This window comes from Dryobates pubescens, chromosome 17, assembly GCF_014839835.1.
Source record: "Dryobates pubescens isolate bDryPub1 chromosome 17, bDryPub1.pri, whole genome shotgun sequence".
Lineage (NCBI taxonomy): Eukaryota > Metazoa > Chordata > Aves > Piciformes > Picidae > Dryobates > Dryobates pubescens.
Genome location: NC_071628.1, coordinates 11740837 through 11977288, shown reverse-complemented (window position 1 = coordinate 11977288; position 236452 = coordinate 11740837). Strand labels below are relative to the sequence as shown.

At 41.7% G+C, this 236452-nt stretch overlaps 5 protein-coding genes and 1 non-coding gene across 10 annotated transcripts; 5 read left to right on the top strand and 1 right to left on the bottom strand.

The window, feature by feature from the left end:
* Window positions 1–7629: 7629 nt before the first annotated feature.
* On the top strand, window positions 7630–21932 carry GATM (glycine amidinotransferase). The gene is made up of 9 exons (XM_054169182.1): window positions 7630–7740; window positions 8068–8283; window positions 13499–13694; window positions 14871–15061; window positions 16412–16549; window positions 16911–17075; window positions 19020–19083; window positions 19185–19301; window positions 21291–21932. Exons 1-9 carry the CDS (start codon window positions 7672–7674, stop codon window positions 21401–21403), a joined length of 1269 nt encoding a protein of 422 aa, XP_054025157.1. The 5' UTR covers window positions 7630–7671; the 3' UTR covers window positions 21404–21932.
* A 9331-nt stretch (window positions 21933–31263) lies between these two features.
* PDE8A (phosphodiesterase 8A) lies at window positions 31264–184527 on the top strand. Of its 5 annotated transcripts, none has more exons than XM_054169197.1 (23): window positions 61853–62121; window positions 62245–62860; window positions 148017–148073; window positions 150650–150840; window positions 152040–152096; window positions 155031–155088; window positions 156485–156573; window positions 156801–156879; window positions 158389–158526; window positions 162725–162813; window positions 164063–164114; window positions 164207–164249; window positions 165084–165161; window positions 166348–166418; window positions 167067–167231; window positions 169724–169772; window positions 170036–170171; window positions 172688–172886; window positions 175577–175794; window positions 176608–176740; window positions 181201–181365; window positions 182272–182401; window positions 183150–184527. In XM_054169197.1, exons 2-23 carry the CDS (start codon window positions 62600–62602, stop codon window positions 183254–183256), a joined length of 2565 nt encoding a protein of 854 aa, XP_054025172.1. In that variant the 5' UTR covers window positions 61853–62121; window positions 62245–62599; the 3' UTR covers window positions 183257–184527. The 5 variants fall into 5 exon arrangements, with proteins under 5 accessions (XP_009895578.1, XP_054025172.1, XP_054025171.1 ...); XM_054169196.1 differs by having other exon boundaries at window positions 62241–62860; XM_054169195.1 differs by lacking the exon at window positions 61853–62121 and having other exon boundaries at window positions 62150–62860; window positions 183150–183269; window positions 183352–184527.
* Window positions 184528–186889: 2362 nt separating this feature from the next.
* Window positions 186890–192444, top strand: LOC128898040 (uncharacterized). The gene is made up of 4 exons (XM_054169198.1): window positions 186890–186979; window positions 189090–189133; window positions 189327–189491; window positions 192089–192444. The coding sequence occupies exons 1-4, from the start codon at window positions 186927–186929 to the stop codon at window positions 192442–192444; spliced, it is 618 nt and encodes a 205-aa protein (XP_054025173.1). The 5' UTR covers window positions 186890–186926.
* Window positions 192445–193974: 1530 nt separating this feature from the next.
* Window positions 193975–194106, top strand: LOC128898049 (small Cajal body-specific RNA 15). Its single transcript, XR_008462678.1, has one exon. It is a non-coding gene; the product is annotated as a small Cajal body-specific RNA 15 (non-coding RNA).
* A 2836-nt stretch (window positions 194107–196942) lies between these two features.
* Window positions 196943–218081, bottom strand: FSD2 (fibronectin type III and SPRY domain containing 2). Its single transcript, XM_009897277.2, has 13 exons — window positions 217623–218081; window positions 215251–216026; window positions 215073–215168; window positions 213823–214056; window positions 212503–212525; window positions 211266–211387; window positions 210298–210453; window positions 208266–208400; window positions 207364–207517; window positions 206546–206679; window positions 204498–204630; window positions 200866–201042; window positions 196943–197957 (listed from the first exon to the last, which is right to left on the bottom strand). Exons 2-13 carry the CDS (start codon window positions 215983–215985, stop codon window positions 197705–197707), a joined length of 2352 nt encoding a protein of 783 aa, XP_009895579.2. The 5' UTR covers window positions 215986–216026; window positions 217623–218081; the 3' UTR covers window positions 196943–197704.
* Window positions 218082–220578: 2497 nt separating this feature from the next.
* Window positions 220579–233762, top strand: WHAMM (WASP homolog associated with actin, golgi membranes and microtubules). The gene is made up of 10 exons (XM_009897278.2): window positions 220579–221146; window positions 223813–223986; window positions 225271–225421; window positions 225944–226113; window positions 226426–226591; window positions 227534–227721; window positions 229145–229231; window positions 229316–229411; window positions 229793–230357; window positions 233284–233762. The coding sequence occupies exons 1-10, from the start codon at window positions 220613–220615 to the stop codon at window positions 233568–233570; spliced, it is 2418 nt and encodes an 805-aa protein (XP_009895580.2). The 5' UTR covers window positions 220579–220612; the 3' UTR covers window positions 233571–233762.
* The last annotated feature ends 2690 nt before the right edge of the window (window positions 233763–236452 follow it).

The window sequence follows — 236452 nt, the reverse complement described above, 5'->3', positions numbered from 1 at the left end:
ATGACAGATTGATTTCTACCAGCACCATATTTCAGCTGTACTGCTAGCTGAAAATGGCATGCAGGGCAGGGGGATATTTAGGGGGATCTGAAATGTAGAAACACAAATGTTGAAGTGATTAAGGAGGTGAATTAGCTCAGCCAAAGGAGCTGAGCTGCTCACTTGACACAGTGGCAGAACAGCCCATCCAGCCTACTGACTATTGCATGTTACAGGCAGCAAAGTACTTGGGGGCAAGGAGTGCAGGGCTAGGCTCCTGTACATAGTGAGAGCAGAACCTCTAAGGCTTTATTGCCAACTGCTGAGGGCTTGCTTCTAAAATATCACCCTGCTTTGTGTCTAAGGACTTTACATGCTGGAGGGCCGGGTGCTAAGTAACAATGTGCTGTATCTCTTCTGGAAGTGACAAGCCCTGCATAGGAAGCCCTATGTGTATGCAGGACTAGGACAGCAGATGATTGCTTGCAGAGGTGAGGGATGGTGCATCTCACACAACCAAGCCCAAGAATCGCTGGTGTGTCTCTCATTTGCAGATGAACCTGCTGGAGCTGATCTGCCCGGATACGCTGTTTCATGACGGACATCACTGCCCCTGTGGCACAAAGCCTGCTGTTGGCATAGGGGTTGCTTTATTCTTATTTTGAATCTCTCGCCAACGTCTCTTGACTTGCTGCTGTCACTCTAGCAACTTTGATGCCACATGCAGATGGATACAGCAATCCCTAGTGCTTACCGCAGTGGAAAAATACCAGTTCCAGCGGTTTGCAACTGTTTTACCTCCTCAATAGTGAGAGGCGGGGCAGGAGGGGAAGAGTCATCAGCTTTTTAAAGCAGGCAAAGGACCGAAATGCTCGAGACCGAGGAGCAACGACTGTCATTGCGGGGCTGTGTGTAGGTGAAGCGCAGAGCCACGGCAGCCCCGCAGCCTCAGCCGAAAGTTCCCGCCGCTGGATGGGATGAACGGGCAGGGCTCATCCGCCGCAGGCGGCAAGGTGATGCTGCCTCCTGGCGGTAGGGGTGAGATAGTGCAGCAAGAGGTGTGCGCATGCGTAGTGCGCCATCGTGCCGCGCGCGCTGCTGCCGCTGGGCGCTTGGCTGCAGGCTCTGCAGCCCGGAGGGAGCTTCTCTGCGCAGCTCGCTGCTGTCAGTGGTTGCTCAGTACATAGGTTTATGACTTCCCAAGATCACCGCGTTTCCGTAGTGTTCTCATTTCCAGCTTTCAGTCTCCTAAAGCTGTACGGAGGCACTTGAAGACCAGATACTTCTCCGCTATAGCTCCATGTTATATAGCTGATGGAGCTGATATAGCTCCATACAGCTGATGTTCATGGAAGTCTTTCATTTCTCTGCACCAGGGTCCTCCATGGGGGGTGCAGTGTAGTAGTGATGTTCCCTCCCCCCCCCCCCCCACCATTACAATTTAAACTTAGATAATTACGTAAGCAACTTTTAACTTACAATTTATGCCAAATGAATGAATGAAATGGAGGCTCCAAAATTAACCCTCTAAAATAAATTCCTATTTTTAGCAAAGTGTTACTTTTCCATTTTTTACGGACACAACTTGAACCGAGCTGAGTCTTTCATTCCAGCTCCTGTGACTGATGCATGGGTATACTGGGTTAGTTTCTTTATGTTTACAGGGTACAATCTATGATTATCTGGTGCTGATTATTTGCTTGCTTCTGTCACTGTATAGAGGTTCTCTTGCACATCAGCTATGAAATCCTAATTACTTATACTCACCTTTAGACATCAGAATCTGTCTTGTTAATAGAAAACATAGTTCATGCAGTTTATTCACTGTTCCCTTTTCTCCGTTTCTGTGCTCTACACTCTCATTTGCTTTCTTTTTTTTCTGCTTACCTCTATTTTCAGTTCTTTGTAGGGAGCTTTTTGCTACAGTGCTCATTTGTAACATCCCCAGAGCGGGAAAGGAAGAAAAAGAGTATAAAAAACTAAATCTTCTTGGATGCTGTAGAACTCCATAGACTTAGGAAAGAGATTTCCACTCCGCATGCCAGCAGGCAGGGCTATCTTGCTTTGATCCACGAGGTGTCACTAGAGGGTTACAAGTAACTGGCAATGTGTATGGCTTGGGATTCAAGCTCACGGAACTGTTATCTAAAGGGAAGGTATGTGGAGAGGGAGCATGGGAAAGCCAGGCACTTCTTACAGTGGCTAACCATATGACGCTCCAGACTGCAGCATTTTCTGGGCAGACAGCCTCCCCTCCCCCTCTCAGAAACCTGTGTGTGCTTTCTTATAAAAAGAAGTGGGGGACAAGAGGCTGTGTTCTCACAGTCTTATTTACTGAGCAGTAGCAAGTGAACAGACAAGATCTGTCATCTCGCTTTAGTCTAAGGGTACTTCAGCCTCTTTCACATGAATAAGCTGTGTGCATATGCTAGAAGACAGTAACTGAGTCATTACTTGTGTGTCAAGGAGAGCATTCAAAAGCTCAAGAAGTGACAGAGGTTCTGTGCCTTATTCATCTTGTCAGGGAGTCTCTTCAGGACATTTTGTGGTTCATTGTAGCAAAGATAAACAGGAAAGTTGGGGTTTGTAGCATTCTCCCTAAAGTAAATGGAGGTGTGGCAACTTTGGTGCATTAGGCTGTGTTCTCCTGTAAGATTGGGATAGATTAGAGGCTACTGAAGAACCAAGACTTCCCATCTCTTCCAAGAAATGAAAACAGTGGAACAAATTCTAAGTATTGCCACCACAGTCATGCAAAGCCCCCTTCACATTAGGAGGCTAGTAGCTTACTTGCAGGTGCTGCTCACACAATGGTTAAAGGAACCAGAATTTTGGAAACTGGTATCCAGATGTACAAGGTGATACGGCTGCAATTCTAACTGCAGTAGGAGTGAGGAAAAAAATGGCTGCAGTTGTTATTTTGGGGATACAGCAAAATTATACTAATATTTTCTATAAATATTATTCAAGAAAGATGTGAAGCAATTTTCAAATGCTAACATACATGAGGTATGTCACAAGACTGTATGTTTGAGATTCAAGAGATTTCAAATGTCTTAGAGCCATGAAGTTCACTTGGCAGCCCTGAGAGAAAGCATTGTCACAGTACTGACCCTAGTAAATGTTGGCAGATCCTGTTACTGTATACATGGAAATGCTGGTCTGAATGAAATCTATCCCACAAGTGATGTGCCTCTTGCTGCATGAACCTCCTGCATTTTTCAGTACTCAGCACTGTGCTGCCTCTGCAAATGATAGTGTAAAATGCCATGGATTACGATCATGAAATCCCTTGCCCTCAAAGAACTTTCTTCAGCTCTGTCATCCCTCAATAATAGAAACATGACATCTAAAATTAAAACAGGTATTTATATGTATGTTGGTACTCACATTTACATGCACATATAGCTGGTCAGAATGTGGATTTCTGAAAGCTCTGTTAGAAAAAGAAATTAATTATTAAATCAGCCATTTCTATGATGTAATGTGGTTTGTGAGTAGCTAGAAGGACAGTAGAAAGTCAGCCCTATCTTCCTGAAATCAGGTGGATTCAGTCAACAAGGACTGAATCAACTAAATTATTTGCTCAAAGTTCCAAAGCTTTTCTTCACTACTTTTAAGCCAAAAGTTTTGTCTAATGATTATCTCACCAGAGCTCTGCCATCGTGTTTGGTGTTTCAATTGCAACTTCTGTCTCCTCGCTGGCCACTTGTACCGTTCTCCTTTGCTCCATTACTGAGCATTGTTTTGGGTGGAGATACATAACTGTTCCTTTACATCCTTTGGTATTCCAGCTACCTGGTTCCCCAAAAAGGAGGCAAATTATTTATTAAATGATCAGACATGTTTGAGATTTGGTGCAATACATATTAATATTGCTTTGTTCTTTTGAATTTAAAATGTTGAAATGCATTGTGATTGTATATGTGACCTGACCATCTTACCATGAGGGTGGTGGGACACTGGAACAGGTTGCCCAGGAAGGCAACCTCATTCCTGGAGATATCCAAGGTGAGGCTCCACAGGGCTCTGAGCAACCTGATCCAGCTGAGGATGTCCATGCTTACCACAGAGGGGGTTGGACTAGATGACCTTTAGAGGTCCTTCCAACCCAAACCATTCTATGATTCTGCGACTGCAGTTTGCAATGCAAATTTGAAGTTATTTGAACAGAAATATGTGAAGAGCAATGTTTGCAGAAATAAAAACAATACAGTAAGAATCAAACCAGACCTACAATCTTGCAAAAGTTTCATATGGAAAACTTCTACACAAGTCACCTACATTCCAACAGGAGACTGGTTTTTTTTTCATCTTCTGATTTCTGAAAGACAAGGAGGGGCTTAGTCTTGCTTCCTAAGAACAAAGTTACATGACCAGGGGTTGTATGTGTGCATATGTGTCTGTGCCAGTTCTCTCCTTCCCCTCCCTGTAACTTGAACCTGTTGGCTGCTTTCTGAGAAGTTTGAGAAAGGGTCATAGGTCTGAATGGTATCGAGTTCCTCCAAGCTTTGTCATAATAGGTAGCTGGATAGGAAGAAAAAGATCCCTTAAGTGCTCCAACTAGCAGAAAGGGTGCAGAGCTATTAGATACCAGCGTACCCACTTACTGAGGATTACTTATGAATTCTGATCTCTGATTACAGTACATATCATCCAGTTTATGATTTATCATTTACCATGTGGATTTCACAGAAAGAGAAGAAAATAATATTACTTAGTTCTTGTATCCATAGAAGCTGTGTTTCATTCTGTAGCCCCAACCCCATTGTAGCAGATTGTAGTCAGAGAATGTAGCACTTTGGCCTGTCACACAGTGAAGATGTCTTGACAAGGGAGAACAGAAAATCTGACAAGAAGTACCCAGAACTGGCATTTGGGGAACACTATAGAATTTTTTTCTTTCAATAAGTATAAAAGATAAAATAGGCAGGAGCCATTTGGAGTTTGTCAGCGAGTCTAAGAACTCAGATTTGGTGAAGCTGAGATTAGGAGGAAAAATTCATGCCATTTTACGTATGTATCTTGTGATTAAATCTAATGACATTTTTCCTTTGAGTGTGAGAATGATAAAGGAAGATTTAGTTAATTACAGTTGATGTATCTTTCAAAGGACTTCGACAACAGTATGTTGGTTTTCAGCTCTTGTTACAGGTTACAAGTTAAAGTGAGTATTTTAAATAAATTGCTTTCATTATGTGTACCAAAACATTTTGACTGTTTTCAGAATTCAGAGCTGACTGTGAAATGCAGAAGCTTCAAGGACAAAAACAAAAGTCATTTTAATATTTGGAGATGCCTTTATTGTTCCTGGTGGGAACAGTCTAGACTTGTGAACTTCAGGAAGTTGGAAACTTGCTTTCTAAGAAGCATACTGGATTGTCCTACGTCATTCCTGATAGCTAACAGATAAGATTTGCTGTGGGTAGAATATTTGAGCCCCCTTTAAAAAAACAACAAATGAACAACAAAACATCTCTCTAGTTAATCTGTCTAGGCCAAATCTCAACCATAATGATGTGAAGCTCCCATTTCTGTTTCAGGTTAAAATTCCATTCCAAGGTGAGGATTGCAGTGGAAGAAATCTTTGCTACATCTTTACTACATCAGGACATAATTTTGAAAGTAATTGGCAAGCTTTTGGGTAATGAGTTGATTTTTCAAGGGGTTGTAATAATTCTAGCAATTTTGTGTAATGACACTAATGATGTGGTCGTCATGATAAGATTTTTTTTTACCCAAAGAGCTCAGCACCTGCTTAGCTAACCATATGTTTAAGTAATTTTCTTGCATTTGATGAGTGAACTTGGCTTTATTTACTTTTGAATAATAGTTACTGGTGGTGTGCTCCATGATTTATGGCGCTGTTAAAACATAAGTTAGTACATTCCTTCTTGTGGAAGAGGAAGAAGAAGATATAAAGAGCAAGGGGACTCTCATTTTGATGCCAGAGAGGGAACTGTGAGGAGTGATACTTCCAAAGACCATGAACATGAACTGTAGGAAATCTGTGTAGTGTGTGAAGGAGTAAAAAGATATAGAGAAATATAAGTGACTACTTTAAAGGAGACAAAAGAGATTTTCCTTGAAGTGACCCAGAGGATGGTCAGGTGATGAAATAAGCATAGGGATACCACTAAAGTGCTTTTTAGATGGGGAGTACATTGATAACATTGTAGGTATCAAGGCCCTCATGAAGGCAGTCTGGGGGTCAAATGACTGTTACTCAGAGAAGGCTGGAAGGAAAATCCTATTTACCATGAGTAAAGATTTCAAGGTCAGACCATTAATGTGCCAGTTAGGAAAAGGAAAGAATTTCTGAACTGAAGGTACATAAATAAAATTGGCTTATATTTAGGAGGAACTACACCTGAGAGAGGAATAAAGAGGCCTTTGAGATATGAGAAAGAGTATTTTCCAGCAGAAAAATGACCAAAAAAATAATAGTAGAGCATTCAGCACAAAACTCATTGCAATGATGACAATGACAATTTTAGGGACCCTCTAAAGCATCAGCTGTAAGTAGCAAGTAGGAAAAGAAGTATTGTGCAGCGTCAGAGAAACTATGTAAACTGAGTTGATAAAGAATAATCCAAAGGTCCAAAACTAGCTGATAAGTTGAAAAGGACAGAGAAAGAAGCAAGACCTTTGGATTTATCCACAAGCCAATCATTAATTTTTTTAGAAGGTCAGTGAGAGTAGAGTGACCTTAGTAAAACCAGCTGAAACAAAGAAGCATCTGAGCAGAACCAATATAAACTTAGGCTTTGGGGTGTTTAATTGAATAGCTGACAAACATTTGTAACTAGGAATTAGGTAGCACCAAGAAAACTAAATGTTTTGAATTTTAAAAAGGAGAAGTATTGGAGACAGCTCAAGACAAAGGAGTCCTAACAAGCTGAGTTGCAAAATTCTACAGTCATATGAACCAGGGTGAAGCATACTTGACATCATATCAACTAAAATAATTAACTTCTTTCTGAGAAGTATGTAAACCTATGAAGAGAAAACTCATACTGCTGTTTGTCCTGGGAAGGTGTGGCACTTAACCTGTGCCAAAAGGGAAAACTGCTGAATGGTTCATACCCAGCAGGGTGAAACTGGCTTACTCAAATAGCTAAGGTGTGTTGAAACTGGAGCTGATTTAGTCATATCACAATGTGCGTTTGGAGAAGCCAGAATCTGAATTGAAGTGTTTGGGATATTCTTGAAACATCCCTTCAGTAATGAGGAAAGTATTTTTAGGTGAATCACAAAATATTTAGGTTGTAGTCTAAAAGACTGACTGCTTAATGGATGAATTATTGGGATTTTTGCTAAAATTTAATTTCCTTTGCCTGTTATGGGTTGGATGAAAACCATGTCTATTTGACGTCTAAAAGTAGCTGACTGATGCACTTCAGGACCCTTTTCAGAGAAGCATTTTCAACCTGACTGCGAGTCTTCAACGTCAGATTGCTGCTGAGGAGCAGTTGGGGCAATGAGATAGGGGGCTGCTGGACTGCATCTCCCAGGGAAGGATCGCTCCGAGCTGCCCCTAAACTGAGAGCAAGGGGGCGCGGGGGGGCCAGGCCGCGGCTGCCCGGTGTGGGCTCCGCTCCGCCCCTGGGCCCGTGGGCGGTGCGGGCCTGCTATAAATGTCGGCGGGCCGGGCGCGGAGCGGTGCGGAGCGGAGCTGTCCTGCTGGCAGTGATGCTGCGAGTGCGGTGCTTGCGCGGGGGCAGCCGCGGAGCCGAAGCGGCGCATTACCTCGGCTCGCGGGTCGGTGCGGGGTCGGGATGCGGGTGATTGGGCGGGGGAGGCGGTGGGCTGGGCCGGGCGTGCGGACTGCGCTGTCCCAGGCTGGCCCTGCCGCAGCGCGGAGTTCAGTGACTCCGGTCGCCGCTGTCACCGCCCTTCTAACCCGGGCGGACTTCAAAAGGCAAACTGAGCATCTGGTGGGGTGCGGGTGAACGGGAGTGGCTGTGACAGGCAGCGTGCTCCAAGTAACGCACGCTGCTTTGGGATTGCAGCTAAGACACCTGTGCACTGAAACCTTGCTTTTTAAGCCTTTTGTAAAGGAAACGTAACTTTCGTTTTTATTTTAAGCTCGGAAGAGCCTTTACAGGATGGGTGCAGCGAACTTTTCAGAGCACCCAGGCAGCCACGGCCTCCCAGAACACCTGTGCTGCTGTTGACAAGGCCACCAGCCCGGTGCCTAAGGACTGTCCCGTTTGCTCATACAATGAATGGGACCCACTGGAAGAGGTCATTGTAGGAAGAGCTGAAAATGCTTGTGTCCCACCTTTTTCTGTGGAGGTTAAGGTAAAGAACAAGGAAACCTAAATAGAAAATAATGTGGGGTTTATACATACAATTTGCTTTAAGGTGCACAAGGTGTGGTTTTTACTCCCAAGGATTCTTCTTTCAAAGTAGTTGTTTTCTGTCCCTGAAACCACAACAGGAACCTAAATAAATCCATATATCTTTCTTCTCTGACATGTGGTATAGAGCATGAACACACAATCAATGGACTTGCTCCGGGTTTTTATTGTGTACTTCACCTTAATTGTAAAGTATCTATTGCTACCTGCATTTGTGGGGATGATCTTGTGATCTTTGATTGTCACAAACCAGCGCTACCATGTAGTTGATGGCTATCATGTCAAAATGAGCTGCCACATTACTTCTGCTAAGGAGACCATAGTAAAAATGTAAAGGCTATCTTAACAAAGTTGACCAGAAAACCTCAGTTAAAAAATAAATATGTTTAAAGTACTGGAGGTGGTAGTTTAGAAGAAGTGTGGGATGTACTTGTGGAGAAGACTTCTCTTCTAGCCCTTTTTATGTTTGTGTATTTTGCTTTATAATCTGTGCAAAAGTGGTTGGAGGAGTGTGAACAAGCTACTGCAGCTTGACAGTTCTGATCCCCAGACAGAAGAGTAATCATTTGACTTTCATTGGGACATTTGAGATGGTACCTTGCCCCCAGTGATTGCAATAAAAATTTTGCCACTGGCTTCACTATAACTTGTATTTACTCCTCGAAAGCTGAAGCTCAGTTACCAGTCTCTGGAGTCCTGTTTCAGACACTCCAAAAAAAGCTGCTGAGCATTGGCATTTAATATAGAAGTGTATGTTACATGTATTTATGTACTTAAAATTGCTATAATGAATGTACAGAAGAAGTGGTGAAAAAACCAATGTCCAACTTGTTTTTTACATTGCAAGATTAAATGAGGCAAAATTCTGCTCTCAAATAGTGGCCAAGGGCTTGCTTTAATGCCAGAAAATTTTCTCTTTCAAATGGCTACTTTGCTGAAGTGTGACATGCTATAGAGCTAGCGTGGTTTTGCTGCCTACTAAGCCATAACTAACCAAATGAGGTCAGAACTTCACTTTCTGTTTCATGCAATATTAAAACCTCAGTGAGGAGTGTCAGAGTGTAGGCTTACCTTTGCAATTCAAATTCCTGCAACTTGGGGTTAAAGCAAGCTTTAGCTTTGCTTTATGTGAAGTGCCAAGTCTAGAGCATACATTGACCACACAGGTAACAGTAATAGAATGTGCCAGCTGAGATATGGTTTCCTCTATTTTTTCCCTTCTGCTTTTGTCTAAAATTTTGCTGTAGAAACTGTAAGAGTAACTTTGCCTGGGGGGGCTGTGGAATAACCCAAAGAGCAATCTAAATCCTACCTTGCCAATATGGAAAAGATAATGATAGGTTCACGTATCATTCAAATCTGTGGCTGAAAGGTAAGGTGTGCATGTCCATGTTGCCCCAGTGTAATACGACAGCCAGAAATCCCTGTTACTGTCCCTGTAAGCAGCAATACTAAGGTTGATGTGTATCACATGCCTCCTGCCAAGTATGAATGAGGGTCAGTGCAGTTCTTATAAACCAGCTCAAAATAAGTGAATTTGAGTTGTATATGGGGAAATTGAGTCTTTGGGCCTGAGAAGCTTTAAAAAAACACATCTCAAATTACAGTAGTTTGGTAAATATGTACTTTTAGGTACTCCTAAGTTGTGTTTTAAGATTATGTGTGTATATTTACAAAATACTGAAGTGCAGGAAGCACAGCTGCATTCAGCACTCATGTACTTTGAGGTGTGGCTTATGGTATGCACAGGTCTTTTTGCCGTGATGTGGGAATGATGTGCTTGGCATAAGAAGGAGCAAAGAAGCAATCGAATAGGGAGCCCTACAGATCTAATGAATATTAATGAGCTGACCCATTATTGCATATCCTTTTGGGAGCTTGAAATGTGTTATGTGGGTCATGTAGAAGTAAATGCACTATTGGGAAACACAGGAAATCTTAATCAGGAGGTTATCAACTGCATTAATTAGGAAGATACCCTTATTTGAATTAGCCCTTTGGTCAAAAATCTCAAGGTTCAAGTTCAATTTTCTGAAGCAGTTGATACCTAACCAGAAAGCTGAGCTTTACAGCTTTGTGCACTTCAATGTTTTTCAGTACATTTTGTCAATAATAATTTTTTGGGGTTTTTTTTTTGTGTAAAGGGCTATTGTTATGACAGATCATTATATCTTGAGTAAGAAGCTGGGGTGGGAGAGTGTTTAGCATTGAATTAGGCAAAAAGCATTTTGCTCTGAATTTCTGTTTCACTGAATATACTAAATTTAATAACCATCATTGCTTGCTTTGAGGTACATCTTGAGAGCATGAATATTGATAATTATTTTCCACAACAAATGTTTAGCATATATATAGCAGCCATAGGGAGTAATTCTGCTGTTTCTTAAAGACAACCTTCTTCTTACAGCATACTCTTAAGTTTCTTTCTGAAAGAAATAATTTCTATTAAGTGCTGCTACAGTTTATCATTTGCTCTCAGACAGGAGGTAAGTTACATTGAGGAGATTATATGAAGCTCTCTGCTGTGTCCTGCCATGGTATTTGTTGAACAATCTGCAATGAGTTGTATGTATATGATCAAATGGTCACTGGTATAAATAGATGTCTTAGTCATACACCCTTTCCCCAGTTATTCAGAAGGTAGGGAATATGAGTGGTGCTACAGTGTTAACCCTTACTTTGCTGTAACCTGGTTCTACACAGAGGGAGTGATTGCCTATTGGAGTGGGCTCCCTGGGGAGGTGGTGGAGTCACCATCGTTGGAGGTGTTTGGGAGGAGACTTGGTGGGGTGCTTGGTTGCATGGTTTAGTTGATTAGGTGGGTTGGATGATAGGTTAGACGCAATGATCTCGAAGGTCTCTTCCAACCTGCTCTATTCTATTTTATTCTATTCTATTCCTTTACACTATGCTATCATATTAGTGCAGCACAACTGTCATTTCTCAGGTTTGAAAAAGAATGGTACTAGAGAACACCTGGTGAGTGGAGGAGCTGCACCTCTTAGGAACTGGTGATATTCAATTACATCATGGATGTTTTATTCCTTAGGACAAATTTGTCCCATTAATAGGTTTGCATAGGAATGCTAGGCATGTCATGTGATCTGCATGTGACTTCTGAACAGCTGGCAAGTCTGAGATGATCAAATTAACCAAGACCTCAGTTAGAGGAAATTAATAAATTCCTCCAGGAAGGATGGGAAGAAGCTTCAGTACTGGAGGAGCAAGAATGGCCACACTGAGACATTTGCCATAGCTTTTTATATAAATGTTAAGGGTGTCTGCAAGGTTTTCTCTTGCTTTTGTCTTCTCTAGCATGAAGGCAAATAACCAGAAATAATAGAGAACAGCAAAGACTCAAAGAGTCCTAAAGGAGATCAGGCATGCCTTTAGATGGATGTCCTTGCCTGCTCAGGGCTCAATAGCACAGAAGGAATATCATTGCATTGTTTTTGTCCAGAACTTTGCTTTCTGGGAGGTAATCAGGATTGCAGTGTCAGGAAGCAGCCTCATGTTTGGAAGGGCAGGTTCTGCATTCCATTGCTTTAATTTGTACTGCCTGAATGAACAGTACTCCAGTAGAAGGAAGGCTTGGCCACTTGCTTGCCTGTTTCTGACCCCTTCTGCTCTTGTTCCAGAAGGGCTCCATGCATACCTGTTCCTCTGCCATGTTAGTGCTAGCAGGGACCCATGAAAACTGCCAGCTTCACAGCTTATAAATCTAAATGAAGTACTTTCAAAGATACACTGGAATGAAGCATCATCATTTGTTTTAATGATACATCTGGATTTACTTAACCGTGAGAACTAGGACATTATTTTGTATTACTTTTTAATTTGAGTATTAGTGATTGAGTAATATCACAGGATTTCAGGAGCAGAGGATTTAGGCCTATAAATGTTGTATGTGCTGTAATCCAGCCCCCCCGACAGGTGAATTTAATATCTCTTGCATTTTCTAGACTGTTGCTGTGCCTGAAGCATGGCCCATTCTAGACAAGGCATGTTACTAGTACTTGGTATGGCTTTAGAATTCCTGATGTCACTACTGTGACAGTACCAAAATGAGGTTTTAGCAAGGTGACTACAGATGCATGTATTTTGGAGATGAGCTTGAGGTTGTTTTCATTTGAAACCATGTCAGCTACCCGTATTAAATAGCAGAGTCTATCGCATTTGGCATGTCTGTACACATCTAGTGTAATGAAGATGAAATCTTGCATGGCTACATGGCAATACCAGCCACTAAATATGAACTGAAATGTAATGTAGTCTCTTGGGTTTCATCTCTGATTTGATAAATAATGAGACTTTCTGTAGGGCCATGGTTAAAGAGTGGAAGAGACTTCTAGAAGTACTTATTGTGTTATTTGTAATAGTATTTCCATCAGCAGAAACAAACAATAAAAGCTAATGATCCATCTGTATTCAAAAATATGAGGAAGTTAAATATTCTGAAAATCCCATCTAAAAGTCAAACTAAATTTGCAAGTAGGAATGAAATGTGGACTGACTTTTCCACATTCCAAAATAGCTTTCCCTTTTTTTTCTGGCTGTTCCTCAGAGAACCCTTTTTTCTTGGGCATCATGCCACACTTACAGTCTGTTAGCAGTACTGAAGCGATCTGCTAGCTCAATGAGGCTGGTTAGCACCTACAACTGAAACTTAACTTTGTTGCTGTATGTGTTTGTGAAGACATCAGCCATCCCCAACTAGTAACCTGCACTTACATCACTTTAATGACTGAACATCATAAATCATCTGAGTGAAACCTTGACAATGGTGTGCATAAATAGAAGTAGTAAAGACAAAAAGTAAAGAACCAGGATAGGGATTATCCAAAACCAACCAACCAAACCAACAAAAAACAATTCTGCACATTTATCTGAAACATTGATGCTTCTCTCTTCCTTTTATTGTTCTCTTACTCCCTCTTTCCCTCTTCTCTATTTTAGAAAAATCAGCGGGACATTTCTTACCAACTCTTCAAAATATTGCAGGCACACTGATATGTTATGGTCATAACACATACAAAACAGTGGAAAGTCAGTGAAAAGAAGAACAAGAAACTTTGAATGTTTATAAGTGTCTTATGCATCTATTCCATGCCATCAAAGTGCTTATTCTTTGTCACTTATCTGTCCTTTTGTTTTAGGCCAACACATATGAAAAATATTGGGGATTTTATGAGAAATTTGGAGGCCAGAGCTTCCCCAAAGATCATTTAAAAAAAGCTATTGCTGAAATTGAAGAGATGTGCAATATTTTGAAGGGAGAAGGTGTAATTGTCAAGAGACCTGATCCAATTGACTGGTCTGTGAAGTACAAAACACCTGATTTTGAGTCTACAGGTAAATGTTCTTCCATTGTTGAAGGCCTTGTCTATTTAGCTCTTGACTGAGACATTTTGGATGTCATCTAGTCTACCTTCTTGCTTGGTGCAGGATTATTGCTAGTGCTAGATGTGATTAGTGATAGCTTTGTTTAGTTATGACTTGGAAAATCTCCAGGAATGGAGATTCTGCCACCTGATTAGTGACTTGTTTCAGTGCTAAATGGATTTTCTCGTGAAAGATGTTATCCTAGTACCTAACCTGAACTTCCCACACCAGCGTCTGTTGCCATTTCCTTGCTACGTTGTCACTGTCACTACCAAGAAGTGTTCATCTGTCATGTTTAATGGCTTTGGGGGTTGCTATAAGCTGTTACTGCTTTGTTCCCTGCTTGTTGCATGAAATAAGCTGAGGACTTTTCCCAGGTCATGTGCTGCAAGGTCTCCTCTGACTGTCTTCATAGTCCTTTCTTGGATCCATCTTGGCATATGTATGCCAAAAATGGAAATTGTTTTCTAGGAGGACCTCACTGGTGTCAATGAAATGTGAATGTGTCTTTACCCACTGGCCACATTTGTCCTTGCATAGCACCATATGACTTCAGTTATTTGCAGTGAGAGCATACTGGCTTGTGCTCAGCTTTGCATTAAGCATAGTCTCCAGGCTCCCTTCATGTCAAATGTGTTCTTATGTTGTTCTAGTGGAATTCAACTTCATTAGGAAACAGACAATGTTAACAAAAAGTCTATTTGGACTACTTCCTGCACTCATTCTCTGTTCCATCAAATTCCTCTTCTATGCTATTACTTTTTAAAAGAATGGCACATAAAGAAATAAGGTCCCCTTGGAAAACTTGCTGCCCACAGCACCTTTTAAAGGCCTGGTTAATTTCTGTTAACAAATTTGTGAAGTGGTGGCCTGTCGATTGTGGATGACTTTCATCTAGTCATGAACTTAGGAGTGAAGCTTTGTATGTATGTAAGCTTTGGATGTATTGAACAAAACCAATTTCACTTTGAAAACTTACTCAAGAGTGTAAGGACCTCCAAGTATGCAGTGATTTCTTGACCTTGAGAAGTGCTTTTTGCCATTTGCTTTGAAAGAAGTAATGGTAAAAATGAGCATGCAAAGTGAATAAGCTGAAAGAGCTGAGAAGGGCAAAGTCTTAGAGGTTAATGGCCTCTTTCTTTTCAGGTATGTATGCTGCCATGCCAAGGGACATCCTGCTGGTGGTGGGAAATGAAATCATTGAAGCACCTATGGCTTGGCGTGCTCGGTTCTTTGAGTACAGAGCATACAGACGAATAATCAAAGACTATTTCAACTGTGGTGCCAAGTGGACAACTGCTCCCAAACCCACAATGGCAGATGAACTCTATGATCAGGTAGTGTTCTCTTTTTTGCTTCAGAACTTCAGTTTTAGTTATACAGAATTCTGTTCATTGTTTCAACCTGTTATCTAGGTTTCAAAGAACTGGGGAAGGATGGATGGATGGACAGACAACACAAAACAACTCTGGAATATTTGTGCAAATATTCTGCAGCCTTCCCAGCTGAAACTGACTGTGTACAATTAGGGAATATGAAACAGGAAGTTGTGTCTATTGAATTTAAGTCTGCTTTGAATTGTTTTGATTACTGGCTGTAATTTAGCATTACTAAAGAGAAAGGAATGCTAGAAAGATGTCAAAAAGATTGCTCTAAAGAATTGAGATCCTCTGAGAATGTCCATATGTCCTCAGTGCATCAAGAAAGTGGCAAAGAATAGATATCTTGTCACAGATAAAAACCCTCATGATCCTTGTTTTGCATGATGGGTTAGCATTTTGAAAGCTACATAAAAGAAATAGGGCTGTGAGTGTTTACCCTCCAAATATTTAAGTGAATATTTTCTTAATTGTTTTTTCTCCTGTAATAATTTTGACTCAGATAATTTTGGTAGTCTCCTACAGGCCCCAAATACATTAGGACCTTGGTAAGTGCATCTGCAAGAAGTACAGTAAAACTGGTTGTGGAATGATTAGAAATTTCTGGGAACACTGACATCAATTATGCAAAGAAGACTTTCCTAAACAAAACTACCTCAGAGTAATCTATCAGTACTAGAAAGGTTCCAGAGCCTGTTCTAAAGCATGGGAACTACTTATCTGATAGTTTTTGTTTGTATGTTTGTTTGTTAAAAAAACACCCTCATCTGTTCTTAATTGCATTGTTTCATTCATTAAGGCCAGGCTGGATGTGGCTCTGGGCAACCTGATCTATTTAAATTCCTGAAAATCTACCTTCTGGTTTGAAGTAGTGCACCATTCTAAAATGTGGAAAAAGAAGGCAGTACACCTTTGTTAGGAAATAGCTTGTGGACTAGTATTTCTGTCTCTGTGCAGTGATTTCTTGGACTGATAGTTAAACTCCGCTGGTAATGAAGACTTTGGATTCAGGAGTTAGACTATTAGAGTTAGAATATTACAAAGACAGCAGCTTTGAAGAGAGATTAACTTCTTGGTGTAACTATTGTCTCTTATCTATTCTTGAAGGTACCTAAAACCATTCACTGAAACATCCACATTTATTAGAATAAAACCAGAAAGCATAAGAAGTGAACCACATCTAAGGAGCATACTAGCTAATGATGTAAACATTTTTGTGATTTCAAAATTCCCCTCATTAGCAAATAGTTAGAAAACTCTCCCTTACCATCTCCAACCTACAGTAGTAATTCCTTTTTCTGTAACTAGGATTATCCAATCCGCTCTGTTGAAGACCGGCATAAACTGGCTGCTCAGGGAAAATTTGTCACTACCGAATTTGAGCCATGCTTTGATGCTGCTGACTTCATTAGAGCTGGAAGAGATATCTTTGTACAAAGGAGCCAGGTGAACAAACTTTTCTTCCAGCAGTTTTGGTATCTGTCTTAATGATTGACACTTGTATTTATGTTTGGTTGGCTTTTGTTTGGTTGGTTTGTTTGGTGGTGGTGGTTGTGGTGGTGGAGTTTTTTCAGTCCTTTACAGCATTATTGTGTTGGCACAAAATGTTGCTATTCATAGAATGTCACAGGAGGACATTCTGTGTCATTCTATGACAGCGTGAGACTGCCTTACAGCTAAGGGGTTATCTAAAGACACAAGCATATTATTTTGGCTTTAAATATTTATCTGAATAAAACCTCGGACAAACCAATCTTTGATGGAGCTATATTCTAGCCTAGTGGAACTTACTTTGTCTTGTTTTCAGGTTACAAATTACATGGGCATTGAATGGATGAGGCGACATCTTGCACCAGACTATAGAGTACATATAATATCTTTTAAGGATCCTAACCCTATGCACATTGATGCCACTTTTAATATCATTGGACCTGGTCTTGTGCTCTCTAACCCAGACCGTCCCTGCCATCAGGTAAAAGTGTAGCAGAAAGGAAAGTGTTTTATGCTTAAAAATGATTGGACTGGGTTAGGTTCCTATTGGATAATTGCTAATCCACAAGTTTATTTTGTATACACTTGAATAATATTAAATTACTCAAACAGTGCTCAGGCAGTTGTTCAGGAACTTATAAATGTATTTGCATCTTGACTGTGGAACTTTCCCAGCAGTGCAATGATCACTGTTCTCTCCCAGTTTTCAGCTGCTGCTCTTTGTGCTTTTTTTTATTGTGAGGCTATGCAGATGTGTTGTGTGTTTCTTCCCAATGTGCACAGTTAAAATACGAGGGAAGCAATCTATTTTGTAGTAATGTAGTATCAAAATGAGTACATAGAATGTTGTACTTCTCTGAACACTTTCACTACTTCAATATATTAATTGTATCCAAGGAGAAATTGAGGGTTTTCTGCTGCTCAGGTGAGTAATCTCCCTTTTTAATCCTGTTTTGGAAGCCTCTCCTTCCGTATCATTAACTATACCAAGGGCAGGAGGCTGGTAAGCTCAGGCATTAGGCTTTGAATAATTGAGTGAAAAATACTTTCTGAAGGGTAGGAAAGATGAGAGATGTGGTGGTTCAGTGTGTAAAACCTCCTACTTCCCTCTGAGGAAAATCTAATACTGCTAAAGACTGCAATCAGATCAGAAAGTCTGCCTGAGAGTAAGAGTTCACCTCTGTTAGGGACATGCTGCCTCTACTGTCAGTGCCTGAGGATTTTTGTGCAGATCCCCATGACTGCAGAGGCTGTACAACCACGTGGGAATAGCTGAACCCAAACTTCATCAATGTAGCAGCAAGAGGTTATGGAAGCACGTGCACAGCATAGCTCTTAGAAGCAATGTTGGTCTTTTCTCAGCAAATGGCTTCAGTGCACGTGGTTCCATCAAATTATTGCCTCTTGTAATATCCATTAGGAGATGACAATTTTTAAAACAGTTATAGCATTTTCCTCCCATTTTCCCTTCCCTTGTTTTTCATAGTCTTACTTGCAAGAGGAGGCTCTTGGTCTTGTGTTAAATCCACTGCTGTCTGTGTAGATAGACAAGACAGATGCAGCTTTCTTTTCATAAAAACTGATTTAGCAGATCTGGATGACTTGGAAATGTGGGGGTGAGGGGAGGAAATGCATGTGAAAATGAGCTTTTCGTTAAAGCCCTAGCAGGCCAGGCTGGTTATTGCGATTTCAGAAGGAAGCTCCACCTCGTGGTGACACCAGAATGAAGTGTTCTTCCAAGTACTCACAGAATAGAATAGAATAGAATAGAATAGAATAGAATAGAATAGAATAGAATAGACCAGGTTGGAAGAGACCTTCAAGATCATCGTGTAAAAAAGTCAATCCCCCTTAGTCAAATTATCTTCCTCGTGTTTGTGTATTTCTTGGGACACAAATGTTATTCCCTAGGATGTCTTTACTTTGTGCCCTTTGTTAAATAAACTGCATATCGAGTTTCTTATGAAGCAAGACACAGATGTAGTTTTAAGTCATGTATTTTGGGGGGGTTGTTTCTGTAAATGGCAGTGTAATTTGTACAGATGGCTTTTACAGTCACATTGGAAGAACTAACACCCCCCCAAAAAAATAAAAATCATACTTTTGTGCTTTTACTAATACCTTTACCTCACAGGCTTCAAACTGCATGTGTTACCTTTTGTCTTTAATGTGTCTTAGTATACCTAGCACGGATAAAAATAGTAGAAACAAATGCTAGTGGTATACAAAGTTTGAAGAGCCTTTAAAAAATGATTCTATGAAAACCAGGTTTGTAGCTGGAATTTGAATGAGGGTGAGAGTAGCGAACAGAAGGACGTGGATGTCATGTATACCGAAATAGTCTGAGGAAATGTAGCATATGTTGGAACACATAATGAGATACTTTAAGAACCCTGTTTAGAGGATAATTAAATTTCTCTTTCAGATTGAGCTCTTCAAGAAAGCAGGCTGGACTGTGATTCGTCCCCCAGTGCCACTCATCCCAGATGGTATATTCACTCTTTCTTCTCTAAGAATGCCAAGAGTATTCTTAACAGTATTAATATGAGGCAGCATGGGTACAGCAGAAGGTTCATTCTCGTGTGTTTAGATCACCCACTGTGGATGTCTTCTAAATGGCTGTCCATGAATGTGCTAATGCTGGATGAGAAACGTGTGATGGTGGATGCCAATGAGACATCAATTCAGAAGATGTTTGAAAATCTGGGTATGTCCTAACATATTTTAACATATACTTAAAACAAAACGATACTGACAGCAGCTATGCACATCAGGATGATTGAAGGTAAAGTAATCAAAGCAGCCAGGACTGGAAAACTTACTCAAACAGCTGCATTAGTAAGTAAGAATCATTCACTAATTTCTCTCCCAAATACTTCAGTCATATATTCATACAACTGAGTGGGCTTCATATGTCTTGTGGGCTTATATCCTATGGGCTTCTTGTATCTTGTGCCACTTACAGCTTGCAGCAAACAAAGGTATGAATAGCAAGTAACGTTACTGCTAGCATGCTTTTCAATGAGCTTTTTAAATATGAAACTGTCTATTCAGTTTGGAGGTCAAAATCTGTCTTAGAGCAGTTGAGTGTGCATCTTGCTGAGTCTTTTAGAGCTGCCTATCCCTCATTGCCAAAATGCTTTTGTATCTTTCTAGTTTCAAACTCCTTATACTTTGTCAAATTAAGGTCACTTAACTCAGGCATTTCTGCTAATTTACTAACAATCTCAGTCCTGTGAGAGGTAACTTCATAAAAGAGTGGAATTCCTTTAGATGTGCACTGGTGGGAGAACTGTAATTGAACATAAAACCTGGAAGTCTTGTTATGCACAGCTCACTGCAAAGACAAACAATACAGACTTTAAAATCTAAGGTCATGCAGTTAATTCATCTGTTTCCATCATAGTGGGAAGGAAAGATGTAGGTAAATCTACTCATGGCTAGTAGTAAGAGGGTGGTCTCATGGCTAGTAAGAGGGTGGCAAGATTGCTTGGTGCTACAGCTTGCTGGCTGTTGCTGAAGGAGATAAGCACATGTTAATGCAAAAGTTGACATGGTAGGAAGAAGACTAGTGGGTAGATGAGAAGTCAAGGGAAGTGAGGGGTCATTGTGTTGCAGAATACATGATAATACTCCCCCGGAGCAGAAGATTCTTTTAAAGGGAGAAAAATGATAGGGAGGAGAGAATGATCCAAAAGTAGAAGATAGCAACTGTGAACCTGGAAGGATTTGTGTCATGGATGTGAGTGCACTTACTGAATCTTCCCTCAAATGTGAGATGATTGCTTGTGAGAACCATACAATGTTTTAATCTGCTTTTAAAGCCTGGCTATAGAGCCATTAGTGAGCCCCTTAGCTATTCAGCCCTAGGTTGATTTAATTCTCTGCATGACCAAGAAGATAAGGATTTATAAATGCTTTGAAGTAGTTAGAAAATTAAGCTAATAATGGTAATCATGACATATCTTTCACACTTGAACATCACAGTGTGTGTGAGCTCTAAATGAACTCCTGTAGTCAATAAGTTCCTAGGATGGAGATGGGTCTGCTGGGAACAAATCTATTGTTGAGCTAGATGATGGATTCTACAGAGCTCCTCCTGAGCTCATGGAAGTACCAAGAAGCATAAAGGGAGACTTCATGAGAGAAAAGTCTTGTCCATCTATCAGGATTTTATGTAAGCTGAGCCACAGATGATACACGAGAGCGGAGAAGAAGTGAGAGAAAGCTTAACCTAGGTAGTAAGTATAACAGCATCTCTCCTCTTTCAAAGAAAGAGCAACTCAGACCTCTGTATTTTGCTCTTTTCTGGAAAGGCACTTGAAGGAGCATATTCAGTGTGTTTGAACCATAAATGCTCACAGAAATGTGTTGCAGAATTTCAGCTAATTCTTCACATACTGTAAAACCTTTTTCGCTTGTTCATTTTGTTTTGTCACTGGCACATTATAATGCATCAAACCCCGGTTGTGCTCCAGGCACCATCTATTTCTGAGGATATCACTGGAGTAAACAAGCCAGCTATGTTCTAAGCTTGTTCTCTGCCTAGAATTTGAGAAAATAAATTCTTAACAAAAGAGTAGGAAATGCTTTCTGTACTTGCATCTAGCCATGTGATCTGATAAAACATTATCTAAAGCTTACTAGAGGAATTTGAGATTTTAATTTTAATGCCTGCAATGTATCTTTCTTGCAGGCATTTCTACCATTAAAGTGAATATTCGCCATGCCAATTCACTGGGAGGTGGTTTCCATTGCTGGACATGTGATATTCGCCGCCGTGGTACCTTGCAGTCTTATTTTGACTAGTTATAAACCAGATAGCAATGGTTCAGCTTCTAAAATAAGCACAGGGAATGATGAAATTAATTCCACTTTTGTTAAAACAACTGCATGAGCTCTAGTGCTTCATCAGTGATGTCCTTACAGTGGTCTGGTAAATAAGTTGTTCTTATAGCAGTATGAACGAAACTGCTTCCACTTACAATACAGATTTTCCAGCTGGCTTTCTGAAAGACATCCCTCATCTATGACACTTTTTAAATTGGCTTCAAGTGTAAAAACTTGACAAGACAGCTAAAAGGTCTTGCTAGAATAGCTTGGCCACTAATATTGGACATCTACCTCTGTCTAGTTATGCTATCAAATAGGCAGCTTGAAACTTTAAACTTGAGCAAACTTTTCTTATTCCTTTCCATCACTCTATGGTTCTAATGTATTTGCATTTAATGAAGTCAAAATAGATACAGCTGTACAGATCTCATGTGGAACTAAGTAATTTTATAATGTTTTTCATCCTGAGCCATACGGATATTTACAGAGAATTTCCAGTGTGATCTAACTTTCAAGACGTGTTCACTTACTTGTCGTGTCCCGTCTACCTTTCCTTCTGACGCATACCATGCACCTGAATACTTTTTTATTGCTTTTTGTATTGCTGAAACTGTTTTGGGGTTTGTTTTTTATTTAACTTTGAAGTGTACAAATGACAGCTAATATTCAGCTTGTACAGGTTTCACTCTGAATTGTTTACATAACCTTTTTGAAGAAAGCACAAAACCACCAACACCAACAACCTCCCTCTAACCCTCTGATGTCTTGCAACTGCTTCTTCCTCCAGCTGTAGCAGATACAGAAAGATGTATCAAACATGCCAGATGCTCTGAAGGAATTGGAGTATTGATTACTGAGTATGTACTTTTTATGCTAATAAAGTGGTTTTGCATTCTCAATTTGTCTTTCTGAAAATAAGTAAACATGCAATGGTTGGATGGGTATGTGTTTGTGGAATACAGATGGAAATACAAAATACACATAGATTTTATTATTTTTCTTTTTAAAGGTAAAGTGTGCAGCATCTTAGGCACTTCTACAATGCAGAAGCCTCCTAGAGAAGAGGAGGCTCAGGGGAGACCTTATTGCTGTCTACAACTACCTGAAAGGTAGTTGTAGCCAGGAGGGGGTTGGTCTCTTCTCCCAGGCAACCAGCACCAGAACAAGAGGACACAGTCTCAAGCTGGACCAGGGGAAGTTTAGGTTCAAGGTGAGGAGAAAGTTCTTCACTGAGAGAGTCATTAGCCATTGGAATGTGCTGCCCAGGGAGGTGGTGGAGTCACCATCCCTGGAGGTGTTCAAGAGGGGATTGGACATGGCACTTGGTGCCATGGTTTAGTCATGAGGTCTGTGGTGACAGGTTGGACTTGATGATCTTTGAGGTCTCTTCCAACCTTGGTGATTCTGTGATTCTGTGAAACCCCTTGTACTATATTGCTCATATAGTATGTTTCTGCTTCTGTTTTGCACAGAGCTATGACTGGTGAGGGAAAGGAACACTAATGGGTGTTTCTTACCAGAGTGTGGAGGAATCTCCTAAGTCAAATGATACAGTGCACCTTGACAGAAAAGATGTCAGGCGTAACATACTTGTGTATAAGACATGTAGCCATATGTGTTGGGTAGGACTTAAACAAGTTGTATGCTAGCAAGCTAGAACACTTTAAGATATGCCAAAGGGGAAGAGTTAATGAGGAGGCTGCCAGCACTTAACAATGTAGAGATGTTCACTCTTTTCCCTTTAAAATCAAGCTCTTCAGAAAATGAAATTTTCTTCCTGTAACCTAGCTTTGCTTTTCAGTATTGGCAATGGAGCTGGACAGTTACGTATAGGGACGTGGAAAGCAAGTCATCTTTCCTATTGTTCTGCATGCTGTAGCGCTAGAATTACGTCTAAATGCTTGTGCTTGGCATGAGGTATCACAAGGTACAGCTGAAACCATTAAAAACTCAATGTTATTAATATGCTTTCCTATTTGAAATCCACTTTTTCTCACAATTTAAAGTTTCTAATGTCTTATTTGTAATACTCATTTGAAGAGCAGTTTCAAGAATCAGTATCACTTTCCTAACTAGGAATTTTGTTGGTTTTACTCAGGTGAAGTTAATACACAGATTAGCTGGAATTCATCCCTCTCTATACCAGTGTAGGCAAACTGAATTCTGTTAAAAAAATTCTGGGTATAGGCTCAAAGGATCGTAAATGTTATTTTTCCATCCATACAAGAGATTGTGTTTAGAAAAGGATATTATTCAGCCCCAGATTTAGCTGCCAAAAGTCTGGCTTTATAAACATTTCAGCCTTTTCTCAGCCTTTTTTTTTCATTACAGAATGGATGCAAAATCCCTTCTTTTTTTCTTTTCTTTAACTTGAATTGTGCATACAGTGCTAAATCTTTCAGCCTGAAAGCCACTGGTATGCTTCTGAGTTGTTTGATGGGTTTGTCAGGGTTTTTACGGTTTTAGGGGGGTTGTTTGTTCGTTTGTTTTGGTTTGTTTTCAAGTAATACAAGTTCTTTTACCTAATCCATGGAGGTTTCAACTGGTTTGAGAATAGTCTTGTCTCTTAAGTCATCATTCCTTCAGGCAGGGGAGTTGTCCTACAGGAGCAGATGCTTTCTGTTCAATTTCAGTAGTAGTGTCAGCATACATATTGGAGGGACACGCTAGCAGAAATGCACTGCCATGAGGAAGTGTTATTACTGCCATCTTGGGACAGAGGATCTGGTTAATACTTTTGAGACCTTCTCACACCTGTTTCCTTCACTTAAATTGAGTTAGGTAGTCTGTTGCCATGTAAGTTAAAAGGGAACCACACTTAGGTACTCCATGAGGTGTTGTTAGGGTGGCGCCCACAAAACAGACAGCAACAGCAATGTGGATTTATTGTAATTACTCTGCTCTCCTGACATGTTGAAATTACAGGTTCGGATGTTCAGTCAGGAGTACACCACTGCACAACCAGTTAAGCTAGCTATAAAGAGGTGAACCAAAATGTGCACCCAATCACTCAGAAAGGGAAAGTCTCCCCATGGGTACCCAAAGTACAGACACTCACCAAAAGGGGCTTGAGGACTCCTTAGGTGAGGTCCCAGTCTAAGGGGATAGGATTTGACTTCCAGTCTGCTTGCTGTGTGGAGACCAGTTCTCTCAAATGTCTCCATAGTGGGACTCCATTTATACCCTGTCAAAGGTGCACTGTAGTGCATTTGTTAATTAGTTGGAGATCTGAGTCCTCCAAGCAACACAAAAGCTTCTGGGCTCAGACACACCAATTAATATCTGTGACGCCTAGCAAGCCTTGGCCTTTTGCAGACTTACTGTGTTTGTCAGGGCCAGAGGTATAGTGATGGTTAAACAGTAAGTGCCTGGAAACTGCTCCAGTCTGCAAAAGTGCTGAAGACTATTTAGAAACCATGTGGGATCAAGCAGCACGAGACCATGAGGGGCACATAGATAATTTTTAGCACTGCCTGTGTGAGACTGTTGAAGGCCAGGCAAGCATTCACAGAACAAACCTTAATCCCATGAAGTAAGGGAGGTGTTGGAAAGGGAATGACTTATGGAAACCTCTTCCCAAAACCAGAGTCCTGCAGTGAGCTTGAAAGCCTGCTTGGTAATTTGCACAGAGTAATCACAGAATCACTAAGGCTGGGAAAGATCTTTAAGATCATCAAATCCAACCATAACTCAGCTACCATGACCACTAAACTATGTCCTGTCAAGAAGCACCACATCTACGTGCTTCTTGAACTCCTCCAGGGATGTCAACTCCACCACCTCCTTGGGCAGCCTGTTCCAATGCCTCACCACTTTCTCAGTAAAGAAATATTTTATAATTTCCAATCTAAGCCTCCCATGGCACAACTTAAACCCATTTCCTCTTATTCTATCACTAGTTACTTGGGAGAAGAGACCAACACCCGCCTCACTGCAACCTCCTTTCAGGTAGTTGTGTAGAGTAATAAGATCTCCCTTCAGCCGTCTCCAGACTAAACCCCAACTCCCTCAGCTGCTCCTTATATTACATGCCCTGCAAACCTCTCACTGTCTTTGTTGCTCTTCTAATGGGGACTAATGCCCACTTGTTAGTCCACACTGATTTCCACTCATGCCAGGGCCTGGTCCCTTTCAGCCCATGGGGTTAAGGTCCCATATGCTAGATTTTGGGCAGTGTTGAGACCTCAAGAACGGTCCCATCTAGGACAAGACAAGTTGCATCCTGAGAACAATGTCACACTCTATCTAGGAAGTGCTGGCAAATCCCAACGACAGCAGCACTAGAGGGTGCTGCTGTGATGCCAGTAGCTTTCCTCCAGTTTATCCTAAGGGGTGTTTTGGAACAATTTTTATTTATTCATCTTGTTCTTGTTGACATTTTGATCAAAGTCAATGGAAACACCTCAAAATGTTTTTCAGCTGTAGGTGTTGCTTGTTTGATTGCACATTTCTCAGCATCAAAATGTTATGTATAGATGTGAAAACAATTCTTGTGTGGTGCAAGGGCACGGTCAGACAGTTCCTTAAGCACTGGCTGTATTGTTTAGGCTTGCAGAGGGTGTCAGAAACTACATTTAGGCCAAATGAGGATTGATCTCTGCCTTTTGAAACTTCCTTCACATGGACTGAGCTCCACAAAAAGTGTATTGATGAATGCAATTCTAAAACTATGGCCCAAAAGCCCTGGGGTCTTTTGCTTTAGCTCTGTCCTCGGGGGTTCAGTTATTTCTCACTCTCTACAGAAAACTAAGAGCAAATGTTGGTATTTCATTGAGCTGCAGTGCAGGTGAGATTTCTGTGAGTGATGTGGTTTATAACAGCCATTCCTGTTCACTCAGAGTACTTTTCACAATATTTCCCTCTGCTAATGAATATATACTGCTTGCTCCTAGAAATACAAAATGTATTTGGAAGAACTAAGAGTTAAGATGAACTAGAAGCTATTCACATTACCCTTAAGAAATTCCAAGTCATTAGGATAAAATGCAATTTAGCTTTCTACAGAAATGGCAATGGCTTGTGAATTGCACATTATTTCTTCTGCAAACTGCAATCTCATCTTGCTAGTACATCAGGGATGCACTTCTGAACATGAATTTCAATTCAAACACAATCTGTCCTCTTTACTCTTTTCTTTATGTTACTTCTGAGTCGGTAAGGCACTGAAATAACTAAGTGACCTGCTTGATGTTTATGGGGATGCTGGGTAGAGTTTGGCCCTAGCCAGCTGTGATACTGAGCTGTGTCCAAGAGAACTACAGTTCAGTGAGCCAGGCTCTGTTACACACCTCATGTAAAAATGTTACCAGAACTGATGTTGTTTTATTCCCCTTCCCCCCACCCTGCAGCTGACTAGTGAAAAGTATAAGCACCACTGAGTGTGTGATATCCAGGTAGTAAAATCACTCTTCCAAGAAATAAAATAATAATTTAACACTGTGTGATGTCAGCACGATGATCCTGAAGGTCTCTTCCAACCTGGTTTATTCTATTCTATTTATCTAATACTTGATAGTATTTGCTTTAGCACAGGCTTTCCTCTCGGGCGGAAAAGTGGTCAATATGATGCTGAAAACAGTGGGTTCTTTTTTCTGAGTTTGTGGGCTTCCTGTTCTCAAGAGTTATGAATTCTGAAGAACCAAGGAATTTTATACATCTGCCCTTCCTTTCTGGGCAAGAAAGTCTGAACCAAATGTCTCTGTGACTGTGGTGGGCTGGACTTTTCTTGGGAAAAGGAGCTGGTGTCTAATGTTGCAAGGTGCCAGAGGGAGTCCCTGAAAAGAAGTATGAAATGGGGATGGCCATCTGGATTTGAAAAAGAAGGTAAGAAGAAAACTCATTCTTATATAAAGCAAAGGCCAGCTAAAAGACTCTCCTGGCAGCACCTGACTCAAATTTGGTTTGAAGGGAGGGGTCTCTCCAGCTGCTTCTCCCCAGCCCTATTTACAAAGCCCCTTTCCCCATGAGAGCTCAAGTGCCATCAGAAAGATAGTAAATTTAGTCACAAAAAGGAGGCAAACAAAAAGAAGTTGTACAAACTGAGTTAACTTGACCATGGTGGAAAAGGAAATCAGATGAGACACGGAGGTAAGTGATCTTTTGTGTGTGTGTCTTGTACTTCAACCACATTGCCATTATCTTTTTCTATGTGCTCAGTAATGTGTGGTAAATAGGACACTGGTCAAGAAGAGGCAGGGAAGAGGATTGCATCGGTTGTCTTTACCAATTGTTGGGCAATGATTTCACAATTGTACCTCATTTTCTTCATTGTGAAGCTAAGAGACAGGCTGTACTGCACAACTGCTGTCTGCAAACACCAGCCATTTAGATCCTGCCCCTGCTTGTGCTAAAAGATAAGCACTGTATGAAGCAAAATGAGATTTCTCTCCTAAACAACAACAGTTTTATAATTGCCAAACACTCGAGGTACACCTAGCAAACAACAAAAATGAAACCCTTTGCAGTGTTCTTCAAGATGCTGTCATTTCTGTCCTAACTTAGCCCCAGAGTTCAGCTGACAAATCTTTTCTAACTGGAACAAACAGGTTTATTTCACATGTTTTCTCACAGCAGCCCTCACCCCTGCTTTGCAGATGATCTTGAGAAGGATAAAATTAAACCTTTGTTTAATCTTGACTAGTCATGTTAAAATTACCACGGGCTGTGTGGTGTGTCAACCTATTGTGATGTTTTTGCAGCAGCAGCTTACTACTGGCAGGCTAGGGCAGCTTCTATGGTGGGCAGCCTTATTAGGGCCTAAGTCAAAGGACTGTGGGGTCTGAGGTCTGAATTTATGCTTGCACCCACCATGGTTTTGGCTGAACATATTGCTTATGCACAGCACTGAGGTGTGCTAATGCCCCAACACTGACAGGTTTGGGACAGCTTGGAATAAACCTGCCCATAGACTGAAAGCAAATGTGCCATCTCTATAGCACTGGAAGCTTCCCTCTGATGTGCTATCTTGCATGGGTCTTCTCAATGGCGTAAGCTTGGCTGAGAGCCTTTTGCTCTGTAATCTTTGTAGGACCTTTTCCATCTGCTTGCAGGGAATGCAAGCAGACCCTGCAAGTAATATGGTGCAATTTCCTTAGGAAACAAAATGGGGAAAAGTTTTCAGCTTTCCCTGCTCTCCAGAAGAACTAACAGCAGTTTCAGACATGTTCCTGATGCCCTCTACTTGCTTCTGCATGAGAAATGCAGGGAGCTGTTTTGTGTCTGTGGCCCCTCTCATTTAGCAGCCCCTTCTGTAACCGTGAAGAGGTGATTGTTGCTCCTACCTGCTTCTGAAGGAGAGACAGAAATGGCATCATTATGTGGGATCTCTGAAGCAAAAAAGGAAACTGTTACCTAGCTGCAAAGACAGCTCTCACTTCCTGATCTCCCTCCTGGGCTATACTTCAAAGCCATCTTTAGACCCATCTGCACTTTCCCTTTTCTTTTTCCTCTTCTTTCCTTTCCTGATGGACATTGACATCAGGACTGCAGATGTGCAATGAACTGAAAGGTTTACTCTCTGGCTTGGTATTGTGGATAGATCTTCCAGCTGTAAGGCACCTTCTGACACGAGGAGGAGCTGTCACTCTTGTTTTACAGAGAAAAACTGTTGAGCTGCAGAGACAAACGTCTGGCCTGTCACTGCCCTACAAGTTGGTGACTAATCCATGGGGAGAGTCCTGATTTCCTAAATTAGTCTGGAGTAAACCAAGCTGTGGGCTGTCCTTCCTGTGATCTAACTCAACTCAGAACAGATGTCTAGCTTTCACTAAAGGTTGAAGCTGAAAAACTTGTGAATTTGCTTCTCCACGGCAACCATAGGAAAGTTTCTCTTATATTATGCTGTGTCTGGCAAAACTATTTCCTTTGATTGCTATGTTTTAAATTAGGAAATGACCAATTCAAGATGAAAAAAACCTGTGAAAATTACTACCACAGAATGTCACCAAAGCAGAAAATGTAGCATGGACACCTACGTGGATAATGAGATACAGACTTTTGCTTGCTATTTAATGGAAGCAAACTTCAGGAAGGTAGTTTTGCCTGCTCTTGAACATAGCTAGTATGCTACCAAAAGGGTTATCTACTATGTGTCAGTAGAGAGAGAGATACAAGTTTGATAAGACATTTTAGCATCTTTGGTGCACAGTTCATGTGAAATAGCAGTGCTGGGTATTGCTAGTCTCAGAGCACAGGTGGGTAAACTGAAGCAGAGAGCTTTTGATTTACCTTTCAAAAATCCAAGAATCGATGGCAAAGACAATCTAGGTTGCTGGCTTCCAAATCTGCACTCTACTCCATTGCTTTGCTGTCTCTCCATAAAGAGACTTCTTATCTATTTCTCACATTTTACTTTATTTCGTACAAATAAGTAATCAACAATGTGTATACCTGGTTTACAGTTAGACATACACTACTCAGTACTTGAGGCCCTGCGCCTCTACCTTTCATAATGTAAACAGACACTTGTAGTTACTGAAAATTTTGTAAAGTGTCATCTCAAACTTCTTAATGAGAAATATCTCATGAAATCCAATTTGATGAATGAAAAGAGGGATATATAATCAAGCAGGCGATCTTGAGCAAATGCCTTACACGATTTGTGCCTCACTGACAGAAAGAGGTCAAAAAATCAGATCTCCATACCACTATTCTTGTAATGATGCTGCCAGTCTGAACATTTGATTAAAATATTTTGTATTTTGACAGCAGTAACTTTAATCTTTCTATGCAGTTGCCATAACAACAAAAAGCCCAAACCAAACAAAAAACCCACCACAAACAAAACAAAGAAACAAAAAAAGAGAAATTGTCTCTTGCCATATAGATCTTTATGAATAATTGTTCAGCAAGACAGGTTGCATATTAGAGAGAAAAACTCCCTTTTCCAGGGTAGCCAGGGACTTGGAATTCCTGTTTTAGGGATTCTTAATGAGAGACCTTTCCCAAGTGGGCCAGGTGGCTGCACTAAAAATGAAGCTATGTGTGTCTTTAAATAGATGAGAGAGAGAGAGAGAAGAGAGATCACAGTCAGTTTTGAAATTGTAGGGCACCAGCTATCTGCAGTGGCACTGCCTGATACACACTGTAAACAGAACACAGAGGATCGCTCTTTTGTTCCCTACTTTTATTTATATTTATTGCAGCCCCTCTCTATAATGTGCATGGTGTGTTTGGGTAGAAATGTCACTTTCTTGATTGAACATGCTCCATTATGTACACGGGAGCTCCACACCATGAGGAAAACTCTTTTGCTTGAGGAAACTTCCTTAGGCAGCCTCATGGTATAGCCTGATTTGTATGGACTCTGGCAGGGGACCAAGGGCTGTTTTATAAATTCATTCCTATTTTATACAGACTTTTAAAAGTGGAAATTTTTTAAGCTGACCATGTGGCACATGGAAGTCCTGCCAGCACCTGGCTGGGGGCTCATGGCCGCTGTGGGAAGGGACCCTGCAGGGGTTACCCACCCAGCCTGCTGGGGCACACGAGTCTGCTCATCCTTAGGCAGACCTGCTCAGGCATTTGGTTCCAACAGCATTTGCAAACAGAGCTTTGTGGGTTAATATGTGGCCCATACCTGTCTGCTGAGAGCTTTACATTAATCAAAATGAATGTATCTCAGCTCAGAACAATCAGCCTCCTGACATCTTCTCGGGCTTTTTTTCATCTAGTAAAAATGTTTATCTAGCCAAGCAATAAGCTGAATGTAAGTTGGCTTTATTACTGTAGTGACGTGGAATGGCTGGTTGCTGGGTGACCTTGCTTCTGATTTTATGGTCTAGGCCAGCTCTGGCAGCAGAGAGGTGTGGCCACGTATTGCACTCTGTTGTCAGGCTTCTGAGATGATCAGAGGTTCAGTGTCAGTTCTCCTATAGTCCGTGGGAAGCAGTAAATGTTTTTCATTTGTTGTGTGAAAACCTGAATCCACAAGGAAGGTCTGAGACAGGTAAATGCTTGACAAGAGCTAAGCTCTGTGAAATCCGGCGAGGAACCGGAATCTGCAACCTGGGATTAGACCAGTGACCATAAAACGGACTTGTGGCTTACTGCAGGGTTTTTGCAAACTGGGATACTAGAGCCTCCATGGTTTGGTTTTGCCCAGAGGGTGATTTAATGTTCCGCATTTGAAACCAAAGTTTTGCAACTAATCAGACATGGAAGAAAACGAAGCAGCAGATATTTTGGAAGCCAGCCCTGTCTCTAATGGTCCTTGGTGCAAGGTGAGGACTTTTTATTTTCCCCCCAGTTACAGAAAGTATTATCTCTCTCTGCTGTTTACAAGAGACTTCAGTAAACCATTGCCCTTGGATCAGACTGAACACAACCTCTGCATAAGCTTTTGTAAACAACTTCAGAAATTCCTTAGAGCAAGGTTGTACTAACACATTAGAAATAGAAATTAAATGGTAATGTGCGTGGTTAAGCGACTGTCATCCACCTCCCTGCAAGTATCAAATATCTGACTAACTACAGGTTCTGTGCCGTGGAAACTACCAAAATAGTTTTCTTAGGTGCTTGGAAAATCCAGAAACTTCTTATAATTTTAGCAAAGCCACTGCTTTAAGATTTGCAGGTCAAGCATGTTTAGTAAAACCGTGGCAAGCATAGGGTAAGATAAGCATTAACCTTGGGCAAACAAATTGACAATTTAGCTACATGGAACTTGATGTTCAGCAGCAAGCTTCTCATGTTCTCCCAGAACTCACTCAGGAGCATGTAACCATCCTAATGGGTCAGATGTGCTTCTTGTCAAATCCCAAACAGCTATGTTCAGAGATTGTTTTCTGTTTGCTTGTGTTTGTAATTTGATCTCATGTAATAACATTGTCCTCAGCTCACATATAACCACAGTGGTAACTCTGACATCCTGTCTGAAAAAACCCTGTGTTGTTTCCTGTGCTTGAAGTTTGAAAGATTTCCAGTCTGGAGAGGTTAGCATGTTTATATTAATCTCCTTCTGCTACATGAAATTAAATTATTAACATTCTTGGACCTAGGGATTCTACCTCCATTTTGGTTTCCTCACAAATACTGGGGATTTTTGCCTTCACAAATTCTGGAGGGGGCTGGTAGAAGTTTTGCTATTGCCTGTGTTGAGGCCAGGCTTTCAGTCCAGACATTTGTGCTTTGGAGAAAAAGTCTCTGGGAGATCACATCAGGAATGTGCCAGTTAAGATTTTAGCTCAGAGCTGCCTTTTCTTGGTAGGAGTTACTGGAAGTTAAGACAGGGAACTTAGGCAACTGTCATTCTGCAAAATAGCTAAGTGTTTGCTACCTGTTAAAAAATATTCTTAGTGACTACAGAAATGTATGTATCTAATGAAAATATGTTTGGTTTCAAAAACTGGCCAAAGGAAGGGAAACACAATCACAGCCACAATGTCCTGTTGGAACTTCTGCATGGCATTGATTGCTTTGTACATCTCCTACAGTACTGCCCAGACAGTTGTTCATATTAGAACTTAGGATCCTTCACTTGAGTGTCTCCAACAACAACAAAAAACCAAACCAAACAAACCCTAACCAAAAACCAAACAAAAAACCACCACCCCTCCCCAACAAACAAAAAAAGCAAGCGTCACTGCTGCATCCTCTGTTCACTCTTTATCTTCTTGTTTATCCAGTTAAAAGGCAGCAACAAGCAACACTCAAAAAAAAAACCCCAAACAAAAAATCAAACCAAAACCCCCCAAACCCCACCAAAACCTGGGAGGAAACAATGACAGCAGTTTGTAAACACTGAGGCTGAAAATTATTCACCCCAAATATTTGGCAAGTGAGCAACAATAACAAAATATGTTCACAGAACTCGAGCCGAGTTTGCAATCAAACAGTCTGTGTTTTCATAGTGTGTGTTATTTATCTCAGAGCCTGATTTCTGGGGAGGTGGAGTTAGAAACTGATTTCTGGAAGTAGCATGGTTATAGCAGGAGAGAGTATATCGAATAATAATGCGTACTCCCTCACGGCCTGAATGTTCACAGAATAAGTGAGGTTTTACATACTGTTGCTTCATGGTTCATGGGATATGGTTTTCCTTTTGTAAATCTGGGATTTTCTTGGTTTCACTTTAATAAAAAGGAAAAAAGTTGTTGGTTTTGTTTTTGTTTTGGTTTTTTCCCTGAGAAAAATCTAGAGGAAGTTTACAGTCTTAAAATGTATAGTTCTGTGTGCTAGCACATTTTTCTCAATAAGTACTGAGGAATAATATTTAGAATAGCTCATTAACCAGCAGTTCAGCTACTGCCTTCCCATTTTTTTTCAAGTGCAAATTTGTGTTTGCAAATAACTTTGTCTGCATCGTATTGTGGGTACAACTGTTACTCATTAGAGCCCCTTTGTCGGCATCGCAAAATGTTGCAACTGAAGATCCAACTACAAATATTTGCGTTTGTGTTCCCTATCTTAGTGTTTAAGTGAGCACAAGCTTGTTTCAAGATGCAAGTGCGAGTGTGTTGATGTTCTTTTATTTCTGTTTATTATAAAATCATAAAACATTGTCATTTTCTGCAGTGAGGCTGGGGAGTGCCTCCGCTGTTACTCGGCACCGCGACGTGCATGCGGTCTGGCTCGCGCCAGTGCCAGCAGGGCCTTGCTTTCATAGAATTTTAAATGCACTTGTAGGCTTTTAAATACAAAGAAGCTGGTTAGCTATTAACTTGCAGAAATATCTGATTTTAAAGAACAGACGATTACAAAACAAACTGGATTTTCACCAGCTCCTGAAGGGCAAACAGTACACTGCATCTAGGGGGAGAGGGAATTTGGTCCTTGCGTTTCCCTGCAGTGTGTTTGTGTTGAAGCTTTTTCACTCTCGTAGTACTTGATGTAAATGTTAATGAGCACTCCGGGGGAAATGTGTTAACAAGTGTACCTTTGACACAGGTCCACAGCTAAGCTTTGCTCTGTAGCTACAGGCTGGAAAGATTAGCTGGAGAAGTAGCTTGTGCTGCTTTTGAGGAAACTCCTCTAACACGAGTTCAGCAGAGCTTGCTGAATGCTTTGACTTTGCTGCTCTGTTGCAGCTCAGGCTTGTGCTTGCTGCTCTACAGAAGAGTTGCCAAGAAAAATGTGAGTGCTTGTAAGAAAAAGAGCAAACTCCTAAGAAAGGGATACTTCTAGTCATGAATGGGCTGCAAATAAGTCTGCCTGGGCTATGGCTTTCATGTGGTGAGGCAAAACCATCTTGACTTCGTACAAGCTTTGCAGCAGAAATGATCCCTCCTCCTCCTCCCTCAGCACTGATCTTGATTAGCAATAAATATGGGTGATAAAGTCATTACTGTAAGCTGTTAGAGTAGAAAGGTAACAGTAATGCATTCATAAACACATTTACCTCATCACTGCACTTCTTCCCCTTTCCACAAAGAGCAGGTTGGAGATTCAAAAATGGAAATCATTTGGAGCATGGGATTTTTCAGCAGTGTTCAAACCTGCTTTAACTCATATTAACGTGCAGATGTTGTGTTAGTGTCTGGCCAGATTAATTCCTGGGCCTGCCATGACTTCTGTGAAAACCTATGCAAAACTATTTTTCAAGATTTGGCTTGTTCAGCTCTTCACTGCTGTGCAGTATCGAATCTTCATTTCTCCCTGATGAGAAATAGCTCGTATTTTAGACTCTTATAGTGAGAGGAGTCCAAGGTTACTAACAGTTCTCTGGAAATGAGGTTAGTAATTTCAGCTCAGCCCTTGTGAGCCTTGTCTGGGGTTTGCACTAGCGATGGCAAACCCTGCTGGAGGAGAGTGCCTGTGTCTCATGTAGCAAAGGGCATCACTGATGTTTGGAGTCCTCCCATTCCCTGGAGCAGAGTGTCCTGTGAAGGCTGCTGGTGTTATGGCATGGCTCTCCATTGCTGGTCTTGCACTGACATCCTCAGTGCAAGAAGCTTACCTCATACTTTTTTGCTTCATGTGAAATTATTTCTTTCTGGCTTTTATTGTCCTGTGGACTGACTTGCTGGGGAGGGACCTCTGTCAGCCTCTGTTTTGGAGCTGACTTTTTGATTTTCAATGACTTCAGTAAGGAGGAGGAGGGTGGGATAAATGTGGACTAGCACGTTTGAGGGGTGGGTGGCCCACAGAGCACAGTGTGAGACCCCTGGGCAAGCTTGACCCCTAAGTCAGCTATGGAAAGGCACCGCTGCTTTCTGCTCACCACATCTCCATGTTACAGGTTTGAAGCAGGCTGCTCAGAATGTACTTGGGCTGTGTGTCTCAGCTATACCTTGGCTTTGTGGTGTGGAAGAGCCCAGGGATGGTTTTCTGGAAGAGGGCGTTCATATGAGCACTTTTAATTTGAAGTGCAGGTGAAAGAAACACCAGTCTCCACAGTGGGAGATCTCCTCGCTGTGAATTGCTGCTAGATAAATGTGGCCTTGACTGGGTAAAACATGTCCATGGGATGGAAGCCCTCTGGCACAGTACTGCAGGAGGACACTGCAGTGAGGAAGAGAGGTTTATTGTGTGTCGTTCTGCTCCTTTCCTCGCCTCTGCAGGGAGCCCCACCTAACCAAACAGCCCCCAGCTCTGTCTGCACAGCCCTGCTCGAATCTACTCAGCAGGGATGAGGAGCCTGCAAAGGCACCCACTTCCCCACAACACAAGTGTGCTGTTGCTTCACTGTCTACATGAGTCCCTCTCTGCGCATGGCTGGATTTTTGGCTCACCCTATCAGAAAGTGGTGGTAGAGCTCAGACCTGAGATACACTGCTTGGTACTGTGGATGGGTTAAAAAAAATAATCTTATAAAGTGATGGGTTGAGTTAGAGCCTGGCCCTGCTCTTGCTGAAAAATTTGATGTGGGGGATCCTGGGCACTGGATTGCAGGCAGGTTGGCTCCCTGCAAACACTGATACCTGGCTTGCTTCCTCTGATGCAAGTTTTTTCTAAGGCCCATTTCTGCCCAAAGTGAAGTGTCTTCACCCAGGGCATGTGTGAAGCAGGGCTGTGTGGGGAATACTGAAGCCCCCGTGGAAAGACACCTCCTTCCCTTGTGGGCTGTGTCACAGAATCACAGAATATACCTGGTTGGAAGAGACCTCAAAGATCATACAGTCCAACTCTTGACCCAGCACTGAAGGGTCAACACTAAACCACTTCCCTAAATGCCAGGGCACTTGAAAACCCCCAGGGATGGTAACTCCACCACTGCCCTGGGCAGAACATTCCAATGTTTGATAACCCTTTCAGTGAAGAAGTATTTCCTAATATCCAGTCTAAACTACCTGTGGTGAAGCTTGTAACCATTTCCTCTAGCTCTGTTGCTTGTCATCAAGGAGAAGAGGCTGGCCCCTTCGCCTCCCCAACCTCCCTTCAGGAAGTTGTAGAGTGTGATAAAGTCTCTGCCTCTCCTCAACCCTCCTCTGGTCCTGGGAGGAGATAGCATGTGGCACCTCCAAATTCAGGAGAGGTCATAACCAAACAGACTGCTTGCTTCTGTGACCCCTGGCAGTGACAAAAGACAGAAGTAATTTTTATTACTCTATTCTTCCTTAAATATCCACCCCCACAAATGCAATTACTCTTCTCAGCTGTTATATTTCTGCTGTCGGTTTCTGTACTCTTAAATTCCAACAGGTCTAGGGAGGTTCTCCTCCCCTTCTACTCTGCCCTGGTGAGACCACACCTGGAATACTGTGTCCAGTTTTGGGCTCCCCAGTTCAAGAGAGACAGGGATCTGCTGGAGAGAGTCCAATGGGGAACTATGAAAACAATCATGGGACCTGAATATCTCTCTTATGAAGAAAGACTGAGAAAGCTGGGGCTATTTAGTCTTGAGAAGAGAAGGCTGAGACTCTTCTCAAAGTATAAATATCTGAGGGGTGGGTGTCAAGATGAAGGTGTCCAGTGACAGGACAAGGAACAATGGGTATAAGCTGGAACACAGGAGGTTCTACCTCAACATGAGGACACACTTCCTTACAGTGTGGGTGACGGAGCACTGGAACAGGCTGTCCAAGGAGGTTGTGGAGTCTCCTCTGGAGACTTTCAAAACCTGCCTGGATGTGTTCCTGTGCAGCCTGCCATAGGATGCTGCTGTGGAAGGGGGATTGGTCCCTTCCAAATCCTAACATTCTGTGATTCCTGTCTGCCAAAATTTAGCACAAATAGATATACCAGTCAGCAAATGTCCAAGGCCGTGTAAAAATTGAAGCATTAAAGACAAAAATTCCATCTACAATGTTCCTATCTATCTGTCTGGCTTTCAATTTTGCTCTTTCTGTAAGTAATCCAATTCCTCATCCAGCCTGGGGTTAAAATTCAGGTCAAGAAAAGTGCCAAATTCTGTCAGATTTTGATAACTTATTTGTTGTCTAACTCACCAATGATCTGGTTCTCACATTCTAATAAACTGATTACCCATCAGGAACTGGACTTGTGCCTTGTTGAATGATGAATCTTGCTTTAGTTGCTTAAAAGGAAAACATATAAGAAATGCAGAATTCTTGTTGACCCAATGACTGAAAGAAACATCACAGCATTCCTTAAATCAACAGATGGCAATTTTCAGAACAAAATCTGAACAGCAGCCAGAATCTTACAAGGCAGGATGTGATACTACGGCCAAACTAAGACCTTGAATCTTCCCAGCCTAAACTGTAGGGATGAGTGGGGAGCTCTGCCTGGTGACATTAGCTTGTGTCTCAGAAAAGCTGCTTGTGCATGAACCTACCAGCTTTGCAGCCAGGAAATTTAATTATTGCTTCCACAGTAGCCCTCACAGAGTACCCTCTGCATGAAATATGCATTCATACGTGATATGTCCCTTTTTTCCCCTTCTTGTTTCCGCATATGGAGTTAAGGTTAATGTTCCATACACTGTGGACAAATAGTAGTTGCCATGGGTACCAGAGCCTTGAATTTGCTGTCTCCTGAGTGATTAAATTCCCCACCTTAATTTTACTTTATTGGTTTATTTATGTAGCTCCTTATTTCCTTGGTTTGCTCTGTTTGAGAGAGGAAAGCAGGATGTTTCACAGGCCACTTGTATCTTCTCAGGGTTTCACATTTTGCACAGCCATTTCAGGGAAAATTGAGGGTATTTTCTTTCACAAGGTGCATCAAGCAGCAGGAAATACCCCAGAGTGACAGCCAGCATTCCAGACACTATGTGAGCCCTAGGCTCCACCGTGCATTCCCTGGCTTTTTAAAGCCTCTGATACTGGGGAACCCACAGCCTCACTGGGGAGCCCACTCCAACACTGTTATAGCTTTAGCATTTGAGTGTTCCTTCCTACCATGCTATCTCCATGTTGTGTGAGCCCTCCTCCTCTTGTCCTGTCTGCGGGAGATATGGAGGAGAACTTTATCTGTTCTTCTTCACATGAGGCTAATGCTGATAACAGCCAGAACGAGCAGTCAGCCTGCCTGCTGGGTTTCACACAGAGAATCTCTGTTGGAATCTGATGGGGTTTGAGAGTTTTTTATCTTAGGTCCTACAATAACAAAAGGGTTACATCAGTCCGATGAGATTTGGAGGCCTTTGCGACACTACTAGCTGCTGTCCCAGTGACTAGCAAACTGTCCAAGTGTTTAGGTTTATTCCATAACCCTAGCCCTCCAGAAAATGGCATAAAATAATATTGAAATTGGAACCACAAGCTATAAAAACATAGCTCTAGTTGGTAAGTAAAATGAATAAGTAGCTGTTAAATGCAAAATGAAAAGGCATAAAAGGACAGTTGGAGCTTTTGCTGTTTAATCTGAAGTGTTCTATAAATAAAGCTAGGTCGCTACATATTGACAAAATTGGTCACCCCTAATTTAAGTCATGTCATAGGCAGTGGAAAAAGTGTCCCATAGACCTGACTAATGTGGATAGAAATAGAGAGCAATTTGGAAAAGTAACGATATAATGCCAGCCTTGTGACTGCAGATCCTGCAAGGTGGACGTCAGTGCTGTCAGCTGAATAGTGCTTTCCTCCAACAACCGTTTATGGTGATTGAGGTCAATTAACTGGCACTGTTTACTTTGAAGCCACGATAATTAAAGCTAAGAGTGTCATCTGCGTTGTAATTAACATGCTCTTCTGCACCTAATTCATTCTGACAGTATAGATTAATGATGATAAATGACACACGAGGATTTATCGTGAGGCAATTCTACAGGCTGCCTCAGACAATCACAGGAAGTGATTGTTAAGTTTAGGTTATTGTCCTGCTTTAATCGTGCGTGCTTGTTTTTAGCTTTGTTTGGTAGTGAACCCATCCAAGGGCTTCATAAAGACTTACTTGTGGTCCCTCAGAGGCTGAGGCACAGGGTGGTGATACTGCTCTGATTTTTTTTCAGCGCTTCTAGTCCCTGCTGATATCGGTAGAAGCTGGGACTGATCAGTATTTCACTAAATCAGATTGCTTTGGCAAATGAAATTCTGTGTGAGTCTGGGCGACAGGGTCAGCCATGCGGTGAGATGCCTATCTCTGAGTAGGCAGCCTTGTTTGGTACCAGTGCTCTTCCTCCATAGCAATGAAGTCTCTTCCTTTGATGCCTTGGGGAGGAAGGATCTTTTTCTCTGAAGCGTGGTACAGGGCTACAGTAACCCAGCAGTCCTGTTTGCCAAGAACTGCTGTGCATCTAAACAATGGTCTCAAGGGTCGTCAGTATTTTGAATGGCAAACACACACTATACAAAGGAGATGATCCCTCAAAATTAGTTCCCCCGCAAGCTTAGAGCCTCAGGCATTTTCACTACTTGCAAATCTTGACTTTCAAGCCAAACTGGTAATGGCTGGGAGGACAACATCTTGTGAAGCTGAGCAGAAAGTAATAAAAAATTATATAAATATAGCTAAAATTTCCCAAGCATATGGGGCACCCAATCTCTGGTTACTTCTTGCACAAAGTAGTTACATCATTGCCTTTTTCTTGTAATAGCTTCCTTGTGTACACAAGGACTTAACCTGTCTTATTTAGACTGCATCACATATTGCTGCAAGAGTACCTGATTAACAAGCTGATCAAAGTGTGCTGTTGCATATGTCAATAAAGAGGAATTAATACATAGGAGACTAGTAAGAAAATGTCAGATTATAATGGAGATTTGGTTTTCTTTGCGTTGAAGCGTGGCTGCATGAGCAAACAAGTGCTAATATGATGAGCTGAGTTCCACTGCCTCCCCTCCCTAAGGCTGGAATTTTTCCCCACTTCTTGCCTGTTCCACTATTTGTACCAATCCTGACCTACCTCACTGTGAACATGAAGAAGCTTCACCACAGCTAGGGAGGCCTGAGATTTTTTTTTACTACAAGAGAAGATAGGGTGCTACTGCACAAATGCATGGCAGTGGTATTTTACCAGCAGCAAGTGTGTGATGGGGGTTTGACATTTTCCCCTGACTCATGCAGGAGCCCTGCCCTGAGAATCAGGATTTGAATCAGCTCCCATAGTTTGTGTCAGGTACTGATCACAGGCCTCATCTTTTATTCCTTAAAATAAATAGGGCAAATGGAGGATTTGAGCTGACCATGTAGCCAAGTGAAAGCAGTTCTCCAGATACCTCTTCTCAGGGCACACAGCAAGACACTGGCTTGCTTTTCTTTGTGGACTAAATGAGCCAGAAAGAAACTAGTGATCATAACCTCAGACTTGAATGGACTAATTCCTGCACGTAGGAATTGTACTTTTGATTGTAGAATAAGGCTCTCTGGCAGAATGTACAGAAAACCAGCTTCTCTCTAGTGGCACAGTAATGTGCTGCAGTGCCAGAACAGCTTATTTTAGGTACAAGTGACTTTGTTAGCTCTGCTTCCTTCTCCATACACTTGCTTTTTGGGTTTCTTTTTGTTCTTGGCAGTAGCAAAGGGAAGGAGATGAAAGTGGGATGGTGGAGTTAAGAGAAGGAAAAAAACCCCACTGCAATCAACCAAAACCAAGAATTTTATTTCAAATTTTACTTTTCTTTTCCCTTTTCACTGACAGGATGGAAATTTTCTTATTAAGAGCAATAAGCCCCTTAATTTTTCTTCAGAAAAAGTTTGCTGGATGGAAACACTTTGACCAGATCTATCAGAGACTGGAATACTAAGAGGAGACAGATGTTTAGCTGATGACTCCAAGACCCTTAGTATTAAAACAGGTAAATGGTCACCTGGGCCCTGCCTACCTTGGCAAAAGCTGTTTTATAGTGGAGCAAGTCTGCTGTGCATTGTAGGGTCACTGTGCCAGGATCCCAGCAAAATTAGGGTGCTGTGTACTAGCAAATGTGCCTGAGACACAGATGGGCACATGGCATGGAGAAGATACCCAGGTGCCTGCATGTGTCCAGAACCCACTTCCCTCTTCCCCTTGTTCCTGAGGATACCCCTCCAGTCTCCTGTCAGTTCCAACAACCTCTGCAGCGCCTTTTGCAGTGCTGACCCTGACCACCTGGTCAGCTGAAGCTGTTGTCTACCCCAAATGGACTTGATGTGGTCTCTGTTGTAGGTGATCTGCGAACGCCACATACTCTCACACTGTCCCAACACAAGGCTTAGCTGCAAGTGGTTTTAGTGTTTATAGAAAAATATTGCTCTGCTTTGCCTGTACAGCCCTGGGGACACTAGCTTGATCGTGGTGGCTGTTGATTGTGCAATGGTGCTCCCTGTGCCACTTCCCTCTGCTCTCTAATACAATAATTTCTCTTCTACTAGTAACTACATGGATAGGTATGTAGACACAGAGGAAAAAAAAGAAAGGTTGGGAAAGAATGAAAGAGGAGAAACTTTTGTTTGTTTGTTTGGTTTGTTTTGTTTCCCTCTTAGGAACAAAATCTGTTGGGAAATAAGTGTGTCTGAACTGTCCCTTCTTCCCCAGTCTTAGAGACAGTGACAAGGCAGCTTTGGAAGGGAGGAGCATGTGGATGAAAGAGGAAGTCTCTGGGGCACCATGGCTGGTATTAGTGTTTATTTTGCTGCAGAAATGCTTGCCTTGAAGAAACTGGGGTGCATCTGAAAGGATTTATTGTGCTGGGCACTGCACTTTGGTCACAACAACCCCATGAAATGCAACAGGCTTGAGGAAGAGTGGTTACAAGGCTGCCCTGTAGAGAAAGACCCAGGAGTGTTGATGCAACAGCTGGCTGAATGTGAGGTGCAGTGTGCTCAGGTGGCCAAAAAGGCCAAAAGCTTCCTGGCCTGTATCAGGAACCGTGTGACAAACAGCACCAGAGGAGTGATTGTCCCCCTGCACTCAGCACTGATGAGTGCACCTTGAGTATTGTGTTCAGTTTTCGGGCCCTCGCTGCAAGAAAGAGGTGCTGGACAATGTGCAGCGAAGGGCAACAAAGCTGTTGAAAGGTCAGATGAACAAGTCTCATGAGGAGTGGCTGAGGGAACTGAGGCTGTTTAACCTGGAGAAAAGAAAGCTGAAGGGAGACCTCCTGGCTCTCTACAACTCCCTGAAAGGAGTTTGTAGGTTTGGTCTGTTCTCCCTAGTAATACAATGAGAGGAATAGTTCTATCAGGGGAGGTTTAGACTGGGTATTAGAAGAACCTTCCTTACTGAAAAGGTTATGAAACACTGGAACAGGCTCCCCAGGGAGGTGGTTGAATCACCATCCCTGGAGATGTTTCAAAGTCATGTAGACGTGGTGCTGAGTGACATGGTTTAGCACCAGACTTGGTAGCATTAGATAATGATTTGACTCAATGATGTTAAAGGTCTTTTCCAATCTAAGTGACTCGACAATTCTATCATCTCTGTAGTTTTTCCTCTGTGAATAAGAAGGCAGGGGTTGGGAGCAGGGCTGGATGAATGGTGAGTTTTTTGGTTTGCTCTATGACTCCTCCCCACAAAATATGTAAAGTAAACACAGGTCTAATGAAACTAAAATCAGAGGTTCCTTTGGAGAAAATTGAGGTGAGTTAGGAGAAAAAGCCTTACATTCTGCAAACTGTTCTTATTTAAATCCAAACTGAATGCCTGGTGTTGCTTTATAAGCTGTTTATTTTTGTCCCCTTTCATTTTGGAAAAGAAAAAATGAAACCCAAAACATTTCATTTAGAAAACACCAAAGCAGAACATTTCACAGAATCATAGAATAGTTGAGGTTGGAAGAGACCTAACCCCTCTGCTCAAAACATATTTGAATATGCTATACATTTCTGGTTTTAATTTTTGTCTGTGTTCACACTCATTTCCCAAATTTGTCTGGAATTTCCAAACAGCTCCAGTCCACCTCCCAAACTGTATTTTGGGGGTCAACTTAATACTTACCTTTTTTTCTAGTTTCTTAGGCTTCAGTTTGGGATATCTATGTCCTCTTTGCCAGACTGACAATATATAGAATTTTCAGAGTACAAAGTTTTCACCAGATGTCAAGGATTTCAGAGTTACATTTCATATAGCTTTATACAGCCACACATTTCTGACTTTATAATTTGCTTATGACAGCACACTTCTTACTTGTGACTTTGTGTCCACAAAAGATGCGGACACTTATGGAACTAAAACATCAGTACTTGTTATGAAAACTAGTACTATACTGTCTGGTTGACTTCCTACCTGTGTCCACACATCTCAGAATGCTGATCCATGTCTGCCAGTGATTTACTAAGGGGACAAAGTAATATGTGCCACTTATTCACTATTTTTCCCCCTAAGTTAAAAAACCAAACCAAAAAACAAACAACCAAAAGCTAATAGCACATAAAGGTCAGCTGGTGACCCAGAAACTTGAATGACTAGGATGCCTCAGACTTGGTTGTGACCAAAAGTTTACACAAAGCCTATTAAAAGGTGCATTGGGAAAGTAATTTGTTGGTTCCCACAACAGTGTTACCTGTGTGCTCTGTGGAGTTTGACACCTGAATTCTTAATAGTTGGGGGGTGACTGCACTATCTAAGCTGCCATTTTGGCAGGAATTTTTAATGGTAGTTGGTGGGATCTGGACACTGACTAGAGCAGTAAAATTGATTTTTGTCACATTTGTAGTCATGAGGAGCTATGGGGAGAACTGAGATCTTCTGTGTCTGTATTCGAAGTGCGATAATGTAAAGACCATGTAAAGGAAACCCCTATGCTTGCTTCCAGTACCGCATAAAACTTGTTCACCATGAAACAGCTCTGTCAGAAATTGCAACTCAGCCCTTCTATTTTTGTTTCCTTCTGTCAAGGATTTTAGTTTCCTTTTGTACCTTTTCTTAATACAAATCATAAAACCAGGCTAAAACTCAGGCGTTCCTTTGCAAAACTATTCCCTCATGCTTTCAGCTGGAGCAATTTTCCAACATTGACAATGAGCTCACAAAATGTTAGTCTGACTCTAAATGAGATTTTTCCACAGTTGGCTGAAGGTTTTGGCTTAGTTCTAGAATAAACTGTTTCGGAAACATTTCTGGAATGGATTCTGGATAACCTGGCACCATTTAAGGGATTAAAAAGTCATGTATAATTTGCCCTTTCAAAATACTCAAGGCTTTTAAATTTCTCACCCCAGAAAATATCTTTCTTTTCATCAAACATCAGCTGTTTCCAATTGCTTCATTCTATTTTGGTCACCTATTTTCTTTTTTTCCTTCCCATGCATGACTAAATATCTCCTTTAAATCAACTTGAAGCAATTCATTTTTCCATTCATCCATTTGGTTGTGCTGGTTTCTTTCACTGTTGGAATGCTACATGAATATCGTACATTGAAGGAGCAATATCATCTGTGCAGTCCTGAGTTGCAGGAGTACTTGGCACCAGTTCTGCAGCTTAATACATAAAACCACAAAGACAGCTGCCAGTTTCTGCATGTTTTAACTGGTTTATTTCCTGCAGCTCTGAGCAGAAACCTGAGGCCACAGCAGCCCCACAAAATAGTGTGATGCCCAGGTCCATGGTCTCATGGTGAGCATACCAGCTCCCAAACCAGTGGGACTAATTCTGTCTAAGCTCAGCATCAAGCTCCCACAAACTGGTTCTTTTGAGAGTGAGGCAAACTGAGCCTAGGAACCAGAATGCTGCTCTGGCTCTGCTGCTTATGAGTTATTTTTGAGCCATCTCTTTTCAGTGCTTGGCTGCTGGCTTGGATGTGCTGGCTTGCTCAAAGCAATGGCACAGGTTCTGTGCTGTGTTCTCTTACCTGGTGTGAATGTGGCATACTAAATAGGTTGCATTACTTCATATGCAGGCAGCTGGATCCCCTGTTAAAAGCACAGTGAGATGAAGGTGCCAGATCTTCTTTTAAGATGTGTCAATGCAAGCCCTGCCTTGAGTTTCATTGACCAAAGAAGTGTTACTGCTGCTCAGTTCTGTAGCACCTAAATGCAATCTTGCATTTGCCTTGATTTGCATACTGAGGAGCGCACACATGCTGCTCTTCAGTAATCTTGTTTCTGTTGCCCTCATATTAGAATGAAATGTCTCCAACCTTTGATCTCTTGTATAATATACAAACACCCACCAGACTGCTGATCGATGTGTATGTGGTACATGCATTTTTCTTCCAGCTGTCAAACACAGAAGCTGAAATTACCCAGAAAAAAACAAATATGAAGGCCAAGAGTTTGTTTAGGTTTCTTTCTTTTTGGTGAAGAAAAGAATATGCTGAGACTGATTTGACAAAGTGAATGATCCAGCTTTTCGTGGCAATTGCATCTCAGCTCTAGCTGCCCTAGTCATGGCTGAACCAGGCTACGCAGCACGCTGCAGGCGAAGGAGTCAGGGTCAGGCCTGCCAGTAGGCCCCAAGTACTAAGCCTTTCTGTCCAGAGTGGGATACGTAAAGCTACATTTCCCCAGGATTGCTGCCAAATGACTAATCTTGGACACTTTCAGGCATTCCAGTATGTCTGGTTAGTGGTTACTCTAGCCATCCTATCATGTTTTTGGGAACCAAATGTTTTGAGTGCTAAAGCAAGGTGCATATTATACAAAGGGTGCCTATAATGGATTCAGGTAAAGTTAGTTGCCAGCACATCGTGGCTTTACATCAAAGATAACTGTATGAAGAGGGAGCACTGTGTAGATACCCAAAGTCAGAAATGCAGAGGAATCAGTCTGCTTTCTGCATAAGTTTATTTAGGAGTCATGGGCAGGGAGGCATAGGAAGGAGGGATTTCTAAACACTGAGTGAATTAATTAGTGCATTAACTTCTGTTTTCATTTCTGTGCAAGTGACACCTACCTGTTATGCCCAGAGGTAAGCTAACAAGATGGTGCTTTGCAGTAAGGCACTGCTCAGACAAGCATTGCATCATTTACAGTAAAAAAGAGCTCATGTTTTCTACAAAGAGAGCCCAAGCTTGTCAACTATTCTGTTCCATAAGCTTGCTTGTTGCAGTTTACTAAGGGACCCCCTAAAACTGGACTAACTGTGATGATTCCTTCATTGTATGGTTCACAGAGCTGTCTCAGAGCATATTCCAATGGGCACTCAAGCATCATCTCAATAGGATTTTCCTGCCTTTTTAAGGTACAACATACATTTAAAAAACCCCAATAATGATTACCTCTTGTGCATAGCTGAAATGCTTTCCTGTAGCCAGTCCATCTGCCAAAAGCTACTGCTGTTCCATGTGATTGTTCTTGGGGTCTCACTGTGCTCTTTACTTCAGTGATAGATTATTATGGATTCCAAAGTTCAGTCAGAAGAAGAGATGTCCTGTCCGGATTTTAACTGGCTTGTTGGATCTTACTTTGTTCTTATGCTATTGGATAATGGGCCAAAGGTGGCACTGTGTAGACTGTGTTGCTGAGAGTTGCATGACACTACAAAATTTTCCTTTTGATCCTTCTTTTTCTTTTAAATTTGCCTGCCTCTTTTTTTCCCCCTTATATGGAAGCTTTTTGCTTTGTGTCTCCTGTTTGGCATCAGTGCTTGATGGGTTGGATCAGGTCACAGTACTCGCTTGTCTAACTGAGACAGTGTGGATACCCAAGAAGATGAGCTGACTGGCACCACAGCCAGTCATGTGAGGAGGAAGCCATGCACCAGTTCCTACCTCAGCTAATGCATGGCATTGTCTTGTCTTTGTGGGTAACACTGAATCTTCTTGTAAATGTGTTGGATTCCGTGGTTACACTAACCTATTGTCTTTGTTGAGAATTACAGTCATTAACCTGTTGTACTAGTGCAAGGAGGTACTGTCATGTTCTAACATGTTCCCCTAAAATACCAGGTATTAACGCAGAGGAGGCTTAAAAGCTCTTTGTCAGGGTCCATCCACCCTAGCTAGCCAAGCCCAATTTTAAACTCAAACAACTTAATACTCAGGAAACACACATTAGAAGAAAACTAAATAGCTGATTTAAGTGGGAAGAATTAAGGGAGGTTAATGGATGTGGATGCTACCCTCCCGTTCTCTGACTGCCTGGAGTGGCCTGGGGATTGTCCCCTTGAACAATTTATCCAGAGCCATTCCAGGACTGGAGAGCCACGCTTGGCCCTCCTGGCTCCACTCTGTACCAGGAAAGGGTGGGAAGACTCCAGCTGCAACCATCCCATCTGTCTGGCCATAGGAGGCCCTTGAAGTACAGAACCAAATTAATTCCCTCAACCCCGGTAATTTTCTTGAAGGCAGATCAGCAGGTGGCATGCCTATGTTCTGTGGCTTGCACAGGGCATTTGTAAATGTCTCAGGATGCCTGTGTTTTGATCACTATATCCCAAAGACGTGCCTCTAGCATTTTTCTGTGCCCACAAACAACATTTGAAAGATACCACACAGAGGACCAAAGCCATATGCAAGTGCTTGTGATTCTACAGCTCCTTGCCTGGGTACCAGCACCCAAGCACTCCAGGTGATTTGGCTGCTGACAGCCATAAGGAGGCTGTGAGAGAGCATGCCAGTTTGCTTCTCATCTCATCAGAAGTGTGGCTCTCGAACAGGAATCCAGTTGTTATGCAGAAAATTCCAACAGTTCCGTGTTCCAACAAGAATTAAGAAGTCTTTTAAATCAGAAGAGTTAGGAAAATGATGGTGACGAGCGCTGTATCCTTGTACAGCCATGGAGAGGTCCTCTGTGGGTATCTGAGCCTCCTCAAAAGTGCCATGTCACTTCCAATATATGTCAGAAACCGAGTCATTCCAGGGTATGTGTACCCCAGAGTACCAACTCCTTTTTCTGCAGTATTTCCCATTCATAAAAAGCCTCAGAGAGATTCCTTTCCAGGGGCAAACCAGCTATACTAAATCCCATCTCACTTCATTGACTCTTACTAGCATTGTCATGATATATTGACCTTTGGAGAAGTGTAGTCTTAAGTAAGTTTGAAAAACTTGTTGTATTAGAAGCCTTTTAGAAGATCATCAGACAGCTCAAGCCTGTGGTTCACACCAAGCAGTTTTTTGCTCATGCTGACCAAGATGTGCTAACTCTAGGAGGGGCAGAGCTTTACCGCAGAATCATAGGTTATGTTAGTCTGTTACCCTTAAAAAATATGGAATTTTTCTTGGCTATATTAACTATCCTAAATGTACAATTTCCCAGAAACCACTGAAGCTTCAAAAGGTGGGTGCTGTGGGAGACAGATTACAGCCTCATTTTCAGGCAATGGCAAATAATTCCTAAGTGACATAGGACAAGTCACTCAATTTATGTTTTCTTGTCTGTAAGGGATTAGAATCATACATCAACCAATATTGATGATATGCCTCAGTATGTCTGTGGTAGGGCCGCATAACCTTAGATAGTGAAAGACTACTTCCATTTGCTGCCCAAGAGAAAAAAGAAAGCAGTATAGCAAATGTTTTAGAAGAAATCCAAAGTTTCTGTAATCTCTTCTGAGATACTTTTTCCACCGAAGAAGTTAAGAAAGCTTGGATGTTGCGTATTCTAATGTGCATAATTTAGCTGAATGCTTTAAATTCTTTTAGTTATATGGCTCCCTTCTGTCTGTTTTGGTTTACTTTTTTTTCTTCTTCTTCTTTTTTTTTTTTTTTCTTTCTTTTTCCACTGTTGAGCTTCACAATTGTTCCATTTAGCCACAGTCACCTAAGGTCAGGCTGTACCTTGCTATGGAGCCGAACTGCAAACAAGGCTAGCTAAATCACGTGTCTCCATCCCGTTCCTGTTACTAATCCTCCCAAGTTCTAAGCCTAGCACTTGGCAGAGCAACAGAAGTAAACTTTTTATCAGAAGTTCACATTTTCCTCAAGTGGAAGATGAGCTGGCCAATTCCTGCCTTATTTAAAAGATGTAAATTGGGAGCTGTCTCAGATTTATTTCAATGATGCATGAGACACAGACAACTGTATTTCAAGAACAGTGTTTGCGCAATATAAATTTAGTCTGGTTAAACTCTGTTTCTGTTCCCAAAGTGTCTTTCAGAGTGCTTTCATTAGTAAATATGCTGTCATTGTTACAAATACGATGCTGGCTTTAAACCGGTGAGAAAATGGCCAAAGTACACACAGTTTACACTCTGACAGGAAGCTGGCCTGGGTATTTAGGTTTTGTTTGAAATCAAATATTTTTTATTCCTGCTTCAGTCTTTGTCTAGAAAGGTCCCTGCTTAATTTATGTTCTCTTCATCTTAAAATTTTCACAGTCTTATCTCTGCTTCAGTTCTTTATTATGTCCACTGCAGGGGAGCAGGCACAGCAAATTCAGAAAATCCAGTTGAAAGGTTGTTATACTTTGTCCTCAGAGCCTCTGGGGAGCACAGGTGCTGCCAGCACAACCCTGTGCAAATGCTAGGATCTAGCATAAAAGACTATACTAGAATAGAAGTGGGATCAATCTGCCCTAATTAGGGCAGCTCAAATAGCAGCATCAGATAAACGCCTCAGACAGGAAAGTAGAATTTGTAATTCTTAATGTGTTGATGTTCTCAGTAGGTTGCTACTTTAAGATAACAAAACACGTTGTATTGTGACAAAGTAGTGAAAACGCTAAAATCCAAACCGAAACAAGATAAAAGGAGAAAACTATCAGCCCTCATAGTTGGGTGTTTATATATTCCTCATATAGGTCAATACTTAGGTACATGTGGGAAAGTGCTTACAAAATATTTTTGATAAATAGCCTACTACTACTGAGATAGAAGGGGAGGAGTTACTTGGCATGCTTTGGGATGGCTTGGTGTGTTCAGGCACCCCCAGGCTGCCGTGAGAGCATCAAATCTCTACTACTTGGTACTGGAATGGTACAGCCGCAGCCCGTCTGGGTCCTGCTGTAATCAACTGTTGAATACGAATTAAGTAGAATCCACATAAAGTCTAATATAAAGCAGAAATTACTACTATTTGAGAGAGGAAAAAGAAGAATTCAAAGAATGCTTCTGGTGTGGGCTGGAGATTGTAATGGTGTCCACACACCTAAAGGCAGCCTGGTTGCTTAGAAATAGATAAATCACATTATCATCTGCTATGACATTGAAGTATAATTTCCAAGACTGTACCTCTAGCAGATTGTTCTGAACAGTTCTGAGACATTTAGCACATCCATCTCTTCCTCCAATGGGCAGTATTTTTAGGACTAACAGGAAGCTTTTCAAAATGTGGGTAATGTTGTATTAAGATGACTGTTGCAGCATTGTGCTAATGTACAAGAAAACGGAATTAAAGGCTGGGAGGAAAAGTGAAGGTGGATTTTTCTAATGGACTTCCCCATATTAATGAAAATGAAACGTTACAATAAACAGACAAATAAAAGCAAATCTGATTTAAAATTACTTTAGTTTGCTGAAGTGCTGTGTTGTGACCATGAAGGAGACCTTTAAGAGGGATTCTGGGTACTAACCTCACTACTTTGGAGATACAAAATCAGCAGGTATGAAAAGGTCTGGGTTTTCTAGGAAAACAGTCTTGTGGTGAAAAAAAAGTCTCCTTCTATTTGACCAGCACTAAAAGCCAGGGACTGAGGCTTGAATCAATAAGCTATTAAGCTCTGCAGCGAAGAGAAGCTATGGTGCTATCGCAGCTCCTGCTAGTTGGCCTAGTTGCCCGCCCTGCCCAGAGTGCCCCAGCAGCCCTGGCCCTGCTTTAGGGCACAGATTGTCATTTCACAGGGTCCTTTCTATCCTAGAGGGTCACCTCCTGGTGATACTTCATTTCTTTTTTCCCCCCACTTTAAGAAGCAACCAGCACAGCTAGCCAGCAAGGGAATAAACAGCTTGTTTCACAAAGAACATGTAATCAAAGGATCTGCTCCCTCTAACCTAAACCTGTATGTCAGTGATTTCTGAGTGTCTAACACTGCAGGTAATTCTTGCAGTGATGGATATCTTTATTATTATAGGTTAGTCCCTTTTTGCCATTCTTAAGTGTGCAGCAACTTGTGCTGCCAGCTGGGAGAAGTTTGCATTTCTCGGGTTTGTTTTGTAAAAACACCTGCATGAGAGACATAGGTGTATTATACTTACTAGGTACACCTATGGTCTCTTGCACAGCACTTTCCAAACAAGCCCTTGTATACTAACTTCTTCCTGTTATTTGGCTTAAAATGTTAAGAAAAACTTGAATGAAAATGCTGTAAGGAATGGAATTAGCTATATTGCTTTTTCTTCTCGTTTGATTTGTTTTTCTTTTTGACTGCCTTTTACATAATCAGTGAAATACCTTGCAGCTGGATGCACAGTGTCAGCAGTGAGATGCCTCTAGATCTTTCTGGTAAATGAGCAAGCAGTTTAAAGATCAAAAGAGAAATGGGAATGTGGCCTGCTTCTGCATCCTCTCACTGCTGCTGATCAAAGGTAGGAGGAAAATTTGGACCTGCCTAGACGCTAAATTAATTGTGGGTGTAAGAGATCTGTTACGTGTCTCCATCTCTATGGGGCACTTAGTACAGAGCTGAATGGTGTCTTAGACAGTGGCAGGTGAAAGTTCAGGCTAATCTGCTGCAAGAACCTGCAAGAAAACACAATCTTTCCCAACATCCCTCTCCTAGAGCTTCCCATAAATCCCACCTCAATGGAGGAGAGTGAGCTGTGGCAGAGGCCCATGATGTCTGGGGTATTCAGGGCACTGAGTGAAAAGTGCACAAGTAAGATGGCAACTCTAGGTGCAGCAAGCGGAGAATGATGCCCCTGCTAACCATACATGAGTCACCGAGTACCACACAGCTGCAGCTGCTGCCTGCCTCTGTGCAGCACAAATCTGTGTGTACTCTCAACCTGCTGAGAGTAAGCTGAATTTAGACTGTTATCTCTTGTAGTATTCTTCTTGAACACCTGTGTTTCTCCTTGGTTAATTTTGCTGAGATTTGCTGTTCCTGCTGAAATAAACAATGGCTGTGTTTGGAGAAAGCTTTTGTAGTGAAGTTGTTGCAAGCGTTTTAGTATGGAGTAGAGACACTTCTGCCTTCTCACATTGCCCCTTTCTCTCAAAAGTCCACATGGCTTTTCTCACATGAAGAGTTACTACCTTAGTTTCCTTTCAAAAGGGATGTCATATGCATGAAATGATCCTGACCTTCTCAAAAAACTTGCCTGATGAACTCTTGAGAGTGCAAGGTGATGAACAAACCTTTGTTTTGTCCAGTTTGGTATACTTGTCGTGGCAGTGAATTGAAGACTGATTGACTTAGTTATTTTAATTCTTTGTAAAGCTGATGTATGCACTGGTTTCCTCTGGAAGGGCCCAAAACCAGAAATGTAAACCAGATCAGGATAGTGGGAAAAGGCATGTTTAGCACTTAGGATATGTGAGAGATAAGGGAAGGAGTGGCATTGCTTTTGGGGTTTTTGAGGTCTCATTTCTGCAAAGAGGTAGCAAGTAGAGAGTTGTGCCCTGGAAGTGTTTCAGGGAGACAAAGAAATGGCACCACAGCTCCTCTCGAGCGAGAGGAGATTAAAAAGCCTCTGGACTAAGCATGAAGAACCTACCAACATAGGCACAATAAGTGCAGACTTAGGAGGTGCTGCCAAGACAGACATGAACCATGAGATCAGCCTCCCTCAGTTTGTCAGATCACCCCCCAACCCATCTGCAGCACCCAGCTGTGCTGGCTGTAACCATAATTCAAAGAAACTGCCAAGTGCTGTTCTGCTTAATATGACAGATCTGTCTGTGATAGCTGTGCTACAGCCAGCCCTGGTGAGTGTGTTGGGAAGGACGGTGCCCATGTGGGTAAGATTTATGTTTGTTAGGGCTGTGGTGAGTAAGCCTGCAAGGGCTGCCTTCCCCTTTTCAAAAACTCAAGATTTATCTCCCCAACACAACCTGAGTCTGTCTCTCCCCCCCACCTCTCTCTTTTAATAGCTATCCTCAGAAAACTTACATGATCTGGTTTCTTCACCTGCTCTCAGTGTGGTTTCTCCTTCTCTCTCCCCAAAGTTCTCATCTCCTCTTGCAATTCTTGTGGTGTTGCTTTTCCTGCTGCTCAGTTGCATGTGCAGGCAACTGTAAAATGGAGTTTACAAGACTCATGATCTATGAGAGCTGTGCCATGGCACCACAGAGGTCAGATTCTTGTACATTCCTCCTTACAGCTGTCTGCACGCAGAGCTGCATGCAGGCAAGTGGCAGGGAACATTGCTTCCCTGATGGGAGCTTACAGAAACAAGAATATAGTTGGAAAAATAGTGTGAATCGTGAATCCTCACAGAGGCTGACTGCAATGTTATGAACTGGATGTGAAGCGTTCCTGGAAAAAGGGGTACATTTTGGAGAGAATAATAAATTGTGCAAGCATCTCTGGGTTATCTGTCTGATGGTAGGGTATGCTTCTCTTGGTTACTTAAGGTTTTAGCACCTCACAAATGTGACGATATTGCCTTGCTCCATAGAAAGAACTAACGTCAGGGAAAGATTGCACATAGTCATATGTGACCACATGTACTTAAAAGTATTGATTTCGCCCAAGGAAAGGAAAGGTACTTGAGAATATAATTAACAGTTAAGTGTTTAGATGAAGGCCAGTTCCCTGTCTTATATACAGATGTGTCTGTAGGATTAATTTTTCAGATGTTTGAGTGATCTAGGAACATAAATCTCTCATCTTGTACATGGGACTTTTTTTTTTTGCTACAGTGAATATGCAATAAATTACTGCACTGTATGACTACAGACAACAGATTGTGAAAGCTGTCTTTTGCAGCTGTACAGCCTGTCTTTAAAAGTAATTTCAGAGGTTTTTAGCTCCTGCTGCTGCCATACTGCCGGGACATGTTTCTCATTCTCTATTTTGTTGTTCTCTTTGCCACTCTTACTCCATCCATCTCTGGGAAGGGTTAAGAGTGCCTGTGCAAAAAGGAAGGTTGCTGGACCTAGCACTGCTGGTTAAGCAGGAGCAAGTAAGAAAGCTGGGCAGCAGGCAGTGGGGACCTGAGGGAGGGAAAATGGGCAATGTGTGTGGAATCAAGGAGAGAAAGTCTGTAGTTTTTAAAGCTTCTCTCATTAGTCTGGATGGACCCTGCTGCTGGGGTAGGCTGACAAAGACTAAGACCTCCTAGTTTTGGTGACTGAAGAAAACTGACCTGTTCATGGAGGAGCCAGATTGCTTTGTTTCTTTTACTTTCTCTTACTGGATCCTGACAGGCCACAGTATGATATCGGGGTTACGGCATCAGACACCAATTTATGAGTATAAAGGGCCTTGAGGCTAGTGTCACTCATGAGCTGGGCCAGAGGCTGGCTTGCTAAAAGGAAGAATCTGATACCCTGGAGAAGCAGAGGGACAACAGGCAGCAAGACCCATAGGGTACAAGAAATGGGTACACTGTTCCACCTAAGAAGGATCAGTTTTCTAGCAGAAGCACCAGTTTTCAACCTCAGTTTATATCATCACATACTAAATTAATGCAAGTTAGCTCAAAAATGCTTGAAAAGGTAAAATTCTCCAACAGATAATTCTCTATGGTCACAGCTGGCTGCATGGCACTGTATTCACATAGATAATCCTGCTTGTGAAGTGTAGGATAATTATAGGGGAGTGGGTGGAGACGACAGTGCTTTGTTCCTCCCTTCCCCACAAAGTTTTGGCTGACTTGAGATGAGGCCAGGCAGTGGGAGCTGGTGGAGGCTGCTTTGGCAGCAGCAGCTTCCAAAGCACTCCTCCTTCCCACTAAGCTCTGGGGTTGGCACTGCCAGAGCAGCTGAGTGTAACAGTGCAGCCTCCTGCCTCCTGGGTGTACTGCCTTCCCTGGACTGTGTAGGGCTCCCAGGCTCAGGGACTGGAAAGATAAAGATCAGATGGTGGTTTTCTCTAGATGATGACTTCAACACTTGGGAAGAAAGGACTGGGCTGGAGAGGTAAACCTGTGAGACTTGAAGATAGTGGTAAGGGCTCTGGCCCCAGATCAGTTCAGGAATCTATATCCACAGTGCCTAGAGAGATCAGCAATGCTATGTGTCAGTCTCAGCTTCCCCTAGAGTCAAAGTCAGCTTCCTTTGGGGCAGAGAAGGTTGTGGTCTCACCCTTTCCCCCTTCATGTGCCTTCCTCCTGAAGCCAGCAGTATTAGAAGCCCCAGACTCAGTCATTAAAATTGGGTGGCAGAGAGGTCACCATCTGCATCAGCTATGCAAGCAGGTGCTGCTTTTGGGTGATTTGGGGAAAACATACCAAAAAAAACCACCAAACCCCAACAAAGTAGAAAGTATACAGAAAAACAGAGTAGAGAAGCTATAATTGTAATGCTAGGGAATGATTGAGAAGTGTTAGACATGGACAATTGTGAAACTAGAAGAAATGGGAGGATTTTGTGGGATATTTAAGGCGCCTGACTGAGCTTTTGGAGGTCACAGAGGCAAGAATTGCTTTGAGGCTAGGCAAATTACTTGGATCTGATAGGAGGAAATGGCAAGACAAAGCAGATGACAAATGGGGTACTCAGAGGATGAAACAAAAGAATGTGAGGAAAAGGAAGGAAGAATCAGGAGAGACTAAAAATATGAGAAGGGGAAAGAAATCTTTACAGTAGGATGGGGCTGGAACAGTGACTTCCCCACTGTGGGACAGTTGAGTATTCAAAGTGGTAAAGTTGAGAAGTGGGGATACATTTTTCTCCCAGAAACTCTGTGTCTGTCCCGCTGATCACTGAGCAGCAGTGAGTGTGATGTGTAAACTATAGCTGAAAAAGTAATTTTGTCACCAGTTATGACAATAAATCTTGTATGCACACAAAGCATCTGAGCTTTAGACTTGCATGTCTTTGGTGCTAAGATTGGAAAAAGTTGCTGACTTAGAATGTCTTGAAGGCCCTGATTTCCAAGCAGGACAGACAATTGTCTATGTTCTGCAACTGCAATTATGCAACAACGGCAAGGCAGACAGCCTTCAAAGTGCTGCATCTGTTGATTGCTTTGGGTTTTTTCAGGACATCAGAAAGCAATGCAGAAAACAACCCTCTTGTACTTCTGTACATTCCAGGAGCTGAGGATGAACTGTCTCAGGACAAATTTTATGCTTGCCTTGTGTTGCCTGAAATTGTGCAGTTCCAGGTTACCTGCCACTTACACACAAACAAGGAGATCTATGCTGCCCTGCTTGTGGGGTGTAATGCTGATACTGACTTGTGGCTAAGGTGGAACATGGACCCTGTTTTCTTTTCTAGAACATCTTGGGGCTGGAGAGACAAGCTCTCTCACAGCTTGCATGTGTCGGTAGTTAGCAGTGCAGAGTCCATTGAGCTGTTTGTGCACTGGAACATTTTCCACAGTTCTACAATCTCCTCCTCCTCTCCCCCACTGCCTCTGCTGGCCTAGAGACCAGCAGAATTGCCTAACTTTTCAGAAGGCCAGAAGACCCAGTTGGAACACACAGCATGCTTGGGGGAAGAAGCAATTAAAACCACACAGAGTAATCTCCTAACAAGACCACTGCCTTGTGCTCACTGGACTGCAGGAACATTTGCTCTACCATAGCTGAAAAAAACCTTTTTTTTGAAGCACACTGATGTGTTCATGCAGGTGTCAACCAATCATTCCTTCAGCAAAATTCTGCCTGTCAGTGTCTTGGGCACTGAAATATTATTATTATCAGGTTCTGACATTCTTTTCTTTTTTTTTCTCTGGGCCTTCATATGCATTTTTTTGTACCTGGACAGGAGTCAATTGTCCAGTGTCATGAACAATATAATGAGCAATGGGAAATGGTCATGGGCCGTGTGAAATTGATGCACACAGCTGATACAAAGAGGAAGTGCTTTTATCTGTGGAAATTTGCAGGGAGATAGAAGACACAGGGAGCAGTGGGGAAGATCTGGGAGGCAGTGTGTTGTTCAGTCTTTTGTCAAAAAATACAGGATCCAATGTGATTTTTCTAGGAGATGGAGAGGGAAGTGGCTGAATACTGTGTTTTTCAATCCTTTAAGAATTTTAATCTAATGTGTTTAGTCTTTAAATACTTTGATCTTTCATGGCACCCACTTGTCTACAGACCAAGCTGATAACAGTAACTCCAAGCTCTTTTCTAGCCTTCTTTCTTATTCTGCGGTCTTGAATCAAATTCAACCTTATTCTCCATAAATAACCTTTCTCATTCCCCAGCTGTCTCATAGGGCTAGTTCTTTCCTGACCTCTCACTTACTGACTCTGTACTGACCTTGCACTTTCCCCACAGTCCCAATCTGCCAGTGTCTACACCCCTATTCTTCCTCTGCTCTTTTGCACTACTTAATTTTTTTAATTTTTGAGTAATAGGCCCCACCATTTCCTGAGCTGCACTTATTCAAATAAGCTTGAACAAGCCTCTTTATCCACAGAGTTCATACACAGTAGTAATAAATGACTACTGCTGGGAATGATTTTGATGTTTTCATCCTTTCTTTTTTATTTCAATTGTATTTTTTCCTATTAGAAATAATAATGAAAAAACAGTACCAGTGTTTTAAAACTGAAGAGAAACGAGCCAATGTCTGTGCCAGTGTCTTGTCCAAACAGAAGTTTTCATCTTTAATTGGATTTTCATCAGTGTAGCAACTACAGCAATTTCTCAATGGCTTTTATTAAACTACTAAGGGATTATTCAGGCATTTTATGCTCACCTCATCCTCCCATTCAAGGCAGTGTGGGTTCTCATCTGAAGAACTTGCACATGGAAGCTTTTTTTCTGTGTTTGAAGTTAGGCTGTAGATTGAAATAATATGCTACGGGTTAGTATGGGAAAAACTTTTGAAAAAGGACAAAGGATTCATGCACATCATATCTGCATGTACACTTTGTGATTTTTGTCATGTTATTATTATATAAAGTCGAACCAAGTGTTTCTCCCTGCCCAGTATTTATTTTTCTGTCACTTAGATAAATTATCAGTTAAACAAGGATTTGTTTGCCTCCAAAATGGAAAGCAGAGGTGGTTTTAATATTGATACATTTTTTTAAATAGTACCATGAAATGTACATTTCACCTTTGTGTAGCTGCACATCAAATCCATTTATTTCAAAAAGTAGAAATCTTAACTCTAGGTGTCAGTACTGCAAACTGAATGTGGAGCTCTGGAAATGAAGTTTTGCTGTCTCTGACTCCTCCAGTGCCACCAGAAATAAGGTGATGTCAGCAGTTTTGCTGACATTAAGGCTGAAGAAGAAAGCCCACACTTGTGGTTCATGGCACAAGTAGGAATTGCAGCATTTTCTTACACAGCCTCATTCTAGCCATGCTTAAATGTGTTCTTGCTGATAGGATTTAGTAAACAACTTTTAACATAAAGGGAAGAATGAGGACAAGATTCCTCTCTAAACAGTGCTCAGTGTTCAAAGCAGGTGTGTAAAGCCTTTCTGTTCCCTAGCTATCCATACCTTTCCCTTCATTTATTGTTAGGTGTTTAAGTGGGCATCCAAAGTGATGAGGGAGCACAAAGAACCATGTCTTATTCTATTTCTAGCAGGCTGAATAGATCAGCTAAATTAATGGGGTAGATCAAATTTATGTGACTACTGCTTACACTTAAAAATTCAGGGAAGGAAAGACTTCATTTTTTTTTCCCCAGCCTTTAACATTCATAATTACGAGGAGCAAATAAAAGCATTTTGACAGTGCAGGTACTGTGGCTATACTGAAAACCCACATTTCTCAAACACACTGACTTTTGGCTTTGCATCTTCTAACCTTATAAGGAAAATCTTTTTGCCATTCTTATTGTCACAGTCATCGCTTATCTGCATGTTTTACTTTTAATTGATAGCATTTGTCAAGTACTTAAGGTGCTGTTTGAAGGATGATTCTTAAATGCACAGAAATGCTCATGCTGAATGAGATGCTTCTAAAACAGTGTGATTCAGACAGGGGAGCACAAAAGCCTTTGCAATACAAATCTGGAGTAATTCAAATAGATTCCTCCTGTGATACATCATTTTCCCACCTCAGAGGCTGGAGCTTAGCTTATTGAGAAAAGTCATGTCTCTGATATTTGATTTTTTTTGTGCTTGCAAATCTAAAGTTTGAGCTGGCCTTCCCTACACTGCTGTTGCCTCTGAGCTGCAGGAGGCTATACCTTGGAGAAGCACTGCTGCAAATCATTGAGATTAGAGGTTGGCAGAGCTACAAATGACACAGTGAGGAAAGTGAAAGGCACATGTGGAACACAAATGGGGCTCTTGTGAGCCCATTGGGTTGTGTGTGGTCTGTGGTCAAACAAGGTGTCATATGTCTTTTTTTGAACCTGAGCTGCACTTGAGCTGGTACTTCTAAAACACGTAATTTCTACATCAGTGACTTGCCTTGCACCGGGCATGATGTTTTAAAGGGCTCTAAATATTCTTTCTTTCTTGAAGTATGTGCAGATCTCTAGCCTCATAACACATCTACATGCTGTGGAAGTATAGTTACTTCCATATGTTTATGGAAAAAATTTATTTTATATACATAAGCAGAAAAAGTCTGTCTGACGTGCATTTTCCAAGCCCTAGGATTTGGCTGTACCCACATAGCACCATACTCCTTTTTTCAGTCTTAGCTTTCAAAGATATTCTCAAAGAAATTGGCATGGCCAGAGTTGAAAAGGAAGACAATGAGAGGCAACAGCAGTGTCTGGGTTCTGGCTGCTATTTCCTGAAGAACAGAACCGTCTGTCCTTACAGCGAAGCAAGTTGCTAGCTTTCCTAGGCAGGCTTGCTGGGGTTACCTTTTGTGCTGAACATCTGCAGAGCAGACAAGTTTCTGTACCCCACAAATAATGCAGGGTTAAGAACGATCATAGAACTTGTCAAGTTGGAGAGGATCCATAAGGATCTCCAAGTCCAACTCCATGATCCTCATGAAATTACCTAGCACTCAACCCTGTATGACTACGGTCGGACTCAGTGATCTGAGAAATCCTTTCCACCTGAAATGCTTCTAATATTCTATGACTAGGAGGTGTTGTCTAGATGCTCATTGAATGCTGTAAGACTTGGTGCTGTGGCCACTTCGCTAGGGAGCCTGATCCAGCGACCAACCACACTGTCACTGCAAAACCCTGCCCTGATAAATTCTGTGGGTGAATTGTGTTGGTTGGTTGGCTTTTTTTTTCAAATGAGGAGAAAGCAGTGAGTTGCTCCACCACGGGGGTGCTACTACCCAGTCGTTGTAGCCAACGCAGAGGCGCCTTCGGTTGCCAGTGCCATCGCTGACTCGCTCGCCCTCGGCCCTGCCGCCGCTGACCCTGGCAAGCTGTCCGGCGGCGAGAGCGGCGGCGACAGAGCCCCACTCAGAGCTGTCGACCCACCTCAGGGGCGGCGCACGCGGCGCGGTGATTTAAAGTTGTGCCGGGCGAGGCGGGGCAGCGCCGCGCCATTGGCCCGCGGCGTCCGATTTGCATTGACGCCAGCGCACGCCGGAGGTCAGCGCCAGCGGTGGCTTTTATTGGCTCCACCGCTGTCAAGCGCCGGGGCAGTGCTGGCGGGGGCTGGGCGGGCCAAGAGGGCGGGGCGGGCCGGGAGGGCGGGGCGGCTGCGGGGGCCGCCGCAGCCGCCGCTGCTGAGGAACATCAATAATAACAAGGTGAGCGCGGAGCGAGTGAAGGCGGCTCTGAGGAGAGAGGCACTTCTCTTGCTGCAAGGAACGCGGACACCACGGCCCTAGGAACTGGAGCACTCGCCGCTGCAACCCTTTCCGCCGGGATGGGACGCTAGGATCGTTCTCCTTCTACTTCTTGCTATCTTTTTTTTCTTTTGCCTTTTTTTTAATATATTTCCCAGACAACATTTTTTTTTTCCTCCCCCTCGCCGTTTCGCATCATTTCTCAGACCAAAATATCCACGCCAACATGGAGGCTCTTTGATGCCTTCGCCAGCGGAGCCGCCTCCTCCCGCGGCTCTGGGAAGCCCTCCGGGCCGTGCCCTGATTTTCCGGGGGCCGTCCCCGGCTCTCGGCCCGGTGGCTGAGGGGGGCTCCCCGCCGCCCGGCCCGTGGCGCTGAGCCGGGAGCCCGCGTCCCGCCGGGCGGGATGCCCCTGCGGCGGCCGGACAGCCCCGCTGCCGCCTGACCGCGGACTCTTTCCCACCGCGGGAATCTGAATGCCACCCCCGTGGCGGCCGCCCGCGACCGAGGTGGCGCGGGACATGCCTAGCGCGGCGTAAGGGCGCAGCTGGTTCCCTGGGGCGGCGGGACAGTTCTCCGTTATTTTTTTTTTTTTTAATTTTTTTTAAAAATTTATTTGTTTGGGCCCCTCAGCTCAACCCTAAAGCAAAGCCCCCGGCACAGCGTAGAGCCGAGCGGGACCGCGAGGAGCAAGCGCTGCTCGGCGGGGAGCACGGAAGACGAGGTGGAGAGCGGCCTCCCTCCCCCCCGGCCCGTTCCCGGGTTAATCGGTAACGCTGTGCAAACCCAGGTGGAAAATGCGCCGTGCTCCGGACTAGGAGGGAGGAGATGGTGCAGTGCCCCCGGCCGCTCTGAACGCCGAGCCGAGAAGACGGCGGTGTGTGTGTGCGTGTGGTTTGGGGCTTGGGTTTTTTTGGTTTTGGTTGGTTTTTTATTATTATTTTTGCTCTTTTGCTTCTTCCCCACACCCTTTTTAAAATTTTTCTTTTTTCTTTTTAACCCAGAAAGAAAGAAAACCCTACCAAGATTGTCAGATGGCCTAGAAAAATTAATAATAATCTGTGAAAATATGAAGTCGACCGATTCTTGATTCCCCCCTTCCCTCCAGCTCCCCAGTACACTGCTGAGATTGAGATAAAAGGACCCATTTCCGGGAGGACAAGGAGAACAGACACGTTTTTGGTGGTGTAGAGGGGACCGATGGCAATGCTTCACAGTGTAGCGGAGACGCAGGGAAGAGATTCAACCTGTTAACAAAGAATTAATCAGGGGGAAAATACCAACGGGAAGGAAAGAGTGAGATACACACACACACACATTATATATATACAATATAGAAGTATTCCCCAGGTGGCCACAAAGCATGGGCTGTGCTCCAAGCATCCACATCTCTGACAGCAGAGTGGTTTATCACAGTAGCAAAGAGTCTGAGGAGTGCAATTCCCCTCACCAGACCAACACAACCATGTCTCAACAGCAGCAAGGCAACCCCGTCCCAGGATTATTCATTAAATCCTCCAACACATCCACTTATAAGGTGAGGACTAATTCCTCTAAGAAAGACAAGAGGGAGAACAGCCAGAGCATGGAGGCAGAGACCCAGACCAGCAGATCCAGTGTTAAGGTAAAAAGGGTGCTAAATATAAAGCACTGTTTCTCTCAGAACAGGAGTTGGCTGTAGCGGTTTAACCAAAGGAGTCTCTGCCGAAGCGATTCGTTGTGGGGGAGGTTTTTCTGGCTTCAGCTACTGCTTTCATTTATGAACTAATTAGCCTTATGAAACGACTTTATAGATGTACCTAAGCCTCTTCATTCCACAAAGCGAGTTTTCCTAATGCTGGGGAGGACAGCTTTGTAATTGTCCTTGCCAGCCTCTGAACACGGAGGGCCTGTTGGTCCGTGCTCATGGTGCGACTGTGCCCTGCATGGGAGCCGCACTGCCACAAACTCCTGTATTTTACATGTTTGTTTGTGCGTGCTGGGTTGTCCAGCATGGCTGTTTGTGCTTGTCTTGTTTGGAAGCAGCGGCAAATCGCTGTCTGAAGTGATCTCCTAGCTAGGCTGATCAGTTTGCACACCTCTTCCATTCAGAAAGTTGAAAGGAGACAGCGGGTTTTGCTCTGGGTGCTGATTCGCATTAACAACTTGTTGATCTTGTCGCTGCAAATTGGGTATTTGTGGAGTGTTTTTGCATGTATGTTAGCGTGCATACTTTTGCGTAGAGATACAACACAATGCTGTGTGGCGTTGTGAGACATATTGAAAAAAAGATTGTGATTTACTCATTTTTAAGTGAGAGAGTGGTGCGGAGTGCTTGCTTGTCTGTTTACTTTCTATTGATGGCTTGTTTGTTTATGGGTTGTACTTTAGCGCCTAATCCTGTAGGTTTTGATTATTCCATGGTTGTTTTTTTTTTGGGGGGAAGCTATCTCTATTTGTAAAAGTAAGTAAATGCAAATGTAAAACAAACCAAAAAAGTGAAAAAAACAATAGTTGTAGGAGCCCAGGGACTATTATATAACATGTCTGGTCGGCTCTTGCTTATGGTGAGAAGATCTGAGGTACACATGCCGTGAATATAAGGTACAGGCTTGGCATGCAGGCAGGAACTAGCTAAATGTCAAGTGTTTTGTAGACTTGCAGAAACTCTAATGATTTGTAGTTTTCTTAGGATTTTTACATGCTCATTAAAGCAGTTTCTAGACCTGGAACAATTTTCTATGGTACTGTGAATGATTTTCTTCAACTCTTTTCCTTCTGATTTAGTAATCTTGGTTCACAGGAGCTTGGGGAAAAAAAAGTTATGTAGAAATGAGAAGACACTTTAAGTAGTGAGTTGGAATTAATACCTAGGGCAGAATACGAAGCTGAATGGTGTTGTACTGAACTCAATTTTTGTGCAGTAGCACTGTACAGGAAACTGAACTTTACCGTCCTGCTCACACACAATAGACATGCCTATGGCACATTTAACCACCGTAACCACAGTAAGGAAACTTAAGTTGTCAGAATCCTGACAATTGTTTTGCTACCTGATTTTTTCAATTGTGATTATAATTGCACATTAAGAATATTTTTGGGGTTAGATTTTGTGAAGTTTGTATTCTGTGAATTGGGTTTTACTATGCTGCGTTTGGGGATAAAAAGCAATTCCAAAACCTGTTTTCAAAACCTTGCATTGGAAGCAGTCTTAGTTTTGCTAAATTGTGTTGTTCTGTTTCAAGAACTGTGTAGAATTTCTTCTTACTAGGTTTGGATAATTCAGCCAGATGCTATATGGTTGATGTTTGTTCACATGCATACTGTAATCTCATTGGCAGTCATTCTGATTTTTATCACACGCTCATAGTTTCTGCCCCTGTCATTGCTCTAAACACATTGCCATGAAAAGATGGTTTTTGAGAAATGGGAATGGAATTCTGGCTGTGATCGGCTGAATACAAAATCTGTTGGACACATCACATCTGTATGATTTTCATGTGCAAAATCCTGTAATAATCTTCAGAGCTATAAAGCAGCATGGTATTTAATTCTCTGCTTCTACCATAATATGTGTAGTATCATCAGATAGCCAGTTGTTCATGTGCTAGATACCTGTATTGTCTCAGAGATTGTGCTGGAGAGTGGTCTGTGCTACCAGTGGAGAGCAGTTTTCACAGTACAGTGAAGTTGTTTGGAAGTGTAAGAACACTGAAGATAAGAGACAGAAGCCTGAAATTCCTGAAGCTGAAAGGAGCATTGGGCAGGATTTTGTGCTGTTTTGGAGTTAAAAGGATCTTTGATTTGAGGAAGAACTGTATGAATTAGAGTGCTACCAGGAAATACTGCTATTCTTCCAAGTCTGCTATAAACCTTCTCTTGCTTTGGCCAATGGTGGTGTCAATAGCCAGGAGCCTGCCTGAATGGCATTTTCACTTGGTTTCAGGGCACTTTAGTTGAAATCCATTCACATTCTTTTTATTGTATATGCACAGATTGAAGCCAAGAAAGTTCTATGTGAGAGCTAAGGAAAAAAACAAATGAACAAACCCCCCCCTTGGCCAGTGTATAAATCTGATATTTTCACTTCTTCTGGCCTTAGCATGAAGTTTATTAAAATTCATAGAATATGTGGTGCAATAACCTTTATTGAATCAGTTTGTTAGCTATAGTGCAAATTTTTCAAGTTAGAAAGTGTCATTAAAAGAAATTATCTATCCTAATTGTAAAATGATGCTATATATATATATTGATAATTAGCTCCCACACTTATTCTGGCTTTACGTTTCTGTTTTACTATATCTTTCTCTGGTTAAATAGAAGATAATTTTCTGGATGTGTGGTATGAACATACTGTATTCTGTGATTTGCATCAGTTTGCAAACTGTAGCTGAAAAAACAACTTGTTCTTTACTAATATGGAAACTCCCAAGTTTTACTTTAGCAGATTTGTAGAGCAGTCCTGCAAGTGTGTGTATGCGCAGAGATAAATATCATAATACCTATCTCTGGTATACAGTTCTATGAGAGATGAAGAAATCCTTTTAATAAACTATTTTTGGTCATGGCATCTGTATCTCCCTCCTTAGATTGTAATATCATATATGGCTTTAATTGGATTTTTTTAGCAACTTGGAATGAGTGCAGTATCTGAAAAGCGAACTAGCCATGAAAACCTTTCCATTAATTTTCTGTGTATCCAAATTAAAATCTGGACTTTTCCCAGGGAAAGACATGTATGAATTAGATACCATAACAGTGACTGAGGTTTGAATATCTGGTGCTACATCAAGGATATCAAATGACACTTATCCAGTACTGTTGCCAAGGAAAGTTTTCCTGATGATTTGAAAAAAAACCCAAACAACTAATTTTTTTTATCTCTAAAAGTCTCAAGAAAAGTGCTTTCAAAGTTGTGATACTCTGCCTTTTTCATGTATATTACTTACAGACGTTTCTGCTGTTGGACTTACGTTAAAGGTAGAAATCTGCTTAAATATCTTTAATGTAATACCTCTGTTTAATCAGTAGCATAAGTGGAGGAAATGCTGGGATGGTGTAAGGACTTCATGAGCATTTATTTATAAGTTACTTGGATATTCGTACACATACACTGTCTCACGTGTGTGTGCACTAATATGCACTGTAGCACATACACTGCACATTCAGTTTGCCCTTGTCATTCTTTTATGAGATTTCCTTTCTTTCCTCTTGTGTAACTCTCCCTGTGTATATATTTAACATAGAAATGTGTGTTTGTGTTCAAGGGGATCAGAGAGTAAATCCAAGCTTCCTTTATTTTACATTAAAAGTAGTCCTAAGCCAGCAGGACTGAGTATGAAATAGCCTTTTGATTTATCAGCTGATGTGGAAGGGGCTGTTTAAATCCATGGCACTACAGCCACTGAGTTTTCTTCATTCAAACCCTGTGAAACGGCCTGAGAATTTTACAGTCACTGCAAAGCCGTGGTTGCATAATTCTGCATATAGAAGGCTGTATGAAGTGGAACTCATTTCAGCATTTAACAGCACATTATTTAGTCCGTTAAGCTGGCTGCTCTTTTCCCGTCTGGTAATTCCTCCTCTTTGGAACACATAAGCACTCCCTCCCTTTGAAACTCCCACACGTACTGTTCATGCTTCCACTGAGGCCACCAGCCCTCCCTTGATTCTTCCCTGTTCCCATTGAAACTGTCCTCAATCATTTTCCCGACAAACCTCCCATCACCATTTCCCTCCCATTTGCACTGACGTCAGGCCCCCTGTACAGAGATCCTTGCTCCCACTGAGAGGATCCTTCCCACGCTGAGATACACGAACTTTTCTCAATCTTGATAGCTCCAGACTTTCAGTCTGATGTTTTTTATGCTGTTGTTGCAAGGCATGAACCTTTTTCTCCTGGGTATGGGAGTCAAATTTTCAAGTGGTGTGAAGCAAAATGGTATACTAACATGTGAACTGGGTTTATATTTAAATCTGTTTTTTATCTGTACCTTTTAATTTTCTGTTGCTTGTAGTGTAAACTGGATAAAACCCAACTGTAAATCGCTCACAGCAGGTATACTGTTACACTACTAAGATGGCATAAGCTGTTTTCCCAATTTTAAAAGCGTTATTGGTACCTTTTCTGGTTATACAAACCCACTCATGTAAGATGTGTCACTGCATCTGAGGGCAATTTCTTGTGTGACTGAGATGAGCGAGGTTAGACCCTGAGTTTTTGGAGTGCTTACTGCTGGTAAGAATTTCACCAAAACTCCTTTCAGCTGTAAATTCATCTGCTGGACATAAAACATTGACTTCTTCCTGCCCTTTGCATTGTTCTTCCTTTGCTCTGCATCTCTTGCCTGACCATTCTAGGCAGTTAACGTCTAAGCTTTTCATTTTCTGCCACCTGAATGTGTCAATAGAGGAAATATTAAAACCAGGCCTTTATTGCTACAGTTCAAGATATTTATCTTACTGTTGTACCCTTTGTATTTTTAATTGTATATCTCAGACTGAAATATAGGTACCTCATCAATGAGAAATTTCCTAGTTGTAGAACGTATTTATAAGCCACGCAAAAGAGCTGGAAGCGACAGACTTTAAGTCTCCCTCTGTTTCTACCATTTCCAGTGCGTGTGTAAAATTCCAGTGCAAGGTATCAGGATTGCTTTGATATTTAAGGTGCCAGCAGTTAAGATTTTGCATCCAAGATGCTTAGTCTAAATATAAAGTAAATATATGAAATGGTTAAACCCACTTGTATTGGGGGTATCAACATTTTAGATTAGAAGATGCTTACAATCTATGTGAATAAGAAGAATGTCTCATTAAGAAGGTTGTTAATAGGTCATTTGGAACTCAGAAAAAAATACTGTTTGGTGATTGTTTTGCTTCCCTTAATGCATGCTTTAATATCTGTTCTTCACATTCAAGTAAATGTCCACGTCAAGGAAACGAGAGGTATTTGAATGAAGATTATTTTTAACATCCATTGAAATTGTTATGTCCAACAGTTGCCACTACCAACAGTGACAAATTGCTGTTCTACTTCAGTTATTACATGAACTTTTGTTCACCTCTCTTGGCCATCGCTTTGAGAAGAGACTCCAGAACTGGCTCTCTTAAGCAGTAGTGACAATACACTGAAAATATTCCACTTTTTGAGCAGTTGGAATGCCAACTGACTTTAAAATGAGTCCTCAAAGAGGAAATAAGTATTTAGAGATATGGACAGCTAAAGCTCTTAGTAGCTCTCAGCAAAAAGTGAGAAAACCTAAAGCAAATACAGTAATGCACAGATTGGCCCCAAGGTGAAATTGTTTCAGTACAAGCTTTATGCAAGATGTCATTTTTGTCAAGAGACCTCAGAAGCACCTGCAGATACAGGAGAACAATTTAGCATTGTGTTCTATTTTGGTGGTGTGTATGGCTATGATATGCCTACATTGTAAACTGCTGTACCAGCCATGGCTGGAGTTAAAGCATTGTTAACAGTGCTTCTGAGATTGCACACCGAGTGTGATTTCATGGCAGAGTGCAGTTTTCTGTGTGAATTGCAGTGTTTTGTATGTCAGACCCATATGTCTAGTAGAGGTTCACTAAGGATTTGCTTGGCCCTTGACACTGTACACATTGAGATCCATCTGTTGGGTAAAACAATTGGGTATCTTCCAACCCAGTGCAATCTGTGAATCTAACAATAATTTAAATTAGCACAGGATGACAAGATACAAATTCAGTTGCTTTAACAGGCATGACATACTAAACAAATTTGTTCCCCAGAGTCAAATTTTTGAGTTTTCAAAGGCACCAAGGAAGTGATGTTAAAACCCTCTGCTTTTCAAAAAGATTTTGGCATCCAGCCTCTTTTAGGTTCTTTCTTAAAATCCCTGGCCAAAATGTGATAAATGATGTTTAATACTGTGAAATTAAATAGTGGAGTCTATCATCTGTGCATTGTTCCAGACCATCCCCTTTTACTATGGGTTAAACTGTTGGCCACAAATTAAGTTCCCAGACCCCTTCCTTCTCTTCTTGTAAAATCTCTTTAGTCTGTACATAGAGCTAAAAGCTTAGTGTTCTGTGAAACAGCTCCTACATGTATGGCTTTGTTGTGGGAGGACAAAGACCAGAACCTATTTTTTGACATGGACATGTGTTGATGTGAATTAATGCATAGTCAACAAGGTAATTCAAGATGGTTTTTGATAGTGTTTTAAATGTTTAAAGGTAGTCTGCATGTGTATGTAGACAGGTAATGGCTGTGCTAGCAAGAGAACTTGGAATAAAAATGGAATATTCAAGATTTAAAATAGTTTGGGGAATAAAAAATACTTTCTAATGGAAATGATTGATTCCTGTATGAGGGATGGAAGTTAGGATTCCCATCATTCCTTGGAAAAGGAGGAAATGCTGCTTTTGGGTTTGCTATTTTATTACAGTATAGGGAGTGTTTGAGCACTAGATCTCTAGAAATCAGGATGACATATTTTTCTGGATGTAAAGACAATCTCCTTGTTGGCCAAATATTTCTTTATTTCCTGAGTGAACTAAATAGATGCTATTTCAAGGAAAACATTATGCCTTTTTTTTTAGTAGATAAGGGAATAAATTAATCTGTTAAATATTTATTTTCTTAATAAATAACTATGTCTGGTTCTTTCTTGGAAATGAGAATTCAGTCTTCTGCAAAAGCAGGCTCATTTTGCATGCTAATTTGAAAATTGCACAGGAGACTTCCAATATTTTATATACCTCAAGCAAGAGGTATTTTCCCTTATAAATCAAACATTTTACTAGTGACATGAACAGATTTCTGATATTGTTAAGGGAAAAATGTTAACCTTGAAATACTGTTTTTTAGATTTCCCGGCTTCCTAAGTAAATCCATACAAAGAAAACACAGAATGACTGGGCAAATATGAAAGAATGACATCCTCTACTTCCCATTGTTTTTAACTTTGAGTTAGCAATGACCTTTAGCTCCCTTCTGGGATGCAGTGGAAACTTTGAGGCCCCATCTTGTCACTGCAAGACAATGTATTTTTAAAGTTACACATTTACCATTGCTTTCTGTCTCAGTTCGAGGTTCTGCTATCTCTAATAAAATTTAATCGGACAAATAACCTCAGTAACTGGTAGGCAAAGTAAACTTTCTTTATAAGGATCTTGTTTGAAAAAGCTATGCTGGTGTTTTAATTAAAGCACTATAAAAACCTCTCAATCCACACAGAATCCAATCTTCCTGTATTTAGGAGTATCTGCCCTTTTGCTTGGTCAGATAGATTATATTCTGTGTTCATACTGTCCATACTTTTCTGAAGCTGAACTGTAGAAATGTAATGGTTTTAATTCCAATTTTTTAAATGCACAAATATATGTGTGTAATAGGTAGGTCAAAATCAGCATTTTGTCATGATGACTGAGTTTGCAGATGTGTATTTCTTGGGTTTGGAATACTGTCTGCTATTTCTTTCAGCTTTTAAGTTTTTTTGGTTGGTTTGTTGTTCTCCCCCTCTCTCTCTCCCCCCGCACCCCCCCAAAAAAAAAAATTGGTGAGAAATTCCACAAATAGTTAAGGACAACCACACCTACTCCTACTTGAAACAGAAGTGACTTGCTCTGTACACTGCTGCAGTTTAACTGCCTGGTGAAATTGCACTTTTCCATGAGCTGAAATTCAGTGATGAGTATCTCAGTGTGAGACAAATAATAGGATGTAAGTCTACAAGTACTGGAATCTAGAGCTGCCACACACTGAAGTGTGGATGGCACTGGGATTGCTGGCAAGATATCTGCATTTTATTTTTCAAAACAAATGAAAGAATTACTTCCAAATACTGAAGACATTTATCTGTGGCCCAGGTTCTTACTAAAATGATAGTTCTGCAACCCCATTAAAATTTGTGGTCTCAAGAGATGTACCTGAAGCAGAACTTGGACTACTGGGCTTACAGTAGCTGCCTGTTTGATACACAACGTGAAAGTAAAAATAGTGGCAATAATATTTTTTTAATGGCTAAGTTATTTTATATAATTCTAGAAACACATCAGTATAGCTCTAGTGGGCAAGTTTCTGGCTGTACTGAAACTAGGGGCATAGTTCTTACACTTTTCAGAACAACCAGAATGTTATCCTTGGTCTGTAAGCAAAACTGAACAGGCTTCTCTAAAGTGCAACTAGGGTATCAACCCTTAGGGCTGGATCCTAGGTTTTATGATTGCTTATCCCATAACTAATGTAAAAAGCTACAAATAACTCATTATTAACTGCCTAATGATGGGAGTAATGGGATATTTTTTTCCCCCTATGTATTTTTTTCCTCAGCTTCATATAGTAGTGGGGGCTGTTCTCTATCAGTAGACACAAAGAGTATAACTTGCTGTGTCTTCAGGTCATTAATGGAATCTGCAAGTCTGTTGCTGTTCTTGAGAGTGGTGACTCTCAAAGTTAAAAGTGAGTTTCTAGGCATGCAGAAGAACTTTTCTATGTACTTGTACCTATGTAGTTCTCCACTTGCACCTGAAACATGGTAGAATGTTGCCTGGTTGCAGGTGATGATTCTGTAAGTAATGATGCCAATGATGTGGCCAAGGCTAGAGATAACTGAACTGAAATCAGAAGAACCAGAATGCCACTGGTGAGTGTGTGGCTCTTTGGCCAACTTGCTGTATGCTTCCACTTGCACGCTTGAGCTTCATTATGTGTCATGCAGGATCAGGGCTGTCATACACCAAAGAACAGGAGCTGCTCTCAGATCAGTCTGTGTCCATGTTACACAGTGCAGTTGTCTCTAACAGCAGTCAGCCGAGTGGGCATTAGAGAAAGATACAAGGAATCTCTTTAAAGGTACAGAAATGAAGAGAGTTTTATGTGTTCCTCTTCTGGCTTTAGTCTGAACATACTGATTTACTTCTCATTTTTCACAATTCTGGCATTTCATATGATAATGATATTTTAGTTTTAGCTCCTTAAATCTTGTTTGCTGAAATGACCAATCTATACTCTTTGATGGAATTTTTGAATGGAGGATTAGTTTTCAAACCAGTGTTAGTGGCATGTACTTAACACTGAAACACCTTCAGTGTGGATATTTGTTTCTGCAAATACTGTGGCATGGACCAGGAACAACTGGTGGAAGTGTTTGAAAGAGAGCAAAGGGAATGAATTGTAATCAAATATAGATTTGTGTTTTTGAATAGGACTTCAAGACCAGAGAAATTAGTGCTTTTTCCCCCCATACATAAAGCAGAATATCCTGCAGATTAAAAAAAAGCCGAGGGTAATGTTGGTATTTTACAGCAGTGAAATATTTCAAAGCCAAGCAAAGAGGTTTTGCAAACCCAAACAGCTTTTGTTTTGTTAACATCTGCACTGAGAGGAAGAGTTAAGTCCTGTGAACCCAGACACTGCTTCATTTTCCCACTGATTCTGCTGTAACTTTTCATGTACGTAGTATTTATTTTATTTTTGTCTTTTGCCATGGAAGTGATCTGCTTTCTACAGAATTTCACCTGAAAATGTTGCTCTGCTTATACAGTCAGTTAGTTATGTTATTGTATGTCCTCAGTTCTGGAAAAGATGAGTCTTGTTCTTTGCTAGTTAATGCCATGAGATCTGTCGAGAGAGTAGTCAGGCTGAATTCATTGGCAGTGCTGTCAGTCACAGCCCCTAACCCTAGCAATGATACCTTTTTCCTTAGTGGATAATCTAATTCTTCTGTTTCTTCTGTAAGCCTTTGAGCTGTGCAAGGAAGTGTGGGCTGTGGGTGCTAAGAGGTAGCTGAGATATTAAACCTTTATTCTGTGCACAGGAGTTATGTGGATTAGTAGGTTTCTCCCTGGTATATTACACAACTAAATTTAATCATGAGGTCAAGACCAGAGGCCAGCATAGAGTTTACATGGTGGAGTCTAGTGATTGACTCTGAGGTCACTGTGAGGAATGGTTTTGCTTGTAGGTTGCAAGAATTTCAGTTGTCTCCATGGGGATCTTTACCTAGTTTTGGAAGAGTGATTTGTCTTAAAAGGTTGATAAACCACCTAATTTTTTCCAGCATCCAGAACAAGGACACTGTGTCCCTCAGTGGGTTTTTCCTAAGGTGAGTGTTTAGCAGCGAGGCCGTGTGGTCTCTTGCTCTTTCTCCACGGCTGACCTGCAAAGAAGAGCTATCTTCCCCCCTCAGGAAACCTGATACTTTTTGTCAATGGCCCCTTACATTTTTTCCCCAGCTGACTGGCATTCCAGCTTGCTGATCAGAGAAGTACTTGGTTGCATCCACTTGTACAGATTTGCTGTGCCAGTGCTATTCCATTTCAGGATAAAGGTACCAGGTTCTGTTGAGTCTATCTGAAAGCAGAGGTATGCTTCCCTATTTTAGGGTCTAGTTTCCCCTGTAACAATACACTCAGTAATGGTAAATATACTGTGAGATATTACCTGGGAATCTTTCAGTGCTTGACTACTGTTAGCTTCATGGTGCTTTGTAAGAGTTACAAGGACCTGTAAAGTACCTTGTTGGGTTTTTAACTCCATTTTGCAGAGGTGGGTGTGAGTGAAGGGCTTGGCACTTGGCTTGGCACTTTTTCATCATCTTTCCCAACATCAGGAGGTCCCAAGCCAGCAAGTAGAATTTCTAGGAGATTCTCCTAAAGGAGGGGTCTCCACAGCATGTTTCAAAACAGTTTAATGATTTTTAAGGTAAATCAATAAAACAGTTTATGTAGAGGGAAATGCATGACAGGATGGGCAGCATCAAGGGATTATGGCTAACAGCATTCTGCCTCTGCTATTGCTGGGTACTGCAAGGGATCTTTATGTATCCTTAAGAGTCTGAGCTAGGTTTGGAAAACCTTGACATCTGTACTGAGGAGTGAGCTGAGGCTAGTAGTAATATTTTGCTTAAACGTAAGCTCTTAATACCATATTAACTGATTGCTATAACTCATTTTGGCTACAGTTAGTTTTGTCCTAGAACAGGCATGAGCAAAAGTGTCCAGAGAAATACATATGTACAGGATGTTTGCCAATTGGCTTGCAGTTAATTTAAATAGATTATAAACCCCATACTTCATATACCCTAATGTGTTTTTGTTTGTTTGTTTGTTTTTAAATCTAGCTTGGACACTGTCTTTAACATGTGCTAACCTGCTTAAGGTATAACAAAGACAGTAGTACATGTTGAAGTGCTTCATTCAAAGCCATGAACGTGGAAATACATTTAGGGATTCTACATAGAGTGGCTTGGTTTTCCTAATGTTCTGTGAAGTCGCCTGCCCTCATCTGAGCAGAACACATTTCTCATCATAGATGCCATGTCAGTAGAACTCAGTACTACATACTCAGAGCTTGAACTTTCACAAGGTTTTCTCATAAGGGTCTTAATAGAGGTCAAACTACCTTAAACTATCACTGACTGCTCTCAGTTGCTCATGTTTCTTAGCTCTCTAAAACCAGAAAAATTATGAGGTTCCCCAACATGCTGGGACATCTAAGGGGCTTTCTTAAGCCACTTAGTAAAATAACAATATCTCTTATCACATGAGTTCTTAATTTCTTGGTTCAGAAAAGTACACAACACTTTCTTTCCTACAGTGCATAGCTGGGCACTTCCAGAGCCTGTTTTTTCACACAAAAAATTTCAAAGATGAATGTTAATTAAACTTGGCTTAATTAAGTTGACAATTTCACAGCTACTTTGAACAGCTCATTAACTGCAGGCTACAGCTGCTTTGCAGCCAAGGCTTCACAATACATCATACAGTGAACCTGCTGACAGCAGGGTTCAACTTCCAAATCGTGCTTCAAGAAATCAGATTTATTACTGCAGTCCTGCTTCTTTTAAAACCAGTTAAAGCCTCCTTTAACAGATACTGAAAATACTTTGATCTGTAGTACAGTCCTACATAGTTCTCTGCCTAGTGCAGATGCCTCTTTGCATGTTAAAGCCAATGCTGTTTTATGTATGCTGCCAACCTGACAGTGATGCAGGGGTGAGGGAAATTGCCTGTGGCTGAGTTGCATGAATTTCAGCTCCTTTATGATACTGATTGAAGATCTGCAGTAATTCTTTAATTTTAGAAAAGAAAAAGGTCATACGTATGTAATTCTTTGTTACTCAGCTTACTTAAAAATAGACACTAGTTCATTGTTATCTGTTTCTTTATAGGTTAATTGGTCTGGTTTGGGTTTGTGCTTTGTCTTTTCCCTCTTTCTCCCCTGATAGTGTAGAAAATTTAGTTTCTTTGAGAGCTGTTAAAAAACCTGCTGGATTTCTTCAACTTAGCCTTGGAAAAAGAGTAAACACTGTTTCAGAGAAGTCTGCAAACCTCCCCTGCCCATAATCCTGAAGGATCTCATCACACTACAGAAACAAGTGTCTAGGGTCTTAGGTGATGAGGCATCCTCCTCTCACCTCAAACATTAGAACTGCTAGAGTCTTGTTTCTGTTCTTTACATTGGTGATTTCTTACTAATGTGGCTAGGCTAAAGCCCTGCTCTAATCACAGTGGTACTGATAAAACCCTGCTTATGACAGCAGAGATTATGTCATCTGAGAGTACAACTGCAGTGGCATAACTTCATAGAATCTTCATAGAATGGGTGGAAAAGATCTCCAAGATCATTAAGTCCAACTGCCACCCTAACACCACCATGGCCACTTCTTCCACAATATAAAGTTTTCTTGTATTTCTTGACTTGTGGAGCTATACTTAGGACACATTTCTGATTTAGGCAAAGTCAAGGGCACAACTCTATGCGGAATGTTACTGCACCTGGAAATGTCAGTGAAGGATTTGGATTCTTTAATAATATTTTACACTACAAAAATCTCTGTTACAATGATAGGATGAGGAAGCAGAATTTATTTTTTAATTTACTTACCAGTTCCTCAAATGAGACAAGGTATGAAGTACACTAGCAAAACCAGTTTTGCTCATGTTAGCTTCGTTTACAATGAGAGAGCTTCCTAGGAAGCTTGCATTATACCTATGGGCCATTCTAAGAATTGTGGAAGTGAAATGGAACCTGGTCCAGGGTGAGCACATGGAGCCCTTTTCTTTCTTATTGAGCCTTGGATTGTGACAGTTTCTGGCAGCTGATGATGCCATTGCAGCAAGAATTTGTAGCACAGAGAGCTCCAGGGAACTCTGCCAGCACTCTGAATGCTGCCATGACGGCTGGTGCTCTTTTGGAATATTTCCGCTTTTGACAGGTAGATTTAACAGGAAATAGTTTGGCTGAGGTATGAAATCATAACATGCATAGTTTTGCTAAGAAAAGGCATTTTTTGTCAGCAAGGCTTTGTAGGCTAGACCAGGCAGTAGAAAAAAAACAGAGGGGCACAGTCCTTGAATTAGGACAAATAAGCGATTGTCAGCGGCCTTTGTCCTCTGTTGCTGTTTGTGTGCCTTTTACTGTAGGACACTGCTCTTCAAAACCAGCTGTAAGTGTGTGGCTCTGCATTCTGCAACGTAAGGTTATTAAGGAAAAGCTCCGTTAATTAATTGCATTGTTTAGAACTGATTTAATGTTAATAATAATCTCATGAAACTATTCTAGTTTTTTTATTATTATTTTGGTATGGAACAAATGATTATTTTATCTGAATTATCAGGTGTGATCTGGTGACAATTTGATGATAATGCAAAAAGGTGGCATGTGATACTTCTTCTGCAGCAGAAGCAGCATTTTATTGCTTCTTTCTGCTTGACCTTGTTGCTTTGGCATCCAGGGCAGTTTGTAGTTTTTCTTTAACTGGTTCAGTTATACATAGCAGATGTTTCTTCCTGCAGCCCCATTTTTTCTTTTTGCCATTATGTTCTCCCTTTGACTGCATTTTCATGTTTCTAATGCTCATATGTGCATTTAGCTGTAATTTTTTTTTTTTTTTTGGAGCACAAACTGTATACATCCTCTCACTGATGAAATTCACATCAGCTCCTCTCACTGTGTACTTTGTTTTATTTTTAAAGATGAAATGCTTTGGTTGGGTGAAGGTCTCTGAGGAAGGTCTAGCTTCTTCCCACTCACTCACATGTAACACTGTTCTAGAAATGACAGAATCTTTCTTTTTTTTTAAAGAAGCATAGCTAGTAACTGATCTTTATCTGAAAACCTTTATTTAGTATACACAGTGTACTCTTAATCATTTGCACCAAGGTCAATAGCCTTTAAAATGCCATTATTATCTATCAGTCTGATATTAGAGGAATATTTTTATAGATGTGTACACAAACTCAAATAAACAAAAAAAAATGTTTTTCTCTGATTTCAGCTAAAATGAAGTAACCCATTTCTAATCTGTCATATTAGAGTTATTTTTTTTCCCATTAGCTCTCAAATTTGCAATGCTGTTCTGTGCTCGAAAGTGTTTTCTTCACTGACATTTTAAATGGTAGGTATGTTCTGTTGTTGCTTAACCAAAAGGAATAACATTGTGGGGAAAAAATTATTTTTCTTTTCATAGCACAAAACATGAATAACTGGTTAACAGGGAGATTAATTATAGTTTGTGGTTTAAATTTTAGTTATTTAAATGTAAATGGAGACTATCATAAATGACATTATGCATGGAGTCCTAGTTTTGTATGATTCAGCAGGTGCTGGCACAGTTTCATAATAAACATTAGACATTTTCCATTTAGTTCTGTAATTATGTCAGTTCAGATACTTGCTGTAAAAGGGGAATATGTGAACAAATAGTTGTGATTGAACTGAACTTTGATGTGAAATAGAAATAGCTTTTCCCTCTTACTAAGGATTTTGAAATGCCTTCCCAAAATGTTGAAGCTCAAGCTAGAGTTGTGACAGCTTTCTTTTTGACAAGGACTGAGTGGAAGAAACTCGCTCTTTCCTCCAGACACATTACCAGCAACTGCCCTAATCTTTTTTTTTTTTAAATTTTATTTTTAAGAGTTGTGTTAATTTTGTCTGTAATTTTGTGACTGTATCATTCAATAACCTTCAGAGCTTCCCATTCTCTTTTGTACTTGCAGAGTCAGTTACCATTACAGAGGTGACTGGAAAGTTGTCCTTGCTGCATCCAGTAACTTCCTACTCTGCAGTCTGGTTTTGGGCCCCCAACTATTCCTTTTTGATTTCTTCAGAGCAGTGTACATAGACTGAGGGCCTGATTCTCATCTTGGTTGTGTTGAGGCTGAGATGGAATTTCATTTGACCAGAACAATGTGCTGGTCTCTGAGATGGTGCCCTTTGCTTCTGTCTTTGTACCTGTGTTCTGAAGCTGAACTGATATTTCAAACCTGTTAATAGAACATGTGTTTTTCTTAGATGTGTTATTAGCTGCTTTGGGCTCCTTTTTTTTTTTTCCAGCCTGATATATCACTTCCAAAAACTGGAGGTGGTTTGTACCTGCTTTTGCTGAGGTTTTTTGGTGCCACACTAGAGCTCCAGCAGGTGTGTATGGTAGAGCACAGCTGTGTGACTCAGTGCTGAACAGAATTTCCTAGCCTATTTGAAGTGAAGTGTGTGTTGGTGGCTGGAATGGTAGTGGTCATTGTCAGTATGCTAAACAGCCAAGTGCAGAAATGACCCAAAATACATAATAAAGTATTTATGTAAGTCGGTAACCTTGCCATGAAAAAGTCTGTCAGGATAGGTTTAGCACAAAAATATGTTAGTGTTTATTGGTACAGTGTTTTTATCTGTGCTGGAGATAGGTTTGCATCTTATAAGGAACCTCTTTATTGAATCTCAGCTCTTGATGGAATCTCAACAGTTATTTCTTTCTTTCTTTTATACTTCATGATCTTACAGTCCAGTCTGTGGAACAGAAACCTAAATTCTAATCACTGCGCATATTTTATTTTTTTGTTCTTTCATTTTTATTTACCTTTTTTACAACATCTTTCCAAAATTCCTTGCCCTCTATAAACATTAGGCTGTTCAGTGTTTGAAACTCATGACAGTGTTGTTCCATAGATTGCGCATTTGCTGGCTTTTGCAAGGTAAACACCCTCAGACCAGAAACTAAGCAAGCTCAGTCTCTGTGGTACGCTCAGTCCTCATGTGCTCTGGGATCAGGAGTCCCCAGCCTGTTTTCATGTCACTCACATGATGTTGTTTCACACTTGGAGGACGTTTTTGGGTCAGCACTTCCTTGCTTTTAGAAAATACTACTCTCTTTAGAGAAAGTAATTGCTTGATTCTAACTGCTTTTAGTAAAATAGCTGCTTTTTAGGATTAATAAGCAGCTATTTCAAAACTTTACAGTTCCTTTCCAAGCAAAGGCTGGCATCATAGAATTACAAATTACCCTGAAGAAACTTAGACAGCAATAGCATTTATAGCATAGATAAACTAAGAGAGTTGTCTGGGAAAGGCCCTCAGTATTTTCAGCAATCTTTTTGCAATCGCTGGATTCCTCTTTTAAAAATCCTTGAGACTGATCACATTGTACCTTGGCAAAGACTTTTCGGATATAGAATTATATTTTACTTAGTGACTGGTGGGTTTCATTGCTCAGGCAGGAAGATAAGATGGTCAAATAGAAAAATGTTAACTTTGAATGATGTATAATGTTTAGTCAAGGCCATTGTGTAGCTTGTCTGCATTGTGATAGATAAGCAACTATGGTGCAAGGACTGCGCATAGTTGTTAGTTTAAAAATTGTCATTTAGCTTTGTCTGAATCGTAAGAGTTTTGGTTATTATTTTTTTTCCCCCCTCTGTGACTGGAGCTGTGGTTATTTATTTTTCTGTGTGTTTGGTTGTTCCTTTCTGGATACAAATGATACCTGATTTTTCTGAAGCTGTGTGTTAAACAAAGGCTTAAACAATGTGATATTTGGGAACAACAACAACAAAGCCAAACCAAAAGCCAAAACAAATAAAAAACAACAGAAAAATATTTTATTTCTATCTATCTATCTATCTATCTATCTATCTATATCTTTGAAAACTGTTTCCCATTCTAATAGCGTGAGGATTTCAGATGTCATTGCTCATGCTCGGGAGCGACTGGCTGTACTTGCGTGTTTAGTATGTTTGACTCGGGTAACATATTCTTGTGCATGTGTTGCTGGGGAGGGCAGGGAGAAGAGGGACATGCAGCACTGAGGAAAGCAGATTTAGGAAGAAAACCAAGCAATGATACTGCCTAAGTGCCATCTTAGTTGTGTTAGCAGGCAGTAGCACACATAGTTTGTACAAGTCTTTGTAATTGTTTGTGGTAATCAGTCTGAAAAAGTGGAAAGAATGAGTGTTTACAAGAAATCCCACTGCAGAATATAAACTCTCTGGGACAGCAATGTTTTTTCAGTTGTGCACTTTAAGTGCTTAAATTGTACAAATGTAAAAATAAAATCAGATCAGTGATTATAGGAAGTGAGCTCTGATAATTCTTTCTGTAATGACATACGCTCTTTTAAAAGACACAAATTTATTTGTTTATGCCTAAGGAAAGTGTGAGAGTTACATGTGCAATTAGAAGTAATTTAGTTCAGTAATAGATGACTTGCTAGTCTGCTGGTATAATTAATGCTGACACTGGTATCTAGTGTCCCAGTTATTTACAGTAGAAAAAGAAAATTAAAGCTATTAGATTGAAGTTACCAACAGAAGGGAAATAAAAAATCAAAATAATGCATTGCACATTTCCATGTATTTGCATGCCTATGGTTTTCTAATTAAATTTAAATTTATTCAGAATGAATTTTAATCTCTGATGTCTTACAGTGAACAAAAAAAAGAAAAAAGAGATGAAAGCATCAAGACAAACCAAACTTGCTATTTCGAGTTGTGTTCTGCATTTGATTTTGCAACTGCAGTCTTTGGTGAACGCCGTTATTCTGCCTGTGGTTGCCCTGGTTGACGTCAGAGGTGCTGCTGCAGATGGGGAGGACAGAGGTGGAGTCCTCCCCTGGCAGGACATGAGGTTCCATGGGTAGCTGAAAGCTTACCCAAGCAGATTAATTTATCTCTTCATAGAAAGTGATTTTCTTAAACTGTTCCAGTAAGCCTGAGGGAAATTGAACAGATCTATCAGAATAAAATGTGTTCTGGCATTTTAATCAAAGCATTTTTTTGGTGTTTGCTGAACTGTATGTCTCTTGGGAATATACTAAATCAGAATTAGATGAAAAAAAACATTGGCTATTATTCCTACAGGAACTTTGCCTTTGTCCTTCTCTTTGGGGCTCTGCTGGCTAGTGTCTGTGGGATGGGAGCTTGGGTGCAGCTGCTTCCCAAGGTGGCCTTGATACTTGAGATGGTAGGTCTAATAATAAACAAGGTACTTGGTGGTTTCTTTGAGATCTTGGACCCTAAGTGATATTCTAGAATCACCTGGAATAAGTCTTGAAGATAATGAAAAGTATGATCTTAAGCAGTACAATCTAAGCTGGGGCTTCAGCTTCTTGTAACAATACTTTTTCTTTCCTGCCTGAATGGGCAACATCAACGCATGTTTTGAGAAAGCAGTCCCAAAATTGTGGGTATAATGGCTGGCATCTCCTTCTGGAAGGGAGTCTTGACTTTACAATGGCCTAATGGCCTAGGAAAAATAGAAGTCATTTATTTAGGCTTGAAATTGTTAAGTTTGGATTAAATTGGATATGTGAAAGACTGTCATCGAATTCATGTTCATGGTCTTGCATAGATCAGGAAAAACTATCTCTCAGCAGGGCTGTGGCAAACCCAGAATATAGCAAGGAAGAGCTTCAGCCATCTAAGAAGCTGCATACCTTTTCTTCCAGTCTTTTACCTCTTTGATCATTCCCATATGCTTTTGACATACCTCAGCGATAGATACTTGGAACTTTGTAGCACTCTTTAGCTTGCATGTGTGGGCGACACAGGCAGACTGGCAGAGGGCTGTAAACCCTACAACAGAATTGTTTCCAGAAGTGACTTGGCAGCAGGAGATTCTGCACTTGTTCTTGCTCAGTCACTTTCAGATAAAATTCTGTTTCGTTTACAAGTCAAAAGGTGATTTTTCTAACATCCAGTATTTCAAACTCTCACATTTGGGTTTGACAATCAAGCTGCTTTCTGTTTGAATCTTACTTCTTTGCCAGTAATAAAAATTCCAACTTGCTCAGCCATGGTTATGTTGGTTTTCCAGGGCTAACAGTAGTGAAAGCTTGTTTTTGTCCATAAAGTTAACAGATTATGTCTCAAAGAAACATCACCTAGACAACAGATGTATAGGGAAATGCGGCCCCCCCCCCCCCCCCCCCCCCCTTTTTTCTTTCCCTCTTTTTCAGTTGGCTGCTTAGAATGGACCAAACACTCCTGAAACACTGAAGTGCTTGTTTTACCATCAGCAGCCTTGGTGGATTCCCTTGCCTAATGAAAAGGAGAAGAGATCTTACTTTGGAAGTATCCATAAGGCTTAGCTAACTTGCTATGTATTCCTGACTATTCCAACACAAATATTCCGTGTTAGAGGATATATTTCCTTTTCCTTTCTTGGTTTTAGTACCAGTGTTTGAATCTCTGAAATTAAAGCATGTATTATCAACTAGCACTTTTTTGTCATGGGATTTTAAAAGCTCTATTTAAATGCTGATGGGCTTCATTCCTCTTGTATGTCCCTGTCTTTACTAGCATTTCCTTATTTTGGTGATGTCATAATTTCTGACCTTCCTAGAGGTGACACTTCCAAAAAGAGAAGATGAATCTTTGATGTTAAGGGAGATGTGAAATAGATCTGCTTAATTTTTGTATACTTTGGAGTCTGTCATTAGAATTATCTGTCTTACCAGCCTCCTGCTATTTGTTGGTTTTGTTTTGGTTTGATTTTGGTTTTTTGTTTTGCTGTTACAGAGCAACATGTGACCAGCATGCAAATGCCCCTTTGAAATTAAAATGTAATTCCAAAGTCTCGGGTGCATCAGTTCTATGAATACAATTCTGTTCTCATCTTTCCTTTCACTCTTCAACTTCTAGATATGAACAAGGTTAAGTATTTTATAGTAAAATAAAATTCACTTTTTGAGATATTACATTATTGGACATTAGGAAGAAGCTCTTTACTGTGAGGGTGGTGGAAAACTGGAGCAGATTGCCCAGGGAGGTGGTAGAGGCCCCATCCCTGGAGACATTCAAAGTCAGACTTGGTGGGGCTCTGAGCAACCTGATCTAGTTGGGGATGTCCCTGCTTACTGCAGGGATGACGTCTAGAGGTCCCTTCTAACCCAAACCATTCTATGATTCTATAATTAGCTGTGGAAAAGGTTCCTGCTGTGATAAATTGATTGCATTCCTCTTTGATAGTTACCTTGATCTTTTCTTTGAGAGCAGTTGGGTATGGTAGGTTTTTCCAGCTGCTGACAGAAATGCCTCATGGCCGTTTAACCACAGCACTTGTTCTTGGTGATGCTGAAAGCATGGGAATTGATTATGCCAACCCAAGCAAGAGCAAGCTATCTTGCAAATTATGTTGACAGCACTGAAATCTGCAGTGTCCTTGTTTAAAAAGGAAAGGAATTCCAAAACATACTGCATCTTTTGATGAATATATTGCCTGGTCATGAATGTGGGGTAGTCCCACAAGTATCTTACAGAAAATCAGCAAACATCACCTTTTGGTTTGCCTTTCCTAAGGGATTCTTTCCCATTTAACCAAATATAAAGGGGCTTTTCTAACAGCTGGATGTGTTGTGCCTTATGTATTGTAGTTTATGAGAGCAGTTTAGAGTCTAAGATGTGTGGAAAAAAAAGAGTTGTTAATTTGTGGTGAAAGCAGGACTATGTCATACTATGCATATGTCATGCATTTTGTCTGCTGAGAAGCTTGTGAAGGCTTCTCCAGTGAGCCATGTTTTGGTGACTGTCAAGTATTTATGATGTGGAGTGTCCAAACTAATCAGTCTCTGTCCTTATTAGCGGACAGACATCCATGTCTTATTTTGGAGTTGATTAGAGATTCTGGGAATAGTCACTTGACTGTTTTAAAGTGTCCCCAAATTATTATTTTCAACATTGTTTTTCTTCTGCTCTTTCTCTTCCCCATTACATGCCTTCTATTGAGAATGTGTTTCAGCTTGTTATGGGGTTTATGTCCTACCTCCATGGAAACTGCTCGTTCTGCTTTATTACAAAAGGTACCATATCCAACAGAAAGCTCAGCTTGAAGCACCAAGGTAAAGTGAAACAAACAGTAATCTGTGTGAGGAGCCTTTTACCAAGTGGACTTCAGAGTCATTTCTCAACAGCTGGCTTCTGAATCTGGTTGTCTCTTCTGATTTGGAGCAGGAAGCTTCATTGTGAGATGATTTTATCTCTTCATTTGGTACTGGGGAGGTTGCTGGTCTTTGCTGTTGATTCTAAGCCTTATGCAGATCAATAGGGAGCACAGGAATATAAACAAAACCAAATTAGACACTGCCAGTTTGAGGTTTCCCCCTCTGCAGGGCCCTTGTGGTTCCTGGGCTCAAGCTGTGAAAGGAGGCGACTGTGCTGCCACAGCAATCTCTCATGCCACAGCAAAGGCTGAGTTCCTGAGACTCAGCCTGGCCATTGCTTAGATTCTAGAAAAGGAACAGCATTTGCTGTGATCTTTTTAGCATTGCTCTGTTTTCCTGCTATCAACTCAAAATGCCCTAGTTTCCAAGCTCTGGGGAAGGTTTAGGGGTTTTGTTTTTTCTCCTCCTTGGATCAAATGTGTTCATGTGTCAGGTGTGAAGGTTTTGAATGGCTAGTGTGATATTTTTCTTAAGAAACCTACAAAAAATAGATTTAGCGCTAAACAGTCTTCCTTTTATAGTCAGTTTGTTATACTCAGAGGTCCTTTTAGTTTACATTTATCCCATTCCTCACAGTGAGGATTATTAACTTTCTTCTGCCTTCTTTTCTTCGTCTGTTTGTTTATTCCCATATATTTCTGGCATAGTTTAATTAAAGCTGAGAGTTCAGTGAAACTTTCTGGCTCAGACTGGTGCTTGCTTCTGTGTGAACTGTCCTGTCATGACACTCACTTTACTGATATCCCTCCTTTGGAAAACGAGTGCTGTTTGAAAGATTTTTTTCCATAGCTTTAAGTGTGGATACCTCTTAACCACATTCTAAATCATTATAAAATACTTTTGGAGAAACATAATATTTTGAAAAATTACTCTGATTTTCCATGTGCATGATGATATGTATCCCTTCTGTTCAAGATCACCTCATTTCTTTCTGCTTACTAGATTATAACATGAATACCCAGTGGTGATACAGGAGATAAAGTTCTGGATAAAACAGCAGCAGAGTGCCACTGTTGATGATTTGTGTCAATGTACAAATGGTCTGAATGAATACCTTGGCTTTTCCATTTGATGCAGTGTTAAACTTTCAGCTGCTACATCGATGCTTTCCCTGTTCTTCAAATACAGAGACGTTAGTAAAATCAACAATAGATAAATTTTGACACTTTTGCTGTATAGTCTTGGGCAACTTTTAGGCATAAACGCACTGCTAATGAGACATGACAGACTTTCTGGTTTTCTGTTGGAACTGGGGTCATCTGTAGCAAAGTGGAAGAAGGTAGAAGGTGTCTTAGCTGCCCTTGAGAGTGAACCCTCCTTGATCAAATGATGGTAGAGTCTAGATAGTAGAAGAAGATGGTTTTGTTAAACAAAAGCTGCCTTGGTGTATCTAGTCAGAGGCGTAAACATAGCTCTTGAGCCATTTGGTCAAAAGAAAGAAGGAATAGTTAGTAGTTCTTAAAATCAACATTCCGGACATAAAAAGCTATTTTTTAGCCCATGCAAACTGGATAAGTTTGTGTGGGTTGAGTGCTCTTGTTTGTGTATGTGGCTGATTAGCATGAGCCCTCTACCCAAGATTGTTGGTCTGTGTCAGTCACATGTGTATCTACCAAAAAATGGCATTCTGCAGCCAAGTCGTTTCTGATGACTCAGTGGGTAGGGTGTACAGCCAAGCTATGTGCCCTTCAGTGACATGAAAACCACGGCCATTTGTGGAAAATAGGGCTCTTTTCCTTTCCATAAAGCAAGTGGAGCAAAATAGTTTGCAGATATGGCATATTTTCTAGATAATAAGCTTGCTTTTTAAGAGCATGCCATGGAAAAATATCACTTTAAAGAAATGTCACTGAGAAAAATAAAGCAATTTGTAAGTGTATCTAGTTTGGTCCAGTTCTTATGTACACAAAGAAGAGATGCAAAATGTCAGTTGGTTGTTTAACAAGAAACTGGTTTATGAAGAAAGCTAGCTCATGGGAAAAAATATGATACAAGGCTGTAAAACACGTCCCTTTTCTCACCTTAAAAGTCATTCAAACCTTGCTCTTAACATAACCCAAATTTTGTGCTGAAATTATTGTACCCAAAAGAAAAAAAGGTAAGCTCATATTTTTTCTAACCAAGCACAGTAGAAATTGGAAGCCTGGGATTTAAAGCAAAACAATTTAAAAGGAAAAAAAAAATGATGAAGATGGAAATACTTTATGCCTAAACCCCATTTTCCCCCCACAATTATGCAGTGTTGTGTTTAAATGACACTATTTTGGGGATAAAAATACCAGTTTTATGCAAAACATATGAAAGATCATAATTTCCTTATATGAATATACTTTTGTTTGCTAATGCATCTTACTGAAAAGGGGATTTTAAACAGTACCTCAACCTTCTTGCATATGAACTGCACTGCAGAAAATCTGCAGCTTAAAAACACAGATTATTTGGCAAAAAAAAAGGTCTCTAGATGATCCTCATGTTCAGATAACCTGCAGAAAACCAGCAGCAGGAGTAGGTCAGGGGAGGGAGGAACAGGCAATGGGGTGAGGGAGGTGGCCTGGAGGGAGCCCATGGGGAGATGGAGCTGAGTATGCTGTGAGTCAGCTCCTCTGCCACCTGTATGGCTGCCCGAGTCCCACGGATGCAACAGATAGTTGCCAGTTAGAGTGTGAAATCATGGTAATTGCCTTGTGCATGCTGACTGATTCTCAGAGCCTTCCTCCTGTAAGCAGACTCCACAAGTACCTTGGCATAGGCAGAGGTTGAGTCCACCATGGGTTGGAGGTGCTCTGGGCCACTCAGGCCGTCGGCAACTGGGAAAGTCAGGCTAGAGTTGTGACAAAGCCTTTTCTTATGTTTTTAAGTAAAAGAGAAGCTACTCCTGAGAAGCAGTAGCTGTCTCAGCAGGTAAATAATAGAGGGCTAAAGGTAATTTTAATCTGTGCAGCAACAATTACATTTTAGGATAAAGAAAGAGTAAATCCTCGCGAGAGTACAAATTACTGAACGTTTTGCAATTTGGCAGAGCCCTGGATGACTGGGTTTTTTCATTGCTCTGTGTTTGAGGTATATCTTTAAACCCAGTCTTGTTTTTCCTTTGGAATGTTTCTTTTAAGGACTATGAAATCAGAAAGAGAAGCTAATGTTACCTGGCTGAGAAGAGTATTTCTGAATTAATTTTCTGGCATTAATTTTGTTGCCTGTGGTATAATCGTAAATATTTCTACTCAAGCTCAGGCAGTGTTTTAGCAGAAATTGGACCAGCTGAATGTCTTGTCAGCAGCAAAGATTTAAGAACTTTCAGTGGAAGTTTAAATGAATGGCTTTCTATAAACATTGCAGCTATCCAGTTGTGTATGGAATGCTAGATATGATGGTGCTTTGTAACAAAATCCTAGCCTATTTATTTCCCTGTTTTTAATATTAACAGAGCAGTTTTGAGAATAGCAATGTAACATCTTAATATACAAAGCTGTGAGATTTATAGTAGTTTGTGATATTCTTGTAACTACCTTAGAAGTCTTCTGCAGGCAGCCAGACTGTAATTTTTAATAGTTGTGCTACTTACGGCGTCTACTTTTTAAATGATTGAATTTTTCCTTCTGATCTTTTTAACCGTTCTGTTTATTGTGGAGATTTGAGAGCTGTTCGGTAATACGCCATTAAAACAATAATCTTGATGGCTTGGATATCTGGATGAATTGGCTGACTTTAAAAAAATAAGAATGAAAAAAAATATCCAAATTTTAGAACAAGGGGTGTGGCATAAACTTACCCATATGAATATTGTGAAAGTGAAAAAAAAAAAATTAGTTTAAAAGAAGTTGTCATTCTTCAAATGCAGACAATAACAAAGCAGTGAATTTGTAAACAAGCTGAAATGGAATTACTATTCTTGGAACGGTTTGCCATTAAATGAGCTAATAGTGCCTGCATTGCTGTCCAGAACCTTGCTTTCCGAGTTTTAAATAAAGCCAGTAATAAAGTAGTCGCAAAATGTGGTGGTAGTGAAAAAGAGAAGAGGGAGATGCTCCGAAAATGCTGCCTTTTGGAGATGAGTTAATGAGTGAGCTTTCTTTCTTAAACTGTTATTTCTGAGATATTTCTGTAGTACCAGAAGCTTCTGCTCTGTTTGAGAGCAGCGATGTGGCTAATGAATTCTTTAATGCTTTTTATTCCTTTTGTTCTTTTAAAATTAAAACAATGGAAGGTGACATCCTTGCTTTTCTTCATATAATTTTCCTATGTAGTACATAATACTTGGCTTGGGGTTTTCTGTGAACTAAGATAATTCTGCTCACGCAGTATGCATATGGGAAGCACACTGAGACGATAGAGGTGGTGGTGTGTTGTCAGCCAGTGTTTTACCAGTATTGCTCCTGTGCAGCTCATCCAAGTCAACCTACTTTTCTGCCCTGTGTTAAAGCCTGATAGAGTTTTCAAAACTGAAACCAGTAAGCTTTGACAGAACTAGTATTAAAATAACTGAGGGAAAAGCAGATGCAATTTTGTAGGAATTTATGTTGTGGTAGAGTTTGTAGAGTCACTTGCTGTAAGTGTTTCCTGACACAGTATGCTAGCAAGCTCTGTTCTTTTGTTTTATTGTTATTTCATCAGATTTCAAGCACTGATTTTAATTTGTCACTCTGGGGTCTGCCTCAGGGGTAATGTGTGTTTATGCTTGGTTGTGTGCAAAATCTTCAGCAGAAGTAGTGTCATTGTTTCTGAGTGTGGTACCATTAAAAATATCTATTTGGGCCATGCTAAAACCCTGGAAATGTTTTCTCTTAAAATCTGTAACATCTTGGGACCAGGGACATGATAATTATCTGGAGTTTGGTGGATCTGTGCAGTTCTTGAGAATCAAAACTGATTTGAGGCTTTGTGGAAGAAATAAATACTTTGAGGAAGAACAGCTTCTTGATGGGTAGCTCTCTTGATTAGTTTTGTTTGTTTTTAATTACCTGACTGTAAATATTTTTCTATCATATAAATTATGTTGGTGTTATATGGGAATAAGCAGTGTTTACAGTGCGAGGAGAAAATTAACATCAGATCATTTATTCAAGCCAGAAATTAGTGCATATTGTACATTTCAGGAAAAAAGGAACTGTTCATAGAAGAGATGTAAAATGCAAAAGAATTTAAATAAGTTACATTTGTGTCACTATCCACTAATGCCTAAGAATCACATACACAGCATAAACGTGTGATGTCAATAGGAAGCACATAACTTAATCTTTATTGCTTTTCATGACAATTAGTAAACAAATGACCATGGCATACCTTGTGACTCAAAGCCTGCAATAAGCATATTTTAAAAGTAAACTGAATTGTTGGTAGACAGAAAGTTATTGTTAAACTTCACTAAGTTCTCTTTTCCCATTGTTTAGAAATACTTGCAGGAAGTAGCCATATAGAACGAACCGAAGGTTATACATTTTCCTGTCCGTGACTAATACATAAATATGTTTGCTCTTTGTAATGACTGACCTAGCTTTTCCAAGTATTTCTAACCTTTCCAACCTGTGGGTTTTGTTGTTTGGTGTTTTGGTTGGTTTGTTCGGGTTTTTTTGGTGGTGGTGGGGATTTTGGACACATTAGAGTATGTATTCATATGCCAAATGGAGAACAGTTAAATTTACCTTAATATGTTAACCGAAGCCTTAATATGTTTACTGGGCTATTCCTCGCTCTGCTAACTATCAGGTTATCAAACATTCAGTGTTTTGAAAATCTTCTGCCTTTCAACCCTACTTATTTTTATTCCATCCCTTTCCCCCATCCCAATCACTCATCAATCAAAAAACCCCAAACCCAACCAAACAAAACAAAGAAACAAACACAAAAATCCCAAACCAAAACATAGGAAAACCTGTACGTTGGCTGTATTGTTCACTGCCAGGAATGCATGGTATTAGAGTACTGTTTGGTTCTTTAAACAAATTCAGCAGGTTTTCCTAGATCAAGTGTAGAGAGAGAAGAGCTTTATTAACACTATCAGACTTAACTTGGCCTAAATAATTTGTGTGTGTTCCTACTGACTTCTTTTGAAGCTGCCCTGGGCTGTGAGTGTGAAGAGGCTGATCTCGCCTCCCTTTATAGCTCATGCTTTGCTTTCCACTTTGGTGCAACAGTCCGTACTGAGCTGCAGAGGGAAATCCAAGCTCAGCCCTGTAGTCTGTGGGAATGGGTGATGCTGTAGCATTGAGGCCATGTTAAATTTGTATAATGCAATAATTGTGAAGCAAATAGGACTCGTTCTCTTTTCATTCCTTGTTTTGAATGCCTCTCTTCAGAGTATTTAGCATTTTATGGAAGACCTTTTGGTTGGCTGGAAAAGGCAGGACAACATCTCTTTCTATAAATGGAATAATAATTGCACTGTGCATTGGCCAGCAGAGACCAACATCTGGATCCTGGTTATCGGTTATCTTTTAATCATAAATATGTAAAATGTCTTTCTTCTCAGCTGCTCTTTGCCAGAGCCCAAGGCATAGTCAGAAGGATAGAGTTATTGGCTGTGTATTCCTTGCCTTGAAAGTCAGGAGAAAGACAGTGGAACAAAGAGTGTTAGCTGATTAGGATGGCATTTTAGCTGTGCAAAAATGGTCTGAAAAAATGAAAAATGGCTTCTTACTGCTCTTGGGCAAAGAGTGGGCAAAGTACAAGTTCTGTTCCACCTCCTGAAGCTGAGAATGGCTTTGTCTCTGTGTCACTCCAAAGTGCTCTCTCAGCTGAGATGAAAAAGAGTGTTGGTGAGGAGTTTTTGTGTCACTTTAAGAGAGTATAACTGTGTCTTTGAAGTGTGTTGTAGCAACTGGAGTACAAAAGTCTTCATACTGATTCGAGCAGAAAATGAATCTTTGTCTGAAGATTAAGAGTGGTAAAACTAATAGTTCTGTAACCTAGCCCTAGCACACAGAGGGTTTGAACCTTGTAAAAAGCAGTCTCTAATTAGAGTAAGAATTTTGATTGGCATATGATCTGAATGCCTTTCCATGGTGGAATTTGCAGTTTTGTATTTTGGGACTCCCTTTCTCAGTAGCAGAGGTGTGTTTTGTTTTGGTTTTACCCTTTGTCTAGTAAAATAACTAAATGGTTCTTAAAGCATTGTTGGTAACCTACTAGCTCTTTAAGGAAGATTTAGTGCAGCCTAATTTTATGGAAAAGGACAAGATATTTTCACACAGAGAATTTAGTTGCTAACACTTTAAAACCATTAGTTTCAAATGCCTCTCTTTTCAAAATGTGACCTTTACCTTCCTAATCTTGAGGGGAAAAAAGAGGTTGGAAAAGCAGAGCTGACTTACGCAGTTATGATAAACAGACGTTTATCAAGTGCAGTATGCCTACATGCTGTGTTGTGGAAGTCCATGGCATCACATTTCAGGTGAATAGAGCGCTTAGTTATGGCTCTATCCCACAGAAAATACTTGAGGTTTTTCAGTCTTTACAACCTTGAAAGATGCAGATTTCAGCTTTGCTGGAGGCTGACCAATTGCAAGGGGAAACTGGGCTGCTGTGGAAATGGGAAGCTAGCATTTCAATCATAATCAGCTCATGTCTGGAGGGTGACACTCGAGCTCATTTGGTCAGCAAATCAGCCACCAAAACAATGTTGTTTCTTCCCTTTGGAAGATGCTTGGATCTCCTAGGGTTTCTGTGCCAGGATGATGAGGTGACAATGTGTGTTTAAGTAAAGAAAGAGTTTGACAGTGTGGCCAGGGACAATGAAGACCGACTCATGATTCTAAAAGGGAAAGAAACACAGAGACAAAGTATTCTGGAAGCTAGGAAGGAATCTATGGGAAAGGAATATGGGAAAATTAGGCTGGAGAAAATGGACTCCAGAAAGCAGAAATGCCAAGGAGAGCAGATCAAGAAGAGGGAGAAAGCTGGACTGTGTCATGTGTGCAATACACTCCACATGAAAAATAACAAACCAGGGATTAGACAGTTGCTGAAAGTAAAAATCGGAACATTTCTGTCAACATTTGGTTGAGGGGAGGCCTCCAGCTGTGCCTCCTTTGAACACTGGAGACCACACACCACACTTTTTTTGAATATTTGCCATAGGTAACTTTTCAAAAATCTTTGTGGATTGGCAGATTTGGAGACATAAGATTCTATGAAAACTTTAGAAATGGTGGCTGCTATTTTTTTTTGGTTGGTTGGGTTTGTGTTTTTTTGTTGTTGTTTGTTTGTTTTTTAGTTCTAAATCTGCTTGTGTGGAAAAACTGGAATAAACTCTTCAATGTAGGGATAAAAGGGGTTCTGTTTTATGAGGGGATGCAAACAACTTTTTTCAGCTGAAATGAGTTATCTGGTGAGAAAAGCTTTTTACAAACCAGTTGAAATAAATGTTCTTAGATGGTGGTGGGTAGGTCTTAGGGTGGGTTTAAATGAATTTAGTGTACTTATGAGTCTCTGTAACTAGAAAGGCAGTAACATTTGCAAAAATGTGATCACTGAGTGATTTAATGTGAACAGACTCTTAAGAAGAATTATAGCAATCTGATATATCATTCTTTGAGACTATCACCAAGAATTAGAGGCCTGAGTAAAGCCTACTTCATGTTGCCTGCTCTTTATCATGCTGATTGATGCTAATTTATTTGCATTTCAAAGAAGTGAGTAGCCCAAGGACAGCCAGAGAGCAGAATTTTGCAAGGTCTAGTCTATGAAAGTGCTTATTGAGGTGGTTCTTTTGTGCTTACAGCTATACATTTGTGTTTGCAGGAGACTTGGCAAGGCTTTAATTTGTTCTTGATTTTGGTTTTCCGAGTTGCAATCCAGAAATCCCTTGTTTTAGTTGCTACATGGGTAGCACTGTTAGAGTGAGATAAAAGGTGAGTTTATGGTCAAGGAAGATTATACAGTGGTGTCTCTGGCTGAGTGATGTTGCTAACAAACTATCAGACTGCAAACTCCTTGGGATAAAGACTCTTTCTTATGTGTTTGTACAGAATCTAGCAGAATGATCTGTGGCGTATGATTGGAGTCCTTGGGCTCTGTTACAGTACAAGTAATGAATAATAAGCAAGCAAGCAGCAGTTGTATTGGTTGGCCACCCCAGGAGATCTTAACTCCTCTTTTATGGACATATATGCTGGAATTTATCAGGCATCAGGCATCAGCCTCAAAATGAAGTACTTCTGTTTGCCTGAAGGAGTTCTTCAGTTCCTTGCAGCATAGAAGGCTAAGAGCCTATGTAGGCTACATGCAAGTGAGTGTTTGTAGGAGCTAGCTTTGGAAGTTAACAATGCTGCGATTACCACTAAACTGGCTGGAAAGCTAAGCTTAGATTTATAAACCAGTGCAAAATGTTTCATGAAACTTACTGTGCTGGCTTTGGGGTTTTCTGTGGGATCTTTTAGGATTGCCTACTTTTAATTTCATGTAATTATAAAAAATATATGCTGGAATAAGCCTCAAAGCTATTTGCTTTTGCTTTTTAGCATAACTTGTAAGATGAAACCTGAGACTATTTGGTTCAGCCTTAAAAATAAAATAAGAAAGGTTATACAACAGGTTGGGAATTTGAAATCCTGTTTCCACTGATTAAGACCCACTCACCTGCAGGTCAAATTATATCTTACATAATGAGAATCTCTCTGGCTGCTGTTTTCCCTGGTTTTCCATCTCACACCATTAAACAAATTGAAGGAGATTTAGGAGGTTAGTACTAATGCAGCTTTGAGAGGCTGCTGAAAGTGTCTTGACCTACATGGGCATGGCCGTACTGTATATCATACATGTGGACTGCTGTCCCTGTCTTTCCCAGAAGCCTGATTATATGTGGGCAGAGGAAGGGAGAGAACTGCGCTATGGGCTGGTGTAGGCTAACTGCTCCTTCTGTTAGAGCTCATAGTACCACTGGTGAACAGAATAAAGAAACACCAGGACAAAATTATGTGCAACACACTTTTGTTTTGATGATGAAAATTGTGCATTTTACCCTTCTTTGTGTTTGTTGGGATTTTTTTGGGTGTTGTTCCCTCTCTTCCTCTCCCCATTGTGATCTATGATGGTGCCTTCACTTACCCATGGTTACGTTTTAGTGCATCTTTTTTGTTTGAGATCTTCTCGGTCTGGAAGTCTAAACTGTAGTTTCCAGGGTTGGGGTGGGTTTTTTTGTTTGTTTGTTTTAGTACACTAATATACTGACCTCTTCAAAGAACTTGAGTAGAGTAAGGAGATGGGTCCTTTGCAGAACATTTTCTTATTTTTAAGTCATTGTTTTTCAGGCCTGGTGCTATTTTGTTTTCACCATTTCAACCTCTGTGTTGGGCAGGGCTCACTGGTTTAAATTTCCTGGATTGCCCATAGATTAGGAGGGGAAAAAAAAGTTTGCCATAATTATTATACTCTAGTGCCCTGAAACTGTGGTGATTTTTTTTACTGAGAAACCTCTTATTTTTGTTAGCAGATCTGTCATCTTCTAGCAGCATGGTCACTATATAGAATTTTTAGACATAACTTACTTCTATGCAAGTAGTTTATATATTATTTATACTTGCCCTTTCTAACACATCATCTGCTGGTAATATTATCTTCTCTGCAAGGAAGGAAGATGTCAAGATATGTTTCTTACCAGAACTTGTGTAAATGAACAAGATGAAGCATCTCAGAAATAACCCCAGGTCTACAGTGTGTGCTTTATGCTTGTGTGGCCCAGTAGAGCCCTCAGTTCCTGTGTCCAGCTTTCTGTTTAATGGAATCTTGCTTGCCTTTCTTCTGGTACACTCATTCTGTCTTTGGAAACTCCTCTAGCAGTTCCCTCTTAAGTATCACTTGATCCACAACTCATTCAGATGAATGAACCCATTCAGTCACTGGAGGAAGAATATTGTCAACTGAGGCTGTTTGAGCTGTGTGTTTGCTATAGAAGCTATATACAAAAGTTAGACAAGTTTATTTTTCTTGAAAAGCAAAATCTACTCCCACCTTTTCCCAAATGGAATGCCTGGGTAAAACCTAAGAAAACCGTAAGGAAATGGCCTCAAATTGCACCAGGGAAGGTTAAGATTGGATATTAGGAAGAATTTCCTTACTGAAAGGGTGGTCAGGCATTGGAATAGGTTGCCCGGGGAGATGGAGTCATCATCCCTGGAGATGTTCAAAAAACGTGTAGCCATGGCACTCTGGGACATGGTTTAATGGCCATGGTGGTTCTAGGTCAACAGTTGGACTCAATGACCATAGAGATCTTTTCCAACCAAAACAATTCTGTGAGAAATAATCCCTCAACAAATGATGGGAGCTTTCAGTGAGTTTTAAAGAATCTTTGTTTTTTTGTTGGCTACTAGTTTTATTTCAGTATTTGGGAAAGGCAAAAGTAGACAGCTGGATCATGGCCTGAAAATTAACATGGATTGAGAAATTGAAAAAAAAAAAAAAAAGGAAAGAAAAAAAGAAAAGGTGATGACTTTTCCTGTGATAATTTTATAGAATCGACAAGGTTGGAAAAGACCTCAGAGATCATCAAGTCCAACCTATCACCCAACACCTCATGACTAAATAAACCATGGCTACAAGTGCCATGTCCAGTCCCCTTTTGAGGGACAGTGACTCCACCACCTCCCTGGGCAGCCCATTCCAGTGGCTAACAACTCTCTCTGTGAAGAACTTTCTCCTCACCTTGAGCCTAAACTTCTCCTCATGCAGCTTGAGACTGTGTCCTATTATTCTGGTGCTGGTTGCCTGGGAGAAGAGACCAACCCCCACCTGTCTACAGCCTCCCTTCAGGTAGTTGTAGAGAGCAATAAGGTCTCCCCTGAGCCTTCTCTTCTCCAGGCCAAACAACCCCAGCTCCCTCAGCCTCTCCTCATAGGGCTTGTGCTCGAGACCTCTCCCCAGCCTCATTGCCCTTCTCTGGACATGTTCCAGTGTCCTTAAATTGTGATTTGATGCTGTTGAAGCATGACAGAAAGTATTACCTGGGAGAAGGAGCTGGTAGAGAAAGCTGAGGGCCAACACTTTATACTGGAAAAATCCCAATAAATTCTCCTCAATAGCACAGGTGTTTCACTGTGTATCTTCACAGTACTCTCTTGTGGCGCTGGTACAAGCCCTTGGTAGCACATAATTGTGTTGCAGCTTTCCTACTTTCTAAGGAAGTCTCTGACTCAAGTAGTCACTCCCAGCATTGGTGTTTCTGCTCAGTAGCTCTGCAGTGGAGCAGAGCATGACAGACATGGGCACTCGCTTGCTGCAGAGCAAGCACTCCATGTTCCTGGGCAGCTGGTCCCAGGCTATGTGCCAGCAGGCAGAGCAGAGTCTCTACCATGAGGCACTGCCCAGGTGTTTGCCGGAGTGAGTCTGCTTCACAGAATCACAGAATTATCCAGGTTGGAAAAGACCTTTGAGATCATCAAGTTCAACCTATAATTCTACCCATTTGTGTGGTTTAATGGGGCTCCAGTCTTTTGACGGGAGTTTTTGGGGTTTATTTCTAAACTGCATTTTAGGGTGAGGGAGGCAACGCATTTGCTCCACATACATAGTAAGCCTTGCACCAGTATAGAGTTCAAAAGGCATTCACAAGGCAGAAGAATTTATATATGATGACTTCATTTGTTCTGGATGTTTGGAAGAGAATCCTAAGGTCAAATCTATTTTGAGTGTGAGAAATCTCTTCTTGTCAAGTGACTTGTTTTGCACATGGCTGGATGCTTTCCAGTGGGTGCTGTGTAACTGCACCTCCAGCTGCTCTCAGACAAATGCCCAGCATCCCATTACTGTAAGTTGCTTTCCACATTCCTTCTGCAGTTCGTAATTTTTGATTGCTTTTGTCCAGTTTGCTGTCCTTCCAGGCAGCAGCACCTATAGTGGCAGCTACACTGATCCAAGCTCAAGAGAAATGGCACTTCCTGGACGTTGCTTTTCTCTTTATACTTCTCTTCCCCTTCTGCTCTTTTGGATGAGCAGTGAAAACACACAGGTGCCATCCAGCGTGTGAATGTTTGCTGCTGCTGAGAAGGGGCAAACAAGACAAGCCTCAGACCATCTTCCTGAGAGGCTAGTTAGTTGGTATAAACAAGAAAGTATCCACTTTTGTGCCACAGGAGTGGAAAGCAGGATGTCCTGCCAAGCTGGGGTGCACTCGTTTATTTATTTATTTTAAAAAATACCAATATAAATTACAATTTCAACGCTGTCCAAAACATTTTCACTACTCATGGATTAAAAAAAGATTAGAATGGAAGCAGAGAATGAACAGAAAAAGCTGACAATGTGTGTTCTTAGGGGGGGTCCCCTTTCAGCTACAGGTGTAGCTTTGGTTCCTTGCCATGGGGAGGTGTAAAGGCAGGGCTCCGATTTTGTCATGCCGTAAGGCTTCCAGTGATTGTTGCCATTTGCCTTATAAAACTATTCTGGCAAAACTTAGAAGAAATCCATTTTGAACATGATTATTGATCTAAAATATTAATGAGTAGTTTCTTCTTTAAAAAGAAGCCCCAAAAACATTTGAGTGCAAGACTTCACGTTTCAGTTGCAGGTCACTTACTTGGCTTGTGTGTTGTGAGAGGGTTTGAGATGGTGATGGGAGCTATACTTTTGTTCTAAGCTTGTAAACATTCTCAGGGCTGCTGTCTTTGTGTGTGATAGATACTGTGCTTGTCATAAATGCATACACTGTGTGCTGAGTCAGAGCCAAAGTAAAATGTTTGCTCTGGGGCCTATAAGAAAATAAAGAGCCAATAAAAATATACTATAACATCTTTTGTCTTCCCCTTTGACAAAAGAGGCCACCATTTACATAACAGTAAATTAGGGATCATCTGTGTTCTGAGGCCACTTTATCAGCACCTACCCTCATTTTAAACTTGAGCAAGTTGCAGTTGGTTGAGTGCTTTCTCCCTTAGCTACATCTGTAGTACAGAGAATATTCTGTGAATAGGCCCTGCAAGATGGCACACAGGGGAATAAGCAATTAAAGGAATAACTTTCTCCTGTTAATTCTGTCTCCGTTCTAACCAAGCAAGGGAGGTAAATATCTTCCCCATGGTTTTATGCCAACCAGGAACAATTTCACTTTTGCTGGCTGAAACTGCTTCGTGTGTCTTTGTGCTTTGAAAACCCGAAAGCTTTGACATGGTGCATGCTATGAACCGATGCCAAGCTGTGACTAAACAATCTCATTAAAAACGCAAGGTAACTGAAGCAAATACTTCCTTTGAAGAAGCACTATCAGTTAAGTACTCATTTCCTCTTTTAAGTCTGACATTAAAGGGGCAAAGACAGGTGGGCTGATAAAGCAAGATAAAGCTTGTTGGATTGATTTACAAGCTAATTTGGAAAAAAAAAAAGAGCAGTCTTGCTTCATGCAGTTTGAAGACCTTGTATCACTTGTTTTTGTTGTGTGAGGGATCAGCTATCTAAATATCTAGTGTAATTGTGAAATGCTTTTGTACGCATATGTAACTTGATATATTTACATATTTTCCACAAGATGTAATATCACTAAGATAAGATCTCACCTACACATAGTACCCATAATCTCTGATGCTAATTCTGAGCCTCTAACTTGGCTTCTTTAACCACAGCAAACTCAAAACAAATGTAATGTTTGCCTTGGTATTGTTAGAACTGCACTGGAACCTTGTCGGCATTTAACTCTTCTAAAGCCCCCTTTATATGAGTCTGCTGTGGAATATCTAAAACAACTAATGAATGCATTTTCTGAAAATTAATGCACAAAATAAAGTAATATTTCTTTAGTGTTAAGTTCTGGCTTGTACTATGGTCTGTCGATTGTCCCAGGAGGAAGGCATTCTCTGAATACAGAAGTACAACAATAGCTCGTGTTCTCTGGTGTCTTTGCCTGTTTTCTGTAAGGTTCTATCTGGTCTTTGAACTGGTTCATGATATCTGCTAGCCAGCTCACAAGCATGTAGGCAGGAGACACCTTCTCTGCAGGATGATTCATAACTTGGGACTTAAATTCCAGAGCAATTCACTAGTTCTAGGATACCAGTGCATCTGATGGGACTAATGAGCTGTTTTAAGGTAAAGTGAGCAAAATCATTTGCATCCAGGTACAGAACATGGTTGGCATGATCAAATTTAGTGATTAACTGTGATTCTATTGCTGATTGTTGCTTACTTTCTCTAATAATTGTAATAGTAACAAAAGAAGAATTTGCTTTGCTTTGTTAACCAAGTCATTGGTCACAACCATGTAGAAGTCAGGAAAACAAACATGGCAGAGTCCTATGGTAGAATTACTGTACTGTGGGTATGTTTTCTACATCAGTGTCTTACAGCCATTTTGCCCACATGTTGCAAGAACAATTGGAGTTAGTGATAAAAATGTATACACTAGCGTAAAGGCTAAAGCATAGGCTTGGAGGGATTCCCATTTGTTTCCACAGCCTCTGGATAAGGCCCTAAGAAAACACACAAGACATTTTACAGAACAGGCTAAAGTTGTGCTTAATTATTTTGGCACACAACTAGTCTTCCAATCTCAACCCTTTCCCTTTCCATCCCCTAAAACGTTGATGTATTTTGATTCCAAAATGTGAAGGTGCTGTGAGGGTCAATATTCTGAACTGGACAGCTGTACCAAACTGTCAGGCAAGTAAGGGTCTGTTGACACAAAATCATTTGTATCATGTTGTAAAATACAGAATCAGCACATTCTTGCTCTAGGAAAGTTTATTGAGTGAATGTATAGATTCCTTATTATCCTTAGAGGACTTTCAGCACTCAGTTGTGAGTCATCACAATGAAGACTAGAAGGAAACATCTTGGAAATTGTTTCAGAATTTTCTTTTACCTCTTATTTTGATGGGCTCCCAATATTTTTTTTTTTCTGGGTCAGGATGCATTCAATTTTAGAAGATGGTAACATTGGGGATTACAAGACATCTGTGACTTTTTCCATGAGAAAGTAATAATAAACTTTTGGTAATTTAAGGATAAGTTCAAGCTTTCCTCTGGAGACTTGTGCATGTATTTGCAAATGAGATAGTTCTGATGTCTGCTAAGGAAAAAACCAAAAAAACCCCAAAAACCAAAACAATCTCACAACAGGAAGGGATTTGTCTGGAGTAGTCTCTCCTCCATAGCTGAGACTTCTAATCATTGTCTGCACTAAATTAACTTAATACAGTGTTCCCAGCCTTGCAAACACTATCGCTTCTCTGCAGGATTTAGTAGCAAGGGGAGCACTAACATGCATGCCTTTCCCCTTGCTGTGTTCAGGACTGTGACCCTTCAGACACCAGGCTATAAGCGCCCAGTTCTGTCCCCATTAAAGCCTAATAGGAGCTTTGCCATTGTCTTCAGTAAGATCAGGAATCCTTGTAAAGTAGTGAAGTAGAAACATCAGGACTGTAAAACCACATACCAGATTTCATGGCTTCTATTCACAAGGGGTGTATTAGTGCCTCTCAGGGTGAACAGAAGAAGGAGCTTGGTGAGGTAGGTGTAAGAGGTGCCTTTACTGACTTTTTTTGGGTAGTTAATTCATGTAAGAAAGTTGATTAGGCTAAGGTGATGACTGTATCCTTTTAGCAACATAATTCATAAGCTTTATGGATAATAAAATGCTTTAAGCTCTGCTTCCTCACATGGCCTCATTATCTTTCAATTTGATGAGCGCAGTGGCACACAAAGGAACGATGTCCAGGTCCTGCTGCATGCTTCTCCACTTTGCTGCAATGTCTGTTCTGTTTCTCAACTTCCAGTACACCTGTATGCTTAGCTCTGGTTAGGTGCCTCACCTGCTGCAAAGAGTCTTTTCAGGTATTACTGGGGACCACAGTGATGATCGTTCTGGCAGCCTTTGCAATGACATGTGCTCAGCTCAAACCAGCAGAGGTAGTAAGGCTTCTTGTTTGCAGGCTTAGAAACTAATACTGCATCTGGTTACCATTTGTGACTGAAGACTGTGTTAGTTATACAACCCAGAAGGAGATAGCCTAGATCTGAGGGAGACAGAAATACTTCAATTTGTGCAAAAGTTGAGAGCACTTCTGAAGAAAGCTCTGTCCTGTCCCTGGTGGACAAGCAAGGGAGCATTTAAGGCCCTGACATTAAGTTTGTCCCTTTATTTTTTTTTCCCATCACTTTATGAATGTTCTTTCTGGGCCTATGTGGCCCTTTAATGGAACTGTTTTTTCCTGTATCTCATCATGAGATTGCTGCACATCTATCCTCGTGTTTGGAAAAATGTCTAAATATTCACATAAGCTTCAGCATAATTTATTTTCTTTTGTAGCTTAATAAAATCTTGGGTCTCATTCTGTCTAGCTGTCTTTGGGGATTTATAGAAGGCCAGTGGGGCTGAAACACAGGAATGAACTAAGAGAGGAAAACAAACAACTCTACAAATACCTAGAATTTCTCGTAATGCGATGATACAGCTCCAGTGGTGCTGTTTAAAAAAGATGGTGAATTATTAATACTTCTAGGAGGAAATGAATATGGTGGTGGTTCTGCAATGTCAGACCTGCTCCAAAATGTAACGAATTTATGAAGGCTTCTTCCCTAGTCCTGTTGAGACAAGGTTATCATACCAGATCATTGTTCCTGAATGCATGTCCTTCCCTGGAACTCACCAGCCTGCTGACAGGCGGATTGGCAGTTTCCTTGTTTTGCTAGAAAAAACAGTGCTGATGTGTGAGACTAATGTTGCAGGACAAAAAATTTTGTAGGCATCCATCCTTCCTTGCCAGTGCAGGGTCTGTATCACATACGGTACAGTGTCTTGAACCTGGTAAATACTTGCAACAAAACAAAATTCTATGTAAAACAAAACTGTTTGCTTCTGTCCCAGCCTGGGCAAGGCTAAGCATGGCTGAAGTGTGGTCTGTGGCACTGGCACCTCAAAAGGCTGTGATTTCATGGTGGCTGTGACGGGCTTTGGTCTGGCAGAAAAGCCTCATCTCCTCTATGAGATCACCAGCTCCTCTTCATGAGGAGCAAAGATGTTTAATTGGGTAGTGACAAAATGATGCTGAAGCAAGAGTTTCTTAAAAGTTACTGTCTGATACCATTATTTTGCTTCTTATATCACAGACCGAAAAAAGAACTTAAACTTTAGTTTGATTTTCAGCATTCACAGGAATAACAGATGTCTGAAAATATTCTGCAAAGTTGTCTTTCCATGCCAGTAGTCCCACAGAGTTCACAGTTCCATAGCAATGATGATGTCAGACTACCGCTTTGAAGAATAAAGTAGGAAAAGGAAATTTGCTATTTTGCTGTTTCTGGCCTGAAAATTGACAAATTTAAGTTCCTTAAGATTCCTGAAGAATGAAATACTTTTTTTAAGACAGAATTAGAAAACAGTACAGGGGAGATATGTGATCTTCTAAATTTTTTTAAGGCTCTCTTGTTTTAGAGAAATGGAGACACCATGAGTAGAAATTTTCTAATATTCTATTTGCAGGTATCTTAGTATAGTTTTACACTGGAAACTTTGTTAGTAAGTCAGATATTTGGTAAATACAACGTAAATATGAATAAGAGATTGTGTACTACAGAATGTTTGCTACTAACGTTAACCTGTGCCATGAGGTACAGGTTGCATTAGCACAGTGAGGGCGAGTTTGTGTGCACCCTGCTTTCTTCGTGCTACAGGATGCTTGTTAACCCTTAGAACTGTTTCAGATACTTGGGACAAATGCATCTTGTTTAAAATATTCTTTATACCAGGCAAAGATAATGAAACCAAAGTTTATTCAGTTTTAGAAATTGCCAATCCTGGAGTGATACTGTGTTCCTCAAACTGGAGACACACCTGGATTTCTCTTAAAGCAGATCAAATCAGACAACACAGGAACATAGAAACAGTAAAAATATTGGGGTATTTAATAATGGTTTGCATTTTAAAACAGTTTTTACGGAGACATTTACTATAAATCTGGCAAATGACATGTATTGACTTTAAAGGTCCTTCTATTGTGTTTATCAAATAGTGGTTACAGCATTTACAATGCTGCATTCAGTTGGGAAAAATCTGAAGCTGTTTTGTGTCTTTTCCCTCAAGGTTAAAGCTTTGAATCACGGGATAATGTGTGATATCTCTAGGGTTGCTTGAAACAGTTCAAGAACACGCACAAAGGACTGTGGTTTGTGCTATATTTGCACAGAATTTAGCATTATGTTCCTCTGGCTTAAGAGCAGAGATGAGGATGGGAAGGAAAATATCCTTTCTTTTAGCACTACGGTATAGAGTTTAACAGAAAGATCTTCAACTGTTTTGCAGAGTGCAAGTTAGGGATGCACTCTTTTTCACTGTTGTGATTTTTCTTTTAAAACTGCCCTGTCAGCCTAGTAAGAGGAGTGCAAGGATATGCACTTGAAAGTAAAAACATCCCCCTTTTCAGTTAGAGTTTACATTTTAAACCAAGTTATTTATGGTTTGTTTGAGCTATGGCAAGTTACAGTATTTAAACTCAAAAATCTCACATTTAAAAAATAATTGTCCAATAAATGTTTTATTCATTTAAAATAAAAGCTGTGGAAATTTAACCCCCCTGGGTACGTACCTGTAAATTATGTTTCTTGCTTTTTTGACTGAAATGTCCGAAGAAAACCTAGTGACTTCTTGGATGAGAGTTGTGTCCTCTCCAGTTACTGATGATTTCTTGTTAACTGCTGGGCAGAGGTTACACAAGCCAGCTCTTATTTCCATTAAGAAGCCAGTTAAACTCTCACTGTAGTTTTACAGTCTGTATAAAGCTGGCTGCATCTGCAGAAGCGACCATGATTTACACTGCAGCTCTGCAGCTGCTTCCAGTTGTTACAGGTCAGACAGGACACAGCACAGGCGTGTTTCTGCTCATCTGTTTTATGGGCAGCTGTAATCCCTTACAAAAAAACCAAAGTTACATTTATAAGAAAATACTTTCTCTTGAGTTCTAGGACCATGTAATTAGCTGCAGGAACTCATCAGAGTTCTTGTGGCCCCTAGTACTTTTCTCTGTTTATGCTTACTTTAACATTTGCTGTCAAGATTAATGCATTCATTATTTTGTAACTTACCACTTTCTGAGTTATTGTCTCTGAGTGGTTTCTGTATGTGTAAATATGCCAGTCCTAGAGCTCTTGGGTATTCCTCTATCCAAATACCTCCCAGTATTTAATGTATTTCTCCTCTGTGCCACCCATGGAGCTATTGCTCAGGCGTGCAGGGAATAAACAACTCAATTCGGGTCATACAAACTCTGTGGTAGACCAAGCACTTGAACCCTGGGTTCTTCAGCTCCTCCTTGACTGATTCTTTTTCTTACTTTCTTAAGCTTGATTTTCTTATTGCAAAAATCAAATGCACTGCACTTCATGCTTGCTTAGCAGTCAGAGTGGTGGGTATGTGCATTTTAGACAAAGGTATGAGGGTATATTCTGTAGCACTAATGTCTGTGAGGCATGTTGGTATGACAGTAGGTGGTTTGGAAACTGAAGGTGCAGTGAGGCTCAAGACAGAGCAGTCAGGTGCTACTTCGGGTGTGGGCTGTACTAGCCTACTTCTGATGTATTTAGAGTCTCTGAACAGCCTGCCCAGGGAAGTGGTGGAGTCACCAACTCTGGAGGGATTTAGAAGCCAGGTAGGTGTGGCACTTAGGGATGTAATTTAGTGGTGGACTTAGCAGTGCCACATTTATGGTTGGACTCGATCTTAAAGGTCTTTCTTTTCCAAATAAACAATTCTATGACTCTTGGAGAACTTCCACATTATGGTCTGCATGGAAGACAGGCTGTGTTTCAGCGTGAGGTAGCAGTGTCTATGTTTGCCGTCATTCTGGAGATTGTCAGGAAGCTAGGGACAGTCTGTTGAGTGAACTGGGGAGGGATGGAGAATACTCTTTCATCTTCCTGGCCTCAACATCCAGTGTTTGGCCTCCAGACGTGTCATGTTGTTTCTATGTACTCTCTCCTGTGCAGAAGCAGCATGGTATTTTATGACTAGGAAAAACCCAGGCAAATTCAGACATCTGTGTTCCCAACATGTACAAGTTGGTATCTATTTGTCCTTTGCTTGAATAGAACACAAAGTGCTTGCTTTGATCTTTGTTATCTCTTTAGCAAGTTGTGAGCATGTTTTCAGAGTCTTTATTGTGTGTGTGTGACAGCTTGGTACTACTTAGTGATTCTACACTTTGCAGCCTTACTCAGATACTGCTTGAGTTGCTTTCCAGATATTTTCAAAGCGTTTATGAAAGCTGCATATTGCTGTAGTCCTGTATGTGAATGATTGCATGGAACTGATTATGATTCATTCGTACAGCAGTTAACACATTACATTCTATTCATGTGTTGCAGCTAGTTCTTCAGCATGCTGTGTCATGCTTATTATCTTGCAGATTTTTATAGTGTTGCTGTGCATAATCTTTGCTGGTTCTGTTTGGCAAGGGATCGGTCATACGGTTTTTAGTCTCTGCTTTGATTGTTTTCCTGTTGGCTCTGTCCCTTCAGCAGTTTATGTTAGTTTTAAAAGGGGACAACTGTGCTTTGTGTTATTTGCCTAAATCAACACTTCTGGAATGAAATAAAGTGCAGGAAAAAAAGCCCATGTACATCTTGGAAGGCAAAGTCTCCGCTTTGGTGAACTGTCATCACTCCATCTACCAACTGTGGTAGAACAAGTGAAGATTTAGACCAGCTGCGGCTGTCCTAGTGAAGCACAGAGCTTTTATTAACCTCTGCGTCTTCAGTTTTCATCTCTGCCTTCAGAAGTAAGAAAGACTTACAAGTGAAATCATAGTCTGGTTAACAACTAGACTGGAGAGAGGCAATAGAGTGAATTTCCAGATTATGTATCTTCATAGCAGTGATCATTTTTGCTCAGGCCATTTTCCTTTGCCATATACGAGATGTGCATCTTTGATTTGCTTACAATTGAATAAAATCTTCTGCATACACAATTTCTTCTTTTAGCTGTGTAATGACATTAATGATGGAGTTTACAGAGTAGCTTTTTTTCATTTCTTTTGAGCTGCCTGTATGTTCTAATGTAAAACTTGAACTCCCTGTTAGATTCAATACCTTTATCGTCCAGAAACTTCTACACCATTTGGGTTATTTGTTCCAATGCTTTCATTCCTGTGAAGAAATGCTGAAATTATGCTCAAAAAGCAAACAGCAAGATGGGATTCTTTTGTTGAAGAGGAAAGAAGTTAATGTAGAGAGAGGCAAAGATTAAGCTATGAAGAAATACTTTAGGGGAGAATTAGTGTATTGGTGGTTAATGAGTAAAGAGGAAAAAAGAAGTCTTGCATAAATGGACCTGCAGTTGCTCTGGGTGTGAGGGAAAGACAAAAAGCTGAGAAAATAGTAGTGAGGACAGATGTAGATGATGTATATAGATGGTGTCAAAAACATGTAGAGGTACTATGGGAAAGAAGCTTTTTGAGTTTTCAGTAATAACAGGAAAATACTGGAGAAATTTAGGGAAGGACAAAGTGGAGGAGAAGAGGAGTCCGGAGGTAAGGACTCTGAGCAAAGATCTGGGCCAGTCAAGATGGTGAAGCAGAAATAAAGAGCTTCAGCAGTAAGGAAAGTACAGAGTTTGGAGTTGTTGAAGAGAAAAGAGAGATAGAACATATGTAGAGCACTGATTTTATTGTTTAACTTTGCAAAGTTTTTGTGAAACTGTTCAGGTAAACACCTCAGAGTATTTTGGTTGGTTGATTGGTTGGTTGGTTTGTGTCCCTTTCAAGGTAAATGGTTTTTAAGCAGGGTCCTCCTGCCTTAAATGGTCAAAACAAGTTTTTGTTTGCTTGTTTTAATGAACTATGCCATTTTCAGATAAGTCCAGCAAGTGTTCATAAGGTAAAGTAATACATGTATCAAAGCAGAACTGTATCTAATGTTTGCTTCTTTATGGTACAGGTTGCTGTATAGGTCAGAAATATGTAGTGCACAGTACTAGATTTGAGATTCAAACGGTCAGCCTAGAAACTTGGCAGTGGTGTTGGTTGTTTCAGTAAAACCAAGCACAGAAACCAGCTCAGGTTTCTTATCCTGTTGGCCAGAGTTGCTGGGACGTTTCCTGAAGGTGAAGCACTTGAGTTGGGAGGGAGGAAGGAAAAAGAGTGCCAACTGCTACAGTGAATGTCATGAGCTGGAGGCATAAATAAGACACTGGGGAGAAAAAATTGTGTGTTTCAATAACAACGAATTGCAGCTCTTCAGAAAATGCTTAAATAAGATGGCTTTAGAATCCTAGTAGGCTGGAGAGATGTCATGGCTCAAATGATAGTACATTTTCTATGTATTCCCAGAAAAAGGAGAGGGGTTTATATTAAACAAATATATCATATAAATACATACTGAAAGGTATCCTGAGTTCAATAACTTTATGTAGCCCAGGCAGACAGTTTCTGCTGAATTCTGCATTGCTGAGAAGACTGTCTCCTTGGAGTCTTTAAGAAGGTTGACAGGACCTACTGCAACATTTCCATGGTTTGATGAAATGCAAAGACACAACTTCCCAAGGCTATTTTTGGGAACTAAACGCAGTCTGGGGATGTGGCATGCTCTTCTGAAGTACTGAGCACCTCTGAGCCCTCACTGGCTTCAGTTGCTTAGTCAGCAATTATGAAGCACAAAGAGTAGCCAGACTTTTCAAGTACAATACACAGTGAAAATGTTTGACTTGCATTTTTTAACTCCAACTATCAGACTGTTTCCCAGAACTCAAGAGAGTATTATTAGTTAAACAGGTTAAATACTATTTAAACAAACCTATTGGTTCTTATCATAACAGTGCTTTTTTGTTTGTGACTGGATGTAATCTAGTAGAGGAGAGGAGAGGAAGAAAAGAGTTGGTTGGCTTTTTGGTGTGTGTCTACCCCCCTCTTTCCCTCCCTCCTCCCTCCCATTTTATTTCTCTATGTAATCATGTAAATGGATATGTTTCCATTGTTGTACCTCTGGTAAAAAGTTAATGGAAGTCTAAAGCTTTTGTGAATGTGCATGGATGAACTAGGGTAGTATCTAAATTTGTAGATTTTGAGATTGAGGCTTGGTGTTTAAACCCAAAGGTCTCTGTCTCCATCTGTTGGAATGAGAAGGGCATAGTCCCAATGGCTGCTTGTTTGGGCTCATCACAAGTTGTAATTTCATTTTTACTGTATCTTCCACCACTACTTCAGAGCTAGTTCCGATCCCTTTGAAATCAGATGGTTCATTATATGACCTCAGTAAGAAACAGACCTGGGCCTTAGAAATAGGAGAAGTTTCTATCCTACTTTAACCAAACTACATGCTGTACATCTCTACCTGGGGCCTGAGTGAGGGAGAGGTGAGTGCAGAAGCTAGTTGTTCAGAATTTTCCTCCTCAAATGCATTTCCCTCTGAAGCCCTAGAGCTAATTCAACAGAGAGTTCTCTACTTCTGCCTTTCCTGGTGTGCAAGGAATCATGCCAGAGATAACATAGGAGTTACCAGGACTTGGGCAACCCTCTGCAATGCCTGCACATCCTCTGTGCGTGCTTGTGGAGTCCACCTCTGACCTTCCACTGTTGCTTCAATAGAGCAGGGATGGTGTTGAATGCTGCACTGGTATAGAAGGGAGTTTTCTTTGTCAGTCTTTCTCCTGGAGTCTTATTCTGTGATTTGGATAAAATGTGTTTGGAAACATTAACAGAATACATCATAATATTGCTGCTTGTATGACAAAGGGAGTACTATTAATAGGTGTTGGGACAGTGTCTTCTCTTCCACTCATGCTGGAAAAGGCAAAGGAAGTGGGAGATGTAAACTCATTCTGTTTTCAGATATCCTTGCATAAGGATATTCAAAGCATTCCAGTGATAAAAAGGATTTCAGTAATTGCCTGAAAAGAACCATGTTTTGAAGAATTAAAGGACAGGTTTATGATAGGTTGTCAAAATGTACGTGGGCACCAAGCAGGATTTTCAGCAATTCTCATCTTATGCAGAAGCCAATTGCTTGAATGCTTTGGGAAATTATGAGCAATCTCTCTGTCTTTATGTGCTTAGACACCTGTAAAGATTGCCTCTGTCTTGGTTCAGTAAGAAAATTTCAGCCTAGTAATTATTTGATTGTGAAATTGTCTCTTAATCAACTGTGTTGGTCATGTATCTTGACATCACTACAGATTCAGGATTTCAGCGTAACAGGCTAAACCTACTTTCTTCTGTGTGTTACCTTTTGCTGAGTGCTTTTCTTCTGTAAGAGAGCTTGCTCTTGCTGCTTTGTGACAACAGATGTGCTGTGGCTGTTGGTATGGCCCTTCCAGATGGCAGCTTGCTCACTACCATGGATTCTGGTTCCTCTTGACTTGCCCTGTAGGGCAACAGTCAGTTGCAAAGTTGTTAAAAAAAATAAAAGCTTTGGGGTGGCAGGTTTAAAACAAAGATGACTCCTTTTCATGCAGTGTAGGCAACTCGTTGACACTGCCCCAGCTCTTCTGCAGAGGAGGGAATATTTTTCTGGGCTCTCTGTATGGTTGGTGGTATTTTTATTCCTCATATAGATTTCACAACAAAACAAAGCAGTTGTTGCTTAGCTACCCTTCTGGAGTGATGGTCTCTCAACATTTTGCAACTCTCTAATCTCAGTGTTGCGTTTTTTTGCCTGTTAGGATCTATTTTTACTGGCTGGTGTTTTACACAGACACTTCTGGAACTTTTTCATCTGCTGTGCACTGCTGGCTTAAAACTAGAGAAAAGAGCAGGCTGGGGTGGGTCTGGGGAAGATCCCATACCAGGAACCATACAGCAATGCAAAAAGGAGTTTTGACTGTAGTTTCAGGGGTAACACTTAATTCTGATGAAATCCCTTGCTTGGGGTGAAAGGGTCTGTATTTCTTTGCCATTGCCACATAGCATTTTGGCTGACAGTAAATTTGCGAAAGCAGAATGTCCTGACTCCTATCTTCTTCAAGACTTTGTGACTGAGAAACTTCAGCTTGTCATTTTGGAGTGAATTACTGCAAAGCACTGCAAAATGGAGCTGGCTCAACCATTCATACAGTCAGAAATTAATCTGAAAAAAAATCTCTGAGTTATTTCTGTTGAAGGAAGCAATGCATGCCTAATGCCCACAGCTTGTACCTTTACCCTTCTAATGCAGCACTGGGGTATAAAGGAAGGAAAAAGATTTCCTTAATGAATAGTACTATTGCAGAGAAAAATCTCCATGTGTTTAAAGAGTGTGGATTCTGTTTGCACCAAAATGAGGAAAATACCTGGCCAAGCAGTGTTAACGTTTTGGTTACTCCAACCTGGAGGAAGAGCTCTCTTGGGCTCCTGCAAGCTGAGTCAGTCTGGGACTCTACATGTGTGCTTTCACCACCATGCTTTATCTCTTTGCTTCCTGCTCGCTTTCCTCCATGGCATCCCAAGTAGTGGTTAGCCATACTTGCAGAACTAGCCCAGTGTTCTTGAATATAGGCCATTTCCTTGGCTAGGTACAGCTGACAAATCTTGGCATGTCTACCAACTTTGGCAGTGCTTAATTTACAGCCTTCAGACACAATGCCACTTTCTGGTATTTGCAGAGAAATCAGAGTCTGTTCTCATACTGCTTGTTATTTGACAGCATTTATGTTGCATGACTAATGTGGCAATGGCAGTGATTTGCCGTTAACTGTGTGTCTCTCCTTGCCTCCCTGCCACGTGCCCCGGAGGGTATGTGTCTGTCTGAGCCTGACCTGCTTCCCCTTACAATTTTCTGTCTTTCTTTCTTTCTTTATAATGTATTTTTCTGAGCTCACAGAGGGAGTTGTGTGAGTTGGATAATGAAATGGTTGACTAAAAGCTTCAGGCTTAAGATGATCAGTTTAGATCCAACTGTGCTGCAAAGTCACTGTCATCTCCTGGCTCGTTAAAGTAATGTGCAGTAAGCCAATGAACTCAGGGGAGTTCCGAGCAGGCAGGTTACGCACAGCCCTGGTATTGTGCTGGCAGCCTCAGTGGAGAGGGCTGTGGCTGAATTCATGAATGTGTGTGACAAAGAAAAGACCCACTCATCCTCTGAGCTGGTCCCTCTTCGGGAGGGTTGGGGCATTTTGCCAGGGCTGTGCTGGGGACCTGCTGCTGCTAAGCACTCTTTTATACTCGACAGAAAAAGCAAACCTCTAGTCTGGAAATGTGTGGGACTACCCTGCTGCCTGCCAGCACATGGAAGGTGTCTGTCTCATAGCTGCAGGGCATCCTCACCAGCACCCAAGGGGTGTGACATAATTGGAACCCATTTGAAGCTCATGTAATAATCTATATATCATTTGGGTCAATCCCTTCAACTCCACTTTCACACATCAAAAAAGACTTGTTGAGGCTAGATGATCCAGTAACTCTGTCTAGAAAGGACAGTCGAGTGGGTTCCAGGAACACAGAACCCCATGCCACGAAGGGAGGGAGAAGGCCAGAGATTGGTGAGCTGGTGTGCTCCCGATTCCTGCCTGCCCCTTATAGGAGCAGCGCTGACATGGCTCCCTTCCCCCAGCTGAGGCTGAGATTTCAGTGAATCAAAGCCATAGAGTAGAGTTGAGTCAGAGCCAGAGAAAGGCTCTGGCTCAAGTCCACCAGCTAAAATCGAGCATAGCTTTTGAGCCTGACTGGAATCTCTCAGAAAACAAACAAACAAACAGAACTCTTTCCCCAGATCCTTGCTGTCTTTTTGCCCTTCGTTTAGTAAAATTGTTCATCTGCGTTTTAATCTGTTTTCCAGATTTTGCTTGTATTTCCCCCCCCCCCCCCCTTCTAGATTATATATATAAAAAGATATCCCTGCACATATGTATATTTGAGATGTTTTCAGCCAGTTGTGGAAAGTCTTCCTTTTCATGGTGTTTTCATTGAGACAATCAGGGGCAAAGTTCTTGTGGCAGTGCCAGGTCTAATACCACAGGAAGAGCTGTGTCCGCTGGAAATACCACAGAGAGTACAGAACCCACAGTATTTTCTAAAAACACAAAATGGGTTGGAAAGCAAGTCAAATACTGCAAAGTCAGGTCAGATTATTACTTTGTCTCAAATTGTTTATTTGGCTTTGTTGTGGTGTTTTTGTTAAAGGGGTACTGAGGAACATGGCTGATGTTAAATCTGGTTGTGCCACTGTGTCCCACTAGGTATAGGTGCTGCTGTAAAGTAATGGAGGTGTCAGGATTGCATCATTTATAGTCTTTCAGAGACACACAGTTCAGTCAACAGCCAGGGAGCTGCTCTACCTTAAGGATTTGTCAACACTGTGTCTTTCAGGGTTTGCAGTCTTTATACTCCAGTGGCACTCAGAAATGCAGCTATGGCCTTGATTTATGCAGACTTGTATCTCTGACAGTTTGGTGCACAAGTGCTTGTAGGATCAAGGGCCCCAATCTGTAAACAACGTATCATGAGTAAATAACCTTATGGGGAAAGGGGTGGGGAATGAATCTCTTCTATTAAAATGAAAGCAGTTCTACCCAGTCATGGGAATGTTTAGGAGACACTAATTTGATCCTTTTATTAATCAGGGCTATTTAAGACCACAAGCAAACTATTTGATGGACCGTTTCTTCATAAAAGTCTGTATCACAAGAGGAGATTTTAACAACGAAGAATCTGGAATGGGCAGGGAAGCATGTGTCGAATGCTGAAGTTTGGAAATACACCCTTAGGTTTATGGAACAGCTTTCTTCTGCTGGAAGAAGAGCCAGCTCAATGTATTATTAAGTAAATTATTTTGCAGTGACAATAAGTTAATAGTGGTTGTTGTGCAGAGAATAACAGATGGCCCCTGGAGTGAGCATACTCCTGGGTCTTGGCTGACGTGGTAGAGCATAAGAGTGCTGCGCAAGTGGGTTGTGAATGGTAGAAAGCTAGGAGTTTGTCTTCTCTTGGGACAATGCTTGTTATTGCAATATGAGCCCTGTGACTGTGCACTTTGACTCTAGCTTAGGGAAGTGACTTCAGCTACTTAGTGTTAGATGTCAGTTTAAAAGTTTTTTGCTGTTTTCTCCAGTGCTAAATTTTACTGTTGGTTAATTATATTGGATGTTGTCGCTGTGTTTTTCACCTCTGCTTCAGGTTTTGTTATGTGCAGGAACATGCTCTTAGAGCAGCTCTGCAAACTAAGAAGCCTCCTTTTGTAGTAGTAGACTTTGTTTCAAAGGTCTAATACTGTGCTTTACGAGTCACCATTCCTGGAGGCGTTCAAAAACCTGTAGGCACGGCACTTTGGGACATGGTTTAATGGCCGTGGTGGTGTTAAATCAACAGCTGACTTAATAATCTTAGAGGTCTTTTCCAAACAAAACAATTCTATGATTAAAAAATGTAAAAGGACAACTTTACATAATTTATTGTGCACCACCTCAAAGAGACTGCCTGCCAGAGGGGAGAACTTTGTAGCTGTGTGGAAAAAGCTGAAGCCAGTGTGTAAACATCATGGATGTCAGAAGACTTGCAAGGAAGTCTGGGTGGAGCTCCCTGGCTGGGAAATTTGTGCAGATATAACCCTTTTCCTCTTTGTATTTCATGTGTCAGCATGGTCCACTCAGGAATTCATGGCAAGGGTGGCTCTCTGGAGCTTGTGATGGATCCCTAGCTCTCCCCACGAGTTATCCCTTATGAATGTGAAGTCACATCTGCTCAATAGAATGCTGTCTTTTCATGGAAAATGCATCTGAAATCATGCAGATTTCTGAGGGCTTTTGTCACCATATCTGGCATTTTTATTCTTGCTTGTTTTTGAGGGAGGAGTCTTTCTGTCTTTTTAGTATTGCTTATCTGACATATATTTTTGCAGTCCTTTCTTTCCCATAACCATTGATGAGCAAGATGTGTATTTACATGCAGACTCTTCCTTTCTAATTGGCTTATTCCTAATGCCCCATTGATTCACTGCCTTAATCCAGTTTTTTGTGACCTCACAAAATCTTTTCCTGCCTCCTTCATCCAGGCAACACGATGCAGTCAGCTCCAGACAAAAGCATGCAGACAATTCTGTTTCTAAAAACACACTTATTACAGGTTTAAAGTTGACACATGTCAGCACTAAGCAGAGCCCTCATCTTTTCCAGCCAACAGCAAATGTGACACTCTTCATTCAAGCCAGCCCAATTCACTCCTCTGAGAGTCTGGGAAAAGAGGCCTTGCAAGGGAGACCCAGAGGTCAGCAAATCAGACACTGTCGGACAAATTCAATAGGAGAGCACAAGTTTTCAGGCTTTCTATGGTTTAACAACAAATCTTTCATAGTAGACAGCTGGGCTCTGACTATGTGGTGTAAATGAGGCATTCTGTGTGCAGCTTTCTTCAGGTCTCTTAGGTGTTTGGTTATTTATTGCTGTATAGAATTTAATAAATAAAGCCATAAAAATGAGGCAAAGGTAACAAAATCAAAATCAAGAGAGCATGCAGCTGCCATGCATGGGAGTCATGGATAGCACACATAACCACAGCAGGCAAACTCCCATTTTAGACTGCATGTTGTTTATACCATTTTCTGCCAAAGTAAAGATTCCTGTTGTCCTGGTGGCTTTCTGTGCTGTCCAGTGAGGCAGATGCTTTGTATATAGGAAAGAAATTGGAAGCCTATGTTCTGCCATATTCAAAGGTTGTGTTTCCCAGAGAGTTCTTCATACTTTTCAGGATTTTACTGTTGTGAAAACTAGCATTCACCAAGGAAGAGCTTAGTTTTGAGCTTAAAGGGGTTAAATACTGTGGTCTTTTATAGGCTAAGGGAATCACGGTCCACTATGGCTACTGGTGGAGGAATGGAAGGTTTACATTAGTCTGTGCATGCAGATAAAGTGGTTCAGGGGCTGCTGCCCAAGATGGAGCCTTGATGTGCTGTCAGGGGCGGGGATTTTGAGTGGCAGGGAAGCAGCGCTGGGGGTGATGATAAGTATCTGATGTCTCTGCCGGGTCTCTGTCTCTGCCAGCATCACTGGCTGTAGGTCAGGAAGGGGGAGCAGTTTCCAGCTACAGGGGAGGGAAGTCTCCACTTGGCTGTGATAGATGCTCCTGGATGGGCTCTGCCTGGTGCACCAAAAAATGTCTGGGAAAGAGGGGGGAAGTGACCAAGTGTGATCCCTGGCTGTAGTGGTGGAGCTGCAAAACAGAGGCATGAAAAATGTTAAAACAGTGTAACACAACAGGTTAAAGGGAGAGCAGCTGCCTCTCTGTGGCACTGCATGGCAGAAATGGGCAGGCGCTTGACTCTTTCCCTCTCTGGGGGAACTTGGATGGCACCGAGCAGTGGGTGGCTGTACCCCACTCACAACCTCTGCCACTGGTTATTGAGGGTGTCACTAGTCTGCCTGCGGCCTCCATGCATCTGTGCTTAGTGAAAACAAGTGGACATTTCAGAAGTGAAATGAATAAATAAGGCTGTAAGTTCAGGGAGAGATAAGGCTGTGAGAATGGGGAAGGAAAAAAAATGAAAAATAGAAAAATGTTAAAATATGAGGCAGTGAGGAGAGAAAAGTCAGATGGTGAGGAGAAGGTGGGGGGGAAGTATGACAAACAAGGAACAGAAAGAGTGCTTTCTTCCTCCACTGTCCTGACCCTGCTGTCTGAGCTCTCATGAACCATCTCCTTGTCATCTCTCCATGAACTGTCCTACCTCAGGCACAATGACTTTTCCCTGGTCTTCTATAGTGGAGCCTAATCTTCACCTGCTCTGCGGAGGGCAAGGTCTGCAGGACCAGGGACAGGAGCCCTCTAGATCTGTCTGCTCCTACCTGCTTTCTGAATGGACTGATTCTTTGCAGCATCTGTTTCCTCTGTTTCATAGTCTTGGGTCTCCTTAGAAAGAGAAAAAGTCATCTACTTTAAGGGAAAGTTTGGATTTGTGGATTTATTGCTTCACAACATGAGCAATTCAAAACCAACTTGGAAAAATATGGGGGGGGGAAGGGAAAGGAGACATCTGAGCTAGCAGATGTACCATTTCACACTGTGGGCATGGAGACACACTTGGGGTGGCAAGTCAGTCCTGGCACTGATTGCAGTAAGGCTAGACAAAGGTGTGAATGAGTTCAAAGACCATGTTTCTCAGTATGATAAATAGGGTTCACAGCACTTAAGGATTTTGCAAGTAGTTCCAAGGTCTGTGGATTTCTGAGCTCCTGACTTGCCTTGCGGTAGTGTCAGACTCCTCCCGTTGCTTCCCTGGTCTAGAAACATGGACTTTGCCTCACTTACGACCGTGTTAGAAAGGAACTGATCCAGTGCGTTCCCCCCACCTCTGCACCAATTTGTGATCCATTACCTATTATTTTCCCCTTCTTAGCAGACCTCACTATGCTATGGATCTTAAGATGTAGGGCCCAGCTCTGAGACTAAGCATCGTGGTTGTCTTGGCAGTGCTCACTGCAGTTGTTCAAAACTTCAGGCAACCAGAAATAACAGCACTTACCTATACCTTCCTGCCAAATGGGAAGTTGTGACCCAATCAAAGGATTTTGTAGGCAGTCAGTTTTCAGAGAACAACAAAAGAATGAGTCAGTGCAAATAGCTGAGGAATGTTGAGGTGGATTATAGAGTTAAGGGAAGAATTTCCTATCTATGTAGTTGGTGTCAGAGTGGGCCCATCACCAGAACTTTCATCTGTCTAGAAGGAGCCAGGAGAAGGTGCTGAGGCTCTAGTGGAGTGGAGACCAGGGTTGCTGAATCATAGGGCTGAAAGTGGCCAAAAGAGACACTGTAGCAGATGCCATGCCCCATAGAGATGGGGTCTCCAGAAGATGCTGCTTCTGGACCTCCAGAGATTTCACTCTCAAAGTTCTTGCAGCCAGAAACTAAAGACAAAGAACAGAAATGTTTCCCTTTTAATTGGCCATGATCTAAGTGACTCAATGCCATGGTAATCTCCCTTTAATCTTGCTTGACAAGTGAAGGTGAATGTTTATAGCACTTAGTAATACTGACATCTTTGTTCCATAGTAAAGTGAGATATGGGCAGTTTTGTTCTGTGGGCCGATGTATGCCTTTGACTGGGTAACACTGATAAGGTTAATACGATCATATCAACATGCTTACAAAAAAGGAGTTGCACTAATGAGTATTCTTGCCAAAAAGATTGTATCTTCCCTGCTTTATGGTTCAGATACTGAACCATCCAAATAGCTATCAGAAAAGAACAAAAGAACCCTAAAAGTGAACAGAGGGGTTTTGTAACTACATCTTTTGAAGACCTCAAATGACCACATCCCTGATTAGACTTTTGCTGACAAAAAGTTGAAATTGTTTTCACGCTGGGAGTCCTTGAAAGTCAGTTTGTCCCCTGCTTCGCTGCCAAAACCCAGCCTACGTTCTCTTTCAAAAGCTGGTAAAATTGCACATGCCTGAAATGGGAAGGAAAGCTACAATGCCTCATGCAGCTGATATGTTCACAGTGGGACACTGTAACAAAGAGGTAACAAGCAGATTACTATATATAATCCCGGTTGAAAGTAATTACTACAATTTTCAGAACTGTGTGTTGATGGAAGAGCTTCTAAACCTGCATTTAGGCAAGTTTAGAATGAAATATTAAGAGGGAATAAGGTAAGACTTTCATGTGACCTTAACTCCAGGGTGGATGAGGTGATTTTGAAGAGGGACTTAGACACTGATTTTTATTTATTTGTATTTTTTTTAACCTAGAAATACTTTAAGCTTCATCTAGGTGTTGGGTGATCCCATTCTCACCCAGTATGGTGACTGCACTGTGTACCTGTTTTTAGCTCTGAAATACCTTTATATGAATTCAGAAGCTGATTTTCAACTGGGCTCGACAGAGCTTGTAAACAGAAGAAAAAAAGGATGCTTCTTAATACCAAATTCTTCAGCTCCTGTGGAAATCTTCATTCAGATAATTTTTTTTCGTTAGCCATTGCAGTGTTGAGAGCTAGCTGAGTTGAGCAGATGTAAAGCAAGGCAGACTTTTTCTATGTTGGCATGTAGAAAGGGAACTCAAGGTCGGCGTTTTGCTTTGCTGTGCCAAAAGAGATCTAATAGGCTCTCGTTGTACAGTGCCACATGCGAGGAGCAGCCAAATGGAGAATCGTGCTGCTTGCCAGGTAAGAAAATAAACAGTGAATTTGCAGCTGCTTTGAATATCAGCTGTAGAACTGTCACCCAAGGCTCTTAAAATGGGAGGTGCCCAGAACTGGAGGTCATTTCTGAAGTCTTGTCTCAATGCTTGCTTGATTCAGTCCCATTCCCCCTTCATGACATTTGGGAACTCGGTGTGAAGCAGGAATGATTTGGAACAACAAGTACAGCTGTAATGGCACTTCTTTTTTTCACACTTTCCCTCCCAAATGGCTGAAAACCAATCACACCTTCTTCTCTTAATCCCTAGAATTTAAGCAACTCTCTTGTAATTTCCAGGATTGATTAACTATGAAGGTAATGGTAGTAATGAAGGATTTTAAGCCTGGCCAGAGGACTACACAAGCTTGTGCCACATGATGCACTGGCAGTCACACAGCTGTGCAGCCTGCCCTCTCCCCTTCTCTGGGATGAGCTCTGTATGTTGCTGAGCAGTTTCTTTTCTTTAAAACCCTAGATTCACTTGATGACTTCTGAGACAACATTCCAGTCAGGGCATGGTTGTAATTATTTTTAATGTATTAAAGGCATAAAGAGCCAAAGTCAATAATTTTCATGACCTGTTTAGTTCCAAACATAAACCCAGAAGATTTGATTCCCCTATCGCTTTTGAATTTTTCTGCCTTGGAATTGGGGGTGTAAGATTAAAAAAGCTGAATTTCAAGTATAACACATTTGGAATTTTGATTTTCTGACTTACCCTCTTTTGAGAGGAATAGAATAGAATTAACCAGGTTAGAAAAGACCTCCTCGAGATCATCAAGTCCAACCCATCACCCAACACCATCTAATTAACTAAACCTTGGCACCAAGTGCCTCATCCAGTCTCTTCTTAAACACCTCCAGTGATGGTGACTCCACCACCTCCCTGGGCAGCCCATTCCAATGGCCAATCACTCTTTCTGTGACAAACTTCTTGCTAATGCATTTTCTTGAAATAACATCTTTTTCTTCTGTACTGCTGGCTGCTGTAGCAATGGATTAAGCACAGACCAAGCACATAAACAGAGGGGCTTTAAACAAACAGGGTTTTGGCCTTTTCTGTGTTATGGAGACATACAAAGTTACTGGAGTAGGAGGGACAACCTGGGTGATGAAGGTCAGTCCTCTGCTATTATGGGTACCTACAGCATTAAATGTCTTTCATGAATGCATCCTGTGCTGTATCAAAGTGGATTACTTTTCAGCCTTTCCCTCTTCCTATTAGACGGTTGTTCCAGATATCTCCTCATCCAAGGGTTTCTAATCTTCCTTATTTCAAGCTTAAACTTATTTAGGGTTAGTTGATACTTCTTGTGCCAAGGTTTTCCTTTAGCTTCAGTAGTTCTTTTCTCTGCTTGCTCTTTTCCTGGTCAAGCATTTTCACAGAGAACAGTCATGCATCCTTCCAGCCTACATTTTGCAAATTTGTTCATACCAAGGCTTACAATGGGAAAGTAGGAAAAGGACACATTTTGCCTTGGAGATCCAGTTTCCTCTGTTGCTGGATATTTTTTTTGGCTTATTTACTGTTTTGAAAAGCTTGCTAGCATTGCTGATGGATGCAGTGTCAGAAGCGGCCATGCTAGATCCAGTTAACTATAGCCATGTCTCTTGAAGGCACAGCCTCCCACCCTGCCAGTGCATTTTCTTGTGTTACACCCTATCCATCCATCTATCTCCATTGTTAGCTTCATGTTGCCCATTGTTCTGTTTTGGTGATACAACAGCACACAAGTCAGCAGTACAACTGAACATGAATAGTGGAGTTGATGAGAGCAGAGCTGAAAAGGCACTTGAGGTTTTCCTATTGCAATGACAGCAGTAAAGATTGTTAGAAGGAGCCATATTCAGCAAAGTGAGACTTCATTTAGGTCTCCTCATCCTTAAACCACTTGGTTAGATGCTATATAACTGTGGAGGCACTTGGGGACTTACTCCGTGGCATAAGCATTGGTGCCTGATGCATGTCAACTATGATGCACTGCAGTATCTCATGTGATCCCCCTGGGCTGCCACACATGACCTACAAACAACCTTGTGGACCAGCAGGGAGGGCCATGTCGGAGGTACCAGGGCATCTCAAATGGCACAGAAGATCTGTGTTTAGATTAAAATGTCTGTGGATCTTAAAAGTTCTCTTTCTGGACATCTTTGTTAGTGGATCAGCATTCTGAAGTACTTCATTAAAGGTCAACGGCCAACAGTAAATATGTATTGAAGTTTATAATAAAACTTGCTCATTTGGGATGAGGGAAAACCAGGGAGAGCAGGTTAAAAAACTCTAAACCAAGCTGAACAAAACTTGCCTGAATGGCTTCTATACAACAATTTCCCCCTCCATGCTCTCCCTAAAGCATTTTGCAGATCACCATTAATAGAACCTTTTTCTAAATATGCATTGTCTATCATGTGAAGTTTTGATTGTGCAAGTCTTGAATCTCCAGCTATTCATATCAAAAAAGGAAGACTTGAGGGCTGTATCTCATCAACTGCAGAGTCATTGGGGTAGAGGCCAAATTTCTGATGGTTGCATGTAATATCAACACCTAATTAATATGTTATAACAGTGATGAATAATCACAGCCATCTCAGTCTAGTGAGATGTTAGGTTTGGTACTAGCCAGTTTTCTTTAGACACTGTTTGCCAATTACTATCAGGCAAGCAATGAGAACCCATCCAGTATTAATGTGCTGCAGGTTTCGTCCCTCACCTTCTTGCCTTGATATGAACTGCTGTTTAATTGAGCAGCTTTCAGGGCTCCAGACTCCATTGATTTATTTCATGCAAGCTCTTTTTAGCTGTGTTGTTACTATGGCAATAGGTAAACATAAACAGTATAAATGAGTAATGGCAATAAGGAATTGTTAGCTGGCAACAGAGATGATACATTTTGACTCTTTGTGAGATTTTTTTGTTGTCTGAGGACAAACAACAAAAAAGGGATGGAGGAAGGGATAGATTACATCTGTCACAGGAACAATATCCAGGTGGAGAATATGCCAAATTGGGAAGGGCTGCATTAACCATAGGGCAGCCTTACACTTTGGTACCTGTTGAAAAGCCCAGAGGTCCAAAATGAGATCCAGAAAAGGTTGGACTAAAGACCCAGACTTAGTTATTGTTCTGTCCTGAAGTGTGAGCTGTTCTGGCCCACAGCTCTATTTCTGTAGGAATTCATTGTAATCTGTAAAACACTGGTTGGATTTAACTCCTCACATTGTTTTACCTCCCCGAGAGAATCCAGTTCTCAGCAGCTCCTCCCAGCTCTCTTCCTGAGCTGCTGCATTCATCCCAGCTGGAAGGGCAGTATCCCCACATGACTTGTTGCAATGACATCTGGAGGTTTCAAATGCTCCTGGGGGGCTCCCAGATATCCCAAGTACCCAGGGACCCCATTGAGTGAGTGCTTTGCAGCATGGGCTTTGACACAGGTCTGCGCAGAGTCCTAACCCAAATAAACTGCAGCCTGGTGCTCTAGGGGCACTTCAGGAAATGTAATTGCCAAGTCATGTGTAAAGTTTAAAAAGAAAGGAAAAAACCCAACAGTTCATTTGCACAGGTGCTGGAAATTATGTTCAAAGCATGGCCTCTTGCTGGTGTTAATCTGTGCAGTGACAATTGCTTACAGTTTCCTAAAGACCTAGCCACCAAGTAGGTTATTTGCTAACTGTGCATTCATCTCTCTTAGAGGTGCTGGGGGTAGTGTAGTGTTACATGTGAAGGATTTTTACGACAGCTGCATTCAGAATTAATCTTCCCAGGTTTGTTTTAAGTCAGATTTCCAACATTATTATTTTGTCCAGACTTTTCAAGGATCAAGGTGCTACAGAGCAGGAGCAGGAGCTAAACTATCGAAATACCAAGTCACTCATTTTAAAATGAATTTGTATTCTTGGGATTAATGCTTGCAAAATCAGTGGGATAATGACCAGTGACTTGATAGATGTCCAGTGTAAACAGATGATGTGATTGATGCTAAGCCTGTGCACTGCCATTGCTGCCTTTCTTGTTTTGAAGGATTGTGATTTTAATATAATCTGTTAGCGTGTCTTGAGCTTTTAGTTCTGTGACACATCTAGAAAGCTGTTGGCGGTGAAACTTACTTCAATCAGTTGCAGCTGTGAAAAAGTGCAGCTTCTTAAATAAGAGGCAAAAGGGAGAGATCTTAATCTGGAGCATTTTTATTCATTAATGCTAGTGCCCCTTAACAATATCTATTTGGGTGATGGTAGCAGCAATAAACTGTAGGTGCAGTAAAGGTACTTTGGCCTCAGAAAATGTGGAGTTGAAGCTAAATGAACAAAAAATGTGAGATTCGAGACTGAAAGTACTGAAGGTGTTTTTCTTGGCATGGAGTGGTAAAAATCTTGATATATGCTAGCCTGAATTTTTTGCCTGGCATATGCAATATGTCATAGTATCATAATGGAAAAATGAACATACTGTTTCTAAAAACTCAAAGCCTATTGCTGTGGTACAGAGCACAGTTTCCTGCTGGGACTGCTCAGAGACAGGACTGCAAGAGCTGTGCCTGGTCAGGCCAGGACTGCATTTACTTTTTTGTTCCTGTTTCATCTGTTGGAACACATCCACTGCAACACTGGGGGAAGCTGTGCTAAGGAACAGTACCTGTCTTGCGTCTCCTAAGTGAAGCCAAGACCAAAGGCAATGCTCAGAACAGAAACCTGCTCAAATGCATTTGGGATGAGTCGCTGAAGTGATTGTAAAGAGAGTGGTGTGTTCTCTGCTTAGATTCCACTTGGTGAAACACAGACCTTGTTCATTGCCTGCATGACATGATCCAATGCTCTTATCTTTCAGAGGCTGATATGTATGAAAATGGGAAGCTTTACAACTGTATATTAACAATACTTCCCTGGTAACTTGCAATAGTTGGTTAATTGAGACTTAGAGAACAAAGAGATAGGATATGGATTTATAAGTATCAAATTGATGTAGCATCGTGTATTTCCTAGTCTCATTACAGTGCTTGCCCCATTGTCCTTGGCTTAGTTGCAAGAAAGTCAATTTATTGCTTTTGTGCAATGAAGTTAAACCCACAACTTCCTAGGAAATAGAAACGATGCTATTTTCAATGTGGTCCAAAGCTAACCTGGTACCGCACAGTATGTGAACACAGAAGAAACATTTTTCCATTCACAGCAGTCATTAGGCATTATACAACTATTTTGTTTATACCAGAGCCTCATTCAAATTAAGTGAGTGTAGCCAGTCTGCTATTTTCCAGTAAGCTTTTCTCTTTCCTTTTTTAAGTGTAAGAAAAATTCTTTTATGAGTTTGTTCTCTGGAGATGTCAGTAAGCACTGACTGGGATTTGGATTTCATGCTGAAATATCTGAGAGAAACGTAATTATATAGTTACCTCCTGCTAGGATTTCTAGTGTCTTTATTATAGTACATAGTTAATCCCAGCTGTTGTAATAAACAGTGAAATTCTGACTTTGGGAACTGACAAAATCACTCCAAGTGCAATCCTAAGAGCAAAATGTAATTCCTATCACGTCTAGGTTGTGTTAGAAACTTCCTCATATGCAACACCAAGCCATGATGCAGCCAGCATGTGAGCACAAGCTTAACCTAAAATTCTCTTGACTTAAGAAGGATACATTTGTGTGTAACCCTGGGCATGGTTCTTGCTTAGTGGACATGCAGGGCCTTTCTTTTCAACAGAATAGTTTCCATGGAAGTCAGTGCCTATGCTCTCTCTTAGGCATTCACTAGAAGTTGGGATTTGGCTGGTAAGGATCATGATACTTGGATACATTGTCTGTGTCTAGCTGTTATCTGTGCACTTACATCCCTCTGCAAACTCACCTATCGGCTGTGTGCAAACTGTTACGATCTGTTGCTCACAAGTTGCAGCATATACAGCTACCATAAGAGTGTTACAACCTTTTTTGTTTGGTTGTTTCTTTAAAATAGTTTTAAATGCTTTAGTTGAAAGGAAAATAGCAAGTCCTTTACTTCTACAAACTAATCAGCTTTCAAATCTGGAAAAAGCTGCTACAGAGTGAGAGAATAATAATATTTTTTCCCCATGGCAAATAGGGGGAGGAATATTATACTTGGCCTTAATTATAGAGAATATTGAAGCTTGGGAAGTTGGAAAAACCTCCAAATAGAGAGGATAGTGAAGCAATTCAGTAGATTGCTGAGAATTATGGAGCTTAAGGGAAGCTTAGGCAAATATGTGTTAAGGGTGATATAACTATATTAATCTAGTCTTGGGACAGGGGATGATCTAGATAACCTCTGCAGAAGCCTTCTAGCTCTGTGATTTGGTGTCCTACCCTGTGAAAGTATAAGCTTTTCTTGCAGTGTAAATTATTGACTGACTTCTTTGCCCTGTGCAAGATGATCTCTCCATCTCTGGCTACATTTTGTTCTGTCTTACGTGTTTCTGTGTTTGCTGCTCTACTAGGGCATGCAGTGGAACCAGATCTTTCCACCTTTGGACTTTATTTGTAATACGTGGTAGCTGAGGTTACTTTTTGTCTGTCCTGGACTATTACATGTGTGGTAACCCAAATGCTGTCTTTCCTATTGCATGTCTCCTTTGAAAAGGGGTAATCTGTATTTGGGAACTGGGTGCTCTATGAATACTGATTGAGGGTCTGACTTTGGGCACAAGATTTAATCAGGCTGATCTCTGCCCTTTGACCCTGTTTTGTTTCACACTTAATGCTTTTCTTGCTCAGATCAAAGTTCTATAGAGGTTGTGACCTGTTTCTGCTGCACTTATGCAGTACTGCCAACTCCAGGGAATTAAAAATCACTACTCTGGACCCCAAAAATGCACTAAACTTGAGGTGGGGTTTTTGTTTGTTGGTTTGGTTTGTTGTTGTTGTTTTTTAAATCACAACTCCTTTGGTTCTCTCTGATGACATTTTGGTATTCAAACATTTAGTATTTGTGGTTTTTTCCTCTGCAACTGGAAGAGACAGAAGTAACTGGTTTGCCAGGAGAACCCATGATCTCATGCAGTTGCATGATCCCAGGAGCTGGAACTCTGAGGGAAAAATCAACTTTTCTTAGATCCCATCAAGAAATTCTAGACCTGGTAATGTTGGTACTTAACAAGTGAATAAAAAAAGAAAATGTGGGGTTTCTTTATCCCCTCCTTCCAATGATGTAAACATCATCTTTGTGCATGTTTGTCCATCTGGCAAGAAAAAGAGGGTTGGTTTTTTTTTCTTTGTTCAGTCTTCTGCCATGTTGAAGAATTTTAAAGTATACATTCCTAATATATGACCTCTTCGGCTATATGGTGATTATTAATATTACAGAAGCAACTAAGAGGAAATTACATCAGTAGATAAGAGGAACTGTGCAATAGCAGGAGCTTTATTCACACTGAATACACTATTCATTTGCACAGAAAGATCATTTCTCAATTCAAAGAGGAATATTCTAATTTAAGGTCTAACTTCAGCCATATGTCAAAATCTCTGCAGAAACAAAGCTTACCACTGTGCAGCGATCCCATAAGAAACACATTCCCCTTTGTGGATGGGTGAATGGTAGGTGCATCTAACCCTTGGAGCTCTCATTTTTCCTAACAAGCACTCTTTTATATCAGAAAACATTTCAGTTTAGTCCATTTGCTAATTTAATGTGAAGTGACTCAAAATAGGTGTAAACTATAGGAAGTACTGTAGTTAGTAGCCTTCAGGTTAACTCGCCTGTAAAGCTAGGCTAAATTTTTATTACTCATTTAATCTGTTTAGAAGAAGCTTCTACATTGCACTGCAGAAATAAAAATATTCTTCCATGAAACAAAATCATACATAAAAATTAAACTGAACGTAGGTGATAACAACAGATGTTCCAGACACAGAAAGTTAAAACGAGCTCTCCGTTTAGCTGCATGGGAAAAAGCAGGATGTGGTGGCCTGGCTTGCAAAATCAATCTCAGTGGTATGGCATTGTAGAGATAACTGTAAAACATTCTGCAATTTGTGTCATACCTGCTAGTCTGGGGCCTCAGGCCATTGAAAAAGGGTAGGGAAATCCTGTAGAAGTTACTCTCCTTTTTGCCAGACTCTATCAAGAAGAGATAGTAACCTCTATCAGCAGATTGCTCAGCACAGCCACCCACCCTTCCGACCCTTCCGATGCTGTTCCCGCTTCTGTGCTTTCACACAATAGGATTCCCTAGCTTCATTTTTATTTAGAACCATGTGCTGTCTGCCTTTGGCCACCACGTTCACCTCTATTGATATAAATCAGAACTTAACAATGGAAGGCCCTAAATAAGTGCTCCATGCAGATAACAGACTTGTATAGTCATGGATCTTCACTCGAGTCGTGTCACATCACTGTCGTCGCTGTTCCTGCAGGTCAGAGCAAGGCCTTTTTCCTTAGAAATGTATTAGCTGTAAGTCTTAGTGGAATGACAGTTTGGATAGGGACTTGTAGTAAAGTAATGTTTTCATCCTGAAGCCATAAGGGTTTTGCAGAAAATCGGTCTTCTGGTAAGATTAATTTATTGACATTGTTGGCTCATCCAGGTGAATACCAAAAGTAAATGCTTTGGAGTTCCCCTAGACTGATTTACATATTCTTGGAGGGTTTTGTAATGATATATATATTTTTTTAATTTTATCATGTAACTGATTGTAGAGGAGGACTGAGAATGATCAGCTTCAGGCAGGATTTTGTTTTCTGACATATTGCTAATTATGTTAATACTGAGGAGTCCAGGGAAGAATGGCAAAACTGATGCAAATTCATACTATGAAATGACAAATTAATTGAAAGCAGGAAAATTCTCATGGAGATAAGAGTGAGGAATGAGAAGCAGGTTTGGGGCTTTTTGCAGACTTGATGGGTTTTGTAGACATTTGTGCTCTTTGGGAGTGTGTTTTTATTTATTTATTTTTATCCAGCCTTTTGTTAGCCTGTGGCTATTTGCCAGTATTTAGGAAGAACGAAGTCTGCTCAAGTCACAAGAGTTCCATTGCAGATAGATTTGGCCCAGTATGTCTGCCTTGTCATTTGACTACAGAGTTGTCACGGGTGTGTCTTTCTCTCCAGGATTACATACTACGTTTTATGTCTCCAAGGAGAGAATTTGGTGAGGAGAGCTGAGAAGCATCTGGCTATTTCCTGTTGTTTCCTCACTCTGTTACTGAGAGTAGGGCAGTCTCATGGACAGTTCTAAATTTACCTGCTAGTTTTCATCTTAGGAATTTGTTCTGCATAGATTGTGGCTAAGAGGGATACTTGGGTGAGAGCAGAGTCCTGGAACTGTACCTGTTGGATTGCACTCCCCTAGGGAACATTCCTGTGTGTTTTCTGTAAGGTCTCCAGATTTTCCCTGATCATAAAGCCCCAGCGAGGTCGTAGTTCTTAAGAGAAGCTCTTAACAGTCAGACTATCTTGTTTAGAATACAACTTAATTTTCTACATCCCTTTGAAAGGAATAGGTCAAAAAGCAATCTACAGGACCTGAAAAATTATGTACCTCAGTGGTCTCTGCCACTGAGTAGGGGATGCCATTTTTCTTGATACAGTCGATTGGGATGCAACAGTGAAGCTCCACAGTTGTGGGCAATGGTAAAATATTTCTTCTTGTAGTTAAGAGATCTTTAAATCGGACAGAGGTGAGCAGCAGCACATTCAAGTAAAGCAAAAACATCTCTCATGTTTCCTTTCTGTCCACTATAACCTAGCTTTAAATCATTGTATGCCTAGCTGGGAGGTTGTTTTTTGGATCGTATTTGACATTTACCCATTGTTGGAAAATGTGAGAGCAGATTCCAGAAAGAAAACACTGAAATCCAAAAGGGAAATGTCATGCCTCCTGTTTAGTTGCACTGGCAGAATGCTGAACTTGCTTCAGATGAAAGTATTTTGATAACAGTATTGTATGTGTTTCTATACATTATAGATATTTGTGTGACTTATAGTAGTATAATTGTAATGAAGTGGCACCTGTGTTTCTGACATTGCCTTCCATGCATTCATTGAAGTTTTTTTTAATTCAAATTGCCTTGTTTTTTGGGGTGTGTCTTAAGATGCTGAGAACACTTGCAAAATTAGACTGTCAACAATGTGAATTCTCAGAAGTTGTGTTTTCAAGAGCACAAAGGTAAAGACTCGGAGTCAGATTTTAAATAGACCAGACTGGTGGTGTTCCTAGATTTCCAGGGATCTGCTCCAATTTCCATCAGCCGAAGCTGTCTCGCTGTTTCATTGAGACAGTCATTTTCATGCAAAACACACCAGACATCACAGGATTCCAGTAGTTCCGGCCCATTTGTCTGCCGCTGCTAGGAAGTTGTTTACTCTTTTGTATCACTCTCTGCTGACGTCTGATCACTGAACAATGTCATCAAATTTCCTGTTTTTTGGCTTGTGGAAAGTAGCTCCCCCACCTTATGCTGAAGCTTTGCTGCATGGAGATCTGTAGAGCCGGATGCACCCAGCAGACAGGATGTAAGGTTAAATGTAGCATAGCTAAATAAATAAAGTAGGTGTTCAGTAGTGAACTGGAGGTGCCTGCCGAGGATAAAGCTGACAGTTTAAGTATTGAGCAGTGCCAAATCCCCGTGTTTGTTTCAGGTTGTTTGTTTGATGGCTTTGGTTTTCTTCATGTGTGTGTGATTTTGGGTTGTTTTTTTTAATACCTTTGGGGCTTTTTTTTTCTTTTCTTTTTTTTCCCCCCTTGAATGTGTCTTCTTGCAGGATTATGTTAGCTAGCTTTCTGAGGCAGCCTGAAATATTTTTTAGTGTGGTGCTGTATTATGTATATGTGAAGTTGCTTTCATCCAGGTGTTGCAAAACATTCTGCAAGCTGTTTACTGAAGCTGCTAGTGCTCTTATTCTGTAGACAGAACGACTGTCAAGAACACATTCATTGTTAGTTCCTCTACTAGCTAGTGCAGCAGAGTCCGGTTGCTGAGATCAGGATTACTGAAACTCTGCCAGGGGTCTGATCCCCTTACATTTTTTGTTTGCTTGTTTTTTGGCCAGTGCCACAGGGTTATTAATTTCCACTTGAACAAGAACCAGCAATGAGCACAGCAGACATTAGTTCAACAGTTCTTCCAGACAAAGCTTGGGGCAGCTTTAGTTGATAATCCTGATAACATCATCGTATTAGCCTCCTGTCATCCACAGTGAGAGCAAACACCTATTGGAAATAGTAATAATAATAATAATTAAAAAACCCAACAAACCCCAGAGCAACAACAACGAAACAACCAACAAACCTCAACCTCTGCAAAAACAGGGCACACTGTGTGCGTTATGATGCTTGAGTCTTGTGCTTCCCTAAATCTTCTCTAGGTCTGTTGTTCACTGAAAGGTGCCACCTGCCCAGCTTAGCATTACTGTCTGTAAGTCCTATTTTCCTTCCCCAAAGAGCTTGTGTATTTGGCAAAGAGCAGTTGATCACTTCATGAAGGCAGTTGGAAAGGAGTCTTCTACAGTCCTTTTAAAAAAGTCAATGAAACAAATGAACAAAGAAAAAAACCAAACCCAAACAACCACTAACAAAAACCACACACACAAAAAAACCACCACACCCCACAACTCCAAACGTGTAGTTGCTCTGTAGAGCAGTGAAAGTGTCTGGAAACACTGGATGACAGAACAAAAAGTGCTAGAGTGGTATGTAGGAACTGGCCCACCACTGAGGGTGTTGTCTGTCTTTACTTTTTTTAGGTATTCACTAAGGTAACAAAGAGATAACATAGTGCCTTTCTCTGCTAAACTCAGTTTTCCTGCACTAAGTGATGTTTTCAGTAACTGGAAATAGTTTGAGTTGTGAGTGTGGAGTATGTGGGCTGTCACCTCGTTGAAATGCTGAGTTCTCTGTGTCTTTTCTAACTTCTTTATATTTGGATCTGTGCAGAAACAAACATGTATACTTTGTAATCAGAAAGGAATATAATGGATTCCCTCTTAATCCAGAGTTCCTATTCTTCCAAGCATCTTGTATCCCTAGTGGGATCCATAGTATATAGAGAAATTAAGTAGATGCAGTACCCAGCCATGGCTACTTGTGTGAATTTGCCTTGCATCTCAAGCTGTTTTGTTGCATTTGAAATGGGTTTATCTCATGATCATATCGATCCCTCAATATGAACATTCTCTGAGATGGGTTTATCTCATGATCATATCGATCCCTCAATATGAACATTCTCTGAGACAGGCTGCCAAGTTGGGTAAGATGTGGTCACCTTGCACTTCAGTCAGTTAAACCTTGCACTCTGCACAAACAAAAAGTATTTCATCCAGTCCATGATGTAGACCTACAGGACCCACATCAGTCACCTTCTGATTTGGAACAAGCACAGTCTGTGCTGAGGGAGTCTGAAAAAAGAAGGAAAGGAGACAGCTGCAGACAATATGCTCAGTGTCTAGGCAAAGGTAAAACTTCATCCAAACAAATGGCAGGAGCTTGTCTCTCTGTTTTCCCTTGCATTTCTTCCTCTCTGCGTGTTCCCTGCCATCTCCTCTACATATTTTCAGATGTTCATCTTGTACCTTTGTGCCCTCTCATCAGATAACAGTGGTGGTGGTTGATTCTTTTGACCTTTTCCCCCCTGCCCCTCAGCACTGTTTGCAGTACTGTCCTCTTAAATTCCCCTTTGCTGAAGTTTGAACCACTCCTAGTGTTAAAGACAACAAAAATAACCTTGAGGGCTACATTTCCCCTGTGGCAAAGCTGAATGAAACTCTTGATTGCCTGTGTGCATTGTAAGGCTGGATAGAGCAACTCCATCACTGAGGAGAGGGAACCAAGAGAGCATGCTCTGCCACCCAACCTGCTCTGCAGACCTGGCTGGATGTGTGCACTGAAAGCACAGTGGGCCCCAGGAGGCCTAATACAGTGTATTCCTTATCCTCAGTGGAAGAGGAAAGCTCTCAACAAATTGTGCCTCCAGGGCACCCCAGTACCAACTTTCTTCTTGGGGCCCTTGACAGGGATTGAGCCAAAGGGCTCAAAATCAGATCCTTCTGCCTCCTGCTCCTGATTAAATTTATTCATAACTTGCCCTCGTGGAGATTTATAAGTACAGGTGCAAGCTAAAACTCCTGAAAAGATGTCATTCATTTTATTTCTAACAAATACATTCCAGATGTTTGCCTCTGACTCCTGGAGTGCTGATATAATCAGCTTGAGGCTCCAGTTGTTCAGTCTTGTGTAAGATGACAGAACAGAGAGTGAAATGAATGCTCACACCATTGCCAGTGGCTTGCAGGCAAAGGGATACAGTTTTTCCAACCAGAGGAAAGTGGGAGAGTTCCAGATGAGACTTGTGAGAGTTGTGTCAAGAGAACAACTTGTAGGCACTGCAGTGGGAGAAGGGAAATAACTAGAATGAAAAGAAAAATAATCTTGTATGACAGAAATAATAGAACATTTCAGGAAGAAAACATGCTATCATGTACTGTAAAAGATAGCTCTGTACTTATCAGAAGGCGTTTCTTGCTGCAGAGTTTGCAAAAAACTTCTTGCGTGGAAACAATGATTTTCATAGTGCTGCTTGTGTAAAGTCTGAAACTAAATTCTCAAAGTGGTGGCATTTCTGGACTGGCAGAGCCAACAGATTCTTCTTGCTCTAGAGGAAATAGCAAGCCAGTCAAATGACAATCTTGGTAATTCTATATGTCATGCAGATTAAGAAAAAAATAAAACAGAATAAGCTAAAAATACAAAGGAGAATTGCAAAGCAAAGCTATCAGTTAAGTTGTCATCAACACTGTGAAATTCTGTCTTAAAACTCTGAAGTAAAAATGCAATTATGTGAGACATATAAGTAGAGACACGCATAGTTCCACGTTAATAGTGTCAGCAAAATATTGTTCCCACCATAGGCACATCTCTCTTGTAAAAAAAAAAAAAAAAAAATCATTTTATGGTTCAAACAAGTCATACTTTACTCCCCAAAGAGTAGAAATGGCAGAGTTGTGCTATTAAAGAATGAAGGAGCATGAAGGTGAAATATCACACACGCTTGGTAGGCAAACTGTTTGCTAGATTTGTCTGACAGAAAGGAGATCAGCTGTTCTGCTTTCAGGGTGAGCTGCATAGAAGGATGGACAGAGCAATGATGGACCTTGCATTTGTACAAGTGTCCTTATAGCTTTTGTTGCTCACTGAACTCAGCAAAGGAGGTGTGCAAGGAGACAAAATCTGTGTACCAAATGCCCTAGATAATATCTCTTCCAATAGCAGGAAATTGTCGATTGTGTCACAAAACCACTGCAAATCTTTCTTGCTTCATCTGGAAAGTATTTCTGGGTACAACCTCATATTGTGGCCTGCAAATTTTGTTACTCTGTTTTGTGGAGAACATACTGTGAGTAATTTATGTCTAATGGAGTAGTGGTTTGATGCCACCTCTAATATTTTCCTGATGTTTCACAGAGGATTTGTCTTGTTGGAATACGTTTGAATGTTCGTAGCAAAATCAGATTACAGAATAGAACTGGATTAAATTATGCACCTTGTAGTATATTCTGAAGCTATCCAGGGTATGACATAGTGGTTCAAATTAAGCATTGAAGAAGAAAATATAGAAGTTCAGTGTTCCGTGGTGGGTGCCTAGATTCTACATGTTAGTGGTTCATACAGTTAGTCAAAACAGATTCCACAGTACTAACATTGCTAAGTTCAACATTAGCAGCACACAGTTTGTTTTGTCTTTGGAGGATAAGGTCAAAAGAGATGCAGAAAAATCAGCTAGCACACAAATATGAGTGTGGTAAGAACATTTGTCCTGGCTCAAAGGAACATCCAAACACATAAAACAAGTCAAATGAATCTTCCCATGGTTGATAAAAGCTTCCCTAATTGTGAACACTTTCCTCTTTTGCATCTATAGTAATTACAGCCTTATGTGCTGTGTTCATAGAGGAAGAAAAAGACATCGAGTGATGTGAGTGAGTAATAAAACTTTGCAAAAGCCTGATCTACATAATTCTTCAAAGAGTTTATAGGTGTTTTGTTTGCTTGCTTGCTTGGTTGGTTGTTTTTTTAATCCTCCAAGGCACTTGCAGTCTTACTGTAGCTTTACTGGAGCTGTTAATAAGTACATCTGGCTTTTCATTTCTGCCTCCTGCATGAGACATCAGACTTTATACTAGAAAACTATTTATCCTGGATATCTAATTTATGATGTGTGTGTTAAATTTACTGTTTTATGGAGGCTATCTTTACCATTAAACTGGTTTACAGAAATGCAGTAGAATTTTTACACTGAGCAATAGTTTAGTTTTGTTCTGGTCCTACAAATTTCCAGCTACATTTTGTGTCCTAGAAATCAGGCTGAGCTCAGAGTTATGCCATGACACTGCACTAAATTGGATATTTCATTAAGACAATTTTTCTGTTTGCTTTGGACATTCTTCTAGTATTTCATCGCTTGGGGCAAAAAGGCAAAAGAAAATAATGGAGTAGAGTTGGTTTTTCGCTCAGCTTTGCTAGAGACACAGAGGAGTTTATCTTTTTGCACGTTGCAGACGGGTCTGAGGAGCTCTGAGTGGCCACAATTGGGTTGTGTGGATACAATGTCCATCTTCCCGGAGGGAGGACAGGAGGCTTGCAAGTTAACATTTCCTGCTAAAGTTTCTGGTAAAAGCTCCCTGCCAGAGCTATCAGCAGTCTGGATCACTGTCTGGGAAGAAACACTTGGTGCAGGGGAGGAAGAAGGAAATGGTGACTGTGAACTTATTAATGGTGTCGCCAGACAGAACTTTAATGTCTATTTTCTCCTGTTTGGCGTGAAGCTTTTGCGCTTGCAGCAGAAGGCAAAGGCCCACAGCATTGTTTCTTAGGAAAAGCACAGAGTGAGAAAGCAAAAATGTTCAGGGTGGAAACATATTTTGGATAGTTGCAAAACAGATTAAGTGAGCTTCCACCTTCTCAGATGCCTGAATTTGTATCCCAAGGGAGGTTAATTTTGGATGGATGCCAGTTTCCTTGCAACTAGTTGGGGGACTTTTTTGCATATGTTGACACCATTTCATTATATAATAATTGAGTGGAGCTTTTCTTTCCCTTAGCTCCTTTTTCAAATTCATCATTGTTATCCAAGTGAAATAAGAATGTTGCTGCCTGACTAAATGATGTAACATGGAGCTCTGTGGCATGGCTTAGGCTCCTCATGCATGCTCAGCTCCAGCACTGATTGCTATCCTAGGACAGCTGTGCAAGTCTCAGCTACAGCATCAGGCCTTGTCAGATGAGCCATGTAGATTTAGTTGTCAGTTGTGAAGAAGGTGAGAGATACATGGTGATGTGAGCATTTGAGAAGCTGTTTTGCTGCACTAGTCTGGACTCCACTCTGCTGGCATTTTGCAGAACTAGCTGGGGGGACGTTTTATTTCAGAGATCCCACATAGCTCCAATGGAAGGGCTTGTTGTAAGGTCTGAGGATATGTACCTGGGAAGACTGATAAACTTGAAGAAAAAAAATCCTGACATCCTACCTATATTACAGGGAAGGTTAGCCATTTTAAAATGTCTGTTCCAATGATACAAAGGCCCACATCTGCCTGATGAAACGCGTCATTTAACCTCTGCTGGCTGTGTGCTTGTTAAGTATTTGTGATTTTATCCAGCAGTTACCGTAAGTGTGATTTTATCCAGCAGTTACCTGTCTATGCAGTTTGCAGATGAATGCACATTTACATTGCAGATTTATTCAGTGGTTTTGCATCATCTGTTCTTACTGCATGTTCTTATTCCTGCATATTACATCTTTCCTTTAAACTTTTTAACTCTGTGAAAGTGTCACTGCTGTGTAACTGATGAAAGTATCTGATACAAATCTCAGGGTTAAATAGAGATAGGTATACCTGAAGCATTCAGCATTTATAAATCATTATCTGCATAATTATGGTTGTGATACTTTATTTGAGAAATACAAATGTTGTACCTGGAAAGGTTACATCTAGACAGTACTGATGAGCTTCACTGTGGGCAGGATTTTGTCCTAAGTGGATATTTAATACCCAGTTGAATTTGCTTCCCAGTTCATGACTACAGTGGCAGAGTGTTTTATGAGCTTCCTTGCTGATGGGGTTGTTTATTAAAAAGGAGCTGCCTTGTGGGAAGCTGCTCTGCTGAGATCTCAGTTGCCAAAGCTTTAGTTCTGTGAAAGTTTATTAGAAACTGGTAACATTAGTCACTTGTGCATTTCTAGAGAGAAAATCATGCTCCATAGTAATTCTATGATTTCTAAAGAACAGCGTCTTCTTTGGCGTACCCTGCAGTTCTTGTGTAAGAGAAATGTTACTCCTAGGCAGAATGTGCAGAAATCACTTCATATTAAAGAAAATAGTACACTTGATTTTTTAAAATTGATTTTTTTCCATATAAATAAAATGGAATGTGCCTACCACAAATCCAGATAGAATTAGATTGTGTTTACGAGAGAACTTGGCTGCTTGGCTGCATCAAACTCTACTTAATTGCAATTCCGATTGTAATGAAATGCTCACTTTAGTAAAGACATGCCAAGTTTAGGGGGATTGGCATAACTGTAGAAGGTTTCTCCTGTTCTTAAGGAAAAAAAGTGATCCCATCTACCGAGCATGTTGTGTTTAACAAGCCCTGTGGGCTGGCAGAACTGTGCTACTGAACCAGACTCAGGCAGAAACCCGGTGTCAGATTTCAAACTCCCCTGTAGGTCTTCAGAAATGAAGAGGCATCTGTATTAGAGGAAACCAGCCACTCATCCCTTCAGCTAGTGAAGTTCCCAGTGGTCGAAAGCAAGAAGGGATCCCCAGCACTCTTAAATCCATCTGTCTGTTTTCCTCCTTATGGTAAAACGTAGAGTTAACCTATTGGATTAGTTATTGGTGTGAACAAGCAAAATTAATGCTAAACCTTAGAGTGAAAAAAGGGAAGTATTACTTTGAATTTTCTTGTATTTTTAAAAAGATACCTTGAGCATGCCTGCAGTCTCAAGTCTTCATTTATTGGAGATAAAGTTCTCTATTTAGAAAATGTTTGAGTTCCTAGAACCTCTCCTTCAGTTTTCTCAAGTACCAGTGATAGTTGCACTCAGCTTGGTCAACCTGTATTCAATAAACAGAAATGTGGAAATGTTTATTACTGGTACTGAACATTCCTGTTTCACTGTACTGACCTCTGTCCCACTGGCTTAACATTTATTTTGCCTGCAAAATGACATCTCAGAGATTGCATCTTTGCTGTGTTTTAAAGCAGTTCCCAGTTCATTCTTACGTAAGGTGGGTAGAGCACACCTTTTGAACCATCCAGAAAACCATATGCTAACGGTGCACAGACACCTGAATAACCCATGTGAAGGTGTCTCAGATGACTGAGACTGAAGAAGGAGAAGGAGGCAGCTCCACACTGTCACCATCCAATCTTAGAGGCTAGGAATGAAATGGCGCATCAGGATACCCACATAAGTGAAGGCTGGATATGTGTGAGAGAAAGGAGCAATTACAAGAGCTCACGTTTAGTTCTCAGTTGATCAGGAGGGGTAAGCTCAATTTACTATCTGCCCAAATGTAATCGACAATGCTTCACTGCAGGCCATTGGACTCTGCCTGGGAAATACATGCTAGTATGAATCATAGAATCATAGAATCAATAGGGTTGGAAGAGACCTCAAAGATCATCAAATCCAACCTGTCACCCAAGACCTCATGACTACTAAACCATGGCACCAAGTGCCACATCCAGTCCCCTCTTGAACACCTCCAGGGATGGTAATTCTACCACCCCCTGGGCAGCACATTCCAATGGCTAACAACTCTCTGTGAAGAGCTTTCTCCTCACCTCAAGCCTCAACTTCCCCTGCTGCAGCTTGAGACTGCGTCCTCTTGTTCTGGTGTTGGTTGCCTGGGAGAAGAGTCCAACCCCCTCCTGGCTACAACCTCCCTTCAGGTAGTTGTAGACAGCAATAAGGTCTCCCTTGAGCCTCCTCTTCTCCAGGCTAAACAATCCCAGCTCCCTCAGCCTCTCCTCATAGGGCTTGTGCTCGAGGCCTCTCACCAGCCTCATTGCCGATATAACGGATGACAGCAGGTAGGAAAAATGACAATGGTCAGTAAAGTCTGAGCTGTGTCAGTGCAAACAATGGGTTATTAGTGACAATAGGAAAAGCAAGCTTGTTCCTTAACAAAGGGAGGCTTAGGACAAAATAGAGGTCTTCTGGGAAGCTTAGCAGATCCACTGACTGGTTTATACTATTTTTGTGCTGTACTTTCTTGCTTTGCTCAATCTGTTTGTGGTGATTGCAGTGTTGTTAGATCAAGGCATGGCAAGTTTGTTTGACATAAAGTAATTTGAAATCATCTTGATAGACCGGAACTTCCTTTCAGTCAGTTGACTCTGTTCAAATCTACATGGTGCAAGGGAAACTGCCACTGAAATTTATGTGCATAAAGAAAAAGAAAAAAGTGGTAATGGTGGAGATCAGTTGTATCCTGATGCATCTGTAATCACCTCTAAAATAAAACTAACAAGTGGTATCCACTAGAAAGAAGAGAACTAGCTGATAGATATGAAACTGATTAGCACTTACTGCTACACTGCAGGATCTTTCAGAATCACAAGAGGACAAGCACTTTTAATAATATTAAACAATAGAACTACTGTGCCATAGTTAAGTCTCCCAGAGTGCCATGTAGTTCAACTGCTAAAATGCAGGCAGCAAGAATTTCCTCATGGGCCAGAAGCATGTAGCATTTGTACTAAAGTGCCTGCTCAAGTAGGGGGATGGAAAGTCTGCTACAGCCTTCCTGCAAAATTAATACACCTGAGGCAGCAGTAGGCAAATGAGAAATTTCGTTTCAGTTAAATGAAGACCTTGGTAAAGCTGAGGCTGGATTTATTTGTTTGCAGTGATGCAAACCACATTATAGTTAATGCTCTGGTTTCAAATGTGTCTTGCCTGATGACCTGCAAGATTTAAAGATCAATTTCTTCTCTGTCATCTTGGCTAGTCCTTACCTCTGGGTAGGGATTATTTCTGTCAGGGGATGTGAAAGGATAGCTCACTGAAACTTTATGTCACTGTTGGTGTATGAGAAGTTAGTTGGTCACCAGAGCTCAGTTATAGCTCTCCTAGCCAAAGGGGTAACCAGACTTGTGTCAGGTGAGGTGAGGCAGGGAGAGGATACAGGTGTCTCTGCCTTCTGGGAATTGCTGGATGCAGTGGTTTTGCGTGCCTGCTTTGAAAGCATTTTCTGAGCCAGAGTGTAGCTGGTCCTGATTGCAGAAGGGAGAATATCAGTCTCAGAGTTGTTAGAGGACAAGGGAGTAGCTGCTGGAACTCAGAGAGGGACAATATACATGCATATGTGCAGTTCAGCTGTCCACAAGGTAATGCTTCACAAAGGCAAGTGATCCTTATTTGCAAGTAACCCCAGGATACCAAGGATGCCAGACTTTGGAGGACATTTGCTCTGAAGGGCAGCTGACCCTTGAATTTTTGTCCAAAAAAGACAAAAAAAGAAATGTGGAATTAGGTGCTAGTGCCTTCAAGGTGACCTTGTTTTTTCATCTGAAGGTTTTCAGATTCTGCATGTTGCACATTCTATTCCTGTCACCTTTAAAAGCTGGACTCTGCAAAAAAGATAAATGCCTAAAAGCTACACTTGACTCTGAAGAGCTGGAAATGTTCATGCTCTTTTCTTTTTCTTTTTTTTTTTTTTTTTTTTTTTTGTTCATTGATAAAGGCATCAATTTCTGCAACCTATGTATAGAAAACCATTATTACAGGGTTTAAAAAATTCTTCCAAAGTACAAGCCAGATCGTTTAAGCTGCTGTTTTCCTTCTAGTGCAGGATATAACTACAAACGTCCTACAGCATGCCCTCGCCACACTGAAATGTTTGGCTATAGTTAAGCGAGCAGCCCAGGGATACAGCGTGGGGAATGCTCACACCCTCCAGACAAAGATCTGTGTGAGTGTGGCCTGAACAGAGAAGTTCTTGCAAAACTTTCAGTCAGAGAGTGGAGACTTTAGTGAAGACTCCATTGAGCCATCTCAAATCTTAAGACGATGAAGGCCTAGAGCATTTCACGTTCAGTGCTGTCTGGGCAGAAAAGCATTTGGCAAAAATGACCATGGGGCAGAGTGTTAAAGGTGTTCACATCTCCAGAAGCGTGGTAGATAGGGGCATAGGATTCACATTTCTTCTCTTCTAAATATACAAATAGATGAAATATCAAGGCCTGTGTACTTGTGCATAGCATACAGGTCTATAAGTCAGGTGCAGCAAATACAGCTTGCTACATTTGAACAGCTTTTGATGTGAGGACTGGTTTCCATTCAATTTCCTTCTTTTTGGATGGAGGTGAGGGGCTTGGAGCACAAGCCCTGTGAGGAGAGATTGAGGGAGCTGGGGTTGCTTAGTCTGGAGAAGAGGAGACTCAGGGGTGACCTTATTGCTCTCTACAACTACCTGAGGGGGGGTTGTAGTGAGGCGGAGGTTGGTCTCTTCTCCCAGGCAACCAGTATCAGAACAAGAGGACACAGTCTCAGGCTGCATCAGGGGAGGTTTAGGCTGGAGGTTAGGAGGAAGTTTTACACAGAGAGAGTGATTGCCCACTGGAATGGGCTGCCTGAGGAGGTGGTGGGGTTGCCGTCGCTGGGGGTGTTCAGGGCGAGGCTTGACAGGATGCTTGGTTGTATGGTTTAGTTGATTGGGTAGTGTTGGATGATAGGTTGGACATGATGATCTCGAAGGTCTCTTCCAACCTGGTCTGGTCTATTCTATTCTATTCTATTCTAAAGTCAGTATGGATTAACAAGCATATGCCTTTCTTTTTCGGCCTTGTCTGTGATTTATTCCATCCCTGTTTGGCGTGTGGTTCATTGACAGTGAAGACTCTTGTGGAAGTACGTATTTCAGGTATTGGTGATTATGAAGTGGCCCAAATATTGGCAGTGGTGGCTGCTGTCAGTTGTCAGAGTAACCTTCTGTGGTGCCAAGGGATGCCATGGTTTGGCATGAGGTATGCAGAGACCATCTTTCTCCCCTGGTGCCGTGGTTCCTCTGAATGTAAAAATGGAAACAGCAACCATTTCCTTTCCCAGCAAGTTTTGAGATCTGTCTAGTAGTGCTGTAGGTATGCCAAGTGATAATTCACAGATTCACAGATTGAATTGGGTTGGAAGGGGGACCCTCAAAGGTCATCTTGTCCAGCACCCCTGCAGCGAGCAGGTACACCTCCAACTAGATCAGGCTGTCCAGGCCCACATCAAGTTTGATCTGCTGATCTTTAATGTCTCCAGGGGCAGGGCCTTGGCCATGTTCCTGGGCAACCTGTTCCAGTATTTTACCACTCATGGTAAAGAACTTTATGTTCAGCCTACATCTACCCTGCTTCAGTTTAAAACCATTGCCTCTTGTGTAAGAACCCTATCAAGAGCTAAAAAATTCCCCCAAATTGTTAGCACATTCTGTGTGGAAGTTCTGGCCCTTACCAATGTCAGGGACAGCTGGATGGTGTTTGATCACAGTGGGACACTCATCTGGGTCAGACACTACCCAGGCCTTACCTCTTTACAAACAGTAAAAGTTACTTTGGGATAGCATTGCTAATTATTCCAAACAAAACAAAATCATTCACTTTTACTAATGCCATGCTTGCAGCTTGGTATCTGAAATTTCCTGTAATGAATGGTACAAAATAGGAGTTCACACTTATGTCTAAAGTGTGCTAGAAGGCAGAGAGCCTGATTTCACAACAGTATTACTCTAGTTTTGTTCTAATTTAGCTTTATTATTGCACTGGAATAACAATGAAGAAATGTACTAGGGAATTAGGCCCAGAATACAAACAAACATATGTATTAATGGTTGGCCTGGTTGTCATGCCAAATGTAGTCAAAAATCAGCAGGGTCCTCCTCAAGCTCAGAGGAAGCTGGATGGCCAGTCCCAGTCCCAGATGCATATAGATATCTTCTGGGTAGCTTCCTCGGGACCTTGGTTAACCCTAAACTTGTCTCCAGACTGTGTAGGGGGGGAAGAGTGGCTCAATTTTAGGAGCAGTAAAGGCATTGTCAGGAACTCAGGAATAAGAGAGTGTATCTCATGGTTGACAGAGCCAGCAGCCTCACTCAGGAGCTCTGGCAACACACTATACTCAATAAAGCTTTTCTTCTCACGAGAACTGCAAGCTGTCCAAATCCTATGTTGCTAATCTGAATAAGAAGCCAGAGTTCATCTCTCGAGAAATCATTTATGTAAAACTAGTTCACTACTGATGCTAAAACTGAAGAAATGGATTAAGGGAACAAAGAGTACATTACCCCATCTCTGATGCTGTCTGTTCTATCATGACATGGCAACATTGCAGATAATCCTTCTAGGAATCAGTTTGAAACACAAAACAACAGAATTTTAGGTGATCTTCAGATCTTGTAGTATGGATCTAAAACTGTATTGTTTTGTTGACAGAAATGCATCAGTGGGAACCTAGTTTATATTAATGTAAATGCTAGTTTTTATCAAACCAAATTAGACTGAATCAGAATGCTACATTATACACATTACTGAGCATGTGACATTTGCCTACATATTTTAGGAAACAGGAAAAAATATCAAGGGCTGGATTGAATAGATTTCATTCAAACTGAACAGCAATTTTAGCAGATTTTACTTGCCTTTCAGAACTCTTGGCTTTGTATTTCAGTCAAGAATAAACTGACTACATGTGGCTTAGGATCTTTGAGACCCAGGCTTACCTTTGTCCTTGAATCTGTTGAGCAGAAACCTCGGGTATTTCATTCCCTCTTCTTCTTTATTGAAGCTGTTACTGACTACAGACAACTAAAAATGTAGCTATATGGGGCCAGATTCCCACTTCATTTACACTGGAGTAAATCCTACATACTTTCTTTGTGTTTGGAGGAATTACTCTGGATTTTCATTATTGCTGAGCAGGTCAGAATTAAATACACAGACTATAAAATTTGTTTTATGCTCTAAATGGTTGTGCTTGTTAAGAAGATCTGCTCAGTCAGCAGTTTATGTAACCTGTGCCAATGTTAAGTTTGTAAGAAAATGGTCTTGTCTGGGGAATGATGTGAAAAGTGATGTTAAGTGTTTATAAGAAAGCAGGTAGAAAATGGGAGGCTAAGTCTTAAATTCTTTACCCCGATAGATGTCCACTGAGAAGGAAATAGGTTAATGACCATTGATTGGATTACTATTCATGTATTTCAGAAAGTGATAAAGATTCTTATAAACAAAGAAAAATGTGAAAGGTAAAAAGTTATAGCTCCAGAACATGGAGACTTTCTTAGCCAGAAATGTTATCCACACAGTCACAAAGCCCCTCTCTGCTCACACAGAGGCATCACACTGGGACGACCTGAGTGGACTAGATCCTGGACCTTGTCATGCCAGTTCATACTGAATGAGTTATTTCCTAGCTTTCAGCATCCAAGAGGATTTGGCAAAGGTTTTTGAGAAAGAGTATTATTATGTAAAATTCTAATTTCTGTTGTCGATAGATTCTGGATCAGTTTAAGGTATAATACAACCCTTTTGTTTTCTGGGGTGATAAATCTATACTTAAGCCATCGGGGGGGGGAGTGGGGGGGGGTGGGGGAAAGAGGATATTTTTCCCTTGTAAAATGTACACTTTTTTCTTTTTTTTTTCCTTAGACTAGTCAAAATCCAGTTTATATTAATAGTCCTATAGCTCCTAGCACATCTCGATAATCAAGACTGCTAAACCTTGCTGTGATGAGTCAACTCATGCGGATTTGTATCATTTACCTTGTACATGTAGGAAACAAGTATATATTCTAAAATTAGACAAAACACTTTTCCTGATGCCTTAAAATACTGATCTATTTAAAAATACCTATTTTGCTGTTTGCAGTCCATTAGGACCAGAGATAAAGTCTTATGTCTAACCATTGTAGTTATCCATGTCACATATGACAATTAGTCAGAGCCTTAAAGCTGAAGTCTGTTTGAAGAGGCAGGTTTTTCAGTGTTACAGAAACTTTCTTCTTGTCTCCTTTCTTTTGTCAGCACAGCAGTAGTTAATTTCTGCAACCCATTCAGCAAAAGTTTGTCACTTCTTTGTTCACATCAGTTGCAGGAAAATAAGCTGTCACAACTCCTGCAAACTTTGAACTACAAAAGTGGGAAGGGCAGCAGAACAGAAATGGTACCAGCTGCCCTGTGGAGAGGGATACCATCAAGAGGCTAGGACTGTAAATGGCAAATACATGCCCAGCCAAAGAGTCATCCACACAGCCCCATCTGTGGCAGAAAGGAGGTGATAGAGCAGTTGTGGATTGTGGAGGAGGATTTCAGGCAAGTGCTTCTGCTCTCCAGGATGCCAGCAGCTCCCTGGCCAGGCTTTCTTCTGAGTGGGTAATGCTGCAGCAGCCCATGGTCCTGGCTCTGGCGAGAGTTACCTTAGGCTGCACAGGAATCTGCTTTAGAACTTCCCACAAAAGCTTCGTAAAAGTAGTGATTTAAGAAAATCAGCCAGCAGAAGGAATGTGTTTTCCTCTCCATAGCAGGAGTATGGCATGGGATTTAATAGGCAATAGTTTTTTTGGGGCTGACTCTGCCCTTTTTAGGAGGTTTGCTCTCCTCTCTAATTGGTAATGGTTAAGAGAGGCATTCTGGAGAAAGCCAAGATACGAGACCTCTAGCAAATAGGAGACCTGTGGGTTGCTTTGATGTGTCCCACATGCCAGCCAGGCAGTTTATCACCATAGGCAGCATGTGGATCAAGCTGGCTTTCTTTCCACCATTTATTGCTTTGTGCATTTATTCATCAAGCGAGATCATTTAAAGTTTTTCTTGCTGTAGGAAGTTAAACAAAAACAAGCCAGCAACCATGAACAAACCATTCCTGTAGATTCTGCTCTGGTAAAATGTGAAGAATGACTCATAGCAAGAAGTACTTTACCAGGTTATATCAGGTCAGCATTGCATTTGTTGTACTTTAATCAGATCGGTCACAGTTGTTTGGGTCCGTCTTCACAAAGCTTATTTCTGTTGTTCTTATTTACCAAACAGTTGCTTTTCTGCAGACACTGGAAACATGAATTATTTCTATTGGCAATTTCTCTGTGTACAACTCAGCTGCTACAAGATGCAGATTGTTTCTAGTGAGTGTTAAGCTCCACAAAGTAGAAGACTTCCCCATCGACATCTATCATATCTCAGGCTAATGCTCTTGCCTTGGGACAGATCTCACTTTGTGCCAGGGCTAGGCATGGTTGGACAGAACAGAAAGTACAGTGTTCCAATAATAAAGGCAAATCTGGGGGAAAATAAGTGCTACCAGCAGTAGTTCAGCAGGTCAGAGAATGTAAAATGGTTGCAATTGCTGTGTGTGAGCGTTTAAAGTAGCCTGGAGCCGATTATCTGCTATGTGTCTAAGCAGAGGGTGTAAAAGCTGCTGCAGTAAGTGAGCTGCTGTCTGCAATCAAAGCTAACTAGTAGTTGCTGACCTGCAGCCTGCTATTACAGGCATCTCTCACCCCCCAGACCTGGAGGAACCAAGCTGAAGCAGTTGTGATGAGCCAAAAAAGTTTGTATTTTCAAAAGTCTGAGAGTTAGTTGCTGTTGCAAACTATTCTAGTGGTAGAAGTCTTTGAAACCATGAGCCCTCCTGCCAGCCTGCACTCTTGAAGTGGTTTAAGTATGGGGCTGCAATGAGAGCAGGCTATGCTGTCAGAAATGTGTGGTAGGACTCCTTCCTAACATCTGTTTGATTTGGTCCAGGCTCCAAATTATAGGCTTGCCTCAAAGATTATTTGGTGAAGGAAGGGTTTTTCAAAAGACTTGCATGCACAGTGAGGGTGCTCAGGGTGTCCTGGACTGGGGTCTCACCACACTCATATGTGCTGTACTCTATCATGATCGATTACAGGAACCTACACTTCTTCTACCTCTGTCTTCTCATACACCTTCTTATAGGTTTGTGCCTGCCTGCAAGGCTGTCATATGAGTAAGTCAGGTCTGTAAATCTGAAAATGTACTTGGATTTTTGATTTTTCAAGTAGGAGAGAGACTTCAAGAAAGAAGTAGCAAAAGGTGTGAGTGAATAAAGATGTGTTTGTGCAGTTACTATATGTGCTGTCTTTGGCTGAGTTTGTTTTTGTTATAACCTTGCAGCATTAGAGGTATTTTTAAAGCTCATTTAGTTTATTGATAGTTGAGAGTTTTTGCTAATCCTTGCTGAAGCCTTGATTTTTGACACAGTACTTAATCAGCCTTCCAGCACCACACAAACAGATGAAATAGTTAATCAAGTTATTTGAGCAGATTTCAACGGGATTAAGAATTAACTGGTGTTCACCACAGTTTTCCAGCTGAGATGCAGACCAGGGTTTTTCTTCTACTCAGGACAGCAAGTTAACGTGTAACAACATAGTTTATCTCATGTGGGCAGTGCTTTTAGCTTAAGCTTTAATGGTGCATAGACAGGTATTTTCACTGTGGAAATGGGCACAGTTTTCTGGCAGAAAAACGGTTTTCGGGTTCAGTCCTTTCAATGCTTTGATGACCACTGACAACTGTTTTAAGAAAAAGAAGCATCTGAAACACAGTCACTGGCAATACAGGGTTTATCTAATTTTTAAGAATTCCCCTTGGACTGAGACTAATAGTCTAAGGGTATGCTGGCCTTTTGGATGGGGTTTTACATACCCCCAAATGCCAGTGAAGTTCAGCTCTGGATCTGAACCTCCCAACTCAGGGCCATCTCTTGGCATAACTGCAAACACTTGCTGCTTTATGCTGGCAGCTGAAGTGTACAAAATAAATGTTTCAAAATTTAATTTGAAGTGTGGTTATGTTCAGATAAGTGACTGTGAAAAGGCATCTCTTACTCAATAGATATGCTCCTTCTGTGTCCTTCAAACATTTCTGCTGCTCTTACTGATTCAGAATAAACAGTTACTACTGCCAGGGCTGCAAAACCAGTAACACCGGTGCAAAAAGCTGGATTGCATCCTGCTTATGTGCATTACCACCAAAAGTATTTACTGTTTTACTAGGGAAGATTTTGAATAATTGGATGATGGGCCACAAAGGAGAATAGAGGAGCTTGATTCTTCCAACTGGAGAGGGATTTCTGGTCTTGAAATTAGAAAAAGAATGACTGGAGAGTATTTAAATTAAGCTGATCTGACCAGAAAGACCATCAGTTTTTAGAGACCCTCTTAAATAACACAGGCAGACACTGTTTCCTGCCTTGTTTTTGCAGGCATGATGTTGCAATTTTGCCTTGACTTGTTTCTTGCTTACTTAATGTTGCAGTGATGATTTCCAAGTTGATAATATAAATAGAATCACACATGAGAAACTCTGAGGGCTGAGCAATGGAGCAGTAAGGTCGTAGGAAAAATGAAGAGTGTAATTCTAAAATATTTCTCTGCAGGATGTGCTGATGATTCTAGGAAGATTTCTAGGCTGCAAAGCAATAAATCTGATCATCAAGTGTGGTTTTTTACTTTGAAAAAGAGCAATGTAAAAATGCTGTCTTTGTGCTCAACAGATCTTTTCTTTGTACATAAGAATCCAGAGATAGCTTCGATTTACTGCGTTGCCAAAAGTAATTTTTTTCTGCCTTTTTTATTCCAGTTAGTTTTGAAGTTTGTGTAACTCCAAGAACCATTGGTTTCTGTTTCCTGTTTTGAATCAGGGGCATTGTTAGTCCTGCTTTTTTAGTTTTCATGTGAGACCAGAGGTGCAAAATATTTAAGCACATGAAAGTGCAGATCCTCGCTTTGTGGGAATTCCCGAAGAACCTAGTCTGTGTAATCCTATTAGAGTCTTCCTCTGTATTTATATGTTTAGCTACTTCAGAAAGTCTGTCTCATACCAATTGAAGAATTTGTGTTCAAGCTTGATTAATCATTAATTGTATCAAAGAGAAACAGTTGCAGTGAACAGCATTTCTGGTCATTGACCTCCACTCCTTGAAGTGGCACAAGAAGGAAATGCATCCTAAGCTAAATTGTTTGCCTCTGTTACTTGAACGGAATCTAATGTGAGAATCACTGGCATGAAGAAAGCATGGCATAAGACAGCATTTTTGATACATGCCTCAGCGAGTACAAATAGCTGAGTTCTGAGACCCTTCCTAGAGGGCCTGGACAGAAAGAAAGGAATGCAGGGAGAAAGCTCTTGGAGAAATGAAATTAGTGTGTTTCTGTAATACTTTTGAGCAGTTGTTAAGTTTGAAATTCTAAGAGCAAGTTATGTACTTTTGCCTTTCATCTGGAGATTTAATGCTTTTTCTTGTACTTTAGCAAAAGCAATTTTTAAATACTCCCATGTTTTGCAGAACAGCCAGAGTGATACAGAGGATACAGAAAAATAATCAGCTGTCTACCAAACTTTCATGACTTATCCATTACTTTATGTTTAAAATAACAACTAAAAAAAAAAAAAGACTTGTTGATGTCTAACTGTGCTAATGCAGCTTAGCATATAAATTTACAAAAGCAAAATAAGACCTTCATGAAGATGCAGCCTCATAATGATAGCAATATATCTGTAAGACAGTGGTAAATAAGAAATGTCTTATCTAGCAGAACTAATTTTTCTTCTTCTCTAGGTGGATTTCTGTTAACAGAATCCCTTCTTATTTTTTCTAGGCGCCAGTAACAGATGTGCAGTTTGGCCCTATGAGACTTCATCAAAATCAACTTCAGGTAATACAGAAGTTCAAACTGAAGTCTTAATTTCTAAAACATCACAGATACTTGCCTTAAATATATGAGTGAAATGTTTGGGGTATAGAGATCCTCAGAAAGCATTTTTTGCAAGTAATAATGTGTACCTAACAGGTTTTTGTCATGACATTCTATGTGATGTCCTAGAAATCCTGCCTATTTTCTCTAGTCATCTCTCAGTTCATAAAAATAAAGCTATCTGACATCATTTCTGCTATCAGTTAGCTTGTAATTAGTTTAGTGTATGTCTTGTTTTGTACTTTACTGGTAGTTAATTCTTAATCAAAGTCTCATCAAAATGATGCTAAGAGAAATGTCCTGTCAAGGTCCATTACACCAGCATTATCACTGTTACCAGACTTGCGGTATCATCAGAAAAGATATGAAGTAAGCTTAGCAAAGTGTATTTTTTTGTTGTTGTTATTCTTTTTCAACTGGCATTAAGGAATCCTCCTTTATCTCTTTATTAATAAAGGTTGTATATCAGTTATCCCCTTATTTTGTCTGGGATAGTTATGATGTTTGCAGATACATGACCTGTTTAGACTTCCTCTGAAAATTTTTCTGTATCCCAAGGCATACAGAAGCATTAATAATTCAAGATATTCCTCAGTCAGTAATTACAGAAATCCTGAGTAAAAGTAATCTGGAACTGCAGTTCAACATCTTCCTGAGCTGTTAGTCAGAACAGACAGTAATATCATCAAGCATCTGATCTGAGGACAGTCTCAAGTAGCTGTTCCTCTAGTATAAATTAGAAGCATTCCTTGAATATTTCTGCCCCCTTTATTGGTACTAATGATTTTATCACTTCTGTTCAGTCACAGGCCACCTTCAAATTCTACCAATTTATGGTCATAATACAGCTGGCAGGACATTTGTGCCAGAATCAATCATACCGCTCAGATCTGCTGATTTTCTGTGCTGTTGTTGAAAACCATTCTTCCACTCTTAGAGTCTTATAAATTAACTTCACTAAATGTAGCCCAAACTATGACATGTTTTTGCAAACAGTTTTGCAGGTTGCTATAAAAGGAATCCCAACTAAATGAGAACAAATTTCTTCGTTCTTACAAAACTATGCACTACATGGAAATACTAAGATTTACTGGTAGACATCCCACCAGCCTAGTCCTAAGTGTAACCAGCACTGGAATACCTAAATTCACCCAGAAGATAAATGGCAGCGAGATGTGGTGCAAGTCACATATGTGCCACATTATTGTCTGGCCAAAGCATGTATCTAAGTGTGGTTTGATTAAATTAGAAAGATTGGTGTCTCAAACAATGCAGGAAATGCTGGTTTAGTTATCCATCTTTCCCAAAATACTGCATATACTGAGTCACCCACAAACTCAGCACTAATGTAGATCTATAGTCTGCTATTATGTGTATTGTAGAATAGAATAGACCAGACCAGGTTGGAAGAGACCTTCGAGATCATCGCGTCCAACCTGTCATCCAACACCATCTAATCAACTGAACCATGGCACCAAGCACCCCATCAAGTCTTCTCCTAAACACTTCCAGTGATGGTGACTCCACCACCACCCTGGGCAACCCATTCCAATGGGCAATCACTCTCTCTATGAAGAATTTCTTCCTGACATGCAGTCTAAACCTCCCCTGGTGCAGCTTGAGACTGTGTCCTCTTGTTCTGGTGTAGGGTATTCTTTCAGGCAAAAGAAGTTTCCTTCTTCCTTAACAGATTTTATTTGTCTTCTGTACCATATTCAATCCTAGAATTTAAAATACATTTGAGAAGGAATTGGCCTTTATCATGCTTTGTGTATACAGGCATCAAACTGATTTTTAAGAAGCTCAGAGATTAATGTTATTGGCAATTACACAGCAAGTTAGGACAGAGAAAATACTGTCTCACAGATCTGACAGCCATTTCTGGATTTCAACCACAGTAATCTCCTTCTCTATGTAAATCCCATGGCAAACTTTGCACAGGAGTGATTGGCCATTGGAATGGACTGCCCAGGAAGGTGGTGGAATCACTGTTACTGGAAGTGTTTAAAGTAAGAGTGGATGAGGCACTTATTGCCATGTATTAGTTGACTAGATAGTGTTGGGTGATAGGTTGGACTCGATGGTCTCGAAGGTCTTTTCCAGCTTGGTTAATTCTGTATTCTGTATTTCAAACATCAGGAGGTACTCCATATACAGGATACTGCTTATGATTTAAGTCTTTCATATGTTCATCTTGACCAGCCTGTCTGTAATTTCCAGAAATCCCATAGAGTAGGCTGCATCCAGTACTTAGGGGAAGAAGAGTGGGGTCACTGCCCCCCATGTACACTGTCAGAAATATAGGCCTCTAGTCCCAACTGATTGCCCAAGCTCTCTTTGTAACTTATGATGAGTCACTTCATCCTGTATGGATATTAATGTTGCTTGCAGGCTGTTTTATCCACTTGAAACACCTCTCTATGCAGACAATTATGAAAAAACAATACTCTGTAGGAAGCACTTCTGTTAAAAACAATGAATTAAGCCTTGGAAGACTTGTTTGTAATGATTGTAATGATTCACTGTCTTTAACCTAGGTACTTTTAGTGTTTGCCAAAGAAGATAACCAGAGTAACGGGTTCTGCTGGGCGTGCGAGAAAGCTGGATTTCGATGTAATATTGCCCGGACACCCGAGTCTGCACTAGAATGCTTTCTTGATAAACACCATGACATTATCATTATTGACCATAGACATTCCAGATACTTTGATGCAGAAGCATTATGCAGGTAAGTGTAATTAATATTTAACTATAGAGTTAACTCATTATCAAAGTTTTTTGCTTTTATATGACCCTTTTATAAATCTACCAGTCATTGATTATTTGGTTTTTTGGACAGATATCCATGAGCAGCGTTAAATAGTGTTACCACAGTGCTTTACATCTGATAGCTGCAGCACTTTTGCTTTTGTGCTAGGATATCTGAAGCTCAATCTGACTTGAAGCCACAGCATGAAAATTTCTTCCCAAACTGAAGGGTTTTGTTTGTTGGATTTTGGTTGTGGGTTTTTTTTCCTCTCTTTGTTCCTCAAATACTTGCTTCCTTGTTTGCACATTAAATTAACTGCAAAGCTTGCATGTGCCACCAGTCAATTTAGTGAGTACATTCACTTCCTTAGTGTTCTGAATTTTTTTTAAAATGTGATTTGCTGTTGAGTAACTCCAGATGCAAACAGGCAGTGTTTTGTGTGCACATTTCCATACCTACAACATTTGAAAATCTGTTATGAAGAACAGAGTTGAAAACTGATTCCAAAAATACTTTGACAAACTGCTGTAAAGTATGAAAAATGGAGAAAAGGATTTGCCTCTCTGAGTCTCTTCCAGAGACTTGACAGACAGTGGTGCCTTGCTTCAGTGACTTTCCAGTGAAATACCCCTTGGGAATGTGTCTAGACTAAATAACAGTCTGTAAGGTAGGGGGTGGCAGGGTCAGATTATGTACCCTGCGTCTGTGGGGGGTTCAGGGCACTGGGACATAGGCTATTCTCCTTGCTAAACTAACTAGATAAGATCTTTGTCAGACAAAGACTAGATATCAGCTCTGTTCCCCGTATTACCTTTTTACCATTCTGTCCCAGAATAAGGTAATGCTCCTGAAATGAGTGAATCCAAGCCCTTCAAACAAGTCCATTATGTGCCATTTCAGAGTAGAGAGTGATTGCTGTTTGCCTATTGGGAGTATTTGAGGTTTAGATTAATTGTTATTCCCTGTGTCTTTTCTTTTAATGGAGTCTCAGACACTGCTAAATTTATTCTCCTTTCTTAGTGGTCCAGCAAGCTTGGGATTTGATTTCTGTTTTTGTTGTTAAACCCTTTAAAAGAAGACCTTTGAAGAAAAGTAATGTGTGAAGATTCTGTGCAGTCATGTTTTCTGAAATGTGAACTTAAAAAAAACTGTTTAACAATCTTGCTTTTTATTTAAAGGTCTATCAGAACTACAAAACCCTCTGAAAATACAGTAATTATTGGTGTAGTACGAAGGTAAATACTCATATATTTACTTTCATGTGATCAACAAAATGTAAATCTTAGCTTTGGAAAAGCAAATAGAATATTAGAAAGCTTGAATTAGAACTTCTTATTTTGCTAGTGATGATGTGTCATACTGTGTAAGAGTTTTCACCATCTTTGACCACAGGTTTGGCACAGGACTTTGGATTTCTAGTTTTTGCTAGAGAAATCCAACTGTGGTGGTGTTTTTCTTTGTTTTGTTTTTTCCCCCCCTTCTCCTCATCACTGGAGGCTTTAGGGGTATGTTTTAAATAGCCTCTACAACATCATGCACAGAACTGTGGAACTGCCTCATAAATCTGTATTTTGATATTAATAAAAATAATGGTTTAAACCTTTCTTGATCTGTCTTTCAGTCTGATTAATCTGAGGCCAAATGGAAGATCTGTTGAGTTACCAAAAGAATATTTAAAACCCCCCCAAAACAACAACAAAAACCAGCTGTAGAACAATTTGATCAAAGTATCACCTGAACATAAAATTAAAACAAACTAAAAAAAGACTATATTATCTCAGTAAAGCAGAATATATGCTTCCCCTCCCCCCTTTTCCCTCTGAAAACTTTACTTCTGTATCATAAAATAATGTAGCAGTAACAAAAATGCAATATATTTAAGCTGAAATCAAATAAACCAAATATGAATGTCTAAAGTACAATTTTGGGACTGTTTTATATTGAAGACCCATTCTGAGGTGTTGAAATTTCCCATTAAAAAATCCTGTTTTCCACTACCCTCTCCAGGGAACAAAAAACCCTAATTAAAATTTCCAGTGGATTCCATTGTGAATATAATCTTTAATGTCTTTATGCGAGGAAGTCTTCTGACTTATGGTAATTGTCAGAATTTCTCTCATTGAACTAATAGAAAAGAGGGGGAACTCAGGAGCTTCTTCACGTACATCAGAGAGAGAGATCTAAGGTTCTGTAGGTCAGCAGTTCCTTTCAAAAGTGAGGGGATCTTGGAATCTGGGCTTGCTGACCGCCATTACGAAATTGTTCAAAAGGAGCTTTTCCCTGTAACTCTTTTTCCCCTCCCAAACATTCACATTGTGGGTTAGAACATGATAATAGTCCCCTGTGGTGACAATATCTCAGAAGCTTAGATTTTCAAACTTTTCAGATGTATCTAGTACTTATGGCTAATCCAGGACCTGCAGGCAACCTACAAGAATAGAACAGAATAGAATTAACCAGGTTGGAAGAGACCTTTGAGATTATCAAGTCCAACCTATCATCCAACACTATCTAATTAACTAAACCATGGCACCAAGCACCCCATCCAGTCTCTTCCTAAACATCTCCAGTGATGGTGACTCCACCACCTCCCTGGGCAGCCCATTCCAATGGCCAATCACTCTTTCTATGAAGAACTTTTTCCTAACATCCAGCCTTAAGATCACCTGGCACAGCTTGAGACTGTGTCCTCTTGTTCTGGTGCTGGTTGCCTGGGAGAAGAGACCAGCCCCCACCTGGCCACAACCTCCCCTCAGGAAAGGGACTGTTTACAATGGCCTGTAGAGATAGGACGAGGGGCAATGGTTTTAAATGGCAGTAGATTTAGGTTGGATGTTATGAACAAGTTTTTTACCATGAGGGTAGTGGAACACTGGAACAAGTTGACCAGGAAGGTATTTGAGGCCCCATTCCTGGACATATTCAAGGTCAGGCTAGACAGGGCTGTGGGCAACCCTGTTCTAAAGGAGAATGTCCCAGCTCACTGCAGGGGGATTGGACTAGATAACCTTTGGAGGTCCCTTCCAAAGCAAACTACTCTATGATTCTATGGCTGTTGGAATCTTCAGAAGTTATGTGTTCACAGTTTGCTTCCCAGAGAGACTGAGCTGACCATGTCAGGTTTCCGTGTGTTAACACAAGCATTCTTGAGTCGCCATTTAGGATTTTGCAGAGAACTTTCACACGTTTCCTTTCTTGCTGCAAGAAGCGTATTTGTGAAAGAGCCTGACATTTAATCAATAGCATGTGGAGAGTCTTCTCCTTCATTTACCTGCAGTTCAGTTTGTTGTTTGGGTTTTGTTGGGGGTTTTTTGCCTCCTGCAGAACTCCTGTCCTTTTCCTGCGTTCTCCAGGGAGGCAGCATTATGGGATAGCTGGCATGAGGAATAGCAAGATTTTTCTGACGGCTGCCCTTCTCTCTCTGCTTAACCCTTGGCAAACTGTGTACTTTAGTAGGCACCTTTCTCATCATTCATAAGAAACAAGCCATGGGACGCAAAATTGCACACAGAAATAAAAGCTATTGTGCCACCTGCAATATTTGACCAACTTCCATCAGGTCATTTACAGAAACTTAACGTAATGGCCTACCTTCCAGACTCCAGCCATCCATTCACATGTGCTGGAGTGTCTTTTTCATAGTTTGTATAGTCATTTTTGAAAAAAATTATTCAGCTTTTAGGAGTATGTTACCCTCAAATGACAGATGGCACTGAGTAGGCAACACTAAAAATTCCATCTTCGTTCCGGCATTTTGAGCTGCCCACCTAAAATTTGGTACACTCAGGTAACAAGCAATTTCATAAAACTTTGGCCATGTAGACTTTCAAGCACAGCTTTGACTAGGGGCAGCATATGCAACAAAAAATCCAGTAGTGAACATAGAAGGACTAGTCCAACAATCCAACTAATTCATTTGTTTTCTTGAAGTATTAGTGTGTTGTGATGCAAGCAGCTTATTACATGCTAATAGGAAAATAACTCTTTGGTTTATCTGTGCCAAAGATGAAAGCTTATAAAAATCACAGAAAAGGTTTGATTCCCGATCCTATAAGGATCTAGCCATATTAGCCTTTAGTGTGACATCTGAGGTACAGGCATGTCAGTGACTTGTGAAATTTGGTCTCAGCTGATTCTAGAAATAATCTCTGAATTTCCTTCTCTAAAAGGCATGCTGATCGTGAAGAGTCATCAATATTGCCCCTCATCTCTGCTGGCTTCACAAGGGTATGTGTGTTTTACACTCCACATTTCAAAATCATCATGCAGGAAACTATCCAGAATCTTTGGTGTGAGTGACTATTTGTGTCAGTAATCCAGCCTGTAAATCTTATTCATGTTGCTTGTTCTTACATATATATATATATATATATATATATATATTATATATACCATTTCTGAACTACCATACACCAGTAGAAGTAGAATAATGCAGATTAAGTAGGTAGACATTCTCAGGAATAGAATAAGAAGTGGTGCTGAGACTTTTCTATTTTAACAGTTTATTTCAGAGCAAGTATATGATGCTTTGCTTGAAAGGTTAACACTGACAAACTTGACTTGAAGTGACTATAGCAGAGCCAGAGAGCAGCTGGCAATGAGCTGCAGAATGTGCTGTAAAAAATCTTTTCTGTCAAATGCCAGTTCACATCTGCAAACGGGCTTCAAACACCATGAAGTGGTGGCACCTGAAAAGTTTCACATTGAATCTGGCAACACTGAATCCTTGGCAACTATTCCAATTAAGCAGGGAAGGTGCTTATTAGTGTCACCAAAGTGGATTCCTCACTGCATTAATCTGACAATGGAACAAAACCAGGCATAATGCACAATGTGATTCAGAGTATTTGACTGCATGCTCACCAGATTTTTTGCTATTCCATCACCTTTGCACTTATTTGTAGTAAGATCCTAACATAGGAAATGCTCAAAATGCTAGCCTGACAATATCTGTACTTACATGTACAGAGTCATTCCAGTGGGCACATCAGTAATCTGACACATGTTCAGAATTACTTACAGATCAGAGCCTTGAGGATGGGACTAATGCCAAAGTGTAGAAAATTTTCTTTAGCAGCCTTGATGGTGGCTTACCATTTATAGTCAATCCTTGCTCCCAAACTATCAATGCATGTGGCACTTTAGCCACACATATATGGTATATATGAGATGTTTTAAAAAAATCCAAGATACTTAGGTCATTACTATACAAGCTCCAAAATGAATAATTATATACAATTGCAGGTATATTGTCAGGAAGTTTTGCTTGCTTCTGTGTATACAGTTTGGGGTATTAGCAATTGGAAACTCAATATAAATCTCAAATTTTGATGACTCGATACACAACATAATTTTTTTCTCTCTCTGGAATTGTACAACTTCATTAAAAATAGATAATTTTATATGTTGATCATGCTGACAATCACAGAGTATCTGCCACCTTTTCAAAATGCAGTAACCTGAAGAACTGTACTAGTCCCAAAACATAAACTTCTCATGTTGCTTGTGTTACAACATGTTCATTTTTGGCATATATACTCATTTTCTGGCTTTTATCAAAGCTTCATACCCTTGAGCATGGTAAATGTGCATTAATGAAATATTTTCAATCTTTTATTTGCAGAGATATGTAGAAAATTCTAATATAATGGCCTGTTACAATGAGTTGATTCAGCTGGAATTTGGAGAGGTGCAGGCACAGTTTAAACTAAGGTAATTTAACCAAAAGCATAATCCCCAAAAATTGCCAGTTCAGCCACATCCTTAAAAAAATGTATTTATGTTAATGTATTGCAATTAATTATTGAATGTCAGTTAATTGAAGAAAATATATTAATCATAAAAGTTTATCCAGTATGTAGTTGCAATATCTTATTTTCATGTAGAATAAGAATTTTGTGGGTTAAATTTAATAAAATACCTTTTTTTTTCCCCTCCAGAGCATGTAATTCATTATTTACAGCATTAGAGAAAAGCCAAGAAGCCATTGAGATCACAAGTGAAGACCATGTAATACAGGTTTGTTCCAGTTATTTTTGTATCTTATTTCATCCATGATCACATTTACTCATTCTTTCAGTATAAGAGTCTAACCTAACTTAATGGTCCTAAAAAGATTGGAGTGGGTTTAGCTAGAGAGCAGGAATATTTTTTTTTCTCTCTCTCTTTATTTAATGTTTCTTTTAGATCATGAATTAGTGCAGCCACTGGCATGCATGCATTCTTTCACAAAAGAATAAAAAATTGTGTGTCAATTTGATGCTCTTGAAAAGCAAATTTGATTGATGTTCTATTTACATAAAGATAGTGCACTTTTTCTCTTGAATCTAATACTATTTGATGGACTGGAATTCTTGGGCCAACTGTTTCTCAGTGTAATCTTCTCTTTAGAATTTCTTTTAAAAGGGGAAAAGAAATTGTGCTTAGGTTTGCAGTCTTGAAAAACATCATCTTTATAGAGGAGTTAGTCCCATCCCTAGCCGTGAAGGCTGTGAGGAGTGATTTTATTATCAGTAAAGAGCTTCAGTCTAAGCTTCTGGGAATTAGAGCATCCGTATAAATTGTACCCTCTTGACCCAAATCTTGACAACAGCAGTTTCATTGAAGGATGTGCCTTCTTTCATCCCTTTTACAAAAATAACAGAACACATCCTGAAGTAGTTTTGAACACATTCATTCAGCCCAGATTTCGTCCTTCTGCTGACAGCCCCATAATACAAGAGAACCAATGTGCAAGAGCCCCAGAGCTCTGGCAGGCAGGGCTTCCCCAAAATTCCTTTTGAAAGGAGCCTCTAGGGGGGAACTTTTAGGAGCAGAAGGCATCCAGTGACACCCTTTAAATTTCTCTCATATTGAAACACTGTACGTCGTGAAGCGTTCAGAGGCTGTTATGACAGGGCCTGTGTTGTAACTCAGCTAGTTAGAGTGCTGTGAAGATGTGGGCTATGGGTACCAGTCTTCAGTTTTGTTGGGCAAGGGCCACAGAATTGCAGCAAAGTGCAGCATTTAGATCAGAGGGAAAGTTACTTTATGAGATCACACTTCTTGCAGTCTGCTTGCTGGGCTTTGCCTGGACAGGGAAATAGCAATGGTTTGTCCTTACACACAATAAGATGCTGAATTTGTCAATAAATAAGGTTAATATTCCTGTAGTAACCCACCATCTAATTTGAGAGTTTTAGGAACACTGAGGTAAATTTGAGGTTTATAGGTTTGAGAACTGACAGCTCATTTTTCAGGAGCTCATGTTGTCTGTCTAAACTCTGTGGATATGCAATATTTGGCAGTTTCCATAATTTCCCTCTTTCTGCTCACATGCACACCCTCTGCACAACTCCTCTAGCATGGGCATTCCTCTTTTTGCTCCATAAAGAAAAATAATGTATGTATCTCTCTCAGAAGCAGTCCATACAGAGATTTATTTCAGGCTGGGAAAGAAATCCCCTGTTTAGCAAACAGGGAAAAAGGGGATTCTGTAGTGTTTTAAGCATACCATTGAGTGGGGTTTTGTTTGTTTTTATTTCACAGTATGTCAATCCTGCTTTTGAAACAATGATGGGCTATCAAATAAGTGAACTAATAGGAAAGGAATTAACAGAAGTGCCTATAAATGAAAAAAAAGCTGATTTCCTTGATACTATCAATTCCTGCATAAAGCTGGGAAAGGTGAGTATCATTTACCATTTGCTGCCTGTAAAAGTTACTGTTGTGCAGGGGGGACGTGATGTACCTTGCAGCTTCACAGATGTGTAGGATTTGCAGCTCAACCCAAGTTACTCAAACAAGAAGAGGAAGTTAAAAAAAGCTCATTTTTAAGGGGTTCTTTCTCTTTTCTTGCTTGGAAGAGGAAGATGTTTTACAAACATAAGTGACGTGTTGTGTTTCTTTACAATATATGCGGTAGGTAGCAAAAAACATGGGAGTACCAAAGAGAAATGGGGTGGATTCACGTGTTATCCAGTGTGATGTAAACGAGAAAAGGTCTGTGTTGAACCATTTCAGCATGAAATGTGGAAACTGATTTGCAAGTTCAGAACGTAAAAATAGCAGAAGAGACATTTACAACATGACTTGAGAGCAGTAGGCAGTGTCAGCTGCCCAAGTCTTTTATTCTCCAGTGACATGGGAGATGCCTAATGGATTTCCATTAGAAATCTTTGTTGCATCAAGGAAGTGCATGAGGCATTGCATCTGGCTTCAAGGGAAGCCATTACAGAGAGACATTACTGTTTGCCTGGTAGCTCCATGATGTTCCTTTGGGATTGTTGTGGCTGTAGTGTGAGGATCCATCTAGGAACTTTCATTTGCATTTTGACAAAAAGATGTATTTACATCTTCTGATGTAAATCTTACAGCTTCTGATGTTATTGAAAATGTCAAAGTACCTTATAGCAAGAAGATCATGGAGGTTATGCAAGGAGATTTGGGGATTGGCGTGTTTGTAGGCACCTCATGGCACATGCTCAGACCTGAGTCAGGATAGAGAGTTGGATCGTACTGACTGTGGGGAAGCAGCATATTATTGACACAGACCTGGGAGATACTAAAATGAATCCTGGCACTCTGTGTATCTAGGCAGTGATGTAAAAGCTCTGATGAGTCATACTCTGTTAATCAGGGTACTAATGCAAGCATTCATCGACAAAAGCTGCACTCTGGCTGGGTGAAGATTGCATGTGCATTTCAGCAAGAATATGTCAGTCATTTCTACACATATTGGTCTTTGGAAGAGATTCCAGCAATAATATCTGTGATTATGGTGCTTCACACCTCTGTTGCCTGACTGAAAATATTTCAGTAAGTGTATGTAATGCAAAAGTGATGTTAGGATGGAGTTAAAATTCAAATACATTAGATGTGTCAGGCTTTAAAGCCACAACATCAATTCTCAAGATACGAAGTGATCAAATTTTTAATGTTTTAGTGTGCTGATAAAAAAGGTCTTTAATAACAGAAGTGTATTTTACTCTGAATGGTAGAAATCTTACCCTAATCCATCTCTTTTCTCGCATTTCTTTTACTTCTGACTCTAGAATTTCCATCTGTGAGGGCTAAAGAAATACTACTTATTTCAACCTGTCTGGAACAGCTTTATCTGGTTTAGGTGAATACACTCTGTTGACATGGGTTTTGTATTCCCTTTGGAACATTTTATAGTATGCAATCTATGTAGCCTTACAGCTACGTATTAATTGAGTTAATTGCAAATTAAATTCTTACAGGAAGTATTTCTGAGTAGAGGTTAACTGCGCAGAGCAGCCTTTGAAATACTGCAGCCTTCTGAAGGTGCTTTAGTTTGAAAACATTTGTGTCAAGATGTTACAGCATTTTCAGAGGTGCCTAACTTGTGTCTGGATCATTCTGAGGTGGTCTGTTTTTTCCAGGCTTGTGATTTCCTTATATCCTAAATTTAAAAGACTGTTTCCCTTTATAGTAGGCTATATATTGGCTACTGCGGGTTGTAGCATACCCCAAAAGCCAACTATGCACTGCTGTGATATTCTCCATCAACAGGCTGGACTTTCCTAGTGGAACAAACATGTACTATAACAAAAAACAATAGAAAGCAAATTTTCTGATCTTCAGAAAAATGCAAGCTGTGTAAAATTTACCTCTTGCCTTTAAATGCAGTTTAGGAAGATCAACTCTTGCAGCATTTCTCCTCTTGTGCTGATAATGACAGCAGTGTGATCCAGTTCAATACATTCAAGCAAAAGTTCATAGGCATTATACACAGAAACTCCTAATTGCATGGTACATGGAGTTTCTTGGGTTTGCATGGTACATGGAGTTTCTTGGGTCAGGATGTTGTTTCTCTTACCAAAAAAAAATACATCTGCATGTTGATTTTTTTTGTTACTACAGCTGGCTGCAATTTGTAAGAAGGCAATGTTATTGAAAGGCATTCTCACCCCTCCATACTTGAGGAGTTAAAAAAGGAGTTGTACTTTCTTCAGCCTTCTGTTTCATGATTTAAATTACATCCATTAAGATGAAATGTGTGGTTCTGCCTAGAATTCTTGCTGCCTCTGATCTCTGCAGCTTGACACAAAGCTCTTTATCTTAGTTCTGCTTTTTCTGAAGTGAGATGAGCAGCTATCAATAAATCAGACAAAATACACAATTCCTCTTGCTTCTGGGGAATTCTTTCCAAGATAGCTGTCTTTACAGGAGAGCAGGCATACACTATGACAGAGGGTGATGGCAATTGCTTCCCATCTCAGCCTTACTTTGGGGGAGATTTTTTTTCATGACATTTTGTGTTTATTGTGGTTTGCTTTGTCTACAAGTAGCTCACTGAACTTTGCTGCCTAGCTCAAGAAGTCCCAGTTTTAAAGGAAGGCTGGATTGGGGGAATTACTTAGTACAAATGTGTGGTGCTCAGTGGATGGATGCACACTGTAGCCTGCTTAATGAAGTTCGAAACTTCAGCATTGATTTTATTAATTTTTTCATGTGTGGGGGGGTTTATCCTGCATTTGATTCCAGAACACCAAGGGATGCAGACATGTCTGATCACCGTACTTGTGCGTCTGTAATGTAGACGTAATGATGAGCTTGACTGACAGCACATCTTGAGAAGTAGTTCTTTTCTGTTGGATTGCTGACAGAGGCTCTGTGAGAGAGCATATGGTGTTATTAAACTATGTTTAAGTAATGTCCCTGGGAGAAATGTACCTACCAGCAGGAGTTTGGCCTGGACCTTCTATTTCTCAAAATTCTGCTGACCTTTTCCCTCACACATTTCCTACCACAGTTTCACAGGTTTTAGAAATTCCCAAGTTGAAAAAATGATCTGTTGACTAAGAAGACCACATTAGTGAATAGCCTGTCTCGAGAAGGATGCACTTTCAGTGAGGGAATTATCTAATCTATACCATATGACTTCACCCCTGTGTGCATATTCTGGTTTAACAGCTGGGTTAGAGATCAGTTCCTCATCTCTGCCTCATCCCGGGTGTCAGGAAACTATTGATATGCATACTTTTAATTATGAGAGCGTTGAATTTTGTGATGTTTGCTTTATCTTCATTTGTATTCACCATGCAGCTCACAAGATACTATGCTCACTGCTCAATTTGTCATGCACAATTCTTTTCTTCAACAAATCCTTGAAAAAGCCTTTGATTTTTTTTTTCCCCTGCCCTGCCTGTCACCACGCAGCTCTCTGGAGTCTTTATTTGCTGGCTCCATCAACATAACATCTAACATAAGTACTTCATGAGGGTATTTTCAGACATGTTTGTAAGACCTGATCTACAGTCTGCTGAACTCAACAGAAAGACAGCAATTGGCATGAGTAGTTTGTATTAAGTGAAGATGCAATATGGCATCAATTATTTATTAATCACTTGGTATTCGCTTAGATGCCCTGCTCAAAATATGCATCTGTTAAAAAAGATCAACAGCAACTATTCAAGGGATGGAACTGTTGCCAAGACTGTAAATCTTGTCAGCTATCAGGTTACAAAAGACTGGCTCTGTTGAATGGTTGCTAGCCTCTGTGCTGCTGCCAGAAATGACAAAGAGAGGTCTTTGCCAGGTCTCCCCCCAGTGACCCCAAACACCATTGAGGTAGGATTGGGAAAAGAATACATGGTGCCAACTCCTAGAGGACTTCAGGTTTGGCTGCTGCTATCAGGGCACTCACAGGCTGCCCCTCTGGAAGTTTTCAGTGCATTGGCAGCAACACAGTGACCTACAGGTTAGGTAGAGGGGAGAAATTCAAGGGTGAGCACAGCTGAACCAGTCCTGACTGGCTTTGTATTGTAAGACAGCTTTTAATGAAAAAAAGGTATGAAGCTACAGCTTCTTTTCCTGTTTTATCTGAACTTCCTCACACTTGAATTCCTTGTTTCTTTAGGAATGGCAAGGAATGTACTATGCGAAAAAGAAAAATGGAGATAGCGTACAACAAAATGTGAAGATACTACCTGTTGTTGGACAGGGAGGGTAAGTATGGGTCAGAGCCATGATTTAGGGCTGAATCAAGGTTTAATTCAGAGTTCAGCTGTTTTCAGCAGATGTTGGATTATCCTGTTACTCTCTTTATGTACCATTTATATACATATATATACACACATACACACTTTGTATATGCTGTTGACTATATAAAGCAAACTTAAGCAAGGAACAGAGCCTTCGATCTCTGTATTTAACTCCTTGGGGCAAAACTAACTTGTGCAGAGGAAGTGAAATTCTCCTAATTCTCCTCAAAAAAGGAGCCAAAGTTGCAGATGTGCTCACATGGGCTCATCTACTCATGGCTGTTGCCAAGAATCTTTATGTGATGAGGTCACTGTGTGCTTTGATCCTGCTTAAAATTCAAACATGTCTTAATTTTTGGGCAACTCCACTTGGTCCTCAAATAGAGCTTTTGGAGCACATGGATAGATGTTAGTTGTTCCTGCCTTTATAATGGCTTGTTCCATATGATATTGGGAAAGAAAGTGGATCAGATTGCATGCAGTCGTAGTTTCTAAGCCTTCTAAGGTAACACAAACATTCATTAGAAGCGTGGCACGTTATCTTCCAGACTTGGCTGAGACAATTGGATAGAAAGCTGTGTCTTCATGAAGGAAAGGCCAAATGCAGCTTCTTCATGCAGTTACTTCCTGGGGGAATAAAAAAAAATGAAGGGGGGAAAAAAAAAAAAAAAGTGGGTTGTGTAGAGTTCATTCCTGGAAGTAATTAACATTCTCTACTCTCCATCAACAGAATAAAAACATATTTTCAGCCTAAGATGCCAAACTTGTAAGACCAATACATATTGCATACATTGCTGCCTATGGAACAATCTAAGCCTAAGCCTGTTTGTGTTTGTAGCTGGCTTAGGAAGTTTCCTGATAATCAAGAATTCTGCATTAAGTTTGATTGCTATATGCCTAAATCCTGTAGAAGGTTTTGATTGTTGGACTGCATTGTTATGTGTTTCACATACCTTAAATATCCTACAGTAGCCCCGAAGAAGCTGAGGCAGAGATAAACAGGAGGAGACAATCTTTGCAAGGGATATTTCTGTTCTGTATTCCCTCTCATGTGCAGAACTGTAGGTGTTTCTTTTTTCCATTCTCAGTTGAGCCTTCCTGTCAGAACAGGATTTGTTCTATATTAATTTGTTGCTCTTACCCATTTTGTGCATCAGCACTGAATTAGAGCTGAGGTTTGCATGGCAATTAACACACTGTTTTTTTACCTACAGAAAGATTAGACACTATGTGTCAATTAGTAGACTGTGCAATGACAACAATAGGGTAAGTGAATATACTGCTATGCTTGCTTTAGTTTGAGCCCTCAATATAATGGGAAGGTTCCGACTAACTGGATTTCTCATCCTAAATTGTAGGTGGAGAAGACATGTGAACGTGTTCAGGCTGAATCTCAGACAGGTATGAGACACCTCTTTTGTCCTAATAAGCAGAGAACTTACTTGAAGAAAGAATAAGCCCATTGTTATGATCCAGTTGCACAGGACAGTCTGAACACTGCTATTTGGTTAGTGATAAGCCAGGAATCCAGCTCAGAAGGCAGTAAAACAAGTAAAAGCCTTCTTTTGCTGCCTGCCTTATTGTTGTAGAAGTAATATAAAGCAATCCACCCTTTAAAGTGCAGTAATAGGAGCCCAAGTAGGTATTGTGTTATTGCAGGATTCAGTTTCACATTTCATTTGTAGGTAGTGGATCCATGTGACAGAAATAAGATGGATGCTGCCTATCTGTCATGTTGCTGTGGCTGTTCTGTAGCTAGTGGAATATTGACATGTGGGTAGAAATGAGGATGACCAACACTGCCATTTACTCTCATCCCACATATCAACACTTCAATTAAGACATCCATGGCGTCCATGCTGCAGGTCCTTTTTAATTGTAGCCCTGGTAGCTGTATCTGTGGGAGTCCACAAGGGGCCTAGGATATGTTGCCTAGTTTGCTAGCGTAGTCACCCAAGTGTACCAAAGCAGACTACTTTGCGGCAGGCAACTACAATTGTGTCACTGTGTCATAAGAGTAACTTCCCCTTCAGGCTGTTAGGTTGGTTCTGCAAAAATACTTCAGTGTGTTCTGCCAGGGAGTACTACTGGGTTCATGCCAGTGTAATTTGGCAAGTTTAAAAACTAGCTTTCCTCGACTCTCATCTGCTATCAGCCTTTCTCTGAGGTTCAGTTCCTCTAACATGTAACTTAGGCACAGCTCGATGTCATTGTACAATATAATTTTCTCCACAGATATTCAGACTTGCAGACACAAAGACAGGAGGAAAGGATCACTAGATGTCAGATCCACAACCTCCCGAGGGAGTGATGGTATGTTAAACAAGTAGATTTAAAAAATTCCTGTATCTATTCAGATTTTTATGTGCATAAATACACACACACGTACAAATACAGCTAAGTATGTGTGTGTGTGTGTGTGTGTAAATGTACACAGGAACAAAACAGCAAGTCATCAATTCACAAACAGGGTTGCATTGGTGAAATAGCTCTGTTTTCTTCTCTGGAACTACTTTAAGTCTGTTTTCAAACCAGTGGAGAATGGAAGGCTATTGACTACTATCCTGCATGGGAGACCTCATGAGATTCAACACAGATACTTTCACATACAAATAACAAACTCTAAACCTAAGAAATTATGAAGAAAACAGATTTTGTTTTCTTTCCACTGTGTTGTATTTTGCTTCATTAGATCACCCAAAACTTGATAGATATGTCACCTATTCAAAACTGTTAGAGAATTTTGTTAAAGCATACATCATTGCAGTCTTGGTAGCACACAGTAGTGAAATATGGAAGTAGGTCTGTGGCAATGAGAATAATATCGTGCTCCAGCATCACAAAAATAGCTTCTTAAGAGCTGCTCAGCACAAAAAGGAACAGAGATGTGTCTGCATTTATAGGTAGCACAACATTATTATCCAGAAAAGTCCCATCTTGGCTTTTTCTCTACAGAATCAAAATTGCTAGCTGATAGAAAACAATTTTCAATTTCCAACAAGTAATAGGCCAGAAACTCTGCTGTTTTAATTTGGCATAGCTATCTTCACTTCAGAGGAGCTTCACTGATTTACCTCAGCTTGGAAGCTGACTCATGACTTGTCGTGTTGCATCAGGCAGCAGAAGTAGATATATCCTATATTAACCTAAGTACAATAGTTACCTACCTGTGCCTGCCAGTTTATACACACACATCTGTATAGTCTTTTGACTGAGGTTTTTCAGTGAAAATTAGTTAAAAATCAAAAGCCATAACTTAGCCAGGCTGTTACAGCTATTTGTCTCTGATCAGGGAAATCAGTGGTTCAACAAGCATCTTTTTGCACTTGTGTGTCCCCCAGCATAATGAGCATGTGTATGCATTCTGCAGTAAATTGCCTCTGAAGGGCACAGCAGGGTAAGCAGTTCAGAACATGAATCAGGATTTCTTGGTTGAATTCTCCTGTGGTGCCTTGTCAGTGAAATCAGGGTACATAATTGTGCTTTGTTTCCCATGCAGGCAGCTCACAACGGCGACACTCTTCTATGGCCAGGATACATTCCATGACGATTGAAGCACCCATCACCAAGGTAATGTGGACTGTCACTAGCTGTTGTCAGTTGTGCTGTACTGGAGTACTGGGACACAAAGTTCCAATACAACATTCAGACTGAGGAGCAATGCAGCACTGGCCTCTGGTGCAATTTCTTGCCCCCTTCCATCTCCCCACTGGTGGCACTGCAAAAAGCCAGATGTTCTGAAAAACCTCCCAGGCCTGCTGAGTGGTGTGTCCTCCAGGTGGTCAGCCATTGCATGGCCCTTTTTGATGGCTTTTGCCTATGTAAAGCAGAGACTAGAATTCCTCTTTCCTTCTTACTTAGGCACTGTAAATTGCATTCTTAAACCATTCAAGGATTTGGCGAAAATCAGCTCTTTAATGAATTGAGAGACACAAATGGGAGCAGGTTTTATTAAATCCATTCAAAGACATTTTGAGGCTGTGCCTTGAATGGGAGAGTCATTAATAAGGCTGCTGCCCTTAGGGCCATGATCTTGTTCCCAGAGGCAGTAGCAAACATCAGTGTTTTATTAGCATCCCTTTAATTTTGATTCCCCTACATGTGGATTAAAGTTGTAGGTCTCGTTTATTTGCTGTGAGTTTTCCATAGTATTTGATAAGTGTCACTGTTCTTTCTTAAACAATTTCTAAATTCAATACATGTCTAATGCTAAACTAGGTAATAAACATCATCAATGCTGCACAAGAAAGCAGTCCCATGCCAGTTGCAGAAGCTTTAGACCGGGTTTTGGAGATTTTAAGAACCACTGAACTGTACTCTCCACAACTGGGGACAAAAGATGAGGATCCACATACAAGTGACCTCGTTGGAGGGTTAATGACAGTAAGTACATAGGTGTTGATTAATGTTCCACTGCCTGATTTTCCCATCTGGCATGTGCTTTGCCTCTACAATGGCAAATTTTCAGGAAAAACTGCACGCTTCCTTTTGAGGATTCTTCCCCCCTCCTACCTTAATAACATAGCTCTGAAAATTGAGAAGAAATTGATCCATCCTTTAGAAGCATTATTTTTATTAGAAATGACAAAGAAAACCAATCTTTTTTCCATGTGATGCATTTTAGAAAGGTATAGATGGGAGACAAAGAATGAAAGATAGCTAGGATTGAAATGGCAGGCTTGGGGAGGAATGGGGGTTTTAAAAAAAGGCAAAATATGGGGGGTTTTGGGTCCTTTTTGGATAATATTTGTACCTGTAGAGACTCATAAAATGATTGGAGTGCTTTGAGCTAGAAACATGAAAGTTCACATATTAAAAGACAATCATAATTTAAATAAATACGGCAAGAAAAAGACTGAAGGCGGCACAGAGTATTTGCATAGCATAGCATAGAATAGAATAGAATAGACCAAGTTGGAAGAGACCTTCAAGATCATCACATCCAACCCCATCTAATCAACTAAACCATGGCACCAAGCACCCCGTCCAGTCTCCTCCTAAACACCTCCAATGATGATGACTCCACCACCTCCCTGGGCAGCTCATTCCAATGGGCAACCACTCTCTCTATGAAGAATTTCTTCCTAACATCCAGCCTAAACCTCCCCTGGCATAGCTTGAGACTGTGTCCTCTTGTTCTGGTGCTGGTTGCCTGGGAGAAGAGACCAGCCCCCACCTGTCTACAACCTACCATTTCATGCTGTAACTGTCAAGATGATTTTGCAGTATCCACCAGAATCTTAAATCAGTTTACGTGTATTTTTGTCTTTTAAAATATCACAGCAAATATCTAATGGGGGGAAACACCTGAGAGACTTCAAGAATTCCAGCAGAAGAGCTGAATAGTTCATATAGAGTTGAATTTACTAATTCAATAGACAAACTGTATTGTTACCCTAATTATAAAAATATAGGAAGAATATTGATACACATAATCATCAGAGTCTTAAGGTGAATCTCTTCTGCTGAATACACACAGTGCATAAACTCAACTGTTTCCTCCTTTGTGTGGATTATTGAGATTACTGATTTGTGTGCTGACTGTATTCAGTCCACAGTCTCAGAACATGTGTAGGTAACTGCAAAAGAGAAAATCCTTACTAAAATCAAAAGCTGTATTGCAGAGCAATAGAAAAGCTGAGAAAGTCCATTTCAGAGCATGAAAGTATATGTTATGGTATGAGTTTTTAAATTATATGGGAGAAATATTTTTCCAGCAAAGGATCTGTGGGGAACACAATCTTATTATTCCATTTCATGTTCAGAGGTTATGTCTGAGTAGGGGAACAAGCAGCAGGTTATTGGATTTGAAGTCTCAAGCAGAATTCATGATGGGAAGGGCATTCAGAGTTCAAAGATGGATTTGCCAGAAACACTTACACCTGCTATTTCAACTCTCAAAAAACCCCAAACACCTAATATTTGATTCTGAATGATAGGCAGCATCTAGTTTCCTAAATATTTGTTTCACAGCAGTGCTATGAAGAGTTACTGAGGTAGTTATGGGATTAATACTCCCTTTCCTTTAAAATTACAAAGCTCCAGGCTATTTTACTTTAAACTGTGAAAATAAAAATAAGTGGAGACATTTCATGTTCAGATATAGCATCCATGTTTACTTCTGCTATACTTGGAGTGCATAGCATTGTTGGTCCATTCAGAAATAAGTTATTTTAAAAATAAATTAAAACATTAATGTGCAGTAACTAACAGCTGTGTACATCAGAAGAGCCAGCAGGATTTGGGCCATAGCATTTAGAAGTATGAGCTGAAAAGTAAATGTTAGAAATATAATTCTGGTTGAATCCTTCATCTGAGTTTGCACATCTAGGCAGCAGGCCAGCATTAAGCCTAGGGGGGCTAGGAGCTGGAGAATAAGCAAGCATATGTTCTTCTTTCACAGAAGGGAAGCCTCGGAGCAATTTGTTGCTCTGCAATCCTAGCAACAAATTCAGAGATTCTTATGCTGCTTTGGTGACCTGATCTGTCAGAGACAGGGGGAGAACCATCACCTCGTTGATGGGAAGCGTGTGGGTATACAGTGGCACACATCCAGAGCCCATGTGTATGTTGTCCAGACAACAAAGGTGGATGTGAGGCTCTAGTGCTAAACATCCATCTGTAGCCGAGAAATTTGAGTGTTTACTTTCCTGAGTTCATATGGTACCCTGTACCCTGCAGTTTCTCACCCATTATGAACTATATGTAAAAAAGAAACATCTTAACAGTAAATACAAATATGGTAGAGGCAGCTTTGATGACTTGACAGGCTGCAGCCAGGCTTCTCTAAAGTCATTGTGCTACTGTTTGGTGTCGTCATCTTGCAAACCCTTTGTGCAGTACTCTGCATTTAACTCTCCACTTTCCTTGAACAGGATGGGTTACGAAGATTATCAGGGAACGAATACATACTGGCAGCAAAACGTAAGTGTCCCTCTGGCAGGTGCTGAGAAATGAAAGCATGTTAAGAAGTTTAAGAAATGGGGAAATGTGATCAAATGTTCCTTTTTATAAACATTGTTTGATTTTGGTTTCTTTTTGTGTATAAGCATTGTTCTGCAGTATTACTGAACTTTCTGTAAAGGAGAGTTGCCCAGGTGTTACTGCTGAAATTCAAACCATGTACATTCAGTAAAAGTCTGTCTCAGGGTTGTTAATAGGTAATCTGCAATTATATCCCTCAACAGAAACTCATCAGGTCGCTGGCAGTTTGATCTCTCCAATATCCCTCAATGACATACCCCCACAGATAACACAGGCAATGGAAAATGAAGAACACTGGGATTTTGATATCTTTGAACTTGAGGCTGCCACCCATAAAAGGTCAGTAAACTTGAGCTCATAAACCAAAGTTACTGAAAACTGTCTTAAAGAGCTGATTACAGGGTGACATATAATTGCTGTACCTGTGCTCTTAAAATGGAATTACCTGTATTTTCAAAGTCAAGTGTTTGAAATTTTCTCACTGTCTAGTTGTGTATGAACCCATAAAACATCTTCTGTTTCATCATACACTATTTCCTGCAGCTTTCCCAGTGGATGTAAGTGAAGATGATAGATCTTTGATATAGTGTAATAACAAAACATAATTTTAAAAGCTTTCTTTTTCTGTTCTACAAATCAAATTGCTGTCTTGTGGGGATTCAAATTCCAATTATGGCCCACTACACACAGAGTCAACATGCTGGTCTTATTTTGTTCAGTTCATGTTTTGTTTTCTCTCCCTGTAATTGGGTAATTTTTATTCCTAAATAGTTCAAATGAAGCTTTTCATCAGGATTCCCATTCCCTTTCTCTGGGATTAGGGAAGGTCTTTATTTTTGGCAGGTTACATTTTATGTATAAGATTAACTGAAGAATATTTACTGATAAAAATGTAAATAGTTGGGCATACCAGTTTCCATCACAGCAGTTTTCAAAAGGAGATCTGCAGTTTTGATAGACTGCTCTTTATTGGTAGCAAATGCTACCATTAAGACTGTGAGTTGATATTTTTGTTTAAATTGTTTGGTTTATTTTCTGATGTCTATCTAAAATTCTCCTTTGGGTCTAGTTTTATGAATCGTGCTTTGTAGTAGCTTAAAGCTTCTATGAGACACTGATTTGGAGGCTAGGTCCTGCAATGAATTGACTACCTTAAACCTTTGTCAAAATCCCAGATCTGTATTAGCTTTGAAAGGTATGCAGAAACAATGTCTAGGAAAAAGACCAGGCATTTAGTTAATATATATGCACTTTATTTTTTAGACCATGGTTTAATAAGACCAAAAAAAAAAAAGTGGAAAAAAATCAGGTTTTTATTATTTTTTTTTTAAAGTTATTTTATTCTAAGTAAAGAAATTTGTATTCAGTTACTTTAGGGTTTTGGGTTGGTTTGGTTTGTTTTCTTTGCTACATCTCTATTTTTAATGAAGTGCTATAGATAACAGTAATTAAAAACAACAACAGCAAAAGTGCCAAAGTCTAGTCAGGTTGTGTGATTTACAAATGTAATAGACACATTGCAGTAACTTCATAGAATCATAGAATGGCTTGAGTTGGAAAGGGCCTTAAAAATCATCTAGTTCCAATCCCTGCTGCCATGGGCAGGGACACCTCTCGCTAGACAAAGTTGCTCAAAGCTTTACCCAGCCTGCTCTTAAACACTTCCAGGGATGAGGTGTTCACAACTTCTCTGGGAAACCCATTCCAGGGTCTCACCACCCTCATAGTAAAGAATTAATTTATTATCCCAGCCAACATGCATGAGATCAGCAGACAGGTTTCTCTGTTCTTACTGATGTGGAAAGACCACAGAAGGACAAAGGAGGCATTTTGTTGCCTGTCCTCTTGTTAAATGTATTATTGTTGGGATTGCTCGCTCCTGTGTTTAAATGAAGGCAGTTCATTTATGAAGAAAATTAAAGTGACCTTTAATGAATTCCAAGTATGAATATTAGTATTGTCTTCTAGTCCAAGCAGACATGTGGTAGTAAAGCCAAGATAATTCATTATATCTGAGCTTTAGTTCATTACAGTTCACTGACACAGAAACCTGGAAAGACCTTTGTCAGCGTTCCTTGGGGGGTGGATTAAGGGAGATTTAACTGTAGTGTATTATGGTTCTAGTGTATGACACATTATTGTTGAGGATTTTTGCCAGAAGATGCACATCCAACTCTAAATTCCCTCAGCAATTTAAAATCACCTCACCTGTCAGGTGCAGCTAAAAATCCAAGTGCTCGATGCATCTGGAATCAAGCAGCAAAGTTAGATGCCAAAATAAGAGTTTAAGATCTACTTGTAAGAATCCACATTTGAAAACACTTACCAGAATACCTCTATTTCTAATGCTCTACAGCATGCAAAGCCAATGAGCAATGGAAACTTGCAATGGTGGGTGTAAAAGAAATGGATCGGATCTGCAGTGCAGAAAGAATAGTGATTACAGCGTTCTGTAGTATAGGTAACGCTTAATCTAACTAAACCAGCTAGGTTGGGAATCTGTGGCAGCAGCATGATTTCCTCCCTCCTCTCAGGTGCAGAGTTTAGTTCTTGCTGCTGTATCTCATTTTGGCTGCAGTCTATATTTACCCAGCACAGATTCCCCAAGCCCCAGAATACTGCTCCATGTAGAACAGCAGCAACACAAAGCCTTTTCATAATATTCCTGGGAGTGTCAGGAGCTGGCATGATTCTGGAAGTGTGCACGTGAACATTTCTGCAGGTCTGGATGGTGATTCTGTAACAAATCCTTAATCTGACATGTTAAAAATGCTGTATAGATTCAAACCAATATGCCATGTAATATTCTTTCAACATAATTTGTTCTAAAACTTTGTGTTTGTTTTTCTCCACAGGCCTTTGGTTTATCTGGGTCTCAAAATATTTGCTCGCTTTGGAATCTGTGAATTCCTAAACTGCTCAGAATCAACTCTGAGGTCATGGTTACAAGTTATTGAAGCTAACTACCATTCCTCCAACTCCTACCATAATTCTACTCATTCAGCAGACGTACTGCATGCCACTGCTTATTTCTTGTCTAAGGAAAGAGTAAAGGTGAGTCCACATTTATAAGAAACAGTGTAGGTGGGAAGTACAGGTGTGTTCAAAGGAAGATCTCTCAACAACTATGCCAAGAGCCAAAGATGTCCAACTAGTGGCAACAACTCTGGTAACTCTGAGGCCAAAGAACTGGGCTGCTTTACATGAGTTCTAGGATCTGTCTTATAGTAAATAAGGAGAGATGGATACTAATGTTACAGAAATTGAGCCATTCTTGATGCAAGAATTAGAAAACCTCCTTTTAAAACAAAATTTCTTCATGTCTTTGATAGGTGAGCTAATGACACAATTATTTTTGTGACAGTACATGCCAGTTACAGATTTAATGCAATAAATCACCATCTCTTGCACCTTGTGACAGTCATTTTGCAAAAGACTCCCAGGACATTCTAGGCCATAAAATGCTTCCAAAGCTGTGCCACCTGGACCAGATGCCTGGAGGCTTAAAGATACTGCACTGGAAGAGAGTATTGAAAAAGATGGCTTGTCAAGGTTCCTTCTACCCTAACACCCACTGGTTTACTAGAGCCACTGACAACCAGAATAAATCAAAGCAACCTTTGTTCTCACACACCCAGAGGCCAGTCTGGAGAAGAGGAATTAAAACAGTGCTTGCATGCGTATGCAGTGGAGTGGCAGCACATATTTCTGAGTTGTATTTTTGTATAGAAATTCTTACCCTGTATTGGCCTAGCTAGGGATAGTGTTGGTGATGGGCACCCAGCTGAGACATTTGTGACTGTAAACAACCTTTTGACAGCTCATTAAAACTGTAGTAGGGCTCTTAACCTAGAGCTGCAGCTCATTACTGTTCTCTCCAGAGGCTGACTTACACATACTGCATGCCAAGTGGGAATAGAACTTCACTGGATATTTTCAGCCCCTGATTTCCCAGAGATTTAGCTGGTCTTCCTAAGAATATCTACGCAAAACAGACAAGATCTGGACTCATTTCAATGCTACAGAGCATGACCTTCTCCTCGTTTTCCAGAATGTTGTTTCTATGCCTCTACAGGCATAGGTAGAGAAAAAAAGTTGCAGCAGAAGCAGAATCAAAGTTCAAAATTCCCTCTTTATCTTTTCAAAGTCACATACCAGCTGCTTTTATCTTGTCCAGAGTTCAACATAGCTTAAATACAGAAGGCCAGATTCTGCCACTCAAATTCACACTGAGACTTTTTTTTTTTCAGTAAATTGAACTCGGTTCTTGCCTGGGAAATTTTTCTGGCTCCCAAACTGAAGCAGTATTATCAGAATAATTTCCATTTCTGTGTCACAGGGGTTAAGATGACAAAGTTGGAATCCTTGACCTGAAGTTGGGGGTAAAGGTGCTGTAAATTACTGCAAAGTTTGTTATGTCAGACTCAGGAAGCAAGTGACAGATACACTACTGTTGTCCCGCAGGTCAAGTATCCTCCAGTTTCTGGCCACTTCCCATCTGCACAGGTCTCTCGCAGCCCGACGGAACTCTAGTCAGTGTGTGCCTCCAAGAAGACTCTGTTCTAAAAATCTCTCCTAACTTCAGAGCACAAAAATAGAATTCCATGAGCAGCAGCTGAAAGAAATAAGGAAGAAGCTAACACACCATGGATAGTATTTCAGGAAGTGCTAATTATGAACCTACAGCAGAAATAATTCTTTAACTTGTCATGTTCTCCAGAAGACCCTCCTGACAGTCCTCAATGAATAATATGCTAGCTCTGTCAAAGTCAGGTCACTGCATTAACTTCAGGAGGTGTAAAGCAGTGTAGGGATTGTGTTTTCACCTACCAAATCTAAACATTCTGAATGCCCCTGGCAAAGCTAGGAGAGAATTTAGAGCTTAAATTCAAGCTAATTGGAATGGAAATTACCCACTGTGCTCCCAGATTCAACTGTGAACACTTCTGCTCTTTGTGTCTTTTTCATTGTATTAAAATTTTAATGTTTGTATCTGTGATCCTTCACAAAAAGTAAGCATAAACACAGCAAAAAGGCTAGTTCTCAAATGTATATAATACATTGCTCAGATGCATGGTTCTTTTTCTCCTTTTGTATTTCATTATAGACTAGATGACATAAAGCGGTGACCAGTGTAAGCAGACATAAAGCATGGAGTGTAGCACACTAAAAGAAGCAGAATCTAATACAAAACATAGAGAACAGTGTGTCATTTAATTTTTCCATGGATTTGAACCATTAAGTATTCTTCATAGAATTCATATTAGCTGTAGGCCCAAGACAGTGTTATTCTAGAACGGGCTATATGGGAAACATTCATTACAAATTGTAAACCTAGCCAGCATCTGAGTGGAATATGGTTAGGGCACATTAAGTTTCCAAAACAATTAAGGGGTCTGGTGGAAACAGAAAATTTTTTAGCCAAATACCCTAATGCCAAGTGGAGGCAATTTGTGTGTTGTTAGAAAACACAAACTAATTTATTACTTTTAATGTCTTAAATTTGATGTGCTTTGTCAAAGGTGTGTCTAAGGCAAAATTCAAGAGGTACAAAGTGACCAAAAGTGTCATGCAGTGTTCAGTGAAGCTTATAATGAATTTTCCGTTGCTCTGTCTAGAACATCTGACCCTCAGTGATCTGCAGAGTTCTGGCTTTTATTCCTCAACAACTTGGCTTAATCTTATGGACAGAGTAGGGTTTCTAATGAGTCTGCCAGGAAAACTAAGAATCTTTTTATTTTCAGCAAACTTTAGATCCGATTGATGAAGTTGCTGCACTCATTGCTGCCACAGTCCATGATGTGGATCACCCAGGAAGAACAAATTCTTTCCTGTGCAATGCTGGCAGTGAGCTAGCAATTCTCTACAATGACACTGCAGTGCTGGAGAGCCATCATGCTGCCCTAGCTTTCCAGCTCACCACCCGGGATGACAAATGTAATATATTTAAAAACATGGAGAGGTAAGGTTAAAACCCAGGGTCACTAACATCTCTCACTTGTTCTGCATAAGATAAAGTAATGCAAGCAAGTATCCTGGAGGAGGGCAGTGCCTTGTAGCCTTCATGGATGTTTGCTTCTAAAACAGCAGAATGCTTCTGTTTGTCCTGCACAGACTTAGGAGCAATTCCATGGCTTCAGTTCCTCCTGTGGATCAAAAAAGCTGACGCTGTCTGAGGAACTTAATGTAAAGCCTAAAATTAGGAAGTACAGAAGAACCATTTTGTATCATTGGATGTAGAGGACAAACTGTGGCTGCGTGGGTAGATGTTTGCTGGGTGGAACAAGGATAAAAAGAATCACAGACCATCAGTCAAAAATTAAATGCCTTGTTTCAGTGGGAATGATAGTGAAGGACTTGCTGTTCTTCCAACCCTAGAAAGGCACTTAGGGTGAGGATGTGACCATTGCCTTGGCCCTCTTAAGATACAGCAGAAAAGCATTGCTGAAAACTTGGCTGGAGCATGATCCACTCCTGAGTGTCTGTACTAAAAGCCTTGGGAACACACTGGTGTGGCTGGTGTCCTGGCAGCCCTCCTGAGTAGCTGGAGCTTCTGCTTCTGCCCAGCTCTTGCACTATTTCTCCTAAAGATCCAGTCATGCCTCTAGCACATATGTCTGTGCACACCAAAGGGTAGCTCATCCAGCTGCCCAAGCCTTTATTATTTTTCTTTCTTCCCCCAGCATCTCTCTTCAACAGAAATGGTCTGCAGCGTTTTTGTTAGACTTGTTTTAGCAAGCAGCCAGCATTCTGAATTGTTTCCTTCTTTAAACAGGAATGAGTATCGAACCCTTCGCCAAGCCATTATTGACATGGTCTTAGCAACAGAAATGACAAAGCACTTTGAGCATGTCAACAAGTTTGTCAACAGCATTAATAAACCCTTGGCAGCACTAGAAGAAAATGGGGTAAGTGACACTAGAAATCCTCCTTAAACTGACTGGGCAGGGATTAGGAACCTTTGGCAGGAGGAAGTCCCCACAAGGTGTTCTGAGCAACTTCATCAGAAAGGTGAAGAGAGATTTGCAATGTTTGAATTACCTTCTGCTTAACATGGTCATCAAACATTTTGAGGGGGAATAGGACTCACTTGAATCCTGTTAGTATTGCAGTGCTATGATGTTGTACTTAGGATCAGAACCTTTGGCAGGCTTCCCATAGAGTCATGACCTTCTTTGGGTGCAGGCACCTGCTCTGTCGTGGGGTCCTCCACAGGCTGGAAATAGTTACCTGCTCCACTGTTAACCTCCGTGGGCTGCAGGGCAACAACTTGCCTCACCACAGTCTTCACCATGGACTGCAGGGGAATGTCTGCTCTGGGACCTGAAGCACCTTCTCCCCCTCCTTCTTCACTGACCTCGGTGTCTGCAGAGGTGTTTCTCTCACATCCCATTCCTCTCTAGCTGCAGATTTTCTATCAGGGCTTTTTCTGTCCTTCTTAAATATCTTATCACAGAGGCACTACCACTGTTGCTGATTGGCTTGGCCTTGGCCAGAGGTGGGTCTGACTTGGAGATGGGGAAGGTTCTAGCAGCTTCTCGCAGGAGCCAGCCCTGTAGCCCCTCCCCCATTACCAAAACCCCACCACACAAACCAAATACAGTATCATATAGACATAATCAATAGCCATCTGGAACCCCACGGACACAATGAAATTGCCTGTTGAGAACTCATTCTGAAAAACCACACCAGCTTCAATAACAGCTTCAACCAGCAGTTTTCTTGCCAGTAAGAGCAGTGTATAATTTCGTTGGAATGGTTCTTTGCAAATAGAAGATTTTCTTGAAATGGTTATAAGAAACTTTGCATTGGTGGCAACATCCTGTAGGAGCTGTAATGGTTTTCTGTGTTTTCTTAGTGTGTTTTTTAGAAACCCACATTTATGACTGTTCTGTGTAATGGGGAAGGGCAGGGCTGGATTGTTGGGGAGTGATTATTATCTGAAGGAGGGAGAACAAATCTTGTTCCTTTACTCATCAAAAGCAGACTGGAGCTTAATTGGAGGAAAATACCTTTGTCCACAGGAGCATATACTAGAATTAGCTTTGTTCTTGGCACCCAGTGATGCTAATGAGAACTATGTGAATGTGAAGCCAAAGCCCCAGTAGGATACTGGTTTTACCAACTAAACTAGGAGAAAGGCTACTGAGTCCTCAGCTGGACAGCTTCTCTGGGTGAGTGTAGCAGCATTTGGCATAGGAGAGGAAAGACACAGAGAACAAGGAAACTGCTGCTGCTGCTGCTGCTGCTGCTGGATGTCCACCACACCATCTGACCTTGTGGAATGCCTAACTCTTCTGGAACACTTGGTTCTCCTGGAAGGCTCTATACTGGCCTGGCTCAGTCTGCAGAGTACCTCCTCCCAGCTCCAAGAGTTGGGATACAGCAGGTTTTGAGCAGCAGCATCCATCCAAAGAGCCAAACTCATCTTACTTGCTATAGAGAACTGAATAGCTGTTGCTGCTGAAGAATGGGGCTGAGACCTGCACAATGAGACAGTAAAAACAAATACAGTGACATGTGGCAATCAAACAAAATTGTCATTCTGCCTGTGAGCCCCAGGGGCTGCATGGAAAACATGTGCCCCAGGAAGTATTTGCAATTCACAGCAAATTCAGCCCAAGGATGAGAAGAAAACCCAAGGCAATGTACATATATATATATATATATTTTTTTTTTTTTAACCAAGAAGCAAACTATCACCTTTCTTTTAGTTGAGTTTCTCAGTTCAGCAGGTTCCTATTAAAAAGTCTGTAACGTGTGAGTAGGTAAACCAAATCATTTACTGTGCTTGTTACTAAGAGAACAACACTGGCAGATCCTCTTGCAAGCTTGGTTGTATATCTGGTTGCAGCAGCAGCATGTGTTTCCTGGCCTGGTTTCCAGTCATGGTGGTGACTCAGTGCAGTGTTTGCAGGCTGAGCTCCCAACCGTGTGTTCCAAATGGGACAGTTCCACTTATTTTTTATTATTTATTATTTTTATACATATTTGTTCAAAGAGCCATGCTGAGAAGCTGCTCTGTTTGTTTCCTTTCTTCTTTTGTTTCATAAACTGAAAAAAAATCCTTTCCAGCTCCAGCATCCTTTATCCTCCCATTTCCCTTCATGATGTCACCTAAGCCCATGACAGGAAGCCAACATCTGACTTGCAGAGACACCTCTGCACTCTGAGCAGGATGCTGGGACTAAGCACAGTTAGCACATTTTATTCCCAAGACATCCGCATGCAGCAAGTAGATCTGTGCCCTTGGTTTGAACAGATCACAGAAGTGAACATCCTCTCTTGATTCCTGGAGGTTTACCTACTAGGATATTCTCCGCTATCCTTAATGGAATCATCTCTTCCTGTGCCTAATTTCCATGCTTGGGTTTCTGGAGTTTCCATTACTTTCTTTTGGCTTTCTCTTGTGTAATTTTGCCATGCATTTGGAGATGTATGCACCTCACTTGATTTCCCCTCTGTCTTCCCTTCCATGTATCTAAAACCAAGGGAAAATGATTGATTTGGGAGTCTCATTTTGGTGAGACTGTGGAGCTGGTATTTCTCAGCCACTATACTACCAAATAATAATTTTTCATTACTGTCAGTTTCTTCCTTTAGGAAGGACTTTCTTTCCCACAAGAACTGCATCCTAATGAAAGATCAGAATGTTTCTGCTGCTCTGTATTTCCCTCTTCATACAAAATACTGCAGGAACTGGTGGCACATTATTGTCATTATTATTTCTTTGCTACTCTGGCCAGACACTAAGACCTTGTTAGGCGCCAGAGAGGTCTAGTGTGCTCCTTGCTTCAAAGAATTTGTATTCTGAAGAGGCACTGTTGTAAACTTGTGTACCTACCCATCCTTAAAGAGTCAGTTCATAATCTTGTACTTATCTATAGATGATTTCCTGTATCTCTGTCCTTTGGAAACTTAGTTCATCAGAGCCACACAGAAACTAGGTTCTAGTCTGGATCATCGGAGCCTTTACTGTATACTGGCTCCAAACACAAGAGTACTGTTGATGCTTTTAATAAGTGCAGCCTGGGAACCAGACCTAAGCACTGTGTGGGCTTAAAACTTTCCCAGACTTGCAGAGGAAAGACGAGGCTATCTAAAAGCATGTTTCTAATATATTGCTTTAATGGTGATGAACACTCAGCAAAATTCCCACTTGGGTCAGAGACTGATGGGCTAAAAATAGGTCTAGAAGGCCAATTGCATCCTAGGCTGCATAAAAAGCAGCAGGGCCAGCAGATTGAATGAGGTGATTCTGCCACTTGGCTCTGCTCTGGTAAGACCTGACCCCTCACCTGGAGTACTGTGTCCATCTTTGGAGCTCTCAACACAGCAAGGACATGGACCTGATGGATCAGGTCCAGAGGAGGGCCACAAAAATGATCAGGGGGCTGGAACACTTCCGCTGTGGGCTGAATGATCTGGGGTTGTTCAGCCTGGAGAAGAGAAGACTCTGGGGAGACCTAATAGCAGCCTTCCAGTACCTGAAGGGGGTCTACAGGCTGGAGAGGGACTGTTTATGAAGGCCTGCAGTGATAGGATGAGGGGCAATGGTTTTAAATTAGAGAAGCGTGGATGTAGATTGGATGTTAAGAACAAGTTCTTTACCATGAGGGTGGTAGAACACTGAAAGAGGTTGTCCAGCGAGGTGGTTGAGGCCCCATCCCTGGAGATATTCAAGGTCAGGCTCGACAGGGCGCTAAACAACCTGATCTAGTGGAGGATATCCCTGCTCACTGCACGGGGATTGGACTAGATGACCTTTGGAGGTCCCTTCCAAAGCACCCATTACTGTTCTATGATTCTATGAATATGGGTCTGGTGGAAGGGGAATAAGGAGCACACCTGGGAGGCAATGTGGCATCTCACTCTTCTAGTAGCAATGCTGTCAGAATGATTGATGTTTGTGCTGATGAGGTTTGCATGCAGAGAGTGACCATGGTCAGTCTTTTTTTTTCCCCCCTAAACCAGCTATTCCACTCTTAATGTGGTAAATCCATTAATCCTTGGATTTCAGCAGAGAATTACATTTTTCCGCCTACACAGCACTCAACACTATGTGTGTACTGATGAATGGATCCTCTCCACACTTTTAGGGAGACAGATAAGGCATAGAGGGATTAGATGCCCAAGAGATCTGTCACAAAGACAGTGACTGAATCCAGAAACTGGAGTTCAGACCTAGTTCAGAGCTGCGGCTAACATTTATAATGCCCCTATAAATTCATCTGGACATCAAATATGGTAGCCAGCAGCAGGCCTGATCCCTGTAGTATCTGCTGAAAGCATTCCCAAGGCACAAAGCTTTTGCATAAGTGCAGAGAGATCTGACTAATGGATAGTTTTTAATTTTTAACTGTTGCAGAATAATGGTGATGGAGAGTCAATCAAAACCGTTCTCACGTCTCCTGAGAACCGTATCCTTATCAAGCGCATGCTGATAAAGTGTGCTGACATTTCCAACCCCTGCAGACCCATGGAACAGTGTATAGAGTGGGCTGGGCGCATCTCTGAAGAGTACTTTGCACAGGTAAGGCAGCTAAAATGAACTGCTGACATTCCAGGTGAGCTTCTCATTTGAAGGGAAGAGAAGGGCGCATGTACTGCCAATGTCCCAGAACACCTAAGGCAGCACTATGCAACGTGAAAAGTAGCAAGCAACTCTTCTTCTCTTTTAAATGATGGGGTGTTGTGCATGCTGATATCAGTTGCCTTCTGACAGATGGAAGCTGACAACTTCTACAGCACAGAAAAGTTAAGCTTTCAAGTTGTTTAGTTTGGAGCTGGGCTCTCTGAGTTGTGCCTGCAAAGGCATTCCCATCACAAGAAGCAGAAGGGTGCCTTCTGTGTACCCATGTGCTGGCTATGCTTCGAGAACAGGATCATTAGGTCCTACTGTTAGCAGGGCAACAACACACCAAGAAATGCTGTAAGACCTTAGCACACTATGCTGAAGAAAGGGTTTAGGAAGATGGGGAAAAGGAGAGGGCAGTCATTACATATGGCAGACCAAATGCTGCTACTGGGAGTTGTTACCTCAAGGCAGGAAAAGGAGGGTGAAAAAAAGTATTTTGCCATCTCTCAGTTGTACTGATTGTTGCTTCCATCAGAGACTGAAAATGATTGACTCCAAAGCAGTCAGAACTTAATCAGTAACCTGTGAAGTTACTTAGGAGTAGCTTTGTGTGTAGATGCAGAAGGTAAATGTGGGAATCTCTGCAGGAAACACTGGAAGGCACTATTTGTCTGCTGTTTCACTGGAACCTAGATGACTAGGTACTTAGATTAAATTACATTGCTGCTGCTTCAGTTTTATTCAGGTTCCTCTATCTATTTAGCAGTTGCATGCTCTATAGTCACTGCCAGCCTGCTGATCAAAGAAATCCATTAACAGACTGTGTCTTAGATGAATAATCACAAGAACTCTTTTTTGCAGACTGATGAAGAAAAGAGGCAAGGCTTACCTGTTGTGATGCCAGTTTTTGACAGAAATACTTGCAGCATCCCCAAATCCCAAATATCATTCATTGACTACTTCATCACTGATATGTTTGATGCCTGGGATGGTAAGTAAAACTCTGCTCTGTTCCCTGACAGTTACTATTTTGTGAGCCTTTGAAACTACTCTGATACAAAATTGCTTTCTTATGGCTTCTAAAGAAAGGGGGAGAAAATGGAAGGTTTCTGCAGTACAAGTGAGCTTAATAACTTCATTATTACTTAGAAGTATTTTGATACTGCTGCAAGCTGTTCTTGTGACTTCTCTTTAATACATCAGATTCAGGCAATGTTTAACTCTCTTTGTTTTAAACTTGCTTCTCTGTAAATGCTGAACATACTCTCCCTGACAGCACTTTGGGCACAATCATTTCGTTGGTGTTAATATCACTTATTCTTCAAGACAAATTTCTGCAGTCTGGAAACTGCTTGGGGGAGCAGCTGTTTCCTTCCAAGCGCTGCCTCTGTGGTAAAAGTGGTCAGAAATGTGACTCTGCTGAATGCCAGATCATGACATGTGACTGAGATTTGATGAAGTAGGGTAATTACAAGCCTAATTAGCTATGCCCCTCCTGGGAAACTGGGGGACTTGCAATACCAGTGTTAAGGAGACTTACAGAACTGTTCTCAGTGGCCTGAGTGAGAGATGAGTGATGAGAGCTATACAGCCAAAACCATTTCAAGTATCAGTATGACAGATTTAAGCTTTCCTGCTTAATGCAGTCGCCCAGACATTTGAAGTGATGTTTAAGCAGAAAGAATCATGTGACCCTTTCAATTCTGCAAACTAAACACACTCTGCCCTTTCTTCCCTAGCATTTGCAGACCTGCCAAATTTGATGCAGCATCTGGATAATAACTTTAAATACTGGAAAGGACTAGATGAAAGAAAGCTGCGGAGCCTTCGACCACCACCAGAATAGCAATTAGGCCATGGTGTGTAATTTACTAACCAGATGCATATTTATTCAAGCTCACTTTTATTCATGTGATTTGAGATTTGTTTTGGTCTCTTCAGTATTACAGTAAAGCTAGCTCATGCGCTTGGGGAACTTTCAAATTCAAGAGAACATGAGGTCAGCAGCTGACTTCCACTAACTGCCATGTGTGGACTCCGATGAACTAAGCCTACAGAGTGGAATTACACTGGATTGCTGCAGTACTTGTACTGAAGAGGGTTTGTTAGTGAACATACTGTTGCGGTATCTTCCTACCAGTATGCAAAGCTGGGAGACCATGAAGAATCCTCACGGACAAGACACTCGCTAGAAGATTTTGCTTAATCCTCAATCTCGCAAGTGGAAAAGAAACACCTGTTAATAGAGGCTCACAGCTTTTATGAGAAAGCTACATGCTTTTTATAAGCACTTAAGACAGCTACACAGAACAATCAGATGTTTAAAATGCAACTCTCTTGAGAAGGAGTTTTTGATCTATGGAAAACAGACGTACTCTATTTTTTCACGTCACCGAAGGTGCAATCATTCACTTCTGAGCACTACTGAAAGTGAGTTCTCGTCAAGAAATTTAGTAGCAAATGTAAAAAATAACCCAAGAATTTTTGAGGTCGATCGTTAGCACCTATGATTACAATGATACCTTTTATTTATTTTGTTAGATGTTCAATATTTTCTATGAATTTATAAATACTTAAAAGCCAAAGCCAACTTTAGACGCGTTACAGATTTACATGATTCATACTCATTAATATACATTTAATTGATGTACAGACCTTTTATTTTCATAATGCAAAAATACAGGATACTATACAATGATACATTTTTATTGCACTGTAAGGATAGATGTGTATGTTTAAATCTTGTCTGATTTATGTTAATTAAAATGGAGTTTTATGGAAAAGGTCTCCCTTGAGAGCAGTAAACAAGAAACACACACTGCCTGAGCACCAGAGCTGCAGTAGTTCTCCCACAAGCCAGTGACGACCACCTGATCTTCCCGTGGCTACAAAAATAATAATAATAATAATAATTATAATAATAATATGTTGGAACTTTTTGTTTTCTCCCATGAAATTTTATGATTGAATTCCCTGTCCAAGTCTGCCTTATTTTATACAGTGTTTCTACCAAGCATTCCACAGCGTATACAAAGAGGTAATACTAAACGTCTAATCAGTTTCACCGGTTTATAGCCTATGTATTTTCCTCTGCCATGAAAGAAACAGAACATAAAACCACCACCAACTCAAAACCCTTCAACTCAAGAAGTTTGTAAAGGCTGTGTACCTTCACAACTTGAATGAAACCTTCATAGCAAACACCAGAAAATAATAAAATGTATATTTTAAGACGTGTCCAAGTCCTAGCCATTTCATTTGAAACGTATCTTTACTTTGTAGTCTGCAGGCTAACAGACACATGAAATTATTTTCAAAATTAAGATACTTGCTGTCTGGGCAAGAGCTGAGGGGGTTGGACTGATGTCAGGGTGATGAAAGGTTGGTTGTCAAGTCTCTGTGGTTATGGCCTGGCCCCAGAAAGCCCATCAAACCCTTGTGAATCCTTGGACAAGTCTCTTCACAGCTAAAAGCAGTGCCATGCTGTACTCCACTGAAGGACTGGAAGAGCATCCTGTCAGCCTTCCCAGTAGGTAGAAAGGCACTCCAAAAGCACTGAAAGAACTGCTGATTGTTGTCAGTGCAGAAGCAACTGGCTTTAAGGACGTTTTGAACTGTTCCTGAAGAAGAGCAAGCAGGGCAGAGGTGGATGATGGAGCAGTTCAGGAACTGCAGAAGTATGAGCCTTAAAGCAGGTAAGAAAGGAAAAGGCAGCTTCTCCAGCTGTAACCTGTTTCTGTGTTTCTCCTCCATCACCAAGCCTATGAGACTCATGGGCCACCACCATTTGTAGGTCATTACTGTTCATGTTCGCATCATGCCTTTCTATCAGTGCTGCCCCTACCCTGCATGTGTGCTCTCCCTTCCTACAGAGAATTCAGGGTTTGTGCTGTTGGGGCAGGGAAATCCCTTTTGTAATTTCCTTTAATTCACTGATGTGTGTATATTGCCTAAGCTGGTGGGGCTCACATCATGCCTAGGAGTGCCCAGACCATGGCACTGTCTCACTGACAGTAGGACAGAGGGCATGGGGTCCTTGTCGATCTCCAAGGGTTCCACAATCAGTACTGAAGGAGCAGATACACTTCCACTGAAGCCTGAAAACCTCAAGTGTCCTATTTTCAAAGAGAATATGCAAGGAAAGGGAGAGTTGACTGCTAGATACTTTGTGTTTCTGGCAATATTACACTGTGGTTCCCTACACATGTACCTGTTGTAATCAGCTGTGATCAGTTAATCTTTTCTATTGCATGCATCTTCCTGTGCATCTTTCCTGTGCATCTTTCCTGCTCAAGGAAAAGCTGCTCTGGCTCCATTAGGGGGAAGCTACACAGCACTGTCAATATCTCCTCCTCTTACCTGCAGTGAGGATAGGAGAGAAAAAGTAACGGCTTATGAGCTCAGAGAATGTCTGCAGGAACAGGGTAAAGCACGTTTCTTCATAAATATAGTTAATATTCTGCATTATATTAATGAATGGTAAAAACAGTTAATTTAATCTGCTATAAAAATGCCTGATGCATAATCATTGAAAAGATGTGGTCACTATGAAATTCACACTTCATCTTTAATGCCATTACTTGGAGTGCAGAGCCGTTCTAATCAACCCTCTGTATCAGCTAGATTTATGTCCATATTGGTGCACAGTAATTTCACTTAACATAAAACACTGATTTGCAGGCACTGAATGCAGCTCTGTTCATTCTGTTGTCCACCTAAATTTAACAGCTGCCAAGGACAGATTATAATTAAAGCCTGCAGCTACCATTCTTGATCCTCACCTAAGATCTATTTGTCCTGAGCTTCTCTCTCTGCAAGTTACACCTCTTAAACCTTATGTGCAGTCTGAGGCTGTGCAGGTTCAGTGGGAATGATTCAGTCTGCTGCCCTTGCACCATGAAGGACTTTGATGTGCAGCAGTAATAGCTCTAATGTGATAGTCATCACTCCAGGATCCAGATGTCTTTGAATACCCCTGCAAATTCTTCAGCCATTCCAGATCCCCTTCCTTTCCTCTCCAAGATTACATGGCAACATCACATGCTCTGTGCTCTGAATCCTTTCCAGTTTAATATCTCTTCCCATGTTTTTTGAAGTTACCACTCTGCTTGGGGCAGAAACTATGGCTTTACTGATGGGCCTTCATCTCTGAAGGGAGAACATGGGAATAAACTGCAAGAGTATGATTGAAGTAATCCCCAATTTCAGACAGGCTGGCAGTCTTATACAGTGTCTGCACTTTTCATTTGTTCTTGCTTTAAAGCTAATACAAGAGTAAATTCCAATACAGATGTGATGCTGGATTGGTCCTTTATGCACCTCCAGGGTTTTAATCTTAAAGCTTTGTGTTTTAAAACTGACTGAGGGTCAGCAGCTCAGCATTAAATGGCCCATTCAGAATCAGTGGCTCTATTTTCCATGCTGCCTATTTTCTCTCAGGTTTCGCTGCTGTTAAAGCTGGGTATCATTTCAGGTGCTTCCAAGTGAGTCTGAACTATTGTCATCTGGTAAAATATATGTTAGCTCCTCAGCAAATTTCCCTGGATAAATATCTTGGTTCCTTCAAGGGGTAGGTATAAAATTCTGAGTAGTAATTGCTTATTCTTACAAAAGGAGAAACCAGACAGGTGTTGTGCACAGCTATGGCTTTCATTTTCCCAGTGGCTATATAGAAATTAAAAGTCACCTGAAATGGAATGAATGCCTTGGGTATTGTTGCAGTGCTTGTGGCTGTGGCTGTCTCTGCTTGTCATCATTGATAAAACACTTAAGAAAATGTGTCAGCAATGTGAAGCAATGACAACACCATCCCTGCATGAAAGAGAAAAAAACGATAATGGAATTAACTATCTACTAATCCCTTACAGGATGCTTAGAAACAGCACAGGGTAGCTGTAGTCAGTTGTGCCCTCCTGTGAACCCAGAAGGAGTTGAGTCATGACTCTGCGTAGAGCACTTTGCAATGAAGTCTCAGAGCTGTTTACAAGTTTCAAAACAAATAATCTCTGCTGACGTGTGGCATCATGCCTCCAAGGGACCGTGGTCCCAGGTGTGCTCATTAAATGATAGCAGTATGGATTGCATTTCATCCTGGCATGATATTTGGATGCAGAAATTGAGCTTTTAAATCACTGCCGTGTGCCTGTGTAGCCTGAACCAGTGCAGAACAAAGGGGATGTCCACATGCTTCAGCTATTTTTTGTTCTGTTGAAGCTATGGCTCTATGGGCAAAGGACTTCTGTGTTGTAGCTCCACTGAATGCTTTCTCACAGTGAATGTTACTAGGGCAAAGTATCTCATGATTTCCTTTTTTCCCCCTTGGTTTAACATCTTTAAGAATCTCCTCCCATGCTTCCCACACAAACCTCAGTGAATCTGGCTTTGCAAACCCTGTGAAGATATGTGTTAACATCCTCCTTAACAAGCAAGGCAGTTGAGTTAGAAAAGGCCAGAGGACCCAGAGGTACTAAGCAAAATGAGTTTGAGGCTTCTAAATGTCTTTGAAGCCCTGAATCTTCAAGCCCTGACTGTGGTTTAACAGTAAGTCCTCCTCAGGCCAGGAAACAGTCTTCTGATGTTCCACATTTTTTCATATCAGCTTCTCCATCTTGTATTTTAGTTCTGATCCCATTTGGTAGGAGTCGTTATCTTAACTTCCAGTGGTTGTGGATCGACCCCCAAACACAGAGCAGTAACACCAGGACTAAATCCTGCCTTTCAGACTGACTCTTGCCACTTGTAAGAACTTTTACCACAAGAAAATCTTCTTTTTCTGACTGAAATTAAAGTGAGCCTGGGAGAATACCCTGTAATGGCTGAAAGCCTTACACTGATATCCACAGAAGAAGGAGAGTACAAACACAATTAACTAAAACAGCTTGTGAGCACTGCATTGCTACTGTGTGTGGTGTGAACACGTATATGCAAGGTCTTTTGTATTGTACTCCCCCATGCAAACTAAAGTTCAGGAGGATTTGCAGGCACCTCTGCTTTTGAGGTTAACACAAGTAGCTGTGAACACTTGTGGAAAATGTGAATCTCTCTTTTCCTGGTTTGCTTGCTCTCCACCTCGAGAGGCAGGAGCCACTGCTAGAGCTAAAAGTAATCTTTGCTCAACCCATGGTAATTAAAGTAAGTTACTTCATCTTTTAATCACAAACATTTCTCCTGAGGTAGCTAGACAGCACTGCACACTGTTTCAGAGAGGAAGTGAAGAAGGTGATGGCCTGGTTTTGAAATAAAGGAGGAATTCAGTCAGTGTGTAATTATTCAAGTGAGAAGCTAGTCCTGTCTTTAATATTCCAAAGTGGTATTTGATGTAAGCCCTTGCCCAGCATTCATTACATGTGCTCTGAGCTCAACCTGAGCATGCTGAGTGCCAAGTTCAGTGTGCAGCATGTTTTATAACCGAGCAGAATGACGTCATCCTAGTGATCCTGCAGCTCCCTAGTTCGCTGGGAGAAGGCACGGCTTTGTCTTCAGCCTAAAGATGAAATGGAGTGTGTTTGACAAGATTCCCTTGGTATTTGCAGTGTGGAATGTGTGAGAAATACTGCTCTGCACCTCCAGCAAGAGCTGTCCCTTTTGGCCTTACCAAAGTTGAAAAAAGATAAAAGTATTAAAAAGCTACTTTGCTTCTAATATTTTTCTTTACAGAAAATGACATTTTTCCTTTACAGATGCCCAAGTGCTTTACAAGAAGACCCACAGAGCTCTTTTTCAGGTGGGTAAAACAAGTTGCAGGGAAGCACAGCTGCTTATTGGCATCCATCTCATGGCAAACCCCAGCCCAGTTCTGGGGGCCGCCAGGCTGCTGCTGAGGGCTCTAGGCTGAACCACGCTGGCTTTCAATAAAGCAGGAGGAGAAACTTAGAAAGCAGGAGCTTTCATAACGGTTTGGCATTGCTGCTTTACAGAGACACCGGTCAGAGCTCCTGAGAAGCCAGCAATCCCTCCTCCCTCCCCACCTAGTCCGGATCTCAGAATCACCGGAGTGCCGAAGGCCATCAGCGTGTGCACGCCGAGTCCCTGCGCCTGTCTCCAGCAGTGGGTGGTGCCGGCTACTTCAGCCGCCGCTTACCGTAAGTAAGAAAGACTGCAATGATACAGCAGGAACAGGCAAGAGCCCACCGAGGCTGGGCTGGGAAGGGCATGCAGAACGCTAGGTACAGCTTTGGGGGATAGTCAAGGAGAAAGACTCCAGCTGCACTAATAGACAGTCTTCAGGATATCGTGGGAGCAGAATTAAATTCTCCTGGTTGCACAACCAAGCCCTAAAAGTGAGTGCCTCTCTCAGCCCCTGAAAATCCATGCTGGTGGATTGATGTCCCCTGTTATGACAAATCTCTGACAAGCCAAGGTCAGACAGCAGAAAGTTTTAGCTGCTGTATCATGCCAGGAACGAAAAAAACCCCACCAAAACCCCAACAACAACAAACACAAACAAACCAGAAAACAAACCAAAAGCCTTGTTTTAAAATAAGCTGGTTTAAATAAACAAGTGTTCTTTGAACCACATCAGAGTACATACCTAACTATTTGTTGAGTAAATACCAGTGACATGTTTAAATCTGGCACAGTATGGATTAGCAAAGTGGTACTTGTGTTGCTTTTGTTGTAACAAGAGTCAATAGTGTTTCTAGATGGTGGTCTGAAAAAAGGGATTTCTGGGGGGGTTTCCCACTTAGCATCCCACAGAGAAACATCTGCACCAGCAGCCCCACCTTAGGACTTTCAAGGAAAAAACCCTTCCCAATGCACTGATTTTGGTGCAGTTGCACTTCACTTTCACTGGCTTAGATCAGTTCATAATCTGCCTCTTAGGTGTTTTTTACCCACAGATCCACCTTCTAGATCATTCTGACTTTCTGAATGAAATCTAACCTGACATTGGTTGCAAATCCGTGATTGCATTATCACATCCTGTACCTGAAATGCCATAGTGCCACGGCTGAGCAAAGGCCAGACACATTCCCTGCTGCTCCCCGAGCTTACATTTTCTTCAGTCTGATGCTAGTGCTGCAAGCACACAGAGCACCCCCTGCAGATGGATGCTCTTCAGAGCTTCACAGCTGAGCTGACCCAGTGCCAGCCGAGGTACACTAGCAATATGCAGGAAGTCACTGAGGGACCAAGAGGGCACCACACAGCCTAAATGCCAGTGATTGCTCTTCCATGTGCAGAAAAGACAAAAGCAGTACCAATTCCTAATTTAAACAGATCTTTGTGTTTGTATTTTTGCCTGTCTATCCTTTGGCCTTTCAGCTTATTTAACTCTTGTAAGAGCCAGGTATTAACTCAGGAATTAATGCACAGACAGGAATGCAAAGCAAGAGAACAGGCTGTAACAGTGATGATGCTGCCTTTGAAGTTCTCCACCAGGAAGAGAGATTTTCTTTTAGGTTTGATAGGCTGTAAGGAAGCTGGACTGCTTCTTGTGTCCTTTCCTGTATGTCAATACAAGCGATCACTTTGGGCATGCTCATAAATTTGGGGCTCAATAAACGATCAGTGCAGACCACGTGCTTCTGTGTATGGGAAGCAATGTGTTTTTCTCTCTTTGTGGGGTGTTAGAGAGGTGGAAAGGTTGAGTACTGTGTGACACAAGGTGGGGAAACTGCATTTCATAAATCAAGCTTGAGCTACCCCAAAGTCAGGCCACTGAAGTCACAGTGAGGCTCTGAAGGCAAAAATGGCAGCCAGGTTTTCATCTGTATGCCATGGCATCACAGGTTGATACTATGATTTTTTTCTCTTCTTTAAAGCTTTCATGTCACAGGAATCAAAGTTCCCTATCACCCTTTCCCAAACTGCCTCCAGTTAATAATAGCATGAACAGTAGTTAGCCCAGGTTTGAAAGAGGCTTTGATGAGATATTGCTCTTAAGTAAGCCATTTCAAGGACAGGAGGCAAAGTGTTTTCTTTACTTGGAAGAGGAATCTGATGAGCACTTTGCTTTTCTTTTGCTGAGACCAAGCAGAGCTTTTTTTATCTCCATAATACAGAAATTGCAGAGGTGGTTTATGGCTACCGCTCTTTACCTCTGGCCTTGTGCAAGAATAAAAAGCTCTGAATAAAGCCACCAGTCTCTCCCTACTGGTAAGCTGAGCCTCAGCAGCCATCATCTCCCCAGCTTTCCCCCAAACTGAAGGCTATTCAAAGTTAATTTCTTCAAGCATCTTACTACATAGGCCATGAGATATGTCTGACTCTCGCTGCACAGCAACAAGCTGCAGAGCCTAGCTGCAGCTTTTAGGCTGCACATGGGAGCTGGACAGGGCAAGAGGTGCTGGGCTGGCCACAGGCATTTCCTGACTATGTGCTTTCCAACATTGTAGGTGGAACAGAGGAATTTTGCTTAAAGAGTTAGTGTATCCAGTTAGATGCAAAATACTTCTAAATAGAGGGACTCCACACACAACATTCCACTCAGTCCAGCTTTGATGGTAGGTGTCCATACATTTGGGAGCTGTGGGCCATGGGCGCCGAGGGTTGAGATAACTCGGCAGCTTTGTCAAGGCCCGAGCCATGCTGACAGAAACCCAGTGGATGCTGTGGCCACTGAGAGCTGGTAGCTTTCATTCAGCTATGCCAGAGCTGTGCCCTGAGCAGGGACCAGGAGCGAAAATTCCTTGCCCAGCCCTGGCACGGGATGTTGTTAACATGCTTAATTCCGCAGGATCGAGCACCTCAGAGGAAGGAGACCATGATGAGCAAGTGTTGCACAAGATGGAGGCGTTTGAGAGGGGGCTGCTGGAGGCAACAGAGGCAGAGCCATGGCTGGAAAAAAATCCATTGCATTGCCCGGCCTGCGGTCAGGTAGGGTGCAGTACGCGGACTTGGGGTTACTTCCTGGTTACTGCTCGGGGAAATGCTGCGTTGCAGAAGCGGAGGGTCAGGGCGTCTCGGCTGGGGTTTCTGTGTCGTCCCAGCCAGCCGCCTCCTCAACCACGGGCACAGCCCCGGCGGCTCCCGCTGACCCCGGGGCGCCGTCGCAGCCGCCATTTCCTCCGAGACATGCAGTGGGAGGTCTGACGGCCGCCACCGCCGCGTTCCTCTGTGCCACGCGTGGCCAGCGGCTGACGGGAACCGCGCCGGGACACTTCCACCCGGAGTAAAGCACGGGTCATCTGCCTCCGCCCGAGGCTGCCATGCCCGCCTGCCCTGGGCCACGGCCACGCCGGCGAAGGGAAGGCAGCGCCCGGCTGCAAGGTCATGTTTATTCAAGCAAGCACAGAGCCGGCTCCCGCCTGCCGCCCCCGGGCAGGAAGCGGCGCTGGGCGGCCTCTCCCGGCGGCGTGGGGCGGGGGCTGGGCTCGGCACGGCAGAGGCCCTCCGCCCGCAGGAAATGGCGGCCGTACGAGGTGAGGGGGGCAGGGAGCACACATGGCTGCTCCTCCCGGGACCGCGGCAGCGCCTCGTGGCGCACGGGAACGGCCTCCTCTGCGGAGAGGCAGTGTTCGTCCTTCGCTCCGTTCGCAGATCGCATAAAGGCCTCAGGCAACGGTCTGGCGGCGGCGCAGGGAGGGTAAGCTGAGCCAGGCCTTCTCTCCTTCCCGCCAGAGCGGGTGTCCTGAGCAGTGGGCGCCTTCCGAGGCTAGGCCTTCCCACTCCCGGAGCAGGAGCCGTGCGCCGCTCTCTGCCCTGGGCCGCCTTGGTCACTCGTGTGTCGCCTTACAGGGTCGGCCGCTGTGATGCGCATCTTGCCTGGAAACCCCCGCCGCCGTGTCCATGCAGCGGCTGCTGGAGAGGCGCTTCTGCCCGCAGCCCTTTTCCCAGGGCGACAGGTAAGTGCTGCCGGGGGCCTTGGGATGCTGCTGAGCCTTGCCGCTTGCGGGCAGGACTTGGCTCGAGCAAAGGCCACAGCAGCGTGACCGGCCCTGGACTGGGGGGTGGGGGGTGAGGGGGTGGACACGACTGCCGGTGGATTTGGATTTACGGAGTGTAGGACCCCTCCTCTAAGCTGCTACAGCTTTTCTGGTGCTGCCTTTAGGCCACGGCTTTGTGCCTGCAGAACCACTTTCAGCCAGCTCCAACTATGGCATAAGCAACCTTTTGGCAGAGAGTGCAGCCCCTTGCAGCCATTTTGTGATGCGGTTCAGGCCGTAGTCTGGCCTGCATCAAAACAAGTAACACTTAAGAGATAAGCCAGCTTGCAGAAGGTTTAACTGAGCTGGGGCCAGGACAGCTGAGTCCCAGTATATACCAGCAATTGAGCACACAAGCGTAAATGCAGCAGAGAGAAAATGTAACAAGAAGTGTTGGGTGTTGGGCTCTCCTAGGTCTGTGCAGTGAATCAGTGGAATCCAAGTGCTGAGATGAAGGGGAAGCAGAGCCTCTCAATTGCACGGTCCTTGGCTGCTTTGCTGTGCATGGCTAATGAGCAGTGTTGATTACGCTTGGAAAACAGAAGTGGTCAGTTAAAAAGATGCATCTGAGTTTGAGGGCAGGAACAGGGAATTGCCTTCCTGGCCAGGAAGACAGGCAGGGTAGGTTCAACTTGAAGCCTCCTTTAGGAGAGTGCAGTCGGTTCACGAGACTTCCCATGAGTTTCTTACAGAGATTCTGGAGGACTAAGAAAGTGGAGCCAGTGACATTATATTGACTCCACTGATACTATCCTCCTAAATTAAATGGTGGAAGAGCAAGGCCTGCCTGTGAGATAAAAGTCAGGACCTACTTCATCTGCCTACAAGGTTTTAATGGCAATTAGAGGGAGCGAGTTGAAGTGAGATGCTTCTGTAGAAAATGGTGGATGTGTTTGCTTTGAATTGAACACATAAAAGCATATTTCAGGGCAGTTGTGTTGCCTGTTGTATTTGTCCTTTTGCCATTGTCTCACATGTGGGTTTTGCTCACAGGCCTGTGGGTCCTTTTGTTCTGGCTCCAGCACTTGGTGAGGAGGGACACTGGACATGCTGAAGGATGACGGTAACCAGTTTGGAAACTGTCAGTTTAGCTATGGACTGTTTGCATAAACCTCTTCTATAACCAATGCAGCCTTGTGAAAGGGCATCACGTCATGCCCTCCGGTGGCAAGCACTGGTACTGCAAGGAAGGGAACTGGGGAAAGTGATCCTTTCTGCTATCCTAAAAGGGTTTGAGAGTAATTCCTCCTAAGCCCAAGGACCTTTGGGCAGCCCTGGCAAAGTTAGCTGCTGGGTGAGGTGTGTTGGGGATATCCCATTCTTTGGCAGTTCCTGCTGCTGGAAGCTCTGCAGGGATCACTGTTGCAAACTAGGGCAGCTACTGGGATTCAGGTGGCCAATACCAGAGCTTTAGGCATGAGCTGCTGTCCTTCACAGAAGATGAATTTTGCTGTGTGCCAGCAAATGCACGTAGTGAAAAGAAACAGAAAGAAAAATGCCAACAGGTATCCAGAAAAATGCATCTTGCAGCACGTAACTCGCTGTCAGAGACAAGAACTATTGTTCTTCCACATGATGTACTTGAGTAGTAAGCCAGAGTTCCTGTAGACAGGCCAGAGATGAGAACTGGTTTTGCCTCATGAGAAACACCTTTCAATGGAAAGAAATAGCTCTCAGATTGGCAGCTGAACACAGTTCTCCAAGATGAGTGCTATATACAGGATCCCAGATAAATGGAATACACTTGGTGTTAGTCTGCTTCAGGGTACCATTCTGGACCTGTTAATGCTATTTAGCTTCAGTAGGTGACTTCCCTTTTACTGTCAAATGCAGCTTCCAGTTCCGTACAGGGTCTGGTCCTTGCAGTCTCACAGCCGTATCACATTTTCCCTGTCTGGTGGATCGAGACAGAAAGATGAGGTTGGTGTGAACTTAGAGCTTGGGTGCTGCACTGGTGTGGTACAGGGTAGACAGTAGGAGTGGTGACTTCCATATAAAGGACTTAAATAAAGGTAATTCACAGTGACAGCTGGTATTAAAAAATGCAGGTTGTTTGTGCCTTTTCCTTTGCTGTATACATATCTAAGTGAGAGGACCAGGAATCCTAAGGGAGGAAATGCTTGGGTTATTGCTGACAGGTGAAGCTTTTATTAAACAGCAACATGCACTTCCCAGATTGTTTTTAAGCTGCTAGACAATCGCTGCCTTTTTTGTTCTTCTTTTTCAGATAGTTCTGTTGTTGCTGCCTTAGCTGTCCTGTACTGTGCCTGGTGATGACCACCAAGTCACATTCTGCTGAGCAGGCTACTCCATACTCAACCATGAGGCCTGCATTCTCCAACAGATTCATCAAGCTGGCAACATAATGACAGAGCTGTTCGGTACCTGTAGAGTCCCATCCCAGTGGTGGCTGAGTACCTTGCATTTGCCTCAAAAAATCCTTGCAACAGTCTTGAAAGGGTTGTGAAGCTGCTGGGACTCCCATGGAAGCTCACCACTTGGGAAATAGTTGGGATTGGGTTCTTGTGTCATCTAAGCTGAATAGCTAATCTGGTGCCAGGATACAGGTATGGTTTAGACACTTGAGATGTTGGTGAGGAGAGGTGTTTGAGAGCAGTTGTTCACAACAGAGCATCTGCTTTCATCACTGGGTTTGCCAGCAGCATTTCTGCGTTAAAGGCTTCGTTAGGAGGCTCAGGCAGCTTCATGCCTCTGCTCTTGGTACCTTCATGTTTTTCAGATACCTACCTGAAGAGTGTGGCTGTCAATTTTTGCCAGATAAAGGTAGAACAGGTTCCAGTAGGTGGAAGCTGGACCCTCAATCAAGGCATACCTTTTTAAGCAAAAAAAGATGCTTTTTCACTGCTTCATTCCCTGGCACTTTAAGTGGTGTTCTCTGGCATGGCCTTGCCAGTGTCAGCAGGGCTCACATGACCACCTCTTGCCCTCTGCAGTGGTTGCTGGTGGAGTCAGCTCTGGTTTACGCAAGTTGCTGCACTCACTACAGGACATAGGAACTGAAGGTCCCTGGCCTGCCATACAGGAGGTCTGACAAAGTGATTGGAACAACCCTTTCTGCCCTGGAAATCTGAATTCCTGGTAGAAATGGCCAGTGTCACTAAAGTCTTTTGAGACTTGCAAAATGGGTATCAAAGAGAAGATGGTACTAGTTGCTGCTGTAATGACAGCTCCTGGTTTTATGGTTTCTGCAAAGCTTGGTTGTGGGGAGACTTGAAGTTATTTGGGGAGGAACAGACAAGCCTTTGGTACACAGTTCTGCATCAGATCTCTTGAGTTTTACCAGCCTGCTTTTATGTGTAGAGACCCTCTTTATTATAGAGGCCACCACCTGTTCCTCACTGTCCCCTAGAATGGAAACTTCAACCAATGATTTTGTAATGAACATGCAATAAATCTGTAAAAGAGCTTCTCTGTTAACGACTCTTGATTGAATTCAGGTAGTTTTGACATACACAAGGCTGTGTAGAGCTAAGCAAGCCTGCCTGACAGATCGTACCTGATTGCCTGGTAGCGAGGCCTAAACAAGGACATTTCAGCTGAGTGCTGGGCTTTGGATACTTTCAGCTTCAGGGGCAGAGCATGAGGGGTGGGAATTCTTCAGGACCAAGAGGGACAACAGATCTGTGAGTGGAGTGATACATGCGTGTGAAAATGAGCATGGCTGAAAATGATGCTGTAGGTTTCTCTGTAGGGGCAACCAAGCACTGCAGAAGGCCTTGGTCTGTTGTTTGGTTTGCTTTCATTTCATTTTGGTTTTCCCCTGAATGAATGAATGAGAAGCCTGGGCATTCTGTAAAAGTGTGTTTTAATACTGCAGACTGGAGTGCATGCTTGGGTATTCCAAAACACCTCACTCTGCATGGTAGGTGCCAGCAGTTCACCCACAAGGGAGATGGATTTGATTATCTTCTGCCACAGACTTCATGTAGCAACAAAAATCTTGACTGTGAGATGAGCTTCGTGGTTGGAGTGTTCTCAGCTCTGTCTAGCAGCTGTACAGGGGTAATGCCTTTTGCTATTTTTGTTTTTCTTTGCAATTGTAGATCTTCAGCAGATTGAAGAGTGGAATTGATTGTTCTGGAACAGAGGAGTTTCCTAGGCATCAGATGGGTACTGGGGGCACCAGCTGGCACTGCTGCCTGGTGTCAACATCACCTCGAAAGGATGGTGTCAAACTGGAGAATTCTATGATGCTGATGATTTTCTGATCAAAATGGGTTTCTGCTAAATCCTGTCTAACAGGACAGAAGCAACATAAGGGCTCAGGCCTGGCAGCTGTTTCGGGTCAGGGTTGCTTTGCTCTCTTGGGAGAGAGCAGGCTTACAACAGGCATGATGGAGCAGCTAATGCTGAAAGGGCATGCTCAGTGCAGGTTATACATAGGTGTGGTATCTGCAGAACAGGGGTTATAGGAGGGCAGTCCATGGGGGTGTTGTAACTCCAGTATGTATCTGTAAGATACCAGGTGTTTCCAAAGCAAAGCAGGGGTGGACATAATGCTGGAAGTGGGAGTTGAATGTATGAAGATGCTGAGCAATGTCTGCATTGAAAAATGAGAGTCTGCAGTTCTCATAGTCCAGCAGAATGCCAATTCTTCGGGGGGGGACAGTAATTCTGATATCTGGTGTCATCCCGTTGTGCAGGAATTCATACTTGTGCCTGTAGGCAAGAGAGACAACAAAACCTGAGGGCACCCTGGCTGCTCCCAAAAGGAGGAGCTTTGTGTATGTATGTTCCAAAATACGCTTCTTGCTTCCAAGTTGCTCCCTTCTGTGTGCTTTGTGCTTACTGTCCCAGTTCCATCCAGTTTGCTGAGCAGCGTGTGTTTGCTGAGGAGCAGGCTCAGGCCTGCCTGTCTAACCTGGGCAATAAGCCTTGTCTCATGCTTCATTCTGGTTGCCATGGGGTGTGTGGTAGCCCTTAGATATAGTCAAAGCATAGAATTATAGAATGGTCTGGGTTGGAAGGGACCTCTGAAGATCAACTTGTCCAAGCCCCTCTGCAGTAAGCAGGAGCATCCTCAGCTAGATCAGGTTGCCCAGAGCCCTCAAGCCTGACCTTGAATATATCCAGGAGTGGGGCCTCAACCACCTCCCTGGACCACCTGTTCCAGTGTTCCACCACCCTCAGGGTAGAGAACTTGTTCCTAATATCAAATCTAAATCTGCTCTTCTCTAGTTTGAAGCTATTGCTGCTCAGCCTACCACTACAGGCCTATGGAAACAATTTTTCTCCATCCTTCTTGTAGGCCCCCTTCAGGTACTGGAAGGCCAGTATTAGGTCTCCCTGGAGCCTCCTCTTTTCCAGGATGAACAACCCCAGCTCCCTCAGCCTGTCTTCATAGTAGAGGTGCTCCAATCCTCTGATCATTTTTGTGGCCCTCCTCTGGACCTGCTCCCTCAGGTCCATGTCCTTCCTGTATTGAGGGCTCCAGACCTGGATGTAGTACTTGGGACTTTGTGGTTTTTTTCCTACAGACCATGGAGGGCAATGTCAGTGTCCCATAAATGGGAGTGTGTACCCTTGCCACTAGGCTTAGCCTTGAAGTCCCTTCCTGCATGAAGGGGCTGCCCTCTGTTATACAAGTTAGGCTTGCCCTTGTCATGTCCTCAGCCTTGCCCCTAGCTGTAAGCATGCTAAAGAAGGGCATTGGTGAGATGAACGCAGTTCTGTTCTAGGTCTTGCCATGCTCCCCATGTGCTCCCTGAGGACCTGAGACCTCTTTCCTGCCAGTGCTGGAGGAACTGCTCATGCCCACCTTCACAGCAGCAGCAAAGGAGCCTAATCCTGTGGGCAGAAGCTGCCTGACTCAGTGTGGCTAGGCACCCTCCTAACTATGGGACATTTTTCCAAACTCCACTCTCTAAACAACATTCTGGCTGCTTTTCCTACAAGACCTCCCTGCTCAGCCAGTGTAGTGTTGATGGGGAAGTTCCAGTCTTCATGCTCATATACTAGATGGTGATGTCTTTTAATAGTGATTCCTGAACTATGGATTATTGGAGGCCAGGGAGATGTTCTCTGAACACACAGCTTTGTCATGAGGATAGCCCTCTTCCTCATGCAGTCACTGTTTGAGTAGTGCTGAGGTCTTTTAACAGTTACTCAGCCCTCCCTAGTGTGGTATGGTGCAACCAAAAATCTGAGACTTCTGAGCAGAAATGAGATTCATTCAGGGGAAGTGAGTTCTCTGGTATTCCTTAAGGGCCAGCTTCTTCACTACTTACCTCCACTCACACCACTCAAGCCTGAGAAAATTTCCCAGCTGAAATGGATATGACTGACTCAAACTGAGTAATGGCCTAGCTCTCTTTTCTCTCTGAAGTCCATGCTCACTAGGACCTCTAAGAAAGATGGGGACAATTTTTACCAGGGCCTCTTGCGACAGGGCAAGGGGTGATGGTTTTAAACTGGAAGAGGGGAGGTTAGACTAGATAAAAGGAAGCATTTTTTTCATAATGAGGATGGTGAAATACTGAGCAGGGCTTCCAGTTATGTGACCTAGTTAAAGATGTCACTGTTTACTGCATGGAGGTGGGACTACGTGACCTTGAAAAGTCTTCCAACCCAAAACATTCGATGATTGCTCTAGAAGAAAGAGAGCAAACCTCAATGTACCTCTTAGCTCAATGTAGCAAGGAAATCCCATTAGCCTGCCTGCAGTGTAAGGGGAAGTCATTAGCTTTAGTGGGTTTGGTCTCATTAAGCAGCATTTCTTGCCGAGTGGGAGGCAGTGCCGGCACTGCTGAGGACAATGGCTATGCAGCAGGCGCCTGAGGAGGAGTGTGTGCTCCAGCCAACTGAGCTCCATCTAAAACCTCCCTGTGTACCAGCAGGCAGAGGACAGGCAGGTTTGGGCTTGTGCCATGCCATCCTTAACATGCTGAAGACACGAAAGTGTTCTGCAGGCTCCCTGTTCAAGGCGATCCAGCAGCACCCTGACAACTCCTGCAGGCTGGGCAGTGAGCCATTCAGACAAGAAGTAGTCAGGGATGCCTGGGGGTGTGATTTGTTTCTCCCGAATGCTTCACAGGGTGTCCCAATCTCACATGGGAATCAAAGGTAAAGGTGCTAACATAATGGTATCTGGGGAAGAGACAGCAGGTTCAGCTGGGACAAAGAGGAGCTGCCCTTTCTGCCTGCAGCTATGGCTGTGAGCTACATCCATAGATAGGAGAGCACAAAACCAACTGCATACAACTGGGTTTAGCCAGATCTGTAGGTTATGTGGATCTATTACTCTCTGTCTTCCCACTGGGGATTCAGTGACCTGAACCCAAGACCCGTACAGCTAAGATTTTATTCAGATTTGTTGCTCAGACTGACTGTTTCAAGGTGAGAATGTCATTAAGGAAGAGGATTTGGTTAAAGGTGCCAGTACCCTTTCAATACCAGTTCACAGTGCAATGGTGGAATGTCAGAGGCCCCCAGATAAGTGCTTGGTCTAGATTTGATACAAAATCTCTGGCTGACCCCTGCCATCAGGGGCCCTCAGCTGCTCTGCCTGCAGATGTACATGTAGCTTACATGTTCCTGTAAGCAGATCTGGAACCTCTGCAGCCCTTACCTTGATGGTGTGATGATATGCCTCATGCACCAGGACGAGTTGTTTGCCCCCAGATAACCATGTCTGGGAGTGCTTTCAAAAGCCACACCAATTCTGTACTCCGTATCTTCTGCAACTTCCACCTCCCAGTAGTGCTTTCCTGGAAATGGGATCAGACTGCCCAGGATCCCAATGCACCTGTGAGAGGCAGACAGGAATACATGCTGTGTGAGGGACTCTGCAATGTTATTTACAGTGTTCAGGTATGTAATGCACCTGGACTATGCATATCAATAAACAAAAGCCACTTTTGATGTCTCCTTAGGAGTGCAGCATAGATTGTTGACTACAGCAAAGTCTACAGGCTGAGGGCCTGTCTTTGTGACACTTACCCTGTTTTTACCTGTGGGTAGCTTTGTATAAATGAGTGCCCTGGGCACTTTCAGGCACAGGGAGAACATCATCCTATGCTGGCTGAGTTTTCTGGGAAAGTTATTACTTGTTAAGAGAGTGCTCCAATGAACCCCAGTATAGCAAGGAAAAAGGGCTACATATTTTGTACTTTCATCCTGAACAGCCCAGGGCTTGAAATGTTACTCACCATCAGGAACTGAGCACTGTAACAGCATGAACCACCTGGGGCAGCTGTAGAGGAGGAGCCCTGCCTATGCTGTGTTTGGAGGGACCAGCAAGAACTGAACACAGAAGGAGAGCTCAGAATATGCAGAGGTAAGTGGGCTGTAAAAAAGTGTAACAGCAGACTGTGATTCCTAGCCTTTATGATAGGAACCATGTAGAAGGTAATTCTTTTAAAAGATGTGTGGGAGAGACCCTTCAGCTTGACTTACAGACTGAGAGGAGCTGGGGATTTAGAAGACACAAGTCTGCAAAACAACAGATTCTGAAGCAAGAAAGTTGGGCAAAAGAAGCCATGCCAAATGCTTCTGAAACACCCTAACTCGATTTAAGAGAGGAATATGATCCTGCAAAACCACACTCTTTTCCTAAGGAAAAATACATGGTATATTAACTAGCTGTCATTGCTGCATCGCAAGAGCTGGCAGGTTTCAAAACACGCCTTCAGTTTTGAATGGGTAGTCACACAAAACCTGTATGTTTCTGTGGTAGGGTCATCTAAAGTTGTAAATTCCAAAGGCAAAGGATGTTGCTGGCAGAGGCTGAGCTGGCCTACCTCTAGGTGATGCTGAGAAAGAACTGCACTCGGCATTCAAGGGGCCTGCAGTGTCAGGACAGGCATGCACAGCAAGATGTACTCTGCCATCTCAGCAGCAATCGCTTAAAGCAAGTGTATGGTTCATTGCAAGTGCAGGTAGTTGTCTTGGGAGTAGTTTAAAGGCTGCTGAAATCAGGACTCAGTGAGGCTGTCTTGCTACAGCTTGAGAAGGAAAAAGAATGATGCAGAACGAAGGAGTGAACATCTGTGAGCAAAATATTACCACAGTAATGAGAGCTGCAAAGGCACCAAGGCAAGCCTAAGTTAGACTATAGGAGCTGCTGTGGTAAGGAAATGCATCAGATTCTTGGAGATCACACAAACTTCACAAAGAAGAGTCTGTGAACCTTAGTCATTTCAGCTGGAGAGCTTTCTTATTATTTTTTCACAGTATCTTGGTGTAAGAATTCTGAAAGTTCACAGTGGCATCAGACAGTCCCAGAGTTCAGACTGAGTGCCAGCTCTAGCTGTTTATGTGAAACACAAAACCACCCTATGGAAGTGTGACATGGAGCTGCTGGAGGGCCATGAAAATTATCATAGGGCTGGAGAACCTCTCCTATAGGTTGGGGCTGTCCAGCCTAGGGAAAAGAAGGCTCCAGGGAGATCTTGGAGCAGCCTTCCAGTACCTGAAGAGGGCCTACAAGAAAGCCAGGAAACGACTTTTTACAAGGGCTTGTTGTGATAGGACAAGGGGCAATGACTTTAAACTTGAGTAGGGTAGATTTAGAGTAGAGATTAGGAAGAAATTATTTACAGTGAGGGTGGTGAGACACTGGAACAGGTTGCTCAGGGAAGTTGTGGGTGCCCCCTCCTTGGAGGTGTTAAAAGCCATGTTGGATGAGGCCTTGAGCAGCCTGGCCTAGTGGAAGGTGTGGCAGGGGAGTTGGAACTAGATGATCCCTTCCAATCTAAACCATTCTATGAATCTATGAATCCCATTTAGTCTTATCATGATGACTTTAACTATGAGAATTGTCTATCTCCTGGCTCTTTCCTACTGAGTAGTAGAATGTAGTAGTAGCAATGCATTTCCATGGAAGAACTAAGTTGTGGGCTTGTATTATTCTGTTTGCAGATGCCTGTCCTGGTTGTATGGTGGTTCTGTGGTTCTGGCTGTAAACATGCATTTCAGCAAGCTAAGTCTCTCACTTCAATGCCAAAGGGCCTAATTCTCTTTCGAAAGGAACACCTGTAGGCCCAAACAGTATCAGCCAGATCTTTCAGCAGCAGATTTCTAATGTGCAAATTTAGCTCAGTGTTACTTAACATGTCTAAGCAGGTTTGTATGTAACTGTGGCTGGCTGCATCTGTAATCCTCTTTATAAACTTGCATTAACTTCCAACTGATGCTTAAGCCCCAAAGAGCAACTAATGGAAGAAATTTAAACTTACAAAATCAATGAGAGCTGTTTGAAGGCCCCACTAGACACTTCCTGGCATCTAGTTAAAAAGCCCAAACAGATCAGCTGTGCTTTGAACCACACAAACCCTTTCCAAAGAACGCCAGCACCAATGGGCTTTTTTTGCCCATCCTGTAGTATTTGCTGTAACTGATATAAGGTGAGTGTTTGGTGGCTTCCCTTGGACACAGCTACATAAAACTGGGCTCTAAATCTCCTTGTGTGAAACCAAGACCAATGAAGGATGGGCAGAGACTCCTGCACGTTATGCACCTTGGCAGCTTGCAGAGGAAGCAGGAAGAGAGAGGGAGCAACAGCCAGCAGAGAGGAGCAGCTTCTCGGGTCTTGGAAGGGTGCAAATGCTGGCTCTCTCTAATTGAAAGAGAACCCCAAAATTGCCTTTTTTATTTTTTTTTTTTCTTGTGACATTTTTCCTGGTGGTTTTGGGCTATGTAAATATTACCTGGGAAGAAAGTTTTGGAATTGAATAGAAGTTGGTGCACATATCATGCAAAGGGAGATGTTGTAGCTAGCATGTGTTAGTCAACAGGAATTCTCAGAAAAGAGCTGCAAGCCACAGGGAGTTCAGTAGTGGTGCTCAGGAATGGTAACTCTAGTGAAACTGTGGGGCCTGGCTGAATGGACATGGAGTTTTACTCTCCAAGGAACTATGGAGAAAGCCTAGTTTCAAACTGAATGGAGCCCTTAAAATATATGTGATTATGCAAAAGATGAGTACCTCATAAGGACTGGCAAAGATGTATGCAGTTGTCCAAAACTGAGGACAATCATAGTCACTTATGCAAAAACCAAAAAGGAAAAACCTACCATACATTATACACACACACATACAGTCTGGAAGTTTCACTTGGTCAATGCCTGGCTAGAAGGTGAAAGAGAGCTGCAGTGCCAGTAAACCTTTTCAGTGGATTTAAATTCCAGCTAGGGGTGTGTCAGTGTGTGCAAAGCAGCGACATACCACACACATTAGTTGCAATTGGAATTCTTCCATATACCTTGTAAAACTGTTATCATAGACAGGCAGATCACACTCTGGGCTTTCCAGTTCATCACATGCAATTGTAAATCCATCATCTAGGATCGCCAGTAAAGGATGGGCTGTGTCCTCATTAAGGCAGAAGTAGGTGCCTGCAAGAGAAAATGCCTGAGGATAACTCCAGAAACTCCTTATGGCATTAGGGCTTGGAGCAAGCATGTGAGGAAATGCTGTTTGAATTCACAAAATGATTGACTAGTGCTCTGTAAGGAATCTGTGGCTACTATTGAGAGTTTTTCAAATACATGGGTGCTTTATAGCTTAACACTGTTTAGTTACAGCCTTGTGAGAAACAGAAAGGGAGCCTTAGTCTGATTTTGAATCCAGCTAGGGCTCAAAGCTGCAGGCATTGTGCAGAAATTAGTTAGGCAGAGATGAGAGGTCTTCCCTGCAATGGACTGTCCAGTTTCAAGTCATCATCAGGCCTGAAGTGATCCATTTTTAATCACTGAAAGGAGAAAGGGGGCTTAAAGGCCCCTCCATGGTCTTACTCTTCTGCAAAAAATGCCAGGCACAGTTTGAGAGACAAGATCTCTACAAAGGTGCCACATGCAGCCTCCCTCATGCTTCAGCACCTCCTCATCACATCAGCCCTCAGAGAGGTAAATCAGCTAAGCCAAACCAGGACAAAAGTAATTCTGCTCTTGTCCCTTTGGAGACTTCACAAAGCAGGTCTGACACACTGCACTCTGATGAGCAGACACCTACGTCACAGCTGCTGTTTGTAGTTGGTGTTTGTGTATCCACCCCGGGTAAGGAAGAATCAAAGGTCATTCCCAGTGTTGGAGGTGAGCACTTGCAGCTGACAGATCCATTTGCATCAGCTGTTTGCATAATGTTGACTCAGAGAAGACAGATCTCTTCATGCTAATCCCAATGAAATCATTATAATCGAGCTGCAAGTTACTCCAGTGCCAATACAATACAAACAGTGACAGGGCCATTCTGGGCATGTGCTGCTGAAAACAAACACATGCTCTGCAAGCAGAACTGGCAAATCCAAACTCTGAGTTTGATTTAAGCAGTTGAAATACACACAAACAATGGTATGACAATGACAGTCTTTAAGAATGACCGTTTCTGCTCTGTGGTGCCACTGGTGTGCAGCAGACAGGTTCCTTACTGAAACGTGGCCTTTTGCAGGTTAGTGGGTGCATGGTCAGCTTGCTGAGTAAGCACAATTTGTAAATCTCTCATGGAAAGTAAGGGCAGAAGAGACACAGGTGTGGAGGTGTGGTGTGAATGCACCTGTGAGCAGTGTGGGAGGTTTAAGACACCCCAGTGAAGTTGCAGCATCATTATGGCAGTGTTGAAGATGAAAACAGATGTCTACCTATAACATTAAAATGAACTTTGATTAGATGGTTGGGAGGGGAAAGGGCTTCCAACTTCCCTCTAAGGGAGAAGGTTAATCCTTGCCTAGTGTAGCACTGAAAACAGAGGTGATCATGCTGTATCAGTCACCAAATGCAAAGCTTCCAGCTGAGAGCTGGACTGCCTTTTTCCTGATGAATAAAGGGAACCAGCCCTCAGAGCTTCCCCAGTCGAGCTGGAGACAAAGAAAGATTTTTGACTATCCAAATGACTCTGGAAAGTGCTGACTGTCTCAGCCATACTTTCCAGGAGCAGCAGCAGCATCATTACAAGGTAATCTCTGAGGTAAAGTAAAATTGCACTACAATTTTCTTCACTGGCATATCAGTACTTGGCAAGCTGGCAACAGCTGGAGGCACGGGGTGATATTGTCTTGTAAAATGATTAGAAATTTGTCACTTTCAAGTGTCAAATGTATTGGACAGAAACAAAAATATTAAATTACAGAGCTAAAGCAATGCACTTATTGTTACAAAAAGTGAGGGTTTTTCATTCCCTAAAGATTACCCTGTGTGCAGTTAGATGCAAAAGATTAGGCCCTGATCCAGAGGCCATTGAAACCAGCAGAAATCTGTCTGTTGAGATAACAGATGCTGCAATAGGCTGCTGGAATTGTTCCGAGCTGTACAGTACCTGTGGTGTGTATCAGGACAGGCTCACTTCTCTCACTGGAACCACCCAGGTTTAGGGCTCTAACACAGATGTGATAGCTTTGTGTTGGCTGGAGGTGAATTAGGACTTCACAGTTAGGAATCCCAACAATAGATCTACAGAAAATACATCCAAGGAAAATGAGAGGGCAGAGAGGAAAAACAGGTATTTAAGATAATTTTTCTGAACCACAAAGATGAGATCACATGATCAGTTTCTCTTGTAACCTGTCCACAACATAGAATCATAGACTAATAGAACCATTTTGGTTGGAAGAGACCTCTAAGATCATTCTTCAGGCCTGGCCATTCAGTCATTTTTTTAGCCAGTGAAGCATCCACCCATCCAAAGCATGAGTAGCCAGTTTTTCCAGGAGAAGAGCTTTACTGAAGTCTAGGTAAACAACATCCACAGCCTTTCCCTCATCCACTAAGCAAGTCACCTTGTTGTAGAAGGAGATCAGGTTCATCAAGAAATACCTGCCTTTCATGAACCATGTTGACTGGATCTGATCACCTGGTTCCCCTGCCCTGCAACACTCTACCTTGCACAGCTGTCAGTAGTGGGGGCAAGAGGTAGTCTGTGACAGACTATGCAGATTTTTACATTGGCTTCTACACTTCTCCCATACCCTGTACTGTCATTTTCATTTAACATTTATACAATTAATTTTAAGAGGAATGTTTATGAAGGTGAATCCACCACAGGGGCATTGGTCCTTCCTTAGTGCTATCTGATGCTACATGACTTGAAATGGTTTCATCTCTACAGGTTATGGACTGCATAGAATAGTGACTCACTCAGTAATATTATTGCTGTCTTCTTCATCTGTCACCTTGGACAATTCAACTGTGTAGGAATCAACAGGGTTAAGGTCTTTAGATTCCCAGCACACCAGTGCTGCGTTTTCACAGCTTCGGATCTTTCCAGTCTTTATAGTAGGTGGTGAAGGAGCTGCAAAGTAGGCAAAAGAACAATTCTAAGCTGTTGCTTGAAGATGTTTGCAACAAGCATGCTTTGAAGACTTAGAAAATAGAACAAAGTTGTTGTTTACTAATACTATAAAGAAACCTGCTTCCCCAATGGACAATAAACAGCAGGCAGGACAATTAACAGTGCTCTTCGAAGATTAATTTGGACTATAAAGATCCCAAGAGAATTAATCAGAGAAGTAACATAGATAGAGACTGATTACACAACCAATTTCTTCCTATCATTTGGTTTATCTTTGTCATAGAGGTGCATCTCTTCTCTGCCCTAAGATGTCAGACTTGAATGAGTGCTTTAAGGTCTCACACTGACTTGCTCAATTGCAGGTCAGAATTTCACAAGATGCGCTTGACTGAACTGCAGTTACAAAGGGCAGCACAGCAGGTGAATCCACAAAATACCTACTGGCCAATAAAAGGAGGGGCTAGCATCCACTTGGCAGAACTGTGAGACTTGGGCTTCATTCCCAGCTCTTCTACATGCTTGCATTTAAAGAAAGTATTTTGTCTCTGTGCTTCAGTCTCTTCATCTCTAATGCAGGGACAGCTGGCCTGATAGGCTCTCCAAGTGAAAGCAGGAAATCCTCACGCAGTCAGTAGACTTAGATCAGAAGAAACAATGCACCCAGAAAGCATTACTGGCATAAAACCCAGAGATGACTGTGAATCTCACTATGAAGGTCATAATAGTAATATGAACAAAATATTTTTACCTGTTACATAAACTGCTCTCTCACTTGGTGGACTGATACCAGAGGCATTTAAAGCACTGACCCAAAATTCATACTGTGTGTTTGGCAGCAGGTTAGTAATGGTGCAGTATGTTTCTTTGACTTTTAGCATGTGCTCTGAAATGAAAACAACAAAGCATCTACAGTAACTTTATACCCTTCCCCAAGGCTGCCTCAGATAATCAAGTTGGGGCACACTGTTTTGTGTGCCGAGTTCCAGAGAGCTCCTTGTGCTCCATGCCCTTTGATCAGCTGTCAGGCTGTTTCACCATGCTTTCCTGTAAGGAAGCAGTAATCAGGTAACACATTAGCTTCTGAAAGAAGGAAGGAGCCAACCACTCATTCTTCATTAAAAAACTGGAATAGAATCATAAAATCATAGAATCATTAAGATTGAAAAAGACCTTTAAGGCTATTGAGTCTAACTGTAACCCAACTACCCTGCCAGCTAAACTATATCCTGAAGCATGGTTCTTGAATACCTCCACCACCTCCCTGGGCAGCCTGTTCCAACACCTCACCAAAGAAATTTTTCCTAATGTCCTATCTAACACCACCCCTCCTTGTCACAAATGAAACCCATTTCCTCTTGTCCTATTGCTGGTTACTTGGGAGAAGAGACCAGCACAAGCCTCACTCTAACCTCCTCCAGGTAGCTGTACATAGCAGTAAGCTCTCCCCTTAGCCTTCTCTTCTCCAGACTTAACAACTCCAGCTCCCTCAGCTGCTTCTCATATGCCAGCACTCCAAACCCCTCACCAGCCTCATTGCTCTTCTCTGGACAATTTCCAGGACCTCAGTGTCTTTCCTTTACTGTGGTGCCCACAGCTGAACACAGTACTGAGCACAGTGACTCTCCTACTCCTGCTAGACACAACTATTCCTGATCCAGGCCAGGATGCACACTGGCCACCTAGGCACACTGCTGGCTCATGTTCAGCCAGCTGCCCATGCCCAGATCCTTTTCCACCAGGCTGCTTTCCAACCACTCTGCCCCAAGCCTTTAGCGTTGCTTGGCGTTGTTGTGACCTAAGTGCAGGACCTGGCACTTGGGCTTGTCAGGCCTCGCTCTGCTGACCTCAGCCCATCGATTTAACCTGCCCAGATCTCTCTGCAGTGTCTTCCTCCCCTCAAGCAGGCTGACAGGCTTGGGGTTCCTTGGATCTTCCATTTGGCCCTTTTTTGTAGATGGATGTCATGTTGGCAAGCCTACAGTTGTCGAATGGCACCTCTCCTGTTAACCAGGGCTACTGAGAAATGATGGAGAGAAGCTTGGTAAGCTCCTCTGCCAGCTCCCTCAGCACTCTTAGGTGAATCCCACCCAACCCTATGGACTTATGAGTGCCCAGGTGGCACAAGAGGTCATTAGCTGCTTCCTCCTGGATTATGGGGAGTTGATGCTGCTCTGCATCCCTGCTTTTCTTTCTGAACTGGTCATTTAGCACTCTACTGGCTTCTGCTTTTGCTGGAGAAGTGACTGGGTAATTTCAGTAAAAGGTTTTGCAAGAGTATTATTAGCAAAGACAGTTTTGTAACAAGGCTTGGGCATTTTAGGATAGTCCAGTGGTTCTTTTTTTGGTGCACATGGATAATTGGGAGTTACTGCCCATTATGAGCACTGAGATAAACTGTAAAATGACTGTGGGGGTTCTGTGGGTGTGCTGATAGTATAACGGTTTGCTCTCTGTAAAAACTGTGTGCTTTGCAGCAGATGCAGCACATGTGTGCCTGCTCTCCTGTAAAGGAAATGCTACTGCTGAGACTTGGCTCTCCATTGTCCTCTTCCCAGTCCTGCTGTCCCAGCTACCACCCCATCCTGTTTTTGCTCTCTGCATCTGGCAGCATGGCAGCCTGTCAGGGGAAGAGTGACAAAGCCAGAAGCAGGAAACATAGTGGCAGATGTAACAGTTTTGATGGTGAAAACAGTGCACAGAAAGTGCACAGAAGCATTTTGAAACCAGCTGGTTTTGCCAGTGGAGGGCTGAGGTGTGTCCTTGGGTCCAGGGCTGCTTACCTGCTTGTTCATCACTGTGCCTTTCATGGCTCACTGGTTTATAGCACAGTTGGTAACATTCAACAGTGTCATCTGAAAAGAGACCCCAGCAAACTCTCAGTGAGGTGCCAGTTGCTGCATTGGGTGCTTGGGGATTGATCACAGGGGCACAAGGAGCTGCAAAGGGGAAAACAGGTCAGTTTTTGACTGTATAGGTGTGGAAAGTTACTCACAAAGGTGTTTGCATAAGGTCTAGGCATTGAATAGGATATGGAGAAAGGTTAGGATCTATAAATAATAATCAAGTCACTGAACTTGTGTATGAACTAGTCTTGCTTCAAATCAAACAACAAAACCCTAAGTCTTAACCTAACTTTTCTCTGTAAACTTGACCTGCCATGCCTTTGAGGTCTGCTGTTCCCACTGAGTAGCACTGCCCCGCAGAAGTAACACCTAACATGCACTGCATTGCTGTGTACCAGCTCAGGGCAGAGGAGCCTCTGGAGGAGAAATGAGGGAACAGCTGTACAACAGTGGATCAGCAGCACCAGCAAACAAGTAGTGATTTTACTTAAGAGAAACACAATATAGAGGCACAAAAAGTGCATATTGTTCTTTCCAACAGTCTGATGTCCCTCTCTACTTCATTCAAGCAATTACAAGGTAAAACAAGTTATCACTAACTAAGCACACATGACCCAACAACAGGAAGGGGTAGTCTTGGTGAGTCCTCTAGGAAACCATTCAGCAAAAGCAGGGAAGGCCAAACCAAGTAATTCTGGCAATTTTATACTGAAAACAAATGGAAAACAAAAGAAAACAAAAATAGCTTTCTGTGTCTCAGTATGTATAGGCAAATAGAAAAAACCTAGGGAGAAGCTAATTCTGCCTTTGCAATTTGTCTTTGAAAGAAGTAATGGACTTCTGTTTAAAATATATCCTAATTAAATACAAATAGGTCTGAAATCGTGATCAGCTAGGATGAGTACCTGGGATAGCATTAATGGAGTTCATTAGTTGTTCAACTTCTGAGAAATCTATGACCCGTTCTTCAAACTCTGGCTGTGTTGAAAGCTCTAAATCCACTTCTTTCTTTAAGAATTCTTCCAGCCTGTAATTGTAGGAAGAAAAGGCATGTGCAATTGCAAGAGACATACTGTTGGAGATACCTTTCTATGATATCTATTGGTAAGAAGAAAGAGCTGAAATAACAGCCATTTCCTTAAATAATGCTTTCATAGTTGTACACAGGTCAGCCTCACCATGACCTTTGCTTGGAGATAGAGAGATACACGTCAGATCAGTGCTCCAGGATGCCAAACAGAGCTGAATGCTGATGGGAGTGAGGGGCCATGCTTTGTGAGCTGGTTGATGGGAGTGAGGGACCAGGCTTTGTGAGCTGGTTGATGGGATTGAGGGACCAGGCTTTGTGAGTTGGTTGATGGAACTGAGGGACCAGGCTTTGTGAGCCCTGCTCCTGCAGTGAGCTGGCTGCTGCACGCCACACTGCTGCTGAGCAGGTGGTTGCTCTCTGTGGATAGCAAGCTGTTAGCTCCATGACTTTTATTACTTTGAATTCATGATACCACAACTAGCTCAGGACCTCATGGTTCTAGGTCTTGTGAATTTGCAACAGACAAACTGTGTTGTCATAAATGATGACCACCAATTTAAATGTTGGTTTTATTTGGTTGGGGTGTTTTTCTGTAGTTGACTTTGTGTAGTTGACTTTGTAGTTGAGTTGTGTGCCTTAAAACTTCGTCCAATTACTCCAAGATCTTTCAGTATCTGCTTTGAGCTGCTACAGCTTGACTTTCAACCCTTCTATACTAATGCATAAATAAGCCTGTTACTAATCTATTTAGGGGGCTCAGTTTTGGTTGGATTTGTATCCAGAGCACTTGTTCCAAAAACTGTTTTCAGCAATCCTGTTTTTCAGTCGCTGAAATTCATTCCTTATGACTAAGCTGAAAACAGTGATTTACTCATGCTCTAACTCTCCTTTGGGGTTATTGGAAACTGGCTCAAAACTGGTTTTGAGTGTTAAACTTCTTAGAGCAACTTTTCCTGATGCACTTTAAAAGAGAAATATTGAAGAATTCAATAGCTTTAGTAGTTTAGGTAACATCTCTGTGCCTGAACAGAGTCCAGGACGTGCAAGTGTCTCCAGTATCAGCTCCAATTAGCAGGAAGAAATGTGACACAAATTCCAGACTGTGATACTACCTCTCAACCATGGTAACTGCTGCCTGTAGGAGAAAAACAAAAAGGAGGGAAAAAAAAAAAAAGAGAGAGAGAGAGTGTTAAAGACAGAAAAGATACATTTCTTGCATTAGTCCAGAGTCAGACTACACTATGCTGTTGACCTGTTTTACATGCATTGTTCCAAATGCAGCCCTGGAGTGAACCAATTGGCTCTTACCCAGCTCTAAGAACAAAGCTGTGCCTAACTGTCCATTCAAATGGGCAGATCTTGACTGATGACATGCAACATCAGGCAATAACCAGTGTGTGCACAGCTAGACTCTGGACTGTATCCTTCCTCAGTTGTCCAAAGTGCCAACAGATCCTTCACAAACAAAAATCAACAGCAGTTGGGGAAAAGACCTTAGTGAAATTATCTGCATTGCAAGGAATCTGAGCAGTGCATTTTGCTGGAAGACAGACATATGGTCCCTGGAGAAACCTGAGCAGTGGAGAGATCATGACTAAGAGCTATTTGCTTCTTGGTGAATAATCGCTCCTAAAGGTGATGTAAAACTGTTTATGAGCTAAGGAGAAAATAAGGTTCTTCCAGAGATGCAGAGAAACGGGAAAAGTCAGCTCATGTGAAGAACTCAACAGGTTGGAGTGACACAGCAAGTTGATCCATTGGAGCAGACTGGAGGTGTTAGATTTGTTTACTGTCTGCTTCAGTAGTTACTGTGACTGTGCTATAGAAATGCTCCCATCCACCTGAGTCACAGGACAACTCATAGCAATCACTCACCAGTGAAAATTCTCAGTTTTTTCCCAATTATTTTTCTACCTACTAAGGAAAAATAACTTCTTGACACCTCCTCAACAGTGGGAATAATTCATCACTTTGCAGGAGCTCCTGATGTATGTAGTTTGGAGCTTCCTGTTCAGCTTGAACTTTCCAACAAAATGAGCAAGAAAAAAGAAACATCTTCCAAAGTGGTTGCAGAGCCTGTCTGCTGTGAGCAGGAAAGTTGAGCCTGCATGAGGCAATGAATACTATGTGCTTCCAGAGCTTCCTGAGATAAATCTTTTAGAGAGGTATCTTCTCTCTGAACCCCAGTGAGAGTCACAAATCATTAAGCATCCAAGTTACAAACTTCTACTGCTGCCTGTCCTTTTCGGCCCCCTTTGTAGTGCCTCATTAAGTCAATGCCACCTTGTCAAACACTTGGAGTAGTGACAGCATCATAGACTGAGCACTCCAAATGCTCTTTAGCAATAAACCACTTGGGACTTTCCAACTGGAGACTAGCTGCAAGCATCAAAGAGCATCCAGAAGGGGCCTTGCTAGTTAAAGCACTTTACCTTCATAAAACTGGCTTTGTCATTTTCCAGGCAAAGCTCCTGGGTTGTGTCTGTCAGCTCCTTGCAGGTGTTGAGATGTTCCCCACAACTGACCAGCTGCTCATATAAAGCTTCCAGCTTTTGCCTCTTCTCTTCCCCCAGTGCTTCCAATTGTTCTTCATACTTCTGAGCAAGCACTTGCACCGCATCATTGTAATGCACCTCAAAGTTCTGCTCCTGCCTCCCAAAGTTTTCCTGCAAAGCATTTTAAGTTTATTCCTTGGCATCAGGCCTGATTCATAGGTCAGCCAGGGAAAAATCTTACTCAGGTCTGCCTAAAATTCTCCTTGCCAGGGTGGCAATGCCACTACACAGAAGCTGCAATTTGACTAATTTGCATTTTCAAGGGTTTATTCTCATCGTTTACCCCCACTGAGGTACAAGAGAGAGTTAGATTTGGTAGCAGCATCAGAAAATATAATAAAACCAATGGTGCAAGACAACTGTCTCCAACCTAAACCCAGGGAGCACAACTAGGGATATATCCTAGCTGTAATCTCACAAGTATTTCCACCAACGCATCCTTCCATAAGAGAAACCATGGCAACCCAGTGGGATCCATGGATTCACACTGGGAAAGCTAAGCAGTTAATGCTGGTATCCTCACTCACTGCTGGAGAGAGCATTAGGAAGGAAGATTTAAGGAGCAGGAGAGGCTTTGTTGCCAGTAGCTGTCCACTACTCGAGCAACTAATGTCCTTCTGTGCCACATGCAGCAGAGAACAGACAGTGGGTGCCTTGAGTTACTGCTTCAGTTTGACTTGCTGCCAGCTGAGCCACTTCCCCTGGTACCCAGTTGCCATTAGCAAAGCAGGAGCACAACCCTTGAAGTGCTACAGCTGGACCAAGGGTTTGCCTCTATCTGGAACTTCTGTAGATGAAACTGAGTGAACCCAAGGGGTATGCTCTGGGTGGACTAGTTAGATCACAGGTCCTTGGCCATTTAAAACTAAGATAACCTGAGTGGGGGTCACTATTTCTGAATGTCAAGTATCTGTGCAAGTGCTTAGCATGGTTTTACTAGCCCACTTAAAAAAAAAGTAAAAAATCATTAGGATTAATTTTCCTGAGTACTTCAGCCTAGGCAAATCCCAAGACAACTCTGTGCTCTGCTACTCTAATTACTCAGCTCATTAACAACTGAACAGTATGACTGCTAAAACTGTTCTAACCAGAGTACCACAAATTTAGCCCAAGGTAAAATGCCTTACCTCTACAGTGATGAAGATTTCCTCCAAGTGACTGGCAAAGTTTTCCATCTGGGCAATCTGCTCTTCCAACTTGCACATGTTTTTATGAATCTCTTCCTACCAAAACACTCAGTGTCATTCTTAGTATGTTTTACTACACTGTTTTAGAGACATGGTGTTACACTTGTATTACTCTTACCTTTTCACTTTCCACAGCACTGGGGAGCTGAGTTACCTCATGATCCTTGTGTTCACCAAAAAGTTTGTCAAAAGCTCGGATTGGTATCTTGCAGGTAGAACAAAAAACATCTGCAGCTTCCTCCTCCTCACTGACAGCCTGACTGTTCCACTCATCTGACATGCTGCCGCTGCTAAGCCCCTCTCTGGACCATATGGGGCTCTCATCCTCTGCTCTGGCTTTGTTCTGATCTTCATCTTGAGAAACCTTGCCAGGAAGCCTCTGTTGCTTTGGGCTTTGACTTCGACCTTTTACTGGAGAGCTGCTTTCTGATGCATTAAATATGGAGCCTTGTGATCTTGCCTTCCCTGTGCGAGTAAGTGACCGTCTGCTCTCCACCATCTCTGTATGTCCAAGAAGCTCAAGCTCTTTTTCTCTATCCTCATCAATTCCATACATCTTAGCCAACTCTGCAACCTCCTTTTCCAAATCATAGCCAGCTTCTTGTGAGTACTGGATTTTTTCACTACTCAGTACAGAGTCCCTTTTCATATCCCCTAGAGATTTGTCTCCTTGAGCAGACAGCTCTTCAGGAAAGATATCAAACCTATCCTTTGATCCATAAAGATCCATGTGGTAAAATATCAAACCTTCAGCCTCAGACTCACTAGACTCTGGGACTGGTGGGGAAGCCGAACAACTGTGCAACTGCTCACTAGTATCATGCTCTCTTGCACTACCAGATCTGGAGGACATTGGTATCCTTGGTGAGGCTCTTGAGATGTCAAGTCTCAAGCCTATAAAAGATAAGAAAGATCCTTAGTTGCATACTTAGATATCAAGCATGAGTTTTTCCTGCTTAAAAATAAACAGATGGAATAGGGCCTGGAGGCAGGCATAGAAAAGATCAAAACCAGTAGTTTTGATCTGAGTGAAGCCATAGGAAGCTTATTTTTTCTCACCTCTGTGCAACACACAGCAGAGAGCTGTCTCTGATGTGCATCCTATGTTTTTCTGAGTGCATCCTCTGTGACCCTGATGTCTGATTTCCCAACTGTGGAGTAGGCTTATCCTCAGCCCAACTCTATGATGGTGCTTCAGGTGCACTTAGTGCAGTTCTGTGCAATTGGTGATGGCCTGGTCTGAAGTCTGCTCATTCTTCAGCTGCTGTCATGTGCACTTTCAGAACCATCAGGCAGGCATACTGTAAGATGCTCTCTTTTGTGACCACTGATGCCATATAACACAATAGTAAATGCCCTGAAAAATGCTGTTCTGGATTTTTCAAGTTGCTATTCTTGATACTGAAACTTGAGGTTTCTTTTAACATTATTCTCAGTTTCCAGGTTTCAGATCCTTTCTAGTAAACAGGGGGGAATACTGCCTTTTGGGGGTTCTCAGGTGCTGTGAAAATATGTATTTTAACATAAGTAAAGCTCAGAAAAAAACTAGTCATGATCTCCATGATAAAGCATACCATAACTAGGAAGTAAGGCAGGTCTGACCCCTGAATGGAGAGAAAGCTCTGACCTGGAGATTGCATACTTTGTCCATTCTGTGCAATGAGGGAAGTGTGAAAACAGCATGTAGAAGCAAATTGCGAAGCTGTGTGATAAAGCAGATGCATGTAGAACAATATTAAAGGCAATTTTAACACTGATTGCCCAAAACAGACTGTATTAACAACAGCACATGAAATAACACTAGTAGAGAGAGAGTGCTGCAGCCTTCCACTGTTCAACAGCACACAAAAATGACAACTACAAAACTACTCAGGTCAATTTTATCAGCAATTTGCTACTACAATCAATAAAGTTAATGGAAAGATGTCAGCTGAATATTCATGAACCATAATTACATCTAGTCCTAGTAAGTGAAGTGTATGAAATCTTTGAAGCCACTCTCTCACATTGAAAAAACCAAAAGGTCAGTCAGACATCAAGGTTATCAGAGCTTCTGCAGAAGCTTTCACATAAGCTTTGCTTTCAAAGTACTTGTTACGGTCTTTGTGGTTTCAAGTACTTGCTACCACCTCATTTCATCAATCTTTTACTAATATTCCTGAGAATTACTTAGCTAACGAAGTCAGCACAGTCAGTGCCTTACTAGAAAGCAACTTCCTGAACCAGTGAAAAATACTAAGAAATTTCCCACTCCAGTTTTATATCAATGACTGAAAACAATCCAGCCTACCAGATCGGTAAGAAAACACACACAGAAGTTCACTGTCTGTCTTCCGGCACTGCAGACATGGGTGTGGATTCTACAAGCAGCAATATCTTACTATAGACAAAAACACTGGAGTTAGGCAGAAATATAATTTATGTTAAAGACAATAAAATATATCATGCAAATTCTAACATATTAAACAGAGAAAAGGTCTTGACACATACCAGAAAATGTTGTCTGGCTCCCTCAAAGATGGTTTTTCCCCATAATTATAACAATAAGGCTTGCAGTAGAAGCTACTACTAACTAGGAAAATGAATTAACAAGTATTTTTCCTACCAAAATGAAATTAAATTACATAGATTAAAATGACCATAATTAAGCTTGTCTGGAACCCTGCTGCCTAAATAAGATTTTCAGATGATTGCTCCGTGTTTGCTCAGTTTACAGGCGCAGATACAGTTACAGTGAAGAATGTTTAAATCCGTGACCAGCAGCTATCGAAAATTTATAACAAAAAATGTCACTACCTAAAAACTTGCCTTCTCTCTTAGGATGTCATAAATTCTCCTGATAGCTCAGATGGCATCAAACTTCACATGTATTTCCCCTAGTAAAAATTAATTCACACGAAAGCAATTCCCTGCCACTCTCCTATGACTGCAGTTGGAAGACTTATTGCCGTAACCCTAGACCTCCTCTTTGCTCAGATAGGAACATGCCAGTAATGAGCAATGGAACAAATATAGATGTGCCCCAGCTGTCCTTCAGCAGTGTGCTACTTGAGTGTCACCAGGATGAATGTCATACACTGAGAAAAGGCTCTGAATGTTGATTCCTGGATCTGAAGTACTTGGAACAATTATAAAGAGCCCTTGCTAAAGCCAGAGCACCCTCTCACTTTCTGAGGTGGTATTTATAAACCCTGCAGAGTGCAGTCATTGACTCTAGGTGGGACTCCCAAGGCTGTGGTGTTAGGAAGAGTATCAAGTGTGGGATTAACAAAACATGCATCCTGCACAAACTAACTCAAATGGCTGGACATGTGGGCAGCATTACTCCACAATTAAATGGAAGTATCTATTCTGTTCTATGCAAACACTTAATGGCAAAGTCCTTCTCTCTATTAAATTAGCATTACTATAGGGTTGAGTTGGAATCAAGATCAGACTCTAGAAAAAAATATTAACAATCAAAATTCAGAAAAAAATCAGAAATTATCATAATGTTGCATGCAATTATATATATATACATACATCCCCATCCAACATGTGTGTGCTAGATCTCTGAAAAGTCAATAGTAAATAAAGTGGCCAATGGTCCAGCTAGGGAGGGTTTTCAGTGGAGCATATCCCTTCAGTCTAGCTCAGTAGTGATTCACCTGACAGAAGCCAGGCTGTATATTATCACTGATTATTATGATTACTATAGCATTTGAGCTTTATGTATTCACTTAAACCCACAGCTGTCCAGCATACATAATCTTCTGCTTGTGAACTTGCTACTGAGCCAGCCTTGCTGGCAAGAGATTTTTAAGCCCATTTAAGAACACTGCATTATATATGTTGTGAGCTCAGGGGACAGTGCAAGAGAAAATGCCTATTGGACCTTGAAACAGCTTTGCTGTTTCCTCCTTTTCCAATTAAACTTGATGTAATTTCCTCACATTTCTAGTAGTTTGCTGTTTGGGTAAGGAATTACAAGTTAATTACCCATGTAGTTATGATCCTATTACGGCTGACAGTGCCTCTGTCATCTATGAGATCAGAGCCAAAATGTTTTCGCACAAATGCTGCAGCCTTTGCTGGAATGTTAACATCTATGTTGTCAGACAGCTTTTATTAATTTTTCATTTGAGAACTTATTTCTGCTGTTAAGCTACACTACCTTGAAGGCCTTAATTTATTGAAAAATTAGTAGTGTCAGTTTTGCTTCTAGAATATAACATTTTGTTTACTGTGAATTAAATTCAGCCTTTCATACAAGGCCTGAGTAAGAGATATGTGTAAAACCCCCTTTGCTCTCTGGTCCCTTCAGATATCTGTAAGGAGATATTTAGGTGGTGTAGTAAGTAGAGCAGCCCTAGGAATGAGTTCGATGTAAGGACAAGCACTATTTGCCTGCCAAGATAGTTTGCAGTCATGGCCTCTGGGCACGTGGTACGATGGGTGCTGGGGTCTCAGGCCACCCTCCACCCCCAGTGCTTGAATAGCAGAACGGTTTGGGTTAGAAGGGACCTTAAGGATAATCTAGTTCTAACTCTCTGCCATGGGGCAGGGACACCTCCAGTTGCTCAAGGCCCCATCCAACCTGGCTTTGAACACTTCAAGCCTTGGAGCCTCCACAACTTCTCTGGGCAACCTTTTCCAGTGCCTCACCACCCACTTGGGAAGAATTTCTTCTTAATGTCTAATCTAAATTGAGCTTCTTTCACTCTGAAGCCATCACCCCCTCCTCATCCTTGTAAAAACTCCCTCCCTAGCTGTCCTGTAGGCCCTACAGGATATGGTATTTAGCTGCCAAGCTCCAGCTGGATAGCCAAGACCGGGTTTGACAGGCCCACTCTAAGACAAGCTGCTTATTCGGGGCCAGGAACAGGAGATAGAGCTTGAGAATGCCTGTCATCCCTTGGCAAGGGGTTTGGAAGCATGACTGCAGCACTGCTTCTCCTCAGTTTGCCATGACACCGTATCTGACAGTGGCACCTATGTCCGTTTTAAAGCATGGGGACGGAGCACGGCGTTTCGGCGGGCTTCGGAGAAGGGAACAACTTGTGCAGGTTCGCCGGGAATGACGGCTGGGAGGAAAGCTGCTCACACGGCTGCTGTCCCTCAGCCAGCGGCCAAGTTTGTCAGCAGCTCAGACCCAGGGCGCGCAGGCTAAGGCTGGCTGCCTCCTACGGTGCGGTAAGCCCTGAGATATGTGTGCCTTGGGCCCCCTGCCCACCTTTCCTCACAGAAACGTGTCACACAAATAACCTTTTTTGGCACACTCGGGCCTTCGACGCCTGCACAGCGCGCCCGATACCGACCTCCCTGCACACTTCACTTTATTTTCCGGCCGGCTGAGGGCCGCTCGCCCCACCCGCGCCCGCCCCCGGGCGACGCCCGCCAATGGGTGCGCGCGCTGCCGGTGACGCGCGCGGTCCGCGCGGCGCCTTTAAGGCGGGCAGGTTTCTGTTTCGCTCCCCGGGCCCAGCTCGGCTGTCGCCGCTATGGAGCCGCAGCCGGACAGCTTGGAGGGGTGGGTGGCCGTGCGCGACACCGCTTTTGCCGAGCCTCAGCCGCCGCGGCTGCGCTTCCTCGTGGCCTGGAATGGCGTAGAGGGCGCCTTCGCCGTGACCTGTCACGGCCGGGCGGAGGCGGCGGCGCAGGCCCCGCAGAGTTGGGCTGGCCTGTTCTCGGAGCCGGCCCTGCGCGGCGTCCACCGTCAGCTGGCGGCTATCTGTCCGCGCCTGGAGCCCGCCTTCCCCGCGCTGCCGCCTACGCTACCCGGTGCGGCCGGCGGGCTCTGGGCCGTGCTCTTCCCCGGCGGCGCCGCGCCAGGCGAGGCCGAGATGCAGAAGGTGTGCCGGGAGCTGGAGCTGTACCTCGGCTGGGCCTTAGAGCTCTGCGGCGGCCGTGTGTTGCTGGATGCCCTCTTCGCCGACGACCGCCGCCACGACGACGAGTACTTCGAGAGTCTTCACGAGCTCCGCGGGAGGGCCTTGCGGGGCCACCTGACCCGGGCCAAGGAGGCCCTGCGGCGGGTACGGGCCCCGGGGCCGGGCGGGGGGGTGAAGGGTCCGCCCCATAGCGCCAGTGAGGCCTGAAGGGGGTCGGTGACCTGACCCCCTCCGCTGATGGGGCCAGCAGGTGCCACAGGCCTGGCCAAGGCCTGCTCGCCTGAGGGAATGCAGCGGCCTGAGACTGCCCTTGTGGGATCGGGGTGCTGCAGGGCCAGCTCCTGCTCTCCCTGCAGGCAGAAGGATGTTTCCCGTGATGTAGGACCACCTTCCCTGCAGCACAGCTCATAGGTGTTCCTGTCTGAGCCTCAGCATTAGCACCTCTTACTCAGTGGGTGTTGTGTGCATGAGACTTCAGCCTCAGTTGCAAGAGCTTCAGTCATTCAAGTCAGACTCATGTTTGGGTGATGTGAGCTGGGAGGACCAAGTCACTAATATTTTGCTCATATTATTATCCCATGTTCAGATTGGTGCTTACACAAACACTTTTTTTGGTTGTCTAGAAATCAGTTTTCTCAAATACTGAGTGTCATCAGTCTTTTAAATGTGGAATAAGAGCTCTAGGTAGGCAGTCAGTGTAAGACAGTGGGATGCATACTTAAGCAGCAAGCAAGTATTCCTACAAAAACACATTGCTAAAAATATCCAGCAGTGTTGTGCAATGGGTGGAACAGTAACTGAAAGGGAAAGTACAATCATGCTCTGATGTTCTAACCTCCATGTGAAGGTCTTGGGTCTGCCTTATTGCAGTAATGACTTTAACTGGGGGATTCTGAGTCAAATTTTTTATTAAAACCAATCTTAGCCACGCACCTATGCCAGATGGGTGTGCTGTAGTCAGAGAAATGTTTGGGGTTTTTAAGTGTCAAATTGTGGCCTAATGATTATATGAACTAATGATGAGGTTAGCCCTTTCTTTAGTACTGGTTTCTTGATGTAGGTGTATAGCTGGATTATTTCCTCACTCCCCCACCCTCTGGTGTAGAAAGCATTAAAGGATGGTATTTAGTAACATGGCTGCAATTAAGACAGCATGTTAAAGCAAGGGTGACACATACTTCAAGCTCACCAATATTTTGCTGCTATAGGTGTGCAGTATCTGCAGTCTATTTCCTGGCAGAGAGTTGAAAAGTAATTTATGAAAATGATTGTGCTTTGGAGGAAAACTAAGACAATTGTTTTTAGCCTTCTGTTTCCTCCAGTATTTAACAGCTGTAGCAGCATGACTGTTTCAAAAAGACTTAAAAACCACAACTTTAGATTACATGAAATTCATGTACACAAAAGCAGTGGTTTCTGTAACTGACTACAGCAGTTCACAGCCCAGTTAAAAGTACAGTCTAGCCATCAAGCTCTTTTGCAAGCAGCACAGACATGTACAGATGTGGCAGTCTTGGGGTTTGGTGTTAAGTATAACACCAGTTACACTGCTATTTTCAACTATATTTTAGATATGACTAAACAGGGAATGGCATTTTGCATTTGTATTTGCAGGCCTAAGAGGGCCATAAATTCATTATATTGCATTCTAGACCAAGTTAAGCAAGATTCACAAAATAGAACCTGCATTTTCTGACACTAAATGAGCCTTAGGTGTTAGACCATCCTTATTCCTTTTTTACATCTGTGTCCTTCTCAAATACTTCAACCTCTGGGCCAGGAAGTTAATTCTGAAGACTGCAGAAGATACCACGTACAAGATGGAGGACAGTAGTATTGTATAAACACACCTGTTTGTTTTTTTTTTTTCCTTTGGTATGTGTTCAAACACAGGACAAAAAGACAAACAAACAAAACCAAAGCAATACCATTGCAACAACCAGGCCAGTCTGTTGGGCTAATGGCAAACCAAAGTTCTGTGGAAATATGATTGTATAAAAACAAGGATTTTACTTTAAAACAGACAAAATGTTGCCCCCCCCCCCAAGCCCTCTGAACCTGTCAAAAAAAATCCCTGGAACCCTAAATTCTTGTAATGAATCCTGAGTTCACTTAACTCTGCTAATGTATCCCCTCTGCTCAGTATAAACATCTGCCAGGAACTGCATGACCCTCACTGCTTGCTTTGAGTATGGGAACCAGAAAGTGAACTATTGTGCTTTTCTTTTGGCTTCAGTGGGGGGGGAAACACACTTAAACTGCTACAGGTGTGTCCTAGGACTGTCTGAAGTATCTGGGGAAACCTGAGGGACCTCAGGACTTCTGGGATTATTGCATTTCAGACGTTTTTGTCCCTGTCCTGCCTCTGCCAGACCTGAAGGGAGGATAGGTGGAAAATTCTGTATTAGCAGGCATTTAGTTATTGTGGAAGCAAGGCAAGAGGTAGTTTAAGAGTACCTTACTTGTCTTTCCAGTACACAGGCTTCCTCAGTTTCCCCCTTGTGTTTGAAAAAGCAACAACCAAGTCATCTGTGCACAGCTATTAGAATTTCTGTGGTGCAAGCCCTAGGGGTGATACTCCTTGCAGTTTCTCAGTGCAGTAATGCAGCAATTAGTGCCTTTATAGTGTGGTATTAATGCTATAACCAGCTAGGGCTGGCTGCTGAACGCCTGGTGTACACCTCCTGTGCCAGGGGAAGTTGTGCCTGCTCATTGAGTGACAAATGGCAGGTCCTTTCCACCAAAGCCTGTCATCAGTCAGTGTACACAATGCAAAGCGGCTAAGTCTGATTTACCTTTTATCACACTAGGTTCTTCAGGAGCATAAAAATGCTGACACAATGGTGGCTTTGATGAAGGTTTATGAAGAAGAAGACAAAGCTTATCAGGACTTGGTCACCATGGCAACACAATTCTACCAGTATTTACTGCAGCCTTTCAGAGACATGCGAGAGCTGGCGACATTGTACAAACTGGAAATCCTGGTAGGTCTGCTTTTACAAAATGAAAGACCAGGTTATATGGTAGGGCATCAGCTGCCCTTGGAGCAATTTGGCCTCAAGTCATTCAAAATCCTCTGCTTCTTTATGTACTTTTTTTTTCTCCCACTGCCAAGCCACCAAAGGTGACTGAGAAATTCACTTAGGGCAGAACCATTCTCAGAGGATCTGAAGTGTTGGTTTGAATAGAACTGTGGGCTGTCTTCCCATCAGTGTCCCACTTCCCTGTGTTTTGAGGAACTCAGGAAAATATCCCTAAGGTCCACCTCTGAGGTTTACTCTCTGGTAGCCTGAATTTACACAGATCCACGTGGCATTCGTTGCACTGCCTTCAGTGGCGTTGTTTTGTGACATTGAAAATGCAATCTCCCAGCAATGCTGATGCATCAGATCACTCAGTTGTGGTGGTAGAACAGAAGGCTGAGGAGATCTTGCCACATGAAGCTATTTTTTATCACTGCACCAACCTGCTACAGGTGCAGATTAAAACATGTCAATTAATTATCGCTGCATTTATTTAAGTGTATCTTAAAACTGGAAGCACATACTGAAAGTTACAGTGCCCCTGAAAGGACAGCCCTCTACTGTTGTGATTTTTCTGTACTCTGTTAAAGTGATCTGTTAATGTTCTCAAAAAGAGCAGAACAGTTTCAAGTGTAGACCAAAGGTTTTGAATACTGAAGGTCTAAATCTGTGAAGATGAAATATCCAGTATATTGTACTGAAAATTAAAGTGCAAACTGATGAGGGTTTGTTTTGTGTGGGGAAAAAAAACCTCTAAGGGATATTTAGGCTCATTTGAAATCTAATTCTTTAAAAAAGTATTTCAATCCTAATATTAAACCCATGTTTCTTACCTTTCTTATCTGTATGCCTGATCCTGTGTGAGAGAACTGCCAAACTGGAGAACCTGACAGCGCAATGTGCTGTCAACACATGGGGAAAATAGAAGGGAACATTGTGCGTAGAAGAGTGGTTTTGAGTTACTTTTAGTAACAGCTGAAAAACACTTGTGTTGGACATGATTTTTAAGATGATATTTTAAAAACATTTTAAGAAATAAATTAATCTGAAGTTAAGTGTGAAGTCATGATTGGGGAATGAATGTTCTCAGCCTAGAGAATGAGAAGAGGCAATACAGAGGCATGACTAGTGGTTCACTTTGTGACAGATGAAGAGAAGGTCATGTTTGCCACTGTTTGCAGTCTGCTAAAGACAGCATTATACAGGCTGCACTACTGTGTAACTGAGAATTTTGTCTTCTTGCAGAAGTCTTTGCAATATGATAATTTGGGTCCTAAGAGAGTAGCAGCTTTGCAGAAAGATGCTGAAGAGTGGACTAAGCGAGCTGAGAGTGCTGTGTGCTCCATTCAGGATATTACTGTTAAGTACTTCAAGGAAACTGTAAAGGCTGTGGCAGGTAATCAGTGATTTAGACAAAATGTTCTGTAAATACTTAAGGGACTGAGAGCTCTTCTTATGACCTTTGCTGGTCTCTCTGTAGACCCTGAGGTTACGATGGGTGTCCATCTTAAGAAAGAAGTATTTTATTCACTTGAAATTTTCACTTGATATATCTTAACCAATTTGGCTTACGACTTGCATTTGGCTTGTACACATTATCAAGGCCTGAGAATTATGGCTGCAAACTTCTGAACAAAAACCATGCAGGCTTTTAATGCTTGATAAGCAGGCCTCAAGGATTTCTGCACATTAACCAAGTAGATGGCTGTGTAACTGTTGAGGCACATTTCCATGGTACAGTGAAGTATTTTGCTTCATTTATACAAATAAATTCTACCTTTTTTGTCATGTAATTCCAGAAGGAGCTTCAGAAATTCAGTAGCATCAGCATTTTTAGTACTAAGGCTACAGCAGAAGCATACAAGGGCTATTAGTACACTGCATTTTTCATATCTTATTGTGATGTTTTAATCTACAGCAATGCACAAACAGATGGAACAAGATCAAGAGAGGTTTGGTAGAACCACTTGGGCATCAGCTTTGCCACGACTAGAAAACCTGAAATGTATGTTGGCTAAAGAAACCCTTCAGCATCTGAGGGCAAGAGAGTTGTGCCTGAAACAGAAGAGAGCTGTCATTCAGAAAAATGTAAGACTTTGCAAAGCCTCCTTTTCTGTCACTGTTTTATGAAGGGCTGATCAAAACCTGCCAAAGGGGTCATGCATGGCATTCTTCTAAAAATCTTTGTCTCTGAAACAGCTTAGGTTTTCAGAATGATTTTAAGTTGTGGAAAAATGTCTGTCTCCAGATTTTTTAAATTGCCTCTGCAGATATGGAGACACTTAGCAAAGGTGCTTTTACATAAGTTCAGGTGTCATGCTAACATTTCTAATATTAACCTTTGAAATGTGTGCATATTTTGTAATCAATGTCTTTTATTTTCTTCTTGTGGCTATACAGATGGAGAGTCTCAGTGAACAAGAGGAGAACTTAACTGTGGTGGAGGAGCTGGAAATACAGTATTATGAAACACAGCTGGAATTATATAATGTACAGCTTGAAGTATTGAAACATGAAGAGATGCTGCTTATTGTACAGTTGGACACTTTAAGGAGGCAGATTAAAGGTAAGAGTTAAAAAAATATTTAGGCACATATTCCAAGCACAAGAGTGATACAGCCTGCTCTGCTTTCACAGGATGATTAGCACTGCTTAGGTCTGCAACCATAGAAAGCATCATTGGAAAACACTGATACTGTGGCACCATCTGATATTTTGTCTTCTGACTAATTAGACACTACTTTGATAATAAATTTTTTTCTTAAAAAAAAGGAAAAAATAAAGCTGATCCTGACAGCAGCTATGGTACTTGCATGCACTGGCTTAGCCTATGGAATAAATTACATTGAAATTACTTAACTGCTTGCATAGTTACGGGATCTAGCCATAGAAACTGTGGATATCCCGCCCTGCTGAAATGAGTCTTAAAGTTCCTCAGAAGTGTGTTGTCATTTAACATGTAGAAATTACAAAATACATCCTGCAGTGTCAAAAAGAGATGACTGTAGCTAGATGGTATGTGAGTACTGCTGTATTCCAGTTTAAGTATCTCTTGGTAACATACTTAGGACCAAGCTAGGCACCAGTCTTGTGTTTGTGCTTATGAATTCTCTGTTACCGTGTACATTGTGCAGTAAACATTCCTTCTGCTTGTTGCATAATTGAAACCTTGTACATAGTAAAGTAAGTCACCCAGTGTTGATCAGAACAGTCTTCAAATTTCCAGGAGGTAGTTCCTGAAGGTAGGAGTTAAAGCACAGAGAGACATTTGAAAGAGGAAGCTAAGTAACAGCAAATGCTAACAGCATAAATCCGATCGTGCAGAGCACCCCTGTGAGTAACATGACGTGCTTGCGTAAGACTTTGAAGGACCAAGCTTGGCTCCAGAGCATTACACTTTCTAATAACTAACACACTGCCTTCAATGGCTTTTAGAATGTCGTTCTTTAAATGTTTAAATAACTGTGGCAATTTTTAGGTTTTAAAAAAATGCCAAATGCCTTTTTAGAGAAACAGGATGAAGTTGTTTACTATGATACATGTGAAAATCCTGAGGAGCTCAAGGTAATGGAACAGACAATGGGACAACATTACGCTAACTTGTCAGAAATGACGGTGCTGAGGCAGAAGACTAAGCAGTTGGAGACAAAGCGTGGGACTGTCTGTGCGAGGAGAGCCTACCTCAGGAACAAAAAAGTAAATGCAGTCCTGGAGATGTGCATTTTCTTTAGCTGATGCCTTGACTCATGAGGGGTGGACAGGAAACTGCTAGGGAAGCTTTGGGTGGAGTCACAATGCCAACAACTCTGGAAAGAGGGGCAATGTGACTTTTAGCCAGCTTTATACTCCATTGTGTGGTGCAGGTGCCTCTTTAGCAAAAAACTTACATGGGTGATCCTGGAAGTGTTCCCCTATCAGGTGGACCTTACCAGAGCCTTGCTGTGGCCAGCTGGAGCTTTGCCCTGGCATTCTTTTACAAAGCAGCTGCAGTACAGGAGGAAACCTGGCCCACCATGAAGGAAGCCACAGTGACAGAAGATCTACAGTGGTATTTTACCTTTGAATGAGAGGGAGGGGAAAACTTAGCTGCTGCAATTCTTTCTCCAGCCTCTGGGTGCTGTGCAAAGGGCAGTTTTCCCCTTTGTTTCCCATTCAGAGCAGAACATTAGCGAGACGCAAGTGAAGTCACAGCTGACTCATGAACCTTCGCAGTGAGCTGAGCTTACCTTACACCTCTACAGTCCTGCTGGAGTAAAAAGCAGAATTTAAGCTCCAGTCTGTCTAGCCTTTTAACCCCTCATTAGCCTGAACAAGATGGGAATGACATTGAAAACGTTTTGTGAGCCATCATTGTCTCTTGCTTGCATCTGCTTCCTCAGACACTTCCTTTGCTTCTGTTTTCATTCAGTTAATTGCTGTCTATTGGTTACATAACAGTAAAGCCAAGCACAGATGATTTGCAAATGCTCACCCAGCTATGTGGGTAACCCCCTCTGCACAGTGACAAACAGTGACTCCCAGAGAAACCACTGAAGCCTGCAGCTTCTCTGCAGCACTTTGTCACTAACAGAAGGTACCCCTGTTAAGCATTCATTGTGCTTCCCACCCTGTGCTTCCCAGGCTTTTGTACTTGGGAGCTATAGCAAATAAGGGACAGGGGGAAAGTAGCCTTGCACTTTGGTAAGGCCATGCTAGCTTCCCTCTTTTCTGCCTCATGTCTTTACATCCCATCCCTCCAGCTGGTACCTGGGTGAAATTTCTTCAGAGCTTATTTCTGCCTTTTTTTTTTTTCCCCCTTTTTTTCCCTTATCCCTTTTTTAACCTAAGTATAAAAAAAGGATCAGCTCAGATCTGGGTATATTTCTTCTACATCATGAATCATCCTATCACTGATTAGGAGAACAAAAGGTCCCATGGAATTAAGCCATGAAGGAGTCCCACAGACTTTGCCTTCAAGGTCTCACATCTGCCACTAGTTGAGCTTAGCCATCCCATTTGGCACAGCAGAGCATTCAGCCTTGGTTGCTCTTTAGTGGCTTGTACATGGGCATTAATGGCACAGATGATGCACAGTAGTTGTGAACTAATCGGGGTTGCATGAATTTTGCTGTTCTACCAGGATCAATGTGAAGCAAGCCATCGGCAGAGACTGCAGCAGGCAGAAGAGAGCAAAAAGCGCTTCCAGCAGCATCACAGCATACAGATAGTGAGTACTGAATAGCAACCTTGGAAAATCTGGCAGCTGCTTGTTTTCACACACTGAGACTCACTTACTTGTGTCTTAATGCAGAAGAGAGACAAGAAAAAAGAAGAAGAGAAAAAGAAAAAGGCTTGGATAAGCCAGGAACGTCAGAAAACGCTGGAGAGGCTCAAAACTTTCAGGGAGGCAAGTACTGTGAACTACAGCAGTCCTTAGTAGTGTCAAAGCACAATGTCAGAAAGCAGCCATCACTTGCATGTGAGCACAGTCCAAATCAGAGACAACCATTTGGATAGCCTAAAATAGGATTGTGTGTAATGAGTAATGAGAATTAAATCCATTAAGAATGTGTTTTCCAGGTGTAGAACCTGCTGGCAAAGAATAAAAGTGAGGAAATGGCTTTGACAGAAATACTTTTGTATTAATTTAAATCTGTTCAGAGTTGAATTTTCTGCTTGAATAGGTGAGGGGGACAAGTCTATGATCTGTGGCTTTTTGTTTCTTTGGGGTTGATGTTTGGCCAGTCCAATGGAGATGTGACCTCCTGCCTTACAATCTGTTTTTCAGAAATGTCCAGCTCATGTTGTTCTGAAAACATCTTGTCCCCAGCCTCTCAGTCCCAAGTTGCCACGAAGCATCGCTCATCAGCCTGCAGTACAGTCCCCTCCACCTTTGTTGAGTGCAAGGGCGGCTCCAGAGCAGCCAAAGAGCCTGCTGTTGGTAGAAGGTGAAGAATCAAAAGCTCCCCATCAGAATACCACAGCAGATGCTCCCCATCAGAATACCACAGCAGATAGCTCTGTGCAGACAGAGCAACAGAAGCACAGCGAGGGATTGATGGTCTCACCATCCTCACCAGCACCACCACTTCTCCCACCACCACCACCACCTCCTCCTCCTCCTCCTCCTCCTCCTCCTCCTCCTCCTCCTCCTCCTCCTCCTCCTCCTCCTCCTCCTCCTCCTCTTCTGTCTTTACCTCCTCCTCCCCCACCTCCCCTTTTACCTCCCCAGTTAAAGACACCATCAGTGACAGAGGATAAGCCACTTCCCCTTAGCTGCAGTAGCCCCAGGGAAAGCCCTGCACTGCACAACCAAGACAACTCATCCAGGAGGTCTCTAAACAATTACATGGGTAAGAAGGCTCACCTTGACTGGTGCTTTTTTTATTCCTTTCCTGTCTGTTCTATCTCCCTCTGCTTCTGGACAAGAATAGTGTGCAGTCTTGCTCAAGAGAATGAAACTCTTGGAAAGTGTGGTCTAAGAAGCCACATACAGTAACACTGACCCTAACTTAGGTTGTTAAATGAGTAATAGCAATTTGTGTATCCCATTTGATACACTTCATGGGTCCTGATCCTCAGGCTGTGAGCTGGTGTTTTTGGGGAATTGCTGTCAAATGGCATAGGTCAGTTTTTTCAGACATTTGAAAACATTGATGTTTTTCAGACATCCAGCAGAATATCTGCTGGAATCCCAGAGTTTTAAGTACAGCCTTACAAGTTTAAACCATGCCTGATCACAACATGAGCAGTTCTGTAGAGATCTTTATTCAGGACTTGGCATTTCTCATGACACTGAAAATTCTACTGCTGTAATAGGTAGGAAGGTGTCAGAAGAAATTCCAAGGAGAAGAGGTTTATTGATGTTTGTGTTTTTTTTCACGAGAGAAGCAATTTCCATTTCTGGGTTTGTTCTTGCCACAATTTTGTGGTATTTTGAGGATTAATTACCTGTTCAGTGAAAAGACTACTGTGGGTAAATTTGGGGTTGTACTAAAGTTACATTTTAGTGTTTGTGATTTATGTACTACAGAGGTCTCAGCTGGGTTACTTGCTTTACTAAGGTATGCACAGCCTGTGTCCACTTACAGTTTGCTTGGTTTCTAAATAATGGTTTCTTAAGAATTCATGCAGAAATCAACCAGGATTTGGAAGGCAGATGGATAGCTTTGGCATACTATCATTCCTAGGGCAAAAATTGTGCTCTGTTACACTTCTGCTTTGTTAGCAAGATCATGCAGGTGTATTTGAAGTCTGAACTGAGCAATTGAAACAGTAGTTTGAATGAGAATAAAACTCAGCAGCCTCCCAAGGCTGAACTGGTTGCATCCTGCTATCAGGCCTATTTTTATCTCTAAAGCAAGCAGATATTTTTACTATGTCAGTGAGATTGATCTAAGTTGGAAGGCAGCAATTTTTTATTGTCATTTTTCTCAGTGGAGCTTATGCTAGAATGAAGCATGTCTTAAATGTGGGACATTCCTTTTCCTTTTCAGACTGCTCACAATACATCTAAGCAGACTTTGTATACTCTCAGTTAAGAGGCAAACCACAGGCAGCAGTACCAAGGAAAGTTTGGCATTTTCAGTTCTTGCAAAGTGTGGGGAAGTGCAAGCAGCTGAAGGGCTGAGATGCAGGCAAGTTGCCATGACAAATTGCTGTGATCTAGTGGATCAGTGTGCAGACTTCAGTCTGGGAGGTCTGGGGGATAACTGTAGCACCGATGCTCTTGGAAAGCTTTCATTAGCAACAGGAGTTGCACACCATAGTCCAATTGCTACTGTAATGGCCTTGGTAGTAGCTCGTATTGACTACCATTCACAGCCTAGCATTGATGTCCTTTCATTATTTATGGATACAATAAAACCCTTATTTCATTGAAGAGGTCTAATAACTCTTCACATCTATTTCATGAAGAAAACCAGCCTGTTAATTGCTGTGATGGTAATTGATAAAATACTGCCACAGGAATTTACTGAAATGGGTCATAAACAGGTTGGGTTTAGTTACATACAGACTATTCATGTCTTTGTTACATGAAAAGCCAAGGGAGGTTGGTATTCTGATGTTGATAGTATTATCTGTAACATCTTAATGTGCTTTCCAAGGGGAATGTTCTTGCCAGTCTGAGTATCTGGGAATTATCCCTGTTAAAAAAGGGATTGGATGTGGCACTTGAAGCCATGGTTTAGTAGTCATGAGGTGTTGGGTGGCAGGTTGGACTTGATGATCTTTGAGGTCTTTTCCAACCTTATTGATTCTATGATTCTATGATTCTATGATCTTATACCAGGCTGCCTGTTTGATTAATAGACTTAAGACTTTTGTACTTGAAGGCTTTATAAGACAAGCTGGTGGATCTTTGCTTGATCCTTTTCTGGCATCTCAGTCTCTGAAGTTACCATAGGATTTAGCAGAATGTTACATTTCAAGAGCTTGATGTTAATCACAGCCGTATGTGCTCTGTGCGTGGCAAAAATACTTCTAGTTGTGAGGCACAGATGGTCTGGACCTATGGATGTAGGAGTCGACTGCTGTCCAGGGAAACTGCCTCCCTGTCCTCCAAACAGAAGCTAGCAGCAAAGAATTCAACAGAAGGAATAAACCACAAATTACAGTGTGTATCAGGAGAACTAGTGGAAGCTCTCTGTGTGCTGTCCTTTATGATCTGAAGTTCTGAAGCATACACCTGAGATTTAAATCACTTTGTAAAGTGGGAATTATTTTTTAAGTCCATCCAGAAAGGAGCTGCCTGCCAGTCTGCTTAGGGCCTGATCTGGCCCCCACTGACTTCAGTGGTGCAGTTTCAAGCCCTTCTACTCAAGCCCTTTCATTTTTCTCTTCGCTGAGCAAAAATGCAATTGACAGTCTCAGCAGGCACCAGAGCAAGCTAGGATGTTGGTGGATTGTCTCTAATAGAGAATACAAGAGATTTTTTTTTTGCTTCAGTGAAATGTTTTTGAAAGCCCATAAAGTTGTAATGAAAAAGAAACATCCTCCTTTGTGTGTAATTTTTTCCTTAGAGCACAACCTTGCATAATGTTGAAGAGGTATTGGATTCTCAATTCCGGATATAAAAGCTTTAACTGCTTTTTAAAAGCAGTTTCAGAGCCTAATGTTGCAGAAGCTTGAAAGAATCTGTGCCAGAACAGACCATGCTTCTTCCTTGCTCTATCAAAGATGAAAGGAAGAATCCTGAGCACTTGGGTAGGGTTTTGCTACCTCACCATGTGGTTGTTTTGTGCTTTCTTCTGGTAGTAATAAATTTATCTATTGCAGGTTCCATGGATGAGGTTTTGGCTTCTCTAAAACGTGGTGAAGTTCATCTTGGCAAAGTGGAACAGCCAAATCCATATGCTTCTGCAAAAGACAACATCCTTGCTGCCATAAGGCAAGGAGTTAAGCTAAGGAAAGTGAATCGAGATACTGAGAAAGATGTCAGTAAAGGATCCACTAATGAGCTAGAGAGAAGCATTAAGGCAGCCATGCAGAGAATTAAGAAAGTGTCTGCTGATTCTGAAGAAGAGGAGAGCAATGATCAGAATAATGGAGAATGGGACAGCTAACCAATTTAGAGTAACAGACTTACTGGCTGCAGTTGAATGCCTCTCATTTTGCACATTGTAGAAGACTCTTAAAATGAAAAAGCGGTGTGATTGTGTTTGTTCTCACAATCCAAAATGTAAAGTAAAAGAACCCTGTTAATCTTATGTAGGAGCTACAAGTCCTTTTTTCTTTCTTTCTTTCTTTCTCTTTTATTTCTTCTTTGCATGAGAAGTCATACTCTAAATTATGCTTTCATTAATTGGCATTTCTGGCTCAACCACGTAGTTTTCACAGCATCTGAAGAGAACTGAAATGCTGAATTGAAACAGAGCATTTAGGTTGTTACTACACGGTAGGTAATGTTACCCCAACAAAGTTTAAGGAGTGAAGAACTACCTGAAAATCTATTTTGTCAGAAAAAAATAGCACTAAATCTGTGGTGATAGAGGCAGCCTGGAAAAGTCAGCATAATCTGGCACCTGTCATTCCTACCTACCTCCGTCATTCAGAAAATTCTTGAATGTTTTGCTTGTCTGATACAGCTCACTCTCAAGTTGGTGGATACTGCATTTGTATGATGTTATAAAGTGCACTTATAAAGAGGTTTGACAATTTGCATCAAGTTTGAAATAAACACGAATGTAGTAATGACTGAAAAGTTTTCTTTTTTTATCTGGAAGTTTAAATGCTTTTAAATGTGGAATGTTTTTTTGTACATCTACATTTACAGTGGAACTGTTGGCATGGAAGAAAGAGCTGTCTCTCCTATTTTCTGGGGTCTAGTCCAGAGCTGCATTTCTCCACTGAAAACATCAATAGATGGTTTTAGCTGCTCATGAATTTAAATTACCCAATAGCATTACAAATGGCAGGTATTTGTGTTGTGCCTGCGACCTGGCTACTTAAAAACATTGGCCACATTCAATTTAAAGACTTTCTAATTTGGGTACATAGTGACAAAAATTATTCAAAGTTTCTTTTGTAGTTTATACTGACCCTTCATCACAATACACCCTGGCAACAGGAGGAGTCAGTGCGCTGTCATTTTTAGGGTGCTGCTGTGAAGTAAGCATTACCTGCAGTCTGTTCTGACAGAAAGTGGCAGCCATTCAGCAATGGCACTCTCATAGGTAAATTCCCTTTACTTTCTCATTTATTAATTGTAATTTGGTAACAAAATTGCAAATGTGGTGCTTTAATTCCCTGTTTTACTGTACAGCAGATCTGTTTAATCAGCACAGTAAGTATGTATGCGACAGGTCTCATGGGAGAAGCAGAAGCAGCATCTGGGGGTTCATTTTTTACTGCTGCAGCACCTACTGCTGTTTTGAAGTCGGAAAAAAACCAAAACCACAACACACCTTTTTTGTCCCCTGTATCAATCCAAATGGATACAAAAGCAGCAGCACAGGTCAGTCCTTACTGGACACTTGTGACATGATGTCTGCAGGGGGGGCGGTGGCAGTCTTGCTGCCTGCACCACCCTCCCTGCCTATCCCTGAGCTCAACCTGGGTTAAAAGGCAGTCTGTAACTGAGGACAAAATGTGGTCCTTTGGGAGAGGAGAACTCTTCCCTGAAGATACCCTGGACAAAAAGGGTGCTAAGCCAGTGGGTGATGACTGTGGAGGGGGCTGGTGCTGGGGCTGAGGGGTGGCACCCTACATGCCATGCCCTTAAGTGGTGCAGTTATTTAAAGCTGAGCAAAAGGGCACAGAGGGTTGTCTGCCTTCCCATGTCTGGTACCTCCTGCCAAATGGCAGCTGAGAGCTCAGGGCAGAGCCCTTTGCCAGAGCCACTGCTGTGGCTGAATTCTCATCCGCCCCACCAGGAAGTAAAATGCAGCAGTTTGAAGTGTGCAGAGAAACAAGTGAGTTGCAACTTCTCCAACAAGTCTTGTAGCTTTTGTGTGTTTAACAACAGTTTACTCAGGAGAGGCTTTCTGAGTAACAGGAACACTGGCAATGATTTCTCCTATCTTGAGTTTTCTTTTGCAGCCACACCTGAATCTGATCTTAGGTGTTGAAGAAACCCTCTACATCCCACACTGGAAAGTGCCCTTAAAAGCCCACTGAGATGCTACTGGAACTTGCCTAATTTCTGAAGCCCACTTCATGCTGTCTACAACTACCTGAAAGGTGGTAGTAGACAAGTGGGGTTTGGTCTCTTCTCCCAGGCAACCAGTGGCAGAACAAGAGGACACGGTCTCAAGCTGTGCCAGGGAAGTTTAGGCTTAAGGTGAGGAGAAAGTTCTTCACAGAAAGGGCCATTGGAACAGGCTGCCCAGGGAGGTGGAGTCACCATCCCTTGAGGTGTTCAAAATAAGATTGGATGTGGCACTTCAAGCCATGGTTTAGTTGTTATGAGGTGTTGGGTATTAGGTGATAGGTTGGACTCAGGTCTTTGCCAGCCTGGTTGATTCCATGATTGCATGAGTTGCTGTGTAGTCAACAGACCTTCTCTGGAGAATGTGCTGCATCAATTCTCTGGTTGGTGTGGAAGATTTCACCTCTGTCAAACATCTTCATCACCTGGTTCACTACCAAAATTTAAAAGATGCTGTTCAGCAGAGATGTTCCCTGTTGGGAATAGGGCTCCCAGGACACAGAGCAACCCTTGTCCAGCTGCAGTGCTGGGAGTGCCCATGGGTACAGCTTCTGGCATGAGGCAGCTGCCAGAGCACCAACACTCCTGGACATCAGAAATGGGACCAGGGAAAACAACAGAAGCACTGACATCAGCCTAATGAAAAGAAGGTGAGAGCAGTTTTTAAATACATAAGAGGCTGCTGCAGAGAGGAGGGGAGTGATTTGTTCTGTGTGTTCACAGGCAGATAAGGGGCTTAAATTATAGCTGGAAGGATTCAGGGTAACGGCAGCAAAAAGCTTTCTAACAAACAGTGAG

What these genes read in the sequence shown, in the direction of transcription:
- GATM (XM_054169182.1), top strand. Translation starts at nt 7,672, where the DNA reads ATGCTGCGAGTGCGGTGCTTGCGCGGGGGCAGCCGCGGAGCCGAAGCG. An exon ending in CGCATTACCTCGGCTCGCGG is followed by an intron (nt 7,741 to 8,067) that starts GTCGGTGCGGGG and finishes TTTTATTTTAAG; the next exon opens with CTCGGAAGAGCCTTTACAGG. An exon ending in CAGATGAACTCTATGATCAG is followed by an intron (nt 15,062 to 16,411) that starts GTAGTGTTCTCT and finishes TTCTGTAACTAG; the next exon opens with GATTATCCAATCCGCTCTGT.
- PDE8A (XM_054169197.1), top strand. Translation starts at nt 62,600, where the DNA reads ATGGGCTGTGCTCCAAGCATCCACATCTCTGACAGCAGAGTGGTTTAT. An exon ending in TTGAAGCACCCATCACCAAG is followed by an intron (nt 166,419 to 167,066) that starts GTAATGTGGACT and finishes ATGCTAAACTAG; the next exon opens with GTAATAAACATCATCAATGC. An exon ending in TGTCTAAGGAAAGAGTAAAG is followed by an intron (nt 172,887 to 175,576) that starts GTGAGTCCACAT and finishes TTTTATTTTCAG; the next exon opens with CAAACTTTAGATCCGATTGA.
- LOC128898040 (XM_054169198.1), top strand. Translation starts at nt 186,927, where the DNA reads ATGTTAGCTCCTCAGCAAATTTCCCTGGATAAATATCTTGGTTCCTTC. An exon ending in CCCACAGAGCTCTTTTTCAG is followed by an intron (nt 189,134 to 189,326) that starts GTGGGTAAAACA and finishes GCTGCTTTACAG; the next exon opens with AGACACCGGTCAGAGCTCCT. An exon ending in TACTTCAGCCGCCGCTTACC is followed by an intron (nt 189,492 to 192,088) that starts GTAAGTAAGAAA and finishes TTAATTCCGCAG; the next exon opens with GATCGAGCACCTCAGAGGAA.
- FSD2 (XM_009897277.2), bottom strand. Translation starts at nt 215,985, where the DNA reads ATGTCCTCCAGATCTGGTAGTGCAAGAGAGCATGATACTAGTGAGCAG. An exon ending in GAGAGCAGTTTATGTAACAG is followed by an intron (nt 207,518 to 208,265) that starts GTAAAAATATTT and finishes CCTACTTTGCAG; the next exon opens with CTCCTTCACCACCTACTATA. An exon ending in GACAGCAATAATATTACTGA is followed by an intron (nt 206,680 to 207,363) that starts GTGAGTCACTAT and finishes TATTTTCTGTAG; the next exon opens with ATCTATTGTTGGGATTCCTA.
- WHAMM (XM_009897278.2), top strand. Translation starts at nt 220,613, where the DNA reads ATGGAGCCGCAGCCGGACAGCTTGGAGGGGTGGGTGGCCGTGCGCGAC. An exon ending in CCAAGGAGGCCCTGCGGCGG is followed by an intron (nt 221,147 to 223,812) that starts GTACGGGCCCCG and finishes TTATCACACTAG; the next exon opens with GTTCTTCAGGAGCATAAAAA. An exon ending in TGTACAAACTGGAAATCCTG is followed by an intron (nt 223,987 to 225,270) that starts GTAGGTCTGCTT and finishes GTCTTCTTGCAG; the next exon opens with AAGTCTTTGCAATATGATAA.